The sequence below is a fragment of the Tachyglossus aculeatus genome, chromosome 20 (assembly GCF_015852505.1).
Source record: "Tachyglossus aculeatus isolate mTacAcu1 chromosome 20, mTacAcu1.pri, whole genome shotgun sequence".
Taxonomy (NCBI): domain Eukaryota; kingdom Metazoa; phylum Chordata; class Mammalia; order Monotremata; family Tachyglossidae; genus Tachyglossus; species Tachyglossus aculeatus.
Window position 1 is genome coordinate 20,496,782 of NC_052085.1, and position 253,730 is coordinate 20,750,511.

The 253,730-nt window shown below is 43.9% G+C and overlaps 4 protein-coding genes and 1 non-coding gene across 11 annotated transcripts; 4 read left to right on the forward strand and 1 right to left on the reverse strand.

The window, feature by feature from the left end:
• The first annotated feature begins 11,371 nt into the window (after nt 1-11,371).
• Nucleotides 11,372-55,495, forward strand: SLC35F2 (solute carrier family 35 member F2). Its single transcript, XM_038762020.1, has 8 exons — nt 11,372-11,465; nt 38,363-38,538; nt 40,453-40,580; nt 45,499-45,658; nt 47,331-47,487; nt 48,151-48,203; nt 50,031-50,185; nt 54,116-55,495. The coding sequence occupies exons 1-8, from the start codon at nt 11,431-11,433 to the stop codon at nt 54,299-54,301; spliced, it is 1,050 nt and encodes a 349-aa protein (XP_038617948.1). The 5' UTR covers nt 11,372-11,430; the 3' UTR covers nt 54,302-55,495.
• A 13,933-nt stretch (nt 55,496-69,428) lies between these two features.
• On the forward strand, nt 69,429-94,843 carry SLN (sarcolipin). 2 transcript variants are annotated; one of them, XM_038762087.1, is made up of 3 exons: nt 69,429-69,482; nt 91,652-91,778; nt 94,575-94,843. In XM_038762087.1, exon 3 carries the CDS (start codon nt 94,676-94,678, stop codon nt 94,769-94,771), a length of 96 nt encoding a protein of 31 aa, XP_038618015.1. In that variant the 5' UTR covers nt 69,429-69,482; nt 91,652-91,778; nt 94,575-94,675; the 3' UTR covers nt 94,772-94,843. The 2 variants fall into 2 exon arrangements, with proteins under 2 accessions (XP_038618015.1, XP_038618014.1); XM_038762086.1 differs by having other exon boundaries at nt 69,445-69,526.
• Nucleotides 94,844-115,888: 21,045 nt separating this feature from the next.
• ELMOD1 (ELMO domain containing 1) lies at nt 115,889-166,769 on the reverse strand. Of its 5 annotated transcripts, XM_038762130.1 has the most exons (13): nt 166,660-166,769; nt 156,854-156,956; nt 150,366-150,448; nt 143,944-144,089; nt 143,474-143,502; nt 140,131-140,228; nt 135,021-135,150; nt 130,540-130,673; nt 126,417-126,485; nt 125,782-125,805; nt 123,974-124,024; nt 122,468-122,601; nt 115,889-117,236 (listed from the first exon to the last, which is right to left on the reverse strand). In XM_038762130.1, exons 3-13 carry the CDS (start codon nt 150,446-150,448, stop codon nt 117,064-117,066), a joined length of 1,071 nt encoding a protein of 356 aa, XP_038618058.1. In that variant the 5' UTR covers nt 156,854-156,956; nt 166,660-166,769; the 3' UTR covers nt 115,889-117,063. The 5 variants fall into 5 exon arrangements, with proteins under 5 accessions (XP_038618058.1, XP_038618061.1, XP_038618059.1 ...); XM_038762133.1 differs by lacking the exon at nt 150,366-150,448; XM_038762131.1 differs by lacking the exon at nt 125,782-125,805.
• LOC119941663 lies at nt 119,435-119,573 on the forward strand. Its single transcript, XR_005455253.1, has one exon. It is a non-coding gene; the product is annotated as a small nucleolar RNA SNORA7 (small nucleolar RNA).
• A 440-nt stretch (nt 166,770-167,209) lies between the features above and the next one.
• ALKBH8 (alkB homolog 8, tRNA methyltransferase) lies at nt 167,210-227,898 on the forward strand. 2 transcript variants are annotated; one of them, XM_038761826.1, is made up of 13 exons: nt 167,210-167,243; nt 184,440-184,505; nt 189,496-189,676; nt 191,427-191,664; nt 192,737-192,868; nt 193,436-193,531; nt 194,809-194,913; nt 196,735-196,805; nt 208,919-209,025; nt 212,254-212,405; nt 214,035-214,300; nt 224,345-224,494; nt 226,990-227,898. In XM_038761826.1, exons 3-13 carry the CDS (start codon nt 189,542-189,544, stop codon nt 227,548-227,550), a joined length of 2,013 nt encoding a protein of 670 aa, XP_038617754.1. In that variant the 5' UTR covers nt 167,210-167,243; nt 184,440-184,505; nt 189,496-189,541; the 3' UTR covers nt 227,551-227,898. The 2 variants fall into 2 exon arrangements, with proteins under 2 accessions (XP_038617754.1, XP_038617753.1); XM_038761825.1 differs by lacking the exon at nt 167,210-167,243 and adding an exon at nt 183,993-184,055.
• The last annotated feature ends 25,832 nt before the right edge of the window (nt 227,899-253,730 follow it).

Consider the following 253,730-nt stretch of genomic DNA (forward strand, 5'->3'; position numbering starts at 1 on the left):
CAGAATCCTTAGATTAGACTAATTACACGGGATTAAACTGTGAGCCCGTTGTTGAGTAGGGACCGCCCCTATCTGTTGCTGATTTGTACATCCCAAGTGCTTAGTACAATGCTCTGCACACAGTAGGCACTCAATAAATATGAGTGAATGAATGAATAAATAAATATGACTGATTGATTGATTGATTGAATGAAGCCTGGTCCTTCTGACTCCCAGGCCCGGGCTCTATCCATTATGCCATGCTGCTTCTGGGAATAATAATAACGACATTTATTGAGTTGTATTTATTGAGTGCTTACTGTGTGCAATAAACTGTACTAAGCGCTTGGGAGAGTACAGTGTAACAGTTCAATAATAATAACAATGATGGCATTTGTTAAGCGCTTACTTTGTGCAAAGCACTGTTCTGAGTGCTGGGGAGGATACAAGGTGATCCGGTTGTCCCACGGGGGGCTCAGTCTTCATCCCCATTTTGCAGAGGAGGGAACTGAGGCCCAGAGAAGTGAAGTGACATGCCCAAAGTCACACAGCTGACAAGCGGCGGAGATGGGATTTGAACCCATGACCTCTAGGTCACACAGCAGACAAGTGGAGGAGCCGAGATTATAATAATAGTGGCATTTATTGAGTGCTGTATTATGTGCAAATAACTGTTCAAAGCGTTAGGGAGGTTACAAGGTGATCAGGTTGTCCCACGAGCGGGCCTCACAGTCTTCATCCCCATTTTACAGATGAGGGAACTGAGGCCCAGAGAAGTGAAGTGACTTGCCCAAAGTCACATAGCTGACAATTGGCAGAGCCAAGATTTGAACCCACGACCTCTAACTACAAACCCCGCACTCTTTCCCCAGAGCCACACAGTTTCTCAGAAGCATTAGATTGGACTAATTAGGCGGGATTAGACTGTGAGCACATTGTTGAGTAGGGACCGCCCCTATCTGTTGCCAATTTGTACTTCCCAAGCGCTTAGTACAGTGCTATGCACACAGTAAGCGCTCAATAAATATGAGTAAATAAATAAATACGATTGATTGATTGATTGATTGAATGAAACCAGGTCCTTCTGACTCCCAGGCCTGGGCTCTATCCATTATGCCATGCTGCTTCTGGGAATAATAATAATGATAGTTATTGAGTCGTATTTATTGTATTTATTGAGTGCTTACTGTGTGCAATAAACTGTACTAAGCACTTGGGAGAGTACAGTATAACAATATAATAATAACAATGATGGCATTTGTTAAGCGCTTACTTTGTTCAAAGCACTGTTCTAAGCGCTGGGGAGGATACAAGGTGATCCCGTTGTCCCACAGGGGGCTCAGTCTTCATCCCCATTTTGCAGAGGAGGGAACTGAGGCCCAGAGAAGTGAAGTGACACGCTCAAAGTCACACAGCTGACAAGCAGCGGAGGTGGAATTTGAACCCATGACCTCTAGGTCACCAAGTAGCAGAGTGCAGAGCCAGGATTATAATAATAATGGCATTTATTAAGCGCTGTACTATGTGCAAATAACTGTTCAAAGCATTAGGGAGGTTACAAGGTGATCAGGTTGTCCCACGGGGCGCTCACAGTCTTCATCCCCATTTTACAGATGAGGGAACTGAGGCCCAGAGAAGTGAAGTGACTTGCCCAAAGTCACACAGCTGACAAGTGTCTGAGCCGGGATTTGAACCCAGGACCTCTGACTACAAACCCCAGGCTCCTTCCCCAGAGCCACACAGTTTCTCAGAAGCATTAGATTAGACTAATTAGGCGGGATTAGACTGTGAACACATTGTTGAGTATGGACTGCCCCTATCTGTTGCCAATTTGTACTTCCCAAGCGCTTAGTACAGTGCTCTGCACACAGTAAGCGCTCAATAAATAAAAGTGAATGAATGAATTAATAAGTACGATTGATTGATTGATTGATTGATTGATTGAATGAAGCCATGTCCTTCTGACTCCCAGGCCCGGGCTCTATCCATTATGCCATGCTGCTTCTGGGAATAATAATAACAATAGTTATTGAGTCGTATTTATTGTATTGAGTGCTTACTGTGTGCAATAAACTGTACTAAGCGCTTGGGAGAGTACAGTATAACAATATAATAATAGCAATGATGGCATTTGTTAAGCTCTTACTTTTTGCAAAGCAGTGAATGAATGTTGGGTAGGGACCGTCTCTAGATGTTGCCAACTTGTACTTCCCTAGCACTTAGTACAGTGCTCTGCACATAGTAAGCGCTCAATAAATACGATTGAATGAATGACTGAATATTCTAAGCGCTGGGGAAGATACAAGGTGATCAGGTTGTCCCACGTGGGGTTCACAGTCTTCATCCCCATTTTACAGATGAGGGAACAGAGGCCCAGAGAAGTGAAGTGACATGCCCAAAGTCACACAGCTGACAAGCTGCGGAGGCGGGATTTGAACCCATGACCTCTAGGGCACACAGCAGACACGTGGCGGAGCAAGGATTATAATAATAACGGCATTTATTAAGCGCTGTACTATGTACAAATAACTGTTCAAAGCGTTAGGGAAGTTACAAGGTGATCAGATTGTCCCATGTGGGGGGGGGGCCTCACAGTCTTCATCCCCATTTTACAGATGAGGGAACTGAGGCCCAGGGAAGTGAAGTGACTTGCCCAAAGTCACACAGCTGACAATTGGCAGAGATGAGATTTGAACCCACGACCTCTGACTACAAACCCCGGGCTCTTTCCCCAGAGCCACACTGCTTCTCAGTAGCATTAGATTAGACTAATTAGATGGGATTAGACTGTGAGCCCATTGTTGAGTAGGGACCGCCCCTATCTATTGCCGATTTGTACTTTCCCAAACGCTTAGTACAGTGCTCTGCACACAGTAAGTGCTCAATAAATACAAGTAAATGAATGAATAAATAAATACGATTGATTGATTGATTGATTGATTGATTGATTGATTGAATGAAGCCATGTCCTTCTGACTCCCTGGCCCAGGCTCTATCCATTATTCCATGCTGCTTTTGGGAATAATAATAACAAGAGTTAATGAGTCATATTTATTGAGTGCTTTCTGTGTGCAATAAAATGTACTAAGCGCTTGGGAGAGTACATTATAACAATATAATAATAACAATAATTGCATTTGTTAAGCCCTTACTTTGTGCAAAGCGCTGTTCTAAGCGCTGGGGAAGATACAGGGTGATCATGTTGTCCCATGTGGGGCTCACAGTCTTCATCCCCATTTTACAGATGAGGGAACAGAGCCACAGAGAAGTGAAGTGACTCGCCCGAAGTCACACAGCTGACAAGAGACAGAGCTGGAATTTGAACCCATGACCTTTGACTCCCAAGCCCGTGCTCTTTCCACTGAACCACACTGCTTAATGCTTGGCCCCTTTCCATATTTGAAATCCTTTCAGGCGCCAGTTCCCTTTGAATGGCAATCTACCGAAGTATTTTCAAGACCCTTTCACCTCATCAGAAGTGAATGCCTGGACTCAAATTATTCATTTGGAAACACTTAGCTTTTCTAAGATGCAGCATTTCATTTTGGACTAGGTAATCTACATGTAACCTGGATATATTTTTAAAGAACCTGCCAAATGTTTTTCTGGAAAATGAAAAAAAAAATCATCTGAGATGAACCTAATAGAATAAGGTAAGTCACTCCTCTTTAGAACCAGATAAAATATTCTATAATAGTGTCTTATTTTTATTTCCTATTCTTCAGAGCATGGAAAGAGACATATATCCAAACTTTTGCAAGTTAAAATCATTATAATGTGCCAACAGCATAACATATCATCATGCTTTTATTCACCTAATAATGCCATTTAATTGCTATACTTTATTTCTGATTGATTTCTGATTTTATTATGTCAGTGAAGCCAAAAATAAGCTCCGATTTCCGTATTACTGAATATACAAATTGTCATTGCTTAATATTTTCATTCCTTGTATATTGAACCCAGTTCTATATTTGGAAGGATAGTAAATTCGTGTACATTAGATCACCAGTGATTATTTGCACTGGTTTGCAGCATCTTTGCAAACTTTCAAAACATAGGTAATTTGAGACACAGAGGGGACCATTCCCATTTTTCACAAAGATGATTTTGATTACTTCAGGTCCTATAACACTTTAGCAACATACTAATGTAAGCTCATAACGGGCAGGGAACGGGTCTGCTAATTCTGTTATATTCTGTTATGTACTCTCCCAAGCACTTAATACAGTGTTCTGCATGTAATAACAATAATAATGATAATGGTATTTATTAATAATAATGGTGGGACAACTTGATTACCTGGTTTCTACCCCAGTCCTTAGAATAGTGCTTGGCACATAGTAAGCGCTTAGCAAATACCATCATTATTATTATTATTCTCTGTGCCTCAGTTACCTCATCAGTAAAATGGGGATTGAGACTGTGAGCCCCACATGGGACAACCTGATTACCATGTATCCCCCCAGCTCTTAGAACAGTGCTTGGCACACAGTAAGCGCTTAACAAATGCCAGAATTATTATTATTATTATTGTTATTATTTCTCCCCAAGCAGTAAAATGGGATTTTTCAAGATTGTTTTTGCTGCCATGAGCTGAGTTTTTACTTGAATTGTGGATCCTCTACCAGAACATTTGCAGCTGGAGGCGGGTGTCCTGGAAGAGATGTGTCCGTGGAGTCGCTCTGGGTGGGTGGGACGACTTGACAACATAAGAAAAAACAAGGTAAGTGGTTAACCTGACTTTCAAACACACACAAACACACACTCACAAGCATCACATTCTCTTGCTAAGTGTCCTGGGCATATTAATAATGATGGTTGTGGTATTTATTACACTTACTATTTGCCCAGCACACAGAGATGTGCACATAGAGAAGCACATTGAGAAGCAGGGTAGCCTAGTAGAAAGAGCAGGGTTCTGGGAGTCAGAAGGACCTGGATTCTAATCCCAGCTCGGCCACTTGTCTGCTGTGTGACCTTGGGTGAGTTTCTCTGTTTCTCTGTTCCTTATCTGTAAAACCTGTTCTCCATCCTGCTTAGACTGCGTCCCATGTGGGACAGGGACTGTGCCCAACCCGCTTAATTTGTATCTCCCCAGTGCTTAGAGCAGTCCTTGACACATAGTAAGTGCTTAACAAGCACCATAATATTAATTATTATGGTAGACTCTAGACCGTAAGCGTGTTGTGGGCAGGGAATGTGACTGTTATATTATTGTACTGTACATTCCCAAGAGCTTAGTAGAGTGCTTTGCACACAGTAAGCATTCAATAAATATGATCGACTGACTATTATTAAGCATTGTACTACTAAAAATAGTAATGATGGCATTTGTTCATTCATTCATTCAATCATGTTTATTGAGCGCTTACTGTGTGCAGAGCACTGTACTAAGCGCTTGGGAAGTACAAGTTGATTAAGCACTTACTATGTACAAAGCACTGTTCTGAGTTCTGGGGGGGATACAAGGTGATCAGGTTGTCCCATGTGGGGCTCACAGTATTCACCCCCATTTTACAGATGAGGTAACTGAGGCGCCGAGAAGCTAAGTGACTTGCCCAAGGTCACACAACTGACAATTGGTAGAGCCGGGATTTGAACCCATGACCTCTGACTCCCAAGCCCGTGCTCTCTCCACTGAGCCACGCTGCTTCTCCGCTAGATTCAAGTTAATCAGGTCGTGCATGGGGCTCACAGTCGAAATAGGAAGGGAGAACAGGTATTGAATCCCCATTTGGCAGGCGAGGGAACTGAGACACAAAGAAGTTAAGTCACTTGAGGTCACATGGCAAGTATATGGCAGAACCAGGATTAGAACCCAGGTCCCCTGACTCCCAGGCTCTTTTGAGTAGGCCTCGCTGCTACTCAACCATCAGAGTTGGGGCCAACCGTGTTTAATCAGAGGCCAGACGTGGATGTTAATCGCTCTGTGTCTTTTTTAAAAAAGGTTTTTTAAGAAGATAAATGGGCTCAGTTTTATCCCTCTGTTATTTTAACAAGAATAGACAGAGAGAGTGCAAAGTACTATAGTAGGCTTGAGAGAGTACAGTAAAAGTTTTCCACAGTGTAGATCAATTAATCATTAGTATTTATTGAGTACCTATAAGCAGAGCACTGTACTAAGTGCTTGGGTGAGGGCGGTAGAAGTAAAAACAAACCCACTGAATTAAGTGATGGGGTAGATACAAGACAATCAAGTTAAGCAGAGTTCCAATCCCACATGGGACTCACAGTCTAAGAGGAGGAACAGGTACTGAATTCCCATGTTACAGATAAGGCCCAGAGAGGTTTAGTGACTTGCCCAAGGTCACACAGCCGGCAAGTGGCAGAGTCAGGATTAGACCCAGCCCTCCTGATTCCATGCTCTTTCCACTAAACCACACTGCTCCTTAGTAGGTATAAGGAAGGTTTGGATAAATTCACAGATACCCCCCCCCACACACACACACACACACCACCATAATGGATCACTAGTGGGAATGCTAGGGATGTTAGAAGGTGCCTCTATCATTATCCTGATAATCTTATAGATAAGTCACTTGCCTGCTGTTTGTGACCTCGGGCAAGTCACTTCACTGTTCTGTGCCTCAGTTATTTCATCTGTACAATGGGGATGAAGACTGTGAGCCCCATATTGGACAGCTCTGCCACTCACAGCAGTGAGTTCTGGCCAGTCTCTTCACTTCTCCGTGCCTCAGTTTCCTCAGCTGTAAAATGGGAATTCAGTGCCTGTTCTCTCTCCACCTTAGACGGCGAACCCCATGTGGAACAGGGACTGTGTCCAACCTGATTATCTTCTCTCTACTCCAGTGCTTTGTACAGTGCTTGGCACATAGTAAGTGCTTAACGACCATCCTTAAAAGAACAAAAAAGCAGGGTGTGCTCTTTAGTTGTTTGTCATATATGGGTGATGGATTGTACAGAACAATTCACACCCTCTTCCCCGATCTTCCTCTGACCTATATCACAGTCTGTGAGATGGCTGGTTGCAGGCTTTGAAATAGAATGGGATGATTAGACTGTCCATCAGAACTTTCTAAGTGTGTGCGTGTGTGCCAGACTGTTCTGCTGTTCTATTGCACGCTCATATTTAATTTACCAGCCATCTTTTAGAAAAACGACTTTCGAGTCTTCTTCTTCCCATCAAGTACTTGCGATTTCTATTAGTGGACCGTGCCAATTTTTGCTAATGACTTGGAAGATTTTCGAAGTGAAAATTAATGAGTAAGTTGGTCAACCCAAACGTCAACTCAAGTCCGCTTAACCCAAAATGCATTTCGCCGATTTATTTTAACCAGCGCTTCAATTATTTAGTTACTTTGTTTAATTATTGATGACAGTATTTCATACTGCATTAGTAAATATTGAAGCCTATTTTGTAAAAATAGATTAAGGTATGAAATCATAGATCACTGTACCTATGTCATTTAATTTTTGCTGACAACTGGGGCAAGGCCCAGAAGGATTTACAAGAATCACTGGGAGAGATTGCTTGCTAAGAAGACTTAAATTGATGCAAAATGCTTCTGAATTAGCCTTGAAAATCCTTCGCTAGAGTTTTTCAGTACTTTCGAGAAATAATGGTCAGCAGTTTGGTAAAGACTGGAAGTTCACCCTCCACTGAAAATATTGTTTATGACGACTGATTTCTAGATGCCAAAAGTTTCCCGAGTGCTTACTTACCTACTTTTTCAACAACAGTGCTTTTTAAAGGTGCCCCATTACATCCCAAATATCCAAGCTTCTTTTTTTTTTTTTTAACTTTTGCTTGGCAGTTCTTCAAAAGAGCTTGAGTGTTTCAGCCATTAGAGTCATTATCTATTTCGTGACCCACTCCATCTTTTTAATGGACCTGAATTCTCCCATATTTCTTTTTCCCTTTGCATACTAGTATTAGTTCTTCTTACTCTATTTCCATTCGGGCTGACACACATTACAGATTTGGGGGAACAGGAATCCTTCCCAGATTGCGTTGCTGGTGGCTGAGAGATTTTAACTGTAATCTCCAACCCGCTCTAGAAATCTCAACTTCCCCCAAATTCCATGCAGTCTCTCACGGTGGAATCTACAGGTAACGAGTCACTCTATTTCTGTTTTATCTCTTCCCTCACTTTATTTTCAGTTTCCGCACCATAATACGTGCTCTAGCTTCCAGCATTGAATCTTTGAGCACTGTGTGGGACAGGGGCTATATCCAATCTTATTATCCTGTATCTACCCCAGTGTTTAGCCCAGTGCTTGGCACATGGTACGTGTTGAACAGAAACCACAATTACCATTTAGTTAAAATCGTGGTTACATCACCGGTTGGCTAAATGACCTGACAGAGCTCACCAAACCCGTCTCTTCTGTGGCCACCCCATCCCTTTCCTCCTGTGTTGTTCAATCAATTAATCAGTGAATCAGTAGTATTTATGGAGTATTTATTATGGCATTTGTTAAGTGCGTTTTATGTGCCGGGCACTGTTCTAAGCACTAGGGTAGATACAAGCTAATAAGGTTGGACGCAGTCCACATCCCACATGGGGCACACAATCATAATCCCCATTTTACAGAGGAGCTAACTGAGGCACAGAGAAATTAGGTGACTTGCCCAAGGCCACACAACAGACGAGTGACGGAGCCTGGACTAGAAGCCAAGTCCTTCCAACTCCCAGCTTCTCTGTGATTATTCTGTGCGGAGCCCTGCACTGAGCATTTGGGAGAGTACAACAAATAGAGTTGGGAGACATGATCCCTGCCCTCAAGGAGCGTAGAACCTAGCGGGAGGAATTTCCAATTTAGTGGCTCCCTTCCAGCCGGCCGTTTCCAGGACTCTCGAAGCTGGGGGATGCTGGTAAAGAGGCCAAGCATGAGTCCACTGCTTCCCCATCCCATTTAGCGGATGGCGTGGGAGGAGGGGGATTGGATAAGGGCCTCAGAGCCCAGGGACAGAGGATTAAGACAAGGGACCCGGGAAATTGAAAAAGGCAATGGAGGAGGGCAAGGCAAATAGGACAAAAAAGGGGCAAATAAAACCTTTCCTGGACAAGCGAACGTTTGTGATGGCCCTCTGACTTCACCTAGTTGAACCACGAGGTGAGAAGCTTCAGTTAGAAAGAGGAAAAAAGGCGTCTCTAGCCAAATTATGCTTTATGCAATTGCCTGGTTTTCCCCAAGTGTAGAGCCAGCACTGTTGAGGTGCACTGTTCTAAGCACTAGTGTAGATACAAGCCAATAAGGTTGGACGCAGTCCACATCCCACATGGGGCACATAATATAATCCCCATTTTACAGATGAGCTGAGTAGAAGAGCTACAGAGTCGTTATTTATTCTCCTTTTTTTTGATGTCAATATTTTCCCTGTAGGCCTTAAATCAATTCGTATGTTCTTGTTTGATGCCTTGTGGTCTGAAGAAAGGTCTGATTGTGCTTGGAATTCGTAACACAGCTCCGAAACAACAAATATGGAGATTTCGCCTGAGACACGGTGAACTTTTCTCAGGACAGTTAGCTATGTTTGGAAGAGTGATTTAAAAAAGACAGAATTGTTCACTGGGACTTCACCTCAGTTTCAGCAGAGGGGAATACCCATCCAGAAGTTTGGCAATGTGAAATTTAAAGGAAACTTTAAAACCCGCAAACATAAAAAACTGGAATCGAACACAATGAACTCTTCGAGGACAAAAAATTCCTGGGGCATAAAAGAGATCAAATGACAGAGAGAACATGGTCTGATCAGTATCAGTGTGGTAACTAACACTGGCAGACTTTGGAATGCAATCAGACAGCTCAATCTGTGTCACTGTCCCTGCAAAGGGAAGAGGAGGGCGGGGAAGGGCATTTCATCCCCTCCAGCGCAGTTGAGGAGCTGCGTGGCCTAGTGTATAGAGCCCAGGCCTGGGAGTTAGAGGACCTGGGTTCTAATCCCAGTTCTGCCAATCGCCTGCTGTGTGACCTGGGACAAGTCACTGAACTTCTCTGTGCCTCAGTTACCTTATCCATATGAGAAGCAGCGGGGCTCAGCGGAAAAGAGCACGGGCTTTGGAGTCACAGGTCATGGGTTCAAATCCCGGCCCTGCCACTTGTCAGCTGTGTGACTTTGGGCAAGCCACTTAACTTCTCTGTGCCTCAGTTACCTCATCTGTAAAATGGGGATGAAGACTGTGAGCCCCACGTGGGACAACCTGATCACTTTGTATCCCCCCCCAGCACTTAGAACAGTGCTTTGCACATAGTAAGCGCTTAATAAATGCCATCATTATTATTAAGACTGTGAGCCCCATGTGCGCCCAGGACTTGGTCCAACCTAAGTAATGCGCATCTACCCCAGCGTTTTGAAGAGTATTTGACATATAGTAGGCACTTAACAAATGCCATTAAAAAAATTCACTGAACTTCTCTGGCCTTCAGATTCTTCATGTGTAAAATGGGGATTCAACACCTGTTCTCCCTCCTGCTTACACTGTAAACCTCTTGTGGGTCAAGGACTGTGTCTAGCCTGATTTATTTGAATACACCCCAGAGCCTTAGAACAGTGCTTGACACATAGTGAGTGCTCACCTAATCTCACAGGTATTATTACAGAATTTACTCACAGAGAAGCAGCTTTTCCCCTCTTCCCCTTCTCTTTTGCCCCACCCTCCTGCCGTTCTACTCTTTGGCAAATAAAAACATTTTTCTATTTTTACCTCATAATGTTTACATCCCCCTCTGAACTGCAAACTCGTTATGGGCAGGGAATCAATCAATCAATCAATCGTATTTATTGAGCACTTACTATGTGCAGAGCACTGTACTAAGCGCTTGGGAAGTACAAATTGGCAACACATAGAGACAGTCCCTACCCAACAGTGGGCTCACAGTCTAAAAGGGGGAGACAGAGAACAAAACCAAACATACCAACAAAATAAAATAAATAGGATAGAAATGTACAAGTAAAATAAATAAATAAATAAATAGAGTAAATAGAGTAATAAATATGTGTCTACCAACTGTTTCATCGTAGTGCTCAGTACAATGCTCTGCATACGGTAAGTGTTCAACAAATACATTGGATTGATTTATTGATGATTTAAATTACTACTAAGTTGGAGAATAAAGCCCCACGGGTGGCATTTTATCCTCTGTTGTTCTGGTTTTTTTTATTTTGTTTTGGTAGTTCCATCACATCTCACCTTTCACAAATGCAAAGCATTCGCTCCTGGGTCCCATTAAAAACGAGAAAATCACCTCGAGTTCTATAAGTGCAAATGATTTCGTCCCTCTAACTCACCAGAGTTAACTCCATGCCTACTTCGTCTCCTGTTTTCTCATTGTGAAATTTAATAGGTGAGATGGAAATAATACCGTGTTCTTATTGCACACTTCTGACTGGACGCATCCTTCTCTTCAGAGTTGCCAATCTCTTGGCTTGTGAAAGTTTCCACAACCTCTTTTTCCAAGTGGAAGAGGGAGTCCAGGAGCAAAATGGTCAAACCTCTGTTTTCCAAGCCATTCTGGGGGTGAGTGAATTCAGGAGGAGAGGGACTCAGATCCCCACGATTCTCCCTGGGAGTTGGTTGGGGGTGGGAGGGGGGAGAACTTGCAGAACTCCTGAGTACTTCTTGTCCTGGGAAGGATCTGAAAAAGAAAGGAGATGGCAGTCCCTTTAGGCCCCATTGCCCAAGGGTCTTGAGACTGTTCCCTGCCCCCTGCCTCATTAAAGGAGAGCCATTCCGATGGATAACTCGGGCATTAGTGCCTAGAGAGTTGGCAACCTCGCCTCCCTTTCACGCTGTCACAGCTTGACACAACTTGAATAATGAGGGGCAAGCTAAAAAACATTCAAGAGGAAGGGAACACCCCATGCTTCACTTCAGAGAAATGTTTTCCGTCTCCTTTCAGGGTATTCTTCATATTTGGAAAGGAAAATAAATACATGACAAAGGCCCAAGTTTCCCTAGGCGCTGCCTTTTGGCAAATACCGCAGGGAGAGGGAGATTGGGGAGATCAGGAAAAGGATTAAATCCTGGCTGGGGAGAAGTCGCTCGTGCATAATAATGATAATGGTTGTATTTGTCAAGCACTTATTTTGTGCTAAGTATTGGGGCAGATAAAGCACAATCAGTTCGGTTACAGTCTATAACTACAAGGAGTTCCCAATCTAAAGGCAGGGCCGGGGTGGGGGGTGGGGAGAACTGGGATTTAGAGTTGCTATTTTCCACGAGGCACCTGAGGCTCCGAGAGGTTAAGCGATTTGCCCAAGGTCGCACAGCAGGCAAGTGGAAGAGCCAGGGTGAGAACCGCTGGGTGACCTGCTGACAGTCACTTGACTTCTCTGGGCCTCAGTTCTCTCATCTGTAAAATAGAGATGGAGACTGAGAGCCCCAAGCGGGACAGGGACAGTTGTCCAATCCCATTTTCTCGTATCCACCCCGGCGCTTAGTTCAGTACCTGGACATAGTAAGCGCTTAACGAATACCACAGTTATTATTTTTAGAAACCTAAGTCTCTTGATTCCCAGTCCCGTATCCTCCGCACCGAAGGCGCGTGGCAGATTAATCAGTCAGTCAGTAGCATTTAGGGAGAAGCAGCGTGGCTCAGTGGAAAGAGCACTGGCTTTGGAGTCAGAGGTCACGGGTTCAAATTCCGACTCCTCCAACTGTCAGCTGTGTAACTTTGGGCAAGTCACTTAACATCTCTGTGCTTCATCTGGAAAATGGGGATTAAAACTGTGAGCCCCCCGTGGGACAACCTGATCACCTTGTAACCTCCCCAGCGCTTAGAACATAGTAAGCGCTTAACAAATACCTTTATTATTATTATTATTATTTATTGGGCAATTACTGTACGCAGAGCACTCCACTAAGCACTGAGGAGAGCCCAATAGAACAGAGTTGGCAAGCACGTTCCCTGCCTACAGATGATCTGCTAAGAAATCGTGGGCAGAAGAAAAACAATTCTGACATGCCCTCGTTTGCTGATAGTAATTAGGAGGCCTAAAAAAAATAAAAATGAAAGGTTCGTTGGCCGTCCCCCCTACCCAGGTCCGGAGAGGCAGCAGAAGTAAGGGGGTGGTCTTCGTGCTTTCTCCCTCTTCTGCCGGGTCACTCCCCCCACCCCCACCCCCCTCTTTAGGTGACAGTGGAGTAATCTGCAAATGGATCGCCTGGCTCTCCTCTCCCGATTGTTAATGATTTGCTGCAAGAAGGAGCAAGGCACAGGAAGGAGGAGGGGAGAGGAAGACACACGGAGAGGAAGGGGGAAGAAGGGGACAGAAGGGGGGGAGAGAACGAAGAGAAAGAGAAGGAAGAGGGGAAAGAAGAGGGAGAGGGAAGGAAAGGAAAAGGAAAAGGCAGAGAAGAGGGGAGGGGAGAGAAGGGGTGAGAGAGAGGAAAAGGGGAAGAAGAAGAAAGGGAGAGGGGAGGGGTGAGAAGGAAGAGGGAGAGGAGAGAAGAGGGAGGGAAAGGGAGAGAAGAGAGGGAAGGGAGAGAAGGGAAGAGGGAGAGAGAGAAGAGGGAGGGAAAGGGAGAGAAGAGAGGGAAGGGAGAGAAGAGAGGGAAGGGAGAGAAGAGAGGGAAGGGAGAGAAGAGAGGGAAGGGAGAGAAGAGAGGGAAGGGGGAGAAGGAAGAGAGGAGAGTAGAGGGAAAGGGGGGAGACAGGAAGAGGGGAGAAGAGAGAAGAAAGGGGGAGAGAAAGAGGAGGGGAGGGGAAAGAAGGAAGAGGGAGGGAAGGAGGGAGAGAAGAGAGGGGAGGGGAGAGAAAGGGGAGTGGGGGGGGGAGAGAGGAGGGAGAGGGGGAGACAGAGGGAGGGGAGACAGAGAGAGGGGAAAGGTGCCGGGAGAGAGAGGAAAGGGGGAAGAGGAAGAGAGGGGGAGGGGGAGAGAGTGAGAGAAGAGAGGAGGGGAGGAGGAGACAGAGGGGAGAGAAGAGAGACCCAAAGGGAGACGGAGACGGGGCCGGGGGCCGGCTCCTTTGGGCGGCTTTAAGGAGGCTGAGCGAGCGGGAAAGCACCGCCCGCTCCGGGGGAGGTGGGAGGGAAGGAAGGGGAGGAGAGGAGAGGAGAGAGAGGGGAGGGAAGAGGAGAGGAGGGCAGGGAAGAGGAGAGGAGGGGAGGGAAGAGGAGAGGAGGGGAGGGAAGAGGAGAGGAGGGGAGGGAAGAGGAGAGGAGGGGAGGGGTCCGGTCCTTCCCGGGATCCCCGGGCCGCGCTCTCCCGAGCCGGGCCGCGCCGGGCCGATGGAAGGGGGCGCAGGGGCCGGGCCGGGGGCCGGGGTCTGCTCGGCGGACCGGGGGGCCGGGGCCGGGCCCGGGGGGCTCCTGCTCAGGATCGCACACAAGCTCTTCACCTGGTGAGTACCTACATACACACACACACACACACACACACACACACACACGGCATCAAGCCCGCTGCTCTCCCGATGCTCCCCCATATGCTCCCCCACGTGCTCTCCCATGTGTTCCGCCTCCGGTGCCCTCCATGTGTTCCCCGGGAGTTCCTCCCCCGATGCTCCCCCATGTGTTCCCTGGGAGCTCCCCCCCCGCCCCCGGTGCTCCCCGGGTGCTCCTCCTCCGGTGCTCCCCCATTTGTTCCCCGGGAGCTCTTCCCCCGATGCTCCCACCCAATGCTTCCCAGGGTGCTCCCCCTCGGTGCTCCTCCCCTGATGCTCCCACCTAATGCTCCCCGGTGCTCCTCCTCGGGTGCTCCCCCATGTATTCCCCGGGAGCTCTTCCCCCGATGCTCCCACCCAATGCTTCCCCGGGTGCTCCCCCATGTGTTCCCCGGGTGCTCCTCTCCCGATGCTCCCACCTAATGCTCCCCTCTGGGTGCTCCCTGGGTGCTCCTCCTCCTGTGTTCCCCCATGTGTTCCCCGGGAGCTCCTCCTCCCCCGATGCTCCCACCCAATGCCCCCCCGGTGCTCCCCGGGTGCTCCTCCTCCTGTGCTCCCCCATGTGTTCCCCGGGAGCTCCTCCCCCGATGCTCCCACCCAATGCCCTCCCGGTGCTCCCCGGGTGCTCCTCCGGCAGTGCTCCCCCATGTGTCCCCGGCTGCTGCTCCCCCGATGCTCCCACCCAACCCCTTTAGTGCTCCCTGAGTGCTCCTCCCCCGGTGCTCTCCCCGCCCCCCGTTCATTCATTCATTCAATCGTATTTGAGCGCTTACTGTGTGCAGAGCACTGGACTAAGCGCTTGGGAAGTACAAATCGGCAGCAGATAGAGCCGGTCCCTACCCAACAACGGGCTGCTCCCCTAGTACTCTCCCGATGCCCCCCCCCGGTGCTCCTCCCTTCCAGTGATCCCCCGGTGCTGCTGCACGTGCTTCCCCTCAGTGCCTCCCGGTGCTCTTCCACGTGCTCCCTCTCAATTCCTCCCCGGTGCTCCTCCACCTACTCCCCCAGTGCTCCCCCCAGTGCTCCTCCCCCTAGTGTTCCCCCGATGTCCCCCCTCAGTCGTCTCCCCTGCCCCCGGCGCCGCCCGTAATGTAATAAAAATAATGGCGGTGGTATTTGTTAAGCGCTCACTATGTGCAAAGCACTGTTCTAAGCGCTGGGGGGGATACAGGGTGATCAGGGTGTCCCACGCGGGGCTCACAGTCTTAATCCCCATTTTACAGGTGAGGGAACTGAGGCACAGAAGTGAAGTGACTTGCCCAAAGTCACACAGCTGACAGTTGGAGGAGGCGGGATTAGAACCCACGACCTAGGACAACCAAGCCCTGCTCCTTCCACTGAGCCACGTTGGGGTCCGATGCCGTTGTGGGTACCAGGGCCGGGCACTGTCAGCGCGCTGGCGGGCCCCCCGCCCCCCCCGGCCTGCCCATCGGGGGCGGGGGCCCGAGAAGCACCTGTCTGCCCCTCCTGTCGTCTGCTGTGCCCCTCCTCTACTCAGCCCCTCCTCCGCTCTGTCCCCCCTCCGCTCTGTCCCTCCTCTGCCCTGTCCCTCCTCTGCCCTGTCCCTCCTCTACTCTGTCCCTCCTCTGCCCTGTCCCTCCTCTGCTCTGTCCCTCCTCTGCTCTGTCCCTCCTCTGCCCTGTCCCTCCTCTGCTCTGTCCCTCCTCTGCTCTGTCCCTCCTCTGCTCTGCCCCTCCTCTGCTCTGCCCCTCTGCCCTGTCCCTCCTCTGCCCTGTCCCTCCTCTGCCCTGTCCCTCCTCTGCCCTGTCCCTCCTCCGCTCTGTCCCTCCTCCGCTCTGTCCCTTGCTCCACTCTGCCACTTCGCTCTGTCCCTCCTCTGCTCTGTCCCTCCTCTGCCCATCCTCTGCTCTTTCCCTCCTCTGCTCTGACACTTTGCTCTATCCCTCCTCTGCCCTGTCCCTCCTCTGCCCTGTCCCTCCTCTGCCCTGTCCCTCCTCTGCCCTGTCCCTCCTCCGCTCTGTCCCTCCTCCGCTCTGTCCCTTGCTCCACTCTGCCACTTCGCTCTGTCCCTCCTCTGCTCTGCCCCTCTGCTCTGTCCCTCCTCTGCCCATCCTCTGCTCTTTCCCTCCTCTGCTCTGACACTTCGCTCTATCCCTCCTCTGCCCTGTCCCTCCTCTGCCCTGTCCCTCCTCTGCCCTGTCCCTCCTCCGCTCTGTCCCTCCTCCGCTCTGTCCCTTGCTCCGCTCTGCCACTTCGCTCTGTCCCTCCTCTGCTCTGCCCCTCTGCTCTGTCCCTCCTCTGCCCATCCTCTGCTCTTTCCCTCCTCTGCTCTGACACTTCGCTCTGTCCCTCCTCTGCTCTGCCCCTCTGCTCTGTCCCTCCTCTGCCCATCCTCTGCTCTTTCCCTCCTCTGCTCTGACACTTCGCTCTATCCCTCCTCTGCCCTGTCCCTCCTCTGCCCTGTCCCTCCTCTGCCCTGTCCCTCCTCCGCTCTGTCCCTCCTCCGCTCTGTCCCTTGCTCCGCTCTGCCACTTCGCTCTGTCCCTCCTCTGCTCTGCCCCTCTGCTCTTTCCCTCCTCTGCTCTGACACTTCGCTCTATCCCTCCTCTGCTCTGCCCCTCCGCTCTGTCCCCCCTCCGCTCTGTCCCCCCTCCGCTCTGTCCCTCTGCTACTCTGTCCCTCCTCTCTGCTCTGTCCCGCGCTCCACTCTGTCCCTCGCTCGGCTCTGCCACTTCGCTCTGCGCCCCTGCTCTGTCCCTCCTCTGCTCTGCCCCCTGCTCTGTCCCTCCTCTGCCCCTCTGCTCTGCCACCCCTCTGCTCCGTCCCTCCTCTGCTCTGCCCCTCTGCTCTACTGCCCCTCTGCCCCTCTGCTCTACTGCCCCTCTGCTCCACTGCCCCTCTGCTCCGTCCCTCCTCTGCCCCTCCACTCTGCCCCTCCTCTGCTCTGCCCCTCCTCTGCCCCTCTGCTCTGCCCCTCCTCTGCCCCTCTGCTCTGTCCCTCCTCCACTCTGTCCCTCCTCCGCTCTGCCCATCCGCGGCCTGCGGTAGGGCCGGTGGGGCCTGATGTTGGCGGGGCCTAACCCACATCGCAAACTCCTGCCTTATGGCCGGGGAACCTCTCGGCCCATCCTGTTCTACATTACCCTCTAGGCTTTGCGCATAGTAAGCGCTCATTCATTGATTGATTAAGGAGAATCAGCCGCTCAGGTAATAATAATAAATAAATAACAATCATGGCATTTGTTAAGCGCTTACTATGTGCCAAGCACTGTTCTAAGCTCTGGGGAGGATACAAGGTGATCAGGTTGTCCCCCGTGGGGCTCACAGTCTTCACCCCCATTTTACAGATGAGGTCACTGAGGCCCAGAGAAGTGAAGTGACTTTCCCAAAGTCACACAGCCGACAAGCGGCAGAGTGGGGATTCGAACTCATGACCTCTGACTCCCAAGCCTGGGCTCTTTCCACTGAGCCACACCGCTAATCACTACCTGAATTCTGGAGAAATGCGTGGTGTTTGGGAAGCTTTTGACTTCTGAGGGATGGTCAGAGAGATTGGCTGTAGTGCTAAACTGAGAGGGTTTTTTTAATGGTATTTAAGCGTTTGCTATGTAATAACAGTAATAATAATTGTGGTACTTGTTAAAGGCTTACTATGCCAGGCACTGTACTGAACACTGGGGGATGGGCGGGGAATATAAGTACATCGGGTTGGACACAGACCCATTTTATAGATGAGGTAACTGAGGCACAGAGGAGTTAAGTGACTTACCCGAGGTCACACAGCAGGTAAGTGGCTTACCCGGGATTAGAACCTATGACCTTCTGATTCCCAGGCCTTTGCTCTATCCACTAGGGCATGCTGCTTTTCCAAGGATGCAAGAACGCGAGAGATGAGAAGCAGCGTGGCCTACTGGAGAGAGAATCCGAGGGAATCTGGGAATCCGAGGACCTGGGTTCCAACCCCAGGTCTTCCACTTGCCAGTTGTGTGCCCTTGGGCAAGCCAGTTAATCAATGAATCAGTGGTATTTATTGAGTGCTTCCTGTGTGAAGAGAGCTGTACTAAACACTTGGGAGAGTACAATGCAACAAAATTGCTGGACTTGTTCCTTGTCCACAAGGAGCTTAGAGAAGCTAGGCTAGGCTGAGAAGCAGCGTGGCTTAGTGGAAAGAGCCCGGGCTTGGGAGTCAGAGGTTATGGGTTCTAATCCCGACTCTGCCACTTATCAGGTGTGTGCCTTTGGGGGAAGTCATTTAACTTCTCTGTGCCTCCAGTTACCTCATCTGTCAAATGGGGATCAAGACTGTGAGCCCCAGGTGGGGCAACCTGATTACCTTGTATCTACTGCAGCGCTTAGAACAGTGCTTGGCACATAGTAAGCGCTTAACAAATACTATTATTATTATTATTGGGGGGAAGTCCCTTAAACTTCTCTGTATTTGTTTCCTTATCTGTCAAATGGGGATCAAGACTGTGAGCCCCAGGTGGGGCAACCTGATTACCTTGTATCTACTCCATCGCTTAGAACAGTGCTTGGCACATAGTAAGCGCTTAACAAATACCATCATCATTATTATTATTATCATTATTTTTGGGGGGAAGTCCCTTAAACTTCTCTGTATCTGTTTCCTCATCTGTAAAATGAGGATTAAATCCTACACCCTCCTCCTTAGTCTGTGAGCCCCATGTGGAAGCAGCATGGCATAGGAGATGATAGAGCACAGGCCTGGAATCAATCAATCTTATTTATTGAGCGCTTACTGTGTGCAGAGCACTGTACTAAGCGCTTGGGAAGCACAAGTTGGCAACACATAGAGACGGTCCCTACCCAACAGTGGGCTCACAGTCTAGAAGGGAAGTCTGGAAGTCAGAAAGTCATGGATTCTAATTCTGGCTCCCCCTCTTGTCTGCTGGGTGACCTTGGGCAAGTCACTTCACTTCTCTGTGCCTCCGTAAAATGAGGATTGAGACTGTGAGCCCCACGTGGGACAGGGACCGTGTCCAAGCCGATTTGTTTGTAACCACCGCAGTGCTTAGTACAGTGCCTGGCACTTAAATAGCATAATTATTACTATTATAAGGGACTGTGTCCAACCTGATTACCATATTCTACCCCAGCGCTTAATACAGCACTTAGCACATAGTAAACAGTAAAAACCATAATTGTTATACAAGCTTTCGGAATGTTGGGAAGGATCCCTGTTGCCTCCCCCTCAGTGTTTCTGCACTCCGTTTCTTCCTCTTTAAACTGAAAAAGGCTTGTGGGGGGAAAAAAAAACCTTTCCAGCTTCATTGGTGGGATGCAACGCCTTCTTTGGCTCTTTGGGTGAAATCTGTTCAAGTTCAGGTCCGTCTGCTCGCTCTCCCCGCCTAATGAAGGAGGAGAGGAAAAAGCAGAAGAGCGAACTACTCTCCAGCCATCTTATTTTCATGAGACCCATCCGGTTCTTACTGTGAGCAAAGCACAGTTAAGTGTTGGCGGAATCGATCAGTCGGTATTATTGAGCGCTTTACTGCGCGCACAGCTCTGTACAACATGAGTTGTGCCCTGAAGGGGAAGGAGCTTACTGTCGGGTTGGGAGGACTGACATTAAAATAAATAACAGAGAGGGGAGACGGCAAAGTTTAAGATGTATGGAAGTGTTTGGGGGTGAGAGGGTCAAGAGTGAGGGTTGGCTGTCAAACCACATAGGGGTTATGGGCCAATTTGGAAGAGGGAGGAAGAGGTTAGTTAGGGAAGGCTTCCTGGAGGAGATAGGTTTTATTTTTTTTAGGCGCGCTTCGAAGATGAGGAGAGTTAGTGATCATTTGGATATGAAGGAGGAAGGATGCCAGTGAGGAGTCAACAGGGAGAGAGACGAGATTGACTTCTGTCATTTACTTCAACATCAAGTGAAATCCTTTGCTGTGCTAAGAAGCACCCGATCAGCTAGAAGTTACTTGAGCCTGGGTGGGAGAAAGAGAGTAGTTTGAAAGATGCCATTACTACATTATTATTATTTAACTTCTACATTGGTCTTTTAGTTAAATGGAACATTTTTAGTTATTCTCCACAGCAAAACCCTTCACTGTATTACTTATCGTTATCTACATCTTTCTAGTGAGGAAATAGAAGTACTAAGTAGGTAAATGATTTTCTCCAGAACCAGCCTGTGAGAGACAGGGATTTTAATTTCTTAGGCTAAATTTAATTTCACAGGCTAGATATCTAAATTACAATCCAACTCACCACACAGTTTTTGAACACTGCTTCTTTTTTTAATGGCATTTGTGAAGTGCTTATTTTACTCCAGATGCTGTACTAAACACTGAAGTAGTTACAAGCTAATTAAACTGGACACAGTCCGTGTCCAGGGTGGTTCAGTGGAAAAGAGCACGAGCTTTGCAGTCAGAGATCATGGGTTTGAATCCTGGATCTGCCAATTGTCAGCTGTGTGACTTTGGGCAAGTCACTTAACCTCTCTGGGCTTCAGTTCCCTCATCTGTAAAATGGGGATGAAGACTGTAAGCCCTTCGTGGGACAACCTGATCACCTTGTAACCTCCCCAGTGCTTAGAACAGTGCTTTGAGCCCACTGTTGGGTAGGGACTGTTTCTATATGTTGCCAACTTGTACTTCCCAAGTGCTTAGTACAGTGCTCTGCACACAGTAAGCGCTCAATAAATATGATTGATTCATTGATTGATTTGCACTTAGTAAGCGCTTAATAAATGCCATTATTATTATTATTATGTCCCATACGGAGCTTATGGTATTAATTCTCATTTTACAGATGAGGTAGCCGAGGCACAGCAAAGTTAGGTGACTTACCCAACGTCCCACAGCAGATAAGAGGCAGAGCCAGGATTAGAACCCAGGTCCTTCTGACTCCCAGGCCTGTGATCTATCAACTTGACCACACCACTTCTTCTACCAGTATGAGGAGGGAAACAAGGGAGTCAGGATGGACAGTTTGCAAGTCTTCTAGAGGGCATATGGTGATGTGGATAGAGTAGTGACATTGGCCTGTAGGGATCCCCCCTAAGCAAAACCAAAGAAGGGGGGTTCCCACTTCTGGAGAGGGATGATCTGATGGCTCCACCGTGACTCACCAACCTGCTGCTGGTCAATAAATACGATTGAATGAATGAATATTCATTCAATCGTATTTATTGAGCGCTTACTGTGTGCAGTGCACTGTTGCTCCAACAGCCAGGCCGGGCTGGAGCTGCCCGGTTGAACTTTCTGCCTCCAAAGAGTGAAGTTTAGGAGTGTAACTTTTAAAACTCCCCTGCACTGGGCAACAGCAGCAAGGGAGAGAGTCGAAGGCAGAGACGCAAATTTACTGCTTGGAAGGCGGCAGTGGTAAACCACTTCCTTATTTTTACCGAGAAAACTCTCTGGATCCACTACCAGAACGATTGCAGATGGAGGCAGGGCGTTCTGGGAGAGATGTGTCCGTGATGTCGCTATGGGTCAGACTCTGACAGCATAAAGCAAGACAGACCTAAGTAGCCTCCATTTTTCAAAACCTCCCATTATTCAGGGATGTTATCCAGAAAAAATTACCGTTGCTGTGTTTGGCCTAACTACTTCTGTCTTGCCACTCCTGAATTAGTTATTTTTTAAATTTTCTTTCTTGTCTTCTCTTTAGTTTTTTTATGGCATTTGTTAAGGGCTTATCATGAGCAGGCACTGTATTAAGCACTGGGGTAGATACAAGCTAATCAGGCTGGACACAGTCCATTTTACAAATGAGGTAACTGAGGGCCAGAGAAGTTAAAGGATGCACTCTAGGTCATAGAGCAGACAAATAGAGGAGCAGGGATTAGAACCCAGCTCCTTCATGACTCTCAGGCCTGTTCTCTGTCCACTAGTCCGCACTGTTTCTTGTGGTCTCTATAATTTCATTTTATAAAAATCTCCAAGTTGGCGGAGAGTGGGGAAGAGTTCTCTATAAAGATATTACTAGGTGACTGAGTTCCTTCAAAGCTCAGTAAAGATAATATACTTTAATATACTTTACTGATCACTGAATGATCTCAGTCACCTGGAGTATTGCTGATTAAGATCGTCATAGTAGTTTTATAATAAGTACTTTGTACTTACAGAGTGCTCTTTTCTAAAAAGCTCAAAGCTAAAAAGCACCGATAGTTTGTGAGAGGTGTTGGATCTCCTTTCTGTCAGTCAGTCAATTGTATTTATTAAGCGCTTACTGTGTGCAGAGCACTGTACTAAGCGCTTGGGAGAATACAACAATAAACACACATTCCCTGTCCACAATGAGCTTACAGTGTAGAGGGGGAGACAGATATTAATATAAATAAATAAATTACAGATGCGTACATAAGTGCTGTGGGGCTGGAAGAGGGAATGAATGAAGGGAGAGAGTCAAAGTGATGCAGAAGGGAGTGGGAGAAGAGGAAAGGTGGGCTTAGTCAGGGAAGGCCTCTTGGAGGAGATGGGCCTTCATTAAGGCTTTGATGAGGGGAAGAGTCACTGTCAGATATGAGGAGGGAGGGCGTTCCAGGACAGAGGCCAGATTTGGGTGAGAGATCGTCCGTGAGATAGACAAGATTGAGGTATAGTGGGAAAGTTAGCATTGGAGGAGTGACATATACAGCTGGGTTGTAGTGAGAGAGTAGCAAGGTGAGGTAGGAGGGGGTAAGGTGGTTGAGTGCTTTAAAGACCCAATGGTGAGGAGTTTCTCTTTGATGAGGAGGTGGTTGGGCAACCACTGGAGTTTCTTGAGGAGTGGGGTAACGTGACCTGAACGTTTTTGTAGGAAAATGATCCAGGTAGCAGAGTGAAGTATGACTGGAGTGGGGAGAGACAGGAGGCTGGGAGGTCAGTGAGGAGACTGGTACAGTAGTCAAAACTGGATAGGACAAGTGATCTTGAAGTTATTTGTAGTAATAATAATAATAATGATGGTATTTGTTAAGCACTTACTATGTACCAAGCATTGGGGTAGATACAAGGTAATCAGTTTATCCCACGTGAGGCTCACAGTCTTCATCCCCGTTTTCCAGTTGAGGTAACTGAGGCACAGAGAAGTCAAGTGGCTTGCCCAAGGTCACACAGCAGACGAGTTCTGGAGCAGGGATTAGAACTCACATCTTCTGACTCCCAAGCCCGTGCTCTTGCCACTAAGCCTCGCTGCTTCTCATTATTATTGTTTCTGTTGACTTGCAGATAAAGAAATTGGGGCCCAGAGAGATTGAGTGATGAATCCCCTAACATATGGCAATTAGTTGAGATCTAGGGATTAGAGGGAGAGTCTCCAGGCCTGTTTTTTTGGGGGGAACAAGACTACGCAGCATTTCTGGAGTGGAGTGCAGGGGCGGGTTTGAAGCTTGCGGTACTTCACATTCAAAGACGCTGTTGATGGAGAGATCTCGTGAATATGGGTCAGACTATGAAGATCTAATATATAGACCCTTACAGGCACATTCAAACAGACACCCACATACAAACACACACAATCTCTCCCTCTTTCTCTCTCTTTGGAAGTCGCTATTCAGCTGTGATGCCGAAAAGGAGGAGAGTGTTTGCTCTTCATAAACCCTACTCTCGTTTTTCTGGTTTGGCTGGTTAGCAGTAACACACAATGGGTCCCCGGGAGCAGCAGTGCACATTTGTGTGGGATTGTCTCTCAGGATCAGAGGAGGCTGAGGAAGAATATCGTGGTATGCCTGTAAATCCATGTTAACTGTTTCTGTTAACAGCCAATGCTGTTATCAGGGGAGATGGAGAGTATAAATTAATTATGCAGGGAAAAAACAACACCACCACATTTTATCCATTAGCTGTTTAGTGGTAATGCATCAGGCCTCTTCCCCACAACCAGAGATCATATCAGGTAGCAAACTATTGGAAGTTTCAAGATGAAAATCTGCTCTTCTTTGGAAGTATCAGGGAGAAGAGATAGCCATAAGACAGATAGCAGAAGGGAGAAGGAGGAAAAGCAAAGAATGTGGTTAATCCACCTGCTGAATAGTTAAGAGTTGGCTGATTACAACTCCAGCAAGCAATTCGTTTTCATGGGAAACAGCAACTGGCAGACTGAGGTGTGACTTGAAAACGTAGGCCTGCCTTATGTTCAAAGAGTAGAGATTATTGTATGACTCAATGTGGGTTAGTCTCATCATTTCACTCAAAGGCAAAAAAAAATCCCTCACTGCTAGTCAACTCGTTGTGAGAAAGGAATGTGTCTGTTTATTGTTATATTGTACTCTCTCAAGCGCTTAGTATAGTTCTCTGCACACAGTAAGCACTCAATAAATAAGATTGAATGAACAAATCAGCTGCAGAATTTATTTTCCTTAACTGGGTATCTTTTTTACTGAAAGATGAGGTAATGAAAGATTTGTGTGGAGAGGTGGGGAAAGAAAGCAGCAGAGATATTTAGGAGTACGTGTCATTGGGTTAAAGTTTAGTATTTCCCTTAAGCTTCAGACAGCTTTGAGGAGGTCTCAGAAACTGAGTTTTTGATTAGATGAACCCCAGATATATTAGATGGATTCAGACCTACAAAGAGTGTTCAAGAACCGTTAATAATAATAATATAATGGCATTTGTTAAGCGCTTACTGTGTGCCAAGCATTGTTCTAAGCACTGGCGTAGATACAAGGTAGTCAGGATGTTCCACGTGGGCTCACAGTCTTAATCCCCATTTTACAGATGAGATAACTGAGGCACAGAGAAGTTAAGTGGCTCACCCAAAGTCACACAGCTGACAAGTGGTGGAGCTGGGATTAGAACTCACAACCTCTGACTCGCAAGCCTGTGCTCTTTCCAATAAGCCACGCTGCTTCATTAGGCCTACAAAAGTTGTATTCAGCCTGCAGAACTGCCTTGGCTTAGGTAAGAATCGCCATAAATAATCATTCATAGTTGTGGCATCTGTTGAGCACTTACTATGTGCCAGGCACTGTGTTAAGCATCTGGGTAGATAAAAGATAAGGAGGTTCGACCTGGTCCATGTCCCACGTGCAGCTCCCAGTCTTAATCCCCATTTTACAGATGAGGTAACTGAGGCACAGACAAGTGAAGTAACTTGCCCGAGGTTGCACAGCAGACAGGTGGCGGAGTCGGGGTTAGATCCCAGGTCCTCGGACTCCTAAGTCCGTGTTCTGCCGACCAGGCCACAATTCTTCTCTGTTCATCCAAATTTACCCTGTTTGGGCCTATCCTGAACTCTGTTCACATCTTTAAGTCCTGATCCTCTCCTTGATATTTTCTCCAATTTATTAAACCATCAGTCAATCAGTAGTGTTTATCTAGTGCTTACTCTGGCCAGAGCACACTATTATAAACCTTTGGGAGTACAATAGAGTTAATAGATATGATCCCTGCCTTCGTGTAGTTTACAATCTAGCTGAGGAGAGCAACTTCTTATACTATCAATACCTTCATTATTATCATCATCATCATCAGTAGTTATTTCTAAGTTGGCTAATGTGCATGTCCAGTAGAATGCAGCTTGTTAATTTGTGGATGACAGCACGGCTTATTAGGCCCCTCAAAAAGGTCAAAAATTGGACGGGAATATTCGCTGGATAAATTAGGTTGGGAAGCAAGGTGGCCTAGTGGAAAGAGCAGGGGCCTCAGAGTCAGAGGACCTGGGTTCTAATCCTAGCTGTGTCACTTACCTGGGCAAGGCGCTTAACTTCTCTGTACCTCAGTTTCCTCAACTTTTAAAATGGGGATTCAAAACCCGTTCGCCTTCCTACTTAGACCGTGAGCCCCATGTGGGACAGGGACTGTGTCCGACTTGATTTATTTGTATCTACCCGTGTGCTTAGGCAGTGCTTGACAGTTAACAAATATCATTTAAAAAACAAATTAGGTTCCAGATATCAAAAACTTATGATCACGTACTGCCTAGAGGGAGGGTCCAGTGAGGAGCAGAAGGGAAGAGGTTTTATATATACTGTGGGGAAAGGCGGGCAGTCATTATTTCTATTACTCCAACTTTCCAGTTCCAATAATCCATTTAGTTATTTCAACAGAATATTCGATTCCACTGTGGCTTATTCCCCATGAGATAATGAGGGTCAAAATGTGCCGTTATGAATTGAAACATTCTAAAGGAAGATATGATAGCAGGAACTCTAGGCTACTATTTTCCTTTCTAGATTGTAAGCTTGTTTTGGTCAGGGAATGTGTTTACCACCTCTGTTCATTCAGTCGTATTTATTGAGTGCTTTCTGTGTGCAGAGCCCTGTACTAAGTGTTTGGGAGAGTACAGTACAACAGTAGACACATTCCCTGTCCACAGCGAGCTTACAGTCAACTCCCAAGTGTTAGGTACTGTGCTCTGCACATAGTAAGTGCTCAGTAAATACCACTGATTGATTGAAACACCACCTAGGAGCTGATCAAGAGTTCTGTCCGTATATAGTGACCATAGCTGTATCAGATGACCAAACTGGACGACATCCAAATTGGGATTTAAGTAGGAGCACAAATGGGAAAAGTTCACAACAGAAACTGTTAGTCAAGTTTTGCAAGGTAATAGTTACCGCCAGGGAGGATTAAGACCTCAGGGCCAAGCTGAGGATTTGATTAACAAAAGGCAATGTATGACAATGCTGAATACAGTATTCAACCTGATTATCTTGTGTCTACTGCAGCGCTTAGTGTAGTGCCTGGCACATAGTGAGCAGTTAACAAGTACCACAAAAAACAAAAAGGTCAAGTGCCTTGTGCTAGGTTTGGGGAAAAGGCTGGAAAATAGGGTTTAGTCTAAGACAACCTCCAAATTAAGGCGAGTAACTTATTTCTCACTTCCATTCAATCTCAGCTCTAAGGAGAAAAATTAATATATGATGATTATTTCTGGTGGATTTGAGTGAAGCAGATGGAGCACATTTAACAGCCAACAGGAACTTCCAACTGTCTGCCTTCCTTTCCTTCTGCCCTCAGAAGTTCTCAGCTCTGACCCCAACCCAGAATGTTCCAAAACGGTGGTGGGGGCGGGCAGAGAGCTGTCATATCGCCAAACCTTCTTGCCTGAATATCAGTTGGCCAACTATGCTTTAACAAAAGTTGTGGAGAGTTGGCATCTGGTTTGAATTGCGCCCTGGTTTTCAAAAGCAGGAGTGCTGTGGGAAATATTAAAGCTGCAACGGGGGTTCGTTTGAGTGGAAAGGAGAACGGCAACGGAAGAAAACTATAATGATAAGCTATTGATTCTGCAGGAAACCAAGCCATTGACTTGTTTAAAAATTTAGAGTACTTAGTTTTTGACTGGTGCGTTTTGCAGGCCATAACTACAGAGAAGCTATGGGGTTATTTTACCATCACTTTTTTCCATTTCCATAGCCACTGTGTATAGAAGTAAATCAAAAATGGAAGGAGGAAGACTAGATTGTGTTCACAGAGCTGAAGCTTTTCTGTTCCTGGCTAAATGCATATCTTGTCCATCAATCAGTCTGTCAGTGATATAAACCCCACACTGGTTTGTGTTCAATCAGTCAATCAACCAATTGTATTTATTGAGCGCTTACTATGTGCAGAGCACTGTACTAAGTGCTTGGAACATGTCCAGGGACGCAGTGGAATACAGTGAAGCAGAAGGAGAGTTAAGCTCATTCATTCATTCAGTAGTATTTATTGAGCGCTTACTGTGGGCAGAGCACTGTACTAAGCTCATTGTGGGCAGGGAACGTGCCTACCAACTCCGTGGTATCGTACAGTGAAGCAGTATGACCTAGTGGATAGGGCACAGGCCTGGGAGCCAGAAGGACCTGGGTTCTAGTCCTCGACACAGATTTTTCATACTTGCACAGACAGTCTACGATCTTTCTTCCTTGTATGGCACATCTGTGCGTTCCCTTGACTCATCTCATCTGCCACAGCTTCAGATCCCTTCCACCTCGATCCCTTCCACCCATCCACCTCGATCTTGCAGTTGTCATTTAACAAAGCATGTGGCCTCTGATTCCTAACATCTTCCTTGTCTTCTCTCATGCAGCAGGGTGGAGGGCTTTGACTGATTGGAGAAGAAGGTGAAAACAGTCAGTGCGTGGCTCAGTGGAAAGAGCACGGGCTTTGGAGTCAGAGGTCATGGGTTCAAATCCCGGCTCTGCCAATTGTCTGCTGTGTGACTTTGGGCAAGTCACTTAACTTCTCTGTGCCTCAGTTCCCTCATCTGTAAAATGGGGATTAAGACTGTGAGCCCCCCCGTGGGACAACCTGATTACCTTGTAACCTCCCCAGTGCTTAGAACAGTGCTTTGCACATAGTAAATGCTTAGTAAATGCCATTATTATTATTATTTATTGAGCACTTACCATGTGCAGAGTGCTTTACTAAGCACTCAGGACAGTAAAATGTGACAGAGTTGGTAGACACCTTCCCTGCCTACAAGAGGCTTACATTCTAGAGGGGAGAGACAGATGTTAAAATGAAGTATAGATCTGTACATAAGTGCTGTGGGGCCCAGGGTGGGGTGAATTTCAAGTGCTTTAATGCTACAGATCCCAACGCGTAGGTATTTGTTAAGCCCTTACTATGTGTCAAGCCCTGTGCTAAGAGCTGGGGCAGAAACAAGAGTATTGGGTTAGACACAGTCCCTGCTTCAGATTGGGGTTTACAGTTTAAGTAAGAGGGAGATCAGGTATTGAATCCCTATTTTACAGATGAAGAAATGGAGGCACAGAGAAGTTAAGTGACTTGCTCAAGGTCACACAGCAATCAAGTGGCAGAGCCGGTATTAGAATCCAGGTCCTTTAACTCCTACAGGCCCGTGCTCTTTCCACAAAACTGCAATTGACTTCCCACCACCTCTTGAAATGACTCTTCTGTCCTACATAAACCATTTCTTTTTAAATGAAAATCAGTGATTATGCCCAAGACTTTTATCCTGTCTGTCATTTTCCCTACTCTCTCAAGCACTTAGTACAGTGCTGTGCACACAGTAAGTGCTCAGTAAGTATGTCTAACAGGCCTGCATGCTTTGCTTACCCTACCCTTTCTGTCCTGAGCCTTCTACCTGCCTCTTGACCCGTTTCCCTCAATTGTTTCCTTAGATTGTGTAATCTTGTTCGTTTTCATCATTATTAATGCCCCCAGTTTATTGCAAATGCGTATTTGCTTTTTTAAAAAATGCCTTGCTTTATCCATCCCAATGTCTTTAACATTTCCTACTCCATCCACTATGATGCCTTAATAAGAACGCCTAATTCTTTTATCAATTGTTTTATGGCACATTTGGCTTTCAGTTCTCTCCTCCACATCCTCCATACCCTCATCCCAAACATGCCTCTGTTGACAGTGGCCAGTGACTGGTTGAAGAAGAAAGTCTCTCTCATTTCATTTCACCACCCTCTTCTTCACATGTGCTTTGTTAGTTCAGCGCTTAGAACAGAGCTTGGCACAGAGTAAGTGCTCAACAAATACCATCATCATCATTATTAATATTATTCCTTCTGGTCCATTTACCCTATTTTTTTAAGCCTAGTCCACTGATGTCCTTAAAATTGTCCTTCCACCCAGGTTTTAATTGTTTCCAGGTGCCTTGTATCCAATTAATGAATCAAGTCCACTAAAAGACACCCCCCACCCCCACCACATTTTCCCCCATTCTCATTTTAATGTTTAAAAAACCCCCAAAACCCTACACAGACCAACCCATCACTTCATTATAATCTTATTCCCAGACAGACTGCCGTAACATATCACAAATTCAGTCCCCTTACACCTTGTGCTTTCTTGGCTCTCTAATTGTGTTTCTTATATCATCCTTTAGTGCCCCATTCTGTGCCTGACTGGATATTTTTTATGGTAATTTGTTAAAAGCCTACTACGTGTCAAACGTGTCTAACGCTGGGTTTGGTACAAGTTAATTAGGTCTTATACTACTCCCGTGTAGTAGCAATTTTCAATTCATGGAATCAGGTTTTCCCGACTTCTCCCGCTGTCTGCTTTATACTTCAATGTCATGCTTTTGCTCTTCTGCGTCTTACCCCCCTCCTTCTTTTTCTGTGGTGGACTGAAATTATTTCTAGTTCCTCCACCTGTGTTTGAAATCTTTCAAGAGTATCAGGGAGGGAAGAATGACTCATCATGTCATATTTTGCTTCATATGTATCAATCGGGAGATAGATGGCTAGTTAGGTCTTTTTTCTCTACTGTCCTTTGCTATTTCCCCTTGATCCTGTTGTTGTTGGTTTTTTTGTGTTGTTGTTGTTCTTTGCTTTGGGCTTTGGCGAAATCCTTTTCTACATTCTTCCCCCCACTTTCTTTGAGGACTGTTTTAACTCCTCATTTCATTCATTCATTCAGTCGTATTTATTGAGCACTTGCTGTGTGCAGAGCACTGTACTAAGCACTTGGGAAGTACAAGTCGGCAAACATCCTCTGTACCTACTGATGATGGTATTTGTTAAGCACTTACTATGTGTCAAGCACTGTTCTAAGCCCCGGGATAGATGCTGGATAATCAGGTTGGACACAGTCCCGGCCCCACATGGGGCTCACAGTCTTAATCCCCATCTTACAGATGAGGTCACTGAGGCACAGAGGAGTAAAGTGACTCACCCACGGTCACATAACAGGCCAGTGGCAAAGCCAGGATTTGAACCCAGGTCCTTCCGACTCTCAGGCCCGTGTTCTATCCACTAGGCCATCGGCTCTTCTGTACCTCTTGTCCTCTATTCCTGAGTGGTGCCTCATCTCCTCATAACCGGCATTCCATGATTTAGGGACTCCTTCAGCTTGGTGCTTTCCCTCTCTTCTTTGCTTTCACAACATTTCCTGTTGCTATTATTTCTCTCTTCTCCTCACTCACTTCCTCCCTCAGCCCCTCTCTCCTTCTGGAGTTTGTTGTGGCCAACCTTTGGATGCTCCATATGCTAATAACCTCTGTCCCTGCAAAAGTACAGCTTATGCATTTGTTTTTATTTCCACTTTCTTGTCCTCTCTGTCCTCTTGCAAGTAGGTTGCGATATTACATTTGAAATTCAGGTGGTGTTTGACTCACATTTAAAAATGATATTTATTAAGTGCTTTCTGCAGGCCATATACTGTTCTAAGTCTGAGGTAATAACAATAATAGTAATGATGGTATGTGTTAAGTGCTTACTATATGCCAGGCACTGTACTAAGCACTTAGAACCCATGACCTTCTGAAGCCCAGGCTCTATTATCTATCTATTATGCCATGTTGCTGTCTAACAGATACAATAGGTAGATGCAAAATAATCACATCAGGCATAGCTCCTGCTCCTCAATGGCTTTGCACACCAAGAATGGGAGAGAACAGATATTTTATCTCCATTTTACAGATAAGGAAACTGAGGCAGTGTGCAGTCAAGTGACTTGCTCAATGTCACACAGCACACAAGTGGCAGAGTCGGAATTAGAACCCAGATCCTTCCGACTCCCAGTCTCGTGCTGATTTCCACTAGGCCATGCTGCTTCTCATTCATTCATTCATTCAATCGTATTTATTGAGCACTTACCGTGTGCAGAGCACTGTACTAAGCGCTTGGAAAGTACAGTTCGGCAGCAGATGGAGACAATCCCTTTCTCGACGAGGCAAAGCGCTAGTTGACTTTTTGAGTAATAGAAATAGAGATAAGATGGCTCAGTGGAAAGAGCCCGGGCTTTGGAGTCAGAGGTTGTGGGTTCAAATCCCGGCCCTGCCAATTGTCAGCTGTGTGACTTTGGGCAAGTCACTTAACTTCTCTGTGCCTCAGTTCCCTCATCTGTAAAATGGGGATTAAGACTGTGAGCCCCACGTGGGACAACCTGATCACCTTGTATCCTCCCCAGCGCTTAGAACAGTGCTCTGCACATAGTAAGCACTTAACAAATGCCACCATTATTATTATTATTATTGTTATGTAGCAGGGCAACTTGACCAAGGAAGCCAAAGTTTTTTATTTTATATTTTTTTTCAGTCTCGACAAAGGCATTGGGAACAGACTGTTTACACACAAGCCCCAGCTCCTCACTAGCCCATGGAAGTCAAAGGAGCTTTTTCCTGAGGGGTCTAAAAGCAGACATTTTACTAGAGTTTCTTTTCATATTTGCAAGTTTCCAAATCTGCTGAAAATCAGTATGATGTTCTAGAAGCCTTCCCAGAGCTGGCAGGTGAAATGTATTTTAAAGATTCTCCAAATAATCCGTATGCCATAAAAACTTATTAATTTGAGCACTGCATTTCCTGACAATGGGCTAGAACATGCAACCTTAGAGCACAGATTTATTGTGGCATTAAGCAAACCACGAGTATGTGCTCGGCATTCCAAAGGCACGTTTAAAAACTGAATTGTAACCTTATTTTTCCGATCGATGCAAAGAACAGCCTAATTTTTTGGCTCTTTTGAAATGAGAGCATGAAAGCAATCTAGAGCATAAGAGCTGTAGCAATGAAATATTTTTTCGGGGTGAAAGGATGGAATTTCTTTTTAGGACTTTGAGGTGATGGCTTTAAATTGAACAAAAACCCTTAGGATCTCAACAGAAAGAGCACTTCCTTTACCAGTTACATGGCTTCTCATTAGCGACGGTTCAAATGGCTCTGCCACTTGTCTGCTGTGTGACCTTGGGCAACTCAACAACTTCTCTGGGCCTCAGTTACCTCATCTGTAAAGGATGGGAGGGGCTCAAGACTGTGAACCCATGTGCAACAATGACTTCATTGAACCTGATTAGTTTGTATCTACCCCAGCATTTAGTACAATGCCTGGCCCATAGTAAGCATTTAAAAACTATCCAAACAATAATAATAATAATTAAAAATATTAAAAAGATCTGGAAAAGGAGCCCAGGAGGGAAGGGGCATCAGATATCTTTTTAAATTTTGAATTTTGCCTTCAAAGTCATGGAAGGAGTAATGGAAATACTGTCCCTAAACAGAAAAATAGTCAGATATGATTCTTATTAATGCCTTTGCATTCTTCTTGCTCAGAGTCATTTCTTGTCCTCTTGTTCTCTTGTTTGCCTAGTAGATTTAACTCGAAGTTCATGTTTTGGATCATATCCTGCAATTGATATAACTTCAGTGGAAATTCCATTTAAGAAACTGTGAGAGGATTTATCCCTTGGACAGTCTGAGGTTCCTTCCAGGACGACAATCTTATAGACATGGCCTAGACGAGCCTGAGAATCAAAAGGACCTGGGTTCTAATCCTGGCTCCACCACCTGTCTGCTTTGTGGCCTTGGGAAAGTCACTTCACTTCTCTGTGCCTCAGTTACCTCATCTGTAAAATGGGGATTAAAACTGTGAGCCCCACATGGGACAGGGACTGTTTCCAACCTGATAACCTTGTATCTACCCTAGTGCTTTCTAGTACTCTACCAATCTCAGCTGCGGGAGGGAGAGTCAAGCGGAGGCCTACCCATCCCCTTCTTAGCTTGGCCAGTGGCTAACGAGTGGAAGGCAATCTGTTACAAGTCAAAACTCACATGTGCTGGGCAGCAGCAGTATGGGAGACAGTCAATCAGTCAATCGTATTTATTGAGCGCTTACTTTGTGCAGAGCGCTGTACTAAGCACTTGGGAAATACAAGTCAGCAACACATAGAGACAGTCCCTACCCAACAGCAGGCTCATAGTCTAGAAGGGGGAGACAGAGAACAAAACCAAACACACTAACAAAATAAAATAAATAGAATAGATATGTACAAGTAAGATAAATAAATAAATAAAGTAATAAATATGTACAAACATATATACATGTACATCATCCATGATGATGATGGTACTTGGTAAGCGATTACTATGTGCCAACCACTGTTCTAAGCGCCGGGGGAGATACAAAGCCATCAGGTTGTCCCACTGTGAGCCCCACAAGGGACAACCTGCTTACCCTTTATTTACCCTGTTGAGGGCGGAGACTCAAGTAAACTGTGCGGAAGGAGGCGATGGTAAACCACTTACATATTTTTACCAAGAAAACCATGAATTACACTACCAGAACGATTGCCGATGGAGAGCGGGGAGTTCTGGGAGAGATGTGTCCATGGTGTTGCTATGGGTCGGAAACGACTCGACGACATAAAATAAGACAAGACCCTAGAAGAAAAGTGCTATGCACAGAGTAAGTGCTTGACAAATATCATCATCGTTACTGTTAATGATGATGGTATTTGTTAAGAGTTTACTATGTGCCAGGCATTGTATTTAGTGCTTCTTATTGCTTAGTCAGATTTCTTCAACTTTAGAATTTAAATGGACACTGGAGGTGGTGACTTTTCCGGTCACTTTAGCAGAATATTTTGCCCCGGATTTGACTATATTTATGCATACAGTGAGTTGTAGCCACCGCAAGGAACAATTAGGAGCAAAGATGCAACCCTCATGTTGGGGTCGGGGGTGGGCGGGAGGTGTATTCATTCATTCAATTGTATTTATTGAGTGCTTACTGTGTGCAGAGCACTGTACTAAGAGGACACTAGAACAACAAATAAACAGATTCCTGCCCACAGTGAGCTCACAGTCTAGAGGAGGAGACAAATATTAATATGTCAATAAATAAATTACAAATATATGCAGATATAACACATATAATATACAATACAGAGTACAATAATACAAATTATGGCATTTTTAAGTGCTTACTATGCAGCTGTTCAGGACTGTGCTACCTGCCACATGCCAGATAGGAAATGACTGCAAAGTATACCAGCACCAGTTGGAACTGTTCTGGGGAAAGGGAGCACTCTTGGGTTTCTTTGCCTTCCTTATCTTGTCCTGAATAACACTAGCAGGTGTACCCCAGTAACATTCAGACCACACGCTGCCAATATTATGTGACTGGATCAATTTAAACACGGAAAGAGCACTGGACTAAAGTCAGAAGACCTGAGTTCTGATCCCATCTTGGCTACTTAGCTACCGTGTGACCTTAGGCAAGTCACTTAACGGCTCTGTGCCCCATTTTCTTCACCTGTAAAATGGAGATAAAATACCCCTTCTCCTCAGAATATAAGCCCCAGATGGGGCAGGAACAGGGTCTGATCGAGGTCTCATATGTACCCCAGTGCTCCGCATAGCGCTTAGTAAATAATGTCATATTTTGAAGAGGCAGGGGACACTTTTAGAAATTTTTGCTGTTGAGACTTGCCTCTTTGGGGAATTTAGTATCCAGTTAGTGAAGAACCCCAATTCATTCATTCATTTATTGAGAGCTGACTGTGTAATTATAATAATAATAATGATGGTATTTGTTAAGCGCTTACTATGTGCAAAGCACTGTTCTAAGCGCTGGGGAGGTTACAGGGTGATCAGGTTGTCCCAAGGGGGGGCTCACAGTTTTAACCCCCATTTTACAGATGAGGTCACTGAGGCCCAGAGAAGTGAAGTGACTTGCCCAAAGTCACACAGCTGACAGTTGGCGGAGCTGGGATTTGAACCCATGACCTGACTCTAGAGCCCATGCTCTTTCCACTGGGCCACGCTGTATACAGAGCACTGTACTAAGCGTTTGGCAGCTCCCTGGCATTAGTGACCTCAAATGCAGAGAGATTGCAAGGACATCACCTCTTTAGAGACAAGAGATATCACAATAATAATAATAATAATGGTATTTTTAAGCACTTACTATGTGCCAAGCACTGTTCTAAGCGCTGAGGTATATACAGGGTAATCAGGTTGTCCCACGTGGGGCTCACACTTTTAATCCCCATTTTACGGATGAGGTAACTGAGGCCCAGAGAAGTTGTGACTTGCCCAAGGTCACACAGCAGAAGTGTGGCAGTCGGGATGAGAACCCACATCCTCTGACTCCCAAACCTGTTCTCTTTCCACTAAACCATGCTGCTTCTCTTAGCCAAGCTGCTTCTAAACATCAGACTCTTAAGTACCCTCAGATGGAAATATTCAAATTAATAGCAACAGTGATTGGGAAAGGGGGACTTTAAAAATGATAGTCAAATTTAACCTCAGACCAATCCTAGACTGGTACAAGTCCTTTACTTAACCTGGGCAACCCCAAATTTAGCAGCATCACTTATCTGCATCCTTTCCCTTCTTTGGAAGACCTTCAGCTCTTTGTTTGACTGGATTCCCCAGCCGAGGCAAAATTATTCAGTTTTGAGCTGGTAGGGAAGAGAGAGAATCTACCCACTGGCTCCTTATTTATCATCATTGGTATTTATTGAGTGTTTACTGTGTGCAGAACACTGCATTGAGTGCTGGGGAGAGTATAATATAACAAAGCTAGTAGACACATTCTCTGCCCAAAATGAGTTTACGGTCTAGAGATGAGCTTGCGGTGTAAAGAAACCTCTCTTCTGAGTTCTCTATTGTTCCAATCCATTGGAATTAATTTGGCTCCAGCCAATGATGTCATGAGGTGAGCTGATCCCTCTGAGTGATAAACAGAACAATTTAATTGGAAGCGGAATATATAATCTGTTATTTTCCATCCAACCAAATGTTCGAGATGGGAGTTTGCTTAGCTCTACAAATTTACAATGCAGAACATGTTCTCCAAATGAAATACCAATTTAGGAACGGGTTTTTCCATTCTTGCCTTCCTCCCATATTTTGAATTTAATTGCTTCAGTTAATTAATCAAATAGCAAAGTCCATTTTAGGAATATTTTACCCTGCATTTCCCCCAAACTGGGGTTTTCAACATTTTTTTTTTTTAGAAACTTCCCCTGCCATCTCAAGGTTTAACTTCATTCATTCAATCATATTTATTGAGCACTTACTGTGTGCAGAACGCTATATGAAGTGCTTGGAAAGAGAGACAATCCCTGCCCACAATGGGCTCACAGTCTAGAAGTACACTTGAAGTATACTATCACTTGAAGTACATGTTCCCTCAAATTTTGTCTTCCATGTGTGTATATATAGATATAAATCCCAATATAGAGGTATATATCTATATGTACACAGCTTCATATGTCTTCCATGTATAATATACATATATATACATTATACCGTAGTACCCACCGGATACTTACCTTGGCCCCACAAAACGTATTTATGTATGTAGCTTCCTACCCTTTTCTTTCCCCTATCTGTAATATAGTTTAATTAATCAATGGTATTTATTGAGCACTTACTACAGGCAGAGCCGTGTACTAAGCACTTGGGAGAGTACAATAAAGAGAATTAATAGACACGTTCCCTGCCCATAACAGGTTTACAATTTAGAGATATCTGTCTTCCCCTGTAGACCGTAAGATCCTCATGGCTAGGGATTGTGTCCCACAAAAAGTGCTCAAAAAATACAGTTGATCTGCTATTGTATCCTGCTTCTCATGCCTCCAGGCACACTTCATTCTCAGTTAGGTGGGTGTTTTCCAGGGAGTCAGAGGATCTGGGTTCCAATCCCGCCTCTGCCACTTGTCTGCCATGTGACCTTGAACAAGTCACTTCTCTTCTCTGTGGCTCAGTTTCCTCATCTGGAAAATGGGGATTAAGCCACTCCACAAGGGGTTAGATGAAGCGGAGTCGGTGGTGGTCACAGCTGTGGGAATCATGGGAGTCACTGTAGATATTCTTGTATCTTCTGGGATTCATGGATGGTTCACTTGGGGAGAATGAGTAGCCACTGATAAAAATGGGAATGGAGAGGAGGGCATGTGACCGATCTGATTATCCTTTATCTACCCTAGTGCTTACTACACAGGATTTAATAAATACCTTATTATTATTATTACTACTGCTAATAATAATATCTATACTTTCTCTTCTGAACTCCAAATGAGTGGAATAGAAAAATCCGCTGCACACCAGGAACACAAATTAAAATTCAGTTTCCTAGTGGGCTGTGAAGCGTAGTCTATACTAAGTGCTTCCCTGCAGTAGTGTTCAAGTTTTATATGATTTTAAACCCCTTGTAAAGAAATGCCGCCTCTAAGCCTTGAAAAGAGCCATCGGAGTGCATGGCTCAAAAGAGTTTAGGTGATGTTGGGGGGAGGAAAAGGGGGTGTTTAGAGGATGGGAGGCAAAGATCAAGGCTTGAAAAATAATAGCGAAGGTACTGATAATGGGAAACGGAGCCTCACTTAGAATTACTAAACTTTTCTTCTAGGCTGGGAACCAAGCTGTGATTTTTTTCTTAACTTGCCAATTAATTTACCAATCGAATTTTCTTTTTCTTTTTTATTCTCAGGAATATTTTGAAAACCGTGGCTCTGGGTCAGATGCTCTCCTTGTGTATATGCGGGACTGCTGTCACCAGTCAGTATTTGGCAGACAAATACAAAGTGAACACGCCAATGCTTCAGAGCTTTATCAACTATTGTTTGATGTTTCTAATTTACACATCAATGTTGGCATTTCGAACTGGTAGGTTAAACATTGGTGCTGTTTTTCTTTTTAGCCAAACTGTTTCTCTGGGTACTTTTCCTATTTCTGGAAAGAATGAAAAAACGGCAGTTAGTAATCAAAAGAAAGAGATTGTTTAAAAAATAAAAAAGTCCAGAGTGAGATCTCGGAGTACTAGCAATACGATGATTAGAATTGAGCCTATCTGCAGAAAATGTTTCAACCAAGATATTTTGAAATATAGATGAGAAACAGTGTGGTCTAATGGAAATAACACAGATCTGGGAGACGGAGGCCTTGGGTTGTCATCCCAGCTCTGCCACTTTTCTGCTGTGTGACCTTGGGCAAGTCACTTAACTTCTCTGTACCTCAGCTGCCTCATCTGGAAAATGGGGATTAAGACTGTGAGCCTTACATGGGACGTGGACCGTGATCAACCTGATTAGTTTGTATCTACTCCAGCGCTTGGTACAGTGCCTGCACGTAATAAGCACTTAACAAATACCAGAAAAAAAAGATATTCAGTTGGATTTATGCATTTCATAATTGACAGGAAAAGCAGAGACAAAATGAATAGACATTCAACTTTCCACTAACAAAGGAGAATGTTAGGGAAAAATGCTGAGTCAGTAGTAGTAGAATGATTCTCATTTACAATGCTCTTTTTTTAGTACTCTTTCCTGATACTGCTAGTGAATTTTAATGCCGTGTTTCTTAATGAACTGTCTCATTAAGAAGTGAAAGAGGGGTTCAAGCAAAGGCCTCCCTTCTCCTTCCCTTTAATTTTGGAAGTGCTCTGATTACTTTGAGTCAAAGGATTATAGCCTGTATCAATAGCTGTTTGTTCTCCATTAGCATTAGATAATAACAGGTCATTAAGCTGTTAAGTGAAAGGTGCCATTTAACTGAATGGGATGTGAAGATAGAATAAACCCATTTTTTTCTTTATCAGGGCGGTTGTATTCTCACCTCACCTTAGGAAAACTTTGCAATGTACTCACCCATGTAATAATAATAATTATGGGACTTGTTATGCGCTTACTATGTGCCAAGCACTGTTCTAAGCACTGGGGTAGATACAAGTTAATCAGTTTGGATACAGTCCCTGACCTACATGGGGCTCACACTCTCAATCCCCTTTTTACAGATAAGGTAACTGAGGCCCAGAGAAGTTAAGTGACTTGTCCAAGGTCACACAGTACACTTGCGGCAGAGCTGGGATTAGAACCCAGGTCCTTCTGACGATCAGACTAGAGCTCTATCTAGTAAACCACACTGCCGCTCATGTCCAATGACCATGCACGTATGCATATGGCTGTTTCTTCCGAGATTGTACTGTTACACTGCGTTTCATCCAAACAAGCCTCCATTATTGGAAAAATGTCCCCTAATTCCCTAAAAAGCATCGTAGCCAAAATGTGTAGTGAAAACACATTAATGGCAGAAATAATTCTACTTAAATCTGTAAACATGATAGGGTCTCCCAATGAAAATCATGATTGAATCTCAGTGGGGCCCGAGAACCTAAGCAAGGATTTTTTTTTTCATGGTATTAAGCATTTACTGTGTGCTAGGCAAGTCATTTAATTTCTCTGGACCTCAGTTACCTCATCTGTAGAATGGGGATTAAGACTGAAGTTCCAAGTGGGCTATGGACTGTGTCCAATCTGATTATCATGTATTTGTCTCAGTGCTTAGTACAGAATCTGGTACCTAGTAAGTGCTTAAATACCATAATTATTATTATTATTAATAATAATAATAACAAATACCAAAAAAAGAGAGGATACCTGAAACAGTTGAGATATGTAGAGTTAGCAGACTTCATTCTGAGTGTAGGAAATGTTTAAACTTCACTTCAAAACTTAAATCGGTGAATAAAATGCAGTGTTGATTCAAATTGAATGTACATTTACCTCTGTTTATTCACTTAAGGTAACGGCAGTCTTTGGCTCATTCTGAAACGAAAATGGTGGAAATACATCCTGTTGGGTCTGGCGGATGTCGAAGCTAATTACCTGATTGTCAGAGCTTATCAGTACACCACCTTAACAAGTGTTCAGGTAAAATTGAATTCCTGCCACCTCTGAAATTAGAGCTGCAACAAATAAATTAGGTTGTTAGGAGGGAGAGATATGGAGTAGCTCCGATTATCTGGAGAAAATCCAAATATATAGAAGTGTGGTCGCTATTACAGTGTAACATATGCTCCTTGAGTATCATTCCTGGGTATTAATAAAAATGTGCCCAAGCCATTCTGTGCTCAAATTGTGAATAGGATGCTTATTTTGTTAGGAACTCTAAACAGTAAGGATTTTATCAGTCAATCATATCCAGTGCTTAGAACAGTGCTTGGCACTTAGTAAGTGCTTAACAAATACCATCATTATTGTTGTGTGCAGAACACTGTACTGAGCACTTAGGAGAATACAATATAACATAGTTGGCAGCCGTGTTCCCTGCCCACAAGGAGGTTGGCCTAGTGGTTACAGCACAGGCCTGGGAGTCGGAAAGACCTGGGTTCTAATCCCAGCTCCACCACCTGTCTGCTGTGTGACCTAGGGCAGGTCACTTCACTTCTCTGGGCCTCAGTTCCCTCATCTGTAATATGGGGATTGAGACTGTGAACCCCACATGGGGCAGGGACTGTGTCCAACCTGATTATCTTGTATTTACCCCAGTGTTTAGTACAGTTCATGGCACATAGAAAACACTTAACAAATATCATAAAAAAGGATCATACAGTCTAGAGGTATTAATAAATACCATTGATTGATTGATTGGAGTGATGACAATAAGTTCTGTTTTTGAATAACTAGAACATCACATAGAAAATAGATCCTTTGACCACTAATGAGATTGGGGAGGGAGGGTGTTTGTAAATGATAAACAAAACAGAACAACGAAAGGGGTGGGGAATTCAATGAAACATAATAAAAAAGCATCTTAAACTCTTGGAGAGGTGGAGTTGTGGCCAGGAATGTATACTCCTTTCCCATCTCCCTTTTTCTCCAGTGACAAACAGGTGACACATTTTGCATTTCACTAATTCTCAGTTCTAGAGAGTAGGAGAGAGGCATTGCCATCAGATTTCCTTAAAGTCTCCCAACATCTCAATGCCGTAGTAAGTGCGACTATCTCGTGTTTTATAAATGGCAGTGAAGTTGAGGGGAGTGCTGTACTGCCTGGATTGCGTTTCACCTCCTAGCAAATTGATCATTCCATAAGCACCTGTCTTCCCCTCATTAATTATATGTTAATCAATCAATGATATCTATTGCGTGGTTACTGCGTACAACACAGTACTAAGGGCCTAAGAGTATCCATGTCTAATTTCCAATTGTATACCCTTTCCCAGTGCTCTTGCACACAGCAAACGCTTTTTAAGTATTATTACTACTTACTACCTTGACAGGCAGGTAGTAAGTAGTAATTCATTCAGTAAATAGGATTGAATAAATGAGGTTTATGCTCAAGTGAAGAGAGATGAGTAAGGGTTTAGGAAGACGGAGAAATCCCACAGGCTCTGAGCTCTGATATCTTTGATATATGATATCTCTGATATATAAAAATGGTGGTTGATTTTCATAATCTCTCACATATGTTACCTTGTCTTATGCTGTCGAGTCATCTCCGACCCATAGCGACGCTGTGGACACATCTCTCCCAGAACGCCCCACCCCCACCTGTAATCGTTCCAGTAGTGAATCCATAGTTTTCCCCGTAAAAATACAGAAGTGGTTTACCTTCTCCTCCTTAGCCTCCTTAGCCTCCTTCCGCGCAATAATTCAGTGCTAAATACTGGTACTAGCAATGCTTCTTACACTCAACCTAACTTTTCCCTACTTTCATTAAGTCAATCATTGGTAACTTTGATTTTATGCTTTATTTTTCATAGTTTTATTAGTCTTCACTGTTTCAGCTCATTCCTCATTTCTTTAATAACTACCAACGAAACATGGAATAAACTTCCAGATGATTGTAAGCATCTGGAAGACAGAGACTGCCTTCTACTTTTGTCAGGTGTTTTTAAACTCGCAGTACAGTGTTCCACATACAATAGGTTCTTGATAAATATTGGTGGTAATAATTAGGATATTTGTTAAGTGCTTACTATGTACCAAGCACAGAGTCCCAGTCCCACAGGAGGCTCACAGTCTAAATAAGAAGAAGGACAGATGAGGAAACTGAGGCATAGAGAAGGGAAGTGACTTGCCCAAGGTCACACAGCAGGCCAGTGGCGGAGCTGGGATTAGCAATCAGGTCCTTTGATTTCCAGGTCTGTGCCCTTTCCATTAGGCCACACTGCTACTGCTGAGGATACTTCCAGCCCCAGCAAAAACAATGTTAACCATTCAATTATATTTACTGAGCATTTTACTGCATGCGGAGCACTGTATTAAGTGCTTTTTGGAGAGTACAATATAGCAGAGTTGGTAGACATTCCTTGACTAAAACAAGCTAATGATGTCACTGAATTTCTTAGCTAGGCTGTGCTGATTAATGTTAAACATTAGAAAAGTCTCAGAATTCAGTTGTAAAATGAAAAATGAAATGTTTACACTGAATTTCTCCCGTTGAATACCACTTTGGACTGGAGAAGTGGAAATGTCTCACTGAAAGTACCTAAATATATCTGTTTGTATATATTATCTGGGACATGTGAAACCTTTGGAGATCTCAAAATGGAAATTATCAGGCACAAGCGAAAGTATGAAAGAGAGAAGAATGGAGAAGTGTTGTATGTAAAGTTTCGAAAATGCTGAATGAAAAAGATAATGAAGATACCTTTACTATCTGTCCCCTTTGTTTGACTAAGGAGCCAGATAAATGAGGAAAGATCTAGAGGTTGAAAGGTAATAAAACCAGGAAAGCAAAAACACGAAATTTAAATAGGAAAAATATAATTGGGGCATTAGCAAGCCTTTTGAGGGTGAGGATAAAATATGCTTTATGCAGCGTCAGGTTATTTTGACAGATTTTGGCTGTGAACCCTGTGAGAGACCATTATTGTAAATGACTTTTACGTTTTAAAAGGCTGTTACGGCAGCCAGGCTCAATAAAACATTGAAGAGATTAGTGCTGTAGACAAAATTATAAGCCAAGATAAAGGAGGAGACAAAGTAACACATCCCTAGCCATATCATGTTTGACTTTGATCTTGTTACTTTGGAAAATGATCAGTAAGCACTTTGTGACAGTCTCAAAAAGCTGCAGGAAGAATTTCATCCAAGAAGTAGTGTGGTCTAGTGGTTAGAGCACGGGCCTGGGAGCCAGAAGGACCTGAGGTTTTAATCCTGACTCCACCAGTTGTCTGCTAAGTGACCTTTTTTTATTCAGCATTTTCTAAACTTTACATATTTTGCTCTCTTTTATACCTTTTATTGGACCCGATATCTTCATTTTGAGGTGTCCGAATGTTTCACTGCCCCAGATAATATGAACAGTAACAGTTAGGTATTTTCAGTAAGATATTTCCACTTATCCAGTGGAAATTCAACAATGTTGTGGTATTCAAGAGGAGAAATTCAGTGCAAACACTTCACTTCTCTGTTCGTTACCTCATCTGTAAAATGGGGATTAAGACTAAGCCCCATGTGGGACAAGGATTGTATCAAACCTGATTAGCTTCTATCAGCGTCAGCGCTTAGTGCAGTGCCTGGCACATAGTAAGCGTTTAACAAATACCACGAAAAAAACCAGACTAAACAGACTTACAAACAAGAGTTTTTAAAGAAAAGAGCCAGAGATCAGGACACTGGTTTGAAAAATGCCCCTCGCCTAATGCTGTAATTTGCAGACTCTGGGTGTGGAATGACTGGGATAAAATAAAAGAGATTTAGGAGTAGAGCGAACCAGTCCATAACTAATTTTCTCACCATCGTAGCAATTAGTCTTACAGTTCCTATCATCCCAGCAGTCTTATTTTACTTGTCACGTAGACTGATAATAAATAATTTGTATTTTACCTTTATGAATTCTTAAATATTGTTTGGGAAGCATCTTCACAACCGAGGAGCCAAATGAAGTATGCAGTTCTGAGTTCAGCAACAACTCAGAAAAAACGGAATATTTGAGCTCAGATTTCATTCTAAAGTAGTGTAAATGAGCAATCTTTGGCAATAGCATTCCTGTAAAATAAAGGCTTAACTTGCAGTTATTTTGGAATGAGTCTGCTAATGTTGAAGGCAGACATTTGGAAGGGAAGCTTAGCTTTCACTGCGTAAGGGGATACCTGCGACTACCTTTGAAACATTGACGTTTTTGTTAGGAAAACAGTCAGAATGTATTGTATAGGCCCTGTCACGCCCGAAGAGAACCAGCCAAGTGGATAGAGCATGGGCCTGGAAATCAGAAGAACCTGGTTTCTAATCTTGGCTCTGCCACTTGTCTGCTTTGTGACCTTGAGCAAGTCACTCACTTCTCTGGGCCTCAGTTACCTCATCTGTAAAATGGGGATTAAGACTGTGAGCCCCATGAGGGACAGGGACTGTGTCCAACCTGATTATCTGTGTCTACCCCAGTGCTTATTGCAGTACTAGTACATAGTAAGCGCTTAACAAATACCACACACACATACAACACCCCCCCCCCCCCCGCCCAGAAAATAACATGTCTGTCAATCTACTGGCACATACACTACTAATGGAGGGCTTTTTGTAGGAGAAGAAGAAGCCCAATTTCTTTCATCCAGTTGTCTTTATTATATTGTTATGGTATTTGTTAAGCACTTACTATGTGCCAGGGACTGAACTAAACACCTGGGCGGATACAAGCTAACAAGGTTGGACACATTCCTTGTCCCACAAAGGGCTCTCAGAAAGCCAAATGTTTGTCATCTGCCCAATAAATACCAAGATTATTGGTCTCACACCCCAAGACTCCTGCCCTTCCCACCCACTTTCCCCTAAGTTAACTCTCATTTTCTGCCTTACTGTCAGGAGCGATTTAATAGTTGTTTTTTGTTCTGTCCATCCCCAGCTTTTGGACTGCTTTGGGATTCCAGTTTTGATGGCTCTTTCATGGTTCATCCTCTACGCGAGATACCGAGTGATCCATTTTATTGCGGTGGCCGTCTGTCTCTTGGGCGTAGGAACTATGGTTGGTGCAGACATATTAGCTGGGAGGGAAGACAGTTCAGGTAAGACATTGCTCGTTAACAGGGCATAGCAGAGCAGAAGAATTTTGGTGACATATTTGTTTTCTTTTCAAAAGAACAGAGTGGGAGAGGGTGCACTTACTCGTTAATTCATGGCCTAGCAGAAAGAGCACAGGCTTGGGTTAGAGGACTCCAGTGGAAATTCAACAATGTTGTGGTATTCAATGGGAGAACTCAGTGCAAACACTTCACTTCTCTGTTCGTTACCTCGTCTGTAAAATGGAGATTAAGACTAGGCCCCATGTGGGACATGGATTGTATCAAACCTGATTGTATCAAACCCGCTACACCTCATTCATTCATTCAATCATATTTATTGAGCGCTTACTGTGTGCAGAGCACTGTATTAAGCGCTTGGGAAGTACAAGTCGGCAACATATAGAGATGGTCCCTACCCAACAACGGGCTCACGTCTGCTGTGTGACCTTGGGCAAGTCACTTGACTTCTCTGTGCCTCAGTTACCTCCTCTGTAAAATGGGGTTTAAGACTGTGAGCCCCAGGCGGAACAGGGACCGTGTCCAACCTGATTACCCTGTATCTACCCCAGCGCTTAGAACAGTGCTTGTCACATCGGAAGCGCTTAACAAATTCCACTATTATGATTATTATTATTATTATGCAATACCATTCTTCAAAGCTGAGTTTCCAGGGTCTCTTTCTTCCGATCTGCAGCCAACTTGTTTTCCGAAGAGGCCATGAGAGACATGTGGTTTCTATGATTCATGCAAAGAAATGGAGCTTGAATTGACCCTGTCGTAGCTGTTCTCGTTTACATCTCTCCCTTTTTAATAATTATCTTCCCTGGAAAAAAAAAGTTTCTTAACTTGGCTACCTCAGTCCCTTTTTTTTCAAGGATACAGATAACCTAAAGTGGTTTGAATTAAGGCCCGATAAATCTGTTGCAGACTATGGTTTATTGCTTTGCTTTCAAGAAAGCTGTGTGTGTGTTCACTGGGTGAAGTCTAACTGTAGATAAAAGCTTGGTGACAAAGTTCAGGTGGTTAAATGTTGCTAAAAGCAATCAGGGTCAGTGAGTTGAGTTAATCCGTGCCCAATTCCAACAATTCAGGCTTGATTAAAAGGCCAAGAAAATCCCAAAGGAAACCCCTCAACATTTCTTCGGATTTCTGAACCAATATGTGTCTATGCTATGCTAGTGGCTCAGTGTAAGGTCATTTATCAAATCCTCACCTCAGCCGGTCTCCATCCACTAAAGTTACATCTTCCTGTTGGAGAAATGGGTGGAGGTAGTTAGAGGAAGACAATTTTAATTAAAAAAAATTAATGATCATAGCCGAATCCCCTTAACCATTTAAGTTTAGGTATGTTAAACTGGAGCCACAAATTTGGTAGATTTCATAGCTAGCCATCAAGCAATCATATTCATCGAGCACTTTCTATGTGTGGATCAATGTACTAAGTTCTTGGGAGAGTAAAATACAAAAATTAGCAGATATGTTCCCTGCCTGTAACGAGCTTGCAGTCTGAAATTTACAGCCTACAGTCAAAATGCCTTAGCTTCTCCACGAGACCATCAGTAAAATGTAATATTCTCCACCCCCAAAGAACCTATACTCCCCCTTAAGGAATCCAAGATGAGTGGTTGAAATAGTCACAATATTTTCCCTTTTGTGGATTAATTTTTCTGTCCAGGCAGTGACGTGTTGATTGGCGATGTCTTAGTTCTTCTTGGGGCTGCTCTCTATGCCATTTCTAATGTGTGTGAGGAATACATCGTGAAGAAGCTGAGCAGAGAGGAATTTCTAGGAATGGTGGGCTTGGTTGGGACAATTATCAGCGGCCTACAGCTGTAAGGTTTCTACCATTTTCTTTACTGTTAAGTAAGATTAATACAGTATATAGGCAATAGCTTTCATATGTTAAAATGATCGTGGTTTCCTTTTGTATTTGTAGTCAGACACATTAAAATTATTCAGTTTGGCATCATGTTCCTGTGGAATTAAAGAAAGATGCATTTTTATCTCAGCAATTAATGTAATTTCTGTTAAGGAAAGGTTAAATGTGATCTATTGTTGGTCAGCTTTAGACATTTGATATCATTTCTCTTTGGCTACGTATGATCAGTCTGCAAGATTCCTGCCTAAAATTCTGTTAAGACGTATAAGGTGGATCCCTGTTTTTAAGTTAATCATTGCTCAAATAACTAAGGTAGAAAAGGGAAAACAAAACGTGGATTTATTTTCCCCTTTAACATCGATATCTACAATGGGAAAAGTTTACAAAAGAATGAATATGCTTGTTAGGGATATTTATATTTTATTCCATAATTATTTAAGCTAATAATTATTTTCAGATAGTTCACGTAAACTAATTTTGAAGGGATAAAATGTAACAATTCTGGTGCAAATTGATAATCCTTACAAAATTTGCAAACTAAACATCCAGATGATTACTATGTGAATGTGTGTTTGTATGTGTGTGAGATCTGTTTTCTTTTTTTCCCCCCTTGTAGGTTGATTGTGGAATATAAGGATATCACTAATATTCAGTGGAACTGGAAAGTTGGTATGTTTTCTAGCTTTGGCTCATTTGAATTATCACTAATCTTCTTAACTCACAGGGACTCATTAAAAATTAAAAAGTGAATTTCCAAATTATTGACCCTTTTTCCTTTGGGTGCATAATACAGAAACTTTCTTGAGGTTTTACAAACTGACCCTGAATCCAGGTTCAATTTGTTTCCTGGAAAACATTCCGCATTCTTTGTCTACTCAGTAATTCTAGACAGGATGTGGCCTTTAGTGATGGAGCGTTGCCTCATTTACCTCATTTTCATATACTTTTCCGTGGTTAAAGTCTGGTAGTGCCCATAATTTAAAAATTAACAACTGCCCCCTGCCCCACCCCAATTCACACTCTTCTCTACCCAAAACGTCACCCAAGGACCCACCAAGGGAAATATAGGCTAAATTATATTTCCACAGGTAGTCAGTCAGTTGTATTTATTGAGCGCTTAATGTGTGCAGAGCACTGTATTAACCACTTAGGAGAGTAACAGACATGTTCCCTGCCCACAACAAGCTTACACTCTAGAGGAGGAGATGGACATTAATATAATTACATAAAATTATGGATATGGACAAAAGTGCTCTGGGGCTGGGAGGGGGGATAGTTAAAGGGGAAGGAGATAAGATGAATTGTATCTGGAATGCAGAATCTCAAATTAATGACTTTCTGTGGCTGTTGGATGGTAATTATCAGAGTTAAAAATGTCTGGATTCACCTCACCCGTCTGGCAAGCGACCCTAGGCTGCAGCCGTAATTATCAGCATTATAATTGGGCACATCAGCAAGGTAAACCATGATATCTCGCTATGGTTGTTCATTCAATTGTATTTATTGAGCGCGTACTGTGTGCAGAGCACTGTACTAAGCGCTTGGGAAGTACAAGTTGGCAACATATGGAGACGGTCCCTACCTAACAACGGGCTCACAGTCTAGAAACAGCAGGCAAGTGATAGAATCAGGATTAGAACTCAGGTCCTCTGGCTGCCAAACTCACACTCTTTCCACTGGGCTATGCTGCTTCCAACTGCTTTGGTCTGTTCAGATTGAGAAGGCCCCGAAGGCTTCTGAGTCAGAGTGGTCGGGTGACTCCTAGGCCTGGTCTAATCTAGACCCCAGAGCTGCTTTTTTAGACATCCCTGAGCTAACCCAAATCTTTAATACTAGTAGGAGTAGTAATAGTATTTATTAAAGTCTTACTTTGTGCAGAGCACTGTACTAAGCACCGGGAAAGAGAAAACGGTTGGGAATTAGACATGGACCCTATCTCCTGAGAGGCTCACAATCTTTAAGGTCAGAAAAGAGGATGAGAGAGACTACACTATTTCCTGACTTCCCTACATCAATTCCTCTGGAAAACTTGAACGGGATCAGTACATCTTTCCCTTCCAGACAACCCCAATCTCCTCATCACCTGAATATTTTCCTCCTTTTCTTTTCTCCAAAAAAGCCTCATATTTCCAAGTTTAAGAAAGGGACATTCTTAGAGCCTGTTAAAATGTGTGGTAATGTAAAATGTCCGTGAAAACTAAATCATCTTGGCCTAGTGGATAAAGCACGGGCCTAGAAGTCAGAAAGACCTGGGCTCTGCGATCTTGAGTAAGTCTCTTCACTTCCCTGGTGCCTTAGTTACCTCATCTGTAAAATGGGGATGAAGACTGTGAGCCCCAAGTGGGACAGGGACTATGTTCAACCCGATTTGCTTGTGTTCACCCCAGCGCTTAGTACAGTGCCTGGCATGTACTAGCAGATATCACAATTATTATTATTGTTAGTGCTTCCTTCATGTTTTAAATGTGACACGTATCATTTATTTTTCTTTTGCAGTGCTGCTGTTTGTGGCTTTTGCCCTATGCATGTTCTGCCTGTACAGCTTCATGCCAATTGTAATTAAAGTCACTAGTGCAACTTCAGTCAACCTGGGCATTCTAACTGCAGATCTCTACAGCCTTTTCTTCGGGCTCTTTCTGTTTGGATATAAGGTGGGTAAGCTTCGGTTGGCTTCCAAAAATGACATGTAAGTAACACGACTATAGAAAGACTGGCGGTTTCTATTAGAAACTCAGGCGGACCTGAAAAAATAAGTCCCATTGTCCTCTTCTCTGCTGTCATCTTAACTTTCTAAAGTAGTACAGAGTGTTTGGAAAATTACCATTGATGCAACCTCGAATTGTTATATTGTACTCTCCCAAGTGCTTAGTACAGTCCTTTGCACACAGTAAGTGCTCAGTTGAATGAAGAATGAACAAGTAAAGGATTTTTCAATTGTATTCTTTTGGGAGGGAAGAGAGCGGAGGGTAGAGGTGATAACAGATGGGGGAGCAGTCCAGAATGGGCACCGGTAGAGTAAGTTTCCAGGCGACAGGGTGGGAAGAATATAGGACTAATCCCAGCTCTCTCCCTTGTTTGCTGTGTGGCACTGGTCAAGTCAGTTGACTTTTATAGATCTCAATTTCTTCATCTGCGAAATGGGAATTGAATACCAATTCTCCCTCCTACTTAGACTGTGAGCCCCATGTGGGACCGGGACTGTGTCTGATCTGATTGTATCGTTTCTACCCCAGTTCTTGGCATGTAGTCAGCACTTGACAACCATGACAGCTATTATTATTCATTCAGTCATATTTATTAAGAGCTTACTGTGTGCAGAGTACTGCACTAAGCGCTTGGGAAAGTACAGCATGGTAATACAGAGTGACAATCCCTGCCCACATTAAACTCACATTCAATTATTATTATTATTATTATTATTATTGCCATTACAAGTTCCAGCCTGAATGAATTCTTTTTGGGGGTTTTCTCCGAGCCGAACCACCAGGACCGGGTCCTCCAAGTGTGGGCTGAGGAGCGGGCCTGGCCCTGGTAATAACAGTAATTTGTTACCCCTCCTTCCGCTCCCCCTCGTCCCCCTCTCCATCCCCCCCATCTTACCTCCTTCCCTTCCCCACAGCACCTGTATATATGTATATATGTTTGTACATATTTATTACTCTATTTATTTATTTATTTTACTTGTATATATCTATTCTATTTATTTTATTTTGTTAATATGTTTGGTTTTGTTCTCTGTCTCCCCCTTCTAGACTGTGAGCCCACTGTTGGGTAGGGACTATCTCTGTATGTTGCCAACTTGTACTTCCCAAGCGCTTTGTACAGTGCTCTGCACACAGTAAGCTCTCAATAAATATGATTGATTGATTGATTAATATTAATAATTGTGGTATTTGTTAAGCGCTTACTATGTGCAGGCACTGTGCTAAGTGCTGGGGTAGTTTCAAGGTAATTGGGTTGGATACAGTCCCTGTCCCACATTGGGCTCACAGTCTTCACCCCCATTTTACAGATGAGGGAACTGAGGCTTCCAGAGAGTGAAGCAACTTGCCCAAGGTCACGCAGCAGACAGTTGGCAGAGCCAGGATTAGAACCCGTGACCTTCTCCCTCCCAGGCCCGGGTTCTAGCCACTAAGTCACACTGCTTCTCAAGGAAGCGATGGTGGACCCAATCGATCAATGAACAAAGGGTATTGAGTGCTTTCTGTGAGCAGAACGCTGTATTCCGTACTTGGAGAGTACGATAGAGTTAGGAGCCATGATTCCTGCCTTCAAGGGGTTTAGAATTGAAGGGCCGAACGGGAGAAGGATTTGATAGATGAACTGAGGTCACTAGAGGCCATTCTGGTTCACCTGGGGATTACTTTGCCCCTGTCTTTCCCTGGCTGGGTGACAGAGGAGCCTCATGGCATTTGGGCAGGAGTCCTTAGGGGGAAGAAAGGAAGGAAAGGAAGGCTGCACCTTACGGATGCTCAAAGTGAAAAGCCAGTACATGGGTCCCCTGAGATCAGTCGGAGGAATGAAGCTCACACTGCCGAATTGCATGGTGGACTTGCCTGGGTTAGGGAGTGCCTAGAAAATATTGCTTAAGAAATTTAGGTTTCTCTTTGCAAGATTGTGTTTGCAGCAGCCAGCTGTTCTCCTACTTCATTTGTTACGTAGTAAAGCCGTTTGTTATTGCCCTGTTATCGTTATCTGCAGAGCCAAGACGCTGCATACTTTCTAGATCCAAGGAGCTATCTCTTTGATTGTGAATCTCATGTGGGACAAGAACTCTTCCTGATCTTTTCCTAACTCAGCATTTAGTACATAGTGAGTGCTTATTAAACAACATTATTAAGAGTATGATGAGAAGTAGCGTGGCCTAGTGGGTAGAGCACGGGCCTGGGAGTTGGAAGGACCTGGGTTCTAAAGCTGGTTCTGCCATTTGTCTGCTGTGTGACCTTGGGCAAGTCACTTCACTTCTGTGCCTCAGTGACCTCATCTGTAAAATGGGGATGAAGACTGTGAGCCCCACGTGGGACAACCTGATTAACTTGTATCTTCCCCAGTGCTTAGAACAATGCTTGGCACAGTGTAAGCGCTTAACAAGTACCATTATCATCATCATCATCATCATAGTAAGCGTTCAATAGATACAATTGATTGATTATGCTCTGCTGCTGTCAGGAAAAACTGAATAAGGGGATGGACACTAGGTGGAGTAAGGCATTGCATTCAGATGGCTTCTGGCTTGTGTTGGAATTAAACTGGAATAAAACCGGAAGAAATGGAATGCTAAAAAGTAGAGGAAAATGACCAAAGTCAAGTTAAGGAAGCTCTGCATGGCTGCTTTTAAATTTACACAGATTGGGAAGTTGTTGGATCGGGTTACGATACCAAAGATCCCTTGCCCTCTTCCAAAAAAAAAAAAAGGTTACCAGGATTCTGTGGGACAGGTTTGGTGAGGCAGGGGTGAGAAAGAGAAGTAGGTCCAGTTGTGCAATGGAGAGGAGAGAAGGGAAAAGGGAAAAAAGGGGAGAAAGGAGAAAAGAATTAAAGGAGCGAGGGAGAGGGGAGAGTGAAGGGAAAGGAGGGCATCAGTGTGGAAAGGAAAAAGGGAAGTTAAGGTCAAAGGCGAGAAGGAGACTGGGACATTTAAAAGTCAATCAATAGTATAAGATCTTACTTCGTGCGGGTACTGAAATTAGCTCCTGGGAGAGTACAATAGGTGAGGAAGAAAATGGGACACTTAAAAGTCAATCAATAGTATAAGATCTTACTTCGAGTGGGTATTGAAATTAGCTCTTGGGAGAGTACAGTAGAGTTAGTAGAACCTGTTGCAGTCATCGTGGAGGGATAGGATAAGTGCTGGGATTAACGTGGTAGCAGTTTGGAGGGATTGAAATGATGGATGATGATAACATACTGGCCTTGTTAAGTACCTTCACATATTCTTTAAATAGGAAATAAAATGAGATGGAAAGTGCTGACAGTGATACCCTATTGCCCATCGTTCTAGGGAATGCCAGGAGGGAAGGCACAGATCCAGAGGATAACTTTGATACACAAGGTGGAAGGCAGCTACTTTTGTTCTCTCCCATCTGGATTGATCTTGGACTTGGTGTTCTGATCTGGTCTTAGACTGTCCGTAGTTTGGAGGTCCACCCAGAATAGGAGGTCTTGGTAGTTTGGATTAGCATAGGAGAAGAGTGCTCAGGGAATCCTAATCCAGAGGATTCCGGGAAGCAGCAGTACCAATTGATAGTGATGCTGGCATCAATCAATCAATCAGTGGTATTTATTGAACATTTATTAAGCACTGGGTTGTTAATGTCTGTCTCCTCTCCCCCCTAGACTGTAAACTCACTGTGAGCAGGGAATGTGTCTGTTTATTGTATTGTACTCTCCCAAGTGCGTAGTCCAGTTTTCTGCCCACAGTAAGCGCTCAATAAACACGATTGATTGAATGAATGTTCCAACTCACGCATCAATGCAGCGGAGACACATGGTGAATATCTCTCGTAGAGTAAGGCAGAAAAGAGGACTTGGGAATTTGCCGGGTAAGAATCGGCCGGCTAACTGCCCTTTCTCCTTCTCAGTTCTCAGGGCTTTATATCTTGTCCTTCACTATCATCATGGTGGGGTTCATCCTATACTGCTCTTCCCCCACTGGAAGTGCCGAACCAGCTACCAGCCGAGTACCCCAGCCAACCGGTATCGGAATTGACAACCTGGGACTCAAGATGGAGGAGAACAGCTCGGAAGTGACCTCGGCAGCCTTGTAGCCTTCTCCAGGAGTCGTCGGGATCCCAGCGCCCCCCAAGACCTGTTAGTTCTGGCAGAGAGATGGAGCTTTCCCTGGAATGCCAACAAACTGGGCCAAGTGGGAACAACGGTGCTACGTGGGTTGGAATACGCGGACCAAATTCGAACAAGGACCATTGGCATTTTACAAGATGTAGAAATTCCCTCCCCAGCACGCAGAACTGAACGTCTAATCGGTGCAGGGATCAATACTAGTTTTGTGTGATCAGCGCTTAGAACAGCGCCAGCGCTTAGAACAGTGCTTGGCACATAGTAAGCGCGTAACAAGTACCATTATTATTACCTAGATGAGACACTAGACTGGGGACTGAAAGACCTCGGATTTTTTTTTCCACATTCACAACATGAGTTCTCTGTGACCTTAGACAAATCACTCCGCCTATCCGCTCCCCCTCCTCGGAAGGAAAATAATAATAGGTAACCTGTTTCACCAGATGCGTGTAAAGCGGTTTGGAATTTTGGATAAAAGGGACTTTTTGAGTATAAAGCATCGCTGCCGATGCTGTTCGAAGTACTGATTGTGAAATCAGCGGTGGGGACCAGGGCATTGAAAGAGATGGAAAAAATGCTTTATCTTTTAAGTTTGTCCTAAATTATCCTTTAAAAGTAACAAATTTAATGGGGAAAAGAAGCTGTAAGGAAAGGTTGCAAACAAGATATTGCACACACAAAAAAATTAAAACGGTTATTTCCATGTTTGACCTATGAGATGCAGCTGTTTTCCTGAATGGAAATTATCCTTAAAGACTGCTGAGCTCTAATACGAAAAAATTATGAACTTTACCTTAGAGCAGTTACTTTAAAAAAATGCATTGACACAGTCACCTGCTTACTGAAGGGCAGTGATTTTTTTTGAAGTATATTTCTCTTTCATCTGGGACAAACTATTACAACCATCAATGCTTAATTCACTAAGCAACCAGAGCATTCCAGATTGATTCCTAAAGGGTGTTGATGGGCTGTTTCTCCGTGTTGTCCTAGTAGAGAATATTGAATACCCACCAGAATTAGAAAGCCTCCAGACGCAGGGGCCAATTTGGTAAAGAATTCTGTTTAGAGAAAGTTCTGCTCGTGCTGTTTTCTGTATTTGTTTTTTTTTTGTTACTAGGTGTGATCACGTGGCCAGACATAAATAAATTGTTCAGGTTACTGTTGCTAGCGGCTGATTTTTGCTTTTATTTACTGTCAGTGGAGCTTCCAGTAGATGGAGCTTCAGGGACCATACTGTCTTCAGCTCAGAGATACTGAAAAATGGTTATTATCTATCGCGTATTTAGAGAGAAAGATACCAGACCCTTTCCTCCAGAGGATTTAAAGAGTCTGACAGAAGTCCTTGCAATTCCCCCTGTCTGTGAGGCTAGTAATGATAACGATAATTATGGTATTTGATCAACATCTTGCTGTGTGCTGATTATCTCGTGTCTTTCGTGTCTTAGAACAGCGCCCAGCGCTTAGAGCAGTGTCCAGCGCTTAGAACAGTGCTTGGCACAGAGTAAGCACTTGACAAATATCATCCTAATAATAACAATAATAATGATAAGGATGGTATTTGTTAAGCGCTTAGTATGTGCCAAGCACTGTTTTAAGCCCTGAGGTAGATGCAAGGTTATCAGACTGTCCCACGTGGGGCTCACAGTCGTAATCCCCATTTTACAGATGAGGTAACTGAGGCACAGAGAAGTTAAGTGACTTGTCCAAAGTCACACCGCTGACAAATGGCGGAGCAGGGATTAGAACCCACGACCTCTGACTCCCAAGCCCATGCTCTTTCCACTAAGTCACACTGCTCCTCCTAATAATAATAATAATAATGATATTAATAATAATAATGGCATTTATTAAGCGCTTACTATATACAAAGCACTGTTTTAAGTGCTGGTGTAGGTACAAGGTTGTCAGATTGTCCCATGTGGGGCTCACAGTCGTAATCCCCATTTTACAGATGAGGTAACTGAGGCACAGAGAAGCTAAGTGACTTGTCCAAAGTCACACCGCTGACAAATGGTGAAGCCGAGATTAGAACCCACAACCTCTGACTCCCAAGCCCGTGCTCTTTCCACTAAGTCACGCTGCTTCTCCTAGCGCTTAGTACAGTGCCTGGCACATAGTAAGTGCTTAAAAACATCACACACACACACACATAAAGTACTATATTTTTTTCTGGGGTAGATACAGGATAATCAGTTTGGACACAGTTCCTGTCCCACATGGGGTTCACAATTCTAAGCAGGCAGGAGTACACTTTCTCTAGACTGTAAACTTATTATGGGCAGGGAACATTTCTGCTAATTCTGTTTTCATTCAGTCGTATTTATTGAGCGCTTACTGTGTGCAGAGCAGTGTACTAAGTTTTATTGCACTTTCTCAAGCACTTAGTACAGTGCTCAATAAATAGCATTGATTGAGGAAGAACAGTATTTACTCCCCATTTTACATATGAGAAGCAGCGTGGCTCAGTGGAAAGAGCATGGGCTTTAGAGTCAGAGGCTGTGGGTTCAAATCCCAGCTCTGCCAAGTAGCTGTGTGACTTTGGGCAAGTCACTTAACTTCTCTGTGCCTCTGTTACCTCATCTGTAAAATGGGGATTAAGACTGTGAGCCCCCTGTGGGACAACCTGATTGCCTTGTAGCTCCCCAGCACTCTGCACACAGTAAGCGCATAGTAAATGCCATTATTATTATTATTATGAGGAAATGGAAAGATAGAGAAGTTAAGTGACTTTTTCGGGGTCACATTGCAGGCAGGTGGCAGAGCCGGGATTACAGCTCAGGTCCTTTAACCCCCAGGCCCAGGCTCTTTCCACGAGGTCTTGCTACTTCCTTATTATTGTCCTTTTATTACAAAAGCTAATCAGAGGTTCTGACCAGTGGAAACAGTGTAACCCGACGTCTCAAAGAGAGTTAGTGACTAAGTTTGAGAAAACCCAGGCATCAGTGGAAACAGTGTAACCCAATGTCTCAAAGAGAGTTAGTGACTAAGTTTAAGAGAACCCAGGCATCCTGTACCCAGGCATCCAGTCACTGCCGTATTAAAGACTATAGCCATGGTTGCTTCGGAACAAGGCGTATGGTGGAAGAGAGGTGGGAGTGGGAAGGGGGAATCACCCTACCATATTCCTTGTTACTGTCTCCCCCTCTAGACTGTAAGCCCAGTGTAGGCAGGGAATGTGCCTACCAATGCCATTGTACTGTACTCTCCCAAGCGCTTAATTCAGTGCTCTATCCACAGTAAATGCTCGGTAAGCGTGATTGATTCGAGAAAAAGCATGGCACAGTGGCTAGAGCATGGGCCTGGGAGTTAAAAGTTCATCAGTTCTAAACCCAGCTCCGCCACTTATCTGCTATGTGACCCTGGGCAAGTCACTTCATCTCTCCGTGCCTCAGTTCCCTCATCTGTAAAATGGGGATTGAGGCTGTGAGGCCCATGTGGGACAGGGACTGTGTCCAAACCGATTTGCTTGTATCCACCTCAGCGCTTTAGTACAGTGCCTGGCACATAGTAATCACTTAAAAATACCACAATTATTATTACTAGAGAAGAGAAACTCCAGTGGATTTTAGAGCCACCAACAAGGCCCAGTTCCTTTCCGGCCACTAGTCAAGGCAAACAGGCTAAGTAGTCCCCGTAAGAAGTCAAGGGCACTATTTACTGATCATTGCCTTGTGTTGACTGCTGTAATCATACACTAATACACTAATCTGCCCAGTGTGTTGCAACTTTATCTCCTGACAATCATTGAATCTGTGACAATTCATTCACTTGGTTTCAAGATTCATCCTTAGTACCCAAATGATATCAGTTAAACAACCACTCAACTGATTAGAGGGAAAGAGACTCTGATTTATGAGAGAAGAGTGTAATGAGGAAATATGCATTGCTTTATTTGATGCCAATGAAAAGGAACGGGCGAGGGAGGGATGGAACATGGTGATCATTAAAAGGATGTATCAGCACACAGCAGCCTGGCAAAGAGCGTCAAAAACCTTCAATCCTGAAAAATTTCACTAGCCCTTCCCCTCCTTAAGTGCTTGGGATGATACATCTGATGTCAGTGAGCATTGCTAGTCTAAAACCATGATGTAGATATATAATATGGCATGAAGATCATATTTTAGATTTGTTAAAATTTCTGCTTTCCATGATGTCGTGGATAATTTATTTTAGGCTTAACTCATTTCTTCGACTTCCTGGACTATGGGCCTGTACTTATTTGCAAGGCTGAATAAAGGAACTTTATCAAACAATTTCCTAGCTAAAGAGATCTATCAGACTGTAAAATAATCTCTCCACCGATACCCTGTTCCCTGCATAATTGAAAAACAAGACAGGAGTAAGTTGAGTATCAGAAAATATGACTGAAAAACCAAGTCCTTAAAGATAAGAGTGTAAATGATTCCACTCCGTCTCAAATGAATGTATTAGAAAACTCCGAGGCAGGGAAATTCCAGAGAGAGCTGTGGTCACCTGCCCCTTGAAGAAAATGATGGTGGATTGTATTTACAGGTCAGAATAAACAACCCTCTGCTTTAGCCTAAGATAATATCGCTCTATGTGTCTTGTCTCTCCTTGTCCTTTCTTCAAAATGAAGCAACTTGAGATGTCAGGAAGAGCCTGGGGTCTGGGATTGGCACTGGAAATTTGCAGAGAAAGAAATAGGAGTCCACCCTGCCCCGTTCAGTCACCCAAGTGTGATGGAATACAATCTTTGCCATTCTCAGGTATTTGGACATGCAAGTTCTCTGCCTGGAGTTGTGGCTGCTCTCCAAAACATGATCAGAAATGGCAGCAAGCACCGTGAGAGCCCGCAGGAGCCGTGGATTTGTTACTTGAAGCTTTTTTAAATCTGGGTGAGCTGGAGTTCGCAAATGGGATCGGAGTCGATCAGCTCTGACGGGACACAGCTCCCGATGAAATAAAAGCGTACTCGCTCGGTGTAATCTGGCTGCTGGAGAAACAGACACTAGCAGCGGCAGCAGTATTTTTTGGACGAGTCCACCTGCTGCTAGGACGGCTCCGGATCCTTCTTCATCTGACAGATTCCGGTGATGATCCTCTACTAACGCTTCCCTGGCTTGAGGTCTATTTCAGTCCTGAAATCGTCTCTGCTTCATTTCTATCTGGGGACCCCTAGGAGTTCCATCGCCAGTGACCAAGACTGCAGATAAACAAAAAGCTGAGGGAACCCTAGGGAACTTATCAATATTCTATCAAGGTTTTAGAAAAAGATAAATCAGGCTCCCCAAATTCTCTTCTTTAATATGGGAAACAGTCAGAGCCGTGGGTTTTCTGCTAAGGTTGGTAGAAAACCCCTGGAGAGCTTTCTCGCTTTTTTGCATGGATCAAGATTCGCTTCGTCCCTGAGGGGATCAAAGGTACATTGCTTTCACGATTGCTCAGATGATTCAGATTGGACTAATCTGCTTCTCATCATCATCGGAATTTATTGAGCGCTTGTTGTGCGCAGAGCACTGTACTAAGTGTCTGGGAGAGTACAGCAGAACAGAGTAGGTAGACATATGCCCTGCCCACAGTGAGCTTACAACTCTGGGCCAGGTCAAGATCAAGGGACACAAGGCGCATGTACTATATGTACCTTGTTTAAGGTTGGTGGGGGGGAAGGAGGGTTCCTATTTAGGAGGTCAGGCTCCATGAAGGTGAAGGGGAGTCTAACTTACTAACTTACTTCAATCTTCTGACTGGATCATTTTTCTAAAACAAAAACCTTTCAGGTCACATCTCCCCGCTCCTCAAGAACCTCCTATGGTGGCCCATCCATCTCCGCATGAAACAGAAACTCCTTTATCAACCCCTCCTACTTTACCTCTTCGATTTCCCTACTACGACCCAATCCATTCGTTCTTCTTACAACTTACTCCTCCTCGATCTCCTCTACCTTACTGTCAACCCCTTACCCAAGTCCTCCCTCGGCCCTGAAACTCCCTTCCCTCATAAACAACAGACTGCCACACTTTCCACCTTCAAAGCCTCCTTAAAAGCGCATCTCTTCCAAGAGTTCTTCCCCAACCAAGCTCTCTTCTCCCTGACTCCCTCTCCTTTGGGGTCACCTATACCCTTTGAGCACTCGATATTCACCCCACCCTCAGCCCTACAGCATTTTTGTGCCTATCCATAATTTATTTACTGCTCTTGATGTCTGTCACTAGACTGTAAGCTCCTTGTGGGAGGGAACCATGTCTACCAACTCTATTGTACCGTGCTCTCCCAAGTGTACTAGTAAACACTCAGCAAATACCATCAATTGATTCAGCGCTTAACAAAAATGACAAGCGTTATTCATCATATACCTCTATTTTCTCCTCCCTGCTCCTGAAACACTTATCCGATCTTATCTTAGCTGCCACAGTTTTCTCTTGCATTTCCTTTTACACCTCTGGCTTCTCTTTCTCATTTTTTTTTTGAAGGCTCTTCTACTTCCTCTCATTCCCTAACCACGGGTTTCTTTCAAGGCTCCAGCCTGCGTCACCTGCTCTTCTCCCTTTATACTCACTTCTTCCAAGAGCTTATCAGCTTCCATGCTCATCAGCTATCACCTCTATGCAGACGACTCTCAGATCTCTCTCTCCCCTCCTCTGCAATTTCCTTTGGCCTTCAGGCTACCTAATGGACTTACCACCAAGCTGTCACCACCATCCTCCTTGTACCAGATGCCTATGAACTTTTGTATTATCCTTGCTTTCTCTCTCTTCTCTCTTTCACTGATTGTCAGCCAATCCTGGAGGTTTTTCCAGACCAGCTGCCTTCCACCCCTACCAAATAGCCACTGCTGTGGTCCAACATTCTTTTTTTTTAAAATCAAAATTAGACTATTGTACTGGTCTCCTAACTGGTCTTCGTGTCTCCAGCTTCTTCCCTCTCTCTTCTCTCCCTCTCTATTCTGTACTTTAACCCACAGCCTGGATCACCTACCTTGGAACTCCGCTGTACCCTTATCAACTTCACAAAAATCATCTACAGCCATGCATTTATTCCACCAACTCCCTTTGGCTCAGTCTCTTCTCCCACTACACCCTAGTCTATAACCCTACAGGGCTTTGTGCTCAAACCTCCTGCTTGGATCCCCATTTTCTAACCTTCCTCCTACCCGAAACTCTCTCCCCCTTTCTAATCCTTGAGCCAGTCCTCTGTTCTTCCCATCTTCCAAGCTCTCCTGAAATTCCACCTCTCCTGGGAGATTTTCCCTGAGTTATTTTTCTTTTCGCTGTCATATCCTCCAAACTTTCAACTCAGCACTTATGCACTCCCGAACACTTGTGACCTACGAGGAAGACACAGAACTGGGAGTTGGGAGTCCTGGGTTTGAATGTCACCCCACCGCTGTCTTGTGTAATCTCAGACAAGTCACTTAGCCTCTCTGGGCCTCAACTCTTAATTGGTGAAATAGCAATCAGAGGAATTGTGAGCCCAGGATGGGACAGAGACATTGACTGACCTGATAACCTTGTGTCTTCCTCAGTACTTAGTACATAGGAAGCACTTAATAAATGCCATAATTAATTGCCATACTCTATTAAATAAGCACTTGCCTTCCTCCATAGCTTTCCTTCTAGTCTCATCTTCCTCCTGTCTTAAAAATTTTAGACTAGAAATTTTAAGGGGAGGGATAGCATCTTCTACAGTGTTGCACAGTGGAAAGACCCTGGACCTGGGAATCACAGATCCTGGGTTCTAGTCCCAGCTCTACACTTGCTTACTGTGTGACCTTGGACAAGTAACAAATTCTCTGTGCCTCAGTTTCTTCATGTGTTAAGTGGAGATAAATCCTGCTCCCTCCTACTTAGAGATTGTGAGCTCCGTGTGGGGCAAAGATTATGTCCAGCCTGATTATCTTGTCTAATACTTGGCATATTGTAAGCGTTTAACAAATATCACTGTTATTATTATTATTATAATCAGCACTGCCCTTGATACTAGGTGGCAGGATAGGGATAAGATCCTGTAAAGGGCCTATACAAATTAAACTTCAAGAATATGATATATTGGAACTTCTAGTTGTTGACTGTGCTGAAAGTTGATGACTGGTTAAAGGACATTCCTCTGATTAAGATTTTATTCCTTTAGCATTTTAGTATTCAAGGAATATTTGGTGGATAGAAAAACATTCCAGAGATCACTGTGGGTTTGGATTTTTTTTTTAATGGTAAAAAATGGTACTGAAGGAACAGGAACAGTACCTAACAAATGGTACTTGTTAAGCACTTACTATGTGTCAAGTACTGTTCTAAGAACTGGGGTAGATACAAGTTAATCAGGCCAGATATAGTCCCTGTCCCGCATGGGGCTCACAATCTAAGCAGAAGCAGCATGGTATAGTAGTTAGAGCATGGGCTTGGGAGTCAGAAGGTCATGAGTTCTAATCCTGGCTCTGCCACTTGTCTGCTCTGTGACCTTGGGCAAGTCGCTTAACTTCTCTGTGCCTCAGTTCTGTCATCTGCAAAATGGGGATTAAGACTGTGAGCCCCCTGTGGGACAACCTTGATTACCTTGTATCTCCCCCCAGAGCTTAAAACAGTGCTTGGCACATAGTAAGTGCTTAACAAATACCAACCTTATTATTATTATTACCCTGGTGCTTAGTTCAGTGCCTGGTATTAGTAAGGTCTTAAAACATACCATTAAAAAAAAACCAAAAACACCATTCCTTATCTGATTCTAAATTTTCTAAATTTTGATTTACATACCTCTGGGAAATATCTGACAAAAACAAGGATCCAAAAGAAGACCTCCGTAAAAAATATTCTTGCTAAAAGCACTACAAACCCTGCAAAAATAAAAATGACAGGTGTCTTCTTGAGGCCATGGGAGGCGGGGCAAGTTTCCATTTCTGTGGAGGAGACTAAAGGTTACGTAAATGGATCAGAAGAAATTGTATGGCATGGGGAAAACTTAGCGTGACAGATTTTCCGAGTGTGTAAGCACTTGGTCTGTGTGTCCAAGCTGGGATGGCAGGTGTGGGAGGTGTGACCTCTTACTTCCTCCACAGGCCTCCCTTGCAAGAAACTCGTAAAATCAGTTAACGTCAGGATGTTGTGATGGGAGCGAGTGCTTCAGGAACGGACTATGCAAGGTCATCTGCAAAGAGAGTCAAGTAAGAAACTCTGTGCCTTCAGCTAATTTAAAGAATTCTATCAATCAATCAATCATATTTATTGAGCGCTTACTGTGTGCAGAGCACTGTACTAAGCGCTATCATCATCATCATCATCGATCGCATTTATTGAGCTCTTACTGTGTGCAGAGCACTGTACTAAGCGCTTGGGAAGTACATATAGAGACAGTCCCTACCCAACAGTGGGCTATCCTTTCATTAAGATTGATTTGCTGTTATCACAGCCAGTTTTCCTGGTTTGCTGTGGGAACCGGGGCCCATTGCTTAACTTCTCTGTGCCTCGGTGTTCTTTGGAAAATGAGGTTTAAATACCTCCCATTTGACTGTGAGCCCGCTGTGGGACAGGGACTGTGTCTGATCTCATGTTACCACAGTCCTGAAGAGTGCTTGGCACATAGTAAGCGCTCAGTAGCAGAGTGGCCTAGTGTCAATAGCACAGGCATGAAAGTCAGCGGGCCTGGGTTCTAATCTCAGCTCCACCACTTGTCTGGTGCGTGACCTTGGGCAAGTCACTTAATTTCCCCATGCTTCAGTTTTCTCACCTATAAAATAGGGATTCAACACCTGTTCTCCCTCCTACTTAGTCTGGGGCAAGGACTGTGTCTAACCTGATTTATCCGTACATATCTCAGCACTAAGTACAGTGTTTGGTGCAGAGAAGCAGCGTGGCTCAGTGGAAAGAGCACGGGCTTGGGAGTCACAGGTCATGGGTTCAAATTCCAACTCCACCAATTGTCAGCTGTGTGACTTTGGGCAAGTCACTTAACTTCTCTGGGCCTCAGTTCCCTCATCTGTAAAATGGCGATTAAGACTGTGAGCTCCCCGTGGGAGAACCTGATCACCTTGTAACCTCCCCAGCACATAGAACAGTGCTTTGCACATAGTAAGCGCTTTATAAATGCCATTATTATTATTATTACTATTTTAAGCTCTTAAATACCACAATTATTAGTTAATGATTATTCTTCTTATCCTATAAATTGGGCATTGTGTTCTTGTAAACATCAGCATTTATGAAACTTCTCATCACAGTATTCCTTTCACTCAGTCCTTCCCCATGTATAACTTTTTTCCAACCCCACACCTGCTGAATCCAAACAGGAAAAAAAACACTTCTGGAAATACCTTCATGTTCAGACTGCATTCTAACCAAAGCATTAGGTGAAAACACACGTTGTGGTGGAGCCCAATATGCTATTCATTCATGCATTCATTCATTCGTATTTATTGAGCACTTACTGGTGGAGCCCAATATGCTATTCATTCATTCATTCATTCAATCGTATTTATTTAGCGCTTACTGTGTGCAGAGCACTGTACTAAGCGCTTGGGAAGTACAAGTTGGCAACATATAGAGACCGTCCCTACCCAACAGCGGGCTCACAGCCTAGAAGTCTTAATCTCCATTTTATAGATGAAGCAACTGAGGCCCAGATAATAATAATAATTGTAATAATAATTATGGCATTTTATTAAGCACTTACTATGTGCACAGCTATCTGTTGCAGCAAAAAAAGTACTGAACCAACATCTTGTAGCATCTCAGGACTCAGCCCAAGGAGAGGGATACAGAAACCTGAATCCAAATCAGGTTAGGGAACAGGTGAGGCAGATGGTGGGATGGTAAAGTGGTAGAGATCTATTCAGACGATCTCCAAACCGAGAACTTCTCCCCTGTCGTCAAAAACTTCAACTGCTTCATACTAAAAGCCCATCTCCTCCAGGAAGCCTTCCCTGACTAATCTCCTTGTGAGCAGGGGATGTGTCTGTTTATTGTCGTATTGTACTCTCCCAAGTGCCTAGTACAGTGTTCTGCACACAATAAACGCTCAATAAATATGACTGAATGAATGAATTGAATGAATAATCCATCATCTCCCCGCTCTATTTTCCTTCCCTTCCATATTGTTCATGCGGTTAAGTCTGTGCTCTTAACAGTTATCATGTACACATACTTAGTTGCATTCCCTAGTGTTAATTTATTTTAATATCTGTCTCCCTCAGTAGATTATAAGGGCCTTGAGGGTTCATGTCTACTTGCTGATGGTATTCTCCCAAGTGCTTAGTACAGTGCTTGGCACACAGCCAGCATTCAGAAAATACCATTGATTGATTTATAGAGAAGTAAATGTACAATCTTCTGTACTAATAAGAATAATTGTGGTGCTATGTACATACTATGTGCCTAGCACTGTATTAGGTCCTGGGGTAGATACATGATAATCAGGTTAGGCACAGCCTCTGTTCCTCATGGGGCTTCCCATCTAAGTGGGAGGGAGAACAGGTATTGAATCCCCATTTTACAAATGAGGAAACTGAGGCCCAGAGAAGTTCAGTGACTTGTCCAAAGTCACACAGCAGACAGGTGGCTGAGTTGGGATTAAAACCCAAGCCCTCTGACTCCCGGGATCTGTACCTAATCTAGCAATCAGTTGGCTTTTTTCAGTATTCTGCATTCTAAGTTCCTTGAGAGCAGGAGTTGGGTCTACTTAGTCTCCCAAGTGTTTAGTATAGTATTCTGCACAGAATAAACCCTCAATAAATACCACTGATTGATTGATTCAGTAAGTATTCAGTAAATTCTATTTGTTGACTGATCAATGTTGCCTAGCTTTCATAGTTAAGATGCTAAGGTCAATGATCAATTTATGATCAATTTAGGGAAGCAGCATGGCTTAGTGGGGAGTCAGAGGGTTCTGATCCTGGCTCTGCCACCTGTCTGCTGTGTGACTTTGGGAAAGTCACTTCTGTGCCTCACTTACCTCATCTGAAAAACGGGGATTAAGACCGTGAGCCCTATGTGGGACAGGGACTGTGTCCAACCTGATTGTCTTGAATCTACCCCAGTGCTTCGTGCAAAGTAAGCACTTAACAAATACCACAATTATTGTTATTATCATTACTATTATTATTTATGCTGAGTCTCACCCAATCTTCGTCCTCAGTGGTGAAGAAAGATCCAGGACCTTTTTTTTTTGTGGGGAACTGCAATGAAGTGGGTTCAAACTCAAGGTGGAGGGGAGGAAATGTGTTAAACAGGTTTGGCTGGAATCAGGGGCTGTTTCAGGGGCCCTCACCGAACCTGAAATAGACTCTTCCTTAAACTTCACCACTCTCTCATTCTGAAGCCTCCTGAAGATGGGAAGACTGCAGGTCTTTCAGTTCCTCACAACTTTTCTCAATGGTAATAATAATTGTGCTCTTCCTTAAGCACTTATTTTGGGTCAAGCATTGTGCTAAACCCTTGGGTACGTACAGGCAGATTGGACACACTCCCTGTCCCCCAAGTCTAAAGGGGAGGGAAAGCAGGTTTTTAATCCCCATTTTACAGATAAGGAAACTGACGCATGGAGAAGATGGAGCGGTTTGTCTAGGGTCGCATAACAGGAAAGGGGCGAAGCTGGGATTAGAACCTAGGTCTTCTGGCTCCCAGGGCTCTTCCCGCTACATAACACGGCTACAGATTAAGCACTATTTTAGATATACTGATAGTGGGTGGCTAATCAGAGATGGGGCCCTGTACCATCAGGAATGTAAATGAACAGCTACTGATTAGAAAGAGGAGCAACTAGCCGTCCTAGAACACGGGCATCACGTTCTGGTAGAAGAACGCCGCGTCGGACCACTCACTCTGTGCTTCACAGTCCATTTGACACCGAGTCACGTAATAAGGCAAAGGGAAGGGTGTTTCTTTCAACACGTTTGTCGGCCTGCTGGATTCTCTCCCGGTTGTTTAGGCTTCCCGGAGAATTCTATCTCCTGTTATGCCTGCTATCTTTTCCCTCGATTTATGTCACACTGAAACTCGAGGCGCTGAGCACAACTAAATCGAGATCAACATTCAGCTGGAAGGATTACTAGAACACTACGGGCCACTCCAGTGCAAGATTAGGGTGAAGAATTTAGCTGGGTGTAATCGGGAAATCCAGAGGCCCAGGTTTCCAAGGCAACTGAAATTCAGTCCAGGGTGCCCGACGAATAACGAAACGGCACACATGCGAGGCGTAGGTAGCAAATTTCCATATCTTGTGGCGGAATTTCAAAGTCCCGGACTGTGCCCGCCTTCCGGCCATTCTTTGATCTTCTTCGGTGGCAACCCCTCTCGTCGGCAAGGCCGGCTTCAGATGGTGAGCGAGGGAAGCCGCTGTTTCAGAACAGTATGAGGCAAGGGTGAAACATCGGGACCCTTCTAAGATGGTTGCCATTTGGGGCATTCAAGATGGCACCCTTTTCAGGATGGCCACCACACAGGCACAGTCACTTCCACCTCCCCTCTGCCACACGTGTGGCATCTTTAGATTAATTTTCACACATCCTCCACTTCCCAATGCTGAGAAATTAAATAATCCTTTTTTAAAAGGTTTGACTTTTTTCCATTGTAATTGTTAAGCACTTATTGTGTGCCAAGCTTTGTACTAAGCCCTGGGATAGGTAGAAGATAATCAGGTTGGACAGGGCCCCTGTCCTCAGAGCTTTTCCCTCCATCCATGCTCCCCCGGTCCCAGGTGCGAGCAAATCAGGTTGGACCCAGTCTCTTTCCCACATGGGGCTCACGGTCTCAATCCCCATTTTACAGATGAGGTAAGTGAGGCCCAGAGAAGTGAAATGCCTCATCCAAGGTCACACAGCAGACAAATGGCGGTGCTGGGATTAGAACCCAGAACCTCCTGAGTCCCAGCCCTGTGTTCCGTCCGCCACGTCGTTATGGTTCAAACCCCCGCCTTAGGACACCCAGCGGGTTGAAGCCGGCTCTGCTCTGAAGCAGGGCGGTAGTATTTTGTCGTCTGTGATCTTTGAAGTTGACTTGCTATCCATGCGCAGGGGGTGGTGCTCCCAAAGACCAGTGCCTGAGTCAGCAGCCTCTTTTTCTCCATCTACGTGGGGCGACTAGCCTTTGATTTACGAGTAGCGTCAATCCAATCCTCCAAGAACCAAGCCCTGCTGATGACTCGGGCTTTTTGCCTCCCAGGATGCCTGGAGTTTTTGTTCGGGAAGAAGCCACCCATTCTCTGAAGGGGAGGGCGGTCTACCAAACCATTCATTCATTCAATCATATTGAGCGCTTACTGTGTGTAGAGCACTGTACTAAGCGCTTGGGAGAGGGCTATTACTCTATTTACTCTAATTACTCTATTTATATTACTCTATTATTACTCTATTTATTATTACTCTATTTATTTTACTTGTACATATCTATTCTATTTATTTTATTTTGTTAGTATGTTTGATTTTGTTCTCTGTCTCCCCCTTTAAGACTGTGAGCCCACTGTTGGGTAGGGACTGTCTCTATATGTTGCCAACTTGTACTTCCCAAGCACTTAGTACAGTGCTCTGCACACAGTAAGCGCTCAATAAATATGATTGATTGATTGATTGATTGATTGAGAGTACCGTTTATATGTATCGATGTCTTTCCCCCAACCCCAGACTGTGATCTCACTGTGGGCAGGGATTGTCACTTTTTATTTTTGTAATGTATTATTATTATGTGCCAAGCACTGTTGTAAGCGCTGGGGAGGATACAAGGTGATCAGGTTGTCCCACGTGGAGCTCACAGTGGAGCCCCCACAAAAAAAACTCAATCCTGGGAGGTGTTTTACCCTGTTACCATCAAAGCTGGAAGCTCTGTTAGCAGAATAGGGGAAGTTACTGATTAGCTAAACTTCACAAGAAGTCTTTGAAGAGTCATTAAACGACTGGGCCACTCTTATCTAAGCAGTGGCATATATACAAGATGATACAGCGACCTGGAGGAGTAGAAATTCATTCATTCAGTCGTATTTATTGAGCACTTACTGTGTGCAGAGCACTGTACTAAGCGCGATTGAAAACGTTGAGCTTCATTGAAGCCAGCTGATCTGCATTCGCTATTCAGCACAGGTGTTCCAGTCAGGCTCCCTTTCAGCAGGTGATGCTTTATAAGGGTTCCCACTACCATTTTCCTCCAACTTGAAGGGACATCTCAGAAGTAGGAGTCTAAACTACAGCCAGAAGAGTTTGGATCTAGCCAGAAGGTTCTCCTCTAATTTAAATTCTGAATCCCTCTAAACCATCTAAGGTATTTCTCTGCCTAGCCTTTTGAAAAACAATCAGTAAGCCCTATTTATTGAGAATTTACTGTCTGTAGAACTCTGCACTAAATAGTTTGGAGGGTTCGACATGACAGACTTGGTGGTTATGTGGAATTACTCTATTTTTCTCTCCCTCTTCTCAATGGAGAGTCCCAGAAACTGCACTGGTGCTGAGAGCCTTTGATTTGATCCTAGTTAAGTTAATACCGGGGTTTAGGACAGTCCTCTACACCCAATAAATTCATTCATTCACTTGATTGTATTTATCAAACACTGTGTGCATGCTCTCATTGTACTAAGTGTGTGGAAAGTACAATTAGGCAACATATAGAGACAGTCTCTACCTAACAGTGGGCTCACAGTCTAGAAGGGGGAGGCAGACAGCAAAACAGAGCAAGTGGACAGGTGTCGATACCATCAAAATAAATAGAATTATAGATATATATACATATCATTAATAAAAGAGTAATAAATATGTACTAATATACACAAGTACTATAGGGAAGGGGTAGGGTGGAGGGAGTGGGGGTAAGAGGAGATGATGGGGGGCTCAGTCTGGGAAGGCCTCCTGGAGGAGGTAAGATCTAGATATGATTGAGTACTTAATGCTTAGGAGGTTTGGACTTAAGTAAATAAAAGCAATGTGGCCTAGGCCCATAGAAAAGCATGGGCGTGGGAGTTACAGTACGTGGGTTCTATTCTCTGCTCTGCCACATGTCTACTGTGACCTTGGGTAAGTCATTTACCTTCCCTGTGCCTGTTACCACATTTGTATAATAAGGGTTGAGACTGTGAGCCCCACAGAAGACATGGACTGTATCTAACCTGATCAGCTTGGATCTATCCCAATGCTTAGTACAGTGCCTGGCTCATAGTAAACACATAACAAATATGTTTGAAATAATGATGGTATTTAAGTGCCTACTATGTGCCAAGCGCTGGAGTAGATACAAAGCAAACAGGTTGTCCCATGCGGAGCTCATAAAAAAATAGATGATTCAGTTGAGAGGGAGAATTGGGTGGATGTGAGCGATTAGTCAAGGAAGGCTTCCTGGAGGAGATGTGGTTTTTAGTAGAGTTTTGAACAGGGGGAGAATGATGGTCTGTCAGATCTGAAGGGGGAGGGAGCTCCAGGTTGGGGGGGAACAAGAGGTCAGGTGGTGAGGGCAAGGCACAGTGAGTAGGTTGACATTAGCGGAGCAAAGTGTGAATAATAATAATAATAATGATGGCCTTTATTAAGCACTTAGTATGTGCAAAGCACTGTTCTAAGTGCTGGGCGGGGATATATGGTGATAAGGTTGTCCCACGTGGGGCTCACAGTCTTAATCAGTGGAAAGAGCACAGGCTTTGGAGTCAGAGGTCATGGGTTCGAATCCCGGCTCCGCCACATGTCTGCTGTGTGACCTTGGGCAAGTCACTTAACTTCTCTGAGCCTCAGCTACCTCATCTGTAAAATGGGGATTGACTGTGAGCCCCACGTGGGACAACCTGATCACTTTGTATCCCCCAAGCGCTTAGAACAGTGCTTTGCACATAGTAAGCGCTTAACAAATGCCAACATTATTATTATTATTAATCCCCATTTTACAGATGAGGGAACTGAGGCACAGAGAAGTGAAGTGACTTGCCCAAACTCACACAGCAGACAATTGGCAGAGCTGGGGTTTGAACCCCTGACCTCTGACTCCAAAGCCCGTGCTTTTTCCACTGAGCCACGCTGTTTCTCTGGGGCTCTGGGGTAGTGGAGGCTCTGGGGTAGTGGGAGTCATTCATATTTATTGATCACTTACTGTGTGCATTTATTGAGCACTTACTATGTGCATAACATTATACTAAGCTCTTGAGAGAGTAAAATAACAACACTTAACAGTCACAGCACGGGAGTCAGAGGACCCGGGTTCTAATCCCAGCTCCGCTACACGTCTGCTATGGGACCTTGGGCAAATCACCTCACTTCTCGGGACCTCAGTTACCTCACCTGTAAAATGGGGATTCAGAGCGTGAGCCCCATGAGGGACAGGGACTCTGTCCGAACCTGATTAACTTGTATCTACCCCAGTGCTAGAACAGTGCTTGTCACATTGAGAACATGTGGCTTCCTGCTATTGCTCATGGCACAAGAAGTGGCATTTGCCGGACACTTTCTATATCTGGAGATTTCTTTTTATAAACCGTCAGCTGTTGGCAGCTGCTCCGTAAGAGGCTGCTCTGCTATGTGACGTTTCTTGCTTCGCTCGAAGGAAAGTTTAGAGTTTTTTTGAATGGATTATGTGGCAATTGAAGGATCACCCTAAACTATGTTTCCTTGTGAGGATACTGAGGGAGTCCTCATGGCAGTAGAGGCTCAGAATGCTTCGTGGGTTTCTTTTGATGGTGAAGTAGAACAAAAATCGAGCAGTAATGGTATTTATTGCATGCTTACGGTGTGCAGAACGCTGTACCAGTGCTTGGGAGAGTACAACGGAGTTGGTAGACATGTTACCTGCCCATAGGGAGCTTTCACTCTACAGAGTAGCTTAGGGAATAGAGCATGGGCCTGGGAATCAGAAGGACCTGGGTTCTAATTCTGGCTCCACCACTTGTCCACTGTGTGACCTTGGGCAAATCACTTCTCTTCTCTGGGCCTCAGTCACTGCATCTGAAGAATGGAGATTAAGACTGTGAGCCCAGTATGGGACAGAGGCTGTAATGTGTCCATTTTGCTTAGAACAGTGCTTAGAACAGCGCTTAGAAAAGTGCTCAGCGCTTAAAACAGTGCTCAGTGCCTAGAACAGTGCTTTGCACATATTAAGTGCTTAATAAATGCCATTATTATTAGTATTATTTCAATTTGCTTGTATACACCCTAGCACTTAGTATGTAGCACTATGTACCTAGCGTGGTACATATTCATTCATTCATTCAATCATACTTATTGAGCACTTACTGTGTGCAGAGCACTGTACTAAGCGCTTGGGAAGTACAAGTTGGCAACACATTGAGGCGGTCCCTACCCAACAGTGGGCTTGATGATGATATTTAAGCGCTTACTATATGCCAGGCACTGTACTACGCGCTGGGGTGGATATAAACAACAAATTGAAATGGACACAGTCCCTGTCCCATGTGGAGCTCATAGCTTCAATCCCCATTTTACAGATGAGGGAACTCAGGCCCAGAGAAGTGAAGTGACTTGCCCAAGGGCACACAGCAGACAAATGCTGGAGTCAGGATTAGAACTCATGACCTTCTGACTCCCAGGCCCGTGCTGTGTCTACTATACCCTACTGCTTCGCACACCAGAAGAAAACTTTAGGGAAAATCTTAGGTTTTAGACCACTGGGTAGAAACACTTCTATCTCTCTGTATGTATACATTTGGTTCCTTTTATTAATCAATCATATTTATTGAGCACTTACCATGTGCAGAGCACTGTACTAAGCACTTGGGTGAGTACAGTAAAGCAGAATTGGCAAACATGTTCCCTGCCCACAAGGAGCTTACAGCCTAGAGAGGGAGACAAGACAATATACTAAATGATGTATCCATAATCAATCAATCAATCGTATTTATTGAGCGCTTACTGTGTGCAGAGCACTGTACTAAGCGCTTGGGAAGTACAAGTTGGCAACATATAAGTGTTATGGGGCTGAGGGTGGGATGAACATCAAGTGCTTAAAGGGTACAGATCTAAGTGGATGGGTGGCAGAGAAGGGAAAGGGAGTTGGGGAAATGAGGGCTTAGTTGGGGAAGGCCTCTTGGAGGAAATCATCATCATCATCAATCGTATTTATTGAGCGCTTACTGTGTGCAGAGCACTGTACTAAGCGCTTGGGAAGTACAAATTGGCAGCATATAGAGACAGTCCCTGCCCAACAGTGGGCTCACAGTCTAAAAGGGGGAGACAGAGAACAAAACCAAACATACTGATTTTAATGAGGCTTTGAAGGTGGGGAGAGTGGGGGGGTCTGTCATAGAGCAGCAGGGGAAGCAGTATGGCCTACTGGAAAGAGGACGGGCTTGGGAGTCAGAGGCCCTGGGTTCTAATCTCGACTCAGCCGCATACCTCCTGGGTGATCTTGGGCATGCCACTTCACTTCTCTGTGCCTCAGTGCCTGTCCTGCAAAATGGTAGTTCAAAACCTGTTCTCCTTCAGACTTACCCTGGTAGTCGCTTGTGGGGCCTGCTTACCCTGTATCTACCCCAGCGCTTAGTATAGTGCTTGGTTTATAGTATTTAAATGCTACTATTATTATTATTATTAATATTACAGGGGAAGGGAGTTCCAGACCATGCTTTTTATACTCGACCTCAAGGTCCTATTGAAGCAGTATGGCGTAGTAGATAGCAGCATGGCTCAGTGGAAAGAGCATGGGCTTTGGAGTCAGAGGTCATGGGTTCAAATCCCACCTCTGCCACTTGTCAGCTGTGTGACTTTGGGCAAGTCACTTCACTTCTCTGTGCCTCAGTTTCCTTATCTGTAAAATGGGGATTAAGACTGTGAGCCCCCCGTAGGACAAACTGATCACCTTGTAACCTCCCCAGCGCTTAGAACAGTGCTTCGCACATAGTAAGAGCTTAATAAATGCCATTATTATTATTATTATTATTATTATAGAGAATAGACCTGGGAGTCAGAAGGTCATGGGTTCTAATCCTGACTCCGCCACTTGTCTACTATGGGGCCTTGGATGAATCACTTCACTTCTCTGTGCCTGTTCAGCTGGTACATAGTAAACGCTTAACAAATACCATACTTATCATTATTACTATGTGGTGTTATTGTGAGTATCAGAAGGGAAACCAAAGTTATAATTTGTCTTGGTGCACAAGGAAGGGAAGAAACTTGTTCTTCAGGAACTGAAGAGCATGGTTAACTTCTTGAGGATTTCAGGGAGAAGGTCCATTGCATGCTGGCAGATTTAACACATAAAAATACCAAAGATCAAGGGTAGTGCTTGTGAAAGGTCTCTCATTTCTGAAGTCCCAGTTGAGTTTTAACCCGAGGTGATATGGCTCAGGACACCCATTAACACATTGCTGCAAAATTGACAGAATATTTCTCCCCTCAGTCTCTCTTTTCCAAGACTGGGAATGACAAGTTTGCAGATGAGCGAAGTGACTAAAACCAAACCCACCTTTAAAGGCAACTATAAAATCTGATTTTTAATCGACTTAAAAAGAGAAGCCGTCAGATGAATGCTTGCTTTAAGCTGCTGTTAGCTCATGTGTCTACCTTGCCCTAACAGTGTTTTAAATCCAACATCTCTGTTAAATGGCTGCAGATTATTTGCCACCAAAGTATCTCTGAAGGTGTTTGATCATCAGCTCAAAGTGATGCTTACCTCCTTGGAACTGTGCTTGATAAACAAGTCCGTTCAGGTTAAAGATTGAATACATGTGCGTCTTCGGAAATAATGCTTAATCTTATGTTCCAAACCTTTTGAATTAGAAAGGGATAGGCACGTTTAGAAGGTTGTCATTCATTCATTCAATCAATCGTACTTATTGAGCGCTTACTGTGTGCAAAGCACAGCACTAAGAGCTTGGGAGGGTACAATATAACAAGAAACAGACACATTCTCCATCCTTCTACTTTTGGTTGTTGGTGTCCAGTTTTAGAGTCTTCTCGTGGTCACCCACAGTCCATCTCCTCCTCATGTCTGATGGAGGGATAACCCATAGACTCACATTCCACTCACCCTCATTCTTACCTCCATTCTTCTTTGAGGGTAGTAGTAGTAAGAGGAATAGTAGCAGTAGCGTGGCTCAGTGGAAAGTAGAGAAAGTAGAGTAGAGAAGCAGTGAAGAAAGTAGAGAAGCAGCATGGCTCAGTGGAAAGAGCATGGGCTTTGGAGTCAGAGGTCATGGGTTCAAATCCCAGCTCCACCCATTGTCAGCTGTGTGACCTTGGGAAAATCACTTCACTGGGCCTCAGTTACCTCGTCGGTAAAATGGGGATTAAGACTGTGAGCCCACCTTGGGACAACCTGATCACCTTGTAACCTCCCTAGCACTTAGAAGAGTGCTATGCACATAGTAAGTGCTTAATAAATGTCAATATTATTATTATTATTAGTAGTAGTAGTAGAAGACTAACTATTTCCTATGTGGGGCAGGGACTATGTCCAACCCAATTACCTTGAATCTACCCTAGTGCTTAGTACAGTGTCTGGTACATACAAACTTAAAAAAATACCATAATTATTATTACTATTAGTAATAACATTTAAGTCCCCGAGGGGGACACTGCACTAGAATAAGTGCTTGAGAAGTTCAAAATAAATAAAGGACCCTTTCTTGTAAATATTTTTGTATCTTTCTCTCTCATTAAAGTGTAAACTCCTTATAGTCAGGGAATATGTCTTGTGCTTCTGATGAACTTTCCCAGATGTTTAGTTCAGTGCATTGCTCCCAGAGGGGACTTAATAAATGGTATTTCTACTATTATTATTACTACTACTACTCAGCAGTCACTCAGTAAATACCATCACTGCTACTGCTGGAAGCCAGCCCTCTATCTCTGGACCCTCCTACCTCAATTCCCTCTTGCATGCTCTTCTCCGGGCTTGGAATTCCCTCCTTCCCCATATGAGACAGACCGTGGACTCCGCACATTCAAATCTCTCCTAAAATCCCACTTCTTTCAATAAGGTTTCCCGATTAATTTCCCAGCACCTTGAGGCATGTCACCCTTTCAGGCAACTCTAGCACTTAAGAGCACTTATACCCTCTCCTTACAACTCAAATGTATACTTCTGCTCTATTTACTTCATTTTGACCTCTTGAATTCCTCCTTCAGCTGTCTGTGAATGACTTGCAACCAACAATTTCCCCCTTTAGCTTGTAAACAGGGACTGAGTTCCTTACTTGATTTGACGGCCCCAAGCACTTAATACAGTAGATGCTCAATAATAATAAAAACTATTGGTTGATTGGGTAGCCGCAAGGGTTCCTGTTATTCCTGAGTCAGTACATGTCCTTGAACTTCATAAAGACATTCCAAGAGGTGTTTCTCAGCTGTCCCAAAGTGGATTCATATCAGGTCTGTCCTTCTACTGAAGGGACAGCAAGAAAGAGGAATATGCCTAATGGACTGAGTTGTTGAGGTAATGCAACCTTTATCTCTACTTCACACACACTCTAACCCATCAAGGCAATTTTCACTTCTTTGCCTGACCCTCTTGGTGTCACTGATTTTGTGTTCTGAAGGGATGATTCTTCTAGATACCACTCTTATCTTTGGTTGAGGCCTTTGCCTTAGAGCTTAAAAACAAATTCCAGTGGCATTCAGTAGTGAATTAGCATTAATTTACACTGACAATTGTTCCCACTTTTCTGCCTTTCTCCTAAAGAAAGATGAGAGCAATTAATCTGATTAATAATGAATATGGAGACATTATGCTTTGTTGAGAAAAGCAGCTTGTGAAATTTCATTCTCTTGGCCATTATTACACTCCGCAGTTTGAGCATATTTCATGTTAAATATTCATGAAAAGAAATGTTGGCCTTTATCTTTAAGGCTTTCTTTTGCACAAAGAGTTCAGGGTTGGGTTCCAGTGAAGACATTTGAGAGAAAATTACTTTGTGAGGATCCTGTCTACATCTTTAGTTCCTTCTTAGGCATGTCGACCACATGTGGAGGAGTTCATTAACCTTTGGAAAGGGAAGAGAAGATTTAATAGAAAGACTCATCTCTTGCTTTGTCTCATTTTCTTCCGCTCCTACCTCTGTCTCGGTCTTACACTGTTTCCTAAAAATCCTAAAATCAGAGAGAGGAAGCACTTACCACTCTTCAAGGGGCAGAGATTCATGAACAAAAATGGCAAAGTGTATGTTCAAAAGTAGAACCCTCATTAAATAGCTGTCACTGGTCAAGATGATTATGGTACTTGGTAAGCTCTTGCAATGCATCAAGCGTTGTTCTAAAAGCTGAAGTAGACACCAGTTATTCAGGTAAAACACAGTCTCTGCCCCCCAGGGGACTCACAGTATAAGTAGGAGGGAGAACAAGTGTCGAATCCCCATTTTGCAGTCGAGAAAACTGAGGCCCAGAGAAGTTAAGCGACTTACCCGAGGTCACACAGCAGAAAAGTGGTGGAACCTGGATTAGAACTCAGGTCCTTTGACTCCCAGTGCTGGGCTCTTTCCACTAGACCATGCTGCTTCCCACGGTCATCGTCATTATGTCGTCGTGACAGACATCAGGAGCAGACTTGGCTTGCTCCTCTGAGGAGGGTGAGCGCTTTTTCTTGGGGGTCTGCTATCGGGAGGCACTCTTGTGATCAGGGCTGAGGGAGAAGATGGCAGGCATCTCAAGCGGTTAGTGAAGGGCAGATGTGAGAAAAGGTGCTTGTGTAATGAGGAGTTGAAGCAGGGTAGGTAGTCAATCAATTCATTCATTCATTCAATCGTATTTATTCATTCATTTATTCAATTGTATTCATTCATTCAATCGTATTTATTGAGCGCTTACTGTGTGCAGAGCACTGTACTAAGCGCTTGGGAAGTACAAGTTGGCAACATATAGAGACGGTCCCTACCCAACAGTGGGCTCACAGTCTAGAAGGGGGAGACAGACAACAAAACATATTAACAAAATAAAATAAATAGAATAAATATGTACAAGTAAAATAGAGTAATAAGTACAAACATATATACATCAATCAATCAATCGTATTTATTGAGCGCTTACTGTGTGCAGAGCACTGTACTAAGCACTTGGGAAGTACAAGTTGGCAACATATAGAGACAGTCCCTACCCAACAGTGGGCTCTCAGTCTAGAAGGGGGGAGACAGACAACAAAACATATTAACAAAATAAAATAAGTAGAATAAATATGTACAAGCAAAATAAATAGAGTAATAAGTACAAACATATATACATCAATCAATCGTCTTTATTGAGCGCTTACTGTGTGCAGAGCACTGTACTAAGCGCTTGGGAAGCACAAGTTGGCAACATATAGAGACGGTCCCTACCCAACAGTGGGCTCACAGTCTAGAAGGGGGGAGACAGACAACAAAACATATTAATAAAATAAATAGAATAAATATGTACAAGTAAAATAGCGTAATAAGTAAAAACATATATACATATATGGTATTGAGCATTTCCTGTGTGCAGGGCACTGTACTAAATGCTTGGGAGGGTACAGCATGACAGAGTTGGTTGACATGTTCCCTGCCCACAATGGGTTTACGGGATGCCACCAAGTGTGGGTGAGGGGGCATGGAAGGAGTCAGTTGAAGCTCACCAGCACCTAGGTAATGCTCACATTAACACAGCTTTGCTGAGCAGGACATGTGAGGAGAAGGAATGATAGATTAGAAACTTCTCAAGGACAGGTATCCTGTCAGCTAATTCTACAATAATAATAATAATAATAGCATTTATTAAGCACTTACTATGTGTCAATATGTTACTATGTGTACTATGTGTCGCTCTGAATCAGAAACGACTCAGCGGCACTTAGTGCACATCAAACACTCTTCTGAGATAAATACAAGTTAATCAGGTCGGATGCAGTCCCTGTCCCACACGGAGCTTATGATCTAAGTAGGAAGGAGGAAAGGTATTGAATTCATATTTTATGGATGAAGAAACTGAGGCACGGAGAAAGTCAAATGACTTGTCCAAGGTCACAAAGCAAGCAATTTGCAGAACTGGGACTTTCTTTCCCAAGCACTTTTAGTGCAGGGCACTCCGTAGAGGAAATGCCTCAGAAATACTGCAGATGGATTGGTTGATGGTGGGATGCCCAGGGCTGATGTCAGACCCTCGGCTGCCCTGAGGTGGGGAAAAAATTGCTTTTCCTTCCCTAGGTGGCCAATGCTGTACACGTGATCAGGTGATGTGGCGGGACAGTGATGTCACACAGGATGTCTCTGCTAGTCTGTATGAAAAGCACCTTGGCCTAGTGGATAGAGCACAGGTGTCTGAAGGACGTGGGTTCTAATCCTGGCTCTGCCACGTGTCTGTTGTGTGACCTTGGGTAAGTCATTTGACTTCTCTGGGCTCAGCTGCCTCATCTGTAAAATGTGGATTACGACTGTGAGCCCCATGTAGGACACTCATTCATTTAATCATATTTATTGAACACTTACCGTGTGTGTGAAACACTGTACTAAGCGCTTGGGAAAGAGCACTATAACAATAAACATGGACGGTATCCACCCTGATCAGCTAGTATCTACCCCAGTGCATAGTACAGTGCATGGCACATAAGCTCTTAACCAATACCATAAAAAAACACACACAAAAACCCTCCATTCTATTGAACTCTCCCAATGCTTAGTTCAGTGCTCTGCACTCAGGAAGCACTCAGTAAATACCATTGATCGATTGACTGCCCACCCTGCTTCAACTCCTCATTGATTGACTTATCATCAGAAGGGAGCCTTGGGACAGCCCAAGCAACCGCAACACGGTGAATGGAAAAAGGGCACACGCAAGCAGGAAGAGCAGAATAAATATTGGTATAATGGCTAGAGAAAAACCTGGGAGTCAGAAGGTCATGAGTTCTAATCCTGGATCTGCCACTTATCAGCTGTGTGACCTTGGGCAAGTCATTTCACTTCTCTGTGCCTGTTACCTCATCTGTAAAATGGGGATTGAGACTGAGAGTCCCACGTGGGACAGGGACCTTGTCCAAACCGATTTGCTTGAATCCACCCCAGCACTTAGTACAGTGCCTGGTACATTGTAAGGGCTTAACAAATGCCATTATTATTATTATTATTATTAATATAAAGACTTGATAAGATGCCATCTCAATAAGCAACAGCATTGATAGCTTGGTGACCACCCATTCGATAACACACTTGTCCAACAGGTAGCAACTGCAGAAGGATTAGCTTTCCTTGCGTGGACACTTCACGAAGTTCAGGGAACCAAGGGACCTGATTAATATCATTTTCTTAGCCCTAATTCACACGGGAGGCTTTCCAGTGTAAGGTTCTATGATACAGAGAGTTAAAAAAAAAATCACCTCAGTCCTTTTCCTCCGTTGTTCAAATTTGCCTCCTCTATCCTTCACCTACGGTACCGACCGCAGAAACAGAGACTTGGGAGAGTCTTGTTTTAGAGGCAGGAGAAGATGGGGATGGGATGTGAAGAAGCAAAGTTAGCAGTTTCAAGAAGTCGTGAACAGAGTCTGGAGAACTGGGAAGAAGCCATCCCCAAACAAAAGCTGCTTCCAAACACGATTTTGACTTTCCTGAAGAGAAATCTCATCTGGATTATGGGGCCACAGGAGAGAATAGGAAGAAATTTATACCTCAGAGAGGCTCGTTTTTCTCAAGGAAATATTTTGTTTTTATTTCCTACGATAACAGAACATTAAAACACACCCATAAGCACACACACACGATACTTGACTCAGATTCTTCGGTGGTAAAGAACCTTTCCAAGTATGTGATACCCTAATCTCATAAACAGCTGTCAGTTCTGCTCTGTGGCAAAAAGCCTAGAATGTGCTATTTTTAGAAGGAGATAACCCAAGTAGGTCAAATTACCAAGGCGCTTGTAAACATCATCCCTATTCCTCTAAAACCGATAAAAGGTCAGAAAGGTTTTTTAAATGAAAAAACCAGTTCAAGATGCGTTCTGAAAACATTTACACAACTGCTGTTATTCTAAATTACAAGATTATGACAAAGTTCTTAGATTGTGAATTCCCCAAGGGACGGGGACCGTGTCTAATTTCCCTGTGTGTCTTTTCTCCCACGGTTTTGTACAGTGCTTGGCACATAGTGAGCGCTTAATAAGTGCTATTACTGCTACTACATGAAGAAGGGATCATGAACCTGCGCGTTGATTACCTTGAAGTAGGGAGGGTGTTGTCTTAGCCTGAGGGTTGAGAAGTTTCAAAATTTATTTATATTAATGACCGCCTTCCCTTCTAAACTGTAGGTTCTTTGTGGGCAGAGAAGGTGTCTGCCAACTCTGCTTTATTGTATTCTCCCAATTGCTTAGTACAGTGCCCCCCACACAGTAAGTGTTGAATAAATAAGATGGATTGATTGATTTGGGGCTGTTCTTGGTGCAAAGATTCAAAGGGAGAGGATTCTCTAGACTGCAAGCTCCTTGTAAGCAGGGAACATGTTTATCAACTTGACTTATTCTCCCAAGAGTGATGGTGCTCAGCACACAGTATACACTCAAATAACATCGACTGATTGCTTGGTGTTCCCCTGGTCGGACAGTTATTAGCGTAGCTTGCACTAGAGTGTAAGATTTCGAGGATCGGGATTGTGTCTACCAGCTATACGGTATTGTACTCTCCCAAGTGCTTAGTGCGGTGATCTGCACACAGAAAGCAGTGTGGCCAAATGAAAAGAGCATGGGCCCGAGTTCTAGTCATAGCTTTGCCATTTGCCTGCTGTGTGACCGTGGACAAGTCACTTACCTTCTCTGTGTCTACGGGGATTTGATACTTGTTCTCCCTTCTACTCAGATTGTGAGCCCCATGTGGCACAGGGACTGGGTGTTCAATCTGATTATCTTGCATCTACCCCAGTGCTTAGAACAGTGCTTGGCACATAGTACGGACTTGAGAACCACCATTATTATCGATTTATTGGTAACGAGTTGGGCCCAGGCTTGGCAACCACCGCTTTAAAGCGTGGTGGAGAAACTGGGGAAGGAGATGGACCAAAACATTTCAGGGAATGGAAAATACCTTCTATGAAGAAAGTTGAAGGGAATTCTGGTGGTTTAGCTTGAAGAGAACAAGGCTAAAGGGTGACAGTTATTGTCTTCAAGGATTTGGAGGTGTTTCATAAGGAAAATTCCAACTAGAAGGCAGGAAGGAAGACTGAACAAAATGAAAACCGGAGAAGAACTCGTTTGCTGACAATAATAATAATTGTGGAATTGGTTAAGTGCTTATTATGTGTCAGGCATGGTACTAAGCACTGGGATGGATACAAGCAAATTGGGTTGGACATAATCCCTCTTCCATATGGGATTTACAGTCTCAATTTCCATTTTACAGATGAGGTAACAAAGGCACAAAGAAGTGCAGTGATTTGCTCAAGGCCACACAGCAGAAAAATGGCAGAACCAGGATTAGAATCCACCCAGGCCGTGCTCTATCTGCTCCATAAGCGCTCAATAAATACGATTGAATGAATGCACGAACTTACTGTCTAGACTGAAGCAGTGCAGCCCCATCTCCCCTCATGGCAGCTTCTCCTGCCTCTGAGCCTGCTGAGATATCCCAAGAGCTGTCAGGGGTGGGACATGCTAACTGCACGGGGCTTCGACTAGCTGCATCCAGGCCTAACTCAAAGCCAGGTAGGAGTTGCTGCAAGGGGAACTAGTTGCCCTTTTCCTTTCTTACCCCAATCAATCAACTCCTAGTATTTATAGAAGCCCATCTGTTGGGCCAGTGGATAGAGCGTGGCTTTGAGAACCAGCAGACTTGTTTTTGTTGTTGTTGCTAATGGTATTTTTTAAGTGCTTACTCTGTGCCAGGCACTGTATTACGTGCTGGGGTAGATACAAGCTAATCAGGTTAAACACAGTCCACGCCCCAGGTGGGGCTCACAGGATTAATCCCCATTTTACAGATGAGGTAACTGAGACACAGAGAAGTTAGGCGATTTGCCCAAAGTGACCCAGCAGACATGAGGAGGGGATTAGAACCCAGGTCCTCTGACATCCCGGGCCATGATCATCCACTAGGCCATGCTGCTTTGGGGTCTAGTGCTGCCTCGTGTCCACTAGATCACGTGGCCAGATGGGTTCCAGTAATAGTAATAATTAAGTGCTTACTGAGTGTGGAGCAAGCAGCATGGCTTAGTGGGAAGAACACAGGCCTGGGAGTTAGAAGGACCTGGGTTCTAATCCCAGCTCTGCCACTTTTCCGCTGTGTGACCTTGGGCAAACTACTTTACTTCTCTGTACCTCACTGATCTCATCTGCGAGATGGGGATTAGTGAAGTAGACCTGCCAGTCCTCTCTAGAGAAGAGTTGGTGAAGCCATGTGAGCTGGAGAATTATGGAGATTTGGGGCCCTCAAGGTGGACAGCTAGAGGGTGGAAGACAAGTCAGTGAAGGACGCTGGAAGGTGCCATCAGAGAGGTAGGAGAAGTATTAGTGAGGAACATTTTGGGGAAACCAAGGTTATTATTATTAATAGTAATAATAGCTTAATAATAGCTTCTATTATTGTATTATTATTATTATTATTAATAGTAATAATAATACAATAACAGAAGCAGCATGGCTCAGTGGAAAGAGCACAGGCCTGGTCATCAGAAGTCATGGGTTCTAATCCCGGCTCCCCAACATGTCTGCTGTGTGACCTTGGGCAAGTCACTTAACTTCTCTGAGCCTCAGCTACCTCATTTGTAAAACGGGGATGAAGACTGTGAGCCCTACATGGGACAGCTTGATCACCTTGTATCTTCCCCAGTGCTTAGAAGAGTGCTTTGCACATGGTAAGCGCTTAGGCCATCATTATTATATGGTATCTGTTAAGCGCTTACTGTGTGCCAGGCACTGTACTTCAGCGCTGGGGTGGATATGAGCAAATCATTTTGGACACAGTCCAAATGGGGCGCACAGTCTCAATCCCCATTTTACAGATGAGGTAACCGAGGCCCAGTGAAGTGACTTGCCCAAAGTTACACAGCAGACAAGTGGGGAGCGGGGATTAGAACCCATGACCTTGTGGCTCCTAGGCCCATGCTCTAAGTTGGATAGGGTTTTCTAGGAGAAGGGAGTGGTCAACAGGGTGGGATTTCCTTGTCTGGCCCTCAGGATTTTGTGAGTGCTCCCCAACATCCTTTCAATCTGGCTCTCCAATTACCTTTGAAATTCTGGTAGAATCTTTCTGGAAACCCTGGAGCCAGATTTTTCCAAACCAGAAGCTTCCCTTTGGGAGTCAAACCCTTTTGGAAGAATTTTAATAAGCATTATAGCCTAGTGGATAGACCACGGGCCTGGGAGTTAGAAGGGTCTGGGTTCTAATCTGGTCCCTGCCGCTTAATAATAATAATAATGATAATGATAGCATTTGTTAGGTGCTTACTATGTGCGAAGCACTGTTCTAAGTGCTGGAGGGGATACGAGGTGATCAGGTTGTCCCATGTGGGGCTCACAGGCTTAACCTCCATTTTACAGATGAGGTAACTGAGACCCAGAGAAGTCAAGTGACTTGCCCAAGGTCTCACTGCAGACACGTGGCGGAGCTGGGATTAGAACCCGTGACCTCTGACTCCCAAACCCGGGCTCTTTCCACTGAGCCACACGGCTTCTCTTGACTACTGTGTGACCTTGAGTAAGTCACTTCACTTCTCTGTGCCTCAGTTGCCTCATCTGTAAAATGGGGATTAGGATTGTGAGCCCCACGTGGGACATGGACTCTGTCCAACCTGATTAGCTTTTATCTGCCCCTGTGCTTAGTACAGTGCCTGGCTCTTAGTAAGTGCTTAACAAATACCATAATTGTTATTATTCTCTATGACCTGCCCAAAGTCATACAGCAGACAAGTGGCAAAGGGCAGGATTAGAACCCAGGTCCTCTGGCTCTCAGGCCCTTGTTTGTTCCACTAGGGCGTATTGTTTTCTGTGTGCAGAGCTTAGTACCAAGCTCTTGGGAAAGCATAATGCGATATAATGGTGGAGCGAGAATTAGAACCCAGGTCCTCCGACTCCCAGGCTTGTGTTTTTTTCCACTCGGCCACGCTGCTTCTCTACGCTAAAGCACTGAGAATTAACATATAGTCCTCTGGGGCCCTGAAAGAATCCAATTATTATTATTATTACTACTACTACTAGTAATTGTTAAGCACTTACTGTGTCCTAAACACTATTCTAAAAGCTGAGGTAAATATGATACAAACAGATCAGACCCAGTACCCAGTACCCATGAGGCTCACATTATAAGGGAGATAAAGCTTCTAGAAAACTCTAAATTATTTCTGGGGTAACAAAATCGTCATGAGGAGAATGTAAACACAAAAAGAATCTAGTTCAGATCTGTCAGTACTATTCAGGAGATTTTTGAGTCCACGATCCGGGAAAATGAACTTTATATCGGCGGAGGAGACGGTTGCCTCAAAAAGGAGTTGAGAACCGGAGACTTCTTGGAATTCAGGAGGAGAATAGCCCCAAATCAGATGTGCAGTTGTGACCCATCAGCAATGTTACCACTAACCTAAAACCTGGTAGTATCCCGGGGCCAGATGGGGAAGGCGATGGAATTGAGAATGACAGCTGAACCTTGGGTCTGCGACTTCAGAAGTGAGATCCGGTGAGAAGGTATTGATTGTAATGATAGGGGTTTTCCAGAGGGTAGTGTTGAAAGGTAAACACATTTCTAGCAGCAGAATCTCTTACTCAGAGAATATGATAAATCTTGGCAGGAAAGCCAACTCTAAGAATAGAGGGACTCCCCTATGGAAGACACTTAATACAGTTGCTGCTTTCTTCGTATGTGTACAGATGGTGTAATTGATCCGGTACAAAATACTGCGGGCCTCTGCCTCCTGCCTCCAGGATTTCGATTTGGAATTGGCCCAAGAATAAGTAGCCCTAGCTTGAACGGACAAATACTGAGCCTTAAGAACCATCTAGTTGGAAGGAGTGTGGTAATTGTAGCGCACTTTCTCAAGCACTTAGTCCTCTAGACTGTAAACTCCCGGACTGGAGAAGTAACGTGGCTCAGTGGAAAGAGCCCGGGCTTTGGAGTCAGAGGTCATGAGTTCAAACCCTGGTGCCGCCAACTGTCAGCTGTGTGACTTTGGGCAAGTCACTTAACTTCTCTGTGCCTCAGTTCCCTCATCTGTAAAATGGGGATTAAGACTGTGAGCTCCCCGTGGGAGAACCTGATAATAATAATAATAATGGCATTTGTTAAGCGCTTACTATGTGCAGAGCACTGTTCTAAGCACTTGGGGGGGGGTTACAAGGTGATCAAGTTGTCCCACGTGGGGCTCACAGTCTTAATCCCCATTTTACAGATGAGGTAACTGAGGCTCAGAGAAGTTAAGTGACTTGCCCAAGGTCACACAGCAGACATGTGGTGGAGTCGGGATTCGAACCCAGGACCTCTGACTCCAAAGCCCGTGCTCTTTCCACTGAGCCACGCTGCTCCTCCTAATCTAATCACCTGTTCAACCTGATCACCTTGTAACCTCGCCAGCGCTTAGAACAGTGCTTTGCACATAGTAAGCGCTTTATAAATGCCATTATTATTATTATCATTATTAAACTTGATGTGGGCAGCGAATATGTCAGTTTATTGCTATATCATACTCTTCCAAACTCTTAGTACAGTGCTCTGCACACAGTAAGGGCTCAATAAATACGATGGAATGAATTGAATACAAATACAGTGCTCTGCACGGAATAAATGCTCCATAGTAATAATAATAATAACAATGATGGTATTTGTTAAACGCTTACTATGTGCCAAGCACTGTTCTAAGCACTGGGGTAGATACAAGGTAATCAGGTTGTCCCACGTGGGGCTCACAGTCTTAATCCCCATTTTACAGATGAGGTAACTGAGGCACACAGAAGTTAGGTGACTTGCTCAAAGGCACAAAGCTGACAAGTGGTGGAGTGGGATTAGAACCCACGACCTCTGACTCCCAAGCTCATGTTCTCTCCACTAAGCCATGCTGCTCCATAAATGCTCTTGATTGATTGACTGATGAATAGGAGCTTTTTTTTCCCTGTGGTTCTTGAACAATTTCAGATCGGTGTTTTCAGTCTTCTTCTGCCACTTCCTGGTCTCCTTCCTTGTCCAGGAGGATACTATTTGCTGGGGTTGTATTCCCAGCTCCACCACCTGTCCGCTGTGTGACCCTGAGGAAGTCAGTTCACTTCTCTGGGCCTCAGTTCCCTCATCTGTAAAATGGGGATTAAGAGCGTGAGCCCCACATGGGACAGGAATGGGCCCAACTTGATCAACTTATATTTAACCCAGCGCTTAGAAGAGTGCTTCCCACATAGTGCTGAACAGTTACCATGATTATTATTATTAGTAGTAGTAGTAGTAAGTGGAGAAGCAGTGTGGTCTAGTGGAGAGAGCATGGGCTACGGAGTCAGAGGACCCAGCTTCTTGTCTGCTGTGTGACCTTGGGCAAGCCACTTAACGTCTCTGTGACGCCGCTCCCTCGTCTGTAGAACGGGAATTCAATACCTGTTTCCCTTCCTACTTAGACTGTGAGCCCCATGTGGGACCTGATGATCTTGTATCTACCCCAGCGCTTAGTACAGTGCTTGGCACATAGTAAGAGCTTAACGAGTACTATTATTAAGCACTCGATAAATACGACTGATTGATTTGGATCATCCTGAAGCAGAGCTGCACTGTTGCCCTGAGGCTCGGTTTAGATTGTAGCGCACAGCTGCATAAATGCACTTTTGACATCTCAGCGCACCCACAAACAAACTCATCTACCTCCTCCCCAACCCCGCCGGGGAAAGTAGAATCGTAATAGTAATAATTGTAGTATTTGTTAAGCGCTTACTTTGTGTCACACACTGTAACTAAGCACTGGAGTAGATAGTACATATTTATTACTCTATTTTATTTGTACATACTTATTCTATTTTATTTTATTAATATGTTTTGTTTTGTTGTCTCTCTTCCCCTTCTAGACTGTGAGCCCACTGTTGGGTAGGGACCGTCTCTATATGTTGCCAACTTGTACTTCCCAAGCACTTAGTACAGTGCTCTGCACACAGTAAGCGCTCAGTAAATACGATTGAATGAATGAATGAATAGAAGATCATCAGGTCCCACACGGGAGGGAGAATAAGTAGCGAATCCCCATTTGCAGATGAGGGAACTGAGCCACAGAGAAGTGAAGTGACTTGCCCAAGGTCACACAGCATGTATGGGGCGGAATCAGGAGTAGAATCCAAGTCCTCTGACTCCTGCTTAGAAATGTGCTTGGCACATAGTAAGTGCTTAACAAATACCATTACTATTGTTATTATTTCCACCATTATTACCATTATTACTTAATAATAATAATAATGATGATGGCATTTATTAAGTGCTTACTATGTGCAAAGCACTGTTCCTCTTTTCTAGAATGAAAGATGTATTTACTGTTATACGAATTATAGTGCCGGGGTAGTAGTTTATCACTCTCAAGGAAATCAATTGAAATTTCTTCCCTATTATATCATGGAATCATAAAATTGGCGCATTTACCCAAGATTCCAATCTTTCATTTCAAAATGAAAAGCCTGTCCTTTTTTTCTTGAATCAAGGCCAGTTCAGCTTCTAATCTGATCCTTCGATAGCTCATCAACTGTGGGTGGACTGTTTTGCTGCTGCACAGGTAAAGGCTATTGACACCAGGATAGGAGCGGATTTGAGTTCAATCAGTCAATCAATCGTATTTATTGAGCGCTTACTATGTGCAGAGCACTGTACTAAGCGCTTGGGAAGTACAAATTGGCAACATATAGAGACAGTCCCTACCCAACAGTGGGCTCACAGTCTAAAAGTTCATCCGTTGTTGATCTTTTGAGTGTTGGGACCTTTGATTTCATTGTAGATTCAAAGGGATAGTGTTCACAGTCTTTAGTTGGCTTCCTGTCTATAGCAGAATTGCACTTTGGAAAAGAAGCACACTGATTTAGGGTGGCGGAGGGGGCTTTTTCTGTGGGGAGCTGGAACCACTTAAGCAAGTGTTGGGATGATGAGATGATGATAATAATAATGATGATAATACATAAGTGCTCACTATATATAGTTATTCTCTAACCACGTAGGTTTGACTCTGTGAGCTCCTGTTCCTCTTCTGCAAGAATAAGAGGCTAGAGAGTTGTTGGAATTAACTGGAGATATTTTCCTGAAGGAGGTGAGAAGCAGCATGTCCTAGTGGATAGAGCACGGTCCTGGGAATCAGAGGACCTGGGTTCTAATCCCAGCTCTGCCACTTGTCTTCTGCGTGACCTTGGGCAAGTCACTTAACTTCTCTATGTCTCAATTACCTCATCTGCAAAGTGGGGATGAAAACTGTGAGGGCCCCATATGGGACATTGGACTGTGTCCAACTGGATTAGCTTTTTAGACTGTGAGCCCACTGTTGGGTAGGGACTGTCTCTATATGTTGCCAACTTGTACTTCCCAAGCGCTTAGTACAGTGCTCTGCACACAGTAAGCGCTCAATAAATACGATTGACTGATCGATTGATTGTATCTTCCCCAGCACTTAGTACAGTGCCAAGCACATAGAAAATTCTTAACAAATTCCATGAAAAAGAAAAAAGGAAGCGGACTCAAATTCAACCATTCTGTGGGGAAAAAAAATCCTTTTGGGGCTTATATTGACTACCCAATTGAAGTACTCGGGAATCAGAAGAACCTAGTCATTCAGTCACATTTATTGAGCACTTACTGTGTGCAGAGCACTGTACTAAGCGCTTGGAAAGTACAATTCGGCAACAGATAGAGACAATCCTTACCCAACAACAGGCTCACAGTCTAGGTTCTCTGCCACTTGTCCGCAGTATGACCCTGAGCAGTATGACACTTCAATTCTGACACTTCAATTCTCTGTGTCTCAGTTACCGCAACTGTAAAATGGGGATTAAGACTGTGAGCCCTATGGGGGACATGGACTGTGTCCAACACAATTTGCTTGTATTCACCCCGGTGCTTAGTACAGTGCTTAACACATAGTAAGCGCTTAACAAGTGCTTTAGAGAAGCAGCATGGTTTAGTGGAAAGAGCCTGGGCTTAGGAATCAGAGGTTGTGGGTTCTAATCCTGACTCTGCCGCTTGTCAGCTGCGTGACCTTGGGCAAGTCACTTAACTTCTCTGTGCCTCAGTTACCTCATCTGTAAAATGGGGATGAAGACTGCGATCCCCACATGGGACAGCCTGATCACCTTGTATCCCCCTCCAGCGCTTAGAACAGTGCTTTGCACATAATAAGCACTTAACAAATGCCATTATTAACGAATACCACAAATATTATTATTATCAATCAATAGTATTTATTGAGCGCTTACTGTGTGCAGAGCACTGTACTAAGCACTTGGGAAGTACAAGTTGGCAACATATAGAGACAGTCCCTACCCAACAGTGGGCTCACAGTCTAAAAGGGGGAGACAGAGAACAAAACCAAACATACCAACAAAATAAAATAAATAGAATAGATATGTACAAGTAAAATAAATAGAGTAATAAATATATACAAACATATATACATATATACAATTATGTATAATTGTCTAATTATCATTAGACCATTTGTAAAAACACCACTAAACTGTGAAAATAAAGGAAAAGATGTTTTTGTTCACACAACCCTTTCCCCTTCTCTCCCCACTCCAAACAGGCTTTCCTGCTTTTTTGATTTATTAGGCCACAGCTGTCCTAGTTTAAAATGTGAACCAACACTCTGTAGAAACCACCCGAACTGGAATGTTACCCGGCAACAGGTGCCTTCCAGCTAGTGAATTATGTTGCCTGGACTCCATTCAGCTTTGAAAAAGCTAAAAATTACTCTGTCCGAGCCTGTAGAATCTTTTATAGAGGAAATAGCTGAAGTTTGGGAGGGAGTCGGATGAAATTTGAACGCACGTATTAACCTCGGCCCTGCAACGGCATATCACGTTAGTGTTGGTGTGAATAGTTAAATGCAGCGTATTAATGTTTACTATTAAAGTGTCAAATTCCCTGATTTCTGAAGCTAACGGGCTAGTCTTATCCAGCAGGCAATGATAAAAATGTATGGGTAAGGCTATGAGATGGATTTGAAATCTACACCAAGTGCCCCAAAGCTAGATCGGTACTGACAAGGGGAGGCTGAGGACTGATTTCACTGTCCAGATAATTCAGGCAAAAATCAAAACCACTGAAATATCCAGATAATTGATTGATCTTGGTCCGCTTCAGTTCTCCATTTCTGTCAGACCCGCTAGAAATCATCTGTTGACAATGGAGGGATTTTATAAAGCCTCCGGTGCCTTAGTAGATTCCTCAAGAGAAGAAATAGAATTGTGAACGTTTACGTTGCCATACGCCCCGAAACACAAACAGCTATACATCTACTAAGGTTGCTCCTCTGCAATGTTTTGGCAGTGACATCACTTGAGTGCCATTATTCACACTTGTGTCTCTTCTCCCCTCTGCCTACTTTAGTTTCCGCACAGGGTTCGGGGCTTCAGACTGCATTAGGAAAGCAACCGGAGCAGAGCAACACAAAGAATAACACCCTTGACCCAAGTCGTCCAAGGCTGAGTCACTGGAAGCCATTTACACTCGTCAGGTAAAAACTGGAGTTTCCTTTTCATGTTTAGGTTTACTTGAGGAGGCATGAGATTATTGCTCAAATATGATCGAATGAATTAAAGTGTGAGTTGCTCTGGGTGAAGAATTCGAACGTTTTTAATGGGATTGCACATAAATTAATCCACACAGTTGAAGTCGGTTATTCACCTTACCGATCTGCCTTCCTTGTTTTTCTTTCTTTGTGGTGTGAAGAGTTCTTTTTCATTCTTTTCTTGGCTTTCCCCACAGAGATGGAAAGGGCTACTCCATTCTCTCCAAGCCTCCTTGGAAATAAATTCAGTCTCCACTTGGCTTTGCTGGCCCAGGGCTTTTTTGGGGGGTTTCATTCTGTTCACCCAGTCCACAGACAGGAGATTAGATAGTGAGGCTTCAGTGATAAATGCTGTGAGCTCTCTTTGGGCTGGGGTTCAGGTGGGAGAGACTGCAGATCATAATCGCGTTTTTAGGTGAGCTGTGAGAAAGGAAAAGTGTGTAGATGCAAGTTCCTGGATAACTCTGCTTTCCATCTCTCTAAGAGCTATGATTCCGAAAAATGTGGAAGTGGAGTAGTTTCATAAGTGGTGGGAGAAATGTGGTAGTATAATTCAGTGTTTGCTTGGTTTCCGAGAAAGAGTAGCATTTTCTGATGTTTAAGGATGGGGCTTCTCTTACTTTATTCATTACTGAGCAGTAGAATGCAGAGCACAATTCAAGCAGCCCATGGGGCTGTATTATCCAGGAGCAAATCTCACAGCCGGAGTGCAAATGATGCTAGGAGATGCACAGCACTGCAGGGAGGGGAAGCCTTATTATGGCAGATTGTCAAATTTACAACCCAGAAGGGGATTTACACTTGTTCGGTGCCCAGAGTCAGGGGACCAGGGTTCTAATCCTGGCTCTGCCACTTGTCTGCTGACCTTGAGCGTGTCACTTGACTTGTCTGTGTCTCAGTTTCTTCATCTGTAAAATGGGGATTGTGTCAGTCCCCTTCCTACTTAAAAATACCACAATTATTACTATTATTATTATAACTGTAAGTAATAATAATCATCACAGGAGTTAATACTAGCAGTCGCTCCATTTTTAATTACTCATTTTTGGGACATGTTGACCTGATAGCTAAAATATTTCAGGCTCATTTTCTTCATCTCCTCCTCCTATCTCTGCTTCTCTGTCCATTTGTTTTGCTCTCTACCCAGGTTATCTAGGTTACTTCACAGAATTCCATTTTAAAATACTTCGAAGCAGTGTGGCTCAGTGGAAAGAGCCCGGGCTTGGGACACAGAGGTCATGGGTTCAAATGCCGGCTCTGCCGCTTGTCAGCTGTGTGACTTTGGGCAAGTCACCTAACTTCTCTGTGCCTCAGTTACCTCAGCTGTAAAATGGGGATGAAGACTGTGAGCCCCACGTGGGACAACCTAATCACCTTGTATCCTCCCCAGTGCTTACAACAGTGCTTTGCACATAGTAAGCGCTTAACAAATGCCATCATGATTATTATTATTCCGAAGACTAGAAAGTAGTATTTGGAGTCTTCATTCTCTTTTATTTTGCTTTTAATTCTGTCTAGGTTTATCACTCGATTTTTCTTTGTTGCCTTGTCTGTAGTGGGTCTTTTGGAATTTTCTGCTTTTCATTTCATGCCTTTTTTTTTTCTTCCACATCATCATCATAACAGTGGTATTTGCTGAGTACTTACTATGTGCCATGCATCATACTTTGAGCTAGTGTAGTCACCAAGCAATCTGGTCTGACACAGTCCCTGTTCCACATGGGGGTCACAATCTAAGGGCAAGTGAAAGCAGTTATTTCATCCCCATTTTACAGATGAAGAAACTGAGACACAGAGAATTTAAGTGATTTGCCCAAGGTCCCACCGCAGGAAAAGGAAAAGCGGTGTGGCCTAATGCATAGAACATGGGCCTGGAGGTGAGAAGGACCTGGCTTCTAATCCCGGCTCCTCCACCTGTCTGTTGTGTGACCTCGGGCAAGTCACTTCACTTTTCTGGGCCTCAGTTATCTCATCTGTAAAATGGGGTTTGAGAATATGAGCTCCATGTGGGACAAGGACTGTGTCCAACCCGATTTGTTTGCATCCACCCCAGCGCTTAGTACAATGCCTGGTGCATAGTAAGTGCTTAACAAATACCATAATTATTGTTATTATTAGTATTACTGCCAATTAATAAATGGGTGAGGAGGGAGGTTCTGAGCAATTTGGGGTTGCAGTTCCTGTCCTAGTGGATCTTAATAATAATAATTATGGCATTTGTTAAGTGCTTACTAGGTGCCAGGCACTGTACTAAGCATTGGAGTGGGTATGAGTAAATCGGGTTGGAAACAGTCCCTGGGCTCACAGTCTCGGTCCTCATTTTACAGATGAGGGAACTGAGGCCCAGAGAACTGAAGTGACTTGCCCAAGGTCACGAAGCCGACAAGTGGCGGAGCCGGGATTAGAACTCATGACCTTCTGACTCGCAGGCCTGTGCTCTATCCGCTACGCCCCGCTGCTTATCACCTAAATATATCTTGGATCTGACAGACTCCTATTAAAATAGAAGAATGAGCTTTAAACTCCACACTTGCTCCTTGCCTGTTATGCGAGGGATATTTTAAGATGACGCGGAGGAGATTGCCAAACGACAGAAGTCTCAGAAGGCGATAACCGCTGAAAACATTCCGTGCTTTCCCCTTCAAAAACACGTTCTGCGGCGTCGAGGAGAGAAATGGCACTTCCCTATGGTTTGATAAACCATGCGTTAGCCTCTCATTTATCCTCTCTTTCTGTTTGTAGGCGAGGCTGAGAACAGGAGGACATCGCCTTCACGTTCGTGCTCGGGAGACTGACGGAAATTTCGCTCTGCTCTTCGAGCTCCCTCTCAACTGCCCTTGAGAATGGAGAGATCCACCAGGGAGCTGTGCCTCAACTTTACAGTGGTCCTGATAACCATAATCCTCATATGGCTTTTGGTGAGATCCTATCAGTACTGAGAGACTACAGCCAAAGCTCTTCGGATTAAACCGCGCCGAGCGTCTATGGAAGCATGTGATCGCTACCGTGCCGTGGGGAGGAGTGGGGTGGGGGGGAATCTCTCGGTGGGATGGGATGGGGGGAATCTCTCTCTCTGTACGCCCAGCTACGAATCTTGTAACCCGATGGAGCTAAGCTAAGAGGCGATTTTCCACTCTCCACAGCGCCTGTCGCTTGTGTTAGCACGACGGCCGTTCACCGGTTCTGTGTTGGCGTGATTCTGGGGTCTCCAAAAAGATGCTGCCGTCACATGTAGGGCCGGTTGGCCGGAGGTCGTTAGATTTGTTCTGTAACTCTGATCGTAAGGGCTAGTGAGTCGACAAGTCTTTGTATCAGTTTTGGAATCGAATTAGTTTCTCATTCGGGAATGTAAATGCAATATATTTGACCTTTCAAATTTTTACCGAGTCAAGTTGCCTCAGAGGGATAAAAAATGCGAAATCCATTATTGTCACTTCCTATTACTTTCACCGAAATAAAAGAAAAAACATAAAGCAGATTTTAGAATTTCTTTGCCCTCGACTCATATTCCTACGTCTGGATGAAAGGGGTTAAAATGTCACAAGATATGCCACTCTGAAACTGCCTGAGGGTTCCAACTGTCCTAGATCTGAACATAGGTTAATCTAGGGGGTCATATCTGATCTGGTCTTGCCTGTTTTTATTTGTTAAAACTATATTCACTTCCATGGTTAGTCGCCATCATTATGCAAATACAGTTAATCACCGACTAAATAAATGTCTCTGGTAGAAGTAGGAAGTAGAAGGGAAATAGAAAATGTGCATTTAGACACACGCAAGGTAATGCAAGAGAATGAGTGAATCAATTTTTTGCCTGTTGATGACTGACTGTAGCTGGGGGAAGTGTTTCCTTTTGTAGGTTAAAAAAAAAAAAATCTAAGTCACCCAGAGCCCTATTCTTCTAGAATGCAGGGACTCAGAAACAGAGTCGACTAGGGCTGATTCAGAGTAATGGTAAGAAAAGGACGCTGGAGTCTTCCACTGTCAAGAAACAATGCTGCAAGAGATACCTGCTGTGTGACCTTGGACAAGTCACTTCTCTGGGCCTCAGTTGCCTCATTTTTAAAATGGGGTTTAAGACTGTGATCCCATGCGGGACAGGGACTTTGTCCAACTTGATTGGCTTGTATCTACCCCAGCTCTTAGAACAGTGTCTGGCACATAAAAAGCGCTTTAACAAATACCATAGAAAAGGGAGATGACACCGAAGGCAACTTCTTGCTCTCCTTTTGTTGATGCCATGACAGGAAATGGGTTGACTGTCCTCCTTGTTACACTATGTATTGGATGGGGAGAAATATCATCGATGATTCCGCGTGGCACATTCATTCCATCGAGCAAGGTGTGATAGAGCGTTCTCCCTTCTAGAACTTCCCTTTGAAGCCATGACTGTGATGTGCCACCTGAAAGGGGGAGGAAGAGAGAAGAATTCCCATCCTCTAATCCTGTCTAGTTATTCACCGAACCAGATCCACATGCTTCTGGCCTGTCGTAAGTTCTTGCACTTATCCCACGGCATCCATTCATTTTGGTTCACTCTGACTGAACGTCACACAGACTCTGAACAATGAAGACCCATCCAAAGTAACCAGGGATGGGCAGTGATTTTCAATGACTGTATCACCCCAAGGGTGAGCTCCAAGAATGAGGCAGGGCACAGGCTGGATTTACATGTGTAACAATAATAATAATAATAATAATAATAATAATAATGGTATTTGTTAAGCACTTACTTTGTGACAGGCACTGTACTAAGGGCTGGGGTGGATTCAAGCCAATGGAGTTGGCCACAGTCCCTGTCCCACGTGGGGCTCACAGTCTCAATCCCCATTTTACAGATGAGGTAACTGAGGCCCGGAGAAGTGAAGCAACTTGCTCACAGTCACTCAGCAGACAAGTGGCGGGGCCGGGATTAGAACCCATGACCTTCTGACTCCCAGCCTGTGCTGCTTCTAACAAAGGTCGCTGCAAGAGTCACGTCCACTGTGAAGTTCAAACTGCACCTTGTTTCTTGGGCTACCCCACTTCAGCTTTCCTTCTCCCATGTAGCCCCTAGCTTTTAGACTGTGAGCCCACTGTTGGGTAGGGACTGTCTCTATATGTTGCCAATTTGTACTTCCCAAGCGTTTAGTACAGTGCTCTGCACATAGTAAGCGCTCAATAAATACGATTGATGATGATGAAGCCCCTGATATCTGAGACAAGATGGGGTTAGTAACAGAATCTGAAATGAGGGTTGGAAGTGACATGAGTGATGAGAGAACCAACAAGGACACTAAGTTGGGAGGCCAGCTAGATTCAGTTCCTTGAGGCTAGGGATCACATCTACCAACTCTATTGTATTTTCCCAAGCACTTAATACGGTGTTCTGCACACAGTAATAATAATAATTATGGTATTTGTTAAGCACTTACTATGTGCCAAGCACTATTCTAAGTGCTGGGGTAGATACAAGGTAATCAGGTTGTCCCAGGTCGGGCTCACACTTTTAATCCCCATTTTCCAGATGAGGTAACGAGGCACAGAGAAGTTAAGTGGCTTGCCCAAGGTCACACAGCAGACTAGAGGCAGAGCCAGTAAGTGCTCCATAAATACCTCTGATTGATTGTTTGAGTCCTATAGTTTGGGAGTCCTGTGTGGGACAGGGACTGTATCTGAACCGATTATCTCATATCTCCCCCAATGCTCAGAACAGTGCTTGACATATAATAAGTTTAATATGTTTGGTTTTGTTCTCTGTCTCCCCTTTCTAGACTGTAAGCCCACTGTTGGGTAGGGACTGTCTCTATATGTTGCCAACTTGTACTTCCCAAGCGCTTAGTACAGTGCTCTGCACACAGTAAGTGCTCAATTCATTCATTCATTCAATCGTATTGAGCGCTTACTGTGTGCAGAGCACTGCACTAAGCGCTTGGGAAGTCCAAGTTGGCAACATACAGAGATGGGTCCCTACCCAACAGCGGGCTCACAGTCTAGAAGGGGGAGACAGAGAACCAAACATATTAACAAAATAAAATAAATAGAATAAAGATGCACAAATAAAATCAATAAATATGATTGATTGATTGATAATAAGTGCTTCAAAAAAACCCACAATTATCATTATTATGCGCCACCTTTTTTTCTTTGTTGACATCTGCCCTAGAGGACCTTAGTTTGCCTCAAAACACTCACTGGCAAGTCCAATCCTCTAAAGCAATACATCCAAACAGTTGATAATTGATCTGCTGACTACCGTTCCTTTTTATTATGTGTATTTGTTAAGCGCCTACTATATTCCAGACACTGGAAAGCAACTGGGGTGGATACAAGGCCCAGTGCTTCTCTAAACCCACTGGACAATCCAGGGGCCAGTCATAAGGGGGAAGATGAAACGGGGTGAGTTGGTGAGAGATGATTTATGTTTTAGGTCTCAAGGTGCCGAGGTTGTTGAGCTGGAGTAGAAGTCTTAGGTTACACAGAAGCAAAAGCCAGGGATTGAAAGATGCTTCTCTGAAGGTGTGGCTGCTTGCTGCTAAAAATTCCCACTGTGGTCTGAAAGTGCTCAGTAAATATGACTGAATGAATAAATGGCTTTGGAAAAGGGTTTAACTCAAATCCCTCCTATGTGTGCGTTGCCTCCCGAAGAGGCCATGTTAACAAGGGAGCGAGCTCCAGTCTGTGAGTTCACTGTGGGCAGGGAACGTGTCTGTTTATTGTGATATTGTACTCTCTCAAGCACGCGGTATTCATTCAGTTGTATTTATTGAGTGCTCACTGTGTGCTGAGCACTGTACTGAGCACTTGGGAGAGTGCAATATCACAATAAACAGACACATACCCTGCCCACAAAGAGCTTCCAGTCTACAGGGTGAGTGCTCTGCACACAGTAAGTGCTCAATAAATATGACTGAATGAATGAATAGGGACCCACTGGTTGTCCTTATTTGGATATATATGTATGTTTGTATGTATTTATTACTCTATTTTACTTGTACATATTTATTCTATTTTATTCTGTTAATATGTTTTGTTTTGTTTTCTGTCTCCCCCTTCTAGACTGTGAGCCCACTGTTGGGTAGGGAGCGTCCCTATATGTTGCCAACTTGTACTTCCCAAGCGCTTAGTACAGTGCTCTGCACACAGTAAGCGCTCAATAAATATGACTGAGTGAATGAATGAATAGGGACCCACTGGTTGTCCTTATTTGGATATATGTGTATATATGTTTGTACGTATTTATTACTCTATTTTACTTGTACATATTTATTCTATTTATTTTATTCTGTTAATACGTTTTGTTTTGTTCTCTGTCTCCCCCTTCTAGACTGCGAGCCCACTGTTGGGTAGGGACCGTCCTTATATGTTGCCAACTTGTACTTCCCAAACGCTTAGTACAGTGCTCTGCACACAGTAAGCGCTCAATAAATACGACTGAATGAATGAATTTGGATAGGCCTTTCATTCCATTGTATTTATTGGGCACTTACTGTGTGCAGAGCACTGTACTAAGCACTTGAAAAGTATAGTTCAGCAACAGGTAGAGACAATCCCTAACCAACAACGGGCTCACAGTCTAGAAAGGGGGAGACAGTCATTTCAGAAGCGTTCATCTTGACGGATAGTATTAAACTGGTTCCCAAGGAATGATTTCATAGCTGAAATGCACTTAGAGCCGTCATCGATTCTGTGCACATCCCTGGGTGGACGTCGAAGGTGACCCTGCTGCAGTTAGGAGAAGCAATTACAGCTTGTAAAGATGGATTTTGGAGGATTCTCTCTACTAAGCCATTTACCCTACCACAATTTTTCTACCTAAGATATATTAGGAAGAAGCAGCATGGCCTTGGGGAAAGAGGCCGGGCTTGGCAGTTCTGTGGCCAGATATGGTAATAATAGTAGTGGAATTTGTGGAGCACCCACTGGGTGCAATGCACTGTACTGAGGGCTTGGGAAGCAGTGTTGCCTAATGGTTAGAGAAGGGCCATGTTTCCTGGCTGGGTATCACTCTATATGTGGACCTGCCGAAAGTAATAATTCCTTGGAAACTACCTGCCATCAGTCGTAAAAATACGATCGAAAGGATCCCACCCTCGGGACCTGGGGGGAGAGTTGGTGGTGGGACTCATTGGTTGGAACAGAGGCTGGAACCAGCCCAGACAGAGACTCAGCCTAGTGGAAAGAGCATCGTTCTGGGAGTATGAGGACCTGAGTTCTAATCTGGCACTACCACTCGTGTGCTGTGTGACCTTGGGCAGGTCGCGTCACTTCTCTGGGCCTCAGTCATCTCTTCTGTAAAATGGGAATTAAGACTGTGAGCCCCTTGTGGGCCATAGGCAGGGCCCGACCTGATCAGCTTGTACTTACCTCAGCAGTTAGCAAAGCGCTTATCACCTACTTAAAAAAAAACACTAAAAAAGGAAGCTGAGCTTGATAGTGGTTAAGGACCTTCCCCAAAGTCATGCTGCAAGCCAGAGGCAGAGCCAGAATTAGAAACCTTATCCCCATTTTACAAATGAGGAAGATGAGGCACTGAGTGGTTAAGGAACTTAATAATAATTCATAATAACAATTGTGGTATTTGTTAAGCACTTACTCTGCGCCAGGCACTGTACTAAGGCACTGGGGTGCATCCAGGCAAATCGGATTGGACACAGTCCACAGCAGATGTGGTAGAGCCGGGATTAGAACCCATGACCTTCTGACTCTCAGGCCTGGGCTCTATCACGACTCCATGCTGTTCCCTCTTCAAGCCAGAAGCAGAGCCAGAATTAGAACTCTTCTCCCCATTTTACAGATGAGGAAAGCGAGGTACCGAGTGACCGAGGAAATTCCCCAAAGTTCCCCTGCGAGCCAGATCAGAGCCGGAATGAGAACCTGGATCTCCTGACTCCTATTACCCTCGTTTTTCCATCAGGCCGCCTGGAAGTTAGCTTTTGGGGCAGATAATAATAATAATAACGGTATTTGTTAAGCGCTTACTACGTGCAAAGCACTGTTTTAAGTGCTGGGGAGGTTACAAGGTGATTAGGTTGTCCCACAGGGGGCTGACAGTCTTAATTCCCGTTTTCCAGATGAGGTAGCTGAGGCACAGAGAAGTTAAGTGACATGCCTAAAGTCACACAGCTGACGGAGGAGGGATTTGAACTCGTGACCTTGGACTCCAAAGCCCAGGTTCTTTCCACCGAGCCACGCTGCGTCTCCAGATGCTGCGTCTGGGTCCAGGACACCCGTCCAAGCCAGACGTTGTGGAGCACTTCACGTCTGGCGGTGGATTTCCTTCGCTCCATCTACCCCCCGCCAACGTCCCGACATTTCACAACATGCATTTAACAGCCTTGAAAGGGGCTTAACTCTGCCTGCTCTAATAGGCAGATCTTCTCCTTCAGCCACAGATAGGATTTAGCTGTGAAATTGCAGTCTTTCACGGCTTGCCTTCTCCCACATCCTTTAAAGCACAGAGAGTTGAAGAAAATGAGCTGATTGGCCCTATCCCGTGGAAAGTCTCTGGGAATGAGAAGGGATGCTTCCCTACATGGAAGATTAGATACCTACTAACGCGATGGCATTCACAACCGGAACCTGTTGCGGACGTCATTCTTAACAGTACTACATCCATGCACACGTTTTGGATGTCTTTATCCCACTGGGGAAGGAGTTGAAAGAGAAAGCAAAGCCAGTAAATGAGGGCGAATCCAGTCACTCTGGGTACCAGTTCTAGAGAAGCAGCGTGGCTCAGTGAAAAGAGCCCAGGCTTTGGAGTCAGAGGTCATGGGTTCAAATCCCTGCTCCGCCAACTGTCCGCTGTGTGATTTTGGGTAAGTCACTTCACTTCTCTGGGCCTCAGATCCCTCATCTGTAAAGTGGGGATGAAGACTGTGAGCCCCCCGTGGGACAACCTGATCACCTTGTAACCTCCCCAGTGCTTTGCACATAGTAAGTGCTTAATAAATGTCATCATTGTTATTGGTGGTGAGCCACTGACACAGCCTGAAATGAGGGGAGTGGGCTGGTAATAAATGATAAGAATTAATAGTTATGGTATTTGTTAAGCATTTACTATGTTCCAGGCACAAGCCAATTGAGTTGGATACAGCCCCTGTCCCACATGGGGCTCATAGTCTATTCTACAGGTGAGGTAAGTGAGGAACAGAGAAGTTAAGTGACTTGCCCAAGGTCACACAGCAGACAAGTGGTGGAGCCAGGATTAGAACTCACGACCTTCTGACTTGCCATGCTGCTTCTCTAAGCCTCCAGGACCTCTCTTGTATCCCAGACTGTATTTATTACTCTTTATTTATTTTATTTGTACATATTTATTCTATTTATTTTATTTTGTCAATATGTTTTGTTTTGTTGTCTGTCTCCCCCTTCTAGACTGTGAGCCCGCTGTTGGGTAGGGACCGTCTCTAGATGTCGCCAGCTTGTACTTCCCAAGTGCTTAGTACAGTGCTCTGCACACAGTAAGCGCTCAATAAATACGATTGAATGAATGAATGAATGAATGAACTGGGCCTCCTGTGAGCCCCAAATTTCTGGGGGATGCAAAAGTGCGTGTTAGAGAAGCAGTGTGGTCCTAGTGGCAAGAAAATGGGCCTGGGAATTAGAGGCCCTGGGGCCTAATCAACCAGTCAATCAATCAATGGCATTTATTGAGCACTTACTGTGTGCTGAGCACTGTACTAAGCACTTGGGAAAGTACAATATAACACTATAATAGACGTGTTCCCTGCCTACAACAAGCTTACAGTCTATATGGGGGGAAATTGACATTAAAATGAATTACAGAAAGGGGAAATATAAGAATATGTAAGAGTGTTTTGGAACTGGGGCAAGTATCTAAGTTCTAATTCTGGTTCTGCCACTTGCCTGCTGTGTGACTTTGAGCAAGTCAATTAACTTCTCTGGGCCTCAGTTTCCACATCTGTAAAATGGGGATGAAATAACCATTCTCCCTTCCCCTTAGACTGTGGGACAGGGTTTATGTCCGACCTGATTAACTTGTACCTAGCCAAGTGCTTGACACATAGGACGTGCTTAACGTAGAACACAAATATTATTATTATTGTTGCTAATAATCTCAAAGACAGAGCAGCAAGACTAAATGGGGACTACGAATTTAGAGCCTGAAATCTCCAGAGCTGTGATGATGGCCAATAGAGGAACGCTTTGGGATTTCCCAAATCTCTCTGAACCCTGGAAAATATGCATCTCTGGAAAGGAGGGTTACTCAAAAACCCAGCCTCCTCAGGCAAAGGGAAGCAAAGGATTATTGCAGAGAAATTCAAACCAATGCAGATTTGAATAGAGGAAGGGAATTCCAGGCAGCAGCGTCTAAATAATTACCTCAAATCCCTACTTCAATTTACTTATTTATTCCTCTAGACTGTGAGCTTACTGTGGGCAGCGATTGTCTCTATTGTTGTATTGTACTTCCCCAAGTGCTTAGTACAGTGTTCTGCACACAGTAAGCACTCAGTAAATGTGATTAAATGAATGAACTTGGAGACACTTCCAAAATGCCATATTTTAGATTACAAAGCCAAAAAAGGGAGGCAATTTAGAATAATTGGTTCTATTCTCCAGGATGGAGAAGGAGAGGATCTGTTCTTCAATTCCTACCCCTCATTTAATCAATCAATCCATCAATAGAATTCATTGGGTGCTTCATCTAGGCAGAGCACTGTACTAAGCACTCGTTAGACACTGAAATAATTGTGGGTAGTGGGAAATAAAAAGAGTTGAAAGTAACACACAAATGCTATGGGAGTAGGGCGTGGGGAATGGACTGAGTACTCCAGGGATTAAAGAGTGAAAATTAATTAATCCATTAAGATTAATCCATCAATCAGTCCATAGATTGAGCACTTACTGAGGGCAGAACATTACACTAATCACAAGGGAATACCTAATTAATAGCGTTGGTAGACACTTTCCCTGCTCATGAGGTACTTACAATCTAGAGGAAGAGACTGTAGACTGTAAGCTCCTTGTGGGCAGGGAACGTGTCTGTTTATTGTTGCATTGACCTCTCCCAAGTGCTTAGTACAGTGCTCTGCACACAGTAAGTGCTCTGCACACAGTACACGCTCAGTAAATATGATTAAATGAAAGAGATGTGATTTGAAAAGGGCTTTCAAGACCAGAAGACTGGATTTATTTCTTCCTCAGAGAGGCTGCTGAAGAGTGACCTGAGTTCACTAGGGATGCATTACCTATTTAAAGAAAACCTCAATAATTCCATTCTCGCGCTCCAGCCCCCCTCCAATTTCAAGTCATTTTAATCATTTAAAAGCGCTCCTGGCTGAGGGCTGGCGGTTTTGATAATTTAGCTTTCGTTGGCTCTCCCTTCCTGCGGGCAGAAGTGAAAATGAGTTTTCTTCAGCCTGCAGAAGCTGACGCAGATCAGGCCAGAGGCTGCCCACCCAGACTATGTTCATTTACACTTCGTCCCTATTCCCAATCCAGGGCTATGATTTCAAGAGGAGGCCAGAGAGGGACTTGAAAAAATTCTATTTTAAACATTGTGAAGAGCCGATCATTTGAGATGGAAGTTTTTCAGCCCTCTCTCTCACCGTATGCCTCTCTGTCCCCGCTGAGCCCTCTGTCTTCACCCAGATTTATCGGATCTTCAATGCTACCTAAAATAGATAACCAATTTGGGATGGAGCCACGCAGCTAGAGAGTAATCTCTTACCATTTCGGGAGGGGGGGTGAAAAATACTCAAGAACTGAATCTAGCTGGGAACCTAACATCACATCTCGATGGTTTAAATGAAATAATGCACTAAATTTAGAAGATCAGATCTTCTCAGATGATATCATAAAAAGAAATACCCGGGCCAGGACAGGCTTACTTATTTCTGGATTATGACGATAAAGCGGAGTGTGTTCCCACCAGAATAGCTCTCTCTTCTGCTACCCTGACCCACAGATCAGAATTAGCTTCCGTGACTTCCCTCCGAAGAAGCTTCCATTGCCCCAAAATGGAATTAACTTCCCCAGCCTTCCCTGCTTCCTCCCTTTCTTCTCTCCTTTCATTTCTACTAAGGCCCTACTGAGAGCTCACCTCCTCCAGGAGGCCTTCCCAGACTGAGCCCCCTCCTTCCTCTCCCCTTCGTCCCCCTCTCCATCCCCCCCGTTTTACCTCCTTCCCTTCCCCACAGCACCTGTATATATGTATATATGTTTGTACCTATTTATTACTCTATTTGACTTGTACATATCTATTCTATTTATTTTATTTTGTTAATATGTTTGGTTTTGTTCTCTGTCTCCCCCTTCTAGACTGTGAGCCCACTGTTGGGTAGGGACTGTCTCTATATGTTGTCAACTTGTACTTCCCAAGCGCTTAGTACAGTGCTCTGCACACAGTAAGCGCTCGATAAATACGATTGATTGATTGATTTCTAATCTTCTAATCTTGTGTGCTGTGTGACTTCGATGGTCACTTAACTTCTCTCTGTGTCAGTTACCTCATCTGTACAATGGGTATTGGGACTGTGAGCCCCAGGTGGTACAGGGTCTGTGTCCAACATGCTTATCTTGTATCTACCCCAGTGTTTTGTACAGTGCCTTAACAAATACCACAATTTGTAGTAGTAGTAATATTACTCTGCAGCCCTCCCTCTGCCCTACCCCTCTGCCCCAGCAGTGGTGTATATTTGTAAATATTTATTATTCTATTTATTTTATTAATGATGTGCATATATCTATAATGCTATTTATTTTGACGGTTTAACACCTGCCTACCTGTTTTGTTTTGCTGTCTGTCTCTCCCTTCTAGAGCCCGTGCTCTATCCATTAGGCCACACTGCTTCTGGTCCTGATACATGCTTCCTCCTGCTAGTCACTCCGCCAATCGTTGGTATTTTTTGAGCGCTTACTGTGTGTAGATTATTGTCCTGCTTGGGAGAGTCCAAGTGCTAGGTGGTGAAACACATTTGGAGGCTGCCTGTGGGCCTGGAAGTGAAAGAAAACCAACACATGCCGCCGTTGAAATTGTAGCTACAGTTCGTGATAGTTCCCTCTGTACTCATGGGCCGCCAACTGGATTGCTTTTTTCTAGGAGCCAGCTTCACAAATCCCAGGTGCCGAGATCTTTAGCCGGCAGATGTCTTTCCCCGCTCTCCTGGTATATGATCCGAGCATGAGCTATCAGGAGAACTCTGATCTCCTTTGGGCACCTTCCCCTGAGTCACAGAATCTGCCCAGGGAAAGAAGCCAAAGGCATTCTTTCCACGGCTTTCTGCTCTGAGGAGAGGAAAATGGGCCCACCTGCCAGATCGGCACGTCATTGACCCGTTTAAGACTTCCTCTTTTCTGAAGGTGCCCAGGGGAGTCCTGAAGATTTAGTCCAGTCATCACGAAGAAAACCAAGCCCTCCGATAGCACACACATTCGGAGCTCACACATTCAACACCCGATGTCTCAGGGAGAGACGGTAACTTTCAACCTTCTCTCCTGCTACAATCTGGTTCTCTCGTGCTTGTCTATTCATAGTTGTAACTACTACTACTACTACTACTACTACTACTACTACTACTACTACTACTACTACTACTACTACTACCCCCTCGCCAACCGACTCACTGTACCTCAGTGTCACCTTTCCCACCACCAACCCCTTGCCCACTATCTACCCCAGTGCTAGGAACAGTGCTTTGCATATAGTGAGCACTAAACAAATACCAACATTATTATTACTATCCATAATTTATTTAAATGTAGGTTTCCCCCTCTAGACTGTAAGCTCCTTGTGGGTGTGGAATACCCACTCTATTGTATCGTACTCTCCCAGGCACTTAGTACAATGTTCTGCCCAGAGATAGCATTCAATAAATATTACTGATTGATTTTTATACACTTGTTCTTTGTCTTGCTCCCATTACCTGTAAATATCATTTGTTTATCTCCCTAATTAAGTTTGATATCTCCTTCAAGGCAGGCAATGTGTGCTTGGTGTCTGATATTATTTCCCCAGTGTTTACATGGTGGCCATGAAAAGTATCATGCTTTGCATTCAGTCGTAAGAACCCAATAAATACTGTTAATTGACCAACGTGGCTCTACTTATTCCATAATTTGTAATATGTAAGTATTTCTCATTAGTGGCGAAATGCGGAACCAAGATAATAATAATAACAATAATTATGGCATTTGTTAAGCACTTATTACGTGCAAAGCACTGGTCAAAGCGCTGGTAGATACAAGGTAATCAGGTTGTCCCACTTGGGGCTCACAGTCTTAATAATAATAATTTTGGTATTTGTTAAGCGCTTACTTGTGCAAAGCACTTTTGTAAGCGCTGGGATGGATACAAGGTGATCAGGTTGTCCCACGTGGGGCTCACAATCTTAATCCCCATTTTACAGATGAGGGAACTGAGGCACAGAAAAGTTAAGTGACTTGCCCAAGGTCACACAGCAGACATGTGGCGGAGCAGGGATTAGAACCCACATCCTCTGACTCCCAAGCCGGTGCTCTTGCCACTAGGCCACGCTGCTTCTCATGGCATGATGGCATTGTGCTCCGCAGGAAATTCCAAGTCCAACTGGAGACACTGCAGGGGTGGGTGGGTAAGTATCCTTAAATGAAGCAATTCCGGTTTTTAGCAGAGCAAATCTCTCCCTCTGTGTTTTGTGAGAAAGAAACAGTGTCCAGAAGTACGTTCAAGAATATCCGCAGCAGAGGGAGCTCCAGTACAATACAACATAAGCATCAGGGTGATTTGTGGAAACCTCCCAAGCGCTTAGTACAGTGCTCTGCACACAGTAAGTGCTCAATGAAGAGCACCCATTGATTGATTGGTTGAGTCCAGATGTTGTCATTTAACCCAACAGCCCAAGTTCAGTCAATTATAATTATGAGGAAAGTGGCAGCGAGCACTAAGAAGGCTATGTCAGCCTCAGGGAAAATACAGTTCCAGAGAAGCAGAAAAAGGCAAAAAGCAAGTTAGCTCTGAAAATTAGGTTGGGAATTTGGAGAGCCTCTTTTGTCACATGTGTTCCCCCCGCGACCTAGAGTATTACTGATTCAAATCCTCTGGAACAATAATAAAAAATCAGTCAACTCTATTTATTATTATTATTATTATGGCATTTATTAAGCGCTTACTATGTGCAAAGCACTGTTCTAAGCGCTGGGGAGGTTACAAGATGTAATAATAATGATGGCATTTATTAAGTGCTTACTATGTGCAGAGCACTGTTCTAAGCGCGGGGGGGGGGGGCGGATACAAGGTGATCAAGTTGTCCCACGTGGGGCTCACAGTCTGTAAAAATCCCCATTTTACAGATGAGGTAACTGAGGCTCAGAGAAGTTAAGTGACTTGCCCAAGGTCACACAGCAGACATGTGGCGGAGTCAGGATTCGAACTCATGACCTCTGACTCCAAAGCCCGTGCTCTCTCCACTGAGCCACGCTCCTTATTGAGTGCTTACTGTCCATTCACTCAGTCGTATTTATTGATTGCTTACTGTATGCAGAGCACTGTACTAAGCACTTGGGAGAGTACAATATAACAATAAGCAGACACATTCCCTGCCCACAAGGAGCTTACAGTCAAGAGGGGGAAACAGACAGTAATATAAAAATATAAATTTCAGATCTGTACGTAAGTACTGTGGGGGTGTAGAGCACTGTACTAAGCACTTGGAGTGTACAATACCATAAAGTTGGTGGACACAGTCCATGCCCACAATGAGTTAAGCACTTACTATATGCCAAGGAGCAGGTTAAATGCAATTTAAACAAATTGGACCCAGCCTCTGTCCCTCATTAATTCATCGTCTAAGGGGGAAGGAGAAGTTTCTCATCCCCATTTTACAGCTGAGGAAAATAAGGTACAAGGGAGTTTAGAAACTTGTTCAACATCACACAGCAGGCAAGTGGAGGAGTCTGGATTAGAACCCAGGTCTCCCGACTCCTGGAACTGTACTCTCTCCAATAGGCCACGCTGCTTTCCAGCTTGCAAATTTAAATACGGTGGAGCTGAAGGAAAAATGTTCCTCTCAGATGCATAGGCTGCCGCAACAGGTGCTGTCTGACTTGCCTTGCACGAGCCAGCAGGTAAGATTATAAAGGTCCTATTCTGACCCAGGGTTCTAGTCTGGTTAAAAAAATAAACCTAGATCCTGACGTAAATATGTTCATATGCAAACATTTGTATGAAGAGTTCGGAAGCTCCTAATTTCAAAAATGCAAATTCAACAGAGCGATGCATCCTGTTGCAAACACATTACAAAAGAAATGAAATCCAAAACATGTTGAAATTGATCAATTAGATCGTGAGACTGAAACAAAGCTGAGGCAGTAAGAGGAAATGTGGCTATTCTGGTGCCTCTAGCCAGTTATATACAAATTTTGGTGTCCTTGCCTAAAGTTTTAAACTGGGAAAAGATGCCTTCCAGATTTCAGTGCAATGAAGAGATCTACTGTCAGGGCTTAAAATTAGAGCAACAGCATGGTGTAGTGGCTAGAGCACAGGCTTGGGAGTTAGAAGGTCATGAGTTCTATTCCTGGCTCTCTCACTTGTCTGGTGTGTGACCTTGGGCAAGTCACCTCACTTTTCTGTGTCTCAGTTACCTCATCTGTAAAATGGGGATTAAGACTGTGAGCCCCAAGTGAAACAGGGACTGTGTCTAGCCTGATTAACTTGTATCCACACCAGCACTTACAACCGTGCTTGCCACAAAGTAATTGCCTAATGAATACCATAATTAGTATTATTCTATCAGAAAGCAAATCACATAGAAGTATGTACTAAATGCTTTTATAAAATGCGCTAATCATCAATTTCATTAATAGCATTTATTGAATGCCTACTGGGAGTAGAACACTATACTAAGTCTTGCTGGGGAAACAGTTACTGTCAAAAACACAGTGACAGAACTTACAAAAATAACAGGACTTTTGGAATCCACAATTTAACTTTATACATGGACATATGATCTATTTCATTCCAAGAATAGTCAATTTTTTATTATTTGACTTAGACAACAAGCTCCTTTATTAAGCATTGAGCACCCAGATGGGAGGAAACTTGTGTGTTTAAAACAGATGGGAGGAACCTTGTGTGTTTGAAACTATTGCTTCAGTAGTTAGGCAGAAGGCCATATATTCGTTTGACTGTCATATTGATCTTTGGCAAGGGAATTCCTCAGCACTCCAGAGAGAACTCATTTTGTTTTTACAACTGCATCTCTACAGAAGACCTTTAACGACTTTATCATACTCCTGAGTCACTCTGTGAGACTCAAGTGAGACTACTTACTATTTCTGGTGGCTCAATTGGGCCATAGTTGCAGAGCCATTAATTTAGTTTATGCCTCCATAAAAATGACAGCAAGCTTCTAGTTGAGCTCATGTCCCTGGATGAAATGTCTTGAATATGCCTGGAGTCACCATTTTCCATATTGCTTTGTCAACTCTTTCCCTTCGTGATCTCTTTTCATCCTCAAACTCTTCAAAATCCACTCCAAAGCCACATTCCAATCCCACCTGCCTTAGCGGAGCAGTTCTTGGCTTTATTTAGCCCAAGGAGTTCAAAATACTGTGGGCTGGGGACCCAGTTTTGAGTTTCTATTTCAAATTCTGTTTTCCCACTGATTTTCTTTTTAAGTCTTAGCAAGCCAACCCATCCTGATTTCTAAGACTAGCTGGTCACAAAACCTTAGGTCAAGAAACCAGTTCAGGATAAAGACAACTGCAGTGTTCAGCCCTTTCTATGTCCTAAGCACTTCCCTTCAAGGCCCTGCTGAGAGCTCACCTCCTCCAGGAGGCCTTCCCAGACTGAGCCCCTTCCTTCCTCTCCCTCTCGTCCCCCCTCCATCCCCCCATCTTACCTACTTCCCTTCCCCACAGCACCTGTATATATGTATATATGTTTGTACATATTTATTACTCTATTTATTTTACTTGTACATATCTATCCTATTTATTTTATTTTGTTAGTATGTTTGGTTTTGTTCTCTGTCTCCCCCTTTTAGACTGTGAGCCCACTGTTGGGTAGGGACTGTCTCTATATATTGCCAATTTGTACTTCCCAAGCGCTTAGTACAGTGCTCTGCACATAGTAAGCACTCAATAAATACGATTGATGATGATGATGATGACTAAGCACTGGGGTCGATACAAGATAATTAGAAGGGACATAATCCCTGTCCCAGACAGGTATCCTACCAGAGACTATCTGATTTGAACTCTTGAAGTGGCTCCCATCTCAATTAGAAATTATTAGAACATAGCACATGTAGACAAAACAGAACTAAGCATGCAACTTATTCAGGATACCGGAGGGGCACTAAGATAAAGAGAGTTAGGATCAAAGAACAGATGAGAAGGAATGTTTTGAAGCACTCTTGTTTTACTCTCTATGTTAGGTAAGTGTTTTGTTACAAAAAGCATCTCCCAGGAAGAGACGTGAATGAGAATTCTAACAATATAAAAACTAGGAGCAATCGCCTAGAAAGTAGTCTCCACTCAGTGTGGGAGCTTAGTAAATTCTACTGTCGGACCGACGAGGGAGTGGAAAAGAAGCAGCGTGGCTTAGTGGAAAGAGCCCGGGCTTGGGAGTCACAGGTCATGTGTTCGAATCCTGGCTCTGTCACTTGTCAGCTGTGTGACTTTGGGCGAGTTACTTCACTTCTCTGGGCCTCAGTTACCTCATCTGTAAAATGGGGATTAAGACTGTGAGCCCCACGTGGGACAACCCGATGACCTTGTATCTACCTCAGTGCTTAGAAAGGAGCTCGGCACATAGTAAATGCTTAATAAATACCATCACCATTATTATTATTATTATTATTATTAAAAGAAAGAGTTCTGGATTTAGCAGAAAGAGGAATCACTCAAGGAACTAGGAGGAAAAAATAAATAAAGAGACACAAATCTTTAAAAGTACCACCTACCTATTACCTCAACAGACTAGAGAATGTCAATGTGTGGCTCAGTGGAAAGAGCCCGGGCTTTGGAGTCAGAGGTCATGGGTTCAAATCCCGGCTCCGCCAATTGTCAGCTGTGTGACTTTGGGCAAGTCACTTAACTTCTCTGTGCCTCAGTTACCTCATCTGTAAAATGGGGATTAAGACTGTGAGCCCCCTGTGGGACAACCTGATTGCCTTGTAACCTCCCCAGCGCTTAGAACAGTGCTTTGCACATGGTAAGCGCTTAATAAATGCCATTATCATTATTATTATTATTAGAGAAGCAGCGTGGCTCAGTGGAAAGAGCCCGGGCTTTGGAGTCAGAGGGCATGGGTTCGAATCCCGGCTCCACCACAAGTCTGCTGTGTGACTTGGGCAAGTCACTTAACTTCTCTGAGCCTCAGTTACCTCATCTGTAGAAATGGGGATTGAGACTGTGAGCCCCACATGGGACATCCCCCCCAGCGCTTAGAACAGTGCTTTGCACATAGTAAGCGCTTAACAAATGCCATCATTATTATTATTAGAGAAGAGGCAGGAAATTGTTACGTGGCTGTACAATATGAAAACTACGTCTCTGCCGAGATACGTCAACAAAGGACGCAAATGACTAACAGGAGAAGCAGCAGGGCCTAGTGGAAATAGCACAGCCTGGGAATCAGAAGGAAGTGGGTAGTAGTCCCAGCTCAGTTACCTGTGTGCCGTGTGACCTTGGGCAACTCACTTCTCTTGGCTTCAGTTGCCTCATCTGTGAAACGGGGATTGAGATGTGGAACAGGGACTGTTTCCAACCTGATTTGTTTGTGTCCACTCCAGTGCTTAGTACAGTGCCCAGCACATAGTAAATGCTTAAGAAATACCATGCTTAGCAGCGGCACATGAGTGTGTGGTAAGCTGTTTACATTTATTATTATTGGGAAGGAGAGGTCTATTATTAGATGGCTACCCTGATTTCACAGCTAGATCTCCCTGTCACTCTCTCTTCCCTGGAATAACCATGGGAAGGAAGTCTGGGTAGCCTCAAGGAAAAGACGAGGAGGGATAAATTGGGCTTACTTCTGTGTCTGATCCATCTCTGTCATTTCGCGCTTCTTCCTCTGCCTTCCACTCCCTAGCTACGTGTGACTTTCAGGGCTCTCTTTTGGGTCTGTTCCTTTTCTCAATTTACACAAGCTTCCTGAGGGGAGCTCACCCGCTCCTCTGGCTTCAACTACTATGTGGATGACTCCTAAATCTACCTGCTAATCCTGGCTTCACTTCCTCATTGCATTTCCTCCTGCCTCCAGGACATCTCTATGTGGAAATCTCACCCAGAGCCTCAAGCTCAATAGGTCCAAAAAGGAAGTCATCTTCCTTTCCAAATCCTTTCTCCTCCTAACTTTTCCATCCCAGCTGACACCGCAACCACCCTTCCTGCCTTTAAAAGTCATAACTTGAGCATTATTCTCGACTCCGCCTTCTCTTTCAGCTTCCCTATTCTGTCCATAACCTAATCTTGTTAGCTCTTCCTTTCCCTTTAACATTTCCCATATCCACTCCTCCCTCCAGTCAAAAGGTCACCTTTCTGGTCCACCACTTGCCAAATCCAGGTTGGATAAGCATCAGCCTCCTCACTGATCTTTCTCTCTCTCCCCTCTCCAGTCCATATTTCATTCGGTTGCCTGGATCATTTTCCTAAAATTATGTTTTGCACACATTTCCCCTTGGCTGTAAGCTCCTTGTGGGCCGGGAACATGTCTGTCAACTCTGTTATATCATACTCTGCCAAATGCTTAGTTGTTGGGGAGGGATTGTCTCTATCTGTTGCCTAATTGTACTTTCCAAGTGCTTAGTACAGTGCTCTGCACACAGTAAGCACTCAATAGTAATAATAATGATGACATTTATTAAGCACTTACTATGTGCAAAGCACTGTTCTAAGTGCTGGGGAGTTTACAAGGTGATCAGGTTGTCCCATGGGGGGCTCACAGTCAATCCTCATTTTACAGATGAGGTAACCGAGGTACGGAGAAGTGAAGTGTCTTGCCCAAAGTCACACAACTGACAATTGGCAGAGCTGGGATTTGAACCCATGACCTTTGACTCCAAAGCCCGTGCTCTTTGTAAGCATTTAATAAATACCATCGATTGATTTCCCCACTCTTCAAACACCTCCAATTGTTCCCCTTCCCACTCCGCATCAAGCAGAAACTCCTGCCAATTGGTCCTGAGGCATTCTATAAGGGTAGCCCATCTCTTCTCCCACTATTCTTCTGGCTCATTCAATTTGTCCATCTCAAATTAACATATCACTAAGCCTTCCTTCTCATCTCTCTCTAGCTGCTGAACTCTTGTTCATGTCCTAGATCTCCCTCCACTTTCATGCTGGCAGACCACATGTCTCCCCATATTTCAAGGTTCCTGAAATGACATCACTTTCATGATTAATTTCTACTCACCTTATATCCACCAACTCCCACACCACCACTTCTGTGCCAACTAAGCTTTCAAGCCCCCTGTTCACCTATGTCCATATTTTACCTACTCTATTACTTCCAATCTGTAATATATTATACTGTCTCTTTCCCAAACTAGATTATAAGCACTTGGAAGGCAGGCATCACGACTACTCTATTGTACTTTTTCAACCCTTCAATCATATTTATTGAGCGCATACTGTGTGCTTACTATGCACTAAATGCTTGGGAGAATACAATGTAACAGGATAGGACAGTGATCTGCACAAAATAATAATTGTAATAATAGTGGTATTTAAGTGCTTTCTATGTGCCAAGCACTGGTCTAAGCGTTGGGGTAGATGCAAAGTAATCAGGTTGGACACAGTCCCTGCCCCACCTGGGGCTCACAGTCTTAATCTCCATTTTACAGATGACCTAACTGAGGCACAGAGAAGTGAAGTGGCTTGCCCAAGGTCACACAGCAGACAGGTGGCAGAGCTGGGATTCGAGTCCAGGTCTTCTGATTATCTTTACACTAAGGCATGTGTTATTCAGGAAGTGCACCCTCTCCCACTCTGTTCTTTTGAAAAGAAAACAAATATGTCACAAAAATATGTCACCTGTATATATGTTTGTATGTATTTATTACTCTATTTTATTTGTACATATTTATTCTATTTATTTTATTAATATGTTTTGTTGTCTGTCTCCCCCTTCTAGACTGTGAGCCCACTGTTGGGTAGGGACCGTCTCTATATGTTGCCAACTTGTACTTCCCAAGCACTTAGTACAGTGCTCTGCACACAGTGAGTGCTCAATAAATACGACTGAATGAATGAATGAAAAACTCTGCTGCAACCGGATAACGAAATTATGATTGATTGATGGAGCTACTAGTTTCCTTTATCTTCTACTATTTCCCCACTGTAATTTATTTTAATGTCCATCTCCCCCTGTAGACTGTAAGCTCCTTGTGGGCAGGGATCACGTCTACCAACTCTGTTGCATCGTACTTTCCCAAGAACTTGGTACAGTGCTCTGTTCCCGGTAAGCACTCAAACACCACTGATTGACTGACTGATTGAGGAGTGAGTGGGAGCTGGTGAATGGGAGAGAACAAACCAAGAAAATTCCTTCTTCTAATCTCTTACCCTGATTACAGGATATTTCAGTAGCCACAGCTACAAACAGGAACTGGGAGTTCTTGGTTTATACTCCGACCTTACCTTGGTCTAGAAGAAAATTAACTTCAGCCGTCAGGGGCTGGGCTGCAGGAACTGGGAAAGGCAAATTTTCCTATCAAAATTCCAGGTTATAGTCTTTGAACAGTTCGGGGTCAAGGATGGCATTATCTCTATGTAAAATCCCTTTATTCCCTCTGTCAGCTGAATCCACATAGCAGATGCTCAGAAAGTATCAGTTTAGGTCCAACATGGTGTGAAACCTGCTGCTTGCATAATGCTAGAAAAGGAGAACTGCTTTAGCAATGAACGAAGAGCTCCTCTCCTGGTTTTCCTGCTTCAAAATGCAACCTGGGCTTAATCATTCTTAAAATAAAAAGAGCTACCTTAACACAATTGTATTTATTCGGTCATGACCTAATTTCTAACTAGCACTAACATTCATTTGACATGACAATTTCTAAACACAGACACACCAGCATTCATAGGCACCCAAAGGATAGATGTCAGAAATAAAATCCATTACACTGCCCTTTAGAGTGATAATTTATTGGATAATTGACAATAAATTGGGCAATACTCAAAATTCATCTTAGAATGTACGTGATTACATAAACCTCGAATGATACTAAAATTGATAGAAGATTAAAAAAATACCATGGGTGTGAAATGCCATGGTTCAACAGTTCAACAGACTACCCAGTCATAATTCCAAACATATTTTTTTAAAAATTGGATCCTATTTTTTTTAATAGCAGTTTTGGAATATATGGATCTTTTTCCAAAGTCTTTAGAGCAATTTTCTCTTTGTTGTGAGTGAAAACTGAATTGCAATTGCCAAGAAGTGCCAACGGAAGGCACGACTTTTTACTTCTTCCCGGTAGCTCATTTCCATGCAAATTGTTAATTCATGCCACCTGCTGATTAGATAAACTGTTCACACTTTAAACTGGCCCAATTCAACCAGCAGAGCCAGCTTCGATCAGGCCTGAGCTGTCTCTTGGGCAATAAAGCGATCAAATCTTCATAACCTCTGGAAAAAGGATATTTCTTTTTAAGTATTCCATCACTGTGAATGCTATAATGGAAGGAAAAATCATTTGATAGTCACAAGACCATGAAACTGACAGAGATGATGGAAGTCCAGTGCAATTCTGCCTTATTGGAATCAGACATCTCTACGGAAGTTTGTATCTCGTAAGTTTCATTACATTTTCATGAAGCGCAACTATATGCTTGCGAGGGGAACAGTTTGGCTTATCATGTGGTGGCCTGTAGTATACTAAAGGTACATACTTCATGGCAATGAGCTCTGAGCTTTGACTTGGCTTGAAATGCCAACGTATCAATAAGTTAAAAGGCTTTCACAGTACAAGATTCAGCTGATTATTTCACATATACAAAATGCAGCTAGAGAAATACAGTTCTTCAATGTTGATTTATGAGGGGAGAAATATTTAAAAAAATAGAAAACTCTCTTCGTACCTGGCGTCAGTTCAGGATGTAACACTGCATAATGCCATGGTCCCCTGGAAACAGTAGGATTTGGGGATCTGGTGCTTATGACAAGATAGGTGGAGAAACAGCACGAGAAAGCATGCATACGATCGCTGCGTTCATTCAATGTGGGAGTCATGACCTAAGCGGGGATCTAACACAACGGAAGGGCAGTGATCCAAGTATTTCCCGGCAAAGTGAAAATCGGGCATTACATGTTGATTAAACCTTCTGAGGCAGCAAAGTGGGGGCACAGTGCCATGTCTGGACTTTGGAGCTGTTTTAAGATCCGCTTGTGGAATTTCTCCCGCACACGATTGAACTCCATTATGTCCAAGGGATCCTCCTCGATCCAAAATTTATGAAACTCATGCATCAGATAGCCTGTCAAGGATGATATGAGAAACATTGTGATAAAGTCCCAGAAATCATCTATTTCCATTCATCTGATTTTAAAATCTCCCCACGTGCCGAAAGGGAAAAAAGTCTAATGACCGTATATTATTGTTTCACTAATGTGAAAACTAGCCCCGTTATTCCAATTTTCATTTTACCAGATGGACACACCAATTTGATCATTTCTACATCTGGATTACATTAGGAGCAGTGTTGAAAAGACCAGAATTACTGGGCAGTAGGCGTCTACAAACACCACAAAAGCTTCCCCTATTTTAAAATGAACATAATGGCCTGATGGTTCCAAATCATCCCACTCAGCCTTTTCTCTCTCGACATTTACTTGAGGGAACTGTTAAATTACACTTGGACAAATGAAACCAACACATTTGGACAAGCCATTTAAAGGCAATAAAAAAATGAAGCACATTGACAGCCACTGAGTTGCATAATTGCTAATAAGAATCCATCATTATCCATCATTTGTTCTGAATCAATTACCCTTGTGGCTTAAAAAGGGTATCTGTAAAAGGATTAGCTAATTCTAAAAAGCTCTCAAAAGGACAATTAAAAATACCTGATGTAAGAACTTCTTCATTTTGTTCCATATTTTATTTATACAGTTGCAATTCATACGCAAATGGTAAAAACTGTTACTATCTTGCTAATGATAATGATATTTGTTAAGTGCTTACTGTTGGCCAAGTGCTGGGGTGGATACCTCAGTTACCTCATCTGTAGAACGGGGATTAAATCCTCCTCCCAGTGCTTGTAACTACCCCAGTGCTTAAAACTGCGCTTGACACGTAGTAAACCCTTAGCAAACACCATTTGTTTTTTAAAAAAGAGGCTGTGGTTAATCAGCCATATATTTTTTTAATGATATGTTTTAGGTGCTTACTATGTCCCAGGCACCGTCCTAAACCTGGGGTAGAGACAAGCCAGTCAGGTAGGACACAGTCCATGTTCCACATGAGGTTTACAGACTTAATCCCCATTTCACAGATGAGGGAACAGAGGTCCAGAGAAGTGAAATGACTTGCCCAAGATCACACAGCAGATAATAATAATAATAATAATGGCATTTATTAAGCACTTACAATGTGCAAAGCACTGTTCTAAGTGCTAGGGAGGTTACAAGGTGATCAGGAAGCCTGCTGTTGGGTAGGGACTGTCTCTATGTGTTGCCGACTTGTACTTCCCAAGCGCTTAGTACAGTGCTCTGCATACAGTAAGCGCTCAATAAATATGATTGATCAGGTTGTCCCACGGGGGGGCTCACAGTCTTCATCCCCATTAGAAAGATGAGGTCACTGAGGCTCAGAGAAGTAAAGGGACTTGCCCTAAGTCACACAGCTGACAAGGGGCGGAGCTGGGATTTGAACGGTGCCGGGCACATAATAAGTGCTTAATAAATGATAATAATAATAATAATGATGGCATTTATTAAGTGGCAGACCTGGAATTAGAACCCAGTTCCTCTGACTTTGCTCTTTTCACTTGGCCACGCTGCTTTCTGCAGCTTGACACAAACATTCCCAAAGCAACCAGATGGACTAGAAAATCCTCTACAGCCTTATTGACTTTAAACTTGTTTTGTGCAGGGAACACGTCTACCATCTTACAACAGTGCTTGGCACATAGTAAGTGCTTAACTAATACCATCAGCAGCAGCAGCTCTGTTATATTGTACTGTCCCAAGTGCTTACTACATGTTGCGCACACAGTAAGCACTCAATAAGTATGATTGATTGGAAAAGAGCACAGGTCTGGGAGCCAGATGTTATTGACTTTAAACTTGTTTTGTGCAGGGAACATGTCTACCATTTTACAACAGTGCTTGGCACACAGTAAGTGCTTAACAAATACCACCATCATCATTATCATCACCTCTGTTATATTGTACTGTCCCAAGTGCTTACTACAGTGTTGTGCACACACACAGTAAGCACTCAATAAGTATGATTGATCGGAAAAGAGCACTGTTCTGGGAGCCAGATGAACTGGGTTCTAATCTCAGATTTGCCACTAGACTGCTGCACGATCTTGGGCAAGTCAATTAACTTCTCTGTGCCTCAGTTACTTTAACTGTAAAAGGGGGATTACCTTATCCTACTTAGAAATGTCAGCCCCGTTTAGGACAGGGACCGTGTCCAGCTTGATTCGCCTGCATCTACTCCAGTGCTTCCCTCCTCAGGGTCACAACTGGAGAGTTTCCAGTCCTCTACCAGTCTCGGATAAGGGAGGGAGAGTCAAGCAGAGGCCTACCCACTCAATTCCTAGCTTGTTCAGTGGCTAGCAAGTGGAAGGCAATCTGCTACAAGTCAAAACTCACTTGTGCTGGGCTGCAATGGCATTGGAGAGAGTCGAGGGCGGATACTCAAGATTACTGCGTGGAAGAAGCGAATGGTAAACCACTTATTTTTACCAAGAAAACTCTTGGGATCCACTACCAGAACGATTGCAGATGGAGGTGGGACATTCTGGGAGAGATGTGACCACGGAGTCGCTATGGGTAGGAGACGACTCAACAGCATAAGACAGACAAGACCCCAGTGCCTGGCATATATGGCACTTAAGTATACACATTCAGAGAAACCAACAACCCCCTGACCCCTAGATTTTAGAATTGGAAACTGAAAACCCATAAACTCCTCTGTACTCCACCCTCAGAAATAGATTTTCCATTTTGTTCAGAATACCATTCCTTTTGATTTGATCTCTTTATTCCCCTCTTCTCCCTCCTTCCCGGCAAATCCCAAATTACAGGCACTTTTTAAACTTGTTCTTTCACCCAAAAGACATGTTGAATTTTGCCCTGATGTAGTTTAGGCCACTGTCCAACTGTTATTGGGGAAGGAAGAGGACAGAAAAGAGGAGGTTGTCATTGTGAACATATTTCCCATCTCCCTTTGTAATTATGCAAGATTCCTTATGGCCAAACAATGAACTTGTGCTTACTAACAGTGAGAAACAGGTGGCATGATAAATCACTTTAATAAATGAGGAATTCAATTTTCTTCTATTTTCACGCATGTATCGTCTTTTCCTAAAGCTGTTCCACTCTTTTTTTCCTCCTAATCTTCCTATGTTTTTAATGTAGATTTATTTAGGCTCTAATTGGAGTTTAAGTTTTAGTGCAGCTTTTGTACTATATTGCCTTTTTGATTCACATAAATGCCTCACTTTTGGCATAATTTTTGCAACCCTGAAACAGGAGAGTGACTACTATATGAGGAATTAAGTCTAACAATAAGTAGAGGAAGAGGGGGGAAAAAGAGGAGAAAAAACAAAGGAGGAGGAAATGAGGGGAGAAGGAACAAAAAGTTGAGGGAATTTGCAACTGTCTCTCCTCTATTACGCTCTCCCAAATGATGCATATAATAAGCTCACTCAATGAACTATTTGTCCACCCCTCTCCTTTTTCTTGTTCCTCTCCTGAAGTTCAGTTGTCTTAGTGGTGAAACTCTCTCCTCTGAGTGAGCATCTAGCTGTGATGTCAGGGTGTTTACACACTTCTCCCCTGCTGCTGCTGCTGCTGCTGATGGCCAGGGTGGGCTGGTAGAGTTAGGGGGCTAGGGCCCTCCCTCTTCTTTCTGAGAAAGAGAGTAATCGGTCCACCGTTGTCCTGGCAACCACAGTTGCCCCGGCAACAAGGAGCACCCTGCGCAGCCGGGAAGAGAGCGAGCTCCAATGAGGGCAGCCACCGGGCTGTGGGGTAGATCAAAGGTGACTCCCTCTGGCACTACCCCAGGGTGATGCCTCCCAAGCTCACCGTGGGTAGGGAATGTGTCTGTTTACTGCTATACTGCCCTCTCCCAAGTGCTTAGTACAGTGCTTTGAACATAGTAAGTGCTCAATAAATACAATTGAATGAATGAGTAAATGAATTTACACCCAGTGGAAACAGTTCCCCAAGTGGTCACATCCCATCTTTGGCTGTTGTTCCGACAGCCCGTGAATTTGTGGATGGCTGTCAACTCTTTTTACCGAGGTCATCTAGTGCAATGTCCCACCAACAGAGCACGGGCAATCTTCATTTTGAAAACTGGCCAATGATAGAGCTCAGGACAAGGACAGGGGATGGGATCCAGGCGCCTGGCCCTGGGGCACTGGAGGAATGGCTACGCACTAGGAGATCCGCAGTGGTGGAAGGGGCTGGGCTGGACTGGGTCTCCTATCCTATCTCAGAAGAAGCAGCCTGGCCTAGTGGTTAAGAGCACAGGAGTCAGAAGGACATGGATTCTAATCCTGCCTCTGCCACTTGTCTGCTGTGTGATGTTGGGTGAGTCATTTCACTTCTCCGGGCCTCAGTTACCGCATCTGGAAAATGGGGATTAAGATCGTGAGCCCCATGTGAGGCAGGGACCGTGTCCAACCTGAAGATCTGATGATTCCAGCGCTTAGAAGAGGGCTTGACTCATTGCAAGCGCTTAACGAACACTTTCATTATTAAAGAACTGTGGGGCAAAGAGTCAGGAGGGGGAGGGAGGACGAAGGACAGGTGTGTGACCCAATGATGGGATGGGCAGCATGGTGGCATGACATCATCCCATTGTATTTGCCGTCATATGATGGGGTCCCCCCCAAATCTAATATCCCCAAGGTGATAGGTGCTTCAATCCAGCCCTGTCAACACCTCAGTACTCCCTATCCAAAAAGGCTTTTCCTGTCAGACAAACAAGCCCATAATTCCCTAACAAAGTTCTCACCCGGAGACAGTAAAAAACATTCTGACTGAACAGAGAGAAGCATCATGGATTAGTTGAAAGACCAGGGGCCTAGGAATCAGGGGATCTGGGTTCTAATCTTGGCTCTGCCAGTTCCTTGCTGTTTATAGCCTTGGGCAACTCACTTAACTTCTCTTTGCCTCCGTCCCTCAACGGTAATACGAGAATTAAATCCCAGTTCTCCCTCTTGCTTTGACTGTAAGCCTGTGAGACTGTGAGCTAGGACTTGACCTTCTTGTACCTTGCACTGGCATGTAGTAAGCGCTTAACAAATTCCACAATTATCATTAGTTGGAAATAATCAAGCCACTCTTAGCATTTCCAAGACTGGAAGGAATATTACCTCATTTATTCAAACACAACCAATCCTGGCCCATAGCACTGCAACCCTTATGGGTTCCGCAAGGTGAAAACCTTTTTTTAAAAAACAAGGGCCAAACCACATCAAACTTACACCAATAAGCACTATAGACATTAAAAAAAACTTACAGAAGGTTTGCTGAAAATGGGACAATGTTGGGGCTTCAGGGGCAACGTTGTAGAAATGAGTCTTCAAGGCTCCGCTTACCAGCAAGTTATAAGTAAGGTCAGTTATGTTAATGCCCACTATGGCAAAAGAATACCTGCAAAAAGGGAAATTGACAAGATTTATGTCAGTTGGAAAGCAGGGGCCTAGGTAACCTTTAGAAACGGCAACCTGCTAAAACAGTTGGCAACCGCTGAAAGTTGTGGGCTCAAAATAAGCCTTGCCAAGGCAGCTCAATTCTCAGTGGATTGAAATCACTGTTGGCTTTCCCCTGCTCCCCAAATGAAAACTTAAACGGTTTATTTCAAATAGTTCGAGGTCTGATGATAATAATAATAACAACAATGGCATTATTAAGCTCTTACTATGAGCAAAGCACTATTCTAAGGGCTGGGGAGGTTACAAGGTGATCAGGTTGCCTCACAGGGGGCTCACAGTCTTAATCCCCATTTTACAGATGAGGTCACTGAGGCACAGAGAAGTGAAGTGACTTGCCCAAAGTCACACAGCCGACAATTGGCAGAGCTGGGATTTGAACCCACGACCTCTGACTCCAAAGCCCGGGCTCTTTCCACTGAGCCACGTGTGGTCCGATTCCACTCTCCTCTCACCCACAGCTACTCCTTTTTAGCTCCTTTTTGTTTTCTCTTTCCATGTTGAAAAATGATCCAGACTTTTTTACCTTACAATTCCTGGCCTGGAATGTAGACTGTAAGCTTCCTCTAGATTAAAAACTCCTTGTGGACAGGGAATGTCACTGCTGTCGTACTTTCCAAAGCACTTAGTACAGTGCTCAGCACACAGTAAGTGCTTAATAAAGATGAATGAATGAACGAATGTAGAATCTGCTCGTTCAGAGACCTTCTGCTATGGAAGTGGAATTTATCTGGGCTGTGGGCTTCTCCCAACTCAATGTACTCAACCCACAGAGAAGTAGAGTGGCCTAGTGGATAAAGTGTGGGCCTGAAAGTCAGAAGGACCTGGGTTCTAATCCTAATTCTGCCATTTGTCTGCTGGGTGACCTTGGGCAAATCACTTTACTTCTCTGGGCCTGAGTTACCTCATCTGTAAAATGGGAATTAAGACTGTGAACGCTATGTGGGACAGGCCTGTGTCCAATCTGTTTAACTTGAACGTATCTCAGCACTTAGTAAAGCACCTGGCACATAGTGAGTGTTTAACAAATTCCCAATCAAGAAAAACTCTGAGCCATCCAACTGTTTTAATAAATCCTAACTGCTTTCTTTTCTGACAATCAAGGTGAAACGACCATGTGTTTTATAGGAGAGGTCATTAAAAACAATCAGATCTCCAGATATAGCCTCTCATATACAAAACCCACTCCTCTATCACTAGCAAGAGCAGGATAAAGTCCCGAGGAATAATGCCAACAAGAATCATAAAACAGAGAAATATGTTCTATCTGAATGCCTTGAAATGAATTTTGCACAAACAAATCACATACATACCCGATTGCTTTATCAAATCTTTTCTTTTCCCACTCTGCTTTGGTGACTTTGCTGGCAAAATAAAATTCAGATTTCTTATTGATACATGTCCTCTTGCCAGATGAAGGTAATTAATGTTAACTACTTGAGGCAATTTTGGTTAATCGGTTTCCGGACACTTATATTTCACTCTCCTGGAGGTGGTAACTCTGCCAAGTTCTAATCCTGACAGGCTTTTTTATTGCTCTAAATGCTAAGTGCTGAACAAACATCCCCTTAGGTTAGTGCTTCTCAAGGTTGGAGATCAGAACTGCAAGAGAATCTGAAGAGGACTCCTGCAGTCCTGAAATCAGCTGATTTGAGGCAGAAGTGGCTAAGGGAAGGTGATATGAATATTCCAGCCTCCTCTATCTCCTATCTCTCTTTCCCAGTATTCCCTCCATAGACTGTAAACTCCACATGGGCAGGGATCATGTCTATCAACTCTGTCGTATTGCATTCTCCCAAGTGCTAGGTACTATGTTCTGCACACAGTAAGCACTCAACGAATACTGTTGATTGCCTGATAATCCCACCCACCCTCCTTCAGAGCTGTTGAGATCTCTGTGATGTCAGAAGCGATAGGAACTGGAGAATTTTTTGGGTCAAGGGATTAATCAATAAATGGCATTTATTGAATGCTTACTGCATGCAGAGCATTGTACTAAGCACTTTGGAAAGTGTAATAGAACAGAGTTGGTCGATCCATTCCCTGCCCACAGTGAGTTTACGGTCTAGAGGGATATCCCAGCCCCACAGTACTAATGTAAATACCTGTAATTTATTTATATTAATGTCTATCTCCCCCCTCTAGACTCTAAGCTCACTGTGGAAAGGGAATGTGTCTCTTAATTTTTATACTGTACTAAAAATAAATGTTTTATTTAAAACAATAACAAATAATAAAACTAAATGTTTAGCACAGCGCTCTGCACACAGTAAGTGCTCAATAAATACGACTGACTGACTGATGTGAAGCTTTGGAGTTTGGAAGAATGGAAGATTCCTTAAGGGAATCCCTGCCATTTACTTTATTTGGATTCTCCCAAGTGTTTGGTACACTGCAAGGAACTCAATAAGTAGTACTTATTAACAGGAGAGATACCTACATTTAGGGGAGAAGAGTATAAATGAATGTTTTGTTTAACAAACATGATTGTTGTCAAGCACTCAGGCAAATCATAAAGTTCTGTGGAGGTAAAACCATGGAGTGTCTTATAAAGGAACCAGTCACCCGTCATCTTACTGACAGCCACAAATATTTGGCTGCAAATTACCACTCTGGGGGAGTGCAGTAGATAAAATTATCATCATGTTTGAGGAATTCTCGGGGAAGTTCAGGCCTGCCTGAATTCAATCAATGGTATTTATTGAGTGCTTACTGTGTGCAGGGCACTGTACTAAGCGCTTGGGCAGGTACAATACCACGGAGTTGGTAGACACATTTCTGGCCCATCAGAGGCTAATAACTAACTCTAGAGTACCACATAGAAAGAGGGCCAGGTGCAGAAGGAGAGAGGATCATTTAGATGAGCTTGAAAAAGATATCTCCCAACTCTGAATCAGAGCCCTGCAAAGAAACCTGCACCTTTCTCTCATACTTCATGCCACAAACCCGTTTTCCTGTGACTGAAATGAAGCCTGATCCTAACAAAAGAATGAGTAAGAAATAGGAGCACATTTGCTTCGCTGAAGGTGTTTCATGATCTTTTTTTTTATGGTTTCCACCGTTACTGCAAGTAAAATGTTGGAAATATCAATAAAAAGAAAATAAAGCAAAGTAGAAGTACCTCATCTCCTGCTTAGTGACCTCCCTTCAATGTAAAAGACAAAAAGAGGATTAAACAAAGGTAAATGAAACTGCATATAACTTAAAAAATTAGAAAAATGGATTAAAACAAAATAAACTGCAAGAGAGAGTCCTCTCCTCTCCCTCTATTCATCCACCCCGTTCCCTATGCCAGGCTACTTTCTTTAGATCTCGTTTTTCTCTCCTCCTAAATTCATCTTCTGAGACATCGTCTTGATTTAGGACAGACCTCTCCCTGCACATCACATAAACCCCACTTCTCATTCCAAAAACCGACTTTGGACAAATCAGAAATAGTGGGTACACTTAGATCTGTGCCCTTTGGGCACTCAGTATTCACCCTACCCTCAGCCGCATGGTACTTATGTCCATGTCTGGCATTTATTTATTTATATTAATGTCAGACTCCCCCTCTGGTCTGTAAGCTAGACTCCTCTCGGGGCTTTGCAGATTTCAACTGAAAGACATCGTAGACGATCCGGCAGGATAATTTTAGATAGCTAAATGGTACATATGAGCGTGTAGATGTCACCAATGTGGTGACGTGAATTCCAAGTCATTTGGATAGCTAAATGGTACATACAAGCGTGTAGATGTTTTCAGTTTCAAAGTTACCTGTATCTTGGATGAAGAGAATCAGAGAGGACTTGCTGGGCTGCTGCGGAATCCCGCTCCGCAAAATACCTGTAATTGAAAAGTCTTTGATGTTGAGGCCATTTCCATTTTTTTTTCTGGTATTTGTTAAGGCTTATTACGTGTCAGACTCTGTACTAAGCCTTGGGATAGCTATGAGCTAATCAGGTTGGACACAGTCCATGTCCCACATTGGGCCCCCAGTCTTAATCCCCATTTTAAAGATGAAGGGACTGAGGTCCAGAGAAATGACTTACCCAAGGTCACACAGCAGACATGGGAACATATCTATTACATTTGCCCATGGTCTGTTATATTGTACTGTTATATTGTACTCTCCCAAGCTCTCAGTACAGTAGTCTGTAGTCTTAGAGAAGACTAGAGAAGCAGCGTGGCTCAGTGGAAAGAGAATGGGCTTGGGAGTCAGAGGTCATGGGTTCTAATCCCGGCTCTGCCACTTGTCAGCTGTGTGACTTTGGGCAAGTCACTTAACTTCTCTGGGCCTCAGTGACCTCATCTGTAAAATGGGGGTTAAGACTGTGAGCCCCACGTGGGACAACCTGATTACCTTAACAGTGCTTGGCACATAGTAAGTGCTTAACAAATGCCATTATTATTTGAGAAGCAGCGTGGCTCAGTGGAAAGAGCATGGGCTTGGGAGTCAGAGGTCATGGGTTCAAATCCCAGCTCCGCCGCTTGTCAGCTGTGTGACTTTGGGCAAGTCACTTAACTTCTCTGTGTCTGTTACCTCATCTGTAAAATGGGGATTAAGATTGTGAGCCCCATATGGGACAACCTGATCAGCTTGTATCCTCCCCAGCGCTTAGAACAGTGCTTTGCACATAGTAAGTGCTTAATAAATACCAAAATTATTATTATTATTATTGTTAGTCTGCACCCAGCAAGTACTAAATAAATTCTGTTGATTAATTGATGTTACGGAGCCAAATTAGAATCATTTCACTCTCAGGCCCCGAGCTCTGTCCACTGAGTCACACTGCTTCTCTCAGTCACTCAGCTAAGATTTCAGTCACCCAATCCTATTTACTGAGAACCTTCTGGCCATAGAGAACACTGTATTAAGTGGTCAGGAGAGCACAAAGGAATTAGTAGACATGACCCTAGCTCTCGGGGAACTGACCACGTCAGGGGAATAGGTATTAAAATAAATTACTCGTGTGGGAAGCAACAGAATAGAAAGACATGTACATAAATGCTGGGAGGACAGGGTGGGGTTGTCAGGGCCTATGGACTCAGATGTGTAGGTGAAATAGTAAGGAGGGAAATGAAGTGGCGAGATGGGAGATTAGTCAGGAAAGCTTTCCTGGAGGAGAAGTGACTTTAGTATTTAATTAGCCATTTGGGCTGAGAGATTATTTGGGACCATTCTGGGTTCAGGGAATGATGCATTAGTATCAGAATTGAATTCACTTCAAGTGTTTTCAGTTTTGTTTCTTTTATAATTTCCAGCAGAATCTAGTAAAGTATGGTGGCAAGCAGAGTAGCCTAGTGGAAAGAGCATGGGCCTGGGATTCATTGGATGTGGGTCCTAATCCCAGTTCCGCCACTTGCCTGCTGTGGGGAGGCTGGAAAGTCACTTCAATTTTCTGTGCCTCAGTTTTCTCATCTGTAAAATTAGAATCGAATATCTTTTCTACCTCCTTCACAGACTGGGAGGCCCACGAGGGACAGGGAGTGTCTCTAATCTGATAATTTTGTATCCACTCCAGCTTTTTCCGATCAGTGCCTGGCACATCCAAAGTGCTTAACTATTAACCACAGTGACTGTGCTCTGCATATACAAAGTGGGTGGGCCACAAAAGGTGACTGGTGGTTTGCTTTGCTCTGTCACGGCAGAAAAGGATGCAGAGACACATTTTGGCTGCCAGAAACGTCCATGGAGCCACTGTAGTTCCATGACTTAATGAACAGAGATTTCCCCAAGCCCCCGCAAGTTTTCTGTGTCAGTGTGCTCGCCAATCAGATTATCTCTGGAGAAACCAATTAGAGGAAGCGGCCCACGGGTGGCCCCTAAAACAATACTTTTAATTGGTGAAATAAGATCAAAGAAAGAGAAGTGGCATGGCCTAGTGGATACAGCACGGGCCTGGAAGTAAGAAGGACCTGGGTTCTAATCCCAGCTCCATCACTTGTCTGCTGGGTGACCATGGGCAAGTCACTTCTCTTCTTTGTGCCTCAGTTTCCTCATCTGTAAAATGGAGATTAAGACTGTGAGCCCAGGTGGGGCATGGACTGGGTGCAACCTGGATAGCTTATAGCTTACCCCAGCACTTAGAACAGTGCCTGGCACATGGTAAGTACTTAACAAACACCATTAAAAAAAAAAACTGGTGGAATATAATCAAAGAAAGTCTTCCTGAAATTTAGCAAGCTGCAGGAAATCATCATTTAGGGTTCGGCAGTATTATCAGATTTTCCCGCCCCTCTTACCCGACTCAGGCCTGGACTCCTGAGGGAACAGGAGTCATGGGTAAGAGGGGAGGAAGAGGGCACGGTTCCCCTTTCATCACCAAACATTTTCTCTTGGAGGTGATTCTCACATTAGGCCAGGAACTGACAGCGAGGAACAGGAGTCACTCAGGTGTGGAGGCTGTTTCACTTTTTTGATTTTTCAAATTCTTTCCAGTCACTTATCCACTCTCTCTCATTTGACTGCTTTATGAATTCAATTCTAATTTTGGTTCCAAACACTTCACCTGGAGGCCACTGATGAAAACTCGACAGGAGGGAAATTGGACACTCGGAATCAAAGAAGATGCCAAGTAACCGGAGCTGGGTTGTTGTGTGTCTGACTAAGGGTCGGGGCAGGGGTGGGGTGGGGGGAGCAGGAGGGACGCATATCCTGGCCCAGAAGTGGCAATAAAAATAATAATAATTCTGGTATTTAAGTGCTTAGTATGTGCCAGGTACTGTACTAAGCGCTGGGGTGGATACAAGCAAATTGGGTTGGACACGGTCCCTATCCCATGTGGGGCTCACAGTCTCAATCCTCATTTTGCAGATGAGGTAACTGAGACACAGGGAAGTAAAATGACTTGCCCAAGGTCACGCAGCACTAGGGTGGCCCAGTGGGGCACACACCCCTGTGGCTATGAAGGTCCGGCCCCTGCCTGAGTCCGGTGAGCCCAAGGTTGGATGGATTGTACTGCGGAAAAGCAGGCATGGGACAGTCCTTACAAAGCTTCCGCGAGAATGAGAATGGTGGTATTTGTTAAGTGCTTACTATGTGTCAGGCACTGGACTAAGCACTGGGGTAGATATAAGCAGCGTGATTGATATAAGATTGAAGCAGCGTGGCTCAGTGGAAAGTGCCCGGGCTTTGGAGTCAGAGGTCATGGGTTTGAATCCCGGCTCTGCCCATTGTCAGCTGCGTGACTTTGGGCAAGTCACTTCACTTCTCTGAGCCCCAGTTCCCTCATCTGTAAAATGGGGATGAAGACTGTGAGCCCCATGTGGGACAACCTGATGACCTTGTAACCTCCCCAGCGCTTAGAACGGTGCTTTGCACATAGTAAGCGCTTAATAAATGCCATTATTATTATTATTATATAAGATAATTAGGTCAGACCCAGACCCTGCCCCACATAGGGCTCAAAGAGAAGAACCCCTGCCCAAACCAGTGAGTATCAGAAAGGCGGGGAAGGAGAATGAAGAGGAGAGGAGCAGGAGGAGGAGGAACGGCAACCTTCTCCTTCCCCTTTTTACCTCATCTTCCTTCCTTGTCTCCTTCCTACTTCCCTTCCTCTCCTGACCCTTAGGGCCTCACCCCCTCCGGGAGCGTCAACCTTCCCAATTTCTCCACTGAAAAGTTGTCCTCCCTGCATCTACTTACGGGAATTAAAATTCCTCAGTGCACTAAGCAACCTTCATAATAACGAAAGTTCTTCAACAACAGTTTTCTCAGAGATAATTAGCGTACAAAGCCAATTTCCGCAAAACAACACACTTTAGGATTAAAAGTGTCTTTCTGACTCAACAATATGAGAACTTGGACACTTAAAATACTGTATTCCAGGCTGTTCCGTAGGGCAAGCACTATAGCAACCTTTCACTTTAATATACCGGCATTCTTCCATATACTTACTCCAAGTTATATAATCCCAGTAGACCCATCCCTCGAAAATCCGTTTTAGGATCATCACCTTGGAAACCAATTTCACACCACTGCTTAGAAATTCGAGCTTCCAAAGGAGTGTTGGGCTTCAAGAATTTCCACAACTGAAAATGAGAAAAACGTTATTTGTTACTTAATATGGGCACACGAGAACGTATTTCTTTGCAACATCTTGAAGCAAATCTTTGGGCCCATATTTTCTTTTTACCTGATTTATTAGGGTCAAATGAAAGTACTAATTATCAGTCCAACTAATTCTCTATCATCTGTGGCAAAGGGAGATAGCATGATATTTAAAATTCACAGATGATCCATATGTCTGGCTCAGTTGGTTTCTTCCTCTTATGGAACTATTTACTAGAGGTTCTAAAATGATGAAAATAATGAAAAACTGACTGATTTGAATTCATAATCCCAACTTCTGAAAATAATTACTCAGAAAAGGTTGTAGATCAATACAGATATTCTGGGCAAAAATCCAAAACTTTTAATATGCCTAAAGTACAATAATTTATCTTTCTGGCAATATGGTAGAGGCCATTTATCAAAATGATAGTGAGTAGAGGCATTTTTTTAAAATGAGTTCATCAGGCTAAAAACGAGATTTCAAATACGGACACAGGAAACTATCTTTCAACTCTATCCACCCACTGGGCAACTCTGTCCAAGGACCTTCCAAGAAGTAGTATGGCCTAGTGGAAAGAGCATGACCCTGGGACTCAGAGGACCTGAGTTCTAATTCTGGTTCTGTCACTTCTCTTTTTTGTGACCTTGGGCAAGTCACTTAACTTTTTTGTGCCTCAGTTTCCTCAACTGTAAAATGGGGATTCAATTCCTGCTCTCCCTCCCTCCTAGACTGTGAGCCCAACTGGAACAGGGATTGTGTCCAACCTGATTTATTTCGTATCTACTACAGTGTTTGGTACATAGTAAGCGCTTAATTAATACTACAATAATTATTAATACAACTGATTGTTGGGGATGACGAGCGCAGTGCCCAATAACCATCAAAATAGAAAGTATCTCTCCGTTGTCATACTCTCAGAAGAGAAACACTATTGAATATTCGATCACTGAGACATCATCAAGCAATAGCACTCTCATTTTGTCATACAAGAGTCTTGTCTATCATTTCTCTTTTCCAACTCTTCTGGAACAATGAGCCACTGAAGACCAGTTTGGCTAATACCACAAGAGAAAAGCAAAGTATGAAGAAATTTTTAAAAAAATCCATTTAGAGCTCTTTATGTGCTCGCTGCTTAAATGGGTTAAAAATAAAATCACCGCCATGGTTTGCAATAAGTTGATGAACCGAATACTGTAGTGAATCAATTAATCGGTGGTCTGCATTTAGCCCTTACTGTTTGCAGAGCATTGTATTAAGTGCTATGAATCAAACAGAGGTATATAGGTATATGCATCCGGAATCGTGGAAAAAAATGCTTTATTAATGTCAAACACACAGTGGGTCCTCAAATATTGGCTGTGGATTTACATAGGCAGCTATCCAGTTTGCGTGTCCAAACAGTTGCTACTACTTATTCCCAAAAGTTCTTGTTCACATGAGAAGTGCATCCGTGAACCTGTCACTAAGTGGTATTTATTGAGCACTTCTTTGCAGAGCACCATGCTTAGCGCTTGGAAGAGTTGATAGACATGTTCCCAGACTACCAGGAGCCTACATTTAACTCCACCTATGACTAGCAGGATGCCAGAGAGCTAAGTTTCTATGAAGTGTCAAATTTATGGTGTGATACAAGCTCTACTTTTATGTGAGAGCTAAATTTTTTATTATTCATTCAATTGTATTTATTGAGGGCTTACTGTAGGCAAACCACTGTACTAAGCACTTAGGAGAGTACAATATCATTAGGGAATTTAGGAACTAGTTGTGTTTGCTTTTTTGGTCATTTCACTGTAGATCGGCACTTCCACCAGAAGTATGCAGGGAATCCTAAATCATTCACTGGTATTTACTGAGCACTTTCTCTATGCAGAGCATTGTACTAAACACTTTGGAGAGTTCAGTAGAGCTTCTAAGCATGATCTCTGCCTTCAAGGATCTTATAATCTAGCAAATTAGCTGGGCATTAAGGTATAATTACAGTTAGGGGGAATCAACTGAATATACGGTTTATGCTGTGGTACTTGTTACTGGTTAATATGTGTCAAGCACTGTTCTAAGCACTGGGATAGCTACAAGTTAATCAGGTTGGACATTGTCCCTGTTCCACATGGGGCTCACAGTCTAAATAGGAGGGAATAGGATTTAATCCCTATTTTACAGATGAGGTAACTGAGACAGCTCTCCTATGATTTGACTCCTAATTGTGGCAGGAGAGCGTGCCTAGACTGATGATGCCATATTCATTCAATCGTATTTATTGAGCGCTTACTGTGTGCAGAGCACTGTACTAAGCGCCATATAGGGTGACATGGGAAAGAGTAAAGGGCAGATGATCAAATGATCGAAATGTTGTTCAAAGATAATGGCAGAGGCTCAAGTTTTTACTGCATGGAAGAAGGCGATGGTAAACCATTTCCATATCTTTACCAAGAAAATCATATGGATATGCTGACCAGATCAACTTTATAACAGAAGATGGGACGTTCTGAAGAGGGTGGGTCCATGGAGTCGCTCTGGGTCAGAAACGACTCGATGGCATTTGAAGATGAGGAACAGAGACAAAGAGAATTGAAGTGACTGGCTCAAGGTCACACAGCAGACACATGGCAGAACCGCGATTAGAACCCAGATCCTTCCAGGCCTGTGCTCTTTCCACTAAGCTGTGTGGCTTCTTATGTACATAAGTGCTGTGGAAGTGGCAGGGGGGTAATGGGATGGAAATGAAATGAGTTATGCAATGATAATAATAATAATGGCATTTACTAAGCGCTTACTATCTGCCATGGGGGAGGAGTAGGGTGGGGAAATAGTGTGGGGGAATGAAAGATTAGTCAGGGAAGGCTTCCTGGGGGAGATGTGATTTCAGGACGGCTTTGAAGATGGGGAGAGCAGTGCAAGAGAAGCTGGAATTCAAACTAATCCATTTTATGCATCATTAGCCAGAACAAGCTTTGGGTGGAAAGGATTGACTAACATGAGGTTTCTGAATTATCTATGGATTTCAATTATCCATGAATTGCCTTTCTTCTAGTGATCTAAATGGGTTATAGATATGATATATGATATATATGCTATATATGTGCATTCACACATATGTTTAGATATGATACATCTAGTGAATTTTATCACTAGCTGACAAGACTAATGTGCAAATTTCAGGCCCTTCCATATTTTCACACTTAAAGTTCATCCTTTATGATAGGCACATTCAAAGATTGCAGAATAAATTTTCATGAGCCTATTGCTCCCTATTGCTTTTTCCAATTAGGCAAATTTAAGACAGTTAAAGCAACAACAATGCCATATTTATTTGCCCCTGCCATGAATTCCTGGTGCTTTGGGGATATGGCAGTTATAGAATATACAATTTTAAAATATGTATGTAATTATTTATTTATATTGATGCCTTTCTCCCCCTCTAGACTCATTAGGGGCAGAGATAGTGTTTGCTAATTCTATCGTACTCACCCAAGTGCTTCTTAGTACAGTGCTCTGCACATAGAAAGCCCTTAAATACTATTGATTGATTGCTATGGGCATATTCTTACTAAGGCAGGGAACGTGTCTACCAGCTCTTTTATATTGTACTCTCCCAAGCACTTAATATACACAGTAAGCACTCAATAAATGCCATTAATTGACTGAGAGCATTTTTGGAGGTGAGCTGTTATGGATATTTTGGTCGACAGATCCTAGAAGTGATGCTTTTCTCTCCTTTAGGGCTTTAAAACTCAAAGTTGAGTACTTTCTATTAGAGTTCAATTCATTTTTCATAGCCCACAAGAAAAGCATGTATTATTCAAATATTTTCCAGTTCCTGTTCATTCTGAAGAAAAGTACTACAGTAGTCTTCCAAGGGTTCAAACACACCCGATAGAATCTTTATTCTCTCTCTCATAATATCCGTCTGGTAGCATGAATAAATAATTACCATTAAGATCTAAAGGGAATTTCCCAAGGGGTCTATTACTTTAGAAACCAATCCCATCTTCTTTGATGGTATTAAACATCATAAATGAAAATCCCCAGATGCTATTTGGCAATGTTAATTCTTTTGCCAGCATTAAGTGCTCCTGGGACATTTGGTCTAAACCGGTCTATACTACATCCAAATGTCAGAGTTTAGTTAGATGACCGATACCAGTTTCTCATAAATTCAATGAGAGGGCTGGACCTAAATTTTTAGAAGTATGGAAGAAATAAAAAACAACCACTTCAAACTGGATATTTGATTTATTTTCTAGTATTTTAACCAGGAGAAAAACAAGAGGTAATGAAAGGAGAGTTAGGGTAAAATAGCACAAAAAATAGCAGAAGAACTAACCTTTAAAAGCATTTCTTCGTGTAGAGGATTATCTGAATCATATGGCTCCCTGCGGAGTTTTTCAACCTCAGCAACAAGGTTTCTGTACCCCACAATTTGCAAAAGACAGGCCTGAAGAGAGATTCCCAACCTGAGTGAACAAAAGATAAGAAGAGAGGGGAAAAAAAAGAAAACAGACCTGCAGCAGTTCCACATAAAGGAAGGGTGTTGTTTTCAGGCATTAGTACTGATTATAATAATGATAATAATGGTATTTCTGAGGTGATTACTATGTGACAGGCACTGAACTAAGCACGGGGGTGGATACAAGCAAATTGAATTGGACACAGTCCTTGTCCCACGTGCTGCTCATGGTCTCAATCCCCATTTTACAGATGTGATATCTGAAGTCCAGAGAAGTGAAGTGACTTGCCCAAGGTCACACAGCAGATAAGAGGTGGAGCTGGGACTCAAAATCATGACCTTTTGAATCCCAAGCCTGTATATTATTTATCTGCATTTAATTTAGGCAGAAAACTTGTATTTTTAAGGAAGATATCTGGGCACTTTCCTGGCAGTTTCCCACTCAACTTTCCTTGGTAGGGTTTTTTATTTTTACACCAGTGGTAGAACTGTTTGGGGAACTGCAAAATTTATCTTATGAGGATTTCACTACGGTTCAGCTATAACAATTATGCCTAACTTTGGCCTTGACTTAAGCCAGAGAACTGTCAAGATTCATACTGAAATATGAGAGGAGAAAGAACCAGAAACTATTAATTTTCCATAAACAGAAAAACCCACACAGTACAGCTTGAAGCCTAAACTAATGGATTAATCTTCCACTGTGTTTTGAGTCACATGCTGAAAACATCTTGGAACCTTAATGGAAATCAATAATGTGTTAGATTAATTACAGTTTCCGTGCATTAGGAAACTGGACAATACAGAACCTTAATGTAACTGAGGGCAGCCGGGCCTAGTGGAAAGAGCACAGGCCTGGGTTCTAATCCCAGCTCCGCCACTTTTTTTTTAATGGTATTTAAGTGTTTACGCTATGCCAGGCACTGTACCAAAAAAGCTGGGGTAGATACAGGTTAATCACGTTGGTCACAGTTCACGTCCCACATGGGGCTCACATCTGTAATCCCCACTTCACAGATGAGGGAACTGAGGCACAAAGAAGTGAAGTGACTTGCCCAAGGTCCCTCAGCAGACAAGTGGCAGAACCGAGATTGGAATCCTGGTCCTCTTGACTCCTAGGCCTGTTCTCTATCCACTAGGCCACATAATCTGTCTGCTGTGTGACCTTGGGCAAGGCACTTAACTTTTCTGGGCCTCAGTTACCTCATCTGCAAAATGGGGACCACTACTGTGAGCTCCATGTGGAACATGAACTTTCTCTAACCTGATTAGTTTGTATCTACCTCAGCGCTCAGTACACTGCCTGGCACCTAGTAAGTGCTTAATAACATAAAAAAGCAAAACAAAACAAAAACATGGCAGAGAACCCATAAATCCTGACACCCAGTCCGATGCTCATTCTATTAAGTTCGTCTTCTAGACTATAAGCTCGTTGTGGGCAGGGAATGTGTTTATTGTCGTAGTGTATTCTCCCAAGCATTTAGTACAGTGCTCTGCACATAGTAAGTGCTCAATAAATCTGATTGAATGAATGAATGAACGAATACTAAGACTATGCTGCCTCAGTGCATCCACTGAGCACTCAACAACTTCTTTGTGATAGTTGAAGTGATGTTGAATATCATGATCTTTTTTAATACATTACCTCAGGAACAGGGAGACAAAGTAATGTGTCCTATCAATCAATCACTCCTATTTATTGAGCACTTACTGTGTGCAGAGCACTGTATTAAGCGCTTGGGAGAATCCCACATAACAGAGGAGATAGAGACGTTCCCTGCCTGCAAGGAGTTTACAATTCAGAGGACAGGGGCAGAAATGGCCTCCTGTTCTTAGGCCACATAGCACTTAATCCAGTATCCTAGTTTCTGTTAAGGCGCAATAAAAATAGAGTTGAATGGTATTTGTGAGCTTTCATTTCTATATTATTGATATTGCGGTATTTGTGTAATTTATTTGTTTAAATTAGCATCTGTCTCCTTCTCTAGACCCTATGGGTGGGGAATGTGTCTGTTTATTGTTATATTATACTCTCCCAACTGCTTAGTACAGTGCTCTGCACACAGCAAGTGCTCAATAAATACGATTGAATGAATGTATGTTAGGTGCTTATTATGTGTCAAGTACTGTTCTAAGCCCTAGGGTAGCTACAAGTTAATCTATAGCACTGAATTCCTATGCAGGCAGAAACTTCCACACAATCAATCAATGGTACTTATTGAGCGCTATCTGCATGCAGAGCACTGGTAAGTGCTTCAGAGAATAAACTACAACAGAGTTGGCAGACACATTTCCTGCCCACAATGATCTTACAATCTAGGAGGGGAGAAAACTATGGGCCAGAAGCTCTGAATAATAATGAGATTATGTTTTGCTTTGGGGACCCCAAAAGAGAAGGGGAATAAAAATGAGAAAATGGGAAGCAGTGTGGCCTAATGGAAAGATCACAGGCTGTGAGTCAGAGAACTTGGGTTCTAATCCTGGGTCTGCCAGTCATCTGCTGTATGACCTTGGGCAAGTCACTTAAGTTCTCTGTGTTTCAGGTCCCTCATCTGCAAAATGGGGATTCAATATCTGTTTGCCCTCCTATTTAGACTGTGAGCCCCATGTGGGAGCTTATTATTTTGTATCTATGCCAGCTCTTAATATAGTGCTTGGCACGCAGCAAGACTCAACAAATACTATTATTATTATTATTAATAAACCAAAAAGGAAAAAAAAATCTAAAGATGGAAGTTCTTCCCTTAACTTTCTCTGGTTTGAGCCCTAAAAATATGAGTAGTTTTTCATTCCTGTTCAAAGGGAATAGTAAGGGAAGTGGGGAAGAGGAAACTATTTGCCATAAAATTTCTTATACTCTGCTGCTTCCCCTAACTGTGCTTTATTTTTCTCTGTCTCCCCAAGACAGACGAGAAACAGCAGGGCTTAGTGGATAAAGCACGGGCCTGGGTTCTAATCCCAGCTCCGCTACTTCAATCATGAATCAGTGGTACTTACTGAGCACTGCACAGAGCACTTGGGAGAGTACAATATAACAGAGTTGAAAGACACATTCCCTGCCCAAAGTGAGCTTACAGTTTAGAAGAGGAGATAGACATTAAAATAAATAAATAAATACATCCATTTCAGATATGTACCTAAGTGTTGTGTGGCTGAGGGAGGGGTAAATACAGAGAGCAAATCCAAGTGCAAGAGTGACACAGAATGGAGCGGGAGAAGAGGAAAGGAGGGCTTAATCAGGGACGGCTTCTTGGAGGAGATGGGCCTTCGATAAGGCTTTGAAGGTGAGGAGAGTGATTGTAGGAAATGAAGAGGGAAGGCATTCCAGGAAAGAGGCAGGATGTGGGCAAGAGGTTGGCAACAAGAGAGATGGGATCGAGGAACAGTGAGTAGGTTGGCATTATAGAAGCGATGTGTGTGGGCTGGGTTGTAGTAAGAAAGCAGTGAGGTGAGGTAGGAGGGGGCAAGTTGATTGAAGCCATTGCCTCTTGTCTGCTGTGTGACCCTGGGCAAGTCAGTTCACTTCTCTGTGCCTCAGTTACCCCATCTGTAAAATGGGGATTAAGACTGTGAGGCCCAAGTGGGACAGAAACTGTGTAAAACCTGATTAACACTTAGTACAGTGCCTGGCATATAGTACTGCTTAATAAATACCAGTAAAACAAAAGACTGGTAAGCAGGGTAGGGATCACGTCTACCAAGTCTATTATATTCTCCCAAGCGTTCAGTACAGTGCTGTACACTCAGAAAGCACCGGGCAAATAACACTGATTATTCCTTTAGGAAGTTATATATGAAAAGGTCTTTTTGCCAAATCACAAACAAATTTACCCCACCCTCTTTTAGGACTGGTTATTAAGAAAGAATAAAATAATTAGCTGAAATAGAAGAATACAATAGATACCAAGGAGAATACAATAGTTCCAACTGGAATTTTACCAAAAGCCCCACGAACCATCATGTCTTGATTATCTCCCAACCCAGAACGCCTATTATAGAAAGTGCTTTTCATTAGCTGCTCATCAGCGACTGAAATTATAATTTTGACAGTTTGTACTTCAAAGAAAGACTTTCCCTTGTGGCAGCAATTACAAGAGAACTGCTCCTTGAAAGACACATTGAACGGTTATGACTCAAGTGCCTCCGAAATTTTTTTTTGTTCCCCCATCTGGCCTGTTTCAAAGTTCCGTTCAAAAGTTATTTCATGATTGAAAATCAAGTGCTTCTTTTAAGTGGTCTTTAGCACACTCACTTGATATTTCAGAGGAGAGTGGGTATCGTCTTTAAAAATGAGATAAAATGTCTGCTTCCCACCCCATTTTGGATGATAAAAACCCTATGGGATGGGGACTGTGTCCGACACAATAATCTTAATGAAGAATTTGGCAGGTAGAGAGTGCTTAACAAATAACATAATAAGAACTATAAGTATTATTCCAAAACCAATCTCCTAATCCCTCACCTATACACTTCATTTGATAGAACCTCAGATCTTTGAGTTTCTTGAATATCCTGTTCATGGAGGAAGACTTAAAAATGCATTCTTTAAGTAAAATATAGGCATGACACACAACATAATTCTCGGTGTAATGAATATCACTTTTTCTGATTCTATGAGACCTTTAATGCTTAAAAGAAATTAGGAGTATCTATGAAATGTTCTCACTTATTTTAATGCAGGAAATCTAACAATAAATTGCCAAAAGAGAAGCATAAATCATCAAATTGTAATCATAAGACTGCTGCCACTGGTAGTAGTCCACATTCATTCAATCGCATTTATTGAGTGCTTACTGTGTGCAGCGAAATGAGATATATTGAGTCTGTGTATTTAACTTTGAAAATTCTCAATGTGACTGTCAAAATCACTGCAGGCAACCATTTTAGACTTCAGTATATTTAAATGAAAGAACTTACACCTTAAGATGTGTGAACCAAAACATGTAAACCATTTAAAACATTTCTGATATAGTAACCAAACTCTTACTGTGGATTTATGTCAGGATTAATTTCTTTTAGTTCCATGATGTCATCTATAGTCTTTTCAATAGCATCAGGGTGAACACTTACTGAAGTTTGCAAAAGCTGAAACGTGGACAAAATCAATTAGTATGTTTAGAAAATTAACTGAGAAAATAATGATAGCAGCTCTTTGAGAGCTTCATCATATGACTAAAGTGTTTGAAGCTATCATGCGATGGTAGTTATTTTTTTTTTACCATTAAAAGATTTTCCATCAAATCTACCTAAATGTCATAAACTTGTTTACTTTTTCCGGGTTGATGGTTCTCTTTCATTGCGTTTTGAATTTTTATAAAAGTTCTGTAAAATAAGTCTTTAAATTTCCCAGCAGGTTTTTGTTGCAGTATTCGTCTCCTGTTTCTTCCCATTGCCATAACATATATGTGTGTGAGTATATACGATATCACATATCACACATATGTGATCTCTTATTGGGGTTGTCATGGCAGTCTCTGTCACTTCCCCACAAGGAGTAGAAAGTCAGGCCCAAGTTCCCTAACATTACAAAATCCCACGAGGATGGACAGCCCGATGCTTAGAACAGTGCTTGGCACATAGTAAGCGCTTAACAGATCCCATCATTATTATTATTATTATTAGCTTCATCTTCAGAGCTTTTACGGTAAAAAGTCTCTGGTCTCTCCCCGCCCTTCCCCACCTCATTGAATCGAGATGGGGGCAGAGGGGAAGCCAAGGTGGCGGCTCCCCTCCTTACCCTCTTCTGGCCACATCTGATCATCATCATCATCAATCGTATTTATTGAACGCTTACTATGTGCAGAGCACTGTACTAAGCGCTTGGGAAGTACAAATTGGCAACATATAGAGACAGTCCCTACCCAACAGTGGGCTCACAGTCTAAAAATGCCCTCCAGCCTGGTAACCAGATGGGTTTCCAGCATCCTCACAAAGACGGTGCAGTTGTACATATTTATTACTCATTTATTTATTTATCTTACTTGTACATATCTATTCTATTTATTTTATTTTGTTAGTATGTTTGGTTTTGTTCTCTGTCTCCCCCTTCTAGACCGTGAGCCCGCTGTTGGGTAGGGACTGTCTCTATGTGTTGCCAACTTGTACTTCCCAAGCGCTTAGTACAGTGCTCTGCACACAGTAAGCGCTCAATAAATACGATTGATTGATTGATTGATGTCGCCCAGCTCCCTACGCATGCCCCTCCACCCCTTCATGTGACATACCCCCTTTCCCAACAGCAAACTGCCCTCCTACCTCTCTCCTGCCCTGCTCATTCCCTGTTCACTGCCACCATTAGCAGGCAGCGGTGGTGTTGAATTGGGCCAGGCACGGGGGTGGGCAGGGGAGCCCCAGCCTCATTAAATCAATCAACCAATCAACCAATGGTATTTATTGAGCACTTACTGTGTGCAGAGCAGTGGGCTAAGTGCTTGGGAGAGTATAATTCAACAGAGTTGGTAGACACACTCCCTGCCCATAACGAGCTTATTCTCCCCATTTTTATCAGGGAAGGGCACCTAGAGAATCAGCAACTCTGGCCTCACCAAATCCCCCTGTCTCCCGCCCGGCTTCTCTTACTGGTGCTAATGTCGGTAGAAAGTGTCCTCCTGAATTGGCCCCATGGTTGGTAACTGCGATAAGTGAGGAATAGAGGGAAATAAGATGTCACTACCACCCCGGTGGAAGCAGTATTGCTTCCAGAATTGAATGAGAGGGAGCCCAGGGAAGTAGGCAAGATTTTGGGGGTCCAGAGGGGAGTGGAGGTCTCATGCATAAAGGAGCTGAGCGGTCAAAGCAGGAAGAGACAAGGGATACTTCTTCCAGACTGGTGCTTTCCAGTTCAACCTCTCGGACTGGGGGATGATTTCCTGAGACAAAAGCACACACATGCATATCCTTTCTCTCTCTCGTTCTCTTTTCTTCTCTATCTCTCTTCCCCTCCTCCCCATTCTTCTTTCTTCCTCTCATTCCCCACATCCCCCTTTTTCTTCTTCTTTTCCTCCCCTGCTTCTTCTCTTTCCTCATCTTTCCTATCCCTTCTATAAGACCCACTGAAAAATGGCATTACAAATACAATATCATCTTTAAGAAATAAAATTAGAATTTAATTTCATCCTCACATTTAAGTAAGCTGCATTAACATGTGTTCAAATTGTATGCCTGAGGATTCGTTCCAAAAACCAAGAGCCTTAATCAGTTACTGGAGCTAACTGAACTCCATTCATTCAATTCAGTTGTATTTATTGAGCGCTTAGTGTGTGCAGAATACTGTACTAAGCGCTTGGGAGAGTACAGTACACCAATAAACAGTCAAACTCCCTGCCCACAATGAGCTTACAGCTAGAAAGGGGGAGACAGACAACAATACAAATAAATAAAATTACAGATACGTACATAAGTGCTGTGGGGCTGGAAGGGGGAAGAGCAAAGGGAGAGGGAGATGAGGAAAAGTGGGGCTTAATCTGGGAAGGCCTCTTGGAGGAGATGTGCCGTCATTTAGGCTGGGAAGAGTAGTTTATAATAGACACACATTGATAAAAACAAAATGTTGATATTAACAAAATGATGGTATTTCTACATCAGGGCATAAGATAAAACTATAAAGAACATACAAATACTTAGCTGAAAAAGAAAAAATGGATCAGAGATTGGGAGCCCACTGTTGGGTAGGGACCGTCTCTATATGTCGCTGACTTGTACTTCCCAAGTGCTTAGTACAGTGTTCTGCACATAGTAAACGTTCAATAAATACAATTGAATGAATGAAATAATCAGTGAAACACTTCATGCTGTTTCTCTCGTCTCCCAGGATGTTATGTTACACATAAAAAAAAAATGTGCCTGCTTAATAATTAGGGAAAATGCTTAATTAATGAGAATTTGTTTTAATATGTAGAGATTCTGTAGTAGAAGAAAAAACACTTCATCAGTTAGCAATTTGTATGGCCGTTTGTCCTTCACTTTGCTCGTCAATGGGTGAAAAGTCATGAACTCTGAGAATTAATTTTGCCTTTTGTGAGGTAGGATTTTGGCCGCCTGTGGACATGGGAGATATATTAAAACTCCATAAACAGGAACACTGTAAAGAAATGTTTGCCAGCTTTCCCAAACTGTTGCTCTGGATATTTTCAGTCTGCCTAGCAACACCACCAGGTTCACGGACGCTCTATTTTGATACGAAGTGCAGGGTGTGAGGTGAGGAAACAATCACTTCGGTGCTGTGCCAGGACTAGCAAACCATTGTTTCTTATAATTTCATATTTTGATGTTGGAGACAAACCCCAGAGAGAAGAGATGCCAGAAAAATGAAATATTAAAATTGAACTCACCTTATTCTTTGAACCTCTGAGCGATGATTCTGTGGAGACAATAATTAAAAATATGATTTTGGCAAATCAATCTTCTCCCGAGTCTAATCACATATTCCATTTTTTAATGGTATTTCTTAAGTGCTTACTAGGTTCTAGGCATTGTACTAGCACTGGGGTAGATAAAAGATAAGCAGGTTGGACATAGTCCTTGTCCCACCTGGGGCTCACAGACAATCCCCATTTTACAGACAAGGTAACTGAGGCATGGAGAAGTTAGGGCACTTGCCCAAAGTCACATGGCAGAAAAGTGGTGGAGTCAGGATTAGAACCCAGGTCCTCTGAATCCCAGGCCTGTGCCCGTTCCACTGCTTCCCCATTTACCTGAAGTAAAACTACTGCTCCCAAATGCAACACAATGGAACAAAATGTTGTGTACCCCCTCTCTTGGGGCCCAGGTTTGGATTACCTTTATATTTTGGCATACTCACCTATTTTCATGGTTCTGCTGGCCCCGGGCTTGGTGTTGTAACAGATCCTTTGCAGTTCACATCGCCCTGTTAGTTTCCTCACTACAAATTTCAGACAACGCCACAGGAATTTACAGTAAAAAAATAGGAACATCTGGATCAGCATTCTGTCAAAAAAAAAAAGCGCCGAATATGAAACACTGGACGAGAAAGTGGAAAACACCCCCACCTATAAGAAACTCAGTGAAACAAATCCTTGGAATAACTCCTTTGTGGATGATAGAATTTCCAAACATTTCTTTTTCTTCCACACTCTTATGTAAGAATTTTCATGGGGCAAAACTCATGACCATTTGGAGGAACAAAATAACCACCCCCCAGCCAACTCTGCAGAATCTAAAAGTTTTTAACAGTAAGGGAAGATGATTTGGTATCCCTCTTTAGCTGGGACAGCCATGATTTGGGGGGCTTTGTTTCTCCCCTCAAATGAGTGAGGATTGCCATGAGGACCGTTATTTTCAGGTAGAATCATCATCAATCGTATTTATTGAGCGCTTACTATGTGCAGAGCACTGTACTAAGCGCTTGGGAAGTACAAATTGGCAACATATAGAGACAGTCCCTACCCAACAGTGGGCTCACAGTCTAAAAGGGGGAGACAGAGAACAAAACCAAACATACTAACAAAACAGTTCAGAGAACTGGTGGAAGAGTACCTGACAACCACGGTGGAAGTGCCCAGTGCTTAGAAGAGTGCTTTGCACATAGTAAGCGCTTAACAAATACCATCATTATTATTATGGTGGTACAGCATTAGGGAGGAAGAAAAGGAACAAAAAATATACCCAGACTTCTTCTTCTTCTTCACTAGTGGCCCAGAGTGGCCTAGTGAAGAGAGCACAGGTGTGGGAGCCAGGAGTTTGGGATTCCAGTTCCGGCTCTGCCACTTACCTGTTGTGTGACCGTGGGAGAGTCACTCGACTTTTCCGGGCCTCAGTTTCCAAATCTGTACTTCTAACATTAAGCTCACCTAATATATCCTAAAGCTTGTCAACCATTATTTCTGCAGTCAAATTCACTCTGAACTTTTCATCGGACTCAATTAGCGGCTTTTTGACTTAAATGAGTCTAACTAGCTATCCAGTAGGGCAGGTCCATTAGAGGAGGAATTTTATAAAACTACAACATCGCTCTTGGAAGAAATTTTCCATTTTGGTTTCCCTGCCTGTTCTGCTTCGGGCTTTCACACAACAGCCCTTCACATGAAGAACTTCCTCTCCACGCAGCAGTTATGTAAGTAGCTTTTTAAACTCAGCTGCTTCCCGCCTACCTGAAATTTATTTTAGTTTTTCCCCAGTTCCACTGTTGGCTCCTTGAGGAAAGGGGTTGCGTCTATTAATTTTATTGTATTTGCAGAGAGTGAGGTCTTCATAAATGTTAATCAATTACTCAACATACATGGTCTGTTATATAATATATATCTAGATAGATAGATAGAGATGTAGTTACAGTTATCTGTCTATATATGAAATAGTGTACTTTCCTCTAGAAAACAAGCTCCGGGTGGGAACGTCTCTACAACTCTATTATACTGTATTCACCCAAGTGCTTATTACAGTGCTCTGCACACAGTAAGAGCTCGATAAATACTATTGATTCACTGTTTGAAACAGAGTCCTGTTGGGGCCAGAGAAGTGAATAAATCAATGCTATTTATTGAGTACTTACTATATACAGAGCACCACACTAAGCACTTGGAAGAGTACAGCACAACAGAATTAGTGGACATGTTCCCTGCCCATATGAGCTTACAGCAGAATAATAATAATAATAATTGTGGTATTTATGTAGTGCTACTATGTTCCGAGAACTGTACTAGGCACTAGGATAGATACAAAACAATCAGGTCCCACATGGGGTTCACAGTCTAAGTAGGAGGGAGAACGGGTATTGAATCCCCATTTTGCAGATGAGGGAACTGAGGCACAGAGAAGTTAAGTGACTTGCCCAAGGTCACACAGCAGGGAGGTGGTGGAGCTGGAATTAGAGCCCAGTGTTTGGCACGTAGCAAGTGCTTAACAAATGCCATAAACCCTCCCCTGCAAAAAAAACCAAACCCACCAAAAAATAAAAAAAAAAACAAAAATCTTTGCTTCACCTCCAACCTCGTTCTGGCTCCGAGGGTTGGGGTGAGCCAGCTGGATAATCAGTCCTTCCAAAAAGCTGTGGGGGGGCCAAAGGTAATATCAGACCTTGAAATATAATTGTCCTTTTGGATATTTAATTTTCTTCTCTGCAGTATGCTCTGCTAAAGCCATTTTCCCTGCTACTCTATTTATTTATTTTATTTGTACATATTTATTCTATTTATTTTATTTTGTGAATATGTTTGGTTTTGTTGTCTGTCTCCCCTTTCTAGACTGTGAGCCCGCTGTTGGGTAGGGACCGTCTCTATATGTTGCCAGCTTGGACTTTCCAAGCGCTTAGTACAGTGCTCTGCACACAGTAAGCGCTCAATGAATATGATTGAATGAATGAATGAATGAATGAACGCTCCACCTTCCTAGGTTTTCCTCCCCCTCCCTGACCTCTAATTTTCAGCTTGTACTTCCCAAGCGCTGAGTACAGTGCTCTGCACACAGTAAGCGCTCAATAAATACGATTGATCAGAGATGCTCAGCGTGTTTCTCTTTTAGGGCCAGCTCTGTGGGGAAGATAGCCCCCCTCCTTCTCACCCCTCGTCTAAGCGGTGGGTTCTCTGAATCAGAACTACAACATGAATTTACATTTCCCCCAAAATCGAGGTTCTGAGGAATAGTGTTTCTCTGGCAGCGAGCTCAGAACTCCTGGGGCTGAAAATGAGATCCCATTGAGACTTCATTAATGATTTGGGTTATGAGTAGAAAGAGATGGCCTTCGATTTGAAAATGATGTAGTCAGACTACTACAAGCGGCCATTTAACAGATGGCCATCCAGTATCCCCAAACTCATGACTTTCAGACTGATTTATCTATATTAATGTCTGTCTCCAACACTAGACTGTATGCTTGTTGTGGGCAGGGAGCCTTTCTGTTACTTGGACATATCTATTCATTTTATTTTGTTAGTATGTTCGGTTTTGTTCTCTGTCTCCCCCTTTTAGACTGTGAGCCCACTGTTGGGTAGGGACTGTCTCTATATGTTGCCAACTTGTACTTCCCAAGCGCTTAATACAGTGCTCTGCACACAGTAAGCACTCAATAAATACGATTGATTGATTGATTTCTGCCAAATGTGTTGTACTGTACTCTCCCAAGCACTAAGTACAGTGCTCTGCACATAGTAGGTGCTCAATAAATCACACTGATTGACTGATGGTATCGTCCGTGAACTCGATGTTACAGCCTCTGGGACAAGATAATAACCTTGCTAGCGAATCTGCCAATAACTTAAAAACGAAATAAAAACCCTCACCCATTCTTCCCCAACGTGGAGTACAGTAGAGGCAGCATGGCCTAGTGGATAGAGAATGAGACTGGGAGTCAGAAGGTTGTGGGTTCTAATCCCAGCTCTGCCACCTGTCTGCTATGTGACCTTGGGCAAGTCACTTCCCTTCTCTTGGCCTCAGTTACCTCATCTGTAAAATGGGGATTAAGACTGTGAGCCCCAGGTGGGACGGGGACTATGTCCAGCCTGATTATGTTGTAGCTACCCCAGCACTTAGAAAAGTGCCTGACACCAAGTAAGCACTTAACAGATACTATCATCATCACCAGTACTTGGCAGGATTACAAGCACTTAACAGATACTACAATAATTATTAATACCTAAGGACAGAAGTTGTCAGCTTGAAAGGATAATGCAGTGTCTAAAAGTGCCCAATTGACCCCAGGGAACAAATATTTGAGGCCCTCAGGAACTGCAGGCAGAATTTCTTCAATAAAATTGCTCAGTCCGCTGAGACATTTATGTTCACCACAAATGCGGTGTTACAGTCCTTTGTTCAAACATGGCACAGCTTGCCGAGGAATTTCCTAATGCGTATTCAGAGGGCTCACAGCAGCAGCTCTCAGTTGCAATTATATTCATTTTATTATGTAGCATTCATTCTCCACCTTCTCCCAGAACAGCTAACCCAGGTAAATTATTCAGAAAAGATCACATCACAATGACAAGATAATAAAAGGAGCTAATCTTCTAAGGGACCCAGCTACAATAACCCTTTCGGGGAAAAATAGGTCTAGTGAAAAAGGAGACAAGAGGAGTGGATGTACTGACTAAAAAAATGCATTGTGGTTGAGAGAGGACATTAAATTTGTTTGAGAGAACTCGTTTTCTGTAACAATAAAAATGACTAATTTCGAAGTGCTTCAATGCATGGATGGATAAAAGCTCATATTTTTCCTTTCAGATATCCTGTAATAAATGAAAAGTGCATTACTGATGGAAGGAGTTAACTTAAAATGAAAAGTTCAACCACCAGTCAACAGTTAGGGCTCATCATTCCTCTGTAAAAGGGTGACGAACTTTCTACTGTCTGTTGCCCAGTGTTCAGGACAGGAATTCCCAGGAGGGGAAACACAGTTGTTAATGTTGAGGATGGTGATAATGATGGCATATCATTGTCTTCAATTTTAAGATGAGCTGTGTATAATTGGGCTCAAGATAGAGGTGCGAGACCAACAATTAAGTCTTCTGGGCTGGCAGCATGTCTACTGACTCTCCCAAGCGCTTATTACAGTGCACTGCACACAGTAAGCATGCAATATATACCACTGATTGATTGATGTCCACCTTTCTTACGTGGCTCAATGGAAAGAGCCTGGGCTTTGGATTCGGAGGCCATGGGTTCGAATCCAGACTCCACTACTTGTCAGCTGTGTGACTTTGGGCAAGTCACTTAACTTCTCTGTGCCTCAGTTACCTCATCTGTAAAATGGGGGTGAAGACTGTGAGCCCCATGTAGGGCAACCTCATCACCTTGTATTCCCCCCAGCGCTTAGAACAGTGCTTTGCACATAGTAAGTGCTTAATAAATGCCATTATTATTATTATTATTATTATTATTATTATTAAACTACCCCTGGGTGGCTCTGCAGCTGCATTTTTGTAGGAACTGTTGCCTTTTCTGCATCAGCTCCTTTTTTCTCCTAGGCAACCTGATGCCTCATTCAAAAAGAGACATTCCATTTCTGATGAGTGAATCTGCTACCCTTGGTCTCTCTAACCTGAGCCTGAAGTTGTATTTGAAGTTGTGCTTCCAGATGTCCTGAAGCATTTCTCCTGCTCAGCCTGCTCGAGGTCACTTCATTTCAGTTCACCACGCAGGGGCAGCTGCAACTTAAGTATCCTGCTGTCAACCATCCGCTCCACAATTCCTGTCCAGTAGAATCGTGTCAAAGCCAGCAATGTTTAATCCTGACATGTAGTTGTTAGGACCTCATTCTTGGTCTTTTCTCTTTTATCAATCAATCAGTGGTATTTATTGAGCACTCATTGTGTACAGAGCATTGGGTTAAGCACTTGGGCGAATACACTATAACAGAGTTAGTAGATATGTTCCCTACCCACAGTGAGCTTACGGTCTAATGGGGGAGGCAGACATTAATGTAAATAAATAAATTATAAATGTGTACATAAACTCTGGGGTGAGGGAGGACTGCAAATCCAAGTGCAAGGGCGTGCAGAAGGGAGTGGGAGAAGAGGAAATAATAATAAATTGTGGCATTTGTTAAGCACTTACTATGTGCCAAGCACGGTTCTAAGAACTGGGGTAGATACAAGTTAATCACGTTGGACACAGTCCCTGTTCCACATGGGGTTCACACTCAATCCCCATTTTGCAGATGAGGTCACTGAGGCCCAGAGAAGTTAAGTGACTTGCCGAAGGTCACACAGCAGACATGTGGTGGCATCAGGATTAGAACCCAGGTCCTTCGGACGCTGAGGCCCATACTCTCTCCATGAAGGCCTAGTCTCTTTCCATTTAATATTAGAGTTGACTCGAGAGACTCCGAAGAAGCTATATTGTAGAAGCTGCTTGGGATAATGCTAACTGGTTCAGATTTCTGTTAGATAGGCTCTATCACCACTCCATTGATTTAAAGTGTGGCCCATTATTACTAGGTTGCACCAGACGTGCTGGCCTTCTGTACTCAACTTCCTCCTTAAACGGGACTTCGATGGATGATGTGTGGCCCAATACAGTAATTCGGAGGCTGCCTTCCATACATCCCTGAAGAAGCTAGGTATCCAGGGATACATCATTCTAGAAAGTCACAAGTGAAGCTGGCTTCATCCTTGTCACAGACAAGAAGGGAAGCCTACGAAGATGGCAAGAACATTTCAAGATTCTCTTGATGATACCTTCTCCAAGAAACCTCTCAACCCTTGAAGACGTGGTTTGTGTAAATCACCCCTGCAGTCGGAACCACAAACAACACTAAAGCACCTGGGTGTTCACCTGCTGGGCATACGCAAGTTTTTCTTCAATTTGGAACATGAACGGGAAGTCACGGCATTCCAAGATGTCACCTTCATCACCATCTTTAAGAAGAAAGGTAAAACATGAGTCTGGGGAAGCTAGCGTGGTTTCTCATCACCCCACCGTTGGCAACACCCTAGCCGGTTTTCAGCTTTTGGAGATGGCAGAATTAAAGGTCAACACTTAGTTGCCAGTCTAAGAATCACCTGTCCGGATGAGGAAGTGGAATAATGAATCGAGGAGGACAGCGTGTCCTTTAGATGGCTGTCAAATAGTTTTGGGTGGCAATATGGCACGAAGCTTCAGACTAAACCAAAGTTCCCACCAAAAGCAATTGATGCCCTTAGTTCTGAGCTTGGGAGGCCTGAACCTGCCACAGACTTTACCGGCATTGCCTTTGTGCCATGCTTAACCCAAATGGCAAGGCAGGATCCCAAAGAAGTCGGTATCCTGGGACTGAAGCTATTCTCACTTCTGTGTGGCCGTAGAATTCCCGAAGCGCTGGAAGGGAGCTGAAACATGAGGACCAAAAGCAAGGAAGCAGCAAGAAAGCGTTAGCCCAGATAATGCAGCAATCCAGCTTAATACAACCTGTGGCATGCTCCATTCGAGAAAGGAATGATTCTTTGCGATCAGAAATTTCATGAAATGGAGGCAAAATGGAAACAGCACCAGATGCTGCAAATCTGTAGAGATGCAGAGATGTACAAGCAGAGATGTCTTGAAGGCAGGAGGAAACGTGAGACTGCAGAGAAGGAGAGCGATCAGGGCTGGAGATATAGATTTGGGAATCAACCACGTAGAGGTGGTAGTTGAAGCCATCAGAGCGAATGAGTTTTCCAAGGGAGTGGGTGTAGATGGAGGATAGAAGAGGACCCAGAACTGAACCTTGAGGGACCCCCTCAGTCAGGGGGTGGGAGGCAGAAGGAGAAGCCCTTGAAGGAGACTGAGAATGAGTGGCCAGAGAGATAGGAGGAGAACCGGGAGAGGACAGTGTCAGTGAAGCTGAGGGAAAGGGGATGGTCCATAGTCTCGAAGGCAGCTGAGAGATTGGGGAGGATTAGGATGGAGTAGAAGCCGTTGGATTTTGCAAGAAGGAGATAACTGTTGACCTTTGAAAGGGTGGTTCTTTGGAGTGAAGGGGATGGAAGCTAAATTACTTATATGACGGGGGATGTAAGCGTTAGGAAGAAAAGTCTGTTCCGTCAAAGAACAGATACTGTAGTTCCTTTCCCTTTCTCTGATAATTCGGGGCTTGTCAGTCCCCCACAAGTCATCAAATATAATTATTAAGTGGGCGTCATTGTGAAGAGAACCCCCTTTTGAGCTGACAGACTCACCCAATAAGGCATTAAGTTGCTCTGGATGGAAATATGTCACATTGCAATTTTTTCTAATGGTATTTGTTAAGTGCTTATTATATCCACCAGTTAAAGGTATTTATTTAGTGTTTACTCTGTACAGAGCACTGTTTTGAGCACTTGGGAGGTACAGAGGTCTTGGGTTCTAATCCCCGCTCTGCCACTTGTCAGCTGTGTGACTTTGAGCAAGTCACTTCACTTCTCTGTGCCTCAGTTACCTCATCTGTATAGTGGGGATTAAGACTGTGAGCCCCACATGGGACAACCTGATTACCTCGTGTCCTCTCCAGTGCTTAGAACAGTGCTTGGCACATAGCGCTTAACAAATACCATCATTATTATTATTACATTATAACAAGATAGACACAAGCCCTGCTCACAACAAGTTTACAGTCTAGAGGGGCAAGCTTACAGTCTAGCGGGGTAGGCACTGTTCTAAGCGCTCGAGTAGATACAAGATAATCAGGTTAGATACAGTCCATGTCCCACATGGGGCTCACAGTACTTTTTTCTAGCACTTTGTATGGTGCTCTGCTCATAGTAAGCACTCAATAAATATGATTGACAGTCTTAATCCCCATTTTACAGATGAGGTAATTGAGGCAAAGAGAAGTTAAGTGACTTGTCCAAAGTCACACTGCAGACAAGTGGCGGAGCCAGATTTAGAACCCAGGTCCTGCCTACCCCCAAGTCTATGCTTTGTCCACTAGGCCATGATATGAGAGGTGTTATTTTCTGTATCATTCCACAGGTGTAATCTGGTTTGTGGACAAACACTGGGAACTATTCTGTTCCCTATGAATTCCAGAAATAAAACCAGAAATGTTCACTGCCCCCTCTGCTACTTTAAAGGTATCAGACATCTATTTCACTAATGGGGGGTATTACTTCTTTCTCTCCCCTTAAACATTAGACGGTTAGCCACGAAAAATACTGTTTATCCCAATGAGAAACGTATTGAAAGAAAATAAAGATACAGCTCATTTTTAATATATAACCAAAACGAATTTCACCTAAATGCCATCTAAAGATCTAATGTCACCTTTGTAAAGTACAGCTGGCCCATCCCTATAGTGACATGAATATCTAGGAAGATGCCTAAATAAACTCTTGCGGTACATTAGGTGAATATTTAGTGAAATGAAGACTGATTTTCCCATTACTGAAAACAGCAGGGCAGATAAGGCAGAGAGGTCGTAACGGTAAAATTTGACTTTGCTCACAGACCTATTTTATGGATCATAGAAGCTGTCTAACATTTTCTACCCCAAAACACAGTTTCTCAAAATAATAAAATACAGAAAAACTAAACATATTTTCACTAAGTATGTTTAGAAGATTTTGTTCCAAAAAGAAATATTCTGGATGAAATGTATAAATCAATGCAAAATCCTTAGAACTGTAGGAGACTTCTTTTGAGCACAGGAAAAAGCAAAATTGATTTTACAGGGAAGCATCCTGGCCCAGTGGACAGAGTATGGGCTGGGAGTCAGGGGATCTGAGTTCTAATTTCAGCTCTGCCATTAACTTGCTGCGTGACTATATTCACCTCACCTTCAGCCCCATAGCACTTGGTTACATATCCAGAAATTATTTCTTTATGTAAATGTCTGTCTTCCCCCTTAGACTGTAAGATCCTTGTGGGCAGGGAATATATTCATTCAATCGTATTTATTGAGTGCTTACTGTGTGTGGAGCACTGTACTAAGCGCTTGGGAAGTACAAGTTGGCAACATATAGAGACAGTCCCTACCCAACAACAGGCTCACAGTCTAGAAGGGGGAGACAAGTCTGGGAAGTGGATGGAAACAGCCCAACAGTGAAGGTTGGGAGGGAAAGGGAGCAGAAATATGAGATAAGAGCTGGAGGGAATGGTGGGATCCAAAGTGGGTGATTATAGTATAAAGATACCCCAAGAAGGAGGAGGAAGAAGAGGAATAGGAGGGGTAGGAGGAGAAAAAGAAGGAGGAGCCACCTGAAAGAAATGCTAAAAAAAATGTAAGAGAGGGAGGGGAAAGAGAGGGAATATGTGTTTTTAAGAGGTGGGAAGGGATAGGGTCTGAAGAACGGCTACAGGGGATAAATTTAGGTAGCAGATGGGAGACTTCCTCTTGAGAAACAGCTGGGAAGGAGAAGAGAGAGAGGAGGGGATAAATAACATAGGCCAGTTGGTTTCCAAGAGGCTTAGTTTTGCTTCTAGGGAAACACAAGAGGAAGGAAAGGGTTAGCTATACACCTTTACACCATGTTTTATTTCAACATGGTGCCAATTTATCGATCAGCCAATCAACCAGTGGTATTGAGCACCTTACTGTGTGCAAAGCACTCTACTAAATGCTGGGAAGAGTACATTAGCGAAGGGTACATGTAGCAGCGTGGCTCAGTGGAAAGAGCCCGAGCTTTGGAGTCAGTGGTCATGGGTTCAAATCCCGGCTTTGCCAATTGTCAGTGTGACTTTGGGAAAGTCACCTAACATCTCTGGGCCTCAGTTACCTCATCTATAAAATGGGGATTAAGACTGTGAGCTCCCTGTGGGGCAACCTGATCACCTTACCTCCCCAGCACAAACAGTGCTTTGCACATAGTAAGCACTTAATAAATGCCATTATTATTATTACATTAGCATACATAGACGTGATTCCTGCCCTCAAGAAGCTTACAATCTAGCATGGGAGACCGGAATGTAAACAAATTACAGGTAGGGGAAGCGACCAAGTGTAAAGATATGTCTGTGAGGTGAGCACTTAACTTTATAGGTAGTAGAGAGGCAGCGGGGCTTAATGGAAAGAGCACAGGCCTGGGAGCCAGAGGGCCTGGGTTCTAGTCCCAGCTCTGCCACTTTGCTGTGTGACCTTAGGCAAGTCGCTTAGCTTCTCTGTACTTCAGCTGCCTCATCTGTAAAATAGGGATGAAGACTGTGAGCCCCATGTGGGACATGGACTGTGACCAATCTGATTAGTTTACATCTACCACAGTGCTAAGTACAGTGCCCAGCACAGAATAAGTACTTAAATACCATAAATTAAACTGAATTAAATTAAGTTATGGACTCAGATGTATAGTTGATGTAGAAGAGAGGGGAAAGGATTTTCATATTTAAGCTTATCTTTGAGTCATAACCAAGATTTCTATTTGCACGATATGACCTGATTAAATAATTGAGGTAGAAATCAGAAGACACGTAGTAGTACTGTACCTATTTTTCTTGAATCTTTAGAAGACGGGACAATCACCATAGCAAGCCAAGAATACATGAGGTTACGTCTTTCCCGGTCAAATGTTCCACTGTTCTTTCATAGACAGAATCTTTTCCAAAACTGAGATCAATTTAAAACTTTTTGTACAACAAAACGACACCACTGATGAAAACTGCTCAGTAATGCACATAGACACACAGTACCTATGAAATTAGAAATGGCATATGTAGATGCGAAGGGTGGTTTTCATTTGACATGACTGGGGTGTTGCGAACTAATCCTCTCGACTGTAAACTTCTGCTCTGAACTGTAAGCTCATCGCGGGCAGGGATCATGTCAACCAATTTGGTTATAGTATTATATTGTACTCTCCCAAGCACTCACTACATGTGGCATAATAGAGCACGGGCATGGGAGTCAGAAGGTCATGGGTTCTAATCCTGGGTCTGCCAATTGTCTGCTGTGTGACCTTGGGTAAGTCCCTTCACTTCTCTGTGCCTGTTACCTCATCTGTAAAATGGGGATTGAGACTGTGAGCCTCATGTGGGACCAGGACTGCGTCCAACCTGATTTGCTTGTATCCACCCCAGCACTTCGTACAGTGCCTGGCACATAGTAAGCACTTAACAAATACCATTATTATTATTATTACTATTATTATGTGAGTGATTGATTAATCACAAAAGGCTTCTCAAGGACGTGGGCTTTTAGGATGGAAAGGTGAGAATGCTCTAAGAGTAATCTTGCAGTTACAGATATGAATTGCGAAAGATATTCCACTTTCAAATGTCATAAAACTTTCAAACTGCAATTATATACCCACCAAAAAAAAATGAATGAAAAGAATGGAATGAGTCCAAACAGCTGCTGATAATTCTACAAGATAAAGGGATGGCCCAGTGCAGAATCAGGCTCTTAGGTTTTCATTGTGTATTTTACTCTACTCAGGAAGAACACCCACAGTTCTGTGAGTAGCCCTCAAACTTTTAGAAAATAGATGGACCAAGCAGAACATAAGTCAAACTAAAAGATAAAGTGCCAAGTCCCCTGAGGGGCAGGAACACACCTAATTCTCACCTATGTGTTCTGCGCATAGTTAGCACTTAAAGACTATTACTCCTACAGGAGAGGAAAATCTCCCAAGCCACCGTATTTAAACTATAAATACACAAGGCGAGGAAAAATCAAGGGCCAGACTTGCTTGAAAAACAGATAACAATTGAGGTATTGGTTAAATGCTTACTATGTGCCAGGCTCTGTTCTAAGCGCTGGGGTAGATACGAGATTCACTCAGTAGTATTTATTGAGTGCCTACTAGAGAAAACTGGGTTGGACACAGTCCGTGTCCCACATAGGGCTCACTGTAATAGGATTCTGCCTAAAAGGGCGAGAAGATATTCAGGACATTTGATGTCTGAGAAAGGGCAAAATTCCCATGGGACTGACTGATAAATTTACTCACAGCATAATTCATGGCCTAAATTATGTGTCAGATGCAATAAATTACCTCAGGACAATTAGGCAATAGAAAATGTAATTTACATTAACCAAGTGGAAAAAAAAAGTTTAAATATCTTGTGCTATTAATTGCCAGAACCTTTTCTTTTTGAGCTCTAAAGCATTTAGGTCAGCAGAGTTTAGATATCTTTCCGTGGACTTTTACTCCCCTAAAGGAATCCTTTTATTTCTCATTGCATCTTGCTCATCTACAAATGGTAAAAAATACACAGTGGCTTATGCAGTGAAACAAAATTATGAAAAAAATTTAATCACATGAACAATTATGGTCAACCTAAATTCTACTTGATAACAGGATAGTAATTTCTGCTCCTCTGAGCATCAAGCCATTTTGCAATGACTTTTCCTCTTTTTTTACAAACATTCCTAGTAAGGGAAACTGAATTCTTACCTCAGAAAGTGCTTCATTTTGGCTCTTTCTACCTTGGTTAATATGGCCCAGAATCTTCGACAAACGATTGCTTGAAATTCTATTTTGCGGCAGTATATTTAAGCTGTGGAAGTAAATCGGATAGGTTTAATAACAGGAACAACTCAGTCCTTCCTACATCCTTCCCTTTTCTTCATTTTAAAAAGACACCGTTAAAATAGAACTATCTTTGTCTCCTGCTTAAGCACTCTTTTCCCCGGCTTCCTCTCCCTTCTGCGTCACCTATGTGCTTGGATCTGTGACCTTTGGGCATTTGATATTCCCTCCACCCTCAACCCCACAGCACTCATGTACATGTCTGTAAATTGTATATTATAAATTCTTTATATTAACGTCCGTCTCCTCTGCTTGACTGTAAACTCGTTGTGGGCAGGGAACGTGTCTATCTCTGTTGTATTGTGCTCTCCCAAGCACTTAGTACAGTGCTCTGCTCATATTAAGTGCTCCCTAAATACCATGGATTAACTGATTGATTGATTTGTTCTTTCAGAGAACTTGCGCTCCAGATTTAATTCCTTATCCGTTTGATTGCTGGCCATCATTTACCTGTTCCCCAGAGGTGCTGGGGATTGACTGTTACAACTTGAGACATTAAATTTCAATATAAACAGGTTATTCTAGAGAATAAAACTGTTCCCGGCACAGAATAAGCAGTTAAATATCATTTTTTAAAAGTTAGCAGATAAGGGGAATCAATAAGAGGAAGTTTCTTATGTTCCTTGTCCATGAAGAATTATTAAACTGAAAGTTCAGAAATGCAGAGAAAATGAGATGAACTTGAAATGTGCACCTATCACCGTCATTAATGCTATCTGTACGTGTACAATACATTGTATACCTACAGTAAAGTAGGAGTCATGGTTACTGCCCATAACGAGTGCATAAAGGGGAAGATAAGCAGATAGAATGGGTATACAGAAAATTGGAACATCAAAGAAAAACATATACCTGTACCCCTTTAGCACTTGATATTCAACCGCTTTGTATAGTGCTTTGCACACAGTAAGCGCTCAATAAATGCGATTGAATGAAATATGATTGAATAGTCACCCCACCCTCAGCCCCACAGCACTTACGTCCTTATACTCTGTCATTTCCTCTATCTGCAATTTATTTTAATGTCTGTCTCCCCCACCAAATCTATCCTATTACATTCTCCCAAGCACTTAGTACAGTGTCAGCACACAGTAAGCACTCAGTGATTACCACTGAAGATTGATCTGAAGCAACCAAGCAAAAAATGAATAACTTAACAAAGAACTAAGTGGAATAGTTCTTAAATGGAATAACGAGAAGGAGCATGGCCTAGTGGCAAGAGCACGAACTTGGGAGTCGGATGACGCGGGTTCTCTGCCACTTGTCTGCTGTGTGACCTTAGGCAAGTCTTAGTACTAAGCGCTTAGTGACCAAGCGCTTAGTACAGTGCTCTGCACACAGTAAGCGCTCAATAAATACGATTGAATGAATGAATGAATGAAAGTCACTTAACTTCTCTGTCCCTCAGTGACCGCATCTGTAAAATGGGGATGAAGAAAGTGAGCCCCACAGGGGACAACCTGATTACCTTGTATCTACCTGTGCTTAGAACAGTGCTTGCCACATAGTAAGTGCTTAACAAATACCATAATGATGATTATAATAAATACATTGATAGGTGTACATTCATTGTGGCTAGGGATATTGTCTACCAATTCTGTTGTATTGTACTCCCCCAAGCACCTAGGAAATGCTCAATAAATACCACTGATTGACTGATAGGGTGTGAAATAGGGATGAATAGTGAATAGTGACGAAACAGTGAAATAGGGATGAATCAGGGAATGCCTCCTGTCAAAACCTGAATTTCTCCTCTTCCCACCTCAGCCCAGCTTGTCCATCTCTGTCAATAATCCAGAAGCCTGCCACCATGGTATAATTGTTGACTCCTCCCTCTCTTTCAGTTCTCACATCCAACAAACTACTCTTCATCTTCCACAACATTTTCTGCATTTGGTCTTCCCACTTTCAAAACCCTCCTAAAATCATATCTCCTACAAGAGGCCTTGCTAGACTAAGCCCATCATTTCCCCTATCTGCCCTCCTCTTGGCATCAGCTAAGAACTAGACCTCTTAAGCAACTGGATGCTCACCCATCCCACAACACTTACATAAATATTATTATTCTCTACTATAGCCCCTACCTATAATCTGTTTTAATGTCTATCTCCCCCAGGAGACTATAACTCTTCGATCTCACATTTCACGTGTTAATATAAAAGTGAGAGCAACCTTTTGATTACTAAATAATTGTGTTTATTATGCTATTGATAGCAATAATAACAACAATACTCATTGTGGTATTAATAAAGACATTCAGATTTGGGCAAGCTATTTCTCAAACCTATATGAGCCTAAATCCTCCAACTCCTTGCTTCATTTTATTCTTCTTTGAGAAGCAGCACGGCCTAGTGGAAAGATCACTAGGAGGACCTGGGTTCTAATCCTAGTTCTGCTCCTTGCCAGCTATGTGACCTTGGGCTTCTCTGTGCCTCAGTTTCCTCACCTACAAAATAGGGATTCGATACCTGTTCTCCTTCCTTCATTCATTTATTCATTCGATCATATTTATTGAGTGCTTACTGGGTGCAGAGCACTGTACTAAGTGCTTGTTCTCACTCTCGTACAATACAATAAACAGACATATTCCCTGCCCACAACGAGTTTACAGTCTAGAGGTGGGGAGACAGACATCAGTACAAATAAATAAATGACAGATATGTACCTAAGTGCTGGGGGGCCGGGAGGGGGGAAGAGCATAGGGAGAAAGTCAGGGCAATGCAGAAGGGAGTGGGAGAAGAGGAAATGGGGGGCTTAGTCTGGGAAGTCCTCTTGGAGGAGAAATGCCTTCAATAAGGCTTTGAAGGCAGGGAGATTAATTGGATTTGAGCATGGTCAGAGGCAGGACGTGGGCTGGGGTCGGCAGAGAGATAGATGTGATGGAGGCACAGCGAGAAGGTTAGCACTAGAGGAGCAAAGTGTGTGGGCTGTGTGACCTTGGGAAAGTCACTTTGCTTCTCTGTGCCTCAGTGATCTCATCTGTAAAATGGGGATGAAGACTGTGAGCCCCACAGGGGACAACCTAATTACCTTGTATCTACCAGCACTTGACCAGTACTTGGCACATAGTAAGCGCTTAACAAATACCATAATGATTATTATTATAAATACAAGGAGAGTAGTAAGGTGAGGTAGGAGGGGCCAAGCTGGTGGAGTGCTTTAAAGCCAATAGTGAGGAGTTTTTGTTTGATGCGGAGGTGGATGGGCAACCACTAGAATTTTTTGAGGAGAGGGGTGACATGTACTAAACATTTTTATAGGGAAATGATCCGGGCAGCAGAGTGAAGTATGGACCTGAGTGAAGAGAGACAGGAGACTGGGAGGTCAGCAAGGAGGCTGATGCAGTAATCCAGGCGGAAGAGGGGGAAAGGCCGGATTTTAGTCATGTGGTGAAGGTAGGACCGACAGGATTTGGTGAGGGATTGAATATGTGGGTTGAATGAGAGACAGGAATCGAAGATAATGCCAAGGTTAAGGGCTTGTGAGACAGGAAAGATGGTGGTGCTGTCTACAGTGATGAGAAAATCACGGGGAGGACAGGGTTTGGGTGAGGAGATAAGGAGTTCTGTTTTGGACATATTAAGATTGAGGTAATGGGAGGACATCCAGGTAGAGATGTCTTGAAGGCAAGAGGAAATGTGAGACTGCAGAGAAGGAGAGTCATCAGGGCTGGAGATGTAGATTTGGATATCATCCGCATAGAGATGGTAGTGGAAGCCATGGGAGCGAATGAATTTTCCAAGGGAGCGGGTGTAGGTGGAGAATAGAAGGGGACCCAGAATTGAACCTTGAGGAACACCCACAGTTAGGGCATGCGAGGCAGAGGAGAAGCCCTTGAAGGAGACTGAGAATGAATGGCCAGAGAGCTAAGAGAAGAAACAGGAGAGGACAGAGTCAGTGACGCCAGGGTTGGATAATGTTTCCAGGAGAAGGGGGTGGTACGCAGTGCCAAAGGCAGCTGAGAGGTCAAGGAGGATTAGAATGGAGTCAAGACCACTGGATTTGGTAAGGAGATCACTGGCGACCTTCGAGAGGAAAGTTTCTGTGGATGAAGGGGACGGAAGACAGATTGGAGGGGGGCAAGGAGAGAATTGGAGGGGAGGAAATTGAGATAGCGAGTGTAGATAACTTGCTTAAGGAGATTGTCTAAAGTCAATGCCTAGACTGTAGCTTAATGTGGGCAGGGAATGTTTATGTTGTACTCTCCCAAACACTTAGTACATTGCTCTAAACACAGTAAGCTCTCAATAAATACGATCGATTGACCGAATATGTCATAATATTGTCATCAAAATCCTGAAGTGCTAGAGTACGAGAAACACCTATGCTCACTGGGAATATATGTTATCTAAAATTATGAAGATCCACAATTATGCTCCTAATGAAATACATTGAATAAACTTAATTTTATCCTTATTATTTTGCCTCTCTTAAAAATTTTTACAAAATGGTTTCAAGGGCCAAAGCCCTCAAATGCCACAAAACCATTTTCAAATTGTTTCCCCAGGAGTGGTAGCAACAACAGAGGCCCTTCTTTGGGAGGCAGTGTGGCCTAGTGGAAAGAGCTAGGGGCTGGGAGTCCTCTAGACTGTAAGCTCACTGTGGGCAGGGATCCTTCTCTAACAACTCTGTTGTACTGTACTCTCCCAAGCACTTAGTACAGTGCTGTGCACACAGTAAGCGCTAATCGATGCCATTGATGGATTGATTCCTCTTGCTACCTCTAGCTCTGGTTGCCCAGCAAATCTATCCAAAGCAGAGGGAGCAAAATAGGAGGGAGATGAAACAATGAAGTGGAGGCTAGAACTTCTAGGTTAGCCTCATGGCTTTCTAATTCCTAGTATCCTGGGAGTGCTCTGCATACAGTAAGCGCTCAATAAATACGATTGAATGAATGAACATCATTATTTGGGCATTACCTAGCTCTAGCTAGCCTTTGGGTACCCCCCTCTTTCAGGAAGATGCTACTTGCAGAATTTAAGCGAGACAACAACCGGATTAAGTTCGTATGAGTAAATGGCTCGGTTGGTTGATACTTTGGCTTTCACACCATTCATCATAAGCAATAAAACTGAAATCAGAAGAATCGTGTTACCAAGGCTAACAGATCAGTTTGTGGAAGCTTTCTCTCAGGGGTCCTGTTTGCTTGGTCTATTGAGACTAGTGTAATGTACTGTTTACTGTAACTAATTGTTATATGAATTCTGAGTGCCTTCTCTCTTACAACAAACATAAGCTCCTTTTCAAGTAGCATTAAGTTTCTGCAAAGCCTGCATGTTTCCTTTTATTCCTTCTTCAGCAACTATTGTCTTTCAGGGAAATTGCTTATCCTACTAGAATCTCTATTTGAAGTGCCAAACCCCAAACTATCATCTCCTTCAATATCTGGAATCCTTGCTGGGACTAATCTGATTTTTTTTCCCCCTTCCCACGATTAGGTAGAACAGAAACCCTGCATCTTGTTTTGTAAAGATGGTATTGACACCTATCTGTTTTGTTTTGTTGTCTGTCTCCCCTTCCTAGACTGTGAGCCTGTTGTTGGGTAGGGACTTTATATGTTGCCGATTTGTACGTCCCAAGTGCTTAGTACAGTGCTCTGCACACAGTAAGCACTCAATAAATACGATTGAATGAATGAATGAATAAAGCCCAGTAGAGAAAATGAAAACATGGTTTGTTTTTTGTTTGTTATTTTTAAAGAGAATTGTTTAACTATTTGGTCAATATAACAATCTATGTATATCTGTGTCCGATCTCATCACATTTCTTTCCCAGCACTTAGCATAGTGCTTGGCAAGTAGTCAACACTTAACCAATACCACTATTAAAATTATTACATCTTAAGATCTATAACATTAAAAATGATATTGGCTATATTATGGGGTTTTATTTTTCCAGAAGAAAACAGTAAATTACTGACAGACAGATGATCTACTTGATTTCAGGATCCTCAATCAAGCAAGTCACTTTAAAATCCTCATTTGTTCTCACTGTTTAAGCCCCAAATGGACCTGCTCCAAATCAGCAGCAAACTCGCCTCATCTTCCTGTTCCCCCCAACCCCCTTCAGCCTCTTAGTGACACTCCGAAAGTAGAAACAACATTTAGAGCCACTTCTGGAGCTAGAGAAAGTTCAAGAGGCAAGAGGATGTCTGCAGACTCACTCCAATGCCAAAGAGCTGCCTGAAAGCAGGATGAGCAATGCTCTAGAACAGAACCAGCCTAAATTATAGGTGGGCAGAGCATCCTGTTTGGGCCTTCATTTTTGACAGTTCCCTTGGGAAAATGGTACAATTTTAGTCAGGAATAGCCAGCAAGAGCACATCTCTTGAAGAAGAGGGCATCATTTCAGAAATGTCTTCACAAGTCAAATATCACGAGCCAGTTAAAATGCTTAGAGTCCACCTATGTTTACGGTAAACGACAAATCTCTCAATTATCCAGGACAAAACTAATCTTATAAGTTGTTCAACATTAAACACTTAGTAGAATTTGGATCGTTTTAACTTACCAAGCACCACAAAAAAGGAAATAATAGCTATAATTATATTTATTCTGACGGTTTTGACGTCTGTCTACATGTTTGGTTTTGTTGTCTGTCTCCCCCTTCTAGACTGTGAGCCTGTTGTTGGGTAGGGACCGTCTCTATAGTTTGCCGATTTGTACTTCCCAAGCGCTTAGTACAGTGCTCTGCACACAGTAAGCGCTCAATAAATACGACTGAATGAATGAATGAATGAATGAAATCCAGTTCTCTAACTCGTAGCCCAGAGAAATACATTTTCCTTGTAGAAAATTCTACTTTCAATCAACGTTTGATCTTCCAAGCACGAACGAGATGACGGCACCTTCACAGATCTGAATATCAATTCGTATGATTTGTCACCGATAACAGTTTGAACACTGGCACAATTTATTTACAGAAGTCTCTGTGGGGGGAACAGTAGCTAATGAAGTACAGTAAAAGGCTTATATAAATTGAACCACTTAGATTTAAAAATTCATGACCTGACAAGATGACAAAATTACTCTTTTACAATAATATTACCAGGGATTTGAAATTGGATACCTTAACGAAGTTGCTCACAGGCCATCTGGGCGTTACCTACCATTCCTATGGATGGGAAGACACATTCCTTTTATATTAAGGGCACCAGTTGGGAATGTCAACAAAAATAATTCCTATGCAAATGGCTGTAAATAAAACCAACCCTATAGTCTCTTTGTTTCAACATTCAGGTTACCAGATCCGACTGCTTTAGAAGAGACTGTGTTTACAATCCACAGTGCTGGCGATTATTGAGAAGAGCGGTGTTTCTCATTCCTGTTCAATAGCTTTTTTTACTCTAAAGTTTAAAGGTGGGAGGACTAAACTGACTAGAAAATAAACAGATTGGCTCCAGAGAAAACCTTAAGAGTCAAGAATGACTAAGGCATGTTGAATCCATTCTGTTTCTCTATAAGATGAGAATGCACTAAGAACTCACGCTACCTGTTTACCACCATATTAGAGGCTCCAATTATTGTTGTCGAGCTACCAGTATGACACACATGTACTGCAGGCTTCAGAGTAACACCCCTGGAGAGCAGCCCAAATCTCTCCTCTTTATCCTTGCCACAGTTTTTTCGTTTTTAATTTTGAGTTCACTTAGGCAATATAGCCCTTCTCTTTTCCCATCCCATTCTCATGAGCTGAAAGCACTAGTTAGAACTTCTACCTGGCCATGAAGTGCAGACAGGATGACAAATATACTCATTGAACCTGATCCAAAGCGAGTGAGCCCAAGAGGATGCTACTGAAATATTCATAAGGTGTGTTACCGTACTCGCCTGTTATGGGTTTGACAGTCATACTAGAAATACACTTCAAAGCCATGGCATTAACCAAATAAAATCCTCCCAGCCCCACAAAGATCTTTACTTATTTAGCTCTTTTGAAGGCCTGCTCCTCCATCCTCGACCATCCCCTTGAGATAAAGGAGGTGAATTTCCTAGGCACATGTGACATATGGCACATATGACAAATGCGGCTTCGATAGCTACTGTGCTTTCAAACATGAGTTTCAAATTCCAGGGCTTCTGCAACCTCCAAAAGCACAAGCATTCCCCTCCCCAGTGCTTGCAGCCTTGGTCCAGTGGGTAAAGTGGGATGGGGGAAGAAGTTCTCAAAGAGCTTGTGGTCCAGCCTCTGTGTTTTAGCTCACTCCCTCTAACTCCAATCTCTCCCTTTTCCATCTTTCTTCCCCCTTCCCCCTTCCTCCCCTTCTCCTCTCCAGGATTTCTCAATGTACTGCCCATCGCTAGGAGTCCTGACCTGGCTGAGCTGGCACAGTCTTCCCCCGGCCCCCGACTCCTGCCAACTTTGGGGGCAAAGAGGATTCTGTAGGGTTTGGCATGCTGCTCAGACAACCAACCCTCTGTGCGTTAGCAGCCCTGCAGCAGGCCACTGCGGGCATGGGCAACCAGAGTGGCATAAAGGGAGCCCCAGTGCAAACCTCCTGCTCTCTCCTATTCAGGCACCTTCTCCCACTTTTGAAATTTCCACTGCACTCCAGATCATCTGCAGTTCTCTTCTTCTCTCATGTTCTCTCTTTCTCTCTCTCATATACTCTCATTCTCTCTCATCCCCTTTCACTCATCCATCCCCTCATCCTCTCTCTCCCCCCACCTTCTTTCTCATTCCCTCATCCTTTCACTCCCCCCTTTTTTCTCATCCCCTCATCCTCTCTGTCCCCCTCATCCTCTCTCTCATCCCCTCTCTCCCCCATCCTTTCTCCCCTCATTCTCTCTCCCCATTTTCTCTCTCATCCCCTCATCCTCTCTCCCCTCTCATGCCCTCTCTCATCCTTTATCTCTCCCCTCATTCTCTCTCCCCGCATTTTCTCTCTCATCCCCTCATCCTCTCTCTCCCCCACTCATCCTTTATCTCTCCCCTCATTCTCTCTCTCCCCATCCTCTCTCTCCCCCTTCGACCGCCCTCTCTCCCTCTCATCCTCTCTCTCCCCTCATTCCCTCTCCCCCATCCTCTCCCCCCTCATCCTCCCTCTCCCCCTTCATCCTCTCTCTCCCTCATCATCTCCATCATCTTCATCCTCTCCCTCATTCTCTCTCTACCCCTTCGTCCTCTTTCTCCCTTCATTCTCTCTCCCCCTCATCCTCTCTCCCTCATTCTCTCTCTCCCTCATCTTCCCTCATCCTTCTCATTTCGAGGAGCAGCGTGGCTCAGTGGAAACGAGCCCGGGCTTTGGAGTCCGAGGTCACGGGTTCGAATCCCGGCTCCGCCAACCGTCAGCTGCGTGACTTTGGGCAAGTCACTTCACTTCTCTGGGCCTCAGTTCCCTCATCTGTAAAATGGGGATGAAGACCGTGAGCCCCCCGTGGGACAACCTGATCACCTTGTAACCTCCCCAGTGCTTAGAACAGTGCTTTGCACATAGTAAGCGCTTAATAAATGCCATCATCATCATCATCATCCCCTCATCCCCTTTCTCCCCCCTCGCCCTCTCTCTCCCCCTTCATCCTCTCTCTCCCCCTTCACCCTTCCCCCCTTTCCCTCTCTCTCCCTCCCTCCCCCTCTCCCCTTCCCTGTCATCCTCTCCCATCCCCTCGCCCTCTCCCCCACCTGCTCCCTGTGCCCGCTCCTCTCTCTCCGCCCCGTCCCCTGAGGCTGACCTGCGGTCCGGCGAGGCCGCGGGGGATGGTGCGGGGGATGCTGCGGCGGATGCTGCGGCGGGGCTAGGCTGTTGCCATGGCGCTGCAGCCCTGGCTCCATCCCTCCATCATCCCCGTTCAGCACAGCGCGCTCTCCGCCGTCCGCTGGGTACCAGCGCCCAGGCCGAGCGCCGCCGCTTCGGCTTCGGCTTCGGCTCGGGCTTCGGCTTCGGCTTCGGCTCGGGCTTCGGCTTCAGCTTCGGCTCCGCCTTCGGCTCGGGCTTCGGCTTCGGCTCGGGCTTCGGCTTCAGCTTCGGCTCGGGCTCGGGCTTCGGCTTCGGCTTCGGCTCCGCCTTCGGCTCGGGCTTCGGCTTCGGCTCCGCCTTCGGCTCGGGCTCGGGCTTCGGCTTCGGCTTCGGCTCCGCCTTCGGCTCGGGCTTCGGCTCGGGCTCGGGCTTCGGCTTCGGATTCGGCTCGGGCTCGGGCTTCGGCCCCGCCCCTCCTCGGCACCGCCCGTCCCTCCAGGCGGGCGCCCCCTGGAGGACGGCGGCGGGACCCCGGGGGCTGCCCGCTCGGGCAGGGCCACGGAGCATGCGCGGAGGGAGGTAAACGTCTCGCGGGTACGCTGCCAGTTGGGGGGCTATCATGTCAATCAATCAATCAATCAATCAATCAATCAATCAATCAATCAATCGCATTTATTTTATTTTGTTAGTATGTTTGGTTTTGTTCTCTGTCTCCCCCTTTTAGACTGTGAGCCCACTGTTGGGTAGGGACTGTATATGTTGCCAATTTGTACTTCCCAAGCGCTTAGTACAGTGTTCTGCACATAGTAAGCGCCCAATAAATACGATTGATGATTGATGATTGAGCGCTTACTGTGTGCAGAGCACTGTACTAAGCGCTTGGGAAGTACAGGTTGGTAACATGGTCTCCACGTGGGACTCACAGTCCTCATCCCCATTTTACAGGTGAGGGAACTGAGGCATAGAGAAGTTAAGTGACTTGCCCAAAGTCGCACAGCTGACAAGTGGCGGAGCCGGGATATGAACCCATGACCTCGGACTCCAAAGCCCGGTCTCTTTCCACTGAGCCACACTGCTTCTCATACATGTGGGACAACCTGATGACCTTGTATCTACCCCAGTGCTTTGCACATGGTAAGCACTTAATAAATACCAATATTATTATTATTATTATTCTTTGGCTCAATCCAAGCAAGCCTTTCCCTGGTCCTCATACACAACGGATGGACTGACAAATGGAGGAAATGAAATTACTGAGAAAAGTGTGGGGCTAAAGTAATATCCTTGCCTTCTTGTGTAATCTTATTTAGAAATGAAACTTCAGTACGAAGATTTCAAACTTTTTTTAATGGTTCTTGTTAAGTGTTTACTATGTGTTAGGCACCGTACTAAGCACTGGGGTAGATACCAGACAATCAGGTCGTGCACAGTTCCAAATGGGGCTCACCGTCTATGTCAGAGGGAAGAAAATTTAATCCCCATTTCACAGATGAGGCACAGAGAAGTTAAGTGACTTGCCCAAAGTTACACAGCAGACCAGTGGCGAAGCCGGGATTAGAATCCGGGTCCTCTGACGTCTGGGCCCGTGCTTTTTCCACAAGGCCACGAAGCTTCCGTGAAGCTTCTTGAACTTGGTCTGTCTGGGAGATCTGTAGATCAAAAATCCAGCTCATCTTAAATGGACTCAACCAATCCCTTTCCATTCACTGATGAGAAGATGGGGTTCGATGTGCTCAAGCCAATGGAAAGGATATATCAATAAACAGATTCTCACTTAGTTATCCTACCATGAGTCCTTGATCTGTATGGTATTTGTTTCCCTAACCTTGCTGAGAAATTCCTACATGCAATTGTGTTTTCGGTCGTGCACAGTTCCAAATGGGGCTCACCGTCTACGTCGGAGGGAAGAAAATTTAATCCCCATTTCACAGATGAGGCACAGAGAAGTTAAGGGACTTGCCCAAAATTACACAGCAGACCAGTGGCGGAGCTGAGATTAGAATCCGGGTCCTCTGACGCCTGGGCCTGTGCTTTTTCCACAAGGCCACAAAACTTCCATGAAGCTTTTTGAACTTGATCTGTCTGGGAGACCCGTAGATCAAAAATCCAGCTCAGTTTAAATGTACTCAACCAATCCCTTTCCATTCACTGATGAGAAGATGGGGTTCGATGTGCTCAATCAATCAATCAATCAATCAATCGTATTTATTGAGCGCTTACTGTGTGCAGAGCACTGTACTAAGCGCTTGGGAAGTACAAATTGGCAACATATAGAGACAGTCCCTACCCAACAGTGGGCTCACAGTCTAAAAATGTGAGTGAATGTGGGTGAATGTGTGCACTCGTAGGTGCTCACTAAATATTACCGCTAATACTATTAATTTCCTACAGAACAGTTTATGTCTTGAGTGCTGCCTCAAAATTTTGCAGGAAAATATCATACCCCCTATACTTCGTAATTTTTCAAATTCTGTCAATTGAACTGTATTTACTGACCACTTATTCAGCGCAGGGGACCGAAACCGACATGATGAGGAAACAGGCTTTGGTAGTTCAGCCCTACTAAAAGTATATTCATTTTAAAAGAGGACTGTGAAGTACCGTGGAAAATAGAGATGTGAAATCCACAAAATCCCTCCGTCCATTTCACAGCCAATGGAAAGGATGTATCAATAAACAGATTCTCACTTAGGTATCCTACCATGAGTCCTTGATCTGTATGGTATTTGTTTCCCTAATGAGAAATTCCTACATGCAATTGTGTTTTCGGTCCTGCACAATCCCGAATATCGAAACACAATGATTCACCGTCATTGCAACATCGTGCTTAAGCTCCGTAGTCGTGGAATGAAGTCAGCCGGCCACCAGTGTTTTGTCGGAGCTTTTTCACTGGACCCTGCTTCAACTTGCAGGCAGAGAAGGCAATACAGAGCAGGATGGCCTTTGCAATCGTTACTCTGCTCGCTTGGAATTCTCTTAAGAAAGAGGTGACCTAGTGGAAAGAGCCACACGTCTGGGAGTTAGGATACCTGGATTCTCAACCTGGCCCCGCCACTTCCCTGCTGTGTGACCTTGAGCAAGTCACTTCACTCCAAGAGGTCGTCCCCAATTAAACCCTATTTTCCCCAGCTCGCTCTCCCTTCTGTATCGTCTATGCCCTTCCATCTGTGACCTTTGGACATCTGCTATTCACCCCGTCTCCAACCCCATGGCCCTTGTGTACCTATCTTTAAATTATATAGATTCCTTATTTATTCACGTCTATGTCTGTCTCCCCGTTTAGACTGTAAGCTCGTTATGGACAGGGGATTTGTTTGCTAATTCTGTTGAACCGTACTCTCCCAAGCACTTAAGACAGTGCTCTGCACATAGTAAACATTCAATAAGTACCATTGATTGATTGATTGATTGATTAATTTCTGTGCCTCAGTTTCTTGGGATTCAATCCCTGGTCTCCCAACCCCTTAGACTGCGAGCTCCATGTGGGGTAGAGATTGTGCTGATCTTGATTTTCTCTACCCCAGTGCTTGGAACCTAGTAAAAGTTGAACAAATATCACAATTACTATTATAACAAGGGTCAACTGTGCCTTAGAGTGCTTTTTCTGATTAATTGGCCTCGTCACATTTATCCATGGGACTTTATCAGTTATCCGTGCCGTCAGAGTGGAGTTTTGCAATACAGTCTGTGTCACAAGACCAGCAGGCTCCAGTGGCCCCTCTGAAAACCCTTTAGGAAAACCTCTTCCTTTCCTTAATTATCATCATCATCATCATCATCGATCGTATTTATTGAGTGCTTACTATGTGCAGAGCACTGTACTAAGTGCTTGGGAAGTACAAGTTGGCAACATACCTTGCCAACTTGCAACATACCTGATTAGCTTGTACCTATCCCCGGGCTTAGTACAGTGCTTGGCACAAAGTAAGTGCTTAATAAATACCGCAATTATTATTATTTAAAATCCCAAACGCGTCTCCAATTTTGAGGTGTTTCTGACAGAAAACTGTTTTGGTTGTATGACAGCGGCACGTACATTTGGAAAGAAAGGCAATCGTAGATGGGAGTCGAGCGGGTTGGGATTTCCCAGTATCAATAGTGTTTTCAACGAACAGGGAGAAAACGGTGGACCGTTTCCCACCTACCCTAATTCTGCCATCGCGTTCTATCCAAAACACACAGGGAATGCATGTAGAACTACCGGCTACTTTTGTTTCATTGCCAGATGTTCCCATGATCCCTTGTTTTCGGAAATTAACCATCTGCAAATAGCAGGATTTTCAGGATATGCTCTAGAAAAGAACTCTGTGTGATGGAGAACACAGATTATATGCCCCAATAGGTATTTTTCATTTCTACCACTAGTGAAATTCAAAAACACTCCAGTTAAAAAGAGTCAAATCTAATTGTAGTCTCGTAGCTCCTAGTTCATGTCTACCCTTGAGATGAAAGCATTATTTGATTGGAGCCATTACCCACTGTAGAAGGGAAGATGTATAACAAAATGGACAGAAAGTTAAAGGAGAGGAAAGTAATGATTGAAAAAGCCAAAATCTAGGGAATGGGGGAGCCAGCACACTCCAGGCTTATTGGTATTGGGAACCAGACACTTGAAAGGAGGTGAATGACAGTTACCCACCCCGATAATTTCTTTTTGTTACAATGGCAGAGGCATCGACTAAAATAGGCACTAGTTGTCCAACTCTTTCATTTATTCATTCATTCATTCAATCAGTCGTATTTATTGGGTGCTTACTGTGTGCAGAACACTGTACTAAGCGCTTGGAAAGTACAATTCGGTAACAAATAGAGAGAATCCGTACCCAACATCGGGCTTGTGGATGTCAAATTTGAAGGTTTTTCACATAAATATCCTAGTGGTGGAAAATTAGTTTTGGAAATCCAGTGACATCACCCATTCTTGGAGACCTCATCAGGATTTTGGATCGACATTTCGCTCTGGAACCAAGCTGTTTTCATTTAATGTGTGCAAAAGGCAGGGGGATTTACAAAGACCCACGTTGAGATCAGGGTTAAATTCAGTCAAATTCAAATGTTTTAGTAGTGAACCTTATTACAGGAATAAAGTTTTTTCCATTCAGAGTTCTGTCCCAGGGTGACCCTTTTGATCAGGCTCTACCAAATTCAGTGGAACCTGTTTGGAATGGATCGCCAGGTCAGTATTTCCCTTTTTGCAGAAGGTAAATGGTTGAACAAAGGCAATAGGAATAAATAATCAGCATGGCTTAGTAGATAGAGCACAGGCCTAGGAGTCAAAAAGTGATGGGTTCTAATCTCGGCTCCACCACTTGTCAGCTGTGTGACCCTGGGCAAATCACTGCACTTCTCTGGGGCTTCAGTTACCTCGTTTGCAAAATGGGGATTGAGACTCTGAGCCCTATGTGAGACAGGGATTGTATCCAACCTGAGTTGCTTGTATCCAACCCAGTGTTTAGTATAGTGCCTGGGACATAGTAAATGCTTAACAAATACCATTATTATTTTTATTATTATTATGAGCTTTGTACAGGCAGACTGGTATCATGGAGGACAGCAGAAGAGGTCATTTCTCCAGCCCCGAGTGGCTGGTTATTTTGGTCATTTAATATTTATGAAGTGTCTGTGGTATGCTACCTTTTGTAAGGCCACGGAGTTATTCACTGCCCCCACCCAGGATACTGACAACATCACTACGATGAACCCGTCAGGCTACCTGTAATAACCGAGTGAAGGAGAGGGCCAAGTGCAATAGGGATAAATGATTGTCACGTGATTCATAATTACCGCTCTTCCATCCTGCAATCCCCGCTTACAGCCTTGGGTCAAGGGGGTGATGCTCACAGTTCAAGAAAAAGAGCTCTGTGGAGGGAAGGTATTTAGAGGGGCTAGGAAAGAAAGGGGGATAATCTTTAGACTGTGAGCCCACTGTTGGGTAGGGACTGTCTCTATATGTTGCCAATTTGTACTTCCCAAGCGCTTAGTACAGTGCTCTGCACATAGTAAGCGCTCAATAAATACGATTGATGATGATGATGATAATCGATCCAGGCGAAGGCCGAAGCAGAGGAGAATCACGTGGTGGGGATCAGGAGACAGAGTAGGGACATACCCTTAAGCAGAGAAGCACTGCACCTCAGTGGGTAGGGCACAGGCCCGGGAGCCAGAAGGACCTGGATCCTAATCCCGGCTCGGCCACATGTCTGCTGTGTACCCTTGGGCGAGTCACTTCACTTCTCTGGGCCTCAGTTACCTAATCTGTAACATGGGTATTAAGGTTGTGAGCCCCATGTGGGACTGGGACGGTGTCCAACCTCATTAGCTTGTATCTACCCCAGCCCTTAAAATGGTGCTTGGCACATAGGAAGCACTTAACAAGTACCACAATTAGTTAATTAATTAATCAGAGGACAGGGAGCTGTAGCTGGTATAAACACATGGAGGGACAACTTGTTTGGATGAATGGATAGACAATAAGGAAATTAATTATGAGGGCATGAGTAGAAGAGCAACATATCCTTCACTACATTTTTACTTAATTAAAGAAGTCTGTTCATTTTTGTTCAGACACATGTCAATTTTGAGATTGGCAGAAGGTACAGTCCCATTTAACATCCAGATTTTTTTTTAAAATGTAAGGGCTGCAAAAATGTCTCCGGTCCGCTAACTCATGCCAGCATCCCTCGGTGTAAACAGGCCCACACTCTTCTCCCTTTAATCATTTTAGTGATCTGAGAGCCAAAAGCACTCAAATTTTACCCACAAATGCTGGTGAAAGCCTAAAAAAGGTAAATAAAAGGAATGTATTACATTTCTTTGGAGCAGCTGATTTGTGCCTTGATCTCACCTGTCTCATCACCGTCCCCTAGCCTACATCCCTGGCCTGGAACACCATCCCTCCTCAAATCTGAAAGGCAATTACCCTTCCCCTCTTCAAAGCACATCTCCTCCAAGAGGCCTTCCCAATCTAAGCCCCACTTTTCCTCTCCCACTCCATATTTTACCGTATTTGTTAAGCGCTTACTACGTGCCGGGCACTGTTCTAAGCGCTGGGGTAGATACAAGGTAATCTGATAGGACACAGCCCATGTCTCACATAGGGCTCAACGTGTTAATTCCCATTTTACAGATGAGTTAACTAAGGCATGGAGAAGCTAAGCGACTTGCCCAAAGTTCCACAGTAGTTTCTTCCAAAACAGGTGATAACTAAAGCATGTAAGAAACGATAACATCAAAAACAGTGTGTTGGACAAATTGTCATAACCCTAAAGAAGGATGAAGTGACTGGTAAAGCATCTAATATGTACTCCCGGATTAACTAACTCTTTGTTCTAAGAAGCTACCATCAAGTGAATTTAAATTTTCAATGTTGTCGCGTTTTTTTGTTTTTGTTTTACAGTGGACTGTTTAGTTCTGTTTTCCATCTGGTGGCAGTCACTAAAACACCATGATCAATGCCAATCAATTATTCATTAATTACAGGGTTGAAGATAGTTATACATTTATCAATGCCATCCTAGAGATGATGAAAAATAACACAAATATTAGGTGGTGATAGTCCAGTGCTTAGAACAGTGCTTGGCGCATAGTAAGCGCTTAACAAATACTATCGTTATTATTACTGTACTGCTGGCTTAGTGCCATAAACCATATTTGAGCGCATGGTAAAAAATTAACTACTACTGGCCCTGCTTCTGACAGTGAGTTTTGGAACAACGGGATAAAATGCTAATGTGTTCATGCTGTTCCTGTTCTTTAATCAATGGTATTTGGTATTTAGAACACTGTACTAAGAACTCGTGAGAGTACAACACACTTGTCTGCTGCGTGACCTTGGGCAAGTCATGTTACTTCTCTGGGACTCAGTACCCTCATCTGTAAAATGGGGATTGATACTGGGAGCCCCACATGGGACAGGGACTGTGTCCAACCTGCTTTGCTTGTATCCACCCCAGCGCTTAGTACAGTTCCTGGCACATAGTAAGTGCTTAACAAATGCCATTATTATTATTATTATTATTATTAAGCAGCATGGCTTAGTGGCAAGAGCACGGGTTTGGGAGTCAGAGGGCGTGGGTTCTAATGCCGCCTCTGCCACTTGTCAGCTGTGTGACTTTGGGCAAGTCACTTGACTTCTCTGTGCCTCAGTTACCTCATCTGTAAAATGGGGATGAAGACTGTGAGCCCCATCTGGGATAACTTGATAACCTTATATCTTTCCCAGCGCTTAGAACAGTGCTTGGCACATAGTAAGTGCTTAACAAATGCCATTATTATCAGAGGCAGTGTGGCTTAGCAGAAAAAGCATGGGCTTGGGAGTCAGAGATTGTGGGTTCTAATCCCGGCTCCGCCACTTGTCAGCTGTGTGACTTTGGACAAGTCACTTAACTTCTCTGTGCCTGTTACCTCATCTGTAAAATGGGGATTAAGACTGTAAGCCCCACATGGGACAACCTGATTACCTTGTATCTACCCCAGTGCTTAAAACAGAGCTTGGCACATAGTAAGTGCTTAATAAATACCATAATAATAATACTAATTATTATTATTATTAATCTACCCTAGCACTTAGAACAGAACCTGGCAGACAGGAAGTGCTTAACAAATATCACAAAAAAACCCAACAACAACAAAAACCAAGGTTCCAGTCTAGAGAGAGGGAAAGATATTAATATAAATAAATAATTTATAATGTATAATTTATAGCTATGTACAAGAGCCCGCTGTTGGGCAGGGACTGTCTCTATACGTTGCCAACTTGTACTTCCCAAGCGCTTAGTACAGTGCTCTGCACACAGTAAGTGCTCAATAAATACAATTGAATGAATGAATGAATGAATAAGTGCTGTGGGGCTGAAGGTGGGTAGAATACCAAATGACCAAATGTCACATATTCCCTCTGGAACACTATCAAAGTGCGCATGAATAGAACTTCTTGCTTAGAGATTTAAAAATGAATGACTGTATATCACAGCATTTTGCAGGACACATGAGAGGCACCGATATTTTCAAAGCGAAAACCCCCTAAATTTTCTCTACCCTACTTTTTAAAATGAACAGATCCTATGTCAATTAATCAATTAATAGCATTTATTGAGGGCTCATAAAACAACTCCGAGACTCAGACGGAGGCTTTGACCCCATTTGAGAACCCCTGTTGGGGAGGGAATTGGGGAATTTTCCAACAGTAGCCAACCACCTAGTTGGAATAGGCGTGAAGATGCCTAGGAAAAGAGGAATCGCTAGGGCAGCCCAGCCTTAAACGGTTGGGAAGGATTGACACAGAGAAGTTGTGATGACAGCCAGCCAGAAAGAGAACTAGAAATAAAACAGCTAGAAATAGAACTTTCAATCCTCATGCCAGATCCTCTCAGTCAATCCACAATCCTCTAGACGGTAAACCCACTGTGGGCAAGACACTGTGTCTGCTATAAAACCCGTTGTGGGCGGGGAATGTATCTGTTTATTGTTCCCTGGGCTTAGTACACAGTATGCACCCAAAAATACGACTGAATGAATATTGTTAACAAGTCTCTCAAGCTCTTAGTACCATGCTCTGCACACGGTAAGTGCTCAATACTAATGATTGGTTGATTGATTGAATCAATTAATGGTATTTATTGGGAAGCAACAAGGCCTAGTAGAAACACCCAGGGTCTGGGAGACAGAGCACCTGTGTTCTAATCCTGGCTTCGTCACTTAGCCGCTGTGTCATCCTGGGGAAGCCACTTTTCACTTCTCTGTGCCTCAGTTCCCTCAGCTGCAAAATGGGGACGTAATTCCTGTCCTCCTTCCAACTCTTTTGTGTGTGATATTTGTGAAGCGCTTACTAGGTGTCAAGAACTGTTCTAAGCGCTGGGGTAGATCCAAGTTAATCTAGTCAAATATTAATCAATTGCATTTATTTCTACATACGGTGTGCAGGGCACTGTACTACTTGTACTTCCCAAGCGCTTAGTACAGTGCTCTGCCACAGTAAGTGCTCAATAAATACGATTGATTGATTGATTGATTACTAAGCGCTTGAGAGAATACAACAAAACAATACAACAGACACATTCCTTACCTGAAACGAGCTTATAGTCCTTTATAGACCCATGTAGAATCTGATTATCCTGTATCTATCCAGTGCTTAGAACAGTGCTTGACATATTGTAGGCACTTCACAAATACTACAATTATTATTATTATTATTGAGCACCTACTGTAATAATAATAATAATAATGATGGCATTTATTAAGTGCTTACTATGTGCAAAGCACTGTTCTAAGCGCTGGACTAAGCACTTGGGAAAGTATAATACAATAGAGTTGGTAGTCATGATCCCTGACCATGCAGAGCTTGCTTGGTTTTAAATTTAAAGATTCTAGGTGAATTAGAACCTACTAGAACACTTAGTAAATAAAATTTGTTGTCTTGATTTAGAAAAAAAATTCATCCGTGCCACATTTAAGAACCACTGGCCTAGATTTCCTTGGTTCCATTTTTTCTCATTTTTGGCATTTCCATTACTTCGGCAACCTCAGTCTTCTTGAACATCCTGAAGAGTAAATCTGCTAGCTTCCCTTTGATTCTTTCAAAAGAAATATTTTAATTCTCTCCTTTTCAATTCTATCACTTACACTTTGGGCTTTGTGGTAAAATCTCACAATCGAGTCAGCTCTTCCTTCCTTACCCTGTCCTCATTCTACCCTGCGGACTCATGGCATTTTTCATCGCTTGAAACTCAGGGAATAATGCATTATATAAAACCACTTGCTGGACAATAGTGGCATTTCAGGGTTTAATGTATTATTCATCTTCTGGAATTAAAATCAAAGAAAATGTGGTAGTTTTATCCAACATTTGATAGGAGTAGGCTCCTTGCACTAGTCATGGGAGGAAAACAACAAAAATCAAAAGGGGTAATCAAGGCTGAATTGAACTTCCCAAGAGCTTAGTACAATGCACTGCACACAGTAAGCACTCAATAAATACGATTGAATGAATGAATGAAGGGACCAGCCTTTATTATTATTATTATTAGTAGTAGTAGTAGTAGTATCATTATCATTACTACTACTACTAATAACAATTGTGGTATTCATTACGTGCTTACTATGTGCCAGTACTAAGCGCTGGGGTAGATACAATCTGCAAACATGTCATTAAACTCTACTTGGAAGAATGGAAGCTTGCAAATACTAAAATTATACTTGTAAAACATTTCTGTGGAATTGAATCTGAATGTTTGACTCTGAAATATATTACCTATTTTATAGTGGAAATGATTTCTGCCCAATTATTGGTCATTGATGATGCTTTTTCCTCTTGTTCTATTAGCAGAACATTTGACCACATTACATTGTATTCAGAGAAAATCTTATGAGTGGAGGGAGAGTTAATTATTCTATAATCAATAATTATAATTTTTTTCAAACTGTCTTTTTAATTCCCACCTAGGGTTAATAATAGAGTGCATGTTTATTCTGTAGTTTAGTTTTGGCCATTTAATATCACACTTTGCTAGAATGATCAACGTGCAGACTTGAGTAACCCCGAGACTCTATGACATACAGGGTTCCTTAATTATATCTAAAATTGCCACAGATAAATTTTCACGTTCCAAGTGATGATCTAGAACGGCCTTCCTGCCGCTGCTCGTGTAACCAGTTCTGGATGAGGTTTTTCCGGGTCGGGTGATATAATGGTACAGATTTGAAAAGCCAGATGTCTGAACGCAAATTGTAATCGCCAAGTTTTCCCCCACCTTTATTCTTTTGGATAACTGGAAGAGCTAAAAGAGATTGGAAGGGCTTTCTGGAAAATACAAAGTTTATGGCAGAAGTCTGAGGGAAGAAAAGATTGCCCAGTTGAATAATTGGTTTTAAAAGGAGCCATACAGAAGAGAAGTCATGGATTTTAATAAATACAGGGTGAGGGGATACAGGTATGGACCAAAATAAGGATACCCTTTAAATAGAAAACAGTAGAAAACATTCGGAAGAGATAAACACTCCCAAGTAACTCTGTGCGTAATAATCCAGTACTTTATTATTTTTTCTGTGCATATAACACTGCCATCTATTGGGTTTAACTGTGTCAATCCTTGGTTCATGAATTTTCGACTAAAATTGGTGTTATCAGTCAGTGGAATTTAATTAGCGTCTATTGTGTGCAAAACACTGCACTAAGTCCTCGGGAGAGCAACAATAGCACAAAACTCAAAAGGTTTACCTTAGTGGCAAGAGCCCGGGCTTGGGAGTCAGAGGTTGTGAGTTCTAATCCCGCCTCTGCCACTTGTCTGCTGTGTGACTTTGGGCAAGTCACTTCACTTCTTGTGCCTCAGTTACCTCATCTGGAACATGGGGATTAAGACTGTGAGCCCCACGTGGGACAACCTGATTACCTTGTATCTAGCCCAACGCTTAGGGTGGTGCTTGGCACATAGTAAGCGCTTCACAAATACCATCATTATTATTATCATCATCATCAATCGTATTTATTGAGCGCTTACTGTGTGCAGAGCACTGTACTAAGCGCTTGGGAAGTACAAATTGGCAACATATAGAGACAGTCCCTGCCCAACAGTGGGCTTATTATTAACTCCGTACACGAGAAGGAGTTGTCCTTAGTGGAAAGTGCACGGGCCCGAGAGTCAGAGGACCTGGATTCTAATTCTGACTCTGCCACTGGTCAGCTTTGTGACCTTGGGCAAGCTACTTCTCTGTGCCTCGGTTTCCTCAACTGTATAATGGGGATTCAATACTTGACTACGTGAATCAATACTTGATTGTGAGCCCCGTGAGAAACAGGGATTGCTTCCACCCTGATTAATTTGTATTTACTCAGTTTTTAGAACAATGATGATTCATTCATTCATTCAGTGGTATTTATTGCTAGCTCTGCCAATTGTCAGCTGTGTGACGTTGGGCAAGTCACTTCACTTCTCTGTGCCTCAGTTACCTCATCTGTAAAATGGAGATTAAGACTGTGAGCCCCACGAGGGACAACCTGATCACCTTGTATCCCCCCCAGCGCTTAGAACAGTGCTTTGCACATAGTAAGCGCTTAACAAATACCATCATTATTATTGTGTGCAGAGCACTGTACTAAGCACTTGACTGACTCATACTAAGTGCTTAAGAAGCAGCATGGCATAGTGGACAGAGCACTCTCATCCTGCCTCCCCTGTCTGCTGTGTGACCTTGGGCAAGTCGCTTCACTTCTCTGTGCCTCAGTTGCCTCATCTGTAAAATGGGGATTAAGACTGTGAACCCCACGAGGGAGAACCTGATCACCTTGTATCCCCCCCAGCGCTTAGAACAGTGCTTTGCACATAGTAAGCGCTTAAGAAATGCCATCATTATTATTGTGTGCAGAGCACTGTACTAAGCGCTTGATTGACATACTAAGTGCTTAACAAATACCATCATTATTATTGTGTGCAGAGCACTGTACTAAGCGCTTGATTGACTCATACTAAGTGCTTAAGAAGCAGCATGGCATAGTGCACAGAGCACTCTCATCCTGCCTCCGCTGTCTGCTGTGTGACGTTGGGCAAGTCGCCTCACTTCTCTGTGCCTCAGTTCCCTCATCTGTAAAATGGGAATTAAGACTTCACTCCTCTAATGCTAATATTCTCACTGTGCCCCTCGATCTACTTCCCAAGCGCTTAGTACAGTGCTCTGCACATAGTAAGTGCTCAATAAATACGTTTGATTGATTGATTGATTGTACCCCCTACTCTCAAGAAGCATAATGGCGTAGTTGATAGAGCACGGCATTCAGGACTAGAACTCAGGCCTAGGACTCAGATGGTGGGTTCCAATCCCACTTGTCTGCTGTGTGACCTTGGGTAAGGCACTTCATTTCTCTGGGCCTCATCTGTAAAACGGGAAGTGAGACTGTGAGCCCCACAGGGGACTGTGTCCAACCCGATTTGCTGCACTTCCCAAGCGCTTAGTACAGTGCTCAGCACACAGTAAGTGCTCAATAAATACGATTGATTGATTGATTGGTGTCCACCCCAGTGCTTAGTACGTTGCCTGGCACGTAGTAAGCGCTTAGCATTATTCAGCTCTGCCAATTGTCAGATCAATCAATCGTATTTATTGAGCGCTTACTGTGTGCAGAGCACTGTACTAAGCGCTTGGGAAGTACAAGTTGGCAACATATAAAGACAGTCCCTACCCAACAGTGGGCTCACAGTCTAAAAGAGTGGGCTCACAGTCTAAAAGACGGGTGACCTTGGGCAAGTCACTTCACTTCTCTGTGCCTCAGTGACCTCATCTGTAAAATGGGGATTAAGACTGTGAGGCCCCCGCCGTGGGACAACCTGATCACGTTGTAACCTCCCCAGCGCTTAGAACGGGGCTTTGCACAGAGTAAGCGCTTAATAAATGCCATCATTATCATTAACTTCTCTGTGCCTCAGTGACCTCATCTGTAAAATGGGGATGAAGACTGTGAGCCCCCCCCGCGTGGGTCGACCTGATCACCTTGGAACCTCCCCAGCGCTTACAACGGGGCTTTGCACAGAGTAAGTGCTTCCTAATGCCACTATTACTATTCTTATTAATGGAGGAGGAGGTGGGCTGAAAAGGAGGAGGCGGGCTGAGGCGGGAGAGCAGAGGATTGTGGGAAGGGGCGGGTGAGGCCCCGGGGGCTCATGGGAGTTGTAGTCCCGTTACCCCCCTTTCCTGCCAACATGGCCGCCCGCCCCGGCCTAACGTGAGCCCGCCTAGGGGGAGCAGAAATGGGGCCTCCTGGGATGGGGGGGAGGCAGGGAGGCTGCAGGGATTGGGGGGGGAAAGCAGAAATGGGGGCTCCTGGGATGGGGGGGAGAGGCAGGGAGGCTCCTGGGGGGAGGCAGGGAGATTCCTGGGATAGAGGGAGGCTGCAGGGAGGGGGGGAAGCAGGGAAGGGGGCTCCTGGGATAGGGAGGATGGAGGGAGGGAGGCTGCAGGGATGGGGGGAAGCAGACATGGAGGCTCCTGGGATAGGGGGGAGGGAGGCAGGGAGGCTGCAGGGATGGGGGGGGAAGCAGAAATGGGGGCTCCTGGGATGGGGGGAGAGAGGCAGGGAGGCTGCAGGGATGCGGGGGAAGCAGAAATGGGGGCCCCTGGGATGGGGGGAGAGAGGCAGGGAGGCTGCAGGGATGGGGGGAAGCAGAAATGGGGGCTCCTGGGATAGGGGGGAGGCAGGGAGGCTCCTGGGGGGAGGCAGGGAGGCAGGGAGATTCCTGGGATAGAGGGAGGCTGCAGGGAGGGGGGGAAGCAGAGAAGGGGGCTCCTGGGTTAGGGAGGATGGAGGGAGGGAGGCTGCAGGGATGGGGGGAAGCAGACATGGAGGCTCCTGGGATAGGGGGGGAGGGAGGCAGGGAGGCTGCAGGGATGGGGGGGAAGCAGAAATGGGGGCTCCTGGGATAGGGGGGAGAGAGGCAGGGAGGCTGCAGGGATGGGGGGAAGCAGAAAAGGGGGCTCCTGGGATGGGGGGAGAGAGGCAGGGAGGCTGCAGGGATGGGGGGAAGCAGAAATGGGGACTCTTGGGATAGGGGGGAGGCAGGGAGGCTCCTGGGGGGAGGCAGGGAGGCAGGGAGATTCCTGGGATAGAGGGAGGCTGCAGGGAGGGGGGAAGCAGAGAAGGGGGCTCCTGGGTTAGGGAGGATGGAGGGAGGGAGGCTGCAGGGATGGGGGGAAGCAGACATGGAGGCTCCTGGGATAGGGGGGAGGGAGGCAGGGAGGCTGCAGGGATGGGGGGGAAGCAGAAATGGGGGCTCCTGGGATAGGGGGGAGAGAGGCAGGGAGGCTGCAGGGATGCGGGGGAAGCAGAAATGGGGGCCCCTGGGATGGGGGGAGAGAGGCAGGGAGGCTGCAGGGATGGGGGGAAGCAGAAATGGGGACCCCTGGGTTAGGGGGGAGGCAGGGAGGCTCCTGGGGGGAGGCAGGGAGGCAGGGAGATTCCTGGGATAGAGGGAGGCTGCAGGGAGGGGGGAAGCAGAGAAGGGGGCTCCTGGGATAGGGAGGAGGGAGGGAGGGAGGGAGGCCGCAGGGATGGGGGGAAGCAGAAATGGGGGCTCCTGGGATGGGGGAGAGAGGCAAGGAGGCTACAGGGATGGGGGAAGCAGAAATGGGGGCTCTTGGGATGGAGGGAGAGAGGCAGGGAGGCTGCAAGGATGGGGGGAAGCAGAAAAGGGGGCTCCTGGGATGGGGGGAGGGAGGCAGGGAGGCTGCAGGGAGCAGGGAAGCAGAAATGGGGGCTCCTGGGATAGGGGGCAGAGAGAGGCAGGGAAGCTGCAGGATGGGAGAAGCAGAAAAGGGGGCTCCTGGGATAGGGGAGAGGGAGGCAGGGAGGCTGCAGGGATGCGGGGGATGCAGAAATGGGGGCTCCTGGGATGGGGGGAGAGAGGCAGGGAGGCTTCAGGGATGCGGGGGAAGCAGAAATGGGGGCTCCTGGGATGGGGGGAGAGACAGGCAGGGAAGCTGCACGGATGGGGGGAACCAGAAAAGAGGGCTCCTGGGATATTTATTTATTTATGATAGCATTTATTAAGCACTTACTATGTGCAAAGCACTGTTCTAAGCGCTGGGGAGGTTACAGGGTGATCAAGTTGTCCCACGGGGGGCTCACGGTCAATCCCCATTTTCCAGATGAGGTAACTGAGGCCCAGAGAAGTGAAGTGACTTGCCCAAAGTCACACAGTGACAAGGTGATCGGGTTGTCCCACGTGGGGCTCACAGTCTTAATCCCCATTTTCCAGATGAGGTAACTGAGGCACAGAGAAGTGAAGCGACTTGCCCAAAGACACACAGCTGACAAGTGGCGGAACCGGGATAGGGGATAGGGGGGCGAGAGAGGCAGGGATGCGGGGGAAGCAGAAATGGGGGCTCCTGGGATGTGGGAAGAGAGGCAGGGAGGCTGCAGGGATGGGGGAAGCAGAAATGGGGGTCCTGGGATAAGGTGGAGGCAGAGAGGCTGCAGGAAGGGGGGAGGAAGGAAGGGAGGCTCCTGGGATGGGGGAGGCATGGGAAGCTGCAGGGGAGGAGGAAGGCAGGGAGGCTGCTGGGATGGGGGGAAGATAGGGGGATGCAGGGAGGCTGCAGGCCGGGGGGAGGGAGGCAGGGAGATTCCTGGGATAGAGCGAGGCTGCAGGGAAGGGGGAAGCAGAAATGGGGGCTCCTGGGATGGGGGGAGGCAGGAATGGGGGCTGCAGGGGGCGGGGGGAGATAGGCCGGGGGGCTGCAGGGTGCCCCTCTCAGCCTGGTGGCCTCCCCAGACGGACTCCCAAGTGGGACATGGATTGGGTCCAACTACTCTTTCACCCAGTACTGTTTCTTATTTAGACTGTGAGCCCCCATCCAACCCGAGCGTCTTCTATCGACTCTGGCACTGATTGCAGGGCTTGGCACAGAGTAAGTGCTTAATGGTTACCACGATGATTCCTATTATTGTGATGATGATTCTCTAAAGTGTTCAAGCAGTTCATTCAGCTTGAAAAAATTGCCGGGAAAAAAATGTATTGAACACAGGCTACCGTTTCTCAGCGTTGGCACAGAGGGCACCAGGCGTAATTAAAAAGGGGGCTGCGGTCAGATGACAGTAACCCACCCAGGGATTCAAAATAGGCCAAGGGCACAGAAATCAGCTCATTTTATGACAACGCAATAGGGCTTAAGTTTCACAAATAGGTTTAAAAGTCCGTTTGGTTCCATGTGACCTTGCAGAAAAAAAGTATATCTTCGACTTGCACTCACACTGCCAAATCCCTTCTAAATACCAATTTTTTTGTACTTCAGTAGGGAGAGCCTCACTCAGCAACAGTGTCAGAGTGGATCCAGGCAACAGAAGGACAAATAAGCAGGGTAAGACGTGTCTCTTTTAATCTTCTACTGGCTTGACCCAGAAAAGATGGCTCTGGGGAAAATGTGCCTTCCTCACACTTGGATCCCTGGCTAATAATAATAATAATAATAATAATAATGTGAGCCCACTGTTGGGTAGGGACCGTCTCTATATGTTGCCAACTTGTACTTCCCAAGCGCAAAGTACAGTGCTCTGCACACAGTAAGCGCTCAATAAATACAATTGAATGAATGAATAATGGCATTTATTAAGCACTTACTATGTGCAAAGCACCGTTCTAAGCGCTGGGGAGGTTACAAGGTGATCAGGTTGGCTCACAGTCTTAATCCCCATTTTACAGATGAGGGAACTGAGGCACAGAGAAGTTAAGTGACTTGCCCAAAGTCACCCAGCTGACAATTGGCAGAACCGGGATTTGAACCCATGACCTCTGACTCCAAAGCCCATGCTCCTTCCACTGAGCCAGGCTGGGTGCGTAGGTTGAGTTTTTCATTTTTTAGGTTGGGAAAGTACAGTACAACAATAGAGAGTGACAATCTCTGCCCAGGGAACACGTCTGTCAACTCTATTGTATTGTACTCTTTCAAGCGCTTAGTACAATGCTCTGCACACAGTAAGCCCTCAGTAAATACCACTGATTGCTAGTCAGGGGTGGCTTCTCAGTTAGACAGTTGCCCCATAGGAATGTCCTTCTCGTGATGCTCCATGAGCCCACTGTTGAGTAGGGACCGTCTCTATATGTTGCCAACTTGTACTTCCCAAGCGCTTAGTACAGTGCTCCGCACACAGTAAGCACTCAATAAATACGATTGAATGAATGAATGAATGCCCCTGGAAGTGACTACCTTGGCTAACGTCTGCCCTGCTCTGATGCTCCTCCCATTTTCTGGCTCTCCTCTGCCTAGCTGCACAAGGGACATTGGTGTATTTTGTTGTGGCATTATTTGTTTTGTTTTGGCTTTTCCCCTAGTTTTTGCAAGAACGTGTAAAAGCCCTAATCAATCAGTAAAGGGTATAATTCATTCAGTCATTTTTATTGAGTGCCTACCGAATGCAAAGCACCATACTACACGCTTGGAAGGGTACATTATAACAATAAACGGTCCCATTCTCCGCTTACAGCAAGCTTACAGTCTAGAGGTGTGGGGAGGTAGGAAATAAGTCAGGGAAGAAGGGTACAGGTATTCATTAGTTCAGTTCATATTTATTGAGCGCTTACTGTGTGCAGAGCACTGTACTAAGCGCTCGGGAAGTACAAATTGGCAACACCCTGACCTTGACTAAGCCACTTGGAATTTCACACTCAGCAGTGGTTGTGAATTGGGTGAGGGCACAGTGGTTTCTGCTGCTGTTTGGGTGTCCGAGATGCTGCTCCAAGGCTCCGGGGTAGGAAGGCCATTGTTCCCATTTTATCCCAGACATTCCAGTATTTGTAGAGAAACAGCATGGCATAGTCTACTTGTCTACTTTTTTCACTTCTCCGGGCCTCAGTTACCTCATCTGTAAAATGGAGATCGAGACTGTGAGCCCCATGTGGGACAGGGACTGTGTCCAACCCGATTTGCCTGTATCCACCCCAGTGCTTAGTACAGTGCCTGGCACATGGTAAGTGCTTAACAAATAGCATTATTATTGTTATTGTTATTATTATTATCATTTGGAAACAAAACACTCAGCCTCAGCTCCTGGCTTAGTTGCATAGCTCCCAGGTGGACCCCATGTTCAGAGGAACCTGGGATGAGAATGCGTCTGTTTATTTTTATAGTGTACTCTCCCAAGCGCTTAGTATGATGCTCTGCACATAGTAAGCACTCAATAAATGTGATTGATTGATTGAGTGTGGATGGCTCAGGGAAGCCCATTACTTCTGCTGCAAAAACAGCTCAAAAGCATCCAGCCGACTGTCATTCATTGTCGTATTTATTGAGCGCAGAGCACTGTACTAAGCACTTGGGAGAATACAACAGCAAACACACTCCCTCAGCCCAAATGGCAATGGGCTACAGAAGGAGCCCGACTCTATTTTCCAGGCTGTAGTTTGAAAATGTGCATTTTCTCTGGCAACGCTGCCACTGAGGGTATCATCCCAGAAGGGATGAGGTAAATTGAACAGCCTGATCTCAGAGCGAGAGCCCTGAAAAAAATAACTGGGATTAAAGTTAAATAGTCCCTTGGGGAACAGACTCTAAAAGGAGAGTGTTTCATCAGGGATGGCTGGGAAGCAGCATGGCTCGGTGGAAAGAGCACGGCCTTGGGAGTCAGAGGTCATTGGTTCAAATCCCGGCTCCGCCACTTGTCAGCTGTGTGACTTTGGGCAAGTCGCTTAACTTCTCTGTGCCTCAGTTACCTCATCTGTAAAATGGGGATTAAGACTGAGACAACCTGATCACCTTGTAAACTTCCCAGTGCTTAGAACAGTGCTTTGCACATAGTAAGCGCTTAATAAATGCCTTTATTATTATTATTATTCTATTCAGTGTGCTTTCTCGATGGTTTTATATTTTTAGTTTGAACCAGAAAATGGGATTATGTGATCGCCATGCTCCATCTGCTGGGAAATAGGCCAACTAGCTGCACACCAGTAAATTCAGTCTTCTTTTTCCAGCCTGCAAACACATTTCTCTATCTTCTGTAGGCAGGAAACTGTGCAACTGCAGTGAGTTCAGCTTTTTGAAGGGTGGTAATATAGAGCTGAACTCAAAAGCAGCATAACCTAGTGAAGAGATCGTGGGCTTGGGAGTCAAAGGACCTGGGTTCTAATCCTAGTACGGCCAATTGCCCGCTGGGTGACCCTGGGGAAGGCCATTCATTCATTCATTCAGTCATCATCATCATCATCAATCGTATTTATTGAGCGCTTACTATGTGCAGAGCACTGTACTAAGCGCTTGGGTAGTACAGATTGGCAACATATAGAGGCAGTCCCTACCCAACAGTGGGCTCACAGTCTAAAAGGGGGAAACAGAACAAAACCAAACATACTAACAAAATAAAATAAATAGAATAGATATGTACAAATAAAATAAATAGAGTAAAAAATATGTACAAACATATATACATATATACAGGTGCTGTGGGGAAGGGAAGGAGGTAAGATGGGGGGGATGGAGAGGGGGACGAGGGGGAGAGGAAGGAAGGGGCTCAGTTGTATTTATTGCGCTTACTGTGTGCAGAGCACTATACTAAGTGCTTGGGAAGTACAAATCGGCATCATATAGAGACGGTCCCTACCCAACAGTGGGCTCACAGTCTAGAAGGGGGAGACAGACAACAAAACAAAACAAGTAGACAGGTGTCAATACCATCAGAATAAATAGAATTAGAGCTATATACACATCATTAACAATACAAATAGAGTAATAAGTACATACAAATATACACAAGTGCTGTGGGAACGGGGGCGATAGGGAGGAGAGGAGGAGTGGGGGGCTCAGTCTGGGAAGGCCTCCTAGAGGAGGTGAGCTCTCAGTAGGGCTTTGATGGGGGGAATCTGTGCTAGTTTGGTGGATTTGAAGACAGAGGCATTCCCGGCCAGAGGTAGGACATGGGCCAGGGGTCGATGGCGGGACAGGCGAGAATGAGGCGCAGTCAGGAGGTTAGCGGCAGCAGAGGAGCGGAGGGTGCAGGCTGGGCTGGAGAAGGAGAGAAGGGGGGTGAGGTAGGAGGGGGCGAGGTGATGGACAGCCTTGAAGCCCAGGGTGAGGGGTTTATGCTTGATTTGAAGGTTGACAGGCGACCACTGGAGATTTTTGAGGAGGGGAGTGACACGCCCAGACCGTTTCTGTACAAAGATAATCAGGGCATCAGAGTGAAGTTTAGACTGAAGCGGGGAGAGACAGGAGGCTGGGAGATCAGAGAGGGGGCTGATGCAGTAATCCAGTCGGGATAGGATGAGAGATTGATCCAGCAAGGTAGCGGTTTGGATGGGGAGGAAAGGGCGGATCTTGGCGATGTTGTGGAGGTGAGACTGGCAGGTTTTGGTGACGGATTGGATGTGTGGGGTGGACTAGAGAGCGGAGTCGAGGATGACACCAAGGTTGCGGGCTCGTGAGACGGGAAGGATGGTAGTGCCGTCTACGGTGACGAGAAAGTCAGGGAGAGGACAGGGTTTGCTTCTCTGTGCCTCAGTTGCCTCGCCCGTGAAATGGGGCTGTTCTCTTTCCTGCTTGGATTATAAACCCATGTGGTTTAGGGACTGTGCCCCACCTGATTGACTGGTATGTGCCCCAGTGCTTAGAACAGTGCTCAGCACAAAGTAAGCACTTTATAAATTCCATGCAAAAGTAATTTGCCAGAACAAAATTAATTTAGCGTTAGTGCAGTAATCTGACTCTTCTGCTTTGTAGTGATTTTCCTCAGTGGCTCTCCAACGTATTGGTGACATTACGGTCTCAGTATGTTTCCATCTATGACAGCACTCTGCATGCAGTGCTCCATGAATGCCATAGATTCATTTGTGCAATTTTCTTTTAATTGGGAAAATTAGCCCGGCTTTACAAATCTGTAAGGCATATTTGTACTTTCTAATGTATGAAAACAGTTCTCTGGGCTGGGATCATAATAAGCAGCATGGCCTAGTGAATAGAGCCTGGACCTGGGAAGGACCGGGGTTCTAATCCAACCTCTACTTGTCTGCTGCTGTGTGAACTTGGGCAAATCACTTCACTTCTCTGCGCCTCACTTGGCTCATCTTAAAAATCGTGATTTAGACTTCGAGCCCCATGTGGGACGTGGACTCGTTCAAAACGAATACCATTTTTAAGACAAAGGGATCTTGTACCTTTATTGTGATCTCCCTACATTCAATAGACACTCAGCAAATACTGCGGATTGATATTGCTTTCACCTGCTACCCATGTGGTTCTGTTATCCATTTTTTCTGACTCTTTTTTATGTAGCTATGTAGTAAAGGGAAACTCTAATGTGTTTTTGAAAATCAGCCAATGTAAAATCTGCACATGAACATTCTCTTTACGATTGTGTTTTCAGGCCTTTCAAGATCCATGTTCTGTTTGCGTTTTCCTGCACTGCCAGTATGGAATTGAACACCCCCAATCAAAGTCATTTGAAACTTAGTAAAATGGAGAAGAAATTCCTGAGGAAGCAGGCCAAAGCCAGAAACACTTTGTTGCGACATGAAGGCATCGAGAGCGTTTCTCACGTCACCCAGGTTTTTTTGAAATTATTTATTATCATTTGAATATTACATACACTATTACAGTCTAACCTATGTGAGTTAGACTGTATTACACTATTACACTACATTACATACACTATTACAGTCTAACCTATTACAGTGTAACTTAACCTAACACTAACCTTTGTGAACCTACTGGATATGTGAAGGGAAAAAGAAGGAATCTAATGATCTAGCCATGGCCTGGGTAAACATGAGGTAAAATGATGACACCAGTTTGGATTTGCTAACCTAATAGGCGGACTCCTTCCTGTACCTTCAGTCTTGTAGAACTGAGCTCTCATCCGGGTGGTTTTTGAGAGCGGGAGGAAGCTGTGACTAAGGAATTTGGACCCGAAGGTATGTTAGAATCATTTTTCCTCCTAAAATGGGACTTCCTCTTAGTTTAAGAGGAATGCTCACAAAACAAGATGTTCATCGAAAGAACGAATGGCCTAAGAAGGGGAGTAAGCTAGAAAGATCTGAGGTCACGGTGTACATTCAGCAGGCTTTCACTAGATCTTAAGCATTTTGAGGGCAGGGATTGAGTCTCCTGACTCTCCCCAGGGCTCAGAGGAATCCAAGCGAGAGGTATTATAAAACACACATTTCCCATATTTAAAGCTCCTTTTAATCATTCATTCAACCAGTAGTACTTACTGAGCACTTACGTATGTACAGCATTGTACACATTAACAAATACCAAAATTATTATTATTACTAAACGCTTGGTAGAGTTCAATACATGGTAGACATGTTCCCTGCCCACCAAGAGCTTACAGTCTAAAGTGAGAGACAGACATTAAAATAAATTACGGAGAGGTACCCAAGTGCTTTCAGGCTGAAGGTGAGTGAATATCAAGCACTTAGAGGATACAGATCCAAATGCATAGATGATCGAAATGCGATTGAATACCTAGATGATCCAGAAGGGATGGAGAGGTGGGGAAGTGAGCGTTTAGTCAGGGAGGCCTCGTGGAGGAGATGTGACTTTAATAAGACTTTGATGGTGGGGAGAGTGATGATTGGTCATGTGTGAAGGGAGAAGAGAGTTCCAGGGCAAAGGAAGGGTGTGAATATGAGGCTGGCAACGAGATGGAGGTAATAATAATAATAATAATAATAATAATAATAATAATAATAATGATGATGGTATTTGTTAAGTGCTTACTATGTGCTGGGCACTGTTCTAAGCACTGGGGTAATACAGGGCAATCAGGTTGCCCCACGTGGGGCTCACAGCCTCAATCCCCATTTTACAGATGAGGGAACTGAGGCCCAGAGAAATTGACTTGCCCAAAGTCACACAGCTGACAAGTGGCAGAGCCGGAATGTGAACCCATGACCTCTGACTCCAAAGCCCAGGCTCTTTCTACTGTTGAGCGCTTACTATGTGCCAGACACTGTACTAAACACCGGGGTGGATACAAGCAAATCCCTGTCCCCCAAAGAGCTCACAGTCTTAATCCCCGTTTTACAGATGAGGTAACCGAGGTCCAGAGAAGTGAAGTGATGTGTCCACGGCCACAGGGCAGTGAGAACACAAGCTGTGTTTTGCATTCAGATATTAATTGTTTATGTCTTGAAGTATCAAGTTGTTTGATTTGTGAATATTTTACGGGATATCAATTCAAATAGTGACCAATTAGGGTTAATCGTTCATTTTATCCTTTACATCGTTGGGCATGGATGAGAGACATTTACAGGTAAACATCTTTGTTGATAATATCACTTTCTTCATTAGAGCTTGGTTGTTGCCAACGGAGGACTCGGCAATGGTGTCAGAAGGAACCAACTCCTTAGGATATTAGAGAAATGTGGATCCGTGGAAGCTCTCTTAATGCCGCCAAACAAACCCTACTCGTTTGTGACATATGGAGCCAGGGAAGAATCCAAAACAGCCTATGATACCCTTAATGGGCAGGAGATGGTGGATGATTTTGGACAGAACATCACCCTGTATTTGAACTATGTGGAAAAAGGTACCGATTTCTCACTATTTGTGATTCAGTTGGTTTTATTGGTGCGTGGCCTTAGCCCTTGATGATCTTCTTTATGCCAAAAATGGCTGTGGGATTTTTGTGCTTCTGAAATGGAGACAGAGGGGAATAAATCAACCAGTTCTGGTATACCTCGGCTTTGTTCACCAAATCCGTTCATTTGGCTCTGCTCGCTGACAGCGCATTCCATTCAGTGACTATTTATCGAGTGTCCACAGACTTCAAGGGGCTCTTATTTTGAGCAAATGGCTCTCATTTGTGTTTTAAGGGGCTCATTTTTATGGAATTAGTTTCGGAATAACAATTCATTTTCCACTGGTCATTTCTGCCAGAAATATTTCCAAAGAATTATTCTCCTATTCCTCTGTTCCCCTCCAAGGACTTGTGGGGGCATATTACTACAATTTCTGAAGTCCCGTTGATTTTGTAAGCATAGATTCTAATCATATTTCACTATTCTTGAGGCCCCAACCAGTCTTGAATGAATGTCTGAAGCCACTTGAAAGATAAAATGAGGCAGTTTATTCCTTGTACTGATACTGACATTTTCTTAGATTTACTTATTACTTGGCAGATATTTTTCTTGATAAACAACAGGTCCTATAGCTAGTGGTGCCCAAGTATGAAGTTCCTAGGAAAATTAAAAATTCCTGTATGAAATTACTGAGAAATATTTGGCCCTGCTTCAGAGGACAAATTATAGGCAACTTTTGAAAGTTTGAGTAGTTTTGTTTCCCCAGTGAGATTAGAAAAGTGCTCCAATCCTTTTCAAATTAATTTACAACTAAATCCTCTCTGATACCACTTCTGTGTATTCTGCTCTCTCAATTGCTTAGTCCAACACTGTGCACACAATAAGCATTCAGTGAATACCATTGATTGATTGATTGATACTGTTTCACTGGATTCAATATGTTCAATATTCAGTATGAGTCAACATTCAATGTGTTTCTGATTTATTAGTCTTTTGCCTATTTCCTGTGTGAAAGACTACCTTGTGTCCCAATTATAATTGGTTTTTCTGAGTTGGGTTATTTTGTTTTTCTGTCTCCAGTATATTGGAAAGATCAGGGGCCTCCTGCATTTCCTCCAGGCCTCTTGATAGTTGAAGAAGTTGTCTCTCCCGAGGAGGAGAAAATGTTACTGGAAGGGATTGATTGGGCTGAAGATGCAGTCAATCAAAATGGTAAGTGAAAAAGTCACGAGCTTCATTGGTGGGCTGATCCAACAAAATGGTTCATATTTGTTTTTGTTTCCTCATGTGTACCTTCAGAAAATAAACCAACCGCCCAACGGTGATTTCAGATGCTTGCCAGTGTGGAAAAATTATCACTTAAATTCAGTCTCACACTGCAGTAATTTAGTAGGAGCTGCTTGGTGATATTACGTGAAATTTTGTCATTAGTTGGTTTGAATGAAAATTTACAGAGAATTTTAGGGCACTGTAGCAGTAACTGAAATGCTTCTAGGAAATCTGTTGAATGGATCTTGTCCACTTTGTTAGCTATCTGAGTGATATGTGCATTTATCATTTATGTAGTCACTTGGTAAAATCTTAATGATGGCAGTTTTAGAGTTGAATGACCAATGAATATAAAAATAGTGAAATGAGCTTTGAAAACAAAGGAGGTGGTTTCTAAATAATGCCTGTTCCTAATGCTTATCCTTGGAAAGAGTTAACTCTAATCACTTGACACAGATTCAATAGCTTTTTAAAGAGTTCACTGTATTTACTTGTTTTTCCTTTCAGCAGCTCAGAAATCCTTAAAGCACCGAAGAGTAAAGCATTATGGATATGAATTTCGCTATGACAATAACAACATAGACAAAGATAAGCCTTTACCTGGAGGTGAGAAACTATTAGAAATACCGGCTGTACAATTCACTCACAAATGCTCGATATGAAATGGGGTTCCAGGGCATCATAACTTGTAGTTGGAGTTCAGTGACATTTCTCTGTGCTTCAAAGTACTTTTTACAGATGAGGTGTTGAAGCAATGGGGCATACCATTTCAAAGTTGGTGGTTCCATTTGAAAGAGCATAAGAAATACCTTCCTGTCCTACCAAGGTAAAGAATCCTATAACGGGTTGCCCAATGGACATCTCTGGAGCTGTTTAAGGAAAGAATAGTTATTGTATTTATTCAGCGTTTACTGAACTGTGCTTGGGAGAGTACAATATAGCAATATAATAGATACATTGCCTGCCCACAACAAGCTTACAGTCTAGAGGACATATACAACTATTCTCCTGCTTGGTCAGAAGGCTGAACCACATAATCTCTTGGAGTCACTTCCAGCTCTTTGATTCCATGATAATAGGGAGATATGTCACGGGATATTTGAATGAAATTCCAAGGGCTGGAATTATTTAAAACTAAACAAAGCCTTCTCACTTTCCTGTGGGACTATGTCTCTGTTTCTCATTTTCACAACCTCATTCAATCGTGTTTATTTACTGAGCGCTTACCATGTGTAAAGCACTGTACTAAGCACTTGGGAGAGCACAAAATAACAGTAAACCCACACATTCTCAACCCACAACGAGCATGCAATCTAGAGGGGAAGACAAACATTAGTATAAATAAATTACAGATATGTACAAAAGTGCCGTGGGGCTGGGAGGAGGGGGGGAATGAATAAAGGGAGCAAGTCAGGGTGACGCAGAAGGGAGTGGGAGAAGAGGAAAGGAGGGCTTAAATCAGGGAAGGTAGTCACATTCATGTATCACAAAAGTGGTGTCAGCCCAACATTGCCTCTTCATCCAGAAGAGAAGTGTTCTGTGATTGGCTTCAGGATTTCCAAAGTAAAGAAATCACAATACTGGAGTGGAGAAAACACTTCAAGAATAAGAGTAGAAAATATTGAGCCACTAATGCTGGGGTTGTTTCCATAACTAAATTTTCAGCTGGTTGAAGTTTGTAATTTTTCCAGTGTTAATGCATTGGGAAAGTTCAGTACAGTTGTACCTCTAGATTTTTTTTCTAGCCAACAAAATCCAATTTAGTCATCTAAAAAGCTTTCTCCCCCTTCATGTAATCTGTGCAGAAGTTGACTAGGTTTTTTATAGAAAAACAATCAAAAGACAGTTTTCTAGGTGTTTTAACCTTGTACTTATAACTGCAGGTCTTCCTGAAATGTGTGGCAGTATTTTGGAGAAGTGTTTGAAACAAGGACACATTAAGATTAGCCCCGATCAGTTGACGGTAAACCAGTACGAACCTGGTCAGGGTAAGTAAAAATGCTTCTACGAAGCCTCCTTAGCCCATTTTTCAATCTTAGGCAGTCTTTAAGGCATCAGTCAATTCATCATTAGTGGTATTTATCGAGTGCTTACAGTGCACAGAGCACTGCACTAAGCACTTGGGAGAATACAATACAACAGAATTTACAGGCCCGTTCCCTGCCCACCAGGAGTTTATGGTCTAAATTACGGACCTGTATACAAATTCTGTAGGACAGAGGGTGGAGCGAATATCAAGTGTTTGAAGGGTAAGATCCAAGGGTAAGGGCAACACAGAAGGGGTAGAGGGAGTAGCAGAAATAATAATGTTACGTGGTTATTTCATTAATTCGATCATATTTATTGAGCGCTTACTGTATGCAGAGCACTGTACTAAGCGCTTGGAAAGTACAATAGAGCAACAGATAGAGACAATCAATCCCTACCCAACAACGGGCTCATAGTCTAGAAGGTATTTACTGTGTGTCAAGCACTGTTCTAAGCACTGGGGTAGATACAAGGTAATGATGTCGAACACAGTCCCTGTCCAGCAAGGGGCTCACAGTCATAATCCCCAATTTACAGGTGAGCTAACTGAGGCCCAGAGAAGTGAAGCGGCATGCCCAAGGTCACACAGCAGCCAAGTGGCGGAGCCAGGACTAGAACCCAGATCCTTCTGATTCCCGGGCCTGTGTTCTATCCACTCGGCCACGCCGTTTCTCTAAACATACCACCTGTAAGGTGTTCTCTGCCTTATGGTTTTTATCCTTGTCTGTGGGAATGGCTGGGATCAATCAATCAATCGTATTTATTGAGCGCTTACTGTGTGCAGAGCACTGTACTGGGATGGTGACAGTCAGTTGCTGACTGGGGCAGTGTCCCTGATTCTTTGGGAGTAAACTTGGGGGCAGAGCCGATGACTAAAATAAAATAAAGTGCTCCCTCAATTGTAATGATAATAAGCTGCTATGATTTTTGCAATGTGAGGTGGGCTAGTAGTTTTAATTGTAACATAGCAGGAAAATTGGAGGCAATAATAATAATAATAGTATTTGTTCAGCACTTGCTGTGTGTCACAGAAATGCAAGAAAGCCAGCCAGCAGCCCTCACTTCTTTAAAAAATGGTAATTGTTGAGCTCTTACTATGTGCCAGGCACTGTTCTAAGCACTGAGGTAGATGCAAGATAATCAGGTAGTACACACTCCCTGTCCCCTTGGGGCTCATAGTCTTAGTCCCCATTTTACAGATGAGGGAACTGAGGTTCAGAAAAGTTAAGTGACTTGTCCAAGGACACACTGCAGAGCTGGGATTAGAACCCAAGTCCTTCTGACTCCCAGGGCCATGCTCTATTCACTAGGCCATGTTACTTCTTTACCCCAGCCCAGTTGCATTTTCCTGCTTCTTCCCTGTGCTGCAAGAGGCAGAAGAAGTTGTAATTAAAATCAGCAGCCTTATTTTTTCATCCTCCAGAAGAACTGTTTGAAGAACCCTCCTGGACATGAATCTGAGGAAGTTAAGCAACTGTAGTTTTGGCTTATTGGGAACGTCCCTCCAAAGAAAGTTTAGCACGGTATGCTCAGAGTCATAAAACTAAGAGCGCCAACCAGCAGACAGGCAAAGATTTCCAGACTATTTTCACACCTGCTTTATATTCTTTGAACTGTAATCCCAAGTACTCAGCACTGTTCTTTGCACACAGCAGACACCCAATAAAGACTACTGATCGATTGGCTAAGAGGATTGGCTATCATGTCTCAAGAACAGTAATTTTTCCACTCACCAAAAAAAAAGGAAACATAATTCCCTGTTATCTGCTCTTCTGTTTCAGGAATACCTCCTCATATCGACACACATTCTGCTTTTGAGGATGAAATAATTTCTCTCAGTTTGGGAGCTGAGGTAAACTTTGCAGTTCTAATTTTTCTGAGTAAATTTTTGGGTGTTAAGTTGCGTCACGTTGGACAGAGCACTTTCCACCTCTCTGTATTAAATACACCTTTGGCTGAGAAGACTGGCCTGAGACCCTCAAGTAGAACATAAGGATGTCACTGAGGTGAACACAATCAGGCAATCCCAAAAGGAAGTTTGTGGGCAGTCCAAACTCAAATCTGAATGAACAAAAGAAAAGAGAGAGCTAGAGGAAGTCAATAATATAGGAGACGCCTCTATAATGCTTGCTTTTGTGAACCGGATCATTTTTGCCACAAGTTTTTTGTCAACCTGCAAGTTTAGAAAACACTCAAAATTGGATTATCCTAGCTGAGCCTGGTTCAGTTGTTCATTCCATCACAAGAGTATGGTTCAAGGTTAGAAAGCTCTGAACATTTTCTATTGGGTTATCTTAGTTCAGTGTGCATCAGTTGTTCATTCCTTCACAGGACTATATTTTGGTTCATCTCTTACTTGGAGAAAATGTCACAGAAAAACAAGCTACCACATAATCCCATCTCTCCACTTCCTAGAAACAGGACTGTGGACTCCCCTTCTTGGCAATAGTCTCCTATCCTGTTGTTTTTTATTTTCTCCCAAGTGGGAAATGATTATAGTTAGCAAGATTCCTTTCCTTCCCTGACTCATTGGAAGTCAGATAACAATTTTGTCTCTGTTCAGACGTAATTTTCTCAGAATTCATTCCGATGCCGAACTTACAATGTACAAATGGTTTGACTTCGATGAAGTCAATTCTCAGTTATCCAGGAGTTAATTATAAGTGGCCAATTTTTCCGCTTGCTCCTCCTTTCCCATTTGATTGTGTGTCTGTTAGCATCTTCACCAGGGAGGGGACTGGCAGGGGAGGGCTGTAATTTTACCAACCCCTAGGAAATGGCCAGAACTCCGCTGAGGTTTCCAGCAGACAAAGCTCTTCATCCCCCAAAGAAGCTTTGGCTGGATTGGGATGGGCTGGGCTGTTAGCATGGAAACAGTAAGGCAGTAGTTCTCAGTTACTGGGCAACCAGAAAAGTTGGATGGCCCACCTATGAATGGTGACTGAATGAGAGCCGGGACCCTTTTAGAACTAGAAATTGTGACTTCTCTAGGGTTCTTAGTACCACATCCTGGCACTGGTTAGGCCCCTTAGGCAGCCTGGAGTCCATCGGAGTCCTCTGGAAGACCCTGAATCAATCAGCCGCATTTTCAATCAATCAGTGGCATATATGATAGTAATTAATAATAACTGTAGTATTTAAGTGCTTACGCTGTGCCAGGCACTGTACTAAACGCTGGGGTGGATACGAGACATTCGGGTTGGACACAGGCCCTGTCCCACGTGGGGCTCCCTGTCTCAGTTCCCATTTTACAGATGAGATAACTGAAGGGCAGAGAAGTGAAGTGACTTGTCCAAGATCACACGGCAGAGAAGTGGTGGAGCGGAATTAGCACTCACGACCTTCTGACTTCCATGCGTGTGCTCCATCCATTACGCCATGCTGTATCCCTATTTATTGAGCATTACCTTTGTGCAGAGCGCTGTTCTAAGCACTTGGGAGAGTACGATATAAAAGTGTCGGTACACACTGTCTCTGTCCACAGCGAGTTTACCATGAACTGCCCAGCTGCTTTGGAGGGCTTCTGAGCTAACCCCTTCAGGGTTGGATGATCATTCAATCAATCAATGGTATTTATTGAGTGCTTACTGTGTGCAGAGCAGTGTGCTAAGCAGTTGGTAAAAAATGGTTTTTAAGTGCCTATTAGGCACTGTCCTAAGCTCTGGGGTAGGTACAAGATAGTCAGGTTGGTCACGATGCTGCTCTCGCTGTATTGTATTCTCACTTGAAAGAGTGCAAAGCAGTAGAGTTGGTAGACATAGTAATAATGGTGATATTTGTTAAGCGCTTACTATGTGCAAAGCACTGTTCTAAGCACTGGGGAGGATACAAGGTGATCAGGTTGTCCCACGTGGGGCTCACAGTCTTAATCCCCATTTTACAGATGAGGTAACTAAGGCACAGAGAAGTGAAGTGACTTGCCCAAAGTCACACAGCTGACAAGCAGCAGAGCTGGGATTTGAACCCATGACCTCTAGAAACCTAGACATGTTTCCTGCCCACAAGGAACTTGTAATCTACAGGGAGAGGCAGGCATACAAATAGATGAGAAGCAGCGTGGCTCAGTGGAAAGAGCCCGGGCTTTGGAGTCAGAGTTCATGGGTTCAAATCCCGGCTCTGCCAATTGTTGGCTGTGTGACTTTGGGCAAGTCACTTAACTTCTCTGTGCCTCAGTTACCTTATCTGTAAAATGGGGATTAAGACTGTGAGCCCCCCATGGGACAACCTGATCACCTTTGAACCTCCCCAGCACTTAGAACAGTGCTTTGCACATAGTAAGTGCTTAATAAATGCCATTATTATTATTATTATTATGGCAGATGGGAGGAAATAATAGAGTGTAAGGGTATTCATTCATTCAGTCATATTTATTGAGCTCTCACTGGGTATAAAGCACTGTTTTAAGTACTTAGGAGAGTACAGTATAACAACAGACACATTCCCTGCCCACAACAAGCTCCCAGTCTAGAGGTATAGACATAAGTGCTGTGCTATGAGGCTGGCTCAGTATCAGAGTGCTTAAAGAGTCAAGGACATAGGGGATGCAGAGGGTTAGGCAGCTAGAGGAAATGAGGGCTTAGTCACAGAAGGCCTCTTGGAGGAGGTGTAGAAGGGGTTCGAAGGTGGAGAGAGGGGTGGACGATCAGATATGAAGAGAGAGGGCATTCCAGGCCAGAGACAGGACATGCCATCTTGGGAAAAGCAGGAGGCAGACAGGGTTTGGGTGGGAAGATAAGGAGTTCTGTTTTGGACATGTTAAGTTTGAGGTGTCGGTGGGACATCCAAGTAGAGTTGTCTTGAGGGCGGATGAAATGCGAGACTACAGAGAGGGAGGGAGATTAGGGCTGGAGATGAAGATTTGGGAATCATCCGCGTAGAGGTGATAGCCATGGGGGTGACTGAGTTCTTCAAGGGAGTGGAGAATAGAAGGGGACTCAGAACTGAACCTTGAGAGAAACAGAGGAGGAACCCGCAAAAGAGACTGAGAATGAGGAGCCAGAGAATTAGGAGGAGAACCAGGAGAAGACAGTGTCAGTGAAGCTGAGGCTGGATAATATTTCCAGGAGTAGGGGATGGTCCGCAGTGTCGAAGGCAGCTGAGAGGTCGAGGAGGATTAGGATGGAGTAGAGGCCATAGGATTTGGCAAGAAGGAGATCATCTGTGACCTTTGTGAGGGCGGATTCTGTGGCGTGAAGGGGACGGAAGCCAGATTGGAGGGGGTCAAGGAGAGAATTGGAGGAGTGGAAATTGAGACAGCAGGCGTAGACAAATTTGCTCAAGGAGCTTGGAGAGGAATGGTAGGAGGGAGTTGGGGCGATAACCCTAGGGAGCTGTGGGGTCATGGGAGAGGTTTTAAAAGATAGGGGAGACTTGAGCATGTTGGATGTATTGGCTGTCAAAAAGAAAACCAGTAATTTGTATTAGAGGAATGGAAATGTCTTGTTATATTAACTTTCTCCATCTGGTGGCTCTCCTAGCATACAGTTTTGATTTTCATGTCAAAAAGAGGGGACACAAGGTAAAAGCCCTGTTTATAACTGAAAGATGTCATGGCGATAAACCTCTGCAATAAATGAGAGCTCTTCTTTATAAAATAGGACTTAGTATGAAAAAAGCTTTGAAAAAAGGCTACCTGAAAGAAAATCTTTGAAGGATTTTGGGGTGATTTGATGCTTAAACTGGTTTAATGATTTTTGGGGGGAGGCATCTGTTGTACAAATAGTTATATGAAAATAAATCAAATATTAAATATTTGCATCTTGTTGCATTTTCCCCCTTGTGCTATCAAACCATCGGAGGGCTTAGTGTATTTATTTATTTATTTATTTATTGTGTGCTTACTGTGTGCAGAGCATTGTACCACGCATCGGGAAAGAGCCTCTCAGGGGGCTTTCAATCTTTGAATAAAGGTGGGGCACAGCAAGAGCAATGAAACAACACAGCAACATTGAAACAGCAGAAGTGACAAGGATGAATAGACAAGTCAGAAAATGAAAACTAAAGGCAGTAGTAGGAGCAGAATTCTAGGCTCCATGTGGTTCATTTACCGCGAATCCATGGTCATGGCCATGGCTATCACAGCCACTAGCCTTTCCCAGGTTAATAATAATAATTACTAATAATTATGGTACTTGTTAAGCACTTACTATGTGCCAAGCACTATTCTAAGCACTGGGGCTCACACTCTTATCCCCATTTTTTTGCAGGTAGGTAACTGAGGCACAGGGAAGTTAAGTGACTTGCCCGAGGTCACACAGCAGATGTGTGGCAGAGCTGGGATTAGACCCGTGCTTTATCCACAAAGCCATGCTGCTTTTCACAAAATTGTATGAGGACTCCTGCTACAGGTGCTCTAAACCTAAGTGAAGAGTAATAATAGTAATAATGGTAGTATTTGTTAAGTGTTTACTACATGCCAAGCACTGTACTAAGCACTAGGGTAGGTAATAATAATAATAATTATGGTATTTGTTAAGCATTTACTCTGTGCCAGACACTGTCCTAAGCCCTGGGGTAGGTACAAGATCGATGGGTTGGACACAGTCTCTGTCCCATATAGAGCTCACCGTTTTAATCCCCATTTTACAGCTAGGGGAACTGAGGCGCAGAGAAGTGAAGTGATTTGCCCAAGGTCACACAGCAGACATGTGTGTGACTCTTTCCACTAGGCCACACAACTTCACGCAAGAGTGAGCTCTTCCTAAAGCATCATTGACAACTTAGCAAGGGCTTAGTAACAGTGCCCTGCCCATGGTAAGCACCCAATAAATACCATTGATTGATTGATTGATTGACTTGGCAGTGACAGCAAGAGCCGAGAGAGCGAGATCTCTGCAGACAGTGGCCACTTTGATCACTGTGGGTGTGAATTCAGTGAACACCGTTCTAGAGACAGTTCGTTATCCCAAAGAATGAGCTGTGACACCCAGTATGTAGTTTGTCAATAATAATAGTAATAATTATGGTACTTGTTAAATGCTTGCTAAGTGCCAAGCACTGTCCTAAGCACCAAGGTAGATCCAAGTTCATCAGGTTGGACACAGACCATGTCCCACATGGGGCTCATAGTCTTAATCCCCATTTTACAGATGAGGTGACTGAGGCCCAGAGAGGTGAAGTGGCTTGCCCAAGGTCGCACAGCAGACAAGTGGCGGAGCAGGGATTAGAATCCAGGTCCTTCTATCTCCCAGGCCTGGGCTCTATCCACTAAGCCACGCAGTTTCTCATTATCAAGAAATGGTAAGCGTCTCATTAGAATATAATTCAGGTCGGAGGGGAAGCCCTGGCCTTGAATGATTGAATGATTGAATGATTGAATGATTTTGGCTTGGATTTCTGGAGCAGGGCCTTCGATTCTGAGTAGCCCACAAGCCGCGGATCTCTTTCGGCATCTCCAGCCAACCCGGAGCTGCCGTCTCACTTTGGAATTTTCTGGGTTGTTCCTGTAGTGTTCATATTCCTGGTTTTTGAAGGCCAACAGGGAGGAGAGAGAACATAACCTTTCCCAGGAACTCCCTTTGAACAGCGGGAAGGTAGTAATAGTACTAAGATAATCATGGTATTTGTTAAGCATTTACTATGTGTCAGGCATTGTTCTGAGCACTGGGGTAGATATCAGCTAATCAGGTTGGACACAGTCTGTGTCCCACGTGGGAGTCTTACTCCCTGTTTTACAGATGAGGGAACCGAGGCGAAGAGAAGTGAAGTGACATGTCCAAGGTCACCTGGCAGACAGGTGGTGGAGCCGGAATTAGATCCCAGGTTCTTCTGAACCCCAGCCCCGTGTTCTATCCACCAGACCATGCTGCTTCCCAGGAATAATAGCTGTAATAATAATGATAATAATAGACTCCTTATTCTTTGTATGGTGCTTTTTAATTTTTCCAAAGTGCTTTCCCGTTGGATATTTCATTCTGTCCTCATAGGCACAGAGAAGTGAAATGACTTGTCCAAGGTCACACAGCAGACAAGTGGTGGAGCAAGGTTTAGAACCCAGGTCCTTCTGACTCCTAGGCCCATATTCTATCCATAGGTCATGCTGCTTCCCAGCAGTAATAGTTGTAATAATAACAATAATAATTGTTATTTTTATCCATATATTTTATATGTATATATGTTTGTAGAGATTTATCACTCTATTTATTTTACCTGTACATATTTACCATTCTATTTATTTTGTTAATCATGTGCATTCAGCTTTACTTCTATTTATTCTGATGACTTGACACCTGTCCACTTGTTTTGTTTTGATGTCTGTCTCCCCCTTCTAGACTGTGAGCCCATTGTGGGGTAGGGACCGTCTCTAAATGTTGCCGACTTGTACTTCCCAAGCGCTTGGTACAGTGCTCTGCACACAGTAAGCGCTCAATAAATACAATTGAATGAATGAATGAATAATAATAATAGACTCCTTATTCTTTGTGCAGCTCTTTTTTTCCAAAGTGCTTTCCCATTGGATATCTCATTTTGTCCTCCCAACGTCCCTGTGGGCCATCTCTAATACGCAGAACATCTGGGATAAGGTGGATAATGGAAATCAGGCGGCAGGTAGATTCAGTGGTTTAAAAGCTAACTCTGAGCAAACGTTTCTTCCCCTGCCTGTCCTTGTTTGATCAGGTATCACGTTGGAATTCCTTTCTTTTCCTATCGCAAGTTTTTTTCTTATGAATTTCACATCTTGGGCATGCTTTTAGGGGTCAGATTCTCTCATCTTTCCAGACCTCCTTTAAACCCAAATTCCCTTTTGTCTAAATTGGTCAATGGGGAATTGGGCTAATGTAATTTCCTCACCTCTTGCTACAGTGACTTCTTCTCTGCTCCTTACCGAGTCCCAAATGGCTAGAACTTCCTTTCTTCCTTCTCTGCAATGAAGCTAATGGCAGAGACATATCTGTTTCATTAGAACCATTGCTAGCAACCTAACAGAGATTACTTCACAGTGCTTCTTCATCTAATAGAACATTCTTGCCGTCCATTGAGTCTCTAATTGCCTGACGAATGCCGATTCTTCTGCCTTTTCAGTTGTGCGCACGGTACTTCACTCTGAAGCAGAAGCCCCCAAATACAGAATTATAGCTATAATTCAGGAAAAGAACAAAAGCTAGGAAAGTAGTTGAAATATTGGGAATAAAGTGGAAAGATTTCAAATAATGATAATGGTATTTGTTAAGTACTTATTATGTGCCAGGCACTGTTCTAAGCATTGGGGTGAATACAAGCAAATCAGGTTGGACACAGTCTCATGGATGAGGTAAGTGAGGCCCAGAGAAGTGACGTGACTTTCCAAGGTCACATAGGAGTTAAGTGGCAGAGCTGGATTAGAACACATAACCTTCTGACTTCAAGGCCCACTATCATCATCATTGTCATCAATCGTATTTATTGAGCGCTTACTGTGTGCAGAGCACTGTACTAAGCGCTTGGGAAGTACAAGTTGGCAACATATAGAGACAGTCCCTACCCAGCAGTGGGCTCATAGTCTAAAAGGGGGAGACAGAGAACAAAACCAAACATACTAACAAAATAAAATAAATAGAATAGATATGTACAAGTAAAATAAATAAATAAATAGAGTAACAAATATGTACAAACATATATACATAGGCTGTGCTGCTGCTCTAGATACTAGGTTGTTTAAAATGAGTGTTTCTTTTTTTATTTAATTAGACAATCTGGAGCAGGATTTTTTTTTTTTTTAATGGTATTTGTTAAATGCTTACTCTGTGCCAGGCACTGTACTAAGCACTGGGGTAGATACAAGCTAATCAGGCTGGACACAGTCCCTGTCCCATGTAGAGCTTTCAGTCTTAATCCCCATTTTGCAGACGAGGTAACTTAGGCACAGAGAAGTTAAGTGACTTGACCAGGGACACACAGTGCACAACCAGGAGTAGAACCCCGGTCCTTCTTACTCCCATCCCTTGCTCTATCTAATAGGACCCACTGTTTTTCTAGAAAGCTTATTTAGAAAACTCCAATCAATTCTAATCAATTCTCTTTTGTGTTTCATCATCTGCTTGAAGAAGCAGCGTGGCTTCGTGGATAGAGCACGGGCCCGAGAGTCTGAAGGACCTGGGCTCTAATTCCGGCTCCGCCACATGTCTGCTGTGTGACCTTGGGCAAGTCATCTAACTAGTTACCTCTTCTGTAAAATGGGGATTAAGACTGTGAGCCCCACGTGGGACAATGTGATCACCTTGCATTTACCCCAGCACTTAGAACAGTGCTTGGCACATAGTGCTCGCTTAACAAAATACCATCATCGTCATCATCATCAATCGTATTTATTGAGCGCTTACTATGTGCAGAGCACTGTACTAAGCGCTTGGGAAGTACAAATTGGCAACATATAGAGACAGTCCCTACCCAGCAGTGGGCTCACAGTCTAAAAGGGGGAGACAGAGAACAAAACCAAACATACTAACAAAATAAAATAAATAGAATAGATATGTACAAGTAAAATAAATAAATAAATAAATAAATGGAGTAATAAATATGTACAAACATATATACATATATACAGGGATATATACATATATACAGGTGTGTATATATATATACATATATACAGACAGGGATCAGTCTGGAAAGGCCTCCTGGAGGAGGTGGGCTCTCAGTAGGGCCTCAAATAAGACTCAATTTTACTTATTTTATGGTATCTATTACATGCTTACCATGTAATAAGCGCTGGAGTAAATACAAGCTAGTCAGGTTAGACACAGTCCATGTTCCACTTGGGGCTCACAGCTGTAATCCTCACTTTTCCAGATAAGATAACCAAGGCATTAAGTGACTTGCCCAAGGTCACCCAGCAGACAAGGGGCAGGGCCGGCAATAGAATTCATTAAGAGTGTGAGCCCCATGTGGGACGGGGACTCTATCCAACCTGATTAACTTGTATCTAACCCAGCATTTAAAGCAGTGTTTGTCACATAGTAAATGTTTAACAAGTACCATAAAATACATAACAATAATATTATTTTGGTATTTGTTAAATGCTTAGTATTATAATACTTGTTATGGTACTTGTGCTTGTTACAGTACTTGTTAAACACTTTTTATTATTATCATCATCCTCTCTAAAGGCATGTTTTCCAAGTGCTCTCTGAAATATTTCCTTCCACATTGCTGTGTTGGACAGTCGTTGACTTATCTGGCCTTCAGATATTCTCCTCAGCCCAAATCTTTCTCCCCGCCACCTCCAAGTGCCTTCAAACAAAAGTGCAAAGTTTCAAGGCTGTGGGGAAAGGACTGCTTTGCACTTTTTTCTTTGCCCTTCCGAGTGCTTAGTACAGTGCTAAGCGCTCAGTACAGCGCTAAGCGCTTAGTACAGTGCTCTGCACGCAGTAAGCGCTCAATAAATACGATTGATGATGATGAGTACTTAGTTCTAAGTGGTCATCAAGGGATAATGCCTCTGTTCATAGGATCACTTCAGTTTGGTCTTTAGTCAACCTGAAATAAATTTTTATTTATTTTTTATGATGCTTTTTTATTTTTATTTTATTATTTATTTTATTTTATTATTTTTATTTTATTTTATTTTTATTTTATTTTTTATTTATTTATTTTTTATTTTCAGCGTTTACTATGGGCCAGATGCCGGCCTAAGCACAGGTAAATTAGGTCAGACACAATCCCTGTCCCACATAGGGCTCGCAGGCCAAGTAGGAGGGAGATCTGGCCCTGAATCCCCATTTTACAGTTGAGGGAGCTGAGGCCCAGAGAAGTCGAGTGACTTGCCCGAGGTCACACAGCAAGCAATTGGCAGAGCCGGGATTAGAACCCAGGTCTTTTGACTTGAAGGCCCCTGCTCTTTCCTGTAAGGCTGTGCTGCTTCTCCTTATCCAGACAACTGGATGCCATGATAAAGCAGTGATACTGCAGCAGGGATTTTCAGGAGCTGTGAGGTTTTTCATTTTTGGCATGTGTTGGGATGTGAGTGTTTTTCAGAGGTATAAAGAGCTTAAAGGTTGTGGATAAGATCAAAATGTCTAACATTTTTATCATTGACTGTAGTCTCTAGTGGTGCACCATAGACCGGTTGGAAATTTGATCTTTATTGACTCTGCAACCCAGAGAATAAAGAAAATAGGTAAAAACAAAAAGAGTAATTGGAAAAAGCTCCTGTGGAGCCAAGCTGTCATGGGGCAGATTGATTCAGTAGTGGCAAAGAAGCATTATTGATCAGGAGCCTGAAATGAATCGAAAGGACCAAAAGCTTTCATTTTTGGTGGCGGGACAGAAAATAGTGACAACTGAGAATATTCTTCCTGGCTAAAGGTCCATCTCGCTATGGTAGAGTGTTTGGGTATTCTTTTTATAGGTAAGAACAGAATGATGCGACATTTTTCTGAGGTAAATATATGTAGGAAAAGATGTGCCGTATTAAAAAACAGTAGTTGTAGTATTCAGTTATGTAGGTTTTAAATAGGTTTATTAAACAATACAAGCTAAAAGCCCTGAAATGAAGATTTCTCATTGGATTTTCAGTTTTCTGCTGTCTTGTGATTTTGGGCTGAAATAGCTTAGCTGATGGGAAAATGGAGATCCAGGATAGCGTTTTCTGTAGAAAGCAGTACTCAATTCATCTTTCTAGTCTCAAATCACCGACTTATTAAAATAGCATTGGACTTAAAAGGTCGATGCCTCTTCTCTTTGAAAATTGGCTTTCTCCCTTCCAGAGTGTAGTTACATAAACCCTCACATCCCATTATATTTTGCTGCAGTAAGTAAAAGTGGCAAGTTTCATATAGATTTTCCTTGCAATTTGGATTTTGTCCTGTGAACCTCCTACTTCCTATACTTCAGAACAACATCCCATATCATCATCATCATCAATCGTATTTATTGAGCGCTTACTATGTGCAGAGCACTGTACTAAGCGCTTGGGAAGTACAGATTGGCAACATATAGAGACAGTCCCTACCCAGCAGTGGGCTCACAGTCTAAAAGGGGAAGACAGAGAACAAAACCAAACAAACCCATATATTTATAAACTCTACAGTTTACATATATGCAAGCTTAAAATGGAGTTAGATTTTTGGGAGAAATCTCTGCTTAACCCAGTTTGTAATTTTATTAATGACCAGTGTCAAAAGGACGTTCTCTGTGGCAGTGTCTTCCTCACGTTTTCTCTGTGAACGTGCTCATTTTCCATATGTATGCCCAAGATGTATTTAGTAAGCAATCTCTCTCCTACTGAGACTGAACCCATTTGGGACAGGGACTTATGTCTGAAGTTGTTTTTTTTTTTTTTTAAGTGGTATTTGTTAAGTGCTTACTGTGTTCCAAGGGGTAGATATGAGTTAATCAGGTTGGACGTAGTCCATGCCCCACAATGGGGCTCACGGTCTTTATCTCCATTTTATAGATGAGGGATCTGAGGCTCAGAGAAGCAAAGTGATTCGCCCATAGTCACACAGCAGATGAGTAGCAGAGCTGGGTTTAGAACCCAGTTCCTTCTGACTCTCAGGTCTGTGCTCCATCCTGTAGGCCAAGCTGCTTCCTCATCACGGAGCCTCAAGTGGCACCAGGGATTTTCTGGGAAAAATGGGAAATCCATGACAGATCTCTGCTGAAGTGGGATGTATATAGTGAATACCCACTGCATTAGAGTGGAAACTCTATTGGCAGGAACCATTTCTATTTCATAACCTTACTTCTATCATTTTTTAACGGGATCTGAATTACAAAGAATCCATTCCCAGATGGCTTTGGGAATCATTCATTCATTCAATCATATTTATTGAGCACTTACTGTGTGCAGAGCATTGTACTAAGCACTTGGGAGAGTACAATACAACAATAAACAGACGCATTCCCTGCCCACAATGACCTTATGGTGTAGAGAGAATAATTATGGTACTTATTAAAAGCTTATAACGTGCCAAGCACCGTTCTAAGCACTGAGGTAGATTCAAGTTGTCTGGTATTTGGCATTTGGACTCTGGTCTTGGTTTTCAGATCGTCATGGATTTCAAACACCCAGATGGTCGAACGGTGGCAGCCCTGATCCCTCGGCGGAGTTTGCTGGTGATGACTGGAGAATGTAGATATCTTTGGACCCACGGGTAGGTATTGAGATCGTGGATGGCGTAGATAGCTATGTGTACTTCATGTATCTAAGTTTTGGTGGCTGTTTCCTTTCTCATACCCTTCCCTCCCAAACCTGTTGTCACATGTAGAAGGAAACGTCGCTGTCATTCTCATGTTAGCCATGGTATACCTTTCCATGCCTCTCCGTTCACTTTCCCACTTCCAGCAATCAACAACCCCCTTCCAGCTGGGAAGTTCCGGTTGATATATTTTGCCATTTTCACAGAAATAAAGCAAAACGCGTCACCTGTTTTTCAGTTTACCCTGTTTGTGCGTAGTTTAGAGCAACTTGATTTCCTGCAGTGTGACTGTAAAAACTTTTCAACAAATCACTTCGCAATCAATCGTCGGTAGTGTTTATTGAATACATACAGGGTGCAGAGCACTGTACTAAGCACTCGGGAGAATGCAGTACAACCGAATCGGTAGACACGCTCTCCATCCCCAAGGAGCTTATAGTCTAAAAGGAGAGGCAGATGCTAAAATAAATTGTGGATGTGCACGTAAATGCTGTGGGGCTGAGGGTGGGTTAAATATCAGTGCTTAATTATGTTGCCAAATTGTACTTCCCAAGCGCTTAGTACAGTGCTCTGCACACAGTAAGCGCTCAATACATATGATTGATGATGATATAGATCTAAATGCACAGGGAAAGCAGAAAGGAGAGGGAGTAGGGGAAATGTGGGCTTAGATGGGGTTGCTGTTGTGTCTGATTATTGGGCAAGATTTGGTCTGGTGGTTTCAAGCCGACTGCAAATTCATTCATTCATTCAATCATATTTATTGAGCGCATACTGTGTGCAGAGCACTGTACTAAGCGTTTATGTGGAGATCTCGTCCAAGAAACCTTCCCTGATGGAGCCCTCTTTTCTGTGCCTACCTCTCCCTTCTGTGGCGCCTATGTACTTGGCACTCTACTCCTTAAGGCCTTGGAGAAGCAGTGTGGCCTAGTGGATAGCGCATGGGCTTGGGAGTTGGAGGACCTGCGTTCTAATCCCGACTCCGACCTTGGGCAAGCCACTTAATTTCTCTGGGCATCAGTGTCCTCATCTAAAAAATGGGGATTAAGACCTTGAGCCCCATGGGAGACAGGGACTATTTCCAACCTGATTAACTTGTATGTACCCCAGCGCTTAGTACAGTGCCTGGGACATAGTAAGCACTTAACAAATACCACAATTATTATTGAAAAGCAGCATTGCCTGTGGATATAGCACGGGCTTGGGTGTCAGGAGGTCATGGGTTCTAATCCCGGCCCCACCACTCGTCTGCTGTGTAACGTGAGCCCCACGTGGGACAGGGACAGAGTCCAACCTGATTTGCTTATATCCACTGCAGCGCTTAGTACGGCTCCTGGCACAGAGTAAGTGCTTAACAAATACCATAATTATTATTTATAATTACATTATTGATATTCACCCCACCTTCAGCCCCACCACACTTATGTACCTATCCATAATTTATTTTAATGTCCATCTTTCCCTCTAGAGGTAAGCTCCTTGGGGGCAGGGAACTTACTGGAAGGCAAACAACTCGGCTTTTAAAGACCAAATCGGGGTAGACCAATTTAAATTCCTTGTGCAGACCAAAAAAGACAGAAAGGGTAGTAATTGATACCATATAATCAGATTTCAGTAAAGCTTATGGTTCTGTTCTTCCTGACGTTTTCACTGACAAGCTAGGAAAATATGATCACACAATTGCTAGCTGACTGCTCAGCTGGTTTGAGTTAAACCCAAAGAATGGCCATCAAATTATTAGTGTCAACTAAGGGACTGGTTCTGTTAGTTAGCTTAATTGTTGACCAGGGTGAAGGAATTGAAAATAAATCAATCAAATGAGTGGTTGACACAAGGAAATAACAGAAAATAGTGCAACTATATCAGGATGAAATAGCTGGCTGAACAAATGAAAGAAGGCACTGGAAAATAGACCAATATGCATACGTACACAAATGCGGTAATTGGGAAAAAAATATATAAGTGCCTAAAGGGTGGCATTGGGTTACTGTGACTGATGTTGTGGAGTAATAATAATTAATAATAATAATTATGGTATTTGTTAAGCACTTACTATGTGCCAAGCACTGTTGTAAGCACTGGGGTAGATGCAAGTTAATCCTGTCTCACACTCTTAATCCCCATCTTTTACAAATGAGGTAACTGAGGCACAGAGAAATGAAGTGACTTGCCCAAGGTCACCCAGCAGACAAGTGGTGGAGGCGGAATTAGAACTCTGACCTTCTGACTCGCAGGCCCACGCTCAATCCAATATTGCTTCTCAATCGGAATCAGGAAAAGAGAAAAATCAGGGAAAGAGTAATCAAGGAAGGCTTCCCAGCAGAGGTGAGATTTGAGGGGGGGCTTTGATGTGGAGAAGAGCTGTGATCTGGAGGATTTGAGGGGAAGGCAGTCTGAGGGGGTGTAGTGAGCCAGAGGTTGAGATTCAGTTGGAAAAGATAAGCTTGGGAAGAGCCCAGTGTGACTTTGAGACTTGTACATATGTATTCTATTTATTTTATTTTGTTAGTCTGGTTTTGTTCTCTCTCCCCCCCTCGTAGACTGTGTGCCCACTGTTGGGTAGGGACTGTCTCTATATGTTGCCAACTTGTACTTCCCAAGCGCTTAGTACAGTGCTCTGCACACAGTAAGCGCTCAATAAATACGATTGATTGATTGATTGATTGAGAAGTAGTAAGTGAAGAGAGCTGGAGAACGCCTGAAACCATTGGGAAGGAAGTGCCAAATGATGCAAAGGAATGAGGGTGTCCAGTGTGACGTGTTTGAAGAATAGAGCACTTCCTTTTTTGCCTCTGGATCAACTTGGTTTTTCTCATCACATTCCTAGGGTCTAAATCCAACTTTGTAACTTCTGAAAATTGCAGAAATGGACCAACCACAGGATATTTTATTCACCAGGCATTCCTATCCTTGTGTGGCCACGCAACTCCAAATAACACGTTGTCGGCCACTTCGATTCTTGTCGTTGTTTCTAGGCCTGGACAAACAACCCTCCTCCAGACCGACCTCGTTTTCTACCTCAACACATAGTTGCTCATTATTCATTAAATAGTAATTGCCCAAGTTTGCTGGCTCTCATTTCAGTATCTGGCCGTTAGACTTTGCGGCAATCCCATTATAGTAACATTAAGAAACTAGAACGATATGCATTGTAAATAATTTTTTTTCCCTTTTTTTCTTCAGAATCACACCCAGGAAACTTGATGTTATCCAGGCATCCGAAGGACAGAAATGTGGAATTATCAGCGGCGATGTTGGAGATTTAACATTAAGCAAGAGGGGAGTTCGGACCTCATTTACTTTTAGGAAAGTGAGGCAAACGCCATGCGCTTGCGGTATGTGTAGTATTATTACTTTCTATTTTACTCTCGCGTGAGTTTTCTTCAAATTTGGCTGCGTGGGGTGGAAATCTCACAAGTAAATTAAGAGCTTCCAAGAATTGCAGGAGGTATAAATCTTTCAGTCAATCAGGGGTATTTATTGAGCACTTGCTACGTGCGGAGCACTGTACTGTGCGCTTGGGAGACGACAGTATTATTTGATAATGCGATGAGTACAAGATTGTTGTTGTCTTATGCTGTCGAGTCGTGTCTGACCCAGAGTGATGCCATGGACACATCTCTCTCAGAATGCCCCACCTCCGTCCACAATCATTCTGGTAGTGGATCCATAGAGTTTTCGAGGTAAAAATACGGAAGTGGTTTACCATTGCCTCCTTCCGCGCAGTTAACACGTCTCCGCCCTCGACTCTCTTCCATGCCACTGCTGCCCAGCACAAGTGAATTTTGATTTGTGGCAGATTGCCTTCCACTCGCTATCCACTGCCCAAGCTAAGAATGGCATGGGTAGGCCTCTGCTAAACTCTCCCTCCTGTAGTTGCGTCTGGTAGAGTACTGGAAACTCTGCAGGTGCGACCCTGAGCTCCGTAAATTGGGACTTTATACGGCGCTATTTAAACCGACTGAATCAGCCATAGTAACAAGTCCTAATCGTAATCCTAAAAAGATCTGAGGAATGTGACTTTTTCAAGGAGAGGCTTCAGAAAGCTTGGGATAGTAAGAGGTGGAATTAAAAATAGTGCAGAGCAAATTGAGCCCCTTCCTTCCTCTTCCCCTTGTCCTCCTCTCCATCCCCCTCATCTTACCTCCTTCCCTTCCCCACAGCACCTGTATATATGTATATATGTTTGTACATATTTATAACTCTATTTATTTTACTTGTACATATCTATTCTATTTATTTTATTTTGTTAGTATGTTTGGTTTTGTTCTCTGTCTCCCCCTTTTAGACTGTGAGCCCACTGTTGGGTCAGGACTGTCTCTATATGTTGCCAATTTGTACTTCCCAAGCGCTTAGTACAGTGCTCTGCACATAGTAAGCGCTCAATAAATACGGGTGATGATGATGATTCAGCAGCACAGTATAGGGATATTGTTAACTTTGGCAAAGTTGATCACTATTACTCACCTTTTTTGGTCATCCCACCCCCTCCATCAGCTGCCCCAGTACACATGAAGCAGTGTGGCCTAGGGGATAGAGCATGGACCTGGGTTTTAATCCCTGCTCTGCCACATGTCTGCCGTGTGACCTTGGGTGAGTCACTTCACTTCTCTGGGCCTCAGTTACCTCATCTGTCAAATGGGGATTAAGATTGTGAGCCCCATGTGGGACAGGGACTGTGTCCAACTTGATTACCTTGAATCTCCCATTTAGAACAGTGCTTGGCACAAAGCGCTTAACAAGTGCCATATTATTATTATTATTATCTATATGTATTTATCCTTTTTTTTGGTGGCTTACTTGCAATTTCCTACGGTATGCTGGTCAAATTTTTTATCCGTATGCCCCATTTAATTGAAATCTTTTCAAAGGCAGGGATCATGACTGCATGTGCTCCCCAAGCATCTAATTTGGTGCTTGCGTGATGACGCTAGTCAGGGATTTATCGACTTTTTTTTTTGTAGCGTATCCTTCGGTCTGTGACAGCCAAGGGGATCAGCCCGAAGAAGCTTCTCCTTCATTCCCAGAGAATGACCGAGATGCAGCAAAACTGGAGGAGGAGTACGTCCACAGGGTGTATGACAAGATAGCCGGGCATTTCAGCAGCACCAGACACACCCCGTGGCCTCGGATCGTGGCCTTCCTGAAGACGCTGCCCCAGGGTGCCATAGTGGCAGATATAGGATGTGGGAATGGAAAATACCTCGGAGTCAATAAGGAATTATACATGGTGAGAAACTGCTGCTACCGGTTTTCTTTGGGGGTTTTCTTATTTCTACCAAATGGCCATCATTATCGGCTGCCGTCTGCCTTCATTTACTCTTTAAAAATACTTTTCAAACTAAAAGTCTCCACATAATATTCCACGTATTGAATAACAGTTTCAACACAAACTAGGCCCAGTAGAAAGAGCACGGAACTGGGAGTGAGGAGACCCAGTTTATCATTCCGGAATGGGAAGCAGTGTGGCCTAATGGGTTAGGGAGTCCGGAGGACCGGGGTTCTAATCCCTGCTCTGCCACTTGTCTGCTGTGTGACCTTAGGCAAGTCACTTCACATCTCTGTACCGTGGTAACCCCATCTGTAAAATGGGGATTAAGACCGTGAGCCCCATGTGGGACTGGGACTGTGCCCAACCTGATTAGCTTGTATCTACCCCAGCGCTTAGAACAGTGTTTGACTCACAGTAAGTGCCAACAAACACCATCATCATCACCGTAGGATCTGCCACTGACTTGCTGTATGATCTTGGGCAAGTCACTTAATAATCATGAAAATGCTGGACATCATTAGAAGGTTAAAAAAGAGAAAAAATAGTTCTGCCGCTTTAGACAAAAGAAAGCATTGTGGATACACAGATGGCCATCAGCCATAGCGTGGGTTCAGTAATATGAGATTTCCTTAATTTGGGTTTTTTTGAGAATATGACCCTTGCGTTACTGGAGAACGAACTGTACATGAAATGAAAGTACATTCGCGCCTGAAACAGAGCATGTGACTCTGGTTCTCCCATCATCGGGAAGACCCGGAGAAAATATCTGGAGAAAGACAGCCCGAATAATCAGGGAGGTGGAGTTGTGGGGATCGATTTAAAAAAGCAGGCCACTTAAATCTGAAAAGGTGAAGCCTGAGAGGAGACATCATTAGGGCACGCATAGTCCTGAAGGGCCCGGATGAAATGAATATGGCCATATTGCTCACTAAATCCCACAGTCTGAAACTGACAGTCGCCCTCCTAAAACTTTTTAAATCACATTTGTTAAGCACTTACTATGTGTCAAGCACTGTTCTAAGTGCTCGAGTAGATGCAAGTTAATTCGGTGGGACATAGTCCCTATGCCAAAGTGGGCTTACAGGATGAAAAACATGTACCGAATCCTAATTTTTTACTGTGGAGGAAATGGAGGCACAGAGAAGTTAAGGTCACACAGCAGGTCGTGAGTTCAAAACAAACCAAAGAAAGTACTTATTCGCACAGTGGTCGGTGAGCGCCTGGAAATCATCACAAAGAAAATTGCGCAGGGTTAAATTAGCAGTAGATTTTGGAAGGGTTTGGACAAGTCAGGGAAGCTAAATAGGACATCCATAACCCTTACGATCCATGTCAAGGAAGGCAATTTGCTCCTCCAAATATCCAGTGCCATTATTGGAAGACGGAATACCGGTCTGGATGAGTCACTAGGCTGACTCAATAGTAGTATTGCTGAGATTCTTCTCTGCCAGAGTCTTTCGTATTAAAGCTGTGTTTCACAGATGGACTTCATCGTGTAAATTGAAGTCAGTGGAAGAAAAAGGATCTTCTCATTACTTGTTTCCAAGTTGATTGGGAAAAAGCAGGATTATTTCTTGAAATTGTTTACCTCATCTTCCCTATGAGCAAAGAACCATGACTATACCCATCTTTGAAGGTGCATTGGAATTCTCAATAATAATAATGATGGCATTTGTTAAGCGCTTACTATGTGCAAAGCACTGTTCTAAGCGCTGGAGGGGATGCAGGATGATCAAGTTGTCCCACGTGGGGCTCACAGTCATAATCCCCATTTTACAGATGAGGTCACTGAGGCACAGAGCAGCTAAGTGACTTGCCCAAAGTCACACAGCTAACAAGTGGTGGAGCCGGGATTTGAACCCATGACCTCTGACTACCAAACCTGGGCTCTTTCCACCAAGCCACACTGCTTCTTCTATATTTCGTAGTAGAGTCATAGATATGGAATGACACTGGAAGCAGAAGAATTATACGAATTTGGCCCAAAGCTAGTAGGACTTCAGCAACATCAGAGAATATTTAGCTCCTACATGAAGTCAAAAAAGAATAGGACCCTCTGGAACTCTGAATGCTTGCACTAAGCCGAAGCAGTGTGGCTTAGTGGAAAGAGCTTGGGCTTGGGAGTCAGAGGTTGTGGGTTCCAATCCCGACTCTGCCACTTATCAGCTGTGTGATTTTGGGCAAGTCACTTAACTTCCCTGTGCTTCAGTAACCTCATCCGTAAAATGGGATTAAGACTGTGAGCCCACGTGGGACAACCTGATTACCTTGTATCTGTCCTAGTATTTAGAACAGTGCTTGGCACATAATAAGCACTTAACAAATACCATCATTATTAATTCTTGCTAAGAAAAGGGAAACCAAATGAATGGTAAGTTCAGATTTGGAGTTTCAAAACCCACTCCTCTAGACTCTAAGCTCGTTGTGAGTAGGGAATATGTCTGTTTATTGTTATATTATACTCTCCCAAATACATAATACAGTGGTTTGCACACAGTGAGTGCCCAATAAATATGACTGACTGAATGAATAAATGGAAGTCGTAGCCTCAGCCTCTCTGGGATCACCACCTCCACTTTGGAGTTGAGATTTCCAACTCAACTGTTGACTTTGTGGCACCTTAGCTTTGGATGAAATGCCGAGTCTACAACGAATCGAGCCTCAGGACTAAAAGAAATGTCACCTTCTTTTCTTGTTATTTTAGTCCTTTTTTTGTTAGGTTCTCCTGGGCATTGATGTTTGCAAATGAATTATGAGTGTATTTGCGTTTTCTTAGTTTCGTGAAGTAGAAAAGGTCAGAGAGATTGTTAAAATTTTGGTGGGCCTTTAGGGTTTCTGGAACTTATCCTCAAGCTATCGAATGAGAAGGGCCCATTCGAGACCCTGTAATTAGGGTAATGTATCTTATCATGCCACAGCCTCTCCTCGCTGGAGGAGAGGAAACATTAATATTATCTCGTCTTTGTTCTCCTTTATGCCGTTTGAATTTTCTCAGCTGAAATATTAAAGAACTTTGTAAGAACAGTTCAATCTTTCTTTTCTCACCAAGTTGTTAAAGGAAGTGAAAAAGTAGCCCTGATTTGCAGATTGATGTGTGCCATTTACTATCAATCCAACAATGGTATTTATTGAGCACTTATTGTGCAGGGCGCTATATACTAAGTGCTTGGGAGAGTACAGTACAACAAAATTGGTAGGCATGTGCATTCATTCATTCCATTCATTTGATCATGTTTATTGAGTGCTTACTGTGTGCAGAGCAATGAACTAAAAGCTTGGGAGAGTACGAAACAACAATAAGCAGTGACATTCCCTTCCCACAACAAGCTTACAGTCTAGAGGCGGGGAGACAGACATCAATATAAATAAATAAAATTACAGCTAGGTACATATGTGCTGTGGGTCTGGGAGCGGGGGGAGAGCAAAGGGAACAAGTCCGGGCGACGCAGAAGGGAGTGGGAGATGAGGAAAAGTGGAGGAGAGGAAGGCCTGCCCAGAATGAGTTTACAATCTAGAGGACTATTTTACTATTTAATTTATTTGTGTATATTCATGTCTATCTCTCCCCAGACTGCGAGCTCGTTGTGGGCAGGGAATGTGTCTGTTGAGTTGTTATAATCTACCCTCCCGAGTGCTTAGTACAGTGCTCTGCTCACAGTAAGCGCTGAATAAATATGACCCGCTACTATTTTAAATACAGCCAATTTTCCTGTGTGATAGGAGTTGCATCCTTAAAGAACCCCATATTGAGCAGAAATTGCCAACACAAACATGCACACAATTTCTTCTGATGTTGCATTGCAGTCTATCTAGACGGAAGTATGATATTAGAAGAATGTTCTTTTAGTCCACGATGGCATTACTCTCCCAAACTCATGATAAAAAACATGCACAATGGAAGATACAGTCATTACTGAGGTTGTATCAATAATATGACTGTGATTACAGTTGTGGGACAGTGTCTAAAGAACTATTTTTAAAAACAACACTCATGCCTCTCGCTGTTTCTTGAACTATCTGAAGTAATCACTTTTAAAAATTGACAACATAATGAGCAATACAAAGGAAAGTAACATTTTGAAACTCTTAATGAACATCTAGTATAATACCTAATTTACCTTAGGTTCGTTAGACACTGCTATTCCTCCTTCTGTCTCTCATTCTTTTAACTTTCACCTCCTCATAAATTTCTCTGTCACTCTTCTCTCCCTTTAAGGCAAGCATTCTTTTCCACAGCCCTGGCACATTCACACAACCTTTTTTCTTCTTGTGCTATGACGTTTAAATATATGTGGAGTAAAGAACAATTGTGGTGTAGTGGAAAGAACATGAAATTAATCTGCTCTATAGCCTTAGCCTAATCCCTCTTCAAGCCTCAGTTTTCTCATCTGTAAAATGGGGATAAGGTACCTGCTTTTCTTCACTTTTTAGACTGTTTAGCAGGGACTGTGTCTAATTTTGCCACCTGTATCTTCTCCCGGGGCTCTTAATTATTATTGTTATTTAAATAAGCCCCACATTTTTGTAGTTCAAGGGGGATATATAATTTAGGAGTATAATTCAGACATACCTGCCTTTGAGAAAAGAGGAATTCATTTTCAAGGCCTTACATTTTGTTATTTTTTACCTTACAAAGAGTAAGGAAAAAAGTTTAAGGTGTTTCTATATCCAGCATGGGAATTGTGCTCTTGGTATTATCGAGCATTTTTAGATATTGCACTTAGAATTACATTCTGAGCTATTTTATCTCCTCGTGCGGTAATCTTTAAGTGCCAGCTGAAATGGCCTAAATCAATCAATCAATCAATCGTATTTATTGAGTGCTTACTATGTGCAGAGCACTGTAGTAGTTGGTGCTTTTGTGCTTCCTTGATGAATTCACATAACTCCTTCTCATTAGGTATCATTCCGTGACAGCGAAACTACGATGAATCCAGATACATTCAGCCAAACGGGCCAGGATATAATGGTTGTATTCTTCTATTACAATTGAGGATAACAATTCCATGACAATGTAAGACCAGGCTTAGAATTTTTAGAAAACGACTTAAGATTCCTATTGGGAAGAACCTGACCACTAGAAAAATCACATAGAGGAGAAGAAAAAGTTTTTGCATCATCTGGGACTTTATTTGTCATCCTTCATAAAGTCTGTTTGAGACAATGTGCGTACTGAGATCCACCTATACACTTATCATCTCTGAATGCAAGTCAGAGTTTTCCTGGCTCATCCTCTTTCTGGTGAAGCGGTTGAGAAGCAGCGTGTCCTAATGGGAAGAGGATCTGGGAGCCAGAGAACCTGGCTTCTCATCCCCGCCCACAGTGAGCTCACGGTAATTCCCATTACTCTCCCAAGTGCTCAGTACAGTGTCCTGCACCCAGTAAGCACCCAATAAATATTGATCGATTTTAAAGTTGAAGAATCTGACGTTTTCTGGAATCCCCGTGGCCCATTATCCTCATTATCAGAAGCATTGCCAATCGAATCTCTTTGTTGGGGCCCTGCTGAGCCAGATGGAATCATTTTTTTAGCCAATAATGACTATTTGCTTTCTCCCTTGGCTCTCTTTGCCTTTGTCAAAGAAAGGTAGACTTTGATCTAAAGAAGGAAGCTTTCGATCTCTAAACATTGTGGACAGGGAATGCGTCCTTTTATTGTTCTGTTGTACTACTGTTCTATCGTACAGGGCTCTGTGCACAGTAAGAGCTCAATAAGTATGATTGAATGAATGAGTTCATCTCCCCTGTTAATAAAGCCACAGTTACACCGCAAGCCCAAGATCATCATCATCAATCGTATTGATTGAGCGCTTACTATGTGCAGAGCACTGTACTAAGCGCTTGGGAAGTACAAATTGGCAACATATAGAGACAGTCCCTACCCAACAGTGGGCTCACAGTCTAAAAGGGGGAGACAGAGAACAAAACCAAACATACTAACAAAATAAAATAAATAGAATAGATATGTACAAGTAAAATAAATAAATAAATAGAGTAATAAATATGTACAAAGATATATGCAGAGGCAGCAGGTGGTCAGTGGAGGTGAGGCACTTCAATCTTCGGTTTTCCTACACAGACCTAGAGAGATAGAGAAAGCGCTCGGCGGTGCAGACACTAGAACGATGAGTATTGTCATAAAACACCCTTGAAAAATTAGTGCGACAATTCAAATTATTGTACTGATCCGGATTGAAAAACAGTGTGAATAGAGCAAGGGCTTGGGAGTCAGAGGACCTGAGATCTAATCCCGACTCTGATACTTGTCTGCTGCGTGACCTCAGTCAAGTTACTCAAATTCTCAGGGCCTCAGTTACCTCATCTCAAAAATGGGGATTAAAAGACTCTGAGCCCCAAATGGGCCGTGGACTGTATCCATCCTGCTTAGCTTGTACCTGGTCTGGCGCTCAGTCCAGTTCCTGGCTTATATTAGGTGCTTAACAAATACCATAAAAAGAAGCTTCACCCCCTTTAGCCTGAAATCAGTCATGTTTTTCTGCTAACACACCTAGCAGTAGAAAACAACCATGATCCCTGCCATTTAACTATTTTCAATTTCAGGTAAACGTCAATTATGGCTTTTATTAAACACTATGTGCTAAATAGAGGAGGTGAATAGAGGATTATCGGCTCGGACACAACCTTTATCCCGCAAGAGACCCACAGTCTTTCTTATCCCCATTGTAGGGATGAAGAAACGGAGGCCCAGAGTGGTTAAATGATTTGCCCAAGGTGGCCCAGCAGGCTAGTGGTAGGGCTGGGACTGAAACCCAGGTCTTCTGCCTCCCGTTTCAGCCCCAGACCGCTTCCTGGTTTTGTCCGTCTTGCGGGTATGGGTTTGTATGTATTCCAGAATGGAATTTTCTTGCTCGGCTCGTTTTGCTATTACCGCAGTTAGCAGAGATCGTCCTCTGGGGAGTTAGATAATTTTATCTGTGGGTTGGATTTTAGAATGAGGAGGAGTTTTCCCTGTTGACTTTGGTTAAGTAAAATCAATCAGAATTTGGCACATTTGAATGAACTGCCTTCAGCAGGTGAAATTGAGTATAATGAGATAAAGCAGCAAGAAATAAACCATGGTGTGCCTGTTATTTTGGATAGTGTTCTAAGTAATGGTAACTGCTAAAAATGATTACGCTTCTAAATCATGATTATACTCCGGCTGTTGCACGCTTGAGGAAGAACCAGGAAGTTGGCAAGCCAGTATTAAAATGCCCTTCTAACGCCGCTAGAAAACTCTTTTCCTAAATGATGAAGAAGTTCTTTGCAGAATTATCCAAGTTCTATCTATGATGTAATGGTCTGTGGGAAGAAAACTGAAGTTGTATAGCCAAACTGAGATCCATTGGTGATACGGTTGAGCGCTGAGCCTGATTTTGGCTACCTTGACGGCATATTCTGGACAAAGAAACAGTAATATTACTATATTACTATATTATTATATTTGGTTTTTGTTAAGTTCTTACTGTGTGCTAAGCACTGGGGTAGATACAAGATACTCAGGTCTCAAATGGGGCTCACGGTCTAAGAAGGAGGAGGAACAGGGATTGAATCCCCATTTTGCAGATGAGGGGGAACTGGGGCACAGAGAAGTGCAGTGACTTGACCAAGGTCACACAGCAGGCAAGTGATGGAGTCGGGATTAGAACCCAGGTCCTCTGACTCCCATGCCCGTGTTCCTTCCACTGGGCCCCGCTGCTTCCTGTAGAAAACAAAACCAAGAATCTCAGGGTGTCCTTCGGGCATCCGAGAAAGAAAATGTGTAGCCACATAGAATCGAGCTTCATATCAAATTACTGATGTCCAATAGTGTCATCATGTCCAACTTCTCTTTGGCTAGAGGTGGGCTTTATAATAATAATAATTCCGGTATTTGTTAAGCGCTTCCTATGTACTAGGCACTGTACTAAACAATCAATCAATCATATTTATTGAGCACTTACTGTGTGCAGAGCACTGTACTAAGTGCTTGGGAAGTACAAGTTGGCAACATATAGAGACAGTCCCTACCCAACAGTGGTCTCACAGTCTAAAAGGGGGAGACAGAGAACAAAACCAAACATACTAACAAAATAAAATAAATAGAATAGATATGTACAAGTAAAAGAAATAAATAAATAGAGTAATAAATATGTACGAACATATATACATATAAACAGATGCTGTGGGGAAGGGAAGGAGGTAAGATGGGGGGGTGGAGAGGGGGACGGGGGGAGAGGAAGGGAGGGGATGGATACAAGTAAATCACTGGGATGGATACAAGTAAATCGGGTTGGACAGGAGCTCACCCTCTCAATCCCCATTTTACAGATGAGGTAACTGAGGCGAAGAGAAGTGACTTGCCCAAGACCACCCAGCAGAGAAGCGGCGGATTTAGGATTAGAGCCCATAACCATCTGATTCCCGGGCCCAGGCTTTGTCCACTGTGCCATGCTCCTTCTCAGAGTTCACATTGATCCCACTGGTAGACCATCATGCCAGTCAGGGTTCAGAAATTTCCTTGAAACCATTAGAGTATTGCGTATTGTGTAATGCCTTTGCTGATTGAGGCATATCTGTCCTGAGAATGGAAGGCGGCAGCAGTTTGCCAAAACAGTAAGTTGAACTGGGTGGATAGATGGAAGAAATGGTGTAAAGATACAATGAAGCGCCCATCCGCCAAGCTAGCTCTCTTCCTCCCTTCAAGGCCCTGCTGAGAGCTCACCTCCTCCAGGAGGCCTTCCCAGACTGAGCCCCTTCCTTCCTCTCCCCCTCTTCCCCCTCTCCATCCCCCCATCTTACCTCCCTCCCTTCCCCACAGCACCTGTATATATGTATATATGTTTCTACATATTTTTTTACTCTATTTATTTATTTATTTAATTTATTTATACATATCTATTCTATTTATTTTATTTTGTTAGTCTGTTTGGTTTTGTTCTCTGTCTCCCCCTTTTAGACTGTGAGCCCACTGTTGGGTAGGGACTGTCTCTATATGTTGCCAAGTTGTACTTCCCAAGTGCTTAGTACAGTGCTCTGCACATAGTAAGCGCTCAATAAATACGATTGATGATGATGATGATCAGACTACCTTGCGTAGCTGTGGACAGCTGGGAAATAGCAGTAACAATAGGCAGACCATCTTGGTAGGTGGTCAGAAAAAATGGAGTGACCTTAGATTGAGAAACAGCATGGCCAAGGAGAAAAAGCGTGGGCCTGGGAGACAGAGGACCTGGGTTGTAATGCCACCTCCAACGGCTGTGTGACTTTGGGAAAATCGCTGTTCTTCTCTGTGCCTCAGTTCCCTCATCTGCAGAATGGGGATTGAATACCTGTTCTCCATCCCACTTAGACTGTGAACCCCATGTGGAACCTAATTATCCTGTATCTGCCCTAGAGCTTGTTCAGTGCTCGGCAAATAGTAAGCGCTTAACAAGTACCGCGCTCTAGACTGTAAGCTCGTTGTGGGCAGGGAACGTGCCTGCCAGCGTGGCTCGGTGGAAAGAGCCCGGGCTTTGGAGTCAGAGGCCGTGGGTTCAAATCCCGGCTCCGCCACTTGCCAGCTGTGTGACTTTGGGCAAGTCACTTCACTTCCCTGGGCCTCAGTTCCCTCATCTGTAAAATGGGGATGAAAACTGTGAGCCCCTCGTGGGACAATCTGATTACCTTGTATGTACCCCAGCGTTTAGAACAGTGCTTTGCACATAGTAAGCGCTTAACAAATACCAACATTATTATTATTATTAGTATAGCACTCGCGCAAGTGCTTAGCACAGTTCTCCACACACAATAAGCACTCAATAAATACCATTGATTGAGAAAATGATCTGGTAGAGGGGTTCAACTTGACTTCAACTTAACATGTTAATGGGAAAGGATTTAATGGAAAGTCATCAAAATGGCCGGGGATTGGTCAATTTTCAGGAAGAGTCGCCGACAGTGACGGAAGATTGACTGGTCTTGGTTTCTGTTATTTCTGGATGAGAACGCAACATTTAATACAACTTTCTCTCTCTCTCACAGATTGGTTGTGATCGTAGCCAAAACCTTCTAGAGATCTGTGGAGAGAAACAATTCCAGGCTTTCGTCTGTGATGCGTTGGCTGTTCCAATTAGAAGCGGGGCATGTGATGCTTGTATCTCCATTGCCGTCATCCACCATTTTTCAACAGCGGTAAGTGACTTTTTTCTCTCTCTCAGTGTTGATTGTCAAACTCACTACCTTAATCGGGTCGCTCACTTGAGAGGGAAGAGGAAAGAAAAGAAAAACACGAAGGCCAGCAAAGGAGAAAAGAGAGAAGGGTAATAAAAAATTCAGAGATATTGGAAGGAGAACACCTTTTTTTCTTCATTTTCCATTCTTTTATATTCCCGCTTTTTCTCCCCACATCCCGTTGTCATCGATGGCATTATTTCTATTTTCTTTGTCACCAGGACCGGGAAAATCAGCCGTACATATATGAGGGTTATCCAGCCTTCCAGTTAGCAGAGCTTTCTGGTGTTATATCAATCAATCAATCAATCAATCAATCGTATTTATTGAGCGCTTACTATGTGCAGAGCACTGTACTAAGTACTTGGGAAGTACAAATTGGCAGCATATAGAGACAGTCCCTACCCAACAGTGGGCTCACAGTCTAAAAGGGGGAGACAGAGAACAAAACCAAACATACTAACAAAATAAAATAAATAGAATAGATATGTACAAATAAAATAAATAAATAAATAAATAGAGTAAAAAATATGTACAAACATATATACGTATATACAGGTGCTGTGTTATATGTTATATGTTCCTTGGGTTCTATTGAAATTCATTCTCCTCACTCAATTCCATATGTACTACACCCTACTAAGGAGTCACGATCAGCCTTTCTTCATCATACAGACTCTTCTCGATAAGTTACCAAGCCTAAAATGCCACTCTGTCATTCTTTATGCATATTTCATGGGCTCACAGAGCTTTCATTATTTATTATCAGTCTATCAATCAGTGGTATTTACTGAGTGCTTACTATGTGCAGACCAACAGCAGTGGCAACATTCATTGAGCATCTACTATGTGCGGGACACTGACTGAGACATTTGGAAGTGTATAAATAGGATTCTGCTGAGCATTTTGCTGTGGTGGGTTTGTCTTGGGGTAGAGTTGATCATGATTTGATAATACAGGGACCAAGAATTTATTTGTAGGTCACATGCAATACTGGAAATGTACCTTTCTTTCTTCTCAACAAATATTCCTATCCCGTGACAAAATCCATCTTTCCGACTCGCAAGATCATTCCCATAATAAGGGCCCTTCCTTAGCTCATCTTTTCATAATCAGTCAATCAGTTGGATATTTATCAAGTGCTTACTGTGTGCAGAATGTGGCCTAGTCAGTAGAGCATGATACTGGAAGTCAGAAGGACCTGGGTTCTAGTCCCGGCTCCGCCAAGGTCTGCTGTGTGACCTTGGGCATGTCATTTCACTTCTCTGGGCCTCAGTTCCCTCACCTGTAAAATGGGGATTAAGACTGTGAGCCCTGTGGAACAGAGACTGTGCCCATCCTGATTATCTTGTGTCAACCCCAGTGCCTGGCACGTAGCAAGCACTTAATAAATAACATTAAAAAAGAAAGAAACGAACACTGAACTAAGGACTTGAGAGAGTCCAGTCCAGCAGAGCTGGTAGACATGTTTCCTGTCCACAAGGAGCTTAGATGATTGGGCCTGGGAGTCAAAAGGTTATGGGTTCTAATCCCGGCTCTGCCACTTGTCTGCTGTGTGACCTTGGGCAAGTCACTTCACTTCTCTGGGCCTCAGTTACAGATTACCTCATCTGTAAAATGGAAATTGAGACTGTGAGCCCCATGTGGGACAAGGACTGTGTCCAACCCGATTTGCTTGTATCCACCACAACACTTAGTACAGTGCTTGGCACATAGTAAGTGCTTAACAAATACCATAATCATTGTTATTATTAGTATGTAATACTGGGGCCCCGAAGGCCTTGAGAAGCACCTGGTGATGAGGTGGAAATGAGCCAGCCAGTGTGGATTGAGGTCAGGAAAGAAGCCTCCTGTAGGATTTCCAATTTTCACCCATATTTTCAACTCTGGTTTTTTGGTGTTGTTTTGTTTTTCAAGCTAATAATGATAATAACAATGGCATTTGTTAAGCACTTACCATGTGCAAGGCACTGTACTAAAGCGCTGAGTTAGATACAAACAAATCTGGTTGGACACCGTCCCTGTCCCACATGGGGCTCACAGCCTTCATCCCCATTTTGCAGATGAGGTCACTGAGGCACCGAGAAGTGAAGCGCCTTGCCCAAAGTCACACAACAGTCAGGTGGCAGAGCGGGGATTAGGAGTAGGAGCTAAGAGTAGGATTAGCTACTCTAAAATAAGATTAAGTGGAGAGTAGGAGCATTTCCGTTTTCTCTCCATTCAAATCATATTTCCCAACCAGTTTTGATTGTGGGCATCGAGTCAGTACCGGGGACGTTTTCGTAGACCCTAAACTCATTGCGGGCGGGGAATGTATCTGCTCATTGTTATATTGTACTCTCCCAAGTGTTTAGTACAGTGCTGCACATACATAAGCACTCAGTAACTACGATGGACTGACCGTTCAGTCCGCGTCTTGTCAGTGGATTTCGAAATGACGATGTGTTCCTTATCAGGAGCGGAGACTGGCGACCCTCCGCGAATTAGCCCGCCTCCTCAGGCCTGAAGGAAAGGCCCTGGTTTACGTCTGGGCAATGGAGCAAGAATACAACAAGCAGAAGTCCAAGTATCTTAGAGGGAACCGAAATCGCGAGGGGAAGGAAGAACAGAGCAACGGTGAGGCGGAGCTTCTCAGTGAAAAGATGCCTGATAGCAGCAGGCCAGAGGCGCTCTGTTCCATCCCACCTGCTAATGACTGTAAGGACGAGGCCCGTGATGCCGACAGAGCAATTCATTCCAAGCTGCCAGTTCACACTAACAGAACTTGCTTTCATTCTCAAGATTTACTGGTCCCCTGGCATCTTAAAGGGGACAGCAAGAGCGGCAAATGCGCCGAGGCGTCGAAGCCCGTCTCGGATCCCGCCGGCCGTTCCGGTGCCGACCCTGTCTTCCATCGCTACTATCACGTGTTCTGTGAGGGGGAGTTGGAAAGGGCCTGCAGGACGTTGAGCAACGTACGTATCGAGCAAAGCTATTATGATCAGGGAAACTGGTGCGTGATTTTCACCAAGCTCTGAATCCCTCATTTGGGATCGTGTGGCTTCGGGGAGAGCGGATTGCCTGGGTTCCCTGGGGGGTAGTCTGAGGGAAAAATGTAGCCTTGGGAGAGGAGTCTCAAGCAGAGAATTCTGGAAGGATGAGGAGGCAGATGTGGAAACTGATCCTGATCTTGATCCTGTCATCGGCCATTGTCTTAATGTGTCTGGGCCACTGGTTCCTCATCTATTTTTTCCTCGTTTGGGGAGGATGAGTGAGCGCTGTGAGGTTTCCTGGAATGTTCTATATAATTTAAAGATACCAGGACTACTCATGCGGGATCTAATTCTTTTACAGTATTTTATAAAAAATGTTTCTAAAATGTTCAAGTCTGCATCTCGAGTGTCTCGGTATTATTTTCACTGAAAAATCTGGTATTCGGAGAATTTTTGTTGCATTTTTAGAACCTACCACAGAATCCTGTTGATTAAGGAACAGTTTCCTGTCAACAGGAAATTTTGTCCCACTCCTCGCCCCTCTTTGCAGTTGTGCCTATTAGAGAAGCAGCATGGCGTGATGGATAGAGCATGGGCTGGGAGTCAGGAGAACGTGGGTTCTAATCCTGTTTCTGCCTCTTGATTGCTGTGTGACCTCAGGCAAGCCACTTCTTTGGGCCTCAGTTCCCTCATCTGTAAAATGGGGATTGAGACTGTGAGCCCAATGTGGGACAGGGACTGTGTCCAACCCGATTTGCTCGTATCCACTGCAGCTCTTAGTACAGTGCCTGGCACATATTAAGTGCTTAACAAATACCCCAGTTATTACTGTGAGTCTCAACTTTGCCCAAAGGTTTCAGGAATGGAAGTGAACACTTAAATATCTACATCAAATATATGTAGCTGTCTTTCATATGCGAAGAAGAGACCCTTGACAGTGAAGTTCACCCAGGAGAGCCCCGGGGCCTGAAAAAGGCAAATAGGCAAATGGACTTTTCTCTTTTCTCTTCCCAAATGATGGGAAGAGAAAAGAGGGTGGCTTGTGAGTGCCCCAGAAAAAGCTTGGGTCCCTAAGAGAGAGTTAAGTGAGAAGTGGGGTAGATACAAGTTAAGCAGGTTGGACACAATTCTTGTCCTCATGCTCACGCTCTTAATCCCCATTTTACAGATGAGGTAACTGAGGCCCAGAGAAGTGAAGTGACTTGCCCAAGGTCACACAGCAGACATGTGGCAGAGACAGAATTAGAACCCAGGTCCTTCTGACGCCTAGGCCCCGTGCTGTATCCTCTAAGTCACACTCCTTCCCCACATACAGTTATTATTAGTCTGCCACTGATCTGCTGTGTGACCATTGGCAAGTCACATAACACTTCAGCACTTACTTTCCTCATCTGTTACTCTCACCATCCTCCTCGTTATTATTGCTATTATTATTGTGTTTGTTAAGCATTTATTATGTGTCAAACATTGACTACGCACTTGGCTTGTGTGCTTTTTAATAATAGTAATAATAATGATGGTATTTGTTATGTGCAAAGCACTGTTCTAAGCGCTGGGGAGGTTACAAGGTGATCAGGTTGTCCCACAGGGGGCTCACAGTTTTAATCCCCATTTTACAGATGAGGTAACTGAAGCACAGAGAAGTTAAGTGAGTTGCCCAAAGTCACACAGCTGAAGGAGCTGGGATTTGAACCCATGACCTCTGACTCCAAAGCCCATGCTCTTTCCACTGAGCCAGTACTCTGCTGCTCACCCCAGGTCCACAGCATTTATGAACATATCCTATACTCTACTTTTTCCCTCATTTAAAATTTATTACTCGCCCCCGCTCCTGTGGGCATGGATTGTGTCTGCCAACTCCACTCCATTGTACTTTTCCAAGCGTTTATTACAGGACTCTTCACACAGTAAGGTCTCAAAACATACCATTGATGGATTGATTTGCATTTTGCTCAGAGGGAGCTTCATAATGACAATTTCTAGTATGATTATTACTAATGAGCTAATTAAAGAAATCTTTGCTCAAGTACCAAGCGGTTATTTTGCTTAAAGAAGTTCTTATTAGCATTAACTTACAGAATGTGTACCTTCAGTTGAGTCATTTTCAAACCTATCCAAGGTGGATGGCTGATTTTTTTTTCAGCTGAGCGGTAATTAAAGTTTCCCACCAGTCACCTGCTGGAAGGTCAGAACATTATAGGAATAACAACCATAATAATAATAATGGAATTTGGTAGGTGCTTACTATGTGCAAAGCTCTGTTCTAAGCCCTGGTGTAGATAACAAGGTAATCAAGTTGGACAAAGTCCCTTGTCCCACATGGGGCTCACAGTCTCAATCCCCATTTTACAGATGAGGTCACTGAGTCACAGAGAAGTGAAGTGCCTTGCCCAAAGTCACACAACTGACAAGTGGCGGAGTCAGCATTAGAACTCACATCCTCTGACTCCAAAGCCCGGGCTCTTTCCATTAAGCCACGCTGCTTCTTTTTTTCATTCATTCAATCATATTTATTGAGCGCTTACTGTGTGCAGAGCACTGTACTAAGCGCTCGGGAAGTACAAGTTGGCAACATATAGAGACGGTCCCTACCCAACAGCGGGCTCACAGTCTAGAAGGGGGAGACAGACAACAGACAGACAACGAAACAAAACATATAAACCAAATGAAATAAATAGAATAAATATATCCCATGGAGATCTCAGTCTGTGATCACTAACCTAGTGATCGCTAAGGTAACACTGATAATTTATAAACCCCCCAAAAAAGAATTCCAGTCCTCCAGCTGTTAAAAAGCAAGTCACCACCTTCCCAGTCCTCTGGCATCGCGTAAAGAATTATTCGGTTCAGAGCAGAGCGGGACATTTAATGAAGCTGCGGATGAACGCTAACTGGTTTAGTGATCATCATCATCATCAATCGTATTTATTGAGCGCTTACTGTGTGCAGAGCACTGTACTAAGCGCTTGGGAAGTACAAGTTGGATGATGAATTGAGGCTTCCAAGATGATTTGGACATGGGGGCCTGTGTGGCCTGAGGTGTCTCGGTGACTCAGAAGAGATGGAAAACGTTTCACTTTCCCACTTTAATGGGGCACTGAGTCACTCTGACTCAGATCTCAGGCGGCATTTCTTAAAAGCATGAATTTTCTCGACTTGGCCTTTCAGGCCCAAATCCCGATGCCATATTTGTGAGGGTCTATTAAATTGTTTTTAACTGAAGTAAAGGTTAATTCCACTCTGAATTTACTGTTCTGTAAAATGCCCATCTGCCCCGAGCCTGGACTAGATAGATATTATCCATTCATTCATTTATTCAATCATATAGCGATAAACAGACATATTTCCTGCCCACAATGAGCTCTTCTACCTCAGGACTCCATGCCAACTGTACTCTAAGCTTGGTGGTCCTTGAGATGATTCCAAGTGTTTAGTGCAGTGCTCTGCACCCAGCAAGTGCTCAATAAATACCATTGATGACTGATTTATGATGGCATTTGCCAAGCGCTTGTTATGTGCGAGGCACTGTACTAAATGCTGAGATAGATACAGGCTGCTCAGGTTGGGCACGATCTATGTCAGTCAGTCAATTGTATTTGAGTGCTTCCTCTGTGCAGAGCACTGTACTAAGTGCTCGGGAGATAATCATAATAATGTTGATAATTGATAAGCACTTACTATGTGCCAAGCACTGTTCTAAGCACTGGGGTAGATGCAAGGTAATCAGTTATCCCACGTGGGGCTCACAGACTCCATCCCCATTTTACAGATGAGGGAACTGAGGCCCAGAAAAGTTAAGTGACTTGCCCAAGGTCACACAGCTTGACAATTGGCGGAGCTGGGATTAGAACCCACGATCCCTGGCTCCCCAGCCCGTGCTTTTTCCATTGAGCCACACGTATAATAGACGTTCCCTGCCCGAAACGAGCTCACAGTCTAGAAAGGGAGACAGGCATTAATATAAAATAAATTACAGATATATTTACAAGTGCTGTGGGGCTGGGAGGAGGGATGAATAAAGGGAGCAAGTCAGGGCGATGCAGAAGTGAGTGGGAGAAGAGGAAAGGTAGTCAGGGAAGGCCTCTTGGAGGAGATGTGCCTTCAATAAGGCTTTGAAGGAGGATTTTGAGCCCCATGTTAACGTGGGATTCACAGTCTTAATCCCTATTTTCCAGATGAGGTAATTGAGGCCCAGAGAATAATAATAATAATAATTTTGGTATTTGTTAAGCACTTACTATGTGCCAAGTGCCGGGGGAGATACAAGGTAATCAGGTTGTCCCACATGGGGCTCGGTCTTAATCCCCACTTTCCAGATGAGGTAACTGAGGCACAGAGAAGTTAAACGACTTGCCCAAAGTCCCACAGCGGCTAAGTGGCGGAGCCGGGATTAGAACCCATGACCTCTGACTCCCAAGCCCGTGCTCTTTCCACTGAACCACGCTGCTTCTCTGAGAAGTGAAGTGACTTGCTCAAGGTCACACAGCAGACAAACGGCAGAGTCGAGATTAGAACCCAGGTACTTCTGATTCCCAGGCCCTTGCTTTATCCACTAGGCCATGCAGCTTTTCTTAAAAGTTGAGAGCACCCGATGTTCCCACCATAGAGAAGCAGCGTGGCTCAGTGGAAAGAGCACGGGCTTTGGAGTCAGAGGTCGTGAGTTCGAATCCCGGCTCCGCCACATGCCTGCTGTGTGACCTTGGGCAAGTCACTTCACTTCTCTGAGCCTCAGTTACCTCATCTGTAAAATGGGGATTAAGACTGTGAGCCCCGCGTGGGACAACCTGATCACCTTGTATCCCTCCAGCGCTTAGAACAGTGCTTTGCACATAGTAAGCGCTTAATAAATGCCATAAAAAAAAATAAAAAAAAAACCCATAGGACTAACGAGGCCTGACCCTGCTTAACTTCCGAGTTCAGATGTTCAGAGCGGTGTAGTGATTGAGCAGTGCCGGGGGCCGGTGCAGAATTTGGGCTCCGTACAAATCAAGGTCAAAACTATTGCCACCCATCTGTTTGTTACCCCATGAAACAAAAGCTCTCTTTTAAACCACAAATACCTTTACCCCTGTTTTAATAAAAGTTCATTCATTCATTCAATTCAGCCGTATTTATTGAGTGCTTACTGTGGGCAGAGCACTACATTCATTCATTCAATCAGTCAATTTTTTGAGTACTTACTGTGTGAAGAGGACTGTAAGCGCTTGGGAACGTACAGTAAAACAATAAACACACATTCCCTGCCCACAGTGAGCTTAAAGTCTAGAATCTCCTTTTTCATGGAAATACTATCTACCCTTGCTGTTGCTGACTGTTCTCTCCTAGTTCTCCTCCTACCTCTCCTGGCAATCCTTCTCATGTGTCTCTGGCTGGTTCTTCCTCTCCCTCCCGCCCTCTAATCAATCAATCAATCAATCAATCGTATTTATTGAGCGCTTACTGTGTGCAGAGCACTGTACTAAGCGCTTGGGAAGTACAAGTTGGCAACATATAGAGACAGTCGCTACCCAACAGTGGGCTCACAGTCGAAAACTATGGTTGCCCTTCAGGGCTCAATTCTGGGAATGTTGCAATTGAGCATTTGCTCGAACTAATTCGACCCAGGGTGGTGAAATGGTGTGCTTCCCGTATTTTAGTGGAAATACCTTTTAAAATACAATTAATATTTTGCGTCTTTAAACATCTCATTAATCTGTCCATGGATTGCTTCGAGCAATAAACATATGCATTCTTCAAGGACCAAATAATACATGAAAATGTTCCCTGCAAATATTCAAAATATGGAGCAGAATTAGGAAAATTAGAGCACAAGACATAAAGACAAAATGAGGATAGTAATAATAATAATAATTGTGGTGTTTGTTAAGTGCTGACTTTGTGCCAGGCACTGTACTAAGCACTGGGGTGGATATAAGCAAGTAGGATTGGATGCAGTCCCTGTCCCACATAGGGCTCACAGCCTCAATCCTCATTTCACAGGTGAGGTAACTGAGGCCCAGAGACATGATGTGACTTGCCCGAGATCACACAGCAGACAAGAGGCCGAGCCAGGATTAGATCCTAGGTCCTTCTGACTCACAAGCCCCTGATCTATCCACTAGGCCATGATGCTTCTCTTGATAAACATGGAAACTAGGAATTATGAGATTAAAGTACAAAGGATAACAAGATTTTTTTTTTCTAGGGCACTCAGGGAAAATCCATTTTTAAAAAGTTAGGTGGCAGAGAAGAAAGAGGAAGCCCAGTTAGTACTATTCCTGCTCAAAACACTTTATAATATTTACCGCTCCTGAGAAACAGAAATGAGGTAATGGGCCGTCACAGGTGACTCATCCTATTTTAGGGGAGCCCTGATGGATTTAGCAATAACCGAACAAATATTGTAAGTAAGACTTCTATTGGGTTCTGTACAGTACTTGTACGATTAAAATGAATGCCCATCTCTGGGGATGTTTGATCGTGAAACACTAAAATCCTTCTTGGAGGTTTCTTACAGAAGTCTGGAAAGGTAAGAAAAGGAGCTCCATGTGGGGTAGATTTTATCTACCCAAGTGCTTAGTACACACGAAAAATAATGGTATTTGGTAAGTGTTTACTATGTGTCAAGCACTGTTCCAAGCTACTACATAATCGGGTTGGACACGATCCCTATCCCACACAGGACTCACAGCCTCAATCCCCATTTTACAGATGAGGGAACTGAGGCAAAGAGAAGTGAAGTGACTTTCCTGAGGTCACACAGCAGACCAGAAGCAGAGCTGGAATTAGAACCCAGGTCCTTCTAACTCCCAGGCCTGTGCTCTACTCCCTGGACCACACAGAATGACTGGGACATAGTGGTCGCTTAACAAATACAGTGAAAAAGAAAATGACACAGTCGTCCTAGGTAAAACCATCCATATGGTAGGGTCAACACAGACATCAGCAGGAAAACTAAGAGACTGACTGTCAGAAGGCAAGAGCTTCTGGAACACAGTTAAGCCTCACAGCAGAAGCCATTTACTTGGGATTTTGTTTTAACCTTAAGACCGAAGATAATTCGTTTGAAAATCCTTTGGCATTAAAGCCACTTAAACCATCTGGCCCCGCAGAAAAGTGAAAAGTAAAAGGAGAAGTATAGCAAAGAATGATCAAGGTGTTAGAAGTTCTATTTTTTAGACTTTCCATCATTGAATCAAGTGAAAATTCAATGAAGGGCTTCGACTCCATTGTATTGTAGTTTCCCAAGCTGTTAGCACGGTGCTCTGCACATAGTAACTACTCCATTAATAATATCGTTGATGGATTGATTGACTGAAGGACTATCATTCAATCAATCAATGGTATTTACTGAGTACTTATTCTGTGCAAAGTACTGTACTAACCACTTAGGAGAGTATCATAGTAGATACGATCTCTGTCTTTAGGAATCTTATCATAGCCTGGGAGTTGGAGTAGCTTGGGTTCTAATTCTGGCTCTGCCAAGTAAGTGCTGTGTGACCTTGGGCAAGTCCCTTCACTTCTCTGTGCCTCTGTTCTCCCATCTGCAAAATGGGAAGTCAAAACCTGCCCTCCCTCCTACTTAGACTGAGAAGCAGCGTGGCTTAGTGGAAAGAGCACAGGCTTGGAAGTCAGAGGTCATGGGTTCTAATCCCAGCTCTGCCACGTATCAGCTGTGTGACTTTGGGCAAGTCACTTAGCTTCTCTGTGCCTCAGTTGCCTCATCTGTAAAATGGGGATTAAGACTGTGAGCCCCATGTGGGACAACATGATTACTTTGTATCTCCCCAGCGCTTAGAACAGTGCCTGGCACATAGTAAGTACTTAACAAATACCATTATTATTATTATTTTATTATTAGACTGAGACCTGATTATCTTCTATCTACCCCACCACTAAGTACAATGCTGGGTATGTATAGGAAGCGATGAACAAATACTGCAATTATTATTATTATTTTTATGAGATTACAAGTAAAAACTAGAATATCACAATGGGATGGGATCAGCTGTAGCAGTGGTATCATTCTTCAGCAGTAGATCAGGCAGAGTCTAGCAGTTTGCCTAAATAGCTTACGTCTACCTCATACATCCAATCTGTCACCAAAACCTGCCGGTCTCACCTCCACCACATCGCCACGATCCGCCCCTTCCTCTCCATCCAGACCACTGCCTTGCTGGTTCAATCTCTCATCATATCCCTACTGGATGACTGCATCAGCCTCCTTTTTGATCTCCCATCCTCCTGTCTCTTCCCACTTCAGTCTATACTTCACTCTGCTGCCTTGATTATCTTTGTACAGAAACGCTCGGGGCGTGTCACTCCCCTCCTTAAAAATCTCCAGTGGTTGCCTGTCAACCTTCGAATCAAGCAAAAACCCCTCACTCTCGGCTTCAAGGCTGTCCATCACTTCGCCCCCTCCTACCTCACCTCCCTTCTGTCCTTCTCCAGCCCAGCCCGCACCCTCCGCTCCTCTGCCACTAACCTCCTCACTGTGCCTCGCTCTCGCCTGTCCCACTTTCGACCCCCGGCCCACGTCCTTCCCCTGGCCTGGAATGCCCTTCCTCCACAAATCCGCCAAGCTAGCTCTCTTCCTCCCTCCAGGCCCTGCTGGGAGCTCACCTCCTCTTGGAGGCCTTCCTGGACTGAGCCCCCCTTTTCCTCTCCTCCTTCTCCTCCTCTCCCCATCGCCCCCCTCCCTCCCTCTGCCCTACCCCTTTCCCCTCCCCACAGCACTTGTATATATTTGTACATATTTATTACTCTATTTTATTTGTACATATTTACTATATTTATTTTATTAATGATGTGTACATAGCTATAACTCTACTCTGATGGTATTGACACCTGTCTACTTGTTTCGTTTTGTTGTCTGTCTCCCCCTTCTAGACTGTGAGTCCGTTGTTGGGGAGGGACTGTCTCTATATGTTGTCGATTTGTACTTCCCAAGCGCTCGGTACAGTGCTGTGCACACAGTAAGCACTCGATAAATATGATTGAATGAATGAATGAACAAACACCATAAAAAATATTTTTTTAGAGGGATGTGGCTCTGGAACAGACTTGAAGCTCTACTGGTGCCCTGAAAGTACCCTATTACCGTACCTTACTACAACCCGTCCCACACACTTGGCTCCTCTAATGGTAACCTTTTCACTGTATTTCGCTCTCTCCCATCTCACTGCCAACCCTCGGCCCACGTCCTGTCTCTGGCCTGGAATGCCCTCCCTCCTCAAATCCGACAGGCAATTACTCTCTGCCCCCTTTAAAGCCTTATTGAAGGCCCATCTCCTCCAAGAGGGCTTCCCTGACTAAGCCCTCCTTTCCTCTTCTCCCACTCCCTTCTGCATCACCCTGACTTGCTCCTTTTCTTCACCTCGCCCTCCCAGCCCCACAATAATGTACATATCTCTCATTTATTTATTTCTACTAATGTCTGTCTCCCCCGTAGACTGTAAGCTCGTTGTGGGCAAGGGTTGCATCTCCCGAATCTGACGGGTTATAATCTCCCAGGTTTTTAGTGCAATGCTCTGCAGACAATAAATGCTCACTAAATGCCTTTGGTTGATTAATAATAATAATAATAATAATGGCATTTGTTAAGCACCTACTCTGTACCAGGCACTGTACTAAGCGCCGGGGTGGATACAAGCAAATGAGGTTGGACACAATCCCTGCTCCACATGGGGCTCACAGTCCCAATTCCGATTTTACAGAAGAGGTAACTAAGGCACAGAGAAGTGAAGCGACTTGCCCAAGGTCGCCCAGCAGGCAAGTGGCAGAGCTGAGATTAAAACTCTTGACCTTCTAACCCCCAGGCCCGTGCTCTCTCCACGACGCTGTGTGTTGCATGCTACTTGTGGAACGCCGAGATCCCTTGGTTGACTGGAAAATCCGTTGGGTCAGAACCATAGTGCCTTAGGGCGGACCCTGTCTTTTCCACCGCTCGATCTCGCACCCCTTTACCCCAACAACCAAGGTTTAGTTCAGTTTGACGTGAGAGAGGGGCAGGAAAAGAGATGGAAAGAGGAAGCGCACATCTGAGACTCTGTCAAGCTCGTGCCAGACTACCTCAGACAAGACTAAGCCTAAGGCTTTGGAGCTGTAAATCCTCCTCACTGGAGTGACGGGAGAATTGGCAGGAATAAGTGGGACGCCGTGTGACTTAGTGTGTCCGGGAGTCAGAAGGTCCTGGGTTTTAATCTTGGCTCTGCCCTGTTCATTCACTCATTTATTCAATCTTATTTATTGAGTGCTTGCAGTGTGTCCAGCACCATACCAAGTGTTTGGGAAAATAATAATAATAATAATAATAATAATGGCATTTGTTAAGCACTTACTATGTGCAAAACACTGTTCTAAGCGCTGGGGAGGATACAAGGTGATCGGGTTGTCCCTTGTGGGGCTCACAGTCTTCATCCCCATTTTACAGATGAGGTAACTGAGGCCCAGAGAAGTTAAGTGACTTGCCCAAGGTCACACAGCTGACAATTGGCAGAGTCAGGATAAACAGATATATTCCCTGCTCACAGCGAGCTTACGTCTGTTGTGTGACCTTGGGCAAGTCACTTCACTTCTCTGTGCCCCAGTTACCTCACTGTAAAATGGGGATTAAGACTGTGAGCCCAATTTGGAACAGGGACTATGTCCAACCCTATTACCCTGTATCTACTCCAGCACTTAGTACAGTGCCAGGAACGTAGTAAGTGCTTAACATATTTCTAAACTGTGAGCCCGCTGTTGGGTAGGGACCGTCTCTATATGTTGCCAACTTGTACTTCCCAAGCGCTTAGTACAATGCTCTGCACACAGTAAGCACTCAATATTTATTACTCCATTTATTTTACTTGTAAAATATGCTATGCTATTTATTTTATTTTGCTGGTATGTTTGGTTTTGTTCTCTGTCTCCCCCTTCTAGACTGTGAGCCCGCTGTTGGGTAGGGACTGTCGCTACATGTTGCCAACTTGTACTTCCCAAGTGCTTAGTACAGTGCTCTGCACACAGTAAGCGCTCAATAAATACGATTGATTGATTGATTGATTAGTAAATACGATTGAATGAATGAATGAACAAATGCTACAGTTATTATTATTATTTTTTATGGCATTTATTAAGCACTTACTATGTGCAAAGCACTGTTCTAAGCACACAAGGTGATCAGATTGTCCCACATGGGGCTCACAGTCTTAATGCCCATTTCAAAGATGAGGGAACTGAGGCACAGAGAAGTGAAGTGACTTGCCCAAGGTCATACAGCTGATGAGAGGCGGAGCTGGGATTAGAACCCAGGGCCTCTGACTCCCAAGCCCAGGATCTTGCCACTGAGCCATTATTCTTCCTTGTAGCCCAGCAGATTAAGGACGCAGGAAATCAGGCTGGGCCGAGGTTGCGTCTTTAGGGACCCAGTTAGTCGTCATTCTTTCCCTTTAGTAAAAATCAGGCTGCAGAGGAAAGGTGAGTGACAGAGCACACTCAGGCTTCTTATTAAAGGGCCAGCCAGCCAGGAGCCATCATCATCATCATCAATTGTATTTATTGAGCGCTTACTATGTGCAGAGCACTGTACTAAGGGCTTGGGAAGTACAAATTGGCAACACATAGAGACAGTCCCTACCCAACAGTGGGCTCACAGTCTAAAAGGGGGAGACAGAGAACAAAACCAAACATACTAGCAAAATAAAATAAATAGAATAGATATGTACAAATAAAATAAATAAATAGAGTAATAAATATGTACAAACATATGTACAGGTGCCAGGTGCCTGATGGTTTGCCATGGCAGGGGGATGGAAAGAGTTGTTCGAATGTCAAGGAGGATTAGATGCCAGCCCAAGTGAAATCTTGTTTCCCTGACCTTGGCCACGGGTTTTGTACACACAGGGATGGAGAAGACTTGAATTGAGCCATGATGCCCCAGACCAAGCTGGGGGCTTTATGTTACTCTGTTTCGGCTAGGAGAGAAGTCGGGTTGTTTCGACGTGCCCCTGAATCGAGGGGCCTAAATGGCTAAAGGAGATCTCGTTCGGCCCGATCCCCGCTAAAGGGATTTTCGAGGTCCGAAATGCAAATGAGAAATTCCCACCATTTTACAGAACGCCTTTGGATTCTGGCACTCTCTCTCCTGGGTGCACGCAAATATAAAGGGTTGCAGATAATGTTCGATGTGTGGTCGTTCTGAGGTCAAGGCAAGCTGACCTTGGCGGCAAGATTCATAATCCCTTATATACGCACTGGAAAATGAACATCAATTTGGTACAGCAGTAATTTTTTCCCGGTGGCGTGTTTATCCCGAGAAAGCGAGGTTAAGGATATTCCCATTAAAATCTAATTTTAAAAGAAAATAAGATGAAGCCGTGGAATAAATTGGTGTGACACTTCACTGGCAAACTCGCGCTAACTTATACGCCACCGTGTCTGGAGTTTTATCGAAATCGTTGAAGTCATTTTAAACCTTGCTCATGGTGTGCAGATAACAAAATATGGATCCGTGGTTTATAAATTGAGGTTGACTTCTTTCCTCGGCTAGTACATTTCTTCAGATGTTTATTTCAAAGCCAAACATAACTGACATTTCTTAGTTATTTAAATCCTATTTCTGCGTAGATCTCTGTCTCCATGTGTTTTGGCTGTTTTTTACTTCTCCGCTGAGCCCATAAGTAGAGTGGCCTATTATGACGAATGTATTTTATTGGAACGTGGCTTTAAAGAAGGCTAGCTTTCAAAGGGACAGCTTCGATCTTCCTCTATATTTCTAGGTATGGGAGATCTGAGGAAATCTGAATGTTCAGCTGAGAATAGTCCGAAGGGTGGAGAAGCGGCATGGCTTAGCGGATAGACCCCACGTGAGTCAGGGACTGTGTCCAACCCAATTTGCTTGTATCCACCCCAGTGCTTAGTACAGTGCCCGGCATATAGTAAACGCTTAATAACGAATACCACAATTATTATTATTATCAGTTGCTAGAGAGGACTGTGTCCCTGGGTTAAGGAGTTCATCTGGGAATGCTTTGTCCAAAGGATGGATCTTCAGTGGAGATTTCTCTCCCTCTCCCTTCCGCGTCACCTTGACTCTATCCCTTTGCTCTCTCCCCCCCCCCCCCAACACTTATTTATATATGTATATATCGATAATTCAATTTATTTATATTGACGCCTGTTAACTTGTTTTGTTGCCTGTCTCCCCCCTCTAGACTGTAAGCCCGCTGTGGGCTTACAGCTCTATTGCTGTATTGTACTTTCCAAGCGCTTAGTACAGTGCTCTGCACACAGTAAGCACTCAATAAATACGATTGAATGAATGAATGAAGTGGAGCTGTTCAGAAGAGATGAATCACAATCATGGGGAGGGGAGGGAAAATAGGTTTGCTTGAGCAGAGCAGAGGGTTGGTGGCGGGGGGTGGGGGAGAGGCCAGTTGAGAAGAGAGGAGGCAAATATGGAGAATGTATGACTTCGAAACACATGGTGACCCCGGGCATGAAAAGAATAATAATAATAATTGTGGTATTTTATTTGTTAGTATGTTTGGTTTTGTTCTCTGTCTCCCCCTTCTAGACTGTGAGCCCACTGTTGGTATTTGTTTAGCATTTACTATGTGCCAGGCACTGTACTAAGCACTGGAGTGGATACAAGCCAATCGGGTTGAACACAGTCCCTGTCCTTCGTGGGGCTCGAAGTCTTAATCCCCATTTTACAGATGAGGTAACGGAGGCACAGAGGAATGAAGTGACTCACCCAAGCACGCACAGCAGACAAGCGGTGGAGGTGGGATAAGAACCCGTGACCTTCTGACTCCCAAGCCTGGGCTGTAGCCACTCTGCCATGCTGCTTGGAGCCCCCAGTCTAACCAACGTGCTTTGGAATAGCTCCTCCTTTAACAGCCAAATGTGGCATTTGTTAAGTGCTTCTTATGTGTCAAGCAAACTAGATAATCAGGTGGGGCACAGTCCCTGCCCCACATGGGGCTCACAGTCAAAGTAATAGGGGGAACGGGTAATGAATCCCCATTTTACAGAGCAGGAAACTGAGGCACATAAAAGTTGGGAGGGCTGGGAGAGTTTGACTCCCAAACTCATGCCCTTTCCACTAGACCACACTGCTTTCTAACTGCCTCACTTTTAGACTGTGAGCCCACTGTTGGGTAGGGACTGTCTCTGTGTGTTGCCAATTTGTACTTCCCAAGCGCTTAGTACAGTGCTCTGCACATAGTAAGCGCTCAATAAATACGATTGATTGATTGCCTCTACGAGCCACAGATTCCACCCCTCTTCACCTAATCACAACCACGTGGCCGGTGGTTGGAGGGCAGGGCGGGAATGAGGGAGCTGGGAAGGGAGTGAGGTGGGAACATCAGCTGTTGTGTCCTTGGTCTGGAGCGATTTCCTTGGGAAGAGGTGAGAAGGTAGAAGAGGAGGTGGGAGAGCGCAACTTCGGTTGGGGAACTCACCTGCAAGGAGGTGATGGTTGAAATCATGGAAGCGGACGTGAATAAAGAAGAGCGAAGGACCCCGAAGTGAGCTGGAAGGAAATTAGCAGTTGAGGAGAAGGAGAGAGATTGGGGCCTGAACTCTAGAAGAGGAAGACACAGTCCTCAGAGGTGATTCTGAGGAGGGTTATTCATTCATCATTCATTCATTCTCCCCCTTTTAGACTGTGAGCCCACTGCTGAGAGCTCACCTCCTCCAGGAGGCCTTCCCAGACTGAGCCCCTTCCTTCCTCTCTCCCTTGTCCCCCTCTCCATCCCCCCATCTTACCTCCTTCCCTTCCCCACAGCACCTGTATATATGTATATATGATTGTACATATTTATTACTCTATATTTATTTTACTTGTACATATCTATCCTATTTATTTTATTTTGTTGTATGTTTGGTTTTGTTCTCTGTCTCCCCCTTTTAGACTGTGAGCCCACTGTTGGGTAGGGACTGTCTCTATATGTTGCCAATTTGTACTTCCCAAGCGCTTAGTACAGTGCTCTGCACATAGTAAGCGCTCAATAAATACGATTGATGATTGATTGATGATGATGTTGGGTAGGGACTGTCTCTATATGTCACCAACTTGTACTTCCCAAGCGCTTAGTACAGTGCTCTGCACACAGTAAGCGCTCAGTAAATACGATTGATGATGATGATTCATTCATTCATTCGTATTTATTCATTTGTTCATTCAATCGTATGTATTCATTCATTCAATCATATTTATTGTGCGCTTACTGTGTGCAGACCACTGCACTAAGCGCTTGGGAAGTACAAGTTGGCGAGAAGCAGCATGGTGTAGTGGATAGAGCATGGGCATGTTGCCAATTTGTACTTCCCAAGCGCTTAGTACAGTGCTCTGCACACAGTAAGAGCTCAATAAATACGATTGAATGAATGAATGAATGGGCCTGGCGGTCAGAAGGTCATGGGTTCTAATCCCGGCTCGGCCACTTGTCTTCTGGGTGACCTTGGCCGAGTCACTTTACTTCTCTGGGCCTCAGTTACCTCATCTGTAAAATAGGGATTGAGACTCTGAGCCCCACGTGGGACAGGTTCCGTGTCCAACTCGATTTGCTTCTCTCCACCCCAGCACTTAGTACTGTGTCTAGCACATAGTAAGTGCTTAACAAATGTCATCATTATTTATTATTATTATTCATTCATCCATTCAATCACATTTATTGAGTGCTTACTGTGTGCGGAACACTGTACTAAGCGATGTTGCCATCTCTCAAATGCCCACAGTAAGTGCTCAATAAATAATACTGTTTATTGATGGACGGGTGGAATCAGAGAAAGGTCTGATCCCATTCTTCACTGCATTTCACGGGACTAGAATGTAAGCTTATTGCGGACTGGGAATGTAACTGTTTATTGTTAGACTGTATTCTTCCAAGAGCTTACTACAGTGCTCTGCACACAGTAAGTGCTCAATAAATATGATAAAAAAGTTGGCTGAAAAGGATGAGAGATATTTACTCTTTCTCTTGGAGAAACTCTGCAGACCAGGGCTCAAACAAAGCCTCCTCCTTCTTTCACAATAGTGTAAAGGTCTGCTGTATTTTTCCCAATATTTCCATCCCTCTTTAATAATAATAATAATGATGATAATAATAATAATTGTGGTATTTGTTAAATGGTTACTATGTGCCAGGCACTGTACTAAGCAGATCGGGTTGGACCCAGTCCCTGCCCCACGTGGGGCTCACAGTCTCAATCTCCATTTTCCAGAAGAGGTAACTGAGGCCCAGAGAAGTGAAATGACTTGCTCAAGGTCACACAGCAGACAAGTGGCGCAGCTGGGATTAGAATGACCTTCTACGACCTACTAACTCCCAGGCCTGTGCTCTATAATAACAATAATGATGATGGCATTTATTAAGCACTTACTATGTACAAAGCACTGTTATCCGCCAGACCATACTGCTTCTTTTTTCTCTTTGCTGTCTTTACTGCGCCTCCAGCCTCTTTGACTCAAATCCACCATTCTTAAGAGCCCCTTCCAGGAAAACAATACAGAAAATGGATGCAAAGCTAAAGTGAACCCCCATTTCAGGTTCTGTAGTAAGCTCTCAAATCCTCTCAACAGAACTGGCCTTCCTTAGAGTGTTACCCTTAGTCAAACGAACAACACTGGAAGATTTCTCGAGAGAGTTTGGTCTTGAAAACTCTGATCCAATCGAGTCTCCCATAAAGTCCTCGGTAATTAGATAAACAAGTGACCACTGGTCTTTTCTGAAGAGAAATGAAAAAGCAAGCACACCTGTCACATTCTGATGACTGAGGATTAGCGAAGAGCACAGAACAGACATCTAGACAGCCTGCTGCCTGGTGGGAAGGAAATTGAACAGATGTTGGAACAAAAATGGCATTAAGAAGCAACTTTTACAACGACAGGGAAAACGTACAGTGGGCCGAGGCTACAAGCTGTGCGGGCTGCCCAGAGGAAACTTACTTCCTCCTAAGCTTAACTGAGATTTTGTGTGGCTTCTGAGGACTGATTTGGTTTTCTCCCATAGCCAAGAAACAGTCAATCGCCCTGGAGGAGGATTTGCTTCTGTCTTTGTGTGATTTTTTTCATACATTGCTCCAAAAACCTTGGAAAATTCTGCCTCCAGAGTAGAAAACGTCTACTAAAGGGCAAGGGAGATGCCGCAGGGGAGGAACACTGGCAGAAAAATTACTACCAAGTTTCCTGCTGAAATGAAAAAAAAACCCTTAGACTTTGGGAGAAAATCCCTCATTATATCCTTTTGGGGAAACAAGAAAATTGCTCAGAATCTTGGGGAGGAAATAACAGCCATTAAAACTGGCAAGTTCAGCGATGCCAAAGCTGAGATCCGAAACGAGCTATCAACAGTGTTTTAAGGTAAGGGGGAGGACCAATTGATGGGGGTTACCTAGGCAACACTGGCCAGGATGCAACTGGCAAAACTAAGCAGGCAACTGAGAACTTCAGACAAAAACACCCACTTTTCCTTTAATTTCCAGTTTCAGAGTCTAAATTTTCCCAATCGATCAGTCGATCGATGGTATTTATTGAGATCCCTACTGGTTATGTAGCACTGAACTAAGCGTTTGGGAGAGTACAGTAGATTATACGATCCATGCCCTGAAGAAGCCTACGATCTCCACTTTGTTCATTAATAATAATAATAATAATAATGGCATTTGGTAAGCGCTTACTATGGCAGAGCACTGTTCTAAGCGCTGGGGGGGATACAAGGTGATCAAGTTGTCCCACGTGGGGCTTACAGTCTTAATCCCCATTTTACAGATGAGGGAACTGAGGCTCAGAGAAGTTAAGTCACTTGCCCAAGGTCACACAGCAGACGCGTGGTGGAGTCGGGATTTGAACCCATGACCTCTGACTCCAAAGCCCGGCCTCTTTCCACTGAGCCACGCTTCTTCTCTTAAATGGGGACCTGGCTATTTCGTTGCCCTGAATTTGTCACTGGGCAGCCTAGGTCTGCCTTTGATGGCTGATTTAAATCTCGCTTTCTTCGTTTTTCTCTCCCGTTGACATTGGAATAAGAAGTGAAGAAATAGTGAATCAGCAAGGCCTAGGGGTCTGAGAGTCAGAAGGACCCGGGTTCTAATCCTCGATCTGCTGTGTGACCTTTGACAAGTCACTTCACTTCTCTGTGCCTCAGTTGCCTCATCTGGAAAATGAGGGTTAAGATTGTGAGCCCCATGTGGGACAGGGATAATATCCAACCTGGTTAGCCTGTATCTACCCCAGTGCTTAGAGCAGTGCCTGGCGCATAGTAAATGTTTAACAAGAACCATAAGAAGAATCCCCCATCCTACCTCCTTCCCTTCCCCACAGCACCTGTATATATGTATATATGGTTGTACATATTTATTACTCCATTTATTTATTTATTTATTTTACTTGTGCATATCTATCCTATTTATTTTATTTTGTTGGTATATTTGGTTTTGTTCTCTGTCTCCCCCTTTTAGACTGTGAGCCCACTGTTAGGTAGGGACTGTCTCTATGTGTTGCCAATTTGTACTTCCCAAGCGCTTAGTACAGTGCTCTGCACATAGTAAGTGCTCAATAAATACGATTGATGATGAATATTTAATGGAACATTCATTCATTCAACTGCACGTATTGAGCACTTATAATAATAATAATGTTGGTATTTGTTAAGCACTTACTATGTGCCAAGCACTGTTCTAAGCGCTGGCGGAGATACAAGGTAATCAGGTTGTCCCACGTGGGGCTCACAGTCTCAATCCCTATTTTACAGATGGGGTAACTGAGGCTCAGAGAAGTTAAGTGACTTGCCCAAGGTCACACGGCAGACGTGGCGGAGCCGGGATTACGGAGCTGGGATTAGAACCCATGACCTCTGCCTCCCAATCCTGTGCTTTTTCCATTGAGCCACACTGCTTCCTGAGAAGATGTGGATCACCGCTATGATATGGTTCTCAGTCACTTCAATCTAAGTGAAAGGAAACAAGCTATTTTATTAGTACGTTTGGTTTTGTTCTCTGTCTCCCCCCTTTTAGACTGTGAGCCCACTGTTGGGTAGGGACTGTCTCTATATGTTGCCAACTTGTACTTCCCGAGCGCTTAGTACAGTGCTCTGCACACAGTAAGCGCTCAATAAATACGATTGATGATGATGAGAGGGATTTCTGACTCCTGCTTTGCTTAGTTTGTCTCCCAGTGAGCCCCGTTGGAGACCAGGTTGTTTGTCTTATGGTGTCGAGTCTTCTCAGAAGGAGGCAATGGTAAGCCACTTCCCTATTCTGACCCAAAAAACTCTATGGATACACTACCAGAATGATGGCGGATGGAGGTGGGGCGTTATGGCGGAGAGTAGTCAACAAATACGATTGAATGAATGAATGAATGAATATGTCCATGGCGTCACTATGAGGACCAGGTAAACCCTATCAAAGGTGTCCCAACAGTTCACTTCTTCTAAACCACACCTTTTCTGTGGCTGCCATTTGGGGTTCTCTGATCAATCAATCGATCAATCACATTTATTGAGTACTTACTGTGTGCAGAGCACTGTACCTCAGTGCTTGGGAGAGTACAATATAACCGAGTTGGTAGACACGTTCCCGGCCCATAACGAGCTTACCGTTCATTCATTCAGTCGTATTTATTGAGCGCTTCCAGTGTCCAGAACACTGTTTACATCCCATCCTGTCATCATTTCATTGAGGGAATGGCCCCAGTGCCTTGCGGTGGAAATATGCAAGCAGCAGGATCGTAAAATAGCCTGTAAACTCCTTGAAGGTAGGGGTTGTGTCTACAAACTCATTCTCCCAAGTGCTTAGTACAGTACGCTGCACACTGTAAGCATTCAAAAAATCCTGTCCGTTGACTGACCGGGTAGCAATGTGTCCTTCTTTGTCAACCGAGCAAAACTTGTGGCTGCTTTTTAGCGTCCCATGACTGACTCATGGGAAAGAAAATACAACCCCTACGGCTAATTGCCTGTGGAGGCCGTCTCCCCTGTCACTCTCGTGGAGTGATATGGTAGGGATCTGAACCTCCCCGACACTCGTTAAATAACCTGTTAACCGACTGACTGACCGGATCCACAGTGCATCTAGATAATAATAATATCATCATCATCATCATCATCAATCGTATTTATTGAGCGCTTACTATGTGCAGAGCACTGTACTAAGCGCTTGGGAAGTACAAATTGGCAACATATAGAGACAGTCCCTACCCAACAGTGGGCTCACAGTCTAAAAAATAATAATAATAATAATAATGATGACATTTATTAAGCACTTACTATGTGCAAAGCACTGTTCTAAGCGCTGGGGAGGTTACAATACTAATAATGATATTTGTTAAGCCCTTACTATGTGCAAAGCACTGTTCTAAGCGCTGGGGAGGTTACAATACTAATAATGACATTTGTTAAGTGCTTACTATGTGCAAAGCACTGTTCTAAGTGCTGGGGGCGGGGGGAGAGAAGCAGTGTGGGTCAGTGGAAAGAGCCCGGGCTTTGGAGTCAGAAGTCATGGGTTCAGATCCCACTTCCACCAATTGCCAGCTGTGACTTTGAGCAAGTCACTTAACCTCTCTGTGCCTCAGCCCCCTCACCTGTAAAATGGGGATCAAGACTGTGAGCCCCCCGTGGGACAACCTGATCACCTTGTAACCTCCCCAGCACTTAGCACAAAGCACTGTTGCTTGGCACATAGTAAGTGCTTAATAAATGCCATTATTATTATTATTAGATCTGATGCCACCTGCAGCAAGGAAAATTTGCCTCCTGTTATTTGTCTGTTCTTCTACTCAAGCTCCAGAGCAAGATATTATCTGGAAAAAAAAGAAGTCTCTGCATTGCCAAACGGATCATTGTGAAAGACAGAAGTTTAACTCTGCATTTCATACTGCTCCATTACACCCAGCTGGATGATAAAGAAAACTATAAAGAAAAGTTTAGTTTAATCTGTAAGCTCCTTGTGGGCAGGGAACATGTCTCCCAAATTGGATGCATTTGACAAATTAAAACGGCAATTTAACACATCAATCAATCAATCAGATTTATTGAGCACTTACTGCGCGCAGAGCACTTTACTGAGCATTTGGGACAGTACAATAAAATCTATAATGTACAAGCATTATATTATTGTTACTAACAATACGTCATATAACAATCGAACATGTGGTACGCTTATTGTTGAACTGTACTCTTCCAAGTGCTTAGTACAGTGCTGTGCATACAGTGCTCAATAAATATGATTGAATGAACACTATGACAGGCACGATCCCTGCTCAGAGCGAGCTTCTGGTCTAGAGGAAAACCGTACACTTTAGCTCTGAGCTCTGACTTAGGTCTCTGTAATTGATGGACACAGGTGAAGGGGAGAGGAATCTGCCACAGTTTAAACTTTGTCTTAAGGGCGAATTAAAAGGAAGCCGCAGTGCTGTGTCCCTGCTGAAAATTGGGAATCAATTGCTGAGGACTGACAGACTATTCGTTCACTCATTCCACCGTATTTATTGAGCGTTTACTGTGTGCAAAGTGCCAAACTAAGCACTTGGGAGAGTACAATGCATCCAATTTGGGAGACATGTTCCCTGCCCACAAGGAGCTTACAGATTACTTAAACTAAACTTTTCTTTATAGTTTTATTTATCATGGAGCAGTATGAAATGCAGAATTAAACTTCTGTATTTCACAATGATCCGTTCGGCAATGCAGAGACTTCTTTTTTTCCAGATAATACCTTGCTCTGGAGCTTGAGGAGAAGAAAAGACAAATAACAGGAGGCAAATTTTCCTTGCTGCAGCCTGGGTTGTTGATCTGAATTTTAACTAGTCTCTGTAATCGGAGGCCCGTCCATAGAGAAATGCAGCGCGCCATTCATCAGATACAATATTAGCCCTAGAAGGGGGACTCCGGTGATGAAACTGATTAAATTCCACTCGTTACTTTTTAAAGCCGGTTCTCAATCTGCCTGTTTTCCCCGTGAGACAGCAACACTTTGAGTTATAACAAAGAGCTTTCTGTTGACAGGTGGAGAGGGTCCCGTAAGAAATTTTGCTAAAGGGTAAAGAAGAAGAACGGAGTACAGAGACAAATAGGAATGTTTTTCCTTGAAGGTGATTGAGCCCCTGAAATTTACCTCATAATGAGGTACAAAGCCTGGGAGAAAGAGGTGAAGCCTGAGAAAAATGTGCAAAAAACATCTGGGAAGGTGGTTAGTGAACCTCCTCACTTTTGTTAAACCCCTTTCTTGTTTCATTTGCCCTTCTGTTCTGAATATCTCCATGCTCATATCTTTTTACTTCTACCATTGCCTCTTCCTATGCTTTCAGATCAGGCTTTAATTTAGATGGGGGATAGTTTTACCGGGCTACGACCCTTACATTTTCCCCAAAGACACATCATTTTCCCACAAATGTAAAGAAGCGTGGTCTAATAGAGAGAGCGCAGGACTAGGAATCAGGAGACCTGGATTCTAATCCCATCACCTGTCAGCTGGATGTCCTGGGGCAGGTCACTGAACTTCTCTGTGCCTCAGTTACCTCATCTGTAAAATGGGGATTAAGGCTGTGAGCCCCTCGTGGGACAACCTGAATACCTTGTATCTACCACGCGCTTAGAGCAGTGCTTGGCACATAGTAAGCACTTAACAAATACCATTATTATTAGTATTATTATGGCAATCTGCAACAAGTCAAAACTCAGGTGGGCTGGGCAGCAGCGGCATGAGAGAAAGTCGAGGGCGGAGAGCCAAGTTTACTGTGTGGAAGAAGGCAACAGTAATAATAATAATAATAATAATGTTGGCATTTTGTTAAGCGCTTACTATGTGCAAAGCACTGTTCTAAGCGCTTGGGGGGAGGGCGCTACAAAGTGATCAGGTTGTCCCACGGGGGGCTCACAGTTTTCATCCCCATTTTCCAGATGAGGTCACTGAGGCTCAGAGCAGTGAAGTGACTTGCCCAAGGTCACACAGCAGACATGTGGCAGAGCCGGGATCCGAACCCACGACCTCTGACTCCAAAGCCCGGGCTCTTTCCACTGAGCCACGCTGCTTCTCAGTAAACCACTTCTGTATTTTTCCAAGAAAACTACTGGAATGATTGCAGGTGGAGGTGGGGCGTCCTGAAAGAAATAATAATAATGGTATTTGTTAAGCGCTTACTATGTGCCAAGCACTGTTCTAAGAAATGTGTCCATGAGGGCCCAGTGGGTCGGAGACGGCTCGACAGTGTAAGACGAGATCCCACAGTATGTACTTAACAGAGACCCCAATTGTGATTTTGCGAGGAATTCCTTTTTTTTTTTTAGGGAAGCGGCTTTTTGGCCCACCTTTAGAATTCTGTATTTTTCTGTGTCTGTCAGGGGAATATCTGTCTTTTAGACTGTGAGCCCACTGTGGGGTAGGGACTCTATATGTTGCCAACTTGTACTTCCCAAGCGCTTAGTACAGTGCTCTGCATACGATTGATTGATTGATCTGTCTGTCCATGTCACGCTGTCCTTGTGCTCTTGCCTTTCGGCTCTAGTTGGATGAGGAGGGAGAGAAGTGAAGGAGTTCAGTATCTGGCTGTTTGTGGATTTCCCCAAACCCCTGGGCTGCTCGCAATGGACCAGACGAAGCAGAGCCCGGGGATCGCGTAAAGTAAATGAAGATGCTGGAAGCTTGTTCAGAAGAGTAGCCATAAGGTGGGACACAGCTGGCCGGGATAATTTTAGGTACAGCCCAAATGAGCAAAACCTCTTTTCCATCTCCCCGATTAGAGAGGAGAGAGAAGGAAAAAGAAACATCAGACTCAAAGCCTTGGATTGCCTGTTCGGGCACGGGCCTGGAAATCAGGGGACCTGCCTTCTAATCCCGGCTCTGCCGCTGTCTGTCGTGTGACCCTGGGCAAGTCACTTCACTCCTCTGGGCCTCGGTTATCTCATCTGTAAAATGGGGATTAAATACCTGGTCTCTCTCATCCATTCATTCATCCAGTCATATTTGTTGAGTGCTTACTGTGTGCAGTAAGCGCTTGGGAAGTACAAGTCAGCAACATATGGAGACGGTCCCTACCCAACAACGGGCTCACGGTCTAGAAGGGGGAGGCAGGCAACAAAACAAAAACAAGTAGACAGGTGAATCATCATCATCATCAATCGTATTTATTGAGCGCTTACTGTGTGCAGAGCACTGTACTAAGCACTTGGGAAGTACAAGTAGGCAACATATAGAGACAGTCCCTACCCAACAGTGGGCTCACAGTCTAAAAGGGGGGGACAGAGAACAAAACCAAACATACCAACAAAATAAAATAGAATAGATAGGTACAAGTAAAATAAATAGAGTAATAAAGGTGAATGGTTATATGGATGGGTAAGTAAGTAAGTTAATGTATAGAAATGTCACAGGTGGATGTGAATGTGTAAGTATGTAACTGGTGAGGTCGATGATGATAATGGTATTTGTTAAGTGCTTTCTATGTGCCAAACCCTGTACTAAGTGCTGGGGTGGATACAAGATCAGGTCAGACATAGTCTCTGTCCCTCGTGGGGCTCCCAGTTTAAGGGGGAGGGAGAACATCATTTTTTAATTAATCAAATTAATCAATTAATCAATTAATTAATTTAATTAATCAAATTAGTCCTCATTTTTGATAAGGAAACCGAGGCGCAAAGAAGCTAAGTGACTTGTCCAAGATTATGGAGCAGGAGAACAGCAGAGTGGTGTAGAACCCGGCTGCGCCATTATAAAATGTGGATTAAATCCCGGCTCTGCCACTTGTCAGCTGTGTAAACTTGGACAAGTTACTTAACTTCTCTGAGCTTGTTACCTCATCTGTAAAATGGGGATTAAGACTGTGAGCCCCACATGGGACAACCTGATCACCTTGTAGCCCCTCCAGCGCTTAGAACAGTGCTTGGCACTTAAGTAGCACTTAACAAATGCCATCATTATTATTATTATGGCCTAATGGCAAGAGCTCGGGCTTGGGAGTTGGAGGACGTGGGTTCTAATCACGGCTCTGCCACTCGGCTGCTGTGGGACCTTGGGTAAGTCACTTCACTTCTCTGAGCCTCATCAGTTCCCTCATCTGTAAAATGGGGGTAAAGACTGTGTCCAACCCGATTAGCTTGTAGGCACCCCAGAAGTTAGAACAGTACTTGGCACATCGTAGGCGCTTAACAAATTTCATTATTATTAGTAGTAGTAGGCGCTTAACAAAATCTCATTATTATTAGTAGTAGTAGTGGTGCTTTGCACATAGTAAGAGCTTAATAAATGCCATCATTATTAGTAGTAGTAGTAGTACGATTGAATGAATAGTAGAAGCAGCATGGCTTAGTGGAAAAAACTGGGGAAAGAACTCTAGACTTTGAGCCCAGTGTTGGGTAGGGACCGTCTCTATATGTTGCCAACTTGTACTTCCCAAGCGCTTAGTACAGTGCTCTGCACACAGTAAGCGCTCAATAAATACATTTGAATGAATAAAATGAAAAAAGAAAATGGGCTTGGGAGTCAGAAGGTTATGTGTCCTAATCCTGCTCTGCTACTTGTCTGCTGTGTGACCTTGGGCAAGTCACTTGTCTGTGCTTCAGTTAGCTCATCTGTAAAATGGGGATTAAGACTGTGAGCCCCATGGGGGACAACCTGATCACCTTGTATCTACCCTAATGCTTAGAACAGTGTTTGGCACCTGGTAAGTGCTTAACAAATACCATCATTATTATTATTATTATTTATTATTACCCTAGCGCTTAATAAATATTATTATTATTATTAGTAGTAATACGGACTTGGGAGTCAGAGGTCAGGGGTTTGAATCCCGGCTCTGCCACTTGTCAGCTGTGTGACTTTGGGCAAGCCACTTCACTTCTCTGGGCCTCAGTTACCTCATCTGTAAAATGGGGATGAAGACTGTGAGCCCCATGTGGGACAACCTGTTCACCTTGTTTTAGAGAAGCAGCGCGGCTCAGTGGAAAAGAGCCCGGGCTTTGGAGTCAGAGGTCGTTGGTTCAAATCCTGGCTCCGCCACTTGTTAGCTGTGTGACTTTGGGCAAGCCACTTCACTTCTCTGGGCCTCAGTTACCTCATCTGTAAAATGGGGATGAAGACTGTGAGCCCCACGTGGGACAACCTGATCACCTTGTTTTAGAGAAGCATCACGGCTCCGTGGAAAAGAGCCCGGCCTTTGGAGTCAGAGGTCGTGGGTTCAAATCCCGGCTCCGCCACTTGTTAGCTGGGTGACTCTGGGCATGTCACTTCACTTCTCTGGGCCTCAGTTCCCTCATCTGGAAAAT

Bases quoted from the DNA above. Each gene is read 5' to 3' on its own strand.
- SLC35F2 (XM_038762020.1), top strand. From the start codon at position 11,431: ATGGTCAAACCTCTGTTTTCCAAGCCATTCTGGGG. The intron at 47,488-48,150 runs GTAAGGTTTCTA...CCCCCCTTGTAG, and splicing joins ATTATCAGCGGCCTACAGCT to GTTGATTGTGGAATATAAGG. The intron at 50,186-54,115 runs GTGGGTAAGCTT...TCTCCTTCTCAG, and splicing joins TCTTTCTGTTTGGATATAAG to TTCTCAGGGCTTTATATCTT.
- SLN (XM_038762087.1), top strand. From the start codon at position 94,676: ATGGAGAGATCCACCAGGGAGCTGTGCCTCAACTTTACAGTGGTCCTG.
- ELMOD1 (XM_038762130.1), bottom strand. From the start codon at position 150,448: ATGGTGATGAAGGTGACATCTTGGAATGCCGTGACTTCCCGTTCATGT. The intron at 130,674-135,020 runs GTTAGTTCTTCT...TCTCATTTTCAG, and splicing joins ACGAAGAAATGCTTTTAAAG to TTGTGGAAATTCTTGAAGCC. The intron at 124,025-125,781 runs GTACTTCTACTT...TTATTTTGCCAG, and splicing joins GTCACTAAGCAGGAGATGAG to CAAAGTCACCAAAGCAGAGT.
- ALKBH8 (XM_038761826.1), top strand. From the start codon at position 189,542: ATGGAATTGAACACCCCCAATCAAAGTCATTTGAAACTTAGTAAAATG. The intron at 209,026-212,253 runs GTAGGTATTGAG...TTTTTTCTTCAG, and splicing joins AGATATCTTTGGACCCACGG to AATCACACCCAGGAAACTTG. The intron at 212,406-214,034 runs GTATGTGTAGTA...TTTTTTTTGTAG, and splicing joins GCAAACGCCATGCGCTTGCG to CGTATCCTTCGGTCTGTGAC.